The following is a 288,358-nucleotide window of genomic DNA, read 5'->3' as shown; positions in this document are numbered from 1 at the left end:
ATGCATTTCCCTTTAGATTGTTTTGTTTTCAGTAGTGTTCTTCTGAAAATTGCATTCCTGTCTCATCCCATGAATCATAAATTACGTCTTCTGTGTGGGTTTTAGTATTTGTTTCCATTTCTTGCGACTCCCACATATAAGCGGATTTTGATGCATATTGTGCTAATATTATGATTGCTGCTGGCTGTGCTGTCTCTGTATCAGGTAACCTTATTGATCTTTATTTCACCTCAACTACCAGCAGTTTTGCTGTGCCTGACCTAATTTCAACCACTGAACATGCTCTAAAATATTGATATGAGCAGAGAGGTTATTTTTCTTTAACCATAAAAATAAAAATAAGTTTAGCAGTATCCTAGGAAGATTCAGATTCTGGTAGTTTCACCTGAGCAGTGCAGAAGGACTGAGAAATTATATTGACTCCCGTGGAGGTCCCTGGTCTCAAGGCACCCAATATTTTCAGAGGAGAGAATAAGCACTTTATGAATACATAAGCACACATACGTGCACATGCACACACACACATGGGTGTCTTTTGGACAATCCCAGATAGACATAGACAAATATAGTATCCTGAAGGCCAAGAAATCATTTAATTTAAATAAGTTTCTCCAAAATTATTTTTTTTTTGATGGGGGTGCAGAAGCTTGGTAACAAAGTAGAACTCTCTCTTCAGCAGCAGCTGTAACTACTTTTTTAAAATGCTGAAAGGTTTACTGCCCTTCTTTTAAAGACCTTTTTTTTTTTTTAAAAAACTGCCTCCCCCCAAAATTACTGCGTTTGCTGGCTGTGAGCAGTGCCTGAACTATGAGGGCTGTATATTGATCACACCAGCCTCTGTTTGCATTATTTAGCTCTTGAAGAGCATCGGCTGAGCATCCATCAGTATGGGGTGTGTGCCACCACCATATGGACTGCCAACTGCTGGTGGAGCCAGGGAGGGGCCGTTATGCTCCCATATATTCCCATACAACAATGCCATTAACATCTGGCGTACTATGGCACACGCTTACTTCTGTGGTACAATAGCAGCAGATTATTCACTCCTAACTACGATGAAGATCTTGTAACGGGAGTGACGGTACTGCCTCAAAATGAAGTCAGGGAAACAGTGTTACTGCAACCCTCTATCTGTGTGGAGCACTGCATGTGAAGGTCCTTTGGATTATTTGAACGGTCCTTCTGATACTGCCTTCTGCCCCTGGCCCAGACACAGGAAGGCAGCGACTCCAGGAAGGGTTTTCTCGCAGTCAGTTTGAAGCTAAGGTTAATATCGCAATAGCTTGATACTTCAAGGCATGCTGCTCTGCAAGCCATTGATGTAACTGTGAATACGTTGTCCACAAGAGGAAAAAAAAAAAGGCAATTTTCTTTAAAATTTAGTAATATTTTGGTTTGTATCGTGTTTTACTGCTCTAAGGCCCAAAGGTCTAATTAGGTGTTGAGTGACCACACGTTTGCTAGTAGCTGTTAGAAATTTTTTGCTTTCTGTTTGATGACCATAATTCCTGCTCTCCAACTATGGGCAGAAGGCAGAAAGGATCATGTGGTTTCCTTTTTTTATGCTGTGTGCCCCTCTCCACAGCCCTGAAGTTGCTGTATGCTCTCAGTTCATATTCACTCTTATGTGTTTCGCTGGATTGGGGTTTAAATCTGAATCCTTTATGCTCTGGCTGGATGAAGTTACAGAAATGTTTCAGATTTTCTTGAAATGTGTTTCTGACTCACAGTAATTTGCTGACAATTTTTTCCTCTGTCCCCAAGTAGCTTCACAGCGATCAGAGGACCATTTGTCCCTCTGAAGGTCCTGAGGGCCCTTGTTGTGAGCTTATCTTTTGTTCTTTGTCACTAGACAGCTGCCAAGGCACGTGAAGTAGCTCTCTCGCAGATACATTTGCCAAGGAATCTCATAGTAACATACTAAACATTCATTTTTTTACACTCTGTAGTATGTGATTTATGGAGGGACCACTGCCAAGAGAATGCACCACTGCAGACTGTCAGAAAACGCTATTCAGATGTAACAAAGTATTTTCTCCTGGGATTCAGCCACGTAGTTCTTGTAAGTAACTTACTTCATTTCCCTAAAAGAATTCTATTTTAACTAAAACTTGTTATGTGAATTCAATTAGCAGAAAAAATATGGTTTATTTCATATAAGCTACCAAACAGATGTCAAAAGGCGAAAACCCACTTTGAAAGTGGTTGTTGTACATGCAGCACCCATTCAGAGGTTTAAAAAACTGGACGAATATTCAAACTAGCCTAATTCCCAGAGAAATGCCCCGTTTTCTCAAGATCTGGCTGCTTTACACAGGCAGCTCCGTAAGACTTCAGGCCCAGCTTTTGAAATGTATCTGGGGCTGGACTCCCTTTAATGTCGGCTGAATCCAGATGCTGAAAGGCCTGCTGAGAAGCTGGGTACCGGCTCTTCTGAAAGTCTGTTCTCAGCTGCAGTACTGAGCATTTCTGATGCAGGGTTGCATGGGTCGGCCTGTAGCCAACCGTCATCTAATCAGAGTTCAGTGCAGGCCAATTTAGGACTGATTTTGCACCGAAGGGAAAAGAAACCATGATGCAGGAAACTCTGCCATCTTTACTTTAGGAAAGGCAGGCTGAGAGAAACACAGTAGGAAAAAGTGACCCATTCCTGCATGGCTCCTTGCACACTGAACCATAAGTGCAAACATCAGTAGTGGGATGTTTAACTACCCGAGCTTGGTTGCACCCCAAAAGATTGTCTATAGTGAGCAGAGCACCCTCCTTGTCTAGGAGGAGCGAAACGCAGGCAGAGGTATGATGTCCGGCTACAGCAGAGAAGACATTCAAACTTGACAAATCTCATTATTATTCAAGTATTCTGAAGGTCATTTTCTGCCAAAGACATATTTAAATGCCCCGAAGTGCACTAGCTGCCTCTCTTGACACCAGAGGCACTTCAGAGTAGGAGGCTTTTCTAAGCATAACTAAAGGACTTGTGAATCTGGACTTAATCTGGTTTAATACCCGGCATAACTGTGCTTTTTTATAGCTTGGTTCATTATAGGTACTTCTAGTTTGTGCTTGCAGAAAAATACTTCCTACTAGCTGCTTTAGATCTGGAGGAACATGGATATACTCATCCATTTGCTTTGCCTCTCGGTGTGACCTTAAAGTGAGTCAAGGAGAGGAGAGGCAGAGGACATGCAGAGCAGACAGTCTGGTTTCTCTCTGTAGTCATGAATTGCTGTTCAAGTAAAAGGCCAATGTGGAAACCCCTTGCCCTGTATTTTTGTAACCCATGACTATACACTTCTTGGTAAAGATGATTTGTATACTGCTGTTGATTCATATTTGTGACTACGTTGTTGGAGACAGCAGGCGGGTTTGAATTTGGTTATAATTAATTCCTGTAAAAGAAAAACTTAGACTACTTAGTCTTCACTCAAAGACTTAAGGCGGCTCAACTGGTCTGAATAAATTAGAATAATAACAAAAAAACCCTTTAGTGAGGTTTTCCCAAACATAAAGACAAAACCCATAGCTCTGGTGCCTGGAGGGTAGCAGCTCCATCTGTATAAATGGCAGCTGCAAACGGGAGATACCAGAAGAAGCAAACATGGAAGTCTCTGATATCTTCTAAAGTGCAAATAGGTTAGATTTTGAAAAGCCATTGTCTAACTTGCATCATAGAAAGTATAAAATGATTTACAGGTATTTTGTCCCAGTCAAGCCATATTTCAGAAGAGGTCTTCTTGAAAGACCTCCTCTTCTCAGGCTGCCTCAGGTGTGGGACACCTTTCTGACGATACCACTGCTCTCATCTCATCTGAATGTACTGCCAGCATCCACACCCCCTCCAGCACAGCCCAGGGGCTCCCACTGAATTACTTATCAACTGGCGTTTTGACCAGGAAGTTTGCGTTTCCTCCCGAGCCTCCGATTCCTGCAGTCGTTGCCAAAATCCTGTCAGAGAGTCTGGACAAGGTCATGACTGCAATTCCTCTGTGGCTGGCGAAACCACGCTTCTCAGCTCATTGGTAGACTCCTTAGTTGTCTTTAGGAAGGTTATCATCTCAGGGAATCGCTGCTATCAAAAAGATTATTCTTAAAAGCTGTGGAGTTACTTATTCAGTCTGTCAAGCCTCGTTACATTAGAAGACTCCATGACAGAATATCTGAGAAATTTATCTTTTTGTTCACGGAAGGAAATGATGGTCCCACTAAGGAAACTGAAAATTTAATTATACAGTAGATTTCCTCACAGACAAAATTTCCAAGGACCTCAGTATGTCAGCACTTGCTTTCAAATCTTAATCCTCAGCACTGACTTTGGTTTTCGCTTGCTAAAACACTTCAAGTGACACTGTTCATCCAAAGCAGTTCTCCAGGTCCCAGGTCTGCACCCCTAATTCACTCTGAGCTGTATTTACTTCCAGAAGAGGCTGGGGGATTCCTCGTTTAATGTAAAGTTGGTAGAAGCGTGCCCTTAATTGTTGCTTTTTATTAAGCATTATCTGTTCCCGTTGAGCCGAGAGACCCATGTGCTATTCCTGGCGCTGCCGCGGACTCGCTGTGTGCCTGCAGATAAGTCGCTCGGCTGCTCAGCGCCTCACCTCCCTCATCCCGAAATAGCGGCACTTTCCCTTTGCAAGCACTTTCCATCTGTGGTGTGTGCTGGAGTCAAGGGAAAGGCTTCACAAGGTCGTTGTCATTATTCCTGTTTTGCAAAGGAGAAACTGAGGCAGGCAAGGGCATAGAGTTGCCCCAGCACTAGCGATTCAGCTCCAGTCTCATCATCCCACACCACTTCACCGCTCGCTAGGCTGGCTGCCTCCCCGAATTACTCCTTAGATGCTAATCATTGCACTCAGATTAGGATTCACTGCTGAATTTCATGTCTTCTTCCCTGCGTCCTTTCTTTGTGTACGCCTCTGACTTTTGCAATATCTGAGCAGACACTTTCTGAATAGCTGAATTGTTAGAAAGAAATTCCTGACAGGTTTGAAAAAGAGCCCTTTTGGACAGCAATTGCAAAGCTTAAGCTAATGACCTCCCGGTTGTATTTGCCTGTTCCTTTGTCTCTAGAGAAGCCTGGATTTTTCTCTTGGCTCACAATAATTATTAACAGATCTTTTTCAATTTAGGAGAGAAAGATTTAGTCTCTTATTTGTAATTCTGGCCTTTCAGAGAAAGCCAGTATAAACAGCACTCTGTCCTGGCCCAAATCCATTCTGCATTATTAGGGTGGCATTGATTTGAGATCTCACTCCATTAAAATTTGAAGTCTAAAGCAGTTCCTGCTACAAATGGGGTCTCTCAAGGTTTATACATTAGTTTAGCCCTCAACATTGCCAGATGGTCAAAAACTAGAATGTGTCACAAGTGTTACTGGTGCCCTTCACAAAATAACATTTTCAAATTAGTCTCCATTTCCATCCATTTACTGTAAGGTGCTACTTCCCGTATGTAAATAAACGGTGATTCATTACTCCACCAACAGAGGAAAGCGGATTTTGTGTGAGTAGGTAGCTCAGGGGTTTTTTCTAAGTGAATGAATAAACTTTTTTTTTTTTTTTTTTTTCCTTTTTGCTTCCCTTCAAGTGCCCACTGGCACCATTGCTGCCATGATCCTCCCCAGGACTCTTCTCCAGGGCAGGCGGGTGCTCTGTGCTGACCACAGGAACCTTAATGCTGGTATCACACTCCTCCTTCTCAGATTCCCTTATTTCTACTCAAGGCACAGATCCTACATGTTGAGGAGAGCTGTAAGATTAGGGGTATGTTTGCTGCCTCTTCCCCACATACGGCTCCTAACTGGTAACCTCTCTGCTGATGGGAACGGGCCTTAATGCAGGCAGACATGTTGCCAAGTTCCCCCAAATTTCAGCCCTCCAAAATGTAGAGGAGCTGTAATTCTGGGTAGGTTTGTGTGTACACGTGTTGTTTTGTTTCTTTTAAAACACTGTTATATGCTGTATTGTACGTGATGAAGCAAGAAATTCCTGAGCTCTCACTGTGTCTAGCTCATTGATTTTTAAGAGTCTGGGAGTTTGGAGCCTCTGGAAGCAGCTTGACACGTAATGTGAAACCTGCAAATGCTGCCAATTGCCACGGAAAGGTGAGAGAGGTGAAAAAAATCATTTTACACTGTAGACTTTGGCTCATTTTTTGACACTGAGAAAACAACTTTTGCCAGCAAAAGCAAAACCTGCAGAGCATGGGGTGGGGAAGAGAAAGCCAAGTAGATAGAGTTGCAGTAGCTGCAGTCCCAGCACCGATCGTGTGTGCCCTCTGTACCCTGACCACCGCAGTGAGGGCAGCCAGATTTTCTCATGCAGACCCCAACCGCTTCTCAAACCTCAGCAAAATTGTATTTGCAGAAGAAGTCTTTGAGGCAAGAAGGTGACAAGGGGTGTCAAAGCCTCACACTGCAAGGACAAGTGCGCCAAATTTCAGTGGCTGTAGCTCAGTATGGCTTCATTCATTTCAGCATTAACCTAATATTTTCTTTAGCAGCTATGCGATGGGCTTCTTCCCTTCTTGAAATTTCTCAAGCAACATGCAACTGTGATTGTACAATCTTCCTGCTGACAATGACCGTTATCATTCTTTAACCCCTACTTTCGGCATTATCCCCAGTGTCAACCTTAGACTCTTACTGGTAACAAACTAGTGTCTTGCTGCAGCTTCAATGATCTTAAGGACGTAGGTAGGACAGGGCTTGTAAGTAGCGATGATACCTTTCATTAGACCAACTGGTATAGCTGAAAAAAATTAGACAAGCTTTTCGGTGCACAGATAAACAAATGCATATGTGGCACTAATAAACCCGTCTCCCTAAGGAACTCAAAGCACTCTGCAGAGACAAGGAAAGTGACTCAGCCTTTTCTATGTGATTTGCTCACCCCATCAAAATATGTGGAAATTTTTGTCTCTTACTTCGCCAGGACCAGATTTCAGCTGCTGTGCGGTAAAGTATAGCTCCATTTCCTATCTTACCGCAGTGCCAGAGAGCAAGGAGCAAGATGGCATGTCCTATTGCAGAGGAGGGCAAGGGACCACAAGTTCCAGGGGACTTTATCTTATTGCATCTAAGATGAAAAATGGAGGACAAGAAGAGGAGAAAAAACTAAAAATCGAGACCCAAACCAAAAAATCTGAGAGCAAAATATGCTCCTTTCTGTGAAAAGCCTATATATTGATGTTCATTTTGAAAAGTAGTAAGCCATTATTAACAGTTACCGTGTTTGTACGGGAAATGGTGTCATTCAAGTGCCCTGCATTCTCTGTATCTGCCTCTGTTCCCTGTTTTATTTGCCACGTTCTTCCATGTATCTGTTTTTAACAGCTTAAGATCTCTGGGGCAGGGCGTTCGACGGGTCACACTGATACTTGTCAGTTCCAGTAGCATCTTACTCTGTCAGGGGTCCCACTGAAGCCAGCTGGGCTATTACTGATGCTATTCAAGTAAGCATATCATGGCAACTCGCAGCCAAACGACTGTGGCGCATTTAAACACTATTGAAGAATAAACAATTGTAAGCAATAATATTATTTCTAAGTGCAAACTAATGCTGAATATCCCTTAATGCTGTCATCCTCAGCTAGGGCTCCTGGATCTGTGCAGGCCATGCAAGCTAAAATGTTCTTGTTCAAGAGCTTTGTGAAAACCCCACTAGAAAATATTGCAGTTGCACATATGCCAGACCTAACCATTCATATCCTAACTCAAAATCCACTGAACGGATCGTCTTGAGACATGTTTTGTTTTTCCTTCCTCGATAAGGGCAATAAATCAAGCTGAGTTAAAAATTTTATAGCTACAGCTGGTTTTGACTTATGCAAATGCAACATTTCAGTCACAACATATGGGAAAAGCATATTTTTTCCCTTCCCTCACTTAACTCAAAAACCACTATCCTGATTTTTCTGAAGCTCCTCAGAAATCATTATCTTTGGGTGGAAGCTACAGACAGGAAATACACCCCAGCAGGAATTTGTTCAATTGAAAGACCGCTGAGCAAATGAAGAAGATGAAATTGGAGATTTTAACTGCTATTTGTTTGCTAGCAAGAACCGTAACCGGTAAATATTTATAAGATACCTCAAGTTCAAAATTATGATAATTTATTACCTGGGCTTTTCTCTAAAAGAGTATGCCTGAAAAAGTTGCAGTAGATCAGTTAGTTAGTGTTTCATTATTTTTCCAGCTCCTCTGTTGCTCATTGTGCTTAAAGCCGCTTTGTGATTTCTTTGTTGCAGACACAATTCAAAACCACAGGAACTGAATTGCATCCTGATGGAGGTGAGTTGTCATTATCTCATCTGTTGCTTTTGAAGCATCAGCACACCAGAGCGTCTGGGAGCACTGGTCCCGAGCGAGGGTGGAAAGTGTCCTCACCTGCCTGCCACTGCAGCCCGGGCAGCTGCCGAACCGCCTTATGAAGCACTGGGGCTGCGAAAAACCATAGGGACAACACACAACCAAAGCTCACTTAACCCCCAGCTTTTTTGTCACCTCTCTTATTATTTAATTATTCCAGAGTTGTTCTGGAGGAACAAACCCTGCAGCACTGAAATACATTCAATTACAGGCGGACTAATCCTGAATAAATACGTGCTAAAACCTTATTCCCGAGAACCCCCTCTACAAACGCAGCACGGCATCCACCCCTGACCACCTCCTCCTCCTCCTCCTCTCCGTGGAGGATGGGAGGGCGGCAGTAGCTGATGGCAACGGATGGGCCAGTGTGGCCACCAGCAGGCTGAGCACACTGAAAGCCCCAGCCTTGCCTGCTGCCACCTCAACGCATTGGGGCAGCCCTGGTGGTGGAGCAGCCCCTGCCGCTGCGGTCCTCAAAGGGCACCGCTCCCTCGGTAGGGGCTGGTGGCACCTCTGGGAAGACAGGTTTCAGAAGGTGCAAACGCTGCCCGGGCAGCGAGGAGTGAGGGACCAGTGTGAGCCCGGGGAGAGCAGGAGGGGCAGGGGGGGCTGCGGGCGCCGGAGCAGGGGTTCCCCGGCAGCCCCTGGGGAGGCCATGGCGGAGCAGGGGAAGAGTGCGAGGAGGAAGGAGCGGCAGAGAGGAGCTGTTATGGGCTGATCACAGTCCCCACTGCCCACCCCTCTGTGTCACTCAGGACAGGGGGAGGTAGAGCTGACAGGATTGAAGGAGTGAGGCTGAGACTGGGAAGAAGGATGCATGTCTTTGTTTCTCGCTATCCAATTCTATTTTAATTGGCAATAAACTACATTAATTTTCCCCAAGTCAAGTCTGTTTTGCCCATGACGGTAACTGGTAGGTGATCTCCCTTCTTTATCTCAACCCATGAGATTTTCCATCCTTTTCTGCCCCTGGCCTGTTGAGGGGAGGGAGAGAGTGGCTGGGTGGGCGCCGGGCAGCCCAGCACAGCCCCCCTTTCTCACACTGTCTCCAGGGACTGGAGACTGACTCTAGGTCCAGCTAAAGGACTAACGTGTTGTGTTGGACCCTGAACAGCTACAGTTGTGAATGTAAAACTTGTGCTTGTACAGGTTAGAGGACAATCTGCATCTCGGTTTTCTTCTACACATCTCGTTAAGTCTAGCACACAACCAAACTGTGGGACTCCTGCCCTGAGGCTGCCATTCGTAAAGGGGTTCAAATGGAATTTAGGTGCATGCAAAAAGGACACAGATATTATTGCATATTAGCTATTGTGTTCTGAAGGCAATTGCTGTCTCAAAAATGCTGAGCCACAGGGAGGTGGAAGTTAGGAATACTGTCTAGGAGGGGGATACAATGCAAGGGAGACTGCTCAGGACCTGCCTGCCCTTGCAGCCCACCTTCAGCATCACTCGTCGGCCAGTGCCAGCGTCAGGCTGCTGAGCTAGACAGACCTTTGATCCTGCAGTTTTATAGCTGATCTTGCAGTCTGGTATTGAACAGGAAGGTTTTCTACAGCGTTCTGTACATCCCTCCACTTGAAGCAACAGGGTTCAGTCCTTCTAAGACGGGTTTTGGGGATCTTTTATTTCTCATCCATAATAATGCAAGAGTCCCATTTGGGACCTAGAATTCTAAAATAATATTTTCAGAAAAGAGCTGATTTATTCGTTACTGTCCGAACTACGAAGCATATAAAATGAGGGATGTACAGATCTCTCTTTTGTTGCTGGCTTTAGTAAGTCAAGGACTCATGCAGCCCTGTGTCTGCATTTATGATAGCATGGCCTATAGGCTCATGAAGCTGCAGTGTCATACAGGTACATGCACGCCAGCTTTCGCTAGCTCCCCGTCAGCTCCCGTCCCGTGCCTGCCTGTGATGCACAGCTCTATGTCTGTAGGGAGCTGCACGCCTGTGCCCCTAATGCCACCACTGTGGGAGTGCCTGTCGCTCCGCCACACACCTGCTGCAGGGTAGGCGTCTGTGCCGCTGTTGGCATGAACTCCGGCTGTCTGCCGATTCCCAGCGCCAGCACCTGAGGATTAGTCCCTTTCCTCTCTTTTCCTCTCAGTTTTGGAAATTATCATGGTTGGGACCGAGTAGTTGTGTCTTCACAGCTACTGTCCAGCTATTGTTTAACTAAGCCACTGTTGAATTGTCCCTTTCTCCCCCCACATTATTTCTTTCTATGTTACATGAATGAGTACATGACTCTCATATCCCACCCATGTTTCCCACAGACCTGAGGAATTAGCAGCTTGCAAAGAGCTGATCTGAAGGACCAAGCTGATGCTCAGCTGGAGCAAACAGACCGTTTTTTCAGAGGGTGCAGCTACCACATCCTCCTTCCCCACCACACGCCCGCTGGTGTCAGAGCCCATCCCCGGTCACTGTATAGCTGGTTGCAGCTCGCTGCTGCAGGCTGTAGGAAAAAAACTCCTCACCTATTTTCCTTTCTGTTTTCCCTTTTTCTTTGCTCCCTTTTAAGAGAGGGCAGAATTTTCCCCACAATAGTAATATCTAGCTCTTCTGTGTAAGAGAACAGCTGTATTTACTTGAGTTACGAGTATCTTTACTGACAGATTTATCCTTTGCATCATAAAATGCCTATTTGAGCTTTAAAAAGTGCACTGACTGCTTCTTTGAAGCTTGCAGCAATAGGCCATTCTCATTTGAAAGACATACTATTACCCCAAAACTAAACATATTATTTTACTCATCCCAGCTACTCTGATTCTTTGTGCCTAAGGGCCTCAGAGCAAAAGGTGTCATTTGGAGCACACAGCAGAGGAAACTCAGTTATGTCGATATTATGTTTTCCCTCTCCTTGTGTTCCAGAAGAGCTGTATTCGCATCTCTCACTGGGAAGCTGCTGGATTTTTCCTATCTGATGGCAAAGTTGTATCTGTGTATATGGCATTGTTATTTTTGGCAGGCACATACTTCACGTTCTTAGCATGAAGAACGAGAGCTGGCGGCCAAACGCATTAGCTAGCCCCTCATGTTTTGTTTTTTGCCATAAGCCAAGTCCTGGGGGAAAGCGTTGTGTCAGGATGATGCATCGCGCTGCTGCGGGGAAGCGTCCAGGCGGTGCACAGGGCCGGGCAGCCCTGAGCAGCGACGGCTGCAGGGACATGGGACACAGGACGCGGGGAGAAAAGGGAAGGGTGGGACGGGGCTGGGCAGGCTTGGGCAAAGGCAAGGCTTGGCTGAAACTCTGTACTGCCTGGCGGTCAAAGGCTTGGCCAGAGTGCTGGGGAGGTGGATGGTCAATATTGTACCTACCTTAATCCCGCACCCTGCTGCCACCGGAGTGACGGCACCGCTGCAGCATGCGGGCAGCCCTGCCAGGAGAGCCTCCAGGCACGGGGGACACCACACAGACACCCCCACAATCCAGCAGATTTCCAGCACAACTGAGCCAGGGATCCCTACAGCTACAGAAGGGAGTGAGTGGGGTCCGACACCCTCCGGCTCCAGGCCAGAGTCAGAGAGATGTTGCCAGTGAACTGCTTCTGCCTAATGAACTGCTCCTTTTCTCTGCGGCAGCAGATAAGAGCAATTAAACACTAGATAGCAGATTAATGATTACTGCAAAACCATGCTAGCTCATGGTGACAAATCTGTATAAACATTCACCACGGTGGTAGGCGAGGTGTTCAGGCAGTGATATACCCTCTGTGTGGCAAATCATTCAAAGACGATGCAAAGAGAGAGCGTCTGGTGCTTGTCAGATTCATTAATTATCACTGCAGATGAAACTGGAAGAAAGACCAGCTTACGTACATTATGTTGTATTTGCCAAAGGTTGTTTTGGGCCCAGCTGCCACTAGAAAATAAGGCAGGCTCTGGACGTGGAATTTCCACCTTGGGAGGATGCTCGCTTTGTGCTGTGGTGGTTTGCAGCTGTGGAATAGCAGCTTATCTTAGAGCTGGCTTTAGTCTTTGTCTTTTTATTGGAAATTATGAGGAGAGTTATGCGATGACAGTTTTACCCCTGACCTCTGGCTCTTACTTTCTCTTCTGTTCACCTCTTCCTTGCTCTCCTTGGAGACAGCAAGCTGGACTAAGTGGATGTGGGGTGTGATCCCATCTAAGAATGCCCATTTATAAAGGATGGAATGAAAGATACAAAATTTCTATCGCTTATATTCAAATGCTGGCTAAATTATCTTTCTGACTTTTGAAGTGCTCTGATATACAGCCCTAGTAGCGTTTGAGATATCCAAAGCGTAAGACACTGCCTGTAATTTGTACAAACAGGCTTGATTGTGGCCTTTTTAGTATTGCAGGCAAAAAACCTACAGACTACTGGGAAGGCAGAGGAAGAAAGATGATAACCACACTGAAGAAGATCTGGATTTCTGCTCCAAAAGCTCTGATGTCTTAAATCAGAGATCTCTTAGAGAGATCTCTATTGACCTCTTGATCAACAGGTTTTACAGAGCAGCTGGATTCGGGGTGGGGGGTGCCGTAAAGTGTGTTTTGCTAGTGTTTACGAGAACCTCATGTGAAGCATGGGTAAGAAATTTAATAAATTGCTCTAATACGTTTAAAATCTTCAAAAATAATTCAAGGATTTCAGCTGAGTTCATGTCTGAAAAGTCAAGATGAAATATAACAAAGTCCTAGTGTGCAAGAAATGGATGCTCAGCACCCTCCGCCACACCAGCTGCTGGAACAGCTCTCCGGGTGGACAGGGTAGCCCAAATCATTAATTGCTATTGGAGAATCCTGCTTTATTCTAAGCAGAAACTTAACCAATGGTTCCTCAACAATTGCAGAAGACAGCTGGGTTTGAACTGGTATCACATCCAACTTCCAGAACATTTCATATACCTGTATTCACATATACATATCTATGTAACAGGGAATTTAATTAAATTTATTTCTTACCATGTCAGCTATGTCCACATCAAAGGCCTTTAAGTCTTTGCAATATCTTCAATAGTTTTTGGATCTGACCTGTGACGAGTACAACTGTGAAAATAGACAGTCCTTGAATAGTAGCTGGTAATAAGTATTTGAAAAGATGATTGTGCCTCAGAATGAATCATTAAATCCTATAAAATGCATCTGTCACTGTAATGTTTAAACTCTGCTCTTCCCCCTGGCTTTTGCCCACCCTCTCATTTGCACTAATTAGAGTGGGATGAGCTGCTGCCCAAAAATTAAGGATTCTAGAATAGCTAATTGATTTTAGTTCTTGTAAATACCACACCTGAGGAGTCAGTAGTAAAGACCCCTGAAAGCATGGTTCACATAGGGGCTGCACTTATGGTCCCCCCAAGTTAGGGAGGCTGTGGGGGGGCAGCCCTGCAGGGCTGGGGTGCCAGTGGGCTGACTGCGTCCCGGCCGGCCCGTCTCCTCCTCCCGCAGCTCTCCTGCCCTCGCTCAGCACGTCAGTGGCTGGGCAACTGTGTCTCCCCCGAAGTCACCCAAGGGGTGAGTTACTTGAGCAATAAGTGTCTCCTGGATATACAAGGTGTTTTGGTGTGTGGTAACTTTTCAAACCCTGCTTTTTAGGCTGCAGAAGTTGCCAAGGATTATGAAGTTTTACTCTTAGAAGTGACATAATGTGGAATCGTGCTTATTGCACCCCAGTGACTCTCTCTTAAATGTGCTCAGCCAGTATATAAAGATGTGAGCTCTTTTTCACTCATCAGCTCCGAAAATTTACCTTGGATTCCTGCTTTGTCATCTGTAATCTATTTTAAAAGCTCCGCTAGGCAAGTCATTACCGGGAGCCTTCTCCGTGAGTGCAGCGCACATGAAGCCCCTTGGCCCTGTGGGGGCTGCTCGGAGCTCCCCTCCCAGCAGCCGCGGGGTGCGGGGGCCATTTGCACCTCTCTCTTTGACAGTGAAAGTCCCCAAATGCCTGCTTCTTTCCTGCTGTGCATGCCTGTCTGTCACACCCCAGCACCTATTTGGGCTCTGTAATAATTATTTGTAATTAGGGACCTCTTTCCCAGCTCGGCGCTGTGTGAGCGGGGCACCCTGAGCTCGCAGGGTGTGAGCGGCCGGGGGGAACCCAGCGCATCTGTGGGTGAATGCGGGAGAGGAGGATGCCTCATGTGCCGCCTTAGCCCCATTCACTCCTCACTTCTTGTGGGGTAAATGGACCCCTGCACCCTGTTGTTGAGAGAGCGGCAGGCAGAGGGAACAGCAGACACGCTGTGTCAGTCCCTCCGCGGTGCAGAAAGCTGGGAGCCGAGAGCCAGAGCGTTCAGAGAGATGGGCACAGCGGAAATGCCACACGTATCGGGCTTGTTCTTGTATTTGTATTCGTTATGGCATTTGGTTCAAGCTCTCTGCAGACCTAACCCCCAGCAAAGTCAATGGAGCAGAGAATTTGGCTATTTTATTTCATTTAAATTCTTGTCAGAGCTTTTTGCTTGCCTCCTCGACTTCCCCTCTCCCTTTGCTGGGACAGCTGCTTAGCTGGGCTGACGGGGCACGGGGCTAAGAGGGCAGGCCCAATTAACTGCACTGTGATCAGTTCTTCTGTCTTAAAATCCCACATGCTTCCAAATTAATTTAGAATAGATTCAATCATAGTCATTTACAAGGTCTGCTGCTGGGCGCTGCAAGGAGCAATTTGCTGGTGGGATTCTCATTCTTAGCAATGGCAAATCACGTAAGTTCGCCATACCATTTTCTACAGGAATATAAAGCTGGAATTCAGACCTGATGTGGCGAAATGCTAAATATGTGCATCTATTTACATTGAAGCACACCTCATGGTACCCTCAGGGTCTGGGCGCTAATGCCAGACAAGGTTCATTTTCATTTACCTACAACTAGAGAGGAGCAGGCTTAAACACTCAGAGGAATACGTCTTGTAGCACAGCGATCTTCCCAAACATCCGTACTCGTACCTCCGTTTCCTTAAGCTGTGTCTGTCCACAAAGCAAAGCCATCCATATCTCAGGGTCTCCTCTCTCCTTTTTCTCTTGTTACGCCACTGTCTTCAGTAAATCTAAGGCTGAATGCCCACTTGCGTGCTCTGATTGCAAACGCCTTGTGCTTTGCCCTATAAAAGAGAAGTGCTCTCGTCAGACCAACCTGTAAGAAGCCATGCTTTCTTCTTCATGTCCTGCTTCAAGTATCACTTCTGCTTGGACCACCTTGGCCCTCTCCTGTGATGTGGAACAATTCCTAAATAGAAACCGTGTGAAATTGTATTATCTCCTTGCCGTAACCCTTATTGTTCGATTCCCCTGCTGCCTTTTGTTCCTTCAGGGTCTTTCAGCATGTGATCTCAAGAGTAAACAATCTCTTCTTTTTGTTTTGGTTTGGTTTTAGACCTAATTGATGGCAAAGCTCTAGTTCAGGATATGGAATTTCTCTGGACATCAACCAGCAAGAAATAAGTGTGTTGGAATTGCCTTTTCATTTTAATAATTATAATGTAATTTCTATTTTTTCATCTTCAGTGTAGCTACTGAAATAAGGAAAAATTGTTCACCTTTTATTAAGCAGAAAGATTGTTAAGTAAGATGGTTAGGCAAGGCAGGCCATGCGGACCATGACCACAAGGCAATATTTCTTTCCCCCGGCCCTGACGCCTCACCGCACACTTAGAGCATTCGATGGGCTGCCGTGGTGATGCCCAGCAATGCTGCAGCTCCTCTCTGGCACGCACAAGGAGGCATCATTGCCTCAGATGTACGGGCATGTCTATGTGGACTGTGCAACCTGGCGCAGGTTTAGGGCTTCTCTGTTATAAGCTCTAATGACTTCAAAGAATTTGCATTCACCTGGCTAAAAAATCGGCTAAGGGTGACCGAATGAATGTAAATGAGGCAACTCCTCATCCTGTATTTCTTTTTCCGAGGAGCAGTTTATAAATTCAAGGTAAGTATATCTTTCCACCAGCTTTGAGCAGTTCTGCTCTCTCAGGGTGAATAAATTTTTTTGATGGGTGAGTTAAAACATCATTATTTTTTTCATTATCATTGTCATCAGTATAAATGGCAGAGGTGTAGGGTTTTTGCCCAAGCTTTTAAATTTTCATGACAATTTTACTAAGCTATTTTATACGTTATTAAGCACACTTGTGATTTGTTTCAACCTATACCTTAATGTGATGTTTTAAGCGAGTGTTCCCAGAAGAGGGCAAAGGGAGCCTGTAGGTAAGGGACCCAGCTGCGGTTGGGCCCACAGAGAGGGATGGCCAAGGTCCCTGAGACGGCGCTTTTCTTTCACTGCAGTTTTCTTTTGAGATTCTTTTGAAAATCCCAGCCTAAGGGATTAACAGTGTTGATCATGCTTGAGAATCAGGACACCTGGTTTGCTAAGACTCAAAAGCAATGGTTTTGTGAAAAACAGGATCTATGCCGGTTTGTCCTGGGGCGGGGGGGAAAAAAAAAGATTGAAGCCCTTGTTCACCCAAACACAGAAACAATTCCTTCTTGTGGCCATTTCTAGACACCGAGGTCAATGCTTGTACTTATTTTTTGAACAAGACTTTTCAATGTGGTTTTACAGACAGTGCTTTTTGTAAAGCATTGAAAGAGAGCAGGGGCACCAGGATGTCAGCACAACTCACACGGTAACGTCTGACTGCAGGAGGAGCTGAACGGGCCCCTGTTCTCATGGTATTACACTGTTCCCAGTAGTATTGGCCATATTTCTTAGTAAAATACTGATTTCTGTAATATGCAATGAAATTTGCTCCACCAAATCCTGACCTGTACAGTTGTTCGTTGTCGGTTTATAACAGCTACAGATCTGCCTCTCGAAACTGATACAACCACCCTTTCCAAATGTTGGGTTAGTGCTAAGCCACTAACTACAGGGGACTTTGCAGGTGTCTCATTTTCTCTTGTTTGCAAAGGAAACTCTCTGCCAATAAATTTGGATTTCTGCTCCCCCAAATTTCTCTCCCATAATAAATTTGTTTTCTATTTTCACGTAAAAGAATGTCATCTTGCATGTACAAATTACCACTCCCTTCCCTTCTCCCCAGCCCTCAGATTTCACATAAAGAACCAAATCCTGAGCGTTTTCTCAACTGTTGCTGAAGTTAATGGGAGTTTTTCCTGCCAAAAAAACTTTCTGAAATGTTCAGGGACTTCAGGATTAGATTTGAGTAGCTTCTGAGGGCAGGTAGCATCACGCTAGACGCAGATGCTGGCCTCCTAGTCTAACTGGATGTGTTTCCAGCCTAAATATAGACGCTTCCCCTTACTCACCCCAAGAATTGTTTAATTTCCACCACATTTCTCTTCCCCATGTATTTTTGTACTAGGCACTCAACATGTGTGTTACCATTTCTTTACAAAAGTGCCGGTTATCTATCAGGCCGTTCCCCTCCCCTTCACCTCAATAATTTCTTGTTTTTCTGATAAGAGATTTCAGGCAGAAAGGTTTTTTCCTCTTCTTTTATGCTGTACACTATGGTGTGTCCGCCAGGCCCTTCAGATCTAAAGCACACCATTAGAAAAACCTAACACTCCATATCCCAAATGGGTCACTTCCCAAGTCTAGTGCTGAAATCCTTTTAGCTAATACTGTTCAGGTGACTTAGTACTAAATTATATTTTAGAAAGATATGGTCTGCCCTTTACTTTTTCATGGGGCTACCATTCAGTCAATTTTAAAGCTGTAATTCTTTTTCAGGGTTGCCATGGAAACAAGTTAGTGTTCCACTGCTGCCTTGTGAAAACGAGAAGAGTGCTCATACATCATTTTACTGCTCCTGGGTCGTTATGCAGTGTTGCTGTTCTGGGCTTCTCCTCTCCTACGCATGCGTTAGCAGTGGCAGAGACTCATGCTGGTTTAGCTCTTTTAGCGCCACGAGTCAATTAGTTCAACTGCGGTCATATTTAAAGTGTGAATGCTCCAGTCGTTCCTTGCTCCTGGTGCTGTTAGCACCAATCTTAAAATATGCTCCAGTTTGGGGATTCTTGGCCTTTGAAGAACAGCTTTCCTGAAACCTGGAGTTCATGCTACGGATCTGAGATTTCTTGAAGATTGGTCTTTTCTCAGAAAGCATCCAAGAAAGTATTTGATTAAAATCTTTCTTATGTATTGCTGTTACCATTTAAGATCATAAAAAATTATCTGGGGTGCAGTTGTCTTGTTACTCTTCTACTAGTGTTGGTTAGGGCTCTAATTAAGGTGAGCACAGGGGTTATTTAGAGGGAAAGGTGACACATTTAAAGACCAGACTTCAAAGCACTGTTGAATGTAGACAACACACACAGGCAAATCAGGCTCTTTCCTGTGCCTCTGAGGCAAAGTGCCATCAATGAGATGCATTAAGATTTTATCCTATCATCTTATCATTCAGTTGATGGCTTTCATTTCACTGATTAACGTTGATCAGATGTGAGGCACCTCTGTTAAACACTGCTTTAGCAAAAGTGATCTCACTGCTTTAGCAAAAAGTAATTAACAAATGAAAGGCATGGTGTGGAAGCATGACGTGTGTGCTACAGCACAAGACCGAAGCATGTGGCTCAAATGAGGATGCTGCTCCTTGTTCTTTTCTATTTAATTTTGTATACCCCTTGAATCTATATCTTGCTTGTTGTAACACACAGAGAATTGGGGTCAAGGAAATTTTTCTCCTGGAAAACATTTTTTTCAATTACTTCAGCTGTTTCTTACATGCCTAAAATCTATTAGGATTTTTTCAGCAGTAGATGTGCACTCAGATGTGCCCAAGCAACCTACCTACCTTCCTGCCATCGGGGTGCATTCAGTCGAACAGCAGTGTTCTGCCAGGCTGTGGGAAGTTATACCCTTACACCAGCCAGATCAGGAGCAGTTTCCCTCCCTTGGGTACAGTAGCCAACACCTACACCACTGCTCTCCTACCAACACCAAGATAAAACCCCAGAGACAGCATGAACTGCGGTAGTATGTGCAACAGAGGTTGTTCCACTCTGGGTCATGAGCTCTAGGAGAAGGAATAACACTCTCAGGTTAAGTAGGCCTGGATGCCATGATTATTTCTCATTCTTTTCTGAACATCTTCCACAGATTTGGTGACCTCAATCACCATGATTCCTCCGAGTACCAACACCTGTATCACCAGCTCACAGACACTGGCAGACAGGAGTGAAGCACAGGGCCAGGTGCTTCACTGAAGTACATCATCTCAGTTTCTTTATCTGTCCAGTGATATCCAACAAGGTGCTGTGAAGGTTAAGACTACGTGGCAGGCACACTGACCTCACCAAACACAAGATGCTACCCACTTGAAAACTGCTGTTCTTCAGTATTATCAAGTGCTAGATAAACCCAAAATGCTTCTGTCTTATAGGGACGTGCAATACCCATGACTGACCCAAACACTCCTGAGATCCCATGGACTATGTGTTTGGTGAATGATGTAGGAGCTTGTGTAAGGTGAACAGGCTGATGGCTGTGTCATATGGATGCTGTAGTGTTAGATTTTTGTTAAATGTTTTAGTGTTGTTCAAGCCAGTCTTGGACGTGAGAAGGCTGAGCAAGGCTGCACGCAAACCAGCCAGGCCACGGAAGAGCTTGGAATGGGGCACTGCCAGTCCATCCGAGCTGCAAAATGAAGTTTGCCAGCTTCTAGGAGTAAACTTCACCCTTATAGAAAGTGACTACCTTCATTTTATGATTGTAATGTACTAATAGCAACTCTTGGTTTAACCTGCAGGGCTGGAAATAATGAGGGAACTGAATACAATACTCCCAGGGCATGGGCTTAAAGTGATAACTATTGAAGCGTAGCCTTTGACTAATGCAGTTGCTCTTGCACATCAAATAATGTCAGAAATGCCACACTTCATAAGAAAGGGCTATAAAACTTCATTGTGATCCTTCAGCCCAGAAATCCACGCTCAAAGGACTAAAAAGTGTTTAAATCTGCTGTATTACATATAGGGAAATGGACACAGGAAGGCAAGACATTCCAGGTCACCTGCGTTACATTAAAAATGTGTTCGCCCTAGTCAGTGTTTTCACAATACCATGTGCCCCCACATTGTTTTTTTTATCTCTGCAACTTCATTTCTGCAATATTATATTAGCCAGAGAAGGCTACTGGAGGGCAGCCAATAGAGCGATACTTAGAGAACAGCATGGAGGCCTCTTAAAGCATTTTGAATCTTTCGCTCCAAGCAAGCCATCTTGCAGCAGCGAGCCTGATCCATCATGAGTTTAGCCATGTTGGCAGCCAGGACAGCAACAGCTGAAGAAAATGCAAACACAAGCATTTTCTGCCCAGCAAAGGAATGGGACATTGGAATGAGTCCTCAGTGCTGACTCTTGCGAGGGAAAAAAACCCTGCTTTTGTTGTGCTTTCTGGGACAGTTCCTGTGATAATGATGGGGTAACAGAAATAGTCATTCCAAGGAAAAAAAAAAAAATCAATCTCAAGCATGGGCAGAAGTAGCATGTATGGTGTTTGAGTACCTAGCACGAAGTCCTAACTGTAAGTTGTCCCAGCTGTAATTTGCCACAGACTTATGGAGGACAAAGCATCCGGTTTGCTGGCTGATGGAGGCAAGTGCTTTTGAGGGCATGCTGGCCAGCCAGGGAGTTGAACATTACAGCCTCTATTCCAGGTAAATGGTGTTGAATTCACTCAGACTGCAAGATGATGCTTTTTATCTTTTATAAAAAACTATTCTGGTCTCTCTTCATTTTTTCCTTATAGCTGCTAATTGGTATTATAGAAGCATTTATGGCTGATAGTTCAGGTAAATGAATTTTCATGTTTACTCGAAGGCGCATACCAATCTAAAATAAGGACAGTCTTTTTATTTCATTAAGTTCAGGCAAGCTGTTGTTTGCGAGTTTGCTGCCACTGCAAAAGCAGCACTTGCCTAAATGATGGTAGAGCATGTTTAGTGCTAATCTGGCAGGCAGGCACCTCGCTTGCTTTAACCTGAGGTCCTTGCTCTGCCAAATCTCCTCTCCCGTGTCCGTACAGCACCAGCCAAATGGGACCTCAGCCCAGGTGAACTCTGCTGGAGCAAGTAAAAATCATTCTTTGAAACTTTATCTTGTTCCTTTCATGTTTTTTTTTTTCAGGATTACAGTAGCATTTTCTAAAACGCCACAGTTTGCCAGCAGTTGCATTGCATCTTAAATATCCAATTTTCTGTACACAGGAAATAGGCGAGTTCTTGTTCTACTTTAATGCCTGACTTTCGTTGACTTGTTAGTGCCTTTTGTCCTGTTCATACAATGCATCCATCTCAGCAACACCCAAGTGGCTGGGTCCAAAATGTTATTTATGTACTCTCCAAGGATCTTTTGCAGTAACTTGAAACACAAACCAAACCAAACTTGTTTGCTCCTCTCTGCAGGTTGTTGTCTACTGCAAACAATCCTTAACCTCTTCTTCCCTCCCCAAATAGGTAACCACAGTTTGCTGCAGTTCTGGTTCCTGCTATCATCAGTAAACGCCGTGACTTACTAAATCACTGTTGCTGAAAGGCATTTCCCAGGATTTTTCACGCTCCGTAGGGTGCAGGCAGAGGGTTCCCCCGCTTATGTCTGAAGAGACTCTTCTGCTGCCTCTCTAGTGTCTGCTCACTGCCACAACGAGACGTCGAAGCTGCCACAACTCCATCTCATCTATCACTTATCTGAGCTGATGGAGATGGGGATTCTTGCTGCTAGTCACAGAAGCAGACAACGGGCAGGATCTCACCCACCATCTCCTCGATGCCCGCTGCTCCCTGGATCCTGCTGTCACAAGCCCGAGCTCTGCCCTTCGGTGGCTTTTGCCAGCCTCAGACGGTCCCAGGGAATGGTGCTGGTGCTGCAGGACTCGTTGCATGCAGAGATAGATAGTGCGGCCTGATGGGCTTTAATTCAGAGCATTTGTTCCAAGTACGAGCAAAACGATGTGTTTGTTTTTTTCTTTTTTTGACAAAACAAAAGCATATTTCAATGGGTTTTTTTGTTAAGGTTCATGAGCTATATAATTTTTTGCAAAATAAGCATTTGTCAAGAGTGATTTCAAAAGGAAAAAAACTCCATTTTAGCATCTTCTTATTATTCCATTCCCAAACGGGATGTTCACCGGTGCTGTCAGACCTTCCACCCTCCTCTCCCCTGCATCCCACTCTGGGTGTGAAATTTCAGCAAACGTTACAGCGTTTTGCAGGACACTTTCAGTTTGGTTATCCTCTGACGAGGTAACAGGCTCTTCAGCTTTCTCCACACGCCCCATCCAGCCCCAGGAGCACAGCGGGTGTGGGGCAGGGCTCTGCCCGGGAGGTTGGGGCTCCGGCGAGGAACCGCCATCCAGTACCTGTGGGGATGCAGTGGATGTCGCAGGTTTGTTGGAGTCCAAACCTTGTTTTCACCTTTCACTCCTCCACATTTTTTTCCTGGACAATATTCAATACCGAGGCAATCGTTTGCTCTCATATTTATTACCCTTGGCTCTTCTCTGTTATATAAACCAGCTAATTTTAAAAGTCATCTTCTGACATATACGGAGATACTAGCTGGGCACAAAAATGTTCTGGGCAACGTTTCAAAGCAGTGGCAAGGCTTCTTGATGGCAGCAAAGTAACAGCAGCCTCTCGTTTTTCCATCTTGCAGGAGCCATTGTTTTGTTTAGTTATGTAATACAAAGGAAAACTTTATTTTACCACTAATACTTCCTATCAGTACACAATGAAGTAAAAATTCAGCAGTGCTATCTTTCAAGGGCTGTTTCTCTCTGAATCCTGACCGTGGCCAGTATAGTGACTAAAATTCATGCTTGTCCAACGCTTGCTGGAGTTGACCCTAGACCATTGCTACAGAAACAGGGCTCTGCTTACAGCATCAGAAGGTATACGTATACAGAAGGTATATATATAAACTTTGTAAAGTTTTCTGAGTGAGAAAAGCCCAAAGACTCCATAAGAAAGCAGAAATCTCAACTCAAACTTTCTCTTTAAGGTAGTGGGTTAAAAACACCTAGATGGTCACATCCTGTCTGTCGATACACTTTTTCCTCTGAAGATCTGCTAAGCTACAAATAAGGGTCTAAAGCTCCTGAAACATCTACCTTTCCAACACTGGTTTTTTATTATTGCTGGTTTCTTTTATTATTGCTGGTTTCTTTTATTATTGTTGTTGTCTTGGCATGTACAAGGTATCATCACAGAGCAGGGTCCCGGGGGGGACAATTGCTTCACAAGCAGAGGTAGTGCTCTAACCAGTGTGTGACTCAGGTGGTGCATTTCCAAGCTAGCATAAAGCTGCCACCAAGGATGTGGAGTCAGCATGGTAGGGAAAAGAGAATGAAAGAGAAAACTAAGCCTTTAATCTCAAAGGACCATGTTATGCAATATTAACTCTTAAAAACGCGGTAAGGGGAAAAACTGTTAGGAAATGATTGACTAGAAGGCTGCAGCCAGAGAAGCTTTCAAAGCATCCAACCTGGGCCAGTGACTGGAAAAATAATATCCATATGCCCTATGAAAACAGAAGCTGTGCAGTAGGCGACATCTCTATTTGCCATGTGATTCTTTTTTCCACTGACTCTCTTTTATACCATCAAATATGTATGGGTTTGTAAAAAATTAGTGTGTGTCTATACAGACTTTTACATTAAAATGTCTCATTTTAAGAAAAAAAATCATTCTAGACCGTTACTGGCCTGAGTGCAGTCATTAAGCATTATACACTGATAGCTTATTGTTCACTTATGTGATAATTTTACTTCCAATTATATCTGGGTAATGAATAAAGACAGTTAAGACTTTAACCTATTTTCAGAAACCAGAGTTCTATCAACACGCAGTTATTTATGCTAATGAAAATAATGATCTTTTTATAGTGCTTGTCACTGAAATGGAATGATGTCCTGCCAACTGTGCATGTTTGCTAGTGGCTACAAATTAATCAGCTAAACTGGAGTGGTAATTGGAGTAAAGACAAGTCAAGGGGCAGCAAGGCCAGCTCTGGCAGGAAAGCTTTTGAAGACGAATACCCTGCTCAGCGCACAAAAGGACTTGTTTATATAATGCTGTTTAATTAAATCTAAGCAGCTGTTTCATCAAGAGGTCTCCGAAGATAAATGTGGAAGGTGATGGGCAGGGGAATCAAAATGTGATGATGATTGTGTTATACTGGATTACAGTGTACGTTTACCTCACACCTCCTTAATGAAATGATTTCATAGAGCTCCTGATAATAAACCGCAGACAGACACCTGAGTGTAACCCCTGGCACTGACTACACACAAGGACCACATATGGAGATGTTGGCTGCTGCGTTCAGTGTTTAACTGAGCATGTACAAAGCTCTGCCTTGGTGGTCCACATGTGACTGCCCATGACAGACGTCCCTGTGTGCAGGCACGGAGCAGACAGAAGACATCCTCAGTAACCTCCCTTGCTTTGTTTGTCTCGCCGTTGTAAACTGTAGGGGTGAAACTTGGGACGTGCTTCTGCCTTGCTTTGCTCAAGGAGCCCTTGTCTTTTTATCACCTTGCTTTTTTTCACCTTCTTAACTTCTTGCCACTCTCTCTGCTGAGGTGGTTTCTTTTATATTGAGGCACAACTAGTAATTGCTGTGAGCAAGACATGTAACCAAGCAGTGGTCTGTGCTGGGCATTTCTTTCCCATTGGGGTGGACTCCTCCTGACAACTGCAGCACCATGGCTGGGGAGAAGCATGCAGTGAATTGTGATGGTCCCATAACACGCTGCAGAAGACAGATGCGTGAAACCTCCTAAGTGCATGCTCCACAGGCTGAAAACCTTCCTGTTCTCCTTGATGCCGATCCATTCTGGGAGGTTCTTCCTGTTCCCTGCCCCTCATCCCACCTTCAGCTTGTGCCAAGAGCTAAAGCAATTATACTGGGGGGTGTTCCTTAGCTGAGGGCTCAGAAGCGGTGGTTGGTTGGTAGGAATGAGCAGCTATGGATAGGAGCCTGGCAATGTCATCAGAACGTAGGCAAATTATTCGTGCATATGGCATTTTAAAACACACTTATAATCTCCACAGTTGCAAAGGAAAAATTGGAAAACATGACACTAGTCTACTGTAAAGACTCAGAAACCATAAGGAAGAGAAAAAATATGCCAGACTTTCACCTTCCCTAAGTGTCCCATGATTTTCTACACTGACTTGTTTTGCCCACAACGGAGTTTGGGATCCAGGTGCTGAAGGCTTCCTTGTTTTGTTTGGGGTTTTTTTGGTCCAGTTTTTGCTGCAGCTCAGATCTCATCAGTGGCTGCAGACTCCCTGTCTTGAGAGACATGGACAGCAAGAAGCTTCACTCACACCTCGGTCCTTGTGCGGTCTGACACATATGTCTTGTACATGTCTAGTAAATATTTTGAAAGGAGTTTTCATAGGGCCAGCAGTAAAAAAAGGCACGTTTTGTTGAACAGTCTGTTTTCTGAAATGATGAGATCCTTAAGCATTTTTGCAATATAAAAAAAATAATAATTAAAACCTGGCACTGGTTGAAAAAGTTTCACAATGGTTTTTAATTTCATCCAGAAAATAGTGTTTCATAACAGTCAAAGCACCTTACTGGAGTATTTCATTTGGACTTCCTTCTTTTATTTTGTTCGGACTCAAAGAATATTCTCCCCATGATAGCTGTGGAAGCTTTTTGCTTAACGATAATAAATAAATTTCTGAATTTTAGTTTTCCAACCAAATGTATTGCAAGCCATTCACCTAGTGCGAATCTTATAGCCGTTTTCCTCAGACAAACACAAAACGCTTACCTGATGAGAAACTCATCCTATCACAGACTCAATAGGATCTTTGTTTGTCATTCATTCCTATTTAAGAACTTTCTATAGCCCTTGTAAGAGCTGGGGCTGCTGTGCGTTGTCAAAGGCAGAGACCACATTGCATCCCAGAAGACAGCGCAAGTCATTCCCTTGTGAATTTCTTTCTTTCTTTAACAGGTCAACGATTTTGATCTGTGCCGGATAGGACAGGAAAAAGGAGCTTACTAGTTTTAAGCGCTATTTAAAGAATGTTTAACATGCTATTGACAAGTCACTTTTCATCCAAGATCATCAGGTGTTTTTGTGCTGTTAGAACCCAAATCCTATTTCTCTTGCTGTACAACACCACTTCCAGTCTAAGAGGGCACTTTGTGATCCTTAAATTCAATGGCCTTTCGTCAGTGTCTCAGGATGGATAACGGCAGGTATCCCTGTGCTCGGCAGCTGCAGGTGTGGTTCCGCTGTCCTTTGTGGCAATGAAGGTGAACTTCTGTAGGATCAGGCCTTATTTGAGTAAAGCAGTGTACCGTATCATATTAAATTGGCACCCCTGACTGCTTCTGTGAGCTTGGCCCTGTGGAATTTTCAATAAAATGTGAGTAATTATTTTATAAGGTGTATAAAGAGCTTATTCAAGGCACATGCTCATTAAGCTCTTTCAGTCGTCATTAACATCAACCCCTAAAGGACAACAATGGTAATAATGCGATATGGGGCTGAAAACTGTGGCATTTAATAAGAGAGCACGGTGGAGTGATTTAAAAGCACTAAGCCTCTCCCGCAACCTTCTGCTAGGGCCAGGAGAACATGAATGCTCGGAATTAGTTAATGATTCTTGTATTACTCTCAGACTAATCTGGATGCTTGGTATTTAATTGGAATGAATCTAGCATTCCAGATTGATTTTATGGTGATACATGAGAATGAGTAGTCATTCCAGATCAAAATTAAGAAGCAAGGTGAAAGATGCTCTGTTTCAAACAGCAGAATAAGCCACCATCACACAAGGGGCCTCCGGTGGCCCTTCAGCTGCAGAGGGGCTGGGAGCAGCTTAACCCGGCAGATCCAGCCGTGAGCTGGAAGGGTGACTACACGTGGAGAACTGACATGCTCCCATTTGTTCTTCACCACAGCAGAAGAACAGGTCAGATTTAACAGGCTGTTCTAGATTTGCCCTGCAGTAACTGGCAGCAGATTCGATCCTTTAGGCTCCTGCCTCATGGAGATCCCCAAATCGTCATGACTCAGTGTTGTCACAGCTGTCCCGGCAGCTCTCAGAGACCAGTATGAGGTCCTGGACTTTTTCCTTCTTCCAGTTTGGATTTGCAGCTCTCAGCTTGGTCTCCTCTGTCTTCCCAGCATGGCCTCAGGGCTGTAATATCCTCTAGACCAACCTGTTCTCACCCAAATGTTTCACTGCATTCAGAAAAAAAAAAAACAGGATAATTCTTCCCTGACCTAGAATTTGTGAACGTTAAGACTCGCTGAAGGCTTACCAATGAATTGTGTACTTCAGAGGAAAAGCCAACCACACGCACACTCCATTTGCTTGCAGTCCTCTACCGGAGCAGCCCATCACAGTGCCCAGTGAGCCCCACTGCCCTTCAACTCTGCTACCCCCCTGCCTGAGCAGCCGCACCAGGAACGCCTGGCAGCCCCAAAACCGGACCACCTCCTCCTTCGGCGGGGGACAGGAAAGGCACTTCGATTCCCATATTCATGACCTGGGCTTCCTCACTTGCCAGATACACCCGATAGACCCACCAGCCACCTCACTCAGATGCTCAAAGGATAGTCCCTGTGAGAGCAGGTTCTGTTAGCTCCATAAGATCTACAGAAAACACTCTGCGAACCGCTTTCCTCACCCTACAAGCCTTGGGAAGCCAGGCTTTCCTAGCCACGTCAGCCTCAAACCCATCACCTGCACTCGCCACAGCTCCGGGCGCAAAAATCTCAAACGTCCGGGGATTGCTCCCACAGCAAAGGTGCCAGGAGGGAAAACTGTGGCTTCTGTGCAGCTGACACAGCCAGCACAAACAACTCCGCATGGAGCAGCAAATGGGACTAAAATCTGTTTGTGCCTTGGTCTGGGTAACACCTTCGTTGCCAGGTGATCCACCAACATGTGGATCCAGTACTAATTAATGCAAAATAGCAGTCTGCTACAGCTATACTCTAAAAACAGTACTAGAAATTTTGTTGGAACAGTCCCAAGGCAGACAGCTTTATAGCAGGCAATACACAGATACCAGCAGTGACACACAATGCCACGTCTGGCAGAGCAGCCTTCTCTCTCCAGTTGTTTTTCTAGGCTTTTCATGGCATTATTTTGTGCCCAGTGAACTCCAGGAGAGCTGCCTGTGCCTGCAGCCATTAAAAAGGCCTTTGGCCAAGCAGGCTGCTCAGAAAGCTCTGGCCTGGCACTCAGAGCCCTTTACAGCTCTGGTGCTTCTCGAGAAGGGGCAGCACAACACCGACACCCAGCAGAGAGTCCCAAGGAAGGCAGGCAGCTCAGCCCCCATGCACGACCAGGGCCAAACCGCTTGGGAAAGTTACACAAGTGTTTATCCCAGAGTAAGCACACTGGCAATTGGCCTAAACAAAGCCAAAGCAAGCTACTAACACAGGCTTAACCAGCTGCTTTTCAACAGTAGGCACCACATCACCCAGGCTAAGCTAAGCCTGGAGCACCATCCCTTTCTACCACCTCCCCAGTGGAGGGTGTTTGTGATGGGTCAGTCATAACATGACGTGTCATTTTACTCTTTCCATGGGATAGTTTATTTTTCTTACTTTGTGATTTATTTATTTTTTTTAATGTTGTGACTCTCTGATTTGATGAGATTCACATTTCAGTCAAAAAGTGTGTTGGGCAAGATACTCCAAAAAGCAATGTTTAGGATCATGACCACCATCTAGGCTAAGGCTAGGAAATAGTAGAGGAAATATATTCCTCAAAATACATGTCATTGGAATCTATGCAGCTGTTACACAGGGGAAATATGCATGTTTCTGTGACTCTTGTTCAGAAAGATTCCTTTTCTTTCTTGCTGTTTCTTAACTTGAAGGAAGTACTTACAGGTATTTCTGAGGCCACACATTAGTAAACTCAAAACCCCCCGAAGAACGACTTATTTGCAACCAAAGGAAAAATGAAAAGTTCTGTTGGTAAAAATCAGAGGCAGGGTCAGCGAGATTGACGAAATGAGGAAGACAGGGAAAGAATGAGATGAAAACCACGTACTGTCAGAGGAAAACATTGCTACTATAACCATGCATGCACACAGACACAGGGGAAAGCTCTACTCACATACAAACACACACTTAACAAAAAGGGGATTTATTAAGCACCACAAACAATGTAATCTGCTGTTTACTACAAGAATAGTAAATAAATGCTAGGGACCAAACCACAGTCTATTTTAATGCAATTTCTGTCTGTGCTGGCAGGCCAGGGCTACATTTCTGAAAATATATTAGAAATAAATCACAAAAAGCCCCATTCAAATGAAGCAAAGCTTTGTAAATATGAATTAATCAAGTGGGAAGGGCCAACAAAGACTTCCCTGCAAAGCAATGATTTGATAGAGCTGGCTTCTTCCTCCATTCCCCTTAATACTACATTAATTGCTTTTGCTGTGGAGATACACAAGTGAATTTACACTGAAAGCAGCTGAGTCAGAAACAGCTTTAACAAGGGGAGGGGAAGAAAACAGCTCCTTGGCCTGCACAGGTGAGGTGAGCACAGCCCCTTACACCTTGCTGCATGGTTCTTAAGGGCTTTCCATGGCAAAGGTGGTCTGTGTTATTGGGGTGAGGGGGTAGATCAGTCAGCATGGTTGGCCATCTCTTTCTAGCGTAGTATTTTAGGGAGCCTAGGGTGCTAGGGCTCTCTCAGCAATAAAGCTGCATGATAAAGGTGAGCTGGGCTCTATGGAGGGGTGTGGGAAAAGCAGCATGGTGTTAGCGCCCCTGGCTTGCAGCCCCTGCATTAGCTCTGGTGAGTAGTGGGCAAACTGTTTGTTCTGCCAGGAAGCTCCAGAAGGTAGAGTTGCCTTTTTGCTGGAGTGTGCTTGTGGGAACCAGCGTAGTGCTGCTGTTTTCCCTAACGACCGTGAGGCTTGTTGGGGTGGAGCAGGCTGGATCCTAAGGTCCTGCAGTGGTCTTTTCTTACATGTGAAAAGAAATGCATTGTAGAAACCAAAAGTTCTGTTTATGGACTGCAGTCTATGGATAGGGTGGGTTTTGATTAATATTTTTTTAATGATTCTTGACTTTTCAGGATTTAGCCTTGTCTTTCCTAGTAGGGTAGACAGGAGGGATGACAGGGAGCTTTAGGGACTCATCCTGTCACGTGTCACACAGCTCTAATTCATGTACATGCTAGCAGGCCTAAGCAGGTAGGGCTGTAGCGGAGAAGCACAGATTTCAGTGGGGAGGAGTGCTCCTAGCTGTACAGAAAGGGGGAGTGGGAAGAAGTTAAAAATATGCTGATCTCCTAGAAATTTACTAGATGAAATGGTTAAAAGTAATAGCAGTACAACTTCTGAATGCTGGCAATAATGTGTGCAGTGTGTGTAATGGGTTCCACAAAGCTGTGTGGCTGTATCAGAGGGGCAAGGCAGACTTCGGTGTGGAATGCTGGCAGGGAGAGAGTTCTAGCACTGCAGGAATGGCGTTCAAGTCTGCCTTCTCTGCCCTGTGTTTGGTGGTGAGGGAGCGAGGGGCTTAGAACTAGGGGCTTTCCTGGATTGCCTTTCTTCTGCAGGTATGGACCAGGCTGCGGAAGGCCCCTAACCGGGCTTGATGGCTATAGACCCCAGAATTGCACTGTGCTGGCTGCGGCTCAAGCTACCTTGACCTATAAAATCATTTTCAGCTTCTTGATAAACACGATCAGTAACAGTTCTTTGATTGCTTAACTGTTTTTCTGTCCCTCATCTGCCCAAATTCTGTCTCTTTGGCACCATTTACAACTCAGAAAAAATTAATGCAGCAGAAAAAATTGTTTCCTTGTTTGCAAAATAAAAAGAAAATAACACCTCCCTATTTGAGGGGTATGGGGACTTTGTTTGCCCTGCTTCACCTTTTAGGGGCACGTTATAAACACCTGGACAGCAAGCTCTGTAACACTGACGGCCCTTTCAGTGTAGCTGCTTTAATACCTCGGCTCTGACAGCAGCACCACCATGCATCTCAGGGGACAGGATCAGAAGCAGACGGACATTTTTGGCTATTGGCAGCCTTGTGTATACTTCACAGAAGCCTTTATCTTGCTAAGGAAGTGGAGACCTTTCAGTGCCTGCCTCTTGGTGGGAAGGGAGGAGGAATTCAATATGAAGAAGGCAAACCCATTCCAGTCCTACCAAAGCATGTTTTGCTCTGAGCCTCTGGTTGCCCGCAGCAAGGACTGCTTCTCTGTGCTACGGGATAGTGACAGCGTCCTGCTTCAGAGGTAGCTGCATAATTTCCTACCCACATCAGAGCTGAGAAGTAGCTTGGACTCTGGAGCTCCCATCAAAATCTATTTTGTACTGTATGTGTACTATGGCAGTGCCTTTCTCAGCCCTTCTAGTTTCCAGCAGTACTGGAGTACCATTACGCCAGTTTTAGTGGTAGGGAAGCAGAGTCCCTAACAGACCATGCTCAAGTAAGGTCATGCTGCCTTCTGCAGACTTGGGGTTGCCTAGAGATTGCCGGATGGGGGCAGGGAGGAGATATCAGAGCCAGCATGGTGCCTATTTGCCCCAGCTGAAATCAGTCTCAGTGGTGGGAAGAAACATATGCTTTCCTCAACTCCAGCAGTGCTGAGAAGCCTTTTTCCCATGATTGATAGGTTTCATCCACAAGGGAGGGCCCGCTGGAGCCCAGATGGAAAAGCAGCAGTTTTTGGTTTTTTCCCCAACTGCCTCATCTCACTCCCCAGCCCCAACTCCCCACCCAGTAGAGGCTGTGCACAAAAGCCACTAATCAAGTTAAAAAGCCAGCTTGCAGTGCCAGAGGAGAGGCCAGCAAGAATTATGTAAAGAAGACTAAATACAGCAATGGGAAGGGACAAGTAATGAGGGCTAGAAGTTGAACCGATGGGTCTGTACCCATTTTGCTGCTCCAAGGTTAGCTTCTCTTTTGTTTCCTCCAGTGTATCTTTAATATCCTCCCTCCTCTCTGATACAAATCATTGATTCCTGCTTGGGTACTCGGCTCCTGTAAGATTTCAGAGCAGAGCTGAAGGCTACAAGGTTACTGAACAACAAGCAGAACCTGCTTTATTGCCAAGCATTTAATATCCTGTTTCCAACAGTGGAGGCTTAGAGGAAAAGTATGGCATGATCCTTCTCCCAGCACATCCACTGTGCCTCTAGCAGAAAGAAGGTGAGGAAAGGGGATAGGTTCAGAGCCATTGAATAAGATGACATCCTTCTCATATTAGTCCTTTTTTCAAATAAATCTGCACCTGAAAAGCCATTCCCAGTCAAAAAAAGGCCAAAACTGTTCTCACAGGTATGCCCAGCACTCCCAGCCCTACCACTTGCTCTCTTGCACATGTCCAGTATTGGATAGTAAGTGCAACGGGACAAAGAACTAGCCTCAGAGTTGTCCGCAAAATGCCTAAAACTTTGGACCACTATATTAAAAAAGTATTTATAAATCTATTGTGTGAAACAAGGGGGTTTTTGCTTTGTTTTGTTGTGGGTTTTTTTTTCCAACAACTGATGCAGGTTTTCTACCTTTCGCTTGTATTTTTTATTAAGCTCTTTGCTCAAAGATGGAATTTTTTCTTACAGAAATTACTTCTTGTCACCTGCAAAACATTCTGTCTAGCTTTCAGGAAGGTCTTTTTGCATGTGACCTGCAAAACAGAGGTCATGTCCAAAAATTATTTTAATCCTTTTACTTCTAGGATACATGTGGGTTTCTAAGATGGAAAGCTCTGTGTATTGCATATTCACCACAGCTCGCCAGTAGCTTCACACTGCATACAATCATGACTACAAAATCTATTGTGATCACAATGTTTTAGGACAGGGCTTTGCAAAGCTCTGAGTAAAAAAGCTGCCTTTGTTAGAGAGCATGTAGCTTGAGGAATAAACATTTAAAGACAACTGTGGAGTAGATTTTGTCATACCATGAATTTGGAGTAGCTCGTGGTCCCTATAGCTCATTTCATGGTGTGATGCCTCTCAGGATGCTCCTGTTCTGCCGCTTGCTGGTGCCAAAGCGGCACAGGTGGACCTTCCCCCCTTTACAGGTCCCCCATGGGCTCTCTTCCCCGTGCCCAGGTGCCTCCCTGCAGCACCCGGGGCAGCCGCACGTCCCGGCCCCAACCTGGGGCTCCTGTCCGCTGGCACCGTCCCCGTCACCGCCTGCACGTGGCTCTGGGGCACCTCACCTCTCAGAAGTCCACAGCCTTGCACTTGTTATAATCATTCCCCAAGTCATTTCCCCATGCATAGGGATCGGCTATGGCTCTGGTTCAACAAGGTATTTAACCATCTGCTGAACTAATCAGTTCCTTCAGCTGGAATTTGCAAACTGTGATGCAGAGAAAACAGCCTGAGCATTCATCGCACCCCACAACAACCAACATCAAACCTTTCTCAAGCAGAGAACTTGCTGACATAAAAATGAGTTTTCTGTCACCTCCGGGGCAGTGAAGTCCCACGTAGTACAGCTCTCAGCAGCACTGCCACCTCCTCGCTTGAAGCTGCAGACAGTGCTTTCAGGTCTGGAAAGATGCAGTTTCAGCTAAGATGACTGTCACTGCCCCTGAATCACAACCCACTGGATCACTGCTGCTCTGCAGACTCCTCTACACACAACTTCTGCTCAGCCGGGATTTTTTTCTTTAGCTGAAAAAAAAGGCTTATTTTGAATAGCATCTCAATTGATATTCAAAACAAAGATATGCATGTAGTTCATTGTAGCTAAAGGCTAAAGATTTTTTTTTATTAAAAATATTTACAGCTTACCATTTTCCATTCTCAAGGTGAGGTGTTCATTTATGGACAGGCCACTACATGCTATATTTAGCAGTAAAAGTGAATTTGAAAAAAATTACATTTTAAAGTAAAATGTGGTGAAATTTATTTACCTAGATAAACATTTATGTAGCTATACATCGACAGGCAAGGGAAATCATAACATCCCAGGGCACACTTGTGTGTATGAAAAGGTATGCATGAGTAAAAAAAGACTGCTGAATAATATATAGATGCATACATAGAAATAGAAGGAACAAAGACATTCAGGCTGAAACCAATGCATATATTTTTGCTTTTATTTACATTGTATTCAGAAAAGATCATAAAAATAAAAAAGACAACTAAAGTGACACAGGTGCATGTGTATATGCATGTCTGCACGCAGGACTGATGGCAAAATGTCACAAACTGACTTTGCCACTAAAGAAAAATCCTCACATATTTAATGCCGAGTGGTTTTCACTGCCCTTTGTTGAAGGCATCTTTTTCTGGTTATAAAACTATTTTGGCCATCTCAGGCAAGTGTCTATAATATGGGGACAGTGTTTCTCCCGTTAACACTGAAACCTCTGCAGGCAGCTGCCACTGAGAGATGTTCTGTAAGAGCTGGATTCAGAGCCTAGATATTTCTCAGAGCCTAAATTCCTCCAAAATCAGATCATACCATATGTCTTAATGTTAGCACTCAGTTAGACCCTGAGGCTGAATGCACTGGAAACCCAGGAAAGAATCAGAGAGAACTGTTACAGATGCTCTTTGGTGAACAAATTACCAGGCTGTGCCCTGGATGAACAACCTGGATTCATCCCTGTGTGCAGTGGGGGAGCCGTAGTTTAAACAGCAGCAGCACTTCATAGGTTAAACCGATGAGTCCTGAAGACTGTGGCATGCAAATAATTATGTATCTAAATAGCTCCAGTGAACTGAGCTAAACTATTGACATGTCTGGTTGCAAGAACAAGGTTTGCAGCTAATGCCCAGGAAACAGCAAGAGAACTGGGTAAAACCATGTCTGCCTATGGCTCCCTGATAATAACTGCTCAGGGCTTATTTTCAGATATGAGCAGAAGCTTTTAAAGTCTTACATAATTCTGCAAACAAAATTAGCTGCCTTCCAATTTTTCCACCTACTACAAGGAAATTACACTGGCTCAGGGGTAGGAATTTGTGCTCACCTCAGCGCCGCAGGGCTCAGAGAGCGCAGCATCAGGCAACCGGTGTGCCCCAGAGATCCTCGACGCGGGGCAGGCAATGCTACAGGCTTGGCACCCCGAACTACGGGCTTTAAGCTGTTTGTCACTTTTTTAGTTTGGTCTGGTTTTGGGTGCCTCCTTTTTTCCAGGCCCACCTTTAAAGAAAGCAGATTTTCAGAGAATGAGCAATTAGCACTTGTCAGTGAATAAAAACAACCCCTACAATTCTGTGATTCCCACCAAAGTCCCCATTTATTTCTGAGGACGTAAGTCCCTTGAGCTTGGACTTCCTTGCAGTTCTCCCAACCAACGTACAACCAATACAGCACACTGCAGCTTGTGTAAATTGGGCTGAGCTCTGGGCACACTGGTGAACTTCTTAGATGCTCGTACACGTGAATATGTATCCGATTCCTCACTTGTGAGGCCCCTAAATACAATAAGCACCAGCTGGAAATGGAATTCCTATCTCAGATCTTCACTTTCTATTAGTTACATGGGGAAAAAAATTGCCTTGTTTAGTCCATTTTTGCAAAGTAAACTAATATTAAAAAATAAATAAATAAATACGTTTTCTTTGGGTGATAAAAATTCCTGGGAAAAGAGCACAAGGAACTCCCATGTGATGTACGATGTTCCAATAAACCGTTCAATTACAGATAAATAATAATGTATAATAGTAAACAAAAACATATAAACCCACATTGACTGCAGAAATGTTCATATTTTGCCATACTTAAATGGCACTTAGTCCAACTTCTGATGGCAGATAACAATCCTTAGGGAGCCTTAAGGACTGTTGGGTATTAGAAGGTTAGGTTTCTTTTAGATCTGGACACTCTAATTTAATTCCAGCTAATGCCTGATGTATGAATAATTCATTAGTATTTCTCAGTTTGGAACTAAACTTCTCAGAGAATTTAGTAAGTGTGAATGTTGCTGCAGTAAACATATGCCGATTATTTTTTCAGAAGCTGGAAAATGAGGTTACTCCCAAAAAAGTGGGTAAAATAATTAAAATGTAAATTGAAATAAATTATTCACACTACTAAATTTAAATAAATGACTCGAACACCTAAACTCAATTAAGGCTTGTTGTTAGTTAGAATACTCAGTATTGTATAGCAGCTGTGCAAAGCCAAGAACTGGCACCAAAAAAAGTGTTCAATGTGCATGAATGTTTTATAGGTAACAGAGTGTATACCCTAAGGGCCTTGAGTATTACATTAAATTATACATTTCTAATAAAGAAGATATAAATGAATATGGAACAAATGTCGACTTTCAGCTTAAAACACCAAATACTTCTTTCACGAGTGAGCTTTACCATTGCATAACAGTTGCAATATTATCTTGTTTAATGGCTTAAACGCTGTTGTCAGCTAAATAGCTGTGTGCGTATGTACGAGAAGGGATAAGTGCCATTGGCAACTGTTGCGCAGTGTTATGGAAACCATTCTAAAATAAGGCCACATTTACTGTCACTTCAAACTCTTCTAAAATTTTAATGGAAATAACATATTCAGAAGAGGAGACGTATTAATTTGCCGTAACTTTTCTTTCTTTTTTTTTTTTTTTTATGGCTCGCTTGCCATCACAAAAGCAAGCTACTGTCAAAACCTACCTATCGGGAGGGAACATTCCTCGCTCCGCAATAGGTACCTAATGTTAGGAGCAGGACTGAGGGGGAGGAATCTGCCAAGCATTCAACATATTTTCTTTGCCACGGTTTTATAAAATACAATATCACATGTTGAAAATTCATGCATATATAGTATTTAAGCCTACAGCCTAAATTCCAAAATAGAATTCTTTTTTTCTTTTTTTGGTTGAAGAGGGGGAAGAGCAGCTATAAAGAAGCTTCGTTACTGTATTTGTCATACCATGCCATCAGTCACATGTGGAGGCACAGCTGACTTCAGCCTTTCCGTGGGACGGGACATTTGGGCTGTGCAGGGTGAGCGGGCAGAGACCCCTGGCTGTGGGCGCTGCCCCAGCTCCAGCAGCACAGAGCCAGGCCACCTCACCAGTCAGGGACAGTTTTAAAGACCGCTGTAGCCACAGCACCCTGTCATGAAGCGCGTGTTTGTTAAACCCAGCGTGGGCTGGAAGGGGCTAGTGATGCGCCCACAGAAATGCCACCTCACGGCAGACAGCAAGACTTGGGCAGCCCACAGTGGCGTTACCAAGCAGTCCCTCTGCAAGAGCGCTCTGCCTTTGCTGGCTATGTCGCCTGTTTACAGTGCTATTCAGCCTCTGAAGACACACACACAAATCCAAGTACTTTCAGAGACAGAGGAGATATACTGGGAAGGAACTTCTGAAAGATTTTTTTTTCCTCTAATCAGATTTGAAGTTAAGATGTAAGCTGGTTTTGGTCCTCTGCAAAGCAACGTAACAGATATTGAACTCAGCCCTAATTGGATCTGTTAACCACCTAGCGAAGTCGTTGCACATTAACCATTTTCAATTACAGCAGCTATGAGTAAAGATCCAAACACAAGTGCAAGTGAGGAAAACAGTGTGCAGACGTTTTAGTCCAGGGAACGAAACTAAATAGGGGTTTTGTTTTGAGGGCACGACACTGGACTTTAAGGAGAGGGAGCAGTGGGGAATATCAGCTCGTTCTCTCCCTTGAACTGAAACAGTGAGCAGCCTGAACCTGCTCCGTGTAGACACTAATACTTAAAGCAGCTTATTCTCTTAGCTAGCAGCCAAGTGAATAGGAGCGCTGCACAGAAACCTGCAAAATGCAGCCTATGAAGAGGCCAAGCTCTGATCCTTTACCTCCAGCACCAGCACAGGCTTGAAGCCAGCCCAGCACAGAACTCCCTGGGGAGAGCTTCCCCTGGACGCCAGGTGACTTTGGGGCAGAGCCCACGGGGTCTGAATGGTTCCTTCGTAAGGATAAGAAGAGGGTTAATGCTCTTTGCCTTGACAGAGGACACCTCACAGCTGCCTGTCCTCATTTCAGGGACTGCCAGGGAACACTGCCATGGGGGAATGAGAAATTTGTGCCTGGGCCCAGCTGGACTGAGTTGCCATATCCCACAGGGAGCTATAAAACTCCTCTGGTGAGGCTGGCATTTCTCCTGGTTTAACTCAGCAGCCAGGTCTTTCCTGTAGGAAAGATGAGGAACCTTTACGAGAAAGGAAGACTTCAGTGTCAGGAGTGAATGAGTCAGTTTTATGCGTGATTTTTACTTATATTTGATGTGCTTTTGAATAAAGGGAAAATACCTACAGGAAGGACCAGTCTTGGCTTCATTTCATTATTGACATACAAGTGGTAATAATTCAACTAATGTTGCTATATGCAAACAAAATGAAGTTTGAAGCAGTACAGTATACAGCGGTGCCTTAGGAAAGTTGGCTTTATAAAGCCGAAAAACATTTCGAGCAAAATCAACTAAAAGAAGGAAATAAGGCAGAAAATATGAGAGCTCTGTAAGAACTACTTAAGAATATCTTAACAGAAGAAAGAAGGTTGTATCTGTGTAAAAACACAACAGAATAAGCTCAGCATAATAAATCAAAAACCTCTGCAGCAGGAAGGAAAGGAATGCAGCCATAAAAGTAAATCTTACCGATAAGGAGGAAAAAGATGGATTTGATAGGAAAAGAGGATAGATAATTGACAAGAAAAACAAAATCTGTAGTTGAGGACATTAATAAGGGAACAGTTTTAGCAAAACATTTCTGGAGTGGAAAAAAACCCTCATAACAGGCCAGTAGGTCTGTTCCCAAACAGAAACAATAGATACTTTTTTATTTAGTAACAATGCAAGAGAAGTCAATAAAGATATCTGCTCAGTATAGGGGAGAAAGGATGATGTATTTGTTATATGATGATGGTAATATACTTTCTATTCCTACTGTAACTAAAGAGGATATTAATCAACAGCTACTGTAGTTAGACATACTTAAATCAGAAGTTCTGGGCAATTTGCATTGAGGAATTTTAAAGCAGCTGGCTGAGAAGCTTTTTTGGCAGCTAATGTTGATTTCTCAGTAACCCGTGGACAGGGGAGAATTCCAGAAAACTTAGAGAATACTAGTTCCTTGTAAATTCATCAAAAAGTATGGGCAAGATGGCTGAGGTAACAGAGGTCCTCAGGCTGACATCAGTATGGGAAAACAAAGGAAAAGCTCATATTTAATTCAACTAACAGAGACTGAAAGGTACACGCTACTGTTCATGCTGATCAACAAAGTATGGAAAATAGATCTTCTCGAAGTAACTTTAATCTTCTTAGAGAAATTATTAACCTGGTACATATAGGAAGAGCATTTAATAAATAGACTTCAGTAAAACATTGCTATGCAGATGACAAAGTAAAACTATGAACTTAGAAAGCTGAAAAGAAAATAAATCAATAGGTGTACTGAAAGGTCAAACAGAGTACAAATACAAAATACGTATACAAAATGACTTGGCGATAGAGTAAGTAACTGGAAAGGTAAAAGCCACCAGAAAGCAGGAACCTCTGCCTAAACGAGGAAATCTATAGTAGAACCCAAATTCTTCAACTTTAAGCAACCCAAATTGTGTATATTCCAGACATACATTTCAAGTTGCTAACAGTGAAGTTTCCTAAGCAGAGGAACAATTTAATGAGGGTTGTGATAGTTTTCATCACTAGGAATCTTTATATTAAAGGTGGATATTTTTTCTAACTGAGGCTACAGTTCCCCTATCACTACTGGAAGTTAATAAAGCAGACAAAGTGTTTCAAGCCCAGCAGGAAACGCAGTTTGCCCCTGTGGCTCTGGATGCTCTGCTGGGTTACAAAGTGTATATTACACATGGAGATCCCCACCTCTCCTAGCTTTCTTTTCTTCTAATTGCTTTTTTTCCAGCATGTGGCGTTGACTCTTGCAATAGTATCCTAAACAGTTTATTTATAATGTACTAAAAGATGCAATCTTTGTAGCTGAACCAAATTTAGAGTAGCAGCATTTTGGGTGATGAAGCTGCAGTGCTCCAAGCTTTGTGAGTGATGCTTTATTGGGCTTGGGGTTTTTTATTTGAAATTAAATAGAACAATCTTACTTGTTTTACATCAAAGAACAGTGGAAGCAGAAGTGACTAATATGACTGCTCATGCAGAAGCTAGAAATGAATATTCTTCAGTGTTAAGAGATACAAATTTCGGTCAGCCATACAAAATCAAACCTCTTTCCCAGGTGAATTTCACTGTCTCAGTCTGTGACTCTTAAGTAGTAAACAGATGCTGAGCATATGAGCTTTAGGGACAAATCAGCTGACCTTTAATGATTCCTTAAGTCCTTCCCTCATTTTCCATCAATAGCATATTTATTGATCACAGAGTTGGCTGGTACAGAATTCCTCTGGAGAAATTCAGTATCAGAAAAGCTAAGAAAAATCTTTAAAGTGCATAGCTCAATTCTCTGGTCTGTTGTCATCAAAATTGAACCTCTGAAACTGCACTTTACTAACTAAAAAGGAGTCTCTTCCCTTGACTAACGTATTGGTATTGCCACTTCGGCTTCCAAAGTAAAATCCTCCCTTCTTTTAAACCTACTTGTAGTCAGGTGACTCAGAGTGACTCCCCAAACTCACATCACTGTTTGGGAGCTCAGATGCATCAGTTCTTCAGGAAATTTCACTGGAGATTAATCTATGAATTATGTCATCTGAGAAGATTTCAGTAAAAATGTCACCACTGTGATGCCTTACATGCTTACTATAAGCTTCCAGTGAAGACACCTGCCAAATGAAAGACAAGGAATAAGAATAAGGAATGAAAAACATCTTCAATTTTTCCCTCCAATTATTTGGTCCATCTGCATGCATATCAGGTGTAAGATCATACCATTATTGCAGAAGAGTTGGTTGGCACTCACAAAATAGTTTGAGCGCCCTCCTGCAGTAATCACTGTTTTAGGAACAAGCTGAGCAGCCGTCGCAAATTAAATGGAAAGCCTGCTGACCCTGACCTATCATGCCAAGGCTCTGCATACCATTTCGGTGTATAAATACTACGAGAGGCAATCACCCAACACGCTCACATTGCAATGCAGGATGGTGACAATCTGGAGAGCTGATTCCCAAGCTGCTCCATCACTCAACGGTCTTAAGGGTCTTTTCCAACCTAAAGGATTCTATTCTACGATTCTTTGAACACTCGTATTTGTGGCGGTGCACCTACAACAATATTCCCTTTAGATTTTAAGTATTCAAATGAGTAAGAACAAGCCACATATGCAGTATACATTTTGTATACAGTTATTGCTGAACACACATACACAGTGCATACAGTACATGATGTCGTACACCGTGTTCAGTATATGTATATTGAAGTTTGCCTCTTCTGCTAATGCTCAAACTCCATTGCCTGATGATGTATTGCAATAGCACGTCAGCAGAGTGATGATGATCTGATGGTATACTACTATCATTTATTACTGGAATATCATCACTGGCATATTATTGCAATGTATCACCACAGCAGCAGCCAGCAGGAATATAGCTGCAAGAGTCATGTTGTATATTTTATTAATTCCTAAGTGATAGTTGTAGAATTAGTATGACACAGAATCAGCATATACCCTGCTTTGTCCTCATTCACATACTTGTAACATGAACTGGTATATTTTGTTTGCTATTTTCAGTATAGCCTGTTATCTTCCAGGTGCAAATCATCTCCTTGCTGAAATTTTAGATCGGAACCTTCATTTTGAAAGTTTTGCTAGCAAGTATGAAGTAACAAGAGCCAAAAGAAAGTGGAAATCTGATCATGACTGTCTTATTTTATCATCATCTCTATCATATATTTTAGGATGAATTTTGTGTCCCTGACTAGAAAACTTTTTCATACTACCCAAGTTATACAAAGACTTATAAAATAGACAAGCCGTTAAGGTACGACACTCATTTACAATGATTTTTTTTTTTCGCATCTGCATGTACATTTTAAAATTCAGTATCTCAGCTGCTGCCAAAAATAAAGTATAAAACACAGTATATTCCTGCCACTCATCCACTCAAATTGGCAAAATGATATCAGATATTTAAATATCTCCATGAAAACTGAGTGTGCTTTCTCCCATCAATGTTAATTCTGGCTATCTCACTGTGCTTTGCACAAAGCAAGAGTGTGCTTATATTACAGTCTCTCTTCCATAATCATTGCCTGAAGGAATTCTGAAAACTCTCCTGTAAACGTCCCCTGGAATTATTTCATTGTACCACCAGAAAATGATGTTTGCTGCAAGCTTTATATGGAGCAACTTCTGCAAAGTGATCTCAGTATCAGCCTGTCTGATTCAGCAGAAGGACTCTGGTTTAGTTAGAGATAAGGCTCCTATCTGCACCCCACTAGGATCAGATGGGGATATTGGATAACTACAGTTAGTTCTAGCTACTCACTGGAGGGTTGCATTAATCACATCTCTGCTACTTCTGGCCATTATGTAGCAGTACGGAAATATCTTCATCTTTTTTAGCATTGTGTATTTTTAGGCTAAAAGAGCCTCTCTGGTAGACCACTTCATATTTCCATCGTTCATCTGTGATATATTGTAGTAGAACCATTAGGAATGAAATTTAGAACTATGAGTGCTGCATATTTTTTAAAAATACATAGCTAGTTTCAAGTTGCTGCACTAGAGACAGTCAGTGTGCTTGACCATGATTGTTCAAGACACAGGCAGGAACAGACAACCTTGGAGAGGAGTCGCCTATGTGATTGATAAGATGTAATACCAAATTAGAGGGAAGACATAACAGCACAGCACCTTCTCTGGAATTAATTTTTGTCCAAACCTAGCACTGTGATAACTGGAAGATCCTGAATAGTAGAGCAAACGGTGAGAGAAGAGGTGGGGGGTAGCAGATGAGAAACGGGAGGGATTCAGCCTCTGGAGAGATGTGAGAAGCACTTTGGCGGGAAGCAGCCCTTTTAGTGGCACACTGGGCTGTGACCAGCTCCGCGAGCACTACTAAGGACTGGCCATCATCACTGAAAGCGCAGGGCACACTAGTGATAAAAGTGAAATGTCAAAGGTTACAACAACCTGTCTGAAAACAACTTCTTGTTGCTGGAGAAAGGCTACCAACATTTTGTTAAAATTTTCCCTTCCTGCCTCCCAAGGAATGGTTAATGCTCATGTAGCAACTTGTAGATGAGAAGGCTAACCCTAGCACCTGCACAGTGTATTAGGTGGGACAAAAGGGTACGAAACAGTAACATCTGTTTCAAATTATTTCTTTGTTTATCTGCACATCCACTGTTGACAAAAATGGATTACACTCAGCAACAACCCTACCCCAGGTTAGTAGTTTGGAAGCCCAAGTCCTCTTGCTATTTTCAACTACATTGTCCCTTGCAGTGACTTTCCCAGGACCGACTACTATCATAATGGACATTCATTTAATCATGCAGCCTGACATGTTGCAGAGAATTCAGTGAAAATTGGTGGAAAGGATGCAGAACTAATGGAAATTTAATGTCTCTTTCTTCTTTTTTTATATGTTGGCTGGATGAAAGTGTTTAAGCTCTGCCTCAGATGTTGATGTCATTCTCTGACCATCGGTAGCTGTACTTTTCCAATGCAGTCCGACTTCATTGCAAGAAAACATCTCTCCAGATGGCACAAAATTTGGTATCCCTTCAGAAGGATATTTAAAACTTTTTGTCTTCTTTCCCCTCAAGACCCCAGTACAAGACTCAGAAAGGATGGGTTGGGAAATGAAGGAAGGTTCTGAATGTGAGTCTAATTAGAATTAAAAAAAAAAAAAAAAAAACACACACAAACCAAAAACCAACTACACAACACAATTTGTACACTACTACCATCTAGTGAATTAAAAGAAAACAAAATCTTCCTCTGAAGTAAGATGAACCGTATCTAAGGGTGTGGACCTTCAACACTGAAGTCACTGGGACTTTTGCCATTGACTTTACTTGGAACAATCCTTAATGCAATAGGCCATATTAAACATCAGGCTTTTGAACTTCAAGCACAATTACAGAAAGTATCAAAGACTGTTACATACATTTGTGCTCTAGATAATTGCCATAATTTCTCTAGGATAACATTGAACCAAAGGAATCATTAGCAATTACTGCTTTAAGGCAGTGCAAATAGGTTCAACTGGATGAAAAGGCATATTTTAGGACTGGAACAAAGAGAAGCTTTTTCACGGATACTAGATTTTCTGATTTAAATTAACTTAAACCTTAGGAAAGAGGTTTACACTGCAGCCTGGGAAACCTCAGTTCTGCATTTATGCAAAGAATTTCTCCACAGACTTTGGCCAACTTGCCTTCCTGCTTTTTGGTGCTTCCCCAAAGCAGGATGGAACAAGTCACTCCCATTGAGGCTTTAGCTCTTATATAGTGGGCATTTTTCTGAATTAGATCAGTACATGGTAACTGCTGACAAGTGGGTCACACTGAAATGTCGGTGTTAATATCCAGTGCTATTAATTAATCCACTGATTTTGACACTGCAGAGTCAGCATTTTATTTACCCCAAGACATACTTTCACTTGCAATGTGAATCAAGGTAAAAAGTGTCAGGATTAAATGATCTGTACCATATTTGCATTACTCGATCCTTCCTTTCCTATCTTATCATAGAATGGTTTTGATTGGAAGGGACCTTAAAGATCACCCAGTGCCACCCCCTGCCCTGGGCAGGGACACCTCCCACCAGACCAGGCTGCTCAAACCCCATCCAACCTGTGAGGCAGCCACAGCTTCTCTGGGCAACCTGGCCCAGGGGCTCACCACCCTCACAGCCAAGAATTTCTTCCTAATATCCAATCTAAATCTACCCTCTTCCAGTTTAAAACTGTTACACCTCATCCTATTGCTACACTCCCTGATCAAGAGTCCCTCCCCAGCTTTCTGTAGCCCCTTCAGGTACTGGAAGGGGCTCTAAGGTCTCCCCGGAGCCTTCTCTTCTCCAGGCTGAACAACCCCAACTCTCTCACCTGTTGTCACAGGAGGGCTGCTCCAGCCCTCCCATGATCTTCGTGACCTCCTCTGGACTCGTGCCAACAGGTCCCTGTCCTTCTTATGTTGGGGGCTTCAGAGCTGGATGCAGTTCTGCAGGTGGGGTCTCATGAGAGCAGAGGGGCAGAATCACCTCCCTCAAACTGCTGGCCACACTGCTTTTGATGCGACCCAGGATACAGTTGGCTTTCTGGGCTGCAAGCTCACATTGATGGGTTATGTTGAGCTTCTCAACCACCAATGCTCCCAAGTCCTTCTCCTCAGGACTGCTCTCCATCCATTCTCTACCCAACCTGTATTTGTGCTTGGGATTGCCCTGACCCATGTGCAGGACCTCGCACTTGGCCTTGTTGAACTTCATAAGGTTTGCACTGGCTGAACCGGCTGGAATTCCTTTGTGCTGCACTCCAGGTGCTCTCCTGCTGACCTGTGATCCTTCTTGAGGCTCTGGGCATTTCTTGGTGGCACTGGCATCAAACTGGGAGGAGTGGGATGGATTGAGGTTCCCCTCCTCTGGCAACTCTAGTCTAAAGCCCTCTTCATGAGCGTGGCAAGCTTCTGACTGAAGACACTCTTCCCACCTTGCACTGGTAGTTATACAGGGAGCGGATCAGGCTGCCTCATTCAGCTTCAGCGCCTCTCCTGATGTGACTGGTCCTTCCTCTTCAGCCTGCAGAGTGGTGAAACAGTTCTGCAAGGGCACCTATGACAGGAGAAATCCCTTCCAAAATGATCTGCAGGTTAGATATGAAACCAGATGACATGCCGCTGCTCAGCTACCCTGTGACTTTAAGCAAGATGTCTGGAGGTGCTAAATACAATCGTGGCACACAGAAAAGAGTGGCAGAAGAGGGTTTTTCAGCAATTCTGAAAATGAAGGTATCAGTTTTGCTGTGATTCCTCTTATCTATCTGTAAGCATAGCTAGAAAGAATGCAAGGACCTTAATTACCTAATATTAGTAATACAAATGCATTTCTATGCAATCATGCTTAATTACTTTCACAATATTTATCATCATTAGTCTCATATCATAGTTCAGCAAAGGCCTTAAGTGTATTCATAACTCAAAGCACCAGCATTTTACCCTTTACTTCTCAGCCTTAAAATTAGGGACATTATTTGAGGCTGAGCCCAGAATCTCATCTCACAACAGCCCTACTTTTTCCTAATTCTGCTGTGTTTATCTGGAGCCCAGATATGTTCAGAAGACAGTCTAACTATGAAAAACACCTGATTAATTTCCTCTGTCTTTTTTTGTTTGCAATTGAAATTGCTTGTGTTAAAGCTAGTTGCAAAACATCTCTGCAGAACCTTCTACAAAGCAGCTTTCTGTCACAAAAAATTATTCTTTCAGTAATTAACTCTTCAATAAGTTTGATATTTTAGAAAGATCATAAAAATCATGCTTTAGAGGAAGAAAGGAGCTTTAACATTTTTGCAATGTCACTTTCATGTTGAAAATAGGTTCTAAGTAGTCTATATTAGAGAACATAATGTTGAAAGCAAAATAAAATCTTTGATTTTTTTCCCCTGAATTTTCTGTAATGTAAGTTTTCATAATATAGGGGTTCTCTTCAAAAACCTAATTTTGATATCTTAAAATCTTCTGTGAAATCACAGAGTGTATAATCCTCCATGCATTGTCCACCCAGCTTCCTTAAAAAATCCTCTGATTTAAGGATCTGTTTTAAACATGTTAGCTACACCTTAAAATGGCTGACGTAGCATTTCACGGCAGTGCTGGGCTGCTGGCTGGTTCCCCCCTGAGCCTCCTGTAGTGGCTCACCCATATTCATTTTAACTTGTACTTTGCGTTGCTACATAAAGCATTATTTTTTCTTTCTTCAGGGCAAATGGATGGGATCTGTAAAGCAAGTGATTTTGAAATGCATCTTAACTTCCAGATCAGCCTTTGAGAAATTAATTTCCACTTAATTTTTGGAGTCGTTCCAACTCATCCTCGTGAGTGAAATATGGGCATCAGAAGGTGGAACAGAAAATACAAAGCTAATGATCTGGTTCATGTTAGTTAGTTCTCGCTTAATCCTTTGAAAGATTGCATTTCCCATCTCTGGAATTTCCTCTCGCTGACAGTTTTTAAAAGAAACAAGACAATATTTGCCATGCATTATATATCAAGATTAACTCAAGAAGCAAAGATGATCTATTCACCATCCCTATAAGCCTCTCATAATTAGGTCTACCAGCTTTCAAGGACAGGACTGTCTTAGCTTTAAGAATAAGAATGCCCACTGAAATTTAAACTGTTTCCCAGAGTAAAGTTAGAAAGGACAAAGGGACCTACTCTTCACCCCTTATCCACCCGTCATTTTTACTGTCCTCCGTCATGAGCACACAAAAGCTGCAGACCTGCAGGCACTTTGCTCCTGAAAAATGGATGCTGCTCCTTCCCAGTCAGCCTTGCACCACAGCTTTCTTCAGTTCTGATCTGGCCTACACCAGGGATCACATTTAAATTTCTACACACTTCAAGCTTGTGAAGTGTTGTAGGCTTTTTATCCAGTTTTTTGCAAACCTGCATTGCCTTCAGCTGAGCCATCTGCAATATTTTTGCTGGAAGATCCCTCAGGAGGGAGAAATAGGAGTCTGTGCTCACCTTTTCAATTGTGTTTTGTGGATTTTTCATTATGATACTATGCAAGACAAAGAGCTGGAAGTTGATCTTGCACATAGTTATATCTCAGGAGGTCTCTGCATTTCTGCCATTAGTGGAATTAAGAGCAGGTGATGCAACGTGGTGTGGCCTGGCAGTCCATCAGTGAGATCAAGCCTGCTGAAGGCCTCCCTACAGCCAGCATTTCCCCAGAGAAGATGGGAACATACCAGTCACTCAGGGAAGCTTGCCCTGACAGTTGAGCACCTTCCTCTTGCCTGCAGGCTGCTGCCGTGACGCAGACAGGGGACAGCAGTCGCCTGCAGAAGAGTTGAGGGGGTCAGTCCTTTCGTGTTTGTCACTCTGCTTTCATCCTCCTGCTTGCTCTCCCCGGCCACATGCTGGGCCATGCATAGGAGAGCAGCCATTCTACTCCCTGTCCTCCCCCAGGAGCAGCCTTGCTCCCTAGGGCAGATGTGCAAGTGCGTGCCAAGCGCTGCTGCTACCTACGGCAGGCTGCGCATGGCCCAGTACAAACCCCAGGTACAATTCCTATGGCTAGGAAGTTTGAACCACCCCTGCAGGCTATCTGGAATTGTTTTTGATGGATATCCTGGAAACATATTCAGTAGAATTACTATTTGAACGAGAAATGAGAATTAAAATAGTATCAATTATTTGTCCTTCTGCCCCCAAATTTCCTCTTTTGTCCAGCCAGCTCTATCCTGGATGAGGGGATAGATTGCACCCTCAGCAAGTTTGCCAATGACACAAAGCTGGGGGGTGGCTGACACACCGGAAGGCTGTGCCGCCATACAGAGAGACCTAGACAGGTTGGAGATTTGGGCAGAGAGGAACCTCATAAAATTCAACAAGGGCAAGTGTAGGGTGCTGCACGTGGGGAGGAATAACCCCATGCACCAGTACAGGTTGGGGGCTGACCTGCTGGAGAGCAGCTCAGCTGAAAGGGACCTGGGAGTCCTGGTGGACAACAGGATGACCATGAGCCAGCAATGTGCCCTTGTGGCCAAAAAGGCCAATGGCATCCTGGGGTGCATCAAGAAGAGTGTGGCCAGCAGGTCGAGGGAGGTCATCCTCCCCCTCTGCTCTGCCTTGGTGAGGCCACCCCTGGAGTACTGTGTCCAGTTCTGGGCTCCCCGGTTCAAGAAGGACAGGGAACTGCTGGAGAGGGTACAGCAAAGGGCTACAAAGATGATTAGGGGATTCGAGCACCTCTCTTACAAAGAAAGACTGAGGGATTTGGGTCTCTTCAATCTGGAAAAAGACGGCAGAAGGGGGACCTTATCAACACTTCTAAATACTTAAAGGGTGGGTGTCAGGAGGATGGGCCCAGGCTCTTTTCAGTGGTGCCTGGGGACAGGACAAGAGGTAATGGGCACAAACTTGAGCATAGGAGGTTCCACCTAAACATAAGGAGGAACTTCTTTCCTGTGAGGGCGGCAGAGCCCTGGCACAGGCTGCCCAGAGAGGTGGTGGAGTCTCCATCTCTAGAGACATTCAAAACCCACCTGGACGCGTTCCTGTGCAACCTGCTCTGGGTGACCCTGCTCTGTCAGGGGGTTGGACTAGATGATCTCCAGAGGTCCCTTCCAACCCTATGATTCTATGACAGATACACAACAATAATGTACTAATGGAAGTTAATAGCAGTATTATTGATGTGCAAAGATAACAAACAATATTTGTTGGAAGTTGTAAAATGAACAGTAGATTTATAGAGCTAGCAAGATTTTGTTTACTAATATGTCTGGGGGGGGGCGTATTTACATGAAACCATCCCAGACATCATATTTTGCCTCTTATATTTACAGTTGTAGAGAATGTTTTCAGACATCAATCCTATTAAAGAAATAGCATCCTATCAGAGTCAGATAAAGAAAAGTAAATTTGAAAAGATGGTCTATTCAATTTTGTTCCAATAGAACTGCAAGCACTTTACTTTTTTCTACTATTATTTCAGATGTTGGGCTGCAAAATTCAGTCCAGCTTTCAATTTTGATACTCAGAAGCTGCAAATAAAAGAAAGTGTATTTGGTCATAGGAACAGTAAGGATGATTTGGGTTTTTAAATGAATGAAAGTTTCTTGGAAACAGCTAATTTCAGTCTTCGTTACTGGAGATCAAGCTTTAGCACAGAGACACTTTCATTGTTTCTCTCAAAAAAGGTAGCTTGGGTTCAGATTTTTCAGAATTTCTCATCTTTCTTTTCCCCTTCCCCCACCTAACCCTTATATTATACAGCTGGTGGGGCTCTTAGACTATAAAATAAGACATTAAATCAGAGAGCCTGTGTTTGTCCTACTTTCTTCACTTTTCTACATTCAATTCCACACTTACTAGCAGGGAAGACAAAAGGAGGAGACATTTTCAATACCCAGACCCTAATAATATCCCTCTGGGATTACCTGCAGCTCAATACATCATTCAGAAACAAAGATTAGAAGTAATAGCCACGTTAATATTATTTCACAATCCACAAACATAAATCCTCATTTGTTATTCATGAGCTTATCACACACACCTCTTAAGGAGCAAAATACTGCAGCATGTGCAGAAAATGGTAACACAAAGTAAACAGTGAAGGAGAGGCGGGCAACTTTATAGCTCACTTAAGGTAAAGATATTGCAGGTATGTTTGCTAACAGAGTAGAAGTTTTCCTGCCTGGCTTTGATGATGCACCATGCAGCAGTATTTTTTGTCTCCCTAATCATTACTTAACCAGATCCCAGTCCTTAAGTGCCCACAATCGAAGTGTGTTGCCTTTTTGGGATGGGTACCTGTAGAAATGAGTTTTCTATAGGAGGTGGTGGAGGGCAGCAGTGTCTTGTGCCTCCCCTTCACGTGGGGTGACAGACCCAAGTCTTTTAATTGCAACGAATGATATGGATTCCCTTTCTCAAGGAAATTCAGAGCTAAATCTAAACCTTTTGCCCACTACCTATCACCTGATTTCTACATAGAGACGAGCTGCTGACCTTGAGCACTGTGTGTTTCCTGGGCTTGTAACACGGTACCTTCTGCACACAAAGCTATTCACAGGAAGCTTGGAAGCCGAGGAGGCTGCGAGAATCACTTGCAGGCAGGTATGAGTGGGCCCCCAGCCAAACGCCCCATCGCCGGCCAGAGGCAGATACAAACTCAGAGCTGATTTTTATTTCACAAATGATCTCCTTCAGGTGCTAACTCAGCACTTTAATGCCCACTGTCTGACCACTCAGCTTTGAAAAGTTTGGGGCAAAGCAAATGGCGCTCTGTAGGAGAGATGTGCAGACTGCTTTCGCTCTGTAGCCACGCAGTTTTGAACCACATGCGTGAACCCCAGCTAGAGTAAACATGTACACAGTCCTCCTGATGGTGGTTACTGTAGAAACAGAAAGGAAACTTTCACCGATGTTTCTCTCTTATTTCCCAATAAATAGCAGCATCTCCCCTAGAAACTATATCGATCTCTAGTTGTTCAAATAACTACTATTATAGAAGTAGATGAACTCTCCCCTGATAGACCTGTCAGACTCCCTACTGATAAGAAGGCTTCCATGCAATCCATATCCACAATTGCTTTGGAAGTAGACAACTGACGTTCCCTCCCTCTTCCGCCTCCAGCTATATCCCTGTAGCTTTTTTCAGTTTCCTCTGTCTATTCTTTTTTTAAGCTGATACTTGTTTTGAGAAACTGCTCGAGTTGTGACAGAAACTTCTGAGCTATCCCAGTAATTGGCCTGCCTATGAAGAAGGGAGAGGTTGAGAATGACAGTCCAAGGGAAAAGAACCTTGAAAACATCATGTCTTGGGAAGCTCCTATCACAAACAGGGTCATGTTACACAAGCTTTCCATGGGTGTGCAGTGCTCTGTACAATGAGTATTTCCTCTTAACTCAACATCTTCTCACATATTTATAGACACAGGGTTTGATTTTACATATTAATCCTATTATGTCAGTCTTTTGTATTTCTATATTGCAAACCCATTTTCTCTAGCACAGAGAAAAAGGCATTAAATACACAACCTGTTCAATTGGAACTGTTGCAAGTTTGTAGATGAAGATTCAAACACTGAAGAGTTAACCCAAGCAATCACAATCTCATTATTTCACTGGAACTACCAAGATACTTAATATTCATCATGTGCTGAAACATTTTATCGTGCAAGGTTTAAACAAAAATTAGCATAGGTGATATCCTCAGCTGTTACAAGCCAACAAAGTTGCACTGATTTCACTGGAACAACATCCCTTTACGGAACACAGACTGGCCTGCAGTGGAGCTGTCCTAAGCAAAGACAATTTGCATTCCTCCTAGAAGTAATTAATTGAAAGCTGTTCGGTAACTTTCCTGACAGATGGGTAGCACAGTCCACTGCCTGATTTCCTAATGCGCACGGAGTGACCTGACTGAGCCAGCAAAGTTCTTAATACTTCACCACCTTGGCATCCAGGGAGAGACTTAGGCATCTAGCTTTTAAATGTGTTTTTGTTTTCTTAACTGTTTAGTGAAAGAGAGAGAAAAACAGCACTGCTTATGCTCGTCTTTTCTTGTAACAAGAGAGATGAAGGAGCACGTTCCTGCGCAGGCTTAACAGCACAGTCTGAGCGGGGCTGAGTTAGAGCTGTCAAGTTTCCCATGCTCTTATTCAGTCCTCCCACATCTGACCTGATGCTGCGCAGGAGGACAAGGCAACCCGCTAGACAGCGCCACCTCCAGCTTCCCAACAGCTCTCACCACAGCGAGCAATCACCATCCTGAACCTTCCCACAGGAAAAGACAGAAGTGGGGTAACGGGGAAAACAAGTGCATTCATCTGTCACCTATACGTGCAGGTAATGAAAAGCCTTGATGCCGTTACCTCTGTAGTTGTCCTTAAATGGTGTAGAAAAATGGGTGAGCAGTGGAAATCTGAGATTGCAACAGAGCTGGATACACTGATTATTTAGTTTCCAACTTTATTAGAGTTGGGCAAGGGAGAGGTTATAACCATGCCATGACAACAAAGCTTTAAAATTCTTCAGGTTTTAGCCATCTGCTGACAAGCTCCCCACTTAAACTGTCCTTTAGCAATGTTTTTGCCATTGGTGTTTTCCTAAGTGTATTTCCCTATTTGCCTTACACATAATTTCATTATCTGCCTGAGCGAGGCTAAAGAAAGACTTATGTGAAGGTTTCTCCTGTCTAGACACATCCCAGTTTGAAGCTGACTATTCCAGGCCTTTACAGAATTAAAACCAAATGCTCAATCCCAAGCTTCCCCTCTCCTTCAACGTAATAGACCTCTCTTTTCCATGATTCTGTTTTTAAATGTAAAAAAATATTGCTACCAGTCAGATATTGGAGCCTGTCCCTCTCATCTTACAAATGAGCAATTTTAGCGTAGAAATTACTGCTTTCAGACACTGGTAAGAATCAGCAGATACATCTCCAAGTTTTTTGGTTTTGGTAGAAGTGACATCTGCTTGAAAATTTTCAGGTGTCTGGAAAATTACAATAGGTCTCCTGGGAATACATTAATAGGCTGCAGACATGTGAGACAAAGCTAAATGCTAAATAAAATAGTGCTGCAGTTCATCATGTGGGTTCCCATACCTCCAATAAACCTCTCCCATCTGTGCCTGCCATTACAGCTTTCAACCTTCTCCAAGGAAGGAACTCCAGTCACAATAAGGTCGACCCTGGCACAAATACTTTGATATTATGAAGTATTCAATCCATTTAGCAGGAAAATTACTGACTCTGTCTCTAAAAAGAAGACTGAGCAGGCAAGGATTAGATTTTTTAGTAACTAAATACTCCAGAAAGTAAGACCTCCAAAGCCTGCAGGTGGTAATGCACTCTCTGTTTGCTAAAAGGCTACCAAAATGCCTAGGCTATAATCTGAAAAATGCTGTCTCAATATTTGGTACTTCATTACCGCTACGGGACGACTGAAAGATATTCTGTCTAAGATACAGCGTGGTCTGCATGCATTTATACTGGATGTGTTGCAGGATGGAGGGGAATGTTGCTAATGCTGTTGGAGAGTCTGACTCAGCACTGCATGGCTCTTCACAAAGTGTTGGGAGACCTGTATTTAACTTCAAAGAGGTAAAGATAGTGGCCTTCTTCCCAGGGTTGGAAGGGGGGCTTGAGCTTATCATAGTACCACCACCTTAGCTGAGAACGCAGCCACCAGATTCACTCATTCAACACAGAGGTGAGCTGTGGCATAGAGACCAACAACTACTGGCAACAGGAAGAGAGCAGATCACACTGCTCACTCATGTTGTTGGTTAATACATCAGTTACTGAGCTATAAACCTGCTGAGATTACATCTCAGAACCACACGCACCCCTGCCGCAGGGGTACATCTGGGGTGAAGGTTGTTTCCCCAGGCAGCAAGTGCATGCCTCCACCAAGCAGGGAGCAATGCATAGATTCAACAGGAGCCTTATGAGTGTTACAAGAAGTAAGACACAAAGGTGAAAGGGCCCAGGAGTTTCTGAGCTGGAGAGAGAGATCAGGAACACCAGGAAAACCAATTTAATAGAGATGGGGAACAAGGTCTAAAAAAGGAAAAGAGCTGTAGGGGAGAAGGAGACAGGAACTGTCTCTACAAAGACCCCTAAATTAATAAAACAGAGTCCAGCCAGAGTTGCAGAAAAGGGGGACTCTTCCCACCGCCCCTACATTTAATAAGAACAATTAAAATAATTACACAGTCAAAACAGCATTCATCCTATGGTGACCACAACAGAGTAGCTTGGCAACCCTATCCAACCCTAATTTCACACAGCTTGTAATACTCTGCCACTCCTTCATGATGCCAGGTATTGTTTTCACTGGTTGAGATGCCTGAATTAGCAATTCAGAAAATTGCAGACGTTGTCATCAGAGTAGCGCCCTCCACAGAAAGCACAAGGCAGCTAAGCTTAGCCTGCCTCATTCAGCCCAAGCCTCTAAGTAGATGGACGGTATTTTCCCTGAAGGATGCTCAAGTGCACCCATCCCCAAACTGATAAAATTATTACATACTGGCTTGACATTAACTTCAGTGAGCCTATTCATATGCTTAAAGTCTGTATATAAGTACTTTTCTAGACTGAGCACTAGAATGCACATCCCATGTCAAATCAAATATTTACCACACGATTTGCTGCTCCATTTTGTGCATATTAAAAAAAAAATCCCTTCAACTGTCATGTCTTTTTATGTTTTTATATACCCATCCTATAAGATTCTTTGAGATCCCTGTATAAAATGCTTCATGTGAGTGAGATTTCAATCTGACAGGCAAATTCTTTACTCAATCCTCATCTGCATCAGTGGCCTGCTTTAAAAGCCAGCCATCAGCCAACTCTTCTGTAGCGTACCTCTAGAGAGAGATGTCACACGTACATGACTGTGGCACCTGCCCATGTGGCAGGAGCTACCAACTGACACCACAAGAAGTCAGCAAGGAGCTCTCTGCCCATTTAATGCTGTGGGAGTTGGTGTGTGGGCAGAACTCAGCAGAATTGTACTGCTAAGCCAACCAGCTCTTACAATTTTTCATAGACACTTGATAATTACAAGGGAGGACACAGTATCTAGGACTGCGTTTGCCTGATGTTTGATTAGTTCACAGAAGGGTAGCAATTCCAGTTCATGAACAACAAAGTTTGATTCAATTCACAATTAACACTCTAAGCTTCAAACTTCTTGTGTGAAACGCTGAATGACAGCCTAACTGGCTGTATCAGATCACAAACTTCAGTGTCAGGGACTAGCAAGAGTGGGGCTGCTCCACAAGGGAAGGAGAACCAGAAGGCAAGGCAGCACAGCTGGGCTGTACCTGCAGCACCGCACATAGCAAGCGGAGCTGAGGGCTGAAAACAGGGTCCAGGAGTCGTCCCAGACCAGGAGAGGCAATGAGCCATGGGCAGAGAGAGGCCACAGATGAGGATGCTCAGGGCCATTAAGGACGTGGTGGCTGAGGGAGCCACAAACAGTGAAAACAACGTCTCCAGGTTGTCACTTAGTAGGCAGGCTGCCACGAAGCAGAGTCGCTGAGGTGTCAGGAATCAAGGCAGAGATCTATAACCCTGGCCTCTATTTTATAAAATCAGATTATTTCCATGTGCTGTTTAAATTTTATTGAATTGGCTAATGGCTACAGAAAACCCTTATTTTACTTTTTTTTTTCCCTCTCTCTAGCCAGATTTACCTATAGTCCAAAGGAAGGGAGCATTAGGAGAATTAATATTTATTCTCACTACTTCTCTCTTTGTAGACATCAGGTTAGAGACTGGATGAGCAGCAGAACACCCAGGGTGCCTGTATCCCCCTAGCCACATCACTCAGTCCATACTTACACCCGCATTTCCATAAATAGGTATCATATAACATTATATGCCAGGGATGATTTGTCTACTGTTGATTGCCCTATGAAATGATTTCTGGGTTAAAGTTAGCCTTGGACCTTGTGCAAACATCTCCATCTTATTCAAAGCACCACATTGTTACCTGAACTGAGCTTCTGCCAGCTTGACTTCAGATTTCAGACTGGCTGCTCTGTGGTATGACTGCCTCTGCGACATCTTCAGAAATGTGAGTTTGGTAAAAGAACCGTAGGCTGAAAAAAAGAAAGAAGTTCCTGTTTTTTGTTTCTCAAACGTTTTCATGAATTGATGACTGTCTGAAGCAGATGAAAAAATAATGAATTTAATGTGGGAATCTCGGTGCAAATAAGGGACAGGTAGAGCAAGGGATTTTTAGTAAATTCAGTTTGGCACTCAGCTCTATAATTTATTTGATGATGGCCATCACATACGTTATGCATAACTGAGTGCACTTGTGTGTGCATGCGTATATAATACATAACTTTTTAGTTTGACAATATTGATTGAAATCCTTTCAGTTTGATGAATGAGTGCATTATGCAGTGAATAGAGAAACTAGCCTTGATGAGTCATTGGCAGGATTTTACCAACTTTTTGAAGACATCCTCTCCCGTGGGTTAGCAGTCAGAAATGTCCTCCCAGCATGTCTGCTCAAGCTCAGTTTTTGACTGTGACAAGACAAGGCCAGGTATTACTTCAAGCCTGTCAGTTCTTCCCACCTCTTCAAATCCCTCTACACATACCCTAATACACACATGGAGGATCAAGGGATGGAAAGTCTCTCAGGGTTCATTTGGATTTGCAATGCAGCTCTTTCATGTTAATTTTCCTTTTCCTTTTTCTTCACCTCAATTCACTCTGACGTCTTGCCACAATATTGTCAGTCTCAGAGAAAACAACAAGCCAAAGCAGATGTGCTGAACACATGGTCACCAACAGGAGCAGTTCCCAAGCAAAGTTAGCATGTGAAATCATTCCAAAAGAGGGATGTCTTATCCAAAAAATAATCTGCATCTGCTCCTGTTGTTTGGTGGATTGGAAAAAAAACTTCCACATCTAAGTTTACAGTTCAAATTTATCCAATGCTCTGAAGTTAGAAGGGTCATGATTTTAGATAGTTCCCTCTGATACCATTATAATGAATTTCTCTTATGTTGAATAAGAGAGAGACAACTCTTCTAGTGTTTTTTTTTTTTTATAAACAGTATAATATTGCAAAGGTCCCTTATGTTTGGTGCCACAGAGGTTATGATGGATAACTCCACATTTCTTTAATTCTGTGAAAGAAAAATATGGTTTTCCAATTAAAAAAAAAGGCTACTTTGCTTATAATGTTTCTCTATTCATTTTCTTTGTCCTATAGAATTTAGGTGACTCATTTTAAGCTGGTCTGTGAACTCATGTAAAGGCAATGTACAGAACAGTAATTATACGTTTTTACTGCTATTTCTGTTCCCTTTGAGATCTGTAGTCACTGAAAATGGGAGAATACAAAGTAAACCCCCTGAAGAGTGAGACACATCTGGCAAGCTCTAAAGATAAGCTCAGCCTGCCAAGGAGAGAGCACAGAGTGCTGAGGTCTGGCTTGGGTCTGAAGAAAGATGAGAAAGCAACTTTCTAGCTGAATCCTGCATTTTTAGCTGAAGTTTTGTACCGGATAAGCCCATTCACTATTCTCCCTGATAGAGGCCGTCACTGCCCTGCAATATAAATAGAAGAGGTACAGAAAAGCAAACCGTAACAGTTAAAGTAATGTGATAGCAAAAATCCATGCCCATATTTGGCAGAAGTGGCCAGGAACCTCAGATAATCAAAACATGCAGCCTCTGAATTTATAAGGCCTTGTCCAACTTCAACACAACACCCCAGGAGACTTGCCTATTGCTATGATTTGATTACCCATACATTCAGATTGAGTATGCACCACCTGTTAACATACAGAACAAAACACTTCCACCAAGAGCATTTGGTAAATAAATGACTTGGAAAATATTATTAAGCTCAAAACCAACATTTTACCATGTTTGATTTGCCACCAGATGCTGTGGGATCTGAAGATACAGGAGGAGGGAAAAAACGTCAAACAGTGACTAAAATACAAGGAAAAGCAAGTTTTATTGTGAAATTATGGTCAGAAATGAATGCAAAGCTCTTCTACTCTGCACTATGTCATGTACAATAAACCCAGCCTATTCATGGAGAGTAAGCGCCCCAACAGTCTTTGCCACATACCTTATGAAGGATATTGTGTCTCATTCAAATAATATAATATATTAAAGCGATACTATTTTTTGTAGTGCATTGCTCCCTATGCTGGGATAGGTTGATGAACAGGTTAGTGGCAAAGAGACAGTCTCTGCTGCTGAAGACAACTAATAAGCCTTCAAAGAGCATTTCTTGCTAGTAAGATGGATGCCAGCAAAAGCAGCTGGTAACGATGCTGGGTTAAACTTTCATCTTTTTGACCCGTTCCTCTTCTCAAGCTGAGGAGGAGGGACTGTTAGCATAAACAAGCAAAAACATTCCTCTTCAATACCATACATTTAGCAAATGCATACTGCACTTTCAGACTTCAGGGTTCCTTTAACTGACAAAGATTTGCAGATTCCCTTTGAGAGTGACAGGTGCATGCCATTCTTGGAAACTTCAGTTAGAAATGTTAGTCATGTACCAAAGACCGTGGTTAGAAATGAGCAATGGTCATTGAAAACAGGCAGTAAGAGCTGCTTGAGTCTTCTCATATCACTGTGCTTGGCACCTCTTCACCCTAAACAATGGGGCCAACAACCCCATCACAGTCCAGACAAGACCCTAGGGAAGGCCATGGTGCACGGTCCAACTGTCCTGCCACAGCCTGGGAAGACAGGTAGCATTCTTTAACATCTCTACACTTCTACCAGAAGGGCGTTTTGCCTTCTCAAGCATGGAAGTGCTAGCCTTGGACAACTAAGCCTTAATATCACTGAATTATTTTGTTGTTCTTAATCTAGATCCAGGCCCCAAATTCAGATACAGCTTTAGACACCTGCAGTACATTGACCTAAATCCACTAAATGCCTCCAAACTGAAATACATACAAAGATATTATTTTTTTTTAAGCTGATACGGTTCTCTTACTACTGTCCGCAGTACTGTTACATGGTCGTACCAGGAAGCACCAAGGAAGGCTGCCCAGGAGCATGTGCTTCACAGCCAACTTATCTGGCTGCAGAGACCAACGTTAGCTACCATGACAGTTAATTCTCTTCTGATATTTTTCCTCTCTTTTTCTTATATTTGAACTGAACTTACTCCAAATCAAACTGACTCCAACACTGATAGGGAGATAAGACCTCCTGCAAGTACATGATCACAAAGTGGATGTGTGCTAAATAAACCTAACTAGGTTACAGTAAAGCCAAGGCCCTCACTGGAGTCCCTGTTGTTTTCCAAGTCATGGGGTACTGCAATTGGCATCTTGGTCCCCAAGAGAGATGACACTAAGAGAGACTATTTCTTCAAGTACCAAAGTTATAAAGTTATCTAGTGACTTGGTAAGGAGACTTCTCCCCCAACCCCCCTTTTTGCTTTAAGGTGAGTGCAGGATGAGGTTACATGACTAGTTGGAATCAATGCAGGTTCTTAATGATGCATGAAATGAAATATTGCTGTACAGTGCACAGTGAATATTCAGTGTTCTGCTCTATGATAGATACATCCTGTGCTGATCTGACAGGGGAGAAACGCCCCGCACAGCAGCTGCAAGCTCTGCCCTGCACCTCAGCCTGTACTTTGTGTCAAATGGGTTGCTATCTCCTGCTGCTACACACTCTTCTCTACGCTAATACATCTGGCAGCCAGTTAAGTTCCTTTAGCCAAGAGGCAAATAAAAAGCATTTTCCATGTCATGATTCCTGCTTTGGGAAAACAAAAAAAAAAATCATGGACCTTATGAAATTTCTGAACTACTACATATCTTTATCTGGGACCTCTGCAGTCCAGGCCTGGATTATTTGTACATGGTACTCCAGCTTTTTGCCCCTTTTAATACCTGTGGAAACATTGCCAGTTGAAGCTGGACCTCGATGCATTGAAGCACTGCTCAGGCACGGCCAGTGTATCTGTAGTTCAAATGCTGAGTTACTGAAAGTTTTTTTACATCAGAAGGGAGAAGCAGCATGGAAAAGGTTGAGTTACTACTTAGAGAAGATCAGAGGAACATATGTACCTGTAAAAGACATACTGGAGCAAAGAGCAGGGAAACAGCCTGTGAGTAGAACATAAGCTGTCTATAGGTTTGTGTTGTTTTAAAAGCATGTGATGCTCTATTTGAAATAGAGCAAAACTTCCACAAACTGCTGAAAAGGTAAAGCACTTCAGGGCTTTTTACACCAAGAAAAAAAAAAAAAAAAAGAAAAACAACCTGACCAGCTAAGATATAGTAAAGTGGAACAGGACTGCAGAGTAATAGTGGCTTCATAGCTTCTGAACAACAGCTGCCTTTCCAAAGGGAAAATGTCCTTCTGGATTCACGCCCAAGAAATATGACTCTGAACAGTTCTGTCTTAATTGTGCTTGTTTTCTTATGCAAAGAAGTGGCATCATCTTTGTCACTCTTGCGGAGATGAATTTGGTATGAGAGAGAGAAGAATTGGAAAATAAAGAGATGATAAGAGAAAGGGGTAGGTTTCCCTGCAGTAGAGTCCTATCTCCAGTATAATTTCCTCCTTCTCCTTAAGGAGAGGACACAAGTGACCAGGGGAGACAAGCCTTTAAAGGCCTAGTACCAAAACCAACTCTCTTTCTGATGCAGGTTGCTGCAACATTTTAGGTTTGTAACCTGTGCACAGCCAGATGGCTCGGAAACACTGCAGGCAAATCCTAAAATGAAGGCAGAGAGTTCAGAGGGAATCCACATAATTTCAGAAAGAGAAGTTATTGCCCTTTTTGCCTGTGTCATAACAAGGCAGACAGGGGCAGTTGCAGCAGAGATCTCTGGTTGCCAAAGGGCCCATTTTTGCACTGATTTCAGAGGCATCAGCTGGTTCACAGCAGCAGCCAGGCAGGACTGGGTCAGATCTGGGAGGAGCACGCATAGGACAAGCAGTGGCATGGCACTCTGGCAGATGCTGCCTTCTCCAGCTTGCCCATAACAGCAGGACTGCTTTACCTTATAAACCCGTTGAACAGTCAATGGTACAGCATCTAACGCAACAGGAGAACCTGTTCCTGGTACCTTTCACTTTAATGGTACACACAGACTTCCATATTCTTCCTGTTTCTGTTGATAAATAGTCTCTAGTGCTCCTTCTCATTGCTCTTGTCCAGGTACAAAGCACAGTGCAAGCTATATGCAGTGCCCCATCTTTCCTCCCAGTCAGCATTATTCAAAATGAAAATCCAGCCAGAGAAAGGACACTAAGGGCTACTTGTTCAGTATTCCCTCTGTGATGAGATGATTACACCAGGGAAGAGAAAAGGAGCAACAGTGAAACCAAACAGTAGGAAGCCAAGACTCAATAATAGGAGAGAAGAAGCCTTTTTACCCCATGACTAGTACAGAAAGCCAGAAGAGGAGCTGTTAGCTGAACTGCAATTTGTTCTCTCCTGTCCCTTGTCCAGGGAAGATCGTAGCTTTATTATCTCAGTCTCAAGCGTCTCAGCCAGTATATGCTAATACTCCATGCCTTCTTCCCCACCCCCATCGACCCCCGCTCCTACACACTCTACTTCAGCTTTATCTTCATCTTTCAAAGCAGCTTGAATCACCATTTCAGACCCTCCAGATTTACGGTTAAAATTAAAGTTTTGGCAAGCCTCTGTCACTATGTTGCCCATTACTGTGGTACAATATAATGTAATTAATGTTTTTATGTTTAAAGAAGAGGAGGCACATATGTTCCTCAGCTGCTGATGAGCAGATTTATAGGTAACACATCTGAGTCAGTGCCCATGTTTAGACGTTAGCCTGACAGATCACTAATCATTTTCTAAAAGCTGTGCACCACTGCCCTGCTTCCCTAGATTTGCAAGCAGGACTGCGCTGGGATACCATAGTGAGATGATATATTTCAGGTGACACAAGGGGAGGAAGCAAAACATCAGTAAATGTTTCAGCATATCTATCTCTTCATAAGCAGATGTTCTTGCTTAACACGTACCATTAAGCTAGAGTACACCGTGTGCTTTCTTAAAGAGAAACCCAGCCTGCTCAGAGTAGGCAGTTTGCAAAGGTACCCAAGCCAGCCTTGTGGTCTAGCCCCAGAAACTTAAGCCCTTATTCAAGTAAAATCCTCTCCGTGAAAAAGGGGAAGCTGTCACATCCACAGTGGCCCAGGAGGAGTGAACTTGTAACTTAGATGGATCCTTTCCACCTCTTATTGCCATTCCCATTTTGATTACACCTAGCTGAGGGGTACCAGGTTCCGAGTGGCAGGGGGCACTCGCCTGGGCAGGGTGGTCCCTAGCAGAAAGACAGGACACACAGCTAGAAGCAACCAACCCTCCTGCTGCCTCGGGAAGACGTTCTAGATGACTGTCAGAGCACTGTCCAATGTCTTTGTTACAAGACAGAAGTGTGCGTGCGTTTAAATGCCACCAGCTTTCACAGCATTTCTTCAAACTCACAATGATCTAGTCAAGATAAGGCCCAGCAGTGGACTGACCTTGGCCAGACACCCACCCACCCACTCTCAGACTCCCTGTTCTCAACAGGCCAGGTGGGGAAAACAAGATGGGAAAGCTCATGGGTCAAGATAAAGAAGGGAGATCACTTACCATTTACCACTACAGGCAAAACAGACTTCACTTGGGGAAAATTAATCTAATTTATTGCCCACTAAAAATAGAGAAGGATTGTGAGAAACAAAGACAAAAACTAAAACAGACTCACATGCCATAACCCCTTTCTTCACTGACCTCAACTTCAGTCCATTCTAGGCTCCTCTGCCTCCCATTCCCCTCGCTCCAGGTAGCACAGCAGGATGGGGAATACAGGCTGTGGTCAGCCCATAACAGCTCCTCTCTGCTGCTCCTTCCTCCTCACACTCTTCCCCTGCTCCACCATGGTCTCCCCAAGGGCTGCAGGAGGATCTCTGCTTCACTACCTCCTACACCAGCACCCCACACTGTTCTCCTCACTACCTGGGCAGGGTTTGCCCTTTCCTAAATCTGTTTTCCCAGAGGCACCACCAGCCTTACTGATGGGCTCAGCTGTGTCCCAAGGTAGGGCCGTTAAGGAAACAGATGGAACCAGCTGCACTCAGCATGAGCAGCCCCGGCCTCTCCTCACAGAGGTCCCTACAGCCCTCAGTGCCAACACCTGCACAGAGACACCCAGTACAGTGCTACATTTCCACCACGAAATAAACTGGAACTACATCCAGCTGGATAACTGCAACAGCGGAAATGCAGTGGAGAAAGTCAGATCGAGAGCATACAGAAGTGACCGGCTCTGCTGCTCTTTCTGCTGCTCGTACCAGCTTGCAGCCAGGGAGGAACTCGTTAGAAACACAGCAATGGCCTCCCCTGGACAGTGAACTAAAAGTGCGTGTGATAAATATGTGTGATAAATACAGACATTTAAGTAAAAGAAACGAATGTCTTGCAACAGAGGAAAATCTGGAGCTTCTCGCTCCTTTGGAACAGTCAAGTTTTCCTTTGTTTTTTTGTTGTTGTTTTATTTTTTGTTGTTGATGTTTTGGTTTTGGTTTTTGTGGATTCCAGTAAGGGAAATCGATAATCTGAGAACTTTCTTTCCTTTTCAGTTCTGTCCTTAGGGGAGAACACACTGGTAAAAGGGGGAGATTCAAGACCTCATCCCACCATCCTGCCCCCCAGAGAAAGGACTTCCTCTTCTTTCGAAAGGTGCAAGACTAAGCTCTCATTGAGGGATTTAATTAGCCTAAAAAATGTTAGTTTTCTGCTATACTTACAGGTGGGGGCTGTTTATGCATTTTGGTGAGTCATCCTCTATTTCCAAGCACAGGGTTTCTTTCAGAGCCCAGTGTATTCAATCTACTGACTACTGACTTAATGGCACTAAGAAAAAATAATGCAGTTTAAGAAAATTTTTGCACAGAGCAGATTTGTTAACCTATACTAAAGCCCATTCTGGGCACTCTTATTCAGAATTAAAGTGGCTTTAATTCAAGTCAGTGTTTGAGCTAAATCTAAATTAAATTTGAATTTAAATCATTAAATCTGCGCAGGGATTTAGTGCGGTTTATATAATCAATTTTAAGTTCATACCCTTCATTAATTTGGATGACTATCATCCAGTCTTTGCTTACTTAAAAATAGTTCTAATGCATTTATTAATATTATAACACTCAAACTGGGTTATTCGTGAAGAAATAGAGAGTTTGAGCTTTCTTTGAAGTTTCACAAAATGAGAGTATCTCGCTGAAGAAACTCATTTTGTTCTCACGCATCTTAAGGGCAGGAAGGGCTTTTAATTCCACCTAAAGAGCATCTGTGTTGTCACAGCCAGTAAAGCAGGCACGAGGAGCATGGCTCTTCCCTCATTAGCACCAGCGAGGGAGCCCAGGCTTGTGTCACACTCACATGGCCACGCAGCCTCCCTTCCCAAACTGGGGTGGCATCTGCTCTGCCTTCACTGGCTCACTCTGTCTAGCCCTCTGCCTTCTCCAGTCCTGGAAGTGTCCGCAGGCTGGCACAGTGCTGTGAAGACCACGTTGAGTAGGTGGTGGTAGGTCTGCAGAGTCAGCCTCACCAAATCTGCTCCCAGGGCTTTGCACACCTCCAGCCCAGCCCCTGTGCTAACCCGTCTCCACGTTATCCTCTTCTGCTGGCAGGAACCAAATGCTATGGTGTACATCAAGGCTGGGCAAGAAACACAGCTCCCACCTCCTGGAGCAATCTGCTGGACTAGAATATGGGGTTTATGTGGGCACTGTGGATCCATCTCTGCCACAGAGATTGAAGCGCCTTTGGAAAATGTAGCCTTCATTTTAGACTCCCTACTTTTTCCCCCTTCTCCATGAAATGCCAGCCATTTTTGATTAAAATCCCACCTGTCACCAGATTTCAGAGTAATGCAGAGTGGATTCATTTTATAATATCAGGACCAGCTGCTCACAAAAATAGCTTTCACTCTCCCAAGGTCTACTAATCATTTCAGGAGACAAGCATAGAAGAGGATATCTCAGCTGACACTGGAGAGCACAAATGTTGACACAAATATGAATCTGAATTTTCTGACAGTAGTTGATTGTGTTGCTTTAGAAGGTTTAACAGACATGCCACTCAGTCGACAAGCCCCTGTTTAATGCTTCACTTTAAGTATTTGTATGATCTTTGGGGTTGTCAGTTCTGGGAATTGCAGTTCTTTGAGAGCAGTTCTGGTAATCTCCCTGTATGTTACACCTGTAAAAGTACAATGCATGCTTCTTTTTCAGGCTGGCCTGCTGATAATCTGAAATCACATGACATCTGCTTGCAAGAGTGGTTGCTAAATATTTTTCATGCTTCCCCTGCCTTATAGCAGCTAGTTTTCACTGGTGCCAAGTGCTCATTACACCAAGCAGGTGTGTGCAAAAGTGGCGGTTGTGTCACATGAGGATGTGTCCTGTCCATAGTCTCTGGAACTTCATCTCAGATTGCTCATGCTTCAGGGCCTCAGACTAGAAATCCCATATTAATCTGTTTGGTGTTGCTTCTAATTTTTAGTTGATCAGGGAAATCTAGTTTCAAACAGCTCAAACAACACTGGAGTGTCTCAAACAGCACTGGAGTGTTTCAATATAGTCTTTTCTCTTCCGTTCAGCTAAAAATATTTGACATGGATTTGTAGATAGTCATGGGTCTCCTCAAATTAGTTTGGGGCAACCAGAATATTTGTATGAAGGCTAGTCTGTTTCTAGCAGAAGTAGACTGCTGTGTTATACTTGTAAGGCTGCATTTGTATATTGCTTGCTTCTGGGGATCTAAAATTTCATGGGAATGCACTGAAAATTATTAAAAATTAAACTTTGTATCTGCTTTATATGTTCGGCATTAACATTGTCTTTCATTGTTTTCTAATAGTGATAATTAAGTGTTGCATTACTCTATGGTATGCCTTGTAGCACCCCTGGGAAGGCTTTTATGCACAAGATAAATACCACTGTATACATAAACCCAAGTTTTGTTGAGATAAAGCCTTAGTTGGTTTCATTTTCATAATGTTCCCTTTCACCCTCTTCCTCCAGAGCCACAAGATTCTTTTAGAATTTCCCTTTATCAGCTTTTTTTATTCCTTCTACATCTGAGTTGCCATTTATCTCAGACCTTTCATTCTGCACCAGTGTCATCCTCACCACACGGGTGGACTTAACCAAGCAGTTAATACTATTACATTGTTGGATCCTCCTGTACCGGACTGTGCTAGTGCACATCAGCATCAGCGAGGATGGGAGTCTGACAAGCACATGGGAACTGTCACATAGGGACCAATGTCTGTTGGTCTGTAACTGATATATTCCCAGTGTCCTGTTAGAACAAATGACTGCAGAGGTAAACCCTTCTCACAGGAAATATAACTGCAGACATTTTAAGTGCCTAACAGGGAGAGCTACGAAACTGCATTCAGCCTGATTCAGGGACAGGCTGGGCCATCTCTGTATCAATTAACATCTTCTTCCATGAGTAGTCCTCACAGTCACTAGTGCTCTTTGGTGGGGACAAGGCATAGAAGTTTGGCTATATGTAATAATAATAATAACGATGAGGAGGAGGAAGAAGAAGAAGAAGAAGAAGAGGAAGAGGAAGAAGAAGAAGAAGAAGAAGAAGGAGAAGGAGAAGGAGAAGGAGAAGGAGAAGGAGAAGGAGAAGGAGAAGGAGAAGGAGAAGGAGAAGGAGAAGGAGAAGGAGAAGGAGGGGCAACAGTGATGGATATCTGCAAGTTTTCAGCGTTTCTGGACACCAAGAGATTTTCTTAGCCTAACTTCTGGTTTCCAGTTTAAAATTCCTGGCTGCTACATGATAATCCGAATTCTTCACATGTATCTACACAGACACAGTGTCATAAAATGCTCCAAAGTGAATGACTATTCAGTTCTTCCCCCCATTCAGAGAGATGGACATAGGGAAGCTAACTAGATCAGTTAATATTTAGTGAAGCTAGGAGAAATACAGTAAGAATAATGCTGTCATACATGCCTATTTCAGAAATTTTTAGTTATGATTCCTAGATGTTTTAAAGTGGGCCATGTGTTCCTACTTTTAGGGTTTACAATACTAAAAAAATTCACTCTAGACAAAACTTGGTGCAGCAGTCGTGTACAATAAAAAGGCACCCTGGAGCTCCAGGAAAGTATCTATCTGATCTCAAGGGATACAGGGATACTAATGCTAACTTTCAACAATAGGAAAATGGAGAAAGAGATGATAAAAATAAAGCTGCAAGTAATAATTGCCCGAGCATGAATTGTAAAAGTGTCTCTTCAGTATTCACCCCCCCATTAAAAAAAAACAGATTGCTGAATGTTATTTATTTAGTATTATTACTATAGCTATTATTACGACAAACTGCATGAAAGTCTAGAGCTGAGTGACCACCTGCTGTTTGTGTTGATGCTCAATTTGCAAACAGTCAAGTACCATTTGGTTTGTGCCAGCTTGCTGCATTACTTCAGCCATAAAAGATATTGTGTAACCTAACAGCGGCTTTTTAACTAAAAATAGGTGTTCTGCTTATATCCAGCAGAAAACTGGTATTTAATGATTACAATACAATGTATTCAGATCCTTTCAGCTGTTTCAAGCTGAAAGAACAGCTTTTTCAGCTGCAACAAATGGGGTAAACCTCCTTAGAGGAAAATTTAGTAACACCAGCAAACTCGGAGACAAGACAATTGGACAAATTTACTGCTGCCATAGCACTGCAAAAGGCTGCCTGTGTGACCTTGGGCAAGCCTTCAGATGTGGTTTTAGAAAGGTTGAGCATTCAAAACTCCTCCTGAAGTTACCAGCAGGCCCAGGGTCCAAGCTCCTATGAAAATCAGACCCTTAATCTTCACCATTTGTCATTTCGATACCACACAAAGGTACAAGGGATCTTTTGTATTGACCTCAGAGAGTCAGACCAGGCCCTCACTTACGGGGTCCAGTCTGAATTCAAGGGGTTTTATTTTTCTTATGATGACAGATCACCTGTCCAGAAAGAGGTCAGTTAGTGCAGTTACCTGAGAAAGGAAGTGTGATCTTGTGTTTAGAGGGAGAAACTGGGAGTCAGAGCTCTTGGGAGCTGCTATTATATCACATTGTGGCTTTGGGCGAGAGGCTTCACCTCTGTCTTTCAGTTAACCCACCTGTAATACTTATATCACTTGAGCATGGTGATACTTAATTGTTATTTATAAAGTGCTTGGGGATCACTGGAGATATAATCCTCCAAAAATTAAAATCACAATCATTTGCAGCAAATGTACAGAAGAGAGAATCTGTGTCTGGGCAGAAAGAAAAGCTGTTCAGATCCCTGTCGCCGCTGCTTGGGCACAGAATGTGTTAAACTGCTGCATGGAGAGATGTTTCTTATTCATTAACAGCCTTATTGTGTGATGAAAGGAAAGCCAAACTCTGCGACCATTTTGCTGATGTTAAGGATTTCATACACATAATAAATTATACGTGAACGTTGTTGCCATGCATCCATCCCAGAATTCAGCCCCTCGGGGACTCAATCATGCTGCTCTCCTGTAGCTAGGAATATCAATGCACTGAAACAATGAGCTAAATCTGCGCATATCTCATCAGTGGATATTATGAAGATAACATAAAAGAGGAGTGAAGGAATGTGGACCTCGCTCCCTACCTGATCGGGGGTGAAGGTGACTGACCTCATCATCTAATGTAATAAACACCATCCAGGTATGGAGCGATCGCAGAGCCCTGAGCAATACAAAGCCCCATGGAAACTTTCATAAAGATTTCCGTGTGGGTAGTTTTTGGTTTTGATAAGAAGAAAGGAGGAGGCTGTGTGCCCAGTCGTGAAATACTGGCCAGCAGCACTGAGCCTTTTCTCACAGCACCCTCGTGTGCTCTCAGCAGAAAATGCTCTGTGTCACAGGGGGAATGCTGCGTCTTTCAGCAACGCTGTAACTTGCTGAAAGAACTAATTTAAATTAAATAGGACAGCCAGTACATATTAATTAAGTATCAATTGATTCTTAAAAGAGTACTTATTGAGGGTTCTCAAGTTGGGAAGGGATAAATCTGACTGTCATGTAATTAATTCAGAATGACACAGGCAACAAATGCATATTACATATTTTTCCTCTGAATATTAACTTGTAAAGAATGTTTACATATCCAATTAACATTTAACAAGATAACCTTATACTACATTAATTAGCTATCTGCTAATTAAAAATGTACCAAAATTAATATAGACATTAGGCAAGTCAACTGTATAACTGCTTATGCATAAGGGGAAATAAACATGAAACATTTGGAAAAGCTCTTGAGGCAAAATATGGGAGGATCTAGACCTATTATGTCCCTGCCACTGACTCTGAAAACCAGCATCTGACCAAAGTAAACAAGGAGCAGTGGGGTTTACTTTTCCTAACGTACATGACTAATGAACTGCTTTCTGGCCACATCTCAGCCCAGTTTTGTTGGTTTCCACATTTTGGAAGCCTTATGAAACTAGATTGGATGCTTCTCTTTGGTTTTGATCTTAAACATGGTGGGGACTTTGAGAGCTATGTGGAAGACAGACAATTAAAAGTGAATAAGAAACTCAATTGTTATTAAACTAAACACCTTGTTTGACCTCTTAAATACATCAATACTGCAAACATCTGACCAGCCCCGGTGTACGTAGTAATGTATCCTCCCTGCAGACTATAATAAACCAACTGTTCAGTGAACAATGAAAGGAAAATGAGTGGTTGTCCCTGTGTTTTAAAGGACAGAAACAGTTCTTGCCCATTAAAATAAGACATTAAATAATACTTGCGTTTGTGTCTATTATTTCACTGATTTTAGCGGTTGAGCACTTGTTTTGGCACCTGTGAAGAATTATACACCTCTGATGGAGGGTGGTTTTCTGAGGCAATGTGCCTTGTCTTTACCAGTAATTGCAGCTAACTGGAAAATCAAGCCTGTTTCAATTCTAAAATGGGTTGTGATATTCTGAAACATTGTAAATTGGCCTATTTTTAAACGAAGTAACTCTGAAAAGCAAAGCAGAACTAGGAAAATATCACCAAGGCTTTGTCTCCTCTCTCGCACATAACAGAGCTCTTGCTTACAAAGGCCCACATGGTAGACGCGCAGCTTCCAGCCAGCACACAGATGTGAACAGCCATCCACACGGATGGTTCAATGCACTGTAAACGTTTGGGAAAGTGTCTTAACACTCATCGGTTTAACAGTTTACTCAGTCACACTACTGCATGTGTTCTGAGTGCATACATGCATACGTATATGTGTACATATACACACAGGCACCTCTGAATCTTTTTGTAGGACTGCTCTCTTTCCAACTGTAGCACTGATTAAAGTACTTTGAGATATAACTGATCTCTTTAATACCATTGTCAAGACGTTTACATTCAAACATTACAATATTCAGTTTTCATCTGAGTTTATTCATAGTATGGATATAATTTAATCCTTTTGTAAGATTTTTGAGATCTATGTAGTTCAAAAGCTGATAAGTTACAATAGAAGTGAAGAAGAACAAATGCAAAGCACTAAAGGAATTAAAATTTTATAAGGAAAAAATAAGAACAATTAGATAAACACTAAGATATACCAGTGAAAGGGAGTAGAGGAAGCTGCCACAGAAAGTGTGAAGGAAAGCAACTAGGATGGGAACAGGACAGGAGGTGGAAGGTATGTGCAAAAATAATGGAAAAAGCTGAAAATAGAAATTCAGATTCTGCAGAGTTTAAGAGTGATGAGCAGAAAGACAAGGAGGACATGGGAGGGAAAGACAGATGTCATGTTCTTGTAATGGAACTGACTGTGCTAATACCCCTGCGAAGCCTCTCAGCACGCCCCTTGTAAATGAGATGTTTTCAGAAGCCTGAGAAGAATCAGACAGAGTTGACAGCCTATGTGGTCAGAAAAAAAACTCTGGGTGTAGTCTGTGGCCCCTCTCTGCCTCCTGCTGCTCCCTGAATCTTACAAGAAAGCACAGTCCTCCTCAAAAGCCTTTTCAGTGGACCTAGGTATAGGGACCTGTGAAGAAATCTGAAGATTTTCGGCATACAGGCACTGCTAAAGAAGGCTGCTAGTCATTCCACTGCCATATTTTCAGCTATGTTAATAAGGCAATGACCAGTTCAATTCCAGCTCGATAAAATCCAAGCAGCAGGGATAAACAGCAGTGTTGGGCTGCAGAAATGTAAGCAGTTGTTGGAAAGGTACAGAACAGCGCTGAGCCCAGTGAATAAACAGACGCTACTAGTCAGTAGCTATGAAAACGAAGAGACGTTACTGTTGGCACTCTGAAGTACTTGACTTACGGAAGCATCGTTCACCGCTAAATAGCATGGATAAGTAAGCTTGGCTGATGCTAGTGCAGCACGAACATTTCTTCAGGGTGAAGGAGAAAGTCAAGCTGAGCACCAATCATATAGACTAGATGTTTTCTGAGAGTAGGGCGAGATTTCTTGGAAGAACATGAAGAGATAAAGGACAAGCTGAAATTAAAAACAGACCCCACATGAAACCATGCGAATGCAGCGATTCTCATCAGGTTATGGAGAACTGAGTCTGCAGTGAAGAGGCAATACTGCAGCTTACTGCGGGCTAAGTGCAGAGCAGATACAGATGCAGTGTGATATAGTGGAAGGAAGACTAGGAGTCACAGTGGCGCAGATCAGGAGCCAAAAGCATTAGCTCCAAATGCCTTGACAAATACAGAAAGGGGACAGATAGAAAAGGAGTTTTTGGCAGCACTCGCTGGAATGGAACGATTCTGTGACTGGCTTTTGGCACAAGGTGGATATGCTGGCTGATCACAAGCTGTTAGAAGGTATGATGGAGATACAAGTGCTTCTGTACAACTACAGACAAAAGCACTTTCATAAAAGGTGAAGGCACCATTTGGGAAATCCAGTCCTGGAGGCAGTTAGTGAAAAGGATATCCTTTTTAAAGTTCCACGGAGAGGAAGAAATTCTGGGTTATGTGGCAGTCTGAGATGAACGTGACAGTAGACATGCTAGACTTCTAGCCAGAAGGAAACCATTTTTCACTTCTCCTATAGAAAAAAGGGAAAAGACATTGGCTAGACCTTTATCTTTCTATTGATGAGCCGCTAAATCCTGATTTTAGATTTGCAAGCACTGCATGTATTACATCGACGAAGTGCACAGCAGTTCTAAGTCCCACTCCGCACAGCTTGTGACTGTTATCTAGGACTGATATCTAGGACGTGATTCTAGAGACCAAGACTCTAAGAGCAAAACCTTTTTTTTTTTTTGAGAAGGATGCAGATAATTAGCTTAATATGAGGTTAAAACCTTAGAAGGTTTTACCAGATTCTAGGAAGACCAGTTTTGTCTTTCACCAAACTCATTGCAAAATTCAGCTTTTAACTGTGTGACAGGCTTCCCAGGGACTTTTCATAGTATACTACAGCTCAGTGATCAGTAATACGTTCTTTACTAGGAATTAATCTAACAGGTTTTGCCTTTGTAAAAGACTGCTTCAAAACCATGGAAATCAGTATGTTCCCACTCCAATTTTACACCACTGAAACCTTTAGAAGGTTTAAGCACTTATTTGGAAAACAACAAGCAGGCACCAGGTTTCTACATTGCTGAATTCTGTTCCCAGCTCTAGGAGAGAAATATCAGTTTACATGTGAAAGAATTAACAAATAATTGAGCATGGGAAGGGAATAACGTTAGCTTTTGCAGGGTTTCTATATGTTTTATTACGACTGAGCCTGGCCTGAGATTTGTGATCAGCTCAGAAAACCTTGGTGTTCTTTACAGCCTCTGAACTACCTGCATCTTTCTTTGGGGAGTTCTGGTTCTGTGTATTTTGGTGTGAAATACCATCCTGGATTTTTTCAGGGTGTTAGTATTCCAATAATTTCAGCTAGTAAGCTGAAGTAACAACATAACTTATTAGTCTTTTGTTGTTGTTGTTTTTTTTTTTAATCATTGACAATCTTTTAATGTATGCTACTTGTTTGAGTGGTTTGGTTTCTCTGGATGCCGTTTCCCCCATCTGAACAAGAGAAATAATGATAGCTACCTTACAGATGAGTCATGAAGTATAGGTATGTTCATGATGTTTGTAAAATACTTTCAAGACACTGAGTGTCTTGACTTATAAAACCCTTTGCTATTATTAGATGTTCTGTTATCTGCTTTTCCAGAAATACATGAACATTTTAAAACAAAGAGGGCGAGCTGCTGCTCACTTTGAAAAGATTATATATGTACATAATCTGCTAGATTCCTCACTTCTCAGTTGATCTATCCACTTTCTAATACTCCTACCAATTACTAAAATTGCACAATGAGGGATTCTCAGGGGGAAATTTTAAATGTGAATGTCCCCTGGAAAGAAGGGGCTAGGAAGTGGAATGGAAAGAGAAACAAATAATAACAATTTTCAGTTCTAACACACAAACATTTCTTACCTATCCGTTGTCTTTAAATCTAGAATAATTGGGAGGAGTGGGCTGCTTGGGATTTTAAAAGTATTATTGTTTTTATGCAAAACTGTATAAACAGAAGCAATCTAAGATTTCAGGTTAAATTATGTGTGTTTCAGTGTTTTTCCCCAGAACTCATAGTAAACGTATGGTCTCTTACACTTCAACACAGAGCAGGATGACTCCTATTTGGAAGCATGATAGCTGTAGTCCCAGAGGAGACAATAGTTATTTGCTATTTATTGTTACAGACGGCTGCATTACCAGAGGGATTTAAGGACATTTAGCACAACACATGCACTCTATAACTGAGTGAACATGCCCTTTTGCAAACACATCTTCCCCTCTCAGTGCCGCCTGGAGCACTGAAACTTTCAGGCATTGCCTTATCTGCGATTGCTGACACCTGTTCTATGGGAACAGATAATTCTAGAGGCCTGTCATTTTCTTCTCCAGCTGCCATCTCACCTTCCAGTCTCCTAAGGGCCCTGTCATCCTTAATCACAGTTTTCTTTGTGATGGAAACCACAGGTGAAGAACCAGACAGGTTCCAGACTTGCCCACAGCAGAATTGTTTTCACTACATTCCCTGGGAAAAGGATGGGGGAAAATGGGGAGACAAGGGCAAAAATGCAGATGTACTACAATAGACAGCTACACCAAAAGCAAACGAGCATGACTAACTCTCCTGTTGGACATTCTTTCTCATTAATTCATTTCTCTATGTGGAGTTCAGGTATACCAGTACTCCAGGCAAGGATCATGGTGTCATAGGGTTTGGGCTGAATTAAGTACTTGTCTTTGCAAGACTGAGAAATGGATTTTCATTCAAAGCTCTCCAAACCTACATATGCCAGTTCCACTGAGGTCAACAACAGCAAAACTCTCATTTACCTTTATGAAGCCTGAATTCCCATTTATTTTTCAGAACTTTTTCAGCCAGATTTTAAGGTGCTCACAATACATAAAACCTTTTCTTCCACTTAGGTTTCTACAGGAAAACAAAAATAACAAAGTATTAGGACAATGCTGGCCAGACTACATCCAATACATTACATCCTTGGAAAATATTGCTGTGCTGATATGTTAAACCTTTTGTGAATTCTAGCCCTCAATAATTCACTGCTTCTAAATTAGGACTTAATCTAATGTACGGATATTGGGACGGTTACATGCCTCTGAGAAGGTGAAATAAGATTTCGTAGAGACTAGGGCCAATGTGATAAAGAATTCCTTCAAATTTCACAGAGTGGGGGTTGGACTGGGTAGAAGTTACATTAATCGTTTTTCAGTTTCACTGTTTGGGCATCACAGCTCACCTGTTTTACTCTGATTAGATCCAGCATTCAATGAAGGACTCTGCAGAAACAGCAAACCTCACCCAATTGCTACTCAAAATAATATTTAGCCCTGGTCTGCTCAGGATGCAGACCTCGGTCACCACGTCCCACACTATGATTTGTGGTGGGAGCTGAATACTGTTTTCATTGTCTAACCTTACGTCACAAAAAGCTGTGTGGCTAAGGTAGAGAGTGACAGTCATCTTTGAATGTCACTCTATGCCATTTCTCTCTGCTGTCAACATTAAAAAAAATGAAAGGCATGCTCTGGAGTATAGTATGCCTAATTTAACAAAAACTGTAAGAAAATGTACTGTGCTGCTACTGCAAGATTATGTGCATTTGCTGAAAATACACTGTGCTTGTTAACAACTTGGTAAAGACTCCTATTACCTTCAGTGGTCTTTGGATCTGACACTAAGTGAGCCAGCATAAATAGATCAGGATTTGGAGGAAGGTTTAACTGTGCACCATCAATTTTATAGCACCTTTAAACCAATATTTACAATAGCTAGCATCAAGTGATTCACTATTTAAAATGCTCCCAAACACACTATTGACAAACCTGCAATTTGCCTTCCATCTCCAAACTCCGGATGGGTATTTTTGGCCCTATCTTTTTTTATATATTGACACTTAACTTTTTCAGTGCAGAATGTATATTGACGGAGCCATCAAGAGAGCAAACACATTAAACCTAAAACAACAAGCAAAAGCTCTAAATAATACAAAGCTGGACCTACAAGCGTGTATGCTGAAAAGCTTTAGATAACTGGGTCTGCAAATAGATCCTCAAGCTTCCGTTTGGGCTCATGTAGCAAACAAAACAAAAACAAATCTCACAGTTATACAGACAACAACAATTTATGGTGTCAGGTCAGAGCCAGACTTGCCTCTCTGGCTCCAACCATTCAGCAGTATGTTAGTCACACAAAGAACCTGAACCTATTCAGAGCTGCCTTGCTAAAAACTGCACCAGCAAAGTATCTGCTAAAATTTTTGTCAGGAAGTCTGTCAGTAAAAGTCAGGTATTGCTGGTTTAAATGATAATTCTCAGCTCAGCCAATGGGCAAGGCAAAGCACAGCTTTTCCTTAGCCATGCCTGGGGAATGAACTTGCAGTCAATTAGGCTCAAGAGCCAGTGGACAGCAGGACATTAGTACACAGCAGCTGTGACTCCTCAAGGCCCCTCTTCCTCTGCCAAGACTTCTGCTTGAGAGGAGAATCTGGCCCAGCATTTTCGTCAGGTTTCTTTCATCTGTTATTTGTAGGAGAGAAAACAGCTGCAGGTTAAGTATACTTAGGGCAGTACAGCAGCAGGGATCATCTTGACCAACGCGTGCTACCACGAATAGAGACCAAGACATCTGAAATTACACATCCCCTAGCAGCACAGGAGTAACACACAAAATGGAGAACAAAAGTTGCAAGTAAAGGTGATGCTATTTTCTCACAAAAGTCTGAAGGACAGACATTTTCAGTCCTCTGCCTTTGATTCTAGACTTTGATTCACTTCTGTGTCCCTTCACTTCTTCATTCAGCTCAGCAATCTTGAGGCAACTGTTTTGATTGCCAAGCCGTGTATGCTTTCTCTTTCATAAATCCTCCCTGTCTCAGTAGGATGTGGTGTTACAGCCCAGTCATTTGCTTCAGGAAAGGGTTTCCTTCCCTCTGGCAGTATGATCTCTTCTCTCATGTTTGTGGATCTGGGCTTATGAAATAAACATTGGTTTTGTAACCTCAGAAACAAAACTCCTTGTTCTTGTGCTGCATGAAGAATTCTGGCCTGATTTTAGGCCTCTCAGAGGATTAAGATCACGGCTGGAGGTTGCAGGATAATTTCTTTTTGGAAGAATGGGAGTCATCATGAGCCACACAAGCCTGGCAGGAACACAGCTACTCCATACTGAAATTTGTCCCTCAGCTTTGTGGCTGAAACTGGAGCTAGATGAGTAAACCTGGCTTGAGGACATCTACATGGCACCTCAGTGTCACCTGCAGCTGAACTGTCGCCCCCTCCTTACGATCCCAGATCCATGGATTGCCAGCCATGTGATGAATTAATATGTCAGCGGCAGCCAAGTTGGGCTGCAACAGTAGGATCTGGGAAGTACAGCCGTCACTGATGGGTTGCAAGCACAGCAGGAAAACCCATGGATGGCTATTGCTTTCAGTGTGTTGAGTGTGACAAGGTCCCCACTTGCTACATCATTTTCTGTTAAATCTATGTATCTCTTCTATTGTTAATTCTCCTCAATATCTTCTTGTGTTTTTGTTTTATTTTCTCCTTCAGCATCTTCCTTCCTACTCTCTACTGGAATCGTCTGTACTGGCAGTTTCATTCCTCTTGAATTGTTTTGTATGAAACTTTATTGAGAAAGGAATTAAGCCTCCCCATTGCACTCAGACAATGTGGCAATTGCTGAAAACTTGGGAAAAAGTCATGTGAGGAACTGGGAATATTTCTGCATTTTTAGTGGCAAGTACTGGTAGGAAAAGCTTAGTGCTAGTCAGCTTATGTGACTTGACGTAGTTGTTGCCAAAGCTTTCTTAGGAGTGTCATGCTTCTAGAGAGACATCATTCAGACCCCTGGCTGTAGCTGCCTTTTTAGGCTTAACAATCATGCCAAATTCACAAGCTCTTTATTTCTAAAATCGCAACGTAATGCTCCAAAATTTCCCCTTCTCTTGAAAGGAAGAAATGCTCCAAATCTAACAAGGTATAAATGATGTTGCTGTCAGTTATATCTGAGCACCTCCTATCTTTAATTTCAGACCTCACAGTAATGCTATGAGGCAGGGCGTGGTGTCACTGCTGCAGAACTTGAGCGTCAAGAGGTTTAGTGATTTGTCACAGTTCACTTGGGGCCTGTGAAGAGCAGGCAAGTCCCTCTGGATCTTTGTGTCCCTGGCTAATGACCATTGTCTTTTTACACCTTTAAGAAGATGGATAAAGGCTTTTTGCACAGGCAAATAAAAAAGCAAAAGAACAGTATACCTCCCTTCAGTCCTGGGGAAAAAGTCCCCCTTGACTTCAGGAAGCTCCATCCCTTGGTTTGTAGCACATTTTCTTTCCTTGACTGAAAAGGCAAACGGACTCCCCAAGTCCTGCTACTTGCTCACATAAATGAGTTTCTTTTGACTCTTCTGTGTGGAACAACAGTGACGTGCAGTGGCTGCTGAGGCAAAGCACAGCAAGACAGAACTGGGAATGCTGTTATCATGGGGACTGCTCCTCTGCAGTAAAATTACATTCATACATAACAGCTACCAGTAAGCTGGGTGCCTGTGTCGTGATAACAGTTTATAAACTAATTTGGTGAAACGCCAAGTTATGATTATGTATGTAGCAGAACCCATTTCAAGCACTAATTTATACCGTATCCTTATTTCTCAGGTAACAGTGCTATTTAGAGGGTAATCACATTTTAACCTAATTTCCAAATTAGTAGAAAATATTTGTATTGACTTGTAGTGCTGGTATGGGTTGCAACTGATAGTACAGGCTGAAATCTCTACATGTAATGAAAGAAAATCTGATTAAAATGATTCTATCTCTAAATGAGCTACTGAGGAAGTTTAGTAAAGTCATTCAACTTGAGGCAATTAAGAAGGAACACTGACATTAAAGACATGAAGTACAGAAACAGATACCAGTGAGTCCAATGTCACAAAGTTAGTGGCTAAGTAAGATTTGGGGGATGTATTTGTCATATTGAAGGGACACGCACTAAGAGCCTTTAGTATTTTAATGCTTGTCGTGTTGTCTAAATTCCAAAGGAATTAGGAGTTACAAGGGGATTTGCTATGTGAGTGGTTTGCTCTCTGTGGGATTATTCTCTGAATTCCTTGGGACAAATGTTCCCACAGGCAAACCCAGGACAATGGGGTTAACCACAGGGTTAGCTGGTCTTTGAAAAGACTAAGGCTTACCTGTAGCAAATTCAATCCTCTTCCCAAATGGGTGAGTATACGGTTCATCAGGCTTTTGGAAATAAAATGGCAGAGAAGCAGCTTTAGAAAGAGTGGGTGTGGGAGTTACTACTCCAATAAAGAATGTAGAATTGCTCAGGGAAGGATTGATGAGCTCTAGATGGTGTGTAGGAAGAGGCCCTTGAAGTTAGAGAGGGCAGTTTGAATTATAAGACAGATATTCCAGTTGTTATGGTGACAGAGGGTCCTAAAGCACTGCTATTACTGCCAAGGAGGAGTAAAAGGACTTTCTGGTGAACAGGAGAGCAAGAAAGTGAGCCCAAGACAGACTCTTAAGGGGAGGTCTGTGCCCAGGAGGGGCTTAGGAGCAGAAATGTATCTACTGGATATCTATTGGATATCTATACAGGAAGTAGACTTTTTTCTCATTTGTTGATGTAACAGCCTCCCGGCTACCCATGCAGCAAGCTAGAGACCCCTGAAGAGGAATAACAAATCTTACTTTCAAGAGGAAGACAACCCAGCAGAGCTCCCTGCACAGAGTTACAGTCATGTGTCTCTGCATGGTAATGTGGTGAGCAAGTGTTCACTAAAGTAGGAGAAGACACTGTACTGTGCCTTTTTGTTAATCAGCCCATTCAGTAAAGATGTTGCTATTCAGCTGGATTATTAACACCAACTTCCACGTACAGGTTCAGCTGTGGCAAGCCACAAAAGTCAGGCAGAACAGTTCTCTTTTAAGACATGGGCACCGGTGATGTTTCTTCTACTTGTCTGCACATGCTATTTCAGTGATGCCTGCAGGACAGTCACTTACAGATGGTTCAAACCCTCACTGCTACTGTGTGCTGCGTACCTTAATACTGACACCAGGGTGTCTTGTTGATGCATATTATTATAGTAGAAGCTTAAACAATGAACATCTGAGTACGATGCGACCCTGTAGGTCTGAATCTAATAGACTGGTGAATGTCTTTATTCCTGTTGGCTGAGAAAGCACCCTGTAGCCATTTCTTTCTTCTTTTATTTTCATGAAATACTGCAGTATTCCTGAGTTTTGAAAAATAAATATTTATATTTTTATGTCGTACACTGTATTAAACCGGTCTCTTATCTGTCTCTTCATGGAATGAAACAGGCCTGGTCTTCTCAGACCATGTAGAACTTTTCCATTTTATCAGAAGTGCCCTGGTCCAAATCAAGGTCCTGTCATATGTGAAGTTTGCCATGGACAGGAAGGAGAGATGGCTTCCAAGTCTGCTGGCTACAGCTGTTGCCATGCTTGTAACATACTGTTTATAAACAGAAAGGCAGATAACTCAAAAGACTTGCTATTGCAAGCCCTACAAAGTTTGTTCCTTCTATGGATTTTGCCTGACAGTTATAAAATTCTTTTTATGTGGGTTTTTTGCATAATTAAATGCTTCACTGTATAACACTAGTCAAGTGGGAGCTGTGGCAATAAAAGGTTTATGATGCCAAAGGGTTTTCACAGTGCTGATGCAGCCAGCTCCAAAAGGCTGTGGAAATAGAGACTCCTCCACAGTGCAATTCAGTTCAGCCTCTCTGTATGCTGCAGGCATTACAGACAACATTAGCTTATAAATATTTGAGAAGGCCAGGTTGGATGGAGAAATATGTTAGCTCCTTCAGCAGCCAGATGTGTTGTCCACAAGCATAAGCCATTAGCAAATGCTGTTCAGCTATTGGCAGACAAACTCCTTTCAACACCTAGGGAGCATTACACTGAGAGAGTCCCAGCCTTCCATGACAAGTGTTTGCCTTGTCCTTGGCAAAAAAGAAAACAGTAAAATCATGAGCCAAAAGCCCTTCAGAGAACTGCCTGCCATCCCTCCAACCCCAACGAAGGAGTCTTTCAGCTAGCTTTGAAATGAGTGGTATAAGCAGACTATCACAAGGACTAAGATGCTACTTTTTAATACTTCACGGCTCATCAGCTCTGGTCTGCTCCAAATTAAATATTAAATCCATTAGCTTAAACTATCATGCAAACTGGACCAGGCTATAGAGGTGGTGTTCTAAATAAATGCATTTTAATTCTCAAGAGTGATGTGAGATGACTTGAGAGTATAAACACATTCAGTTGTGACCATTTGGCTGATAAATAGTAACTCATTAACTGATGGTAACTTGCATATTTACAGTCCCACATCCCTTCTTTTCTGACAGTTTTACAAGTATTGACTTTAGTGCCTTTTCCTCAATGGTGATAGAACCTAAAAAGCTGCTTTAAGATCACAAAGGTGGGTTTTCTGAGGTGATAGGCCGAGAAACTAGGTCAGGCATAACAAGAGATTTCAATCTGTCAATGCCACTTCAGTTACAGTGGGGTACAGCATTGCATCCCTCTTCCTTTCCCTCTACTACCTGACTCCACATACCCACAGATTGTTAACCAACTGCTGTTCGTCTGTTTGAGGACCACAGTTCAGGGATGAAGGAACTATCCCCAAATAGTGTTCATCCAACATATAAGTCTAGCAACCTGATCCTGCGCCACAGCTAAGAACGTTTTTTCACAGGAGGTGCTCCATCCTAGTACTTTGGCTTGGAAGAATCACAGGTGTGTCTGAATAGTCTATGCAGAGGTGTATTTGTAGATGAGGAATGGACAATGTTGCCACAGTTCCCAGGAAAGGAAGACTGAATCTAATAAATGTGAGAGATTAGAGTTGGCCTCTTTTACTTTGACAGTTGTTGCATACTTTCAAAATTCAACAATGCCTTGGTGAATCTCACTGAAGTTGCTCAGCTCATACTGAAAGCAGAACTTCACGACTTTTTTGGAAAACATGTTTTGATGGAGACAGGGTAAAGAAATTAAGAGCCACAGAAATGTAGCATGCTGCAGAACCCCTCTTACATCTTCTGGACTAATCCTGAAGTCTGTTCCTTTCACTTGTTCAATTCTTAGACAGTCTGCCATATTCAGAAAATAAGCCGTGATATAAGGCTATTTATTTTTCTCTTATTATTTGCACTCTTGGATATTCAATTTGATTAGTTTCAGCTTAATAGTTTTGACATTTACGCCACAAATGTAAACAAAACCTAATACCAGTTGACCTTATCAAAACATAACCATGAATGGAATGGCTATAGCATCTATCTTCTAAGAACAGAAGCACTAAAAAACTTTAAGTATGTTTTGTGATTATTTTTTTTAAAGAACAGGGAAGGTTAACAGCATATTTCCAATCACCTGACATTTTCACTTGAGATGGGCAGCAGCTGGCAGATGTTACTGACTTGGGTTCTGCAGTTTCTTGATGAGATTCTCTGGGCTATAAAACACAGGAGCTAGGGTCTAATGAGCATGACAGTCTCCTATGCTCTTCAAACCATACAAAAAATAGTATGTATGGAAAGGATGGTTTCTTTCCAAATACAGTCAACTGCTTAGTGTAGCCATGAGATGTCAGCAGAGACCGCTGTTTCAGTGCAAACCTTTATAAAACAGAAAAGTTCTCTCAAGTCACAGCATTCAAACTATGATTAATAGCAACACAAACGACAAAGTGTGTATACTGGAACTGCTAATACGCATCCAAAGACTGAATGTGACAGTAATACGGCTGCTGAAAGGACTGCTGAAAGGACTGAGGGACTTGTTAGGGTTAAAGCTGATGCGTAAAATGTACAAGAAAGCTATTACAGTAAAACAGCACTATAATGTTTCAGTAAAAAGATCCATTTTTTTTTTAACCTAAATAGAATGCAATCCAGTAGTTAAAGACCTGTAACCTAAACCAGGGATGGCTACAACTCTGTGGGTTGAACCTGGCCTTCAAGGTAGTTTTGTCTGGCCTCCAAGAAAGCCCGACTAAATTCCTGTGAGCTTGCAATTTCTGGGCTAAAAATTGTGCTCCCTTAGCAAACAAACCAGAAACACTGAGGCACAGGGGAGTCTCTCTTGAGCATGGTTATACCAATTCTGAGGACAGTTTGATGCTCTAGTACAAAGCCAGAGACCAACGGATTTCATTTGCAAAACAATGCAAAACAAGCGACAAAATTGGAGGGCAAGATTACTTTGTGTCAATCAAGCTTGGGAAAATCTGTCTTTTGGATCTATTTCATGGGCCAGTTCCAGTTCCCTTTAAAAGCTTCAGTGGGCAGGGACTCCGTGCCTTGCTGTGGTCACCTTAGTGGAGAAGTTATGAGCAGATTCTGGCTCTCTCCCTCTTCTGACCAACGAGCCATCCTTTTAAATGGACACTAACCTGCCATCCTTTTAAATCTGGAAGGAGGAAATTAAGAATCACATGTGTACAATAGTGTCCCCTTGGTCATCAGAGGTGGGTATATAGAGACATCCAAGCTGCTCTGCAGGAGCCAGCTCTGGAACAGCACAGACCCAGACTGAATCCTTGTGGTTTCATGTCTACATTGTATTCACCAGCATCTCCCCTAAATGTCTTGCACATCTGCAATTTTTTCACCCTCAAGGACTCCTTTGACCTCCCCTATCCTTCTCTGCCATGCCTTGAAGAAGCATTTAAGTTAGTGCCTAGTATTGGCCAGTAGCTCTGTGCACTCTACCTGCTCAAACAGTACTGCTCTGCTCAGTACATCTGTTTTTCTTCACTTTAAATGTCGCCAATTACCTATGAGTTTGCAATTCACCAGAAAGTAATGGGAACAGTGTCCTCATCTCCGTAACACATTTTGGGGAAAATATAGCAAAGAACTGGGTATTATATAAACGCTAGTTTCAGTAAGAGGAAGAAGCTGACGAGGTCACTTGTATCCCTTTGCATAAAGACCTTTCCAGGATGTTTTCTCTTTCTAGCATAACTCTTCAAAATGTTCTAGGCTTATTTGTCTATTCAAAACCATCTTTTTTCCTTTGTATTCATAAGGAATTTCAGAGAAATTCAGGGGTTATACAAATATTCAGGAGCAGAAGATGCTCTTTATTACCATTGTGCCAGATATTGAAGGAAGCCAGAAGGAGAAATTTAGGAAAGCCATGGAAATGAGAATTGCTCTAATTCAATAACAGATTCATTGGCTTTCTAATTAGATTTGATCACTTGAGTATTTTCTATTGTAGCTGCATAAGTATCTTATAAATACCTACCACATCTGACACAGGCACTTCAAAACCATCATATAAACTGTAGAACAGATCTGCAGAAAAAGTTAAAGAAAAATATATATCTTAGTTCTTCCATGTCTTTGTTAATAATTCCCATCTCCAAGATGTCATTTTATTTAATTTTACAACATACAAAACCACTGTAAAATAACATCTGTAATAAATACTCAAAAAATAACTCAGTTGATATTTTACTATTACAGCTTACAGTAATGTCTGAGTAATATCATACAAATTGTATTATAAATAGTTCAGCAGCACCAAAACATAGAAATATTACATTTTACATAATTCACTTAAGCACATGGAATTTTGGCTACAAAGGACTTTTTTCTTACTCTTCTTATAGAGCTTTAATTTGTAAAATGACTCAATTACACAGTCCAAACATAAGGCAACATGGAAAATATGTGAACACCAATGTGGGAGCAAGTGAGAATTACAAAATTGTACCAGCTATTCACGGAATTTCTACTGCTCAGTCTATTCAGGATTTCTAGCCTTATTTCATTCCGATAACAAGCAAGGTCTGCCAACTAAGGTCTTAGGCTGGGATTCAGAAACTCTGGTTTCATGTGACCTTGGGCATTTTTTCTGCCTAAGTTCTCCATTCAAAACATGGTAGTAATAATGTTTCCTTATATATCCAAAGACTGTAAGCTCCGGGAAGCTCCCTGCCACTACTTTTTGTAAAGTAATTGGTACTGTGGGACTAAGATCAGAGCTGAGCTCAGTAAGAGTAAATGTGCAATCTTTAACATAAGACACAATGATAAAATTGTTCTGGTATTTAACAGAGGTAGGTAAATGATGCCCTTTGCACTACTGGTGGAAGTACAAGGGACTTGCCCAATGACAGTGTGCCTTGCTGACACAGCTCCTGAGTCACAGTCTTGAACTGTAATATGCTGAAGTCCTCCAGAAATACATGATCTAACAGAAATGTAGTGGAGCTGTTAACACAGCTTATTTAGTCTTATTTAGTCTTATTAAGTCTTTATTCCAAGCCACAGCAGTCAGGGGAAAATTCTTCTTAACTTCAGTGGGCACTGAAGTAAATTTTCTCTTTAATACTATTACCTACAGGAAAAATTAATAAAGAAAAACTGGATTGCTTGGCATCTAATATGAAATTCAGGTGTCCTGTGTGTTCAGTTTTACTCAGCAGTTTTCAGCACACTTAAACACATGCTAGTATAGAAATCATGTTACTGATTTCATGAAAAGGAAGCATCATCATAATTGTTAAGTAAAATCTGGGAAATGCATCAGATACATCTTCTGCATTACAAAATTGAACAAGCAGCTAGCAATAAGCTGAAAGAGATAAGTATGTAGCCTGAGCATCTGATAGATTGAGGCTGGCTACAGTAGTTACAACATCTGGAAAAGCAGTTGTATCTTTCTCTTGCAGTACACTCACCATTGCACTGCACTTAAGAACTTCACCATCACAGTCACTACCGTCTGCCAGATAACTAGTATCAAGTCATTCACAATATCTGGGCCTTAGATCCTTTCATTTTATCACAGCACCAAAGCTCATTTTTAGAAAATTACTCATTTCTTTGTTTTCACCCTATAAGTTAACGATTTTAGGAAAGAGAACGTGATGCTGTGTCTCTCCTTAGACATTACACATAGCTGGCATGGATTAGGCTTCTGGAGTTCTCTGGTTTCTCAAATCAACCCATTTTGGTGTGCTGTCACAAGGAAAGTGCAATTATGGTACAGGAGAGAGGAGGGCCTCTTTGGGGAGACATGAGAAAAGAAAGATCCTATAAATATAGAAGGTGTACACCAGAGTAAAGATTAATCATCACCTCACTAGATGTCCTAGCCATGCCCTAGTGCTGGGGATTATCACTAGAGTTCTCCAAATATTCTGAAGTTCTTCCTATTCTGGATCTTTACTTCTGATTTTACTTCGTGCAACAAAACCATGTTAAGTATGCAATCTTAATTGCGGATGTTTATGCCTCACTCTCTCTCCCTGGGTTCAGGTGTATAGACATCATATATCCCTCCTCCAAAGGCAGCAGGAAGGAAGCACTACCTACCACAATGTAGCCATCTCAGAGCAGCTCTGCTGGTAGAGGCTGCCAACACAATTGGAATCCTAGGCATGCTTACTAGGAGTCCCAGAGGAGAGACAAAAGCTAAGCGGACCATGCAGACTGGCCTGCAAGGTACTCTGAGGCGCTTTGCTGGGCCAAAAGAAAGCAAGAAATCTGCCTCGTTCTAAGCAATGAATGGAGATGTTTTACGAGCTGCCAGCTGAAATTATTTTGGAAACACTAACACTGCAATGTACTTTCTTCTAAAGTCACAAGAGTTTCCTTATTGACAACACTTGAAATGTTTTACTGATTTATCAGAATCTTTGTGTTTTATAGCTTACTGTGAGGAACAGGGTTTATGGCAGCTGACAAGATACTCAGTCACAGCCTTGCTGCTTTTATTACCCCTAGTGACCAGTTGGACCAAGCAATCCCCATTTCTAGGCTCTGCAGGGTTCTGTTGTTGCAATGATACCTGTTGTTCATAACGCCTGTTCACGTCTCTGTTTCACACCCACAACTCTTGCTGCCAGGAGAAACACAGCTCCAGTGAGCACTTCTGCAACAAAGGAGATCCAGACTAGTGCCAATGACCAGCCAAACCTGATGTCGATTTCTACCAGGAGATCCTTACTCCTCAGGAGGCAGACAGCTTCTTCAAAGGCAGCAGCTGAATACGCAATATAAACACTGATCCCAGTAAGTGTAATAAGAGCTGGGAGAGAAAAACATATTCAGCTAGTTAGCATCCATTGCAGAAATTAAAAATTAATTTGATATCACCTGGGGCTTCTTCGCCACTCTCCTTCCTGTCTACCCAGACCAGATCGCGAGTTAGCCCCTGTTTACCTTTGACATCTAGTTGAGGCTGGTTTTTGGGGAAGGGTGAGAAGGAAGTAAAGGGAGGGTTATTTTTGTCCATTCAGTTTAATGTGTTCTCACTGTTAAATACTGAATCAAAATGTATAACAGCAAGCCTCTCACAATAAAAATCCAGTCATGTCTTTTAGAGGTATCTAATGCATGTACATCTCTGGCTTTGATACTGTATTATAATGCATCCTGATTTTTCACTCCTGTGCACCATGTACAGTTGTCTACCTCTATGCAAGAAAGCTCATGGAGAGAGGGATTCTTGTATTTCAGGTCAGTGACCTGAATTTAGACTGGTTTCTCATTTTGAGTATTCTAAGTTTCGTGTGTTCAATGTAAATGTGTTGTCTTTACTGTCACCTCCCACCAAGTGTCGTGGAGTCATGAATATTCCTCACTTCCAAATAATTGAACCAAAGACATCCTTGGAGCAGACTAAAAATAAATTAATAAAGGCACTCAAACAAGAAGCCAGATGTTTTCTGAATGAAAGGACTGTACAGAAGCTAGCAAACTTAGGGAATGGCACATCTAGCACAAGTACATGCTACATCCTGGGCCTGGCATCTATGTTACTCAAAGGACATATAATAACTTATGACTTGACTGGATCAGTGGCAGGAAAGATGCGATAGAAAGGCCCTGAATTAAAGGACTGTAGACCAGGGAAAGTAGATACCAGAACACTTGTAGGACAAGATACTGTCTTATCTGATTCTGAGGGAGAAAAATTTTGGTCTGGCTTTCTGTTAAATCACAGTGTAAGTCTAGATGAGTCTGCATTTTTTGCCAGAAAGAAAAGTCTGAGTAAAGACAAACCAAGACGGAAGTGTATTGGGTTATCCAACAGTCAAAATTCATACTCATATTCCTGATTTTAACCATGCTGTGATGCCTGTATCTTATTCTAGTCCTTTGCAAGGGGGAAAAAAATCACTTCTCTATAGCTTTTTTCAGCAGAAATGGAAATGACTGTTTTGTTGACATTTTCAACAAGGTATGCTGAGTTCTGTGATCCCCCTTAAATGTGGCCACATGTCAAAAACTGGGGAAGCATGTAGGATGCCCTGGGATGTGGAACATACTAGTTCTGATATTTTCCAAAAAACTCAGATTTCTGGAATTGCATCATAAAATATTTCTTTCTGCTGACAGAACTATCAATACCAAACTTGGTGAACTGGAATATCCTATAAAACTGTGCATGCCTGTTACATGCATCAAGCCTCAGTGCAGCTGAAACAGCTAAACAATACTGCCTGAGCAGGACGAGGGTCTGGTCTCACAGCAAATGCCACCCCGCATTCTGTTCACGCTGTCCTGGGAAACAGCACTAGTTGCATCTTCAGAACATATTCAAGAACCCGTCTCCTAATACTGTCTTTGTGCTTCCTTTCCCTCTTTGCAACCCCAAGTGTCTTAGGCACAGTACTCCACTCCTCAGCGGGATAATCATGCTTTGCACTTCACAGCTTTTCATCTTTCACTTACTATTTGGAGTAGTTTTCAAATAGCCTAAGCCTTTTTAGTGAATACAGCTTTCTGATGTTCTAAGGAAATAGAACTTACTTTTCTCTTTTTTTTTTTCAGAAGGAAAGCATAATGGGGATGGTTGGTCTTTGTAAGAGCATTTCAGACTAAAAAGGTCAGTCAAGACTTTGAGACAGCAGCATTTGCTTCCAGCAATCTCTTAGCATTCTCTTGTTAGAAACAGGACTGTACGATCAGGTGATGAGGGCCAATATTGAGGATCCCCTTTTCTTTTGGGGAAAATTTCTGTTTCAAGTTACATTGTGAAAAAGTACTGAAAATCTATTTGGAGAAGAAAATGAAGATGGATTTAAACCCATTTTTCCTACTTTGATAGAACGTTTTCAGTTTTAATTCATAAATCACTTTCTAAAACACTGAGGTTTTGCTTACAATAAAAATAATAGAAAAGAAAATGTAAAAGAATTTTACTAGCTTTAAATTGAAATGTTACACTCCAATTAAAATAACTCTTTGAGGTTTCCTTTTGTTACCCACAGTTTGGGTCACCACTCTAGTTCAAAACTAGTTGTTCAGCTAATCCAAGAATGCTAGCAAGACCCTTTTCAGGAACTCAATGCAAATGCCTTTGAAAAAATGTCGCTTTTCTTAACAGTTGTAAGATCTGTGCAAGGATATCAAATCCCACGCTTTACTAATTCCAAAGTCACTTTGCCATTACTCCATTACCCTGTCTGTAAAGAATTTGGGCACTGTGCTGAAAAGGTGTTAAATCTTCTGTGTTAATGGGCATAGCAAACACATTGTGTTCAACGTGTGACACAAGGATGTATGGTTGTGCATAATTATTTGCCTTTCCTGACTTCGTTAGCTTTCTATTCCAGAATCCCATCAGGACGTGAGCAGACATCAAGTAAATGAACACCAGCATTATTCTGAAAGCAAACTTGCTTAGCTTTTTTCCCCTGGAAGACAAAGTGATATTTCCCAGATATAATCTCTTATTATTTGAAATGGTTAAGCCAGGATGATACAGTACCTCCAAAAAGAAAAAGCAGTCCCGTCATTAGAAGCAGTAGGTAGGCCCTGGCAAGAATACTGATGAATCCAGTCATTCCTCCAAAAACCATCAATATGAGGCTAAGGGGCATCAGGATGACAAATGTTCCATGCATGTCTGAAGAAAAATGAAGAATGTTAATATTTTACTATTTTATTATAGTGTCATTGTACTAATAACTATTGAGTGCAGAGCCCCTGATCAGGTTCAAAGCCTTATACTGAGCTGCACAAACAAGGAGGTGGACAATCTCTTGGGTTTTCAGTTAAGTCAGCAGTAAAAGTATATGGTATGGACAAAAAGGTAACATACAGGGTAAGCCCTCCACAGGATCACAACTTGTGTTTCAAACAGAGACAACAAATATAAAGGATATGTCTACATGGATACATTTAAGCAATTAAACTATTCTCAGCTATTAAGCCTAGCTGGACAACAAGTGATGCAATGCACATCAGGTAGTCACTGACAACCTTAATAAAAAGTAGCCCTGGTTATCTGAATCATGCAGATCACAGTGAGTGGCATTGTTTTGTTTGAGTGGTGAGATCCAGCAGATGCTTTGGTTTAACACTTTCTGTTCTGTCACATGTCCTCTGCTGAACTGATCTAGCAAATTGTTGACCTTTTCCTTTGTTGCAGCTGACCATCAACTAGAGGTAAATTTTCCCATCCAGCTCTGATTCTGTGTCTGTCAGTGTTTTCTACAGCAGCTTCACTAAGTACATTAACCTACCCTGGTTGCTTCCTCCCATGCTAAATGTTTTACATTAGTCTTTCTTGATCCCTATAATATTTTAATAGCTGTGTAAACAGAGGGTTGCTATGTATTTTTTCATATCACTCTGCTTTTTCCATCATAAACCATCTTTGTGTCACTGTTCCCTCTCAGGCAATCTATCCACAATGTTCAACCCAACCTTTTTGAGAATAATAACCAAAAAAAAAGGTAATTCTAGCTTCCAAAATACAGCATTACGCATTGAAGGGACCACTCTGTCTCCTTGCTTCTAAATTTGAGGATACTCCCTGGTCTTTCCTTCAGCAAAACTGGCCATGGCTGCTGTTGCTGGCTAAGAAACCCAAACCTATAGAAGCAATTCTCAGACGTTAATGGTCAAATCAATCTTCAGCTTACTGGGTATAAACTAGTATGTCAAAACCGTTTGCAAATCTTAGTTAAATACCAAGAGGAGAAATAGCCATGGAACTTAGTTCAGTTTTATATAGTTAGAAGTGGTTGTCAGGGATGTGATACAACATAACGTGACAGCATAGAGATTTAGCACACAATTTAGTTCTCATATTCTAGAGGGGCAGCAGGAACAGGCCAGTCTTCTGCCCCATTTGTGCTTCCTGAGGGTATTAGGCCTGATTTTGATTCCCCACCATTTTGACATCCATGTGTCCTCTTAGATTTGGTCTTGCATGGAAAAGGCCTTGGGACAAAATCTGATGCAATTAACATTTTAAAGGTAAGAATGGTGCAACTCTGTCCTCAGACCTGGCTTTGCTCGGAAGGAAGAAACATAAACAAGCTCATCACTGGGCCTGTGCTTTGTGATTTTCCAGGCACCCCTCACTAGTCAAAGTTGCTGCTAGTAAACTATACCTTAGGACAGCAACACTAACCATTGCTATTTCTTTGACTTTGCTTTTCATGGTGTGATTTCAGCTACTGCAGCTAGGACTGTAAATTTAGGCAGGACAAGTGCAGGTGAAGAAGATAAGGCTCTGAATGTAACCTTTTGAAGCAAATGGAAAACAAATCCATAACGGAGTATTCTCCTGCACAACCCCAACTCTCACAGCCTGTCTTCACAGGAGCGGTGCTCCAGCCCTCTGATCATCTTCGTGGCCCTCCTCTGGACCCACTCCAACAGGTCCATGTCCTTCTTACGTTGGGGGTCCCAGAGCTGGATGCAGTACTGCAGGTGGGGTCTCACCAGAGTGGAGTAGAGGGGCAGAATCCCTTCCCTTGCCCTACTGGTCATGCTGCTTTTGAGGCAGCCCAGGATATGGTTGGTTTTCTGGGCTGCGAGCTCACATTGCCGGCTCGTGTTGACCTTCTCATCCCCCAACACTCTCAAGTCCTTCTCCTCAGCGCTGCTCCCAATCCATTCTCTGCCCAGCCTGTATTTGTGCTTGGGATTGCCCTGGCCCGTGTGCAGGACCTTGCACTTGGCCTTATTGAACTTCATGAGCTTCACATAGGCCCACCTCTCAAGCCTGTCAAAGTCCCTTTGGATGGCATTCCATCCAGCCAATTCCTTATCCACGGAGTGGTCCATCCATCAAATCCAGGCCTCTCCAGTTTATAGACAAGGATGTTGTGCGGGAGAGTGTCCAAATCACCTGCAGCTTTTTTAAAATCAAATATTTAATGGGTTGTATTTGGTTAAACAGCACTTTTATCACCTCCAGTGTTCTAGTTCAATACCTAATAACCATTTGTCTTTCTATGAAACCTGCAACTGCCTGGAAAACTTATTCTAAAATGCTGCCATGGAAACCACTCGGGAATCTGAATTCATGCCGTCTGGCATATGATATTATGCCATTATATTCCTTGATTAGAGGGACAGAATTAGTTTATAGAAGGACATGACTTAAAATATCTTTACTGTGTTTCTGTCTTCAATAATCATTTGTGAAAGAAGTTAAAACATTAGTTTTGCAGTCATTTTAGTGTTTTTAGGTTGTGTTGAAATACGTATTTATGCATTATATAGTATAACTGTCTTCATTTTGATTAAATTAATCTAGTATTGAAAAAAACCCACAACCTAAGCATTTTGCAAAAGAAGAGGTATGTGCACTTTCCTGTAAAACACAATTCAGTTTTCCATGTCTGTTTCTCAGCACCCGAGTTCCCTTACAGTCTAACATGAAAGACCCAATAGTTTAATCTTGAAAGTATTGAAACAAACTGATGAACATTAAAAAAGTGCTCCAGGTTTTTTTGTAGAAAAAAATACTTTAGTTGCTTGATCTGAGTTAATGAAGTTTTACACCAGCTAGCCAAAGCTCTTTTACTAGAGGTCTGACCAAACGTCTGTAAGAATGACATCTGCAGTGTGTGTCCAGATCTGTGAATTTGGCAGACATTTCCATATTACCACCCAACACAGTTGTTGATGAGCTGTTTGTGACAGAAACGTGTGGAATGAACTAGAAAAACTGAATGGTGTCAAAAGTAAACAATTGCAGATCTAGCAGTTTTGTTAATCATCTCCTGCTAACACGCTGGAGCTTAATTGTTTCAAACTAACTTTGGATTTGTTTGCACAGCATATAATAGCCAATAGTCTCTAGAAATCTGTAATAGTCACCTCATCAGAAATACTCCAAATGGCAGCAGCTCAGAAAAGCTTAATTAAGGACCTGTTTATCTTCCCCAGCAGTAACTAAATAGCCAGTTAGAAAGACAAAAGCCTCTAGCTGAAACAGAATGCTGGCAGTAGCTAAAACCAGTGGGGCTGCTCTGGAAAGACTTGGCAAAGCCAGGAAGAAACAGTGCACTGAGAAAGCCTGGGACGGATGGATGGACGGACGGAAGGACCGAAGGAAGGAAGGCAGGAAGGCAGGAAGGAAGGCAGGAAGGAAGGAAGGAAGGAAGGCAGGAAGGAAGGAAAACAACTTAGAGAAACAATGAGCAACAGAAAAAAACTGCTGTCTGTGGCTAAATGTGAGGCTTCTGGGCTTGAACCCCAAGGACACGAAAGCCTGGATTCCCTCCTGTTCAGTAGAGAAAAGATGATGGTGGATGAGAGCTCACAGGGTGAGGGTACCCCAGGACAATGAGCTAAGCTCTGGGCTTTGTGTTACTTGTTTTCATTTTGTGCTTTTCTTATGCAACAAGTCTCTGAGGTAAACTTTAAGACAAATTGCAGACAGTAGAAATAAAATAATGCTAGACTTGGTACAGGTGGGCACTGACAAAAACCTTTAATACTAGGAATGGACAGAATGATAAACATAAACGATTCACTGTGGTTCACATTCTATTGCTATGATACCAATGAATTTGAAAATGAGAACATACATTGGAAGTTGTCACTCATTAGGTACATATTTATTGTAAAGTCTACTGTAAGTACCAAAGCAAATTTTCACTGAAACCTCTTTGAAGGACCACCGCACTGTTGCTCAGAAACAAAGCAGATCCATTTAGGTGTACACCTACAACATCAATTAGAGTTAGAATTCCTATGTACATCATTTGGGTCTTATTTCATTTGGCCTCTGAACTGGCTCTTGCTAGGTATTCCAGCCCTAGCTGTTTCCTTCTGATAGCTTAAAACCAAAAGAACAAATTGTGAAGAACCGCAAATACCCCAGGAAAAATGTAACAGCAGCCGAAGAATAAGGCATTCTGGGATTAGCAGCAGGAGTATAAACATGTAACAGTATAAATGAAGCAGGCCCATAAACAGTGGGGAGAAGTGTGAAAGCAACTGGTTAGTGACTATTACAGGGTCCACATGCTGTAAGGAAATCTAGTCTAGTTAAACTGTACTATTAAACTAATTTTATTGAGGAAGAAACCAAGGCAGCTGTTACACTATAACATCTAAGGTATCAGTAACCACCCCTACTGCAAAGATTGTTTCCCTATAGGAAGCACTAACTTCCCTGCAGCCTCATGGTTCCAACTACATTGGTATCTAAAAAAAGAAAAAAGAAAAATACTCTGGGGAGAATAATTAAAGCAGTTGTGCATGGGCAGCTGCACACTCAAGTCTTCATTTTATAACAAGAAAAACATTTTCTTCCAGCCATACATAAGTGGAAACCACATCCATTAACTGATCATCTCTGGATGGCTCAGGAATAGAGGAGAGCACTAAAAAAGTGACTTGTAACAGGAAATCAATCACTGGACATGATGTTCATGTCACTAAAAAAAAAATCAGGATTGTCAGAGGCTTAATCATACCTTGTAGGTATCTAAAACAGATGGTTTGTGTGTCAGGGGCAAAACAGGCAGCCATTAAGAAATAACAGTAGTTCCTCTCACGTTATTTTTCATAACACTAGCCCCAGCTCTGCAGTGTAGATGGGACCCTGCACATCTTGGGAACAAAATGGCCTCTTACATTTTGGTCAAATAACATGTTACAGATGTTGCTTTGATGTGACAAAAGAAAAACAAAAAAGAAAGCTTTATGGCAATTTGTTTTTAAACTATAAAGGGGGGAGCCACACAAAAAACCCCTCTACATTTTAACAAATTTCACCATGCTTTGAAAAAACCTTAGCCACAGCTTTCTAGGAACAGCAAATCATACAGCATTTAGTGCACAAGAATGTAGATGGGAGTAATTTTTATGTTACCAAGCAGGGGTCACTATCCAGCCATAACTGAGACACATAGGAACAGGTTACTTGAGTTTCCAAAAAGTCAAGCTCATAGAAGAGATTTGACAGGTTACGTTAGTATCCAGCAAACATATTGCTTTCTTCTTTTGACAGCTCATCTGTCCTGCAAGAAGTAACTGAACCAAGTCCGGAGTACAAATTGATTTTGGTTAGAAATATTTACAAAATTGTTCATTTTGCAGGGATTTTACACTGGTGCTATCTTTAGCTAAATCTATACTAGTATTTACAAATTACTAACAATACAGACTTTGATAAATGAAAAATAGTTATGTTAGAAAAAATGACCAAGAGCAACCTTTCCCCAAGGTAATTTCTTGGATTTGGTTTTGTTTGTTTTTTTAAAAGAAATTATTTTACAGAGCTGCAACTCTTGGGGAAATTTTTTCACTAGATTAAATACTGCCATTTCTTCTCCACACCACCTTCCCTCCCTCTGTATGTGATCCTCAACATCTTTGATGTGATTTTGAATGTTGTGTTTCTTCTATTGGAAAACGGCAAAGCTGACAGATTTCAGTTTTAAAGGTGACTTTCAGAGGACTATCTTTAATCCCAGAGGTCACCAAGAGACCCTAGTAACTGTCTAAATTGCTGTGACACTTTCATTTTAATCCTGTATGGGACAGAGGAAAATGTACATCTCCAGTAAAAATATATTTTTTTTAAATGCAGAAATTTCAGAAAAGCTAGTGGTAGGTAGTCTAGCGGTATCTTTCTTCAGACAGTGGCTGATGTTTTAAACAAATATATAGCCACGCCACAATGTAATCTGTAGTAGAAGAATATTTTATATGTTTTGGATTTGAGGGAGAGAGAGGGTATACACCATATGTTCAGCTGGAGGGAGTGGTAAGAAAAGAAATGGAAGTTGAACATACAGGAGAAGGCACGCTTATGTCTAATCCACTAGGGAAATTGCTCAACAATACACCCGCGATGTGAAAATACACCATATTCCCAGGCTTAACAAGATATAGGTTGATTGCCTGAGTAATATTGCTGGTAGCACAGAACTTTAACTTGTACTTCCAATTTTTTTAATTTGCCAGGAGATCTATTTGAAGTACGCTATAAACCTAAAAGGAATCTGCTGAGGATGAACAGAAGAGACTGGAAATGTGGAGGGAGGGAATGTGAATGCTTTTCATTCTCTAATGAAGGGTTTGTCTTCCGGCAGTGACCAGCACTTCTGCTTCAACTTAGACCCAGCTCCTTGCACTCAGGTATAGACTTTCTCCCATCTTTTTGGCACTTGTGTCTAGTTAAGACATGCCAGGTGAAGAATGGGCAACTGGACTCACAAAGTGTTACTTAAGTGCCTGCATTAGCAGACAGGCCCTCTAAATATTTTTAGCAATAATGGGCAAGAAACACAATTGATATTGACGGAGCACCTGAAATTCAGTCTGCCAATCGAACAGTGAGAAATATGGGTGTACAGCTGGACAGAATGAGATTAATTGCATGTGAATGTGCCTCACACAGACACCTGCACAGGCACACACACATTAAAAAATTATTTTTTGAAGTAACTGATTAAAACTGTGCAACTAGCCTGTTTGCCCCATATAGCAACACATGAAAAAATTACTGCAACTACACTGGAATCCACAATCACAGAATTGTCCTCTAAAATGCTAGTTAAAATGTGTTGTAGATGAAGAGGAAGGTTTGCCTTGATCTGCCTAAATATGATTCAGTGACCACAGTCAGAAAATAATTAAGAAAGAAGTGTAAGGGTGAAGTACAAGCTAATATCTCAGTACTTAACAAACCTAGATGTCACTTAGAAATATCTATGTTTCCTAGAAATAAGAAGTACTGGCATGGCACTTCCTACCCATAGGTGCTATTGCTGTGGGTCTGTAGCCTCACCACACCAAAATCGCACTGAAGTTGAACATCTAAAATATTTAAAACTTCACTCTTCAAGGCATTCTAATCAAACCTAGTAGGTTCTTTCAATGAAAGTATCTTTGATTTCTTATCTCGTCATTTTTAGGCAGACTACACCTGCTTATAATAAAATCTGCAAGTGTCTTAGCAGACCTGAAGTCTTTGCCCAGGAACCTAAAAATAGCACTTAATATGAGACTGAAAGATAAAAATTTTCTGAAGCTCTGAAGAGTCCATAAACATAGTTATGTATCCAGTTTTTACTCATATTCACTATTTTCTTACACTTCATGACTACCAAAGAGCTGTCCTTTGTTTCCAAGCCAACATCATTTTTATAATAAAAAAAGCTCTGTACAGCCTCTGCATTTGTTTTTGAAGAGCTGTAATCTAAAGTATCCTCACCTGAGAAAAATGTATCTTTTGCAAATATGAACACAACTTTTGAAATGCTAATAATTTTATCCTGAAATTTTAGATTATCCCCAACATAATAGTTGAGGTGCCAGCGATCAGTCTGGTTAGGTTCAATTAACTTTGAACCCTCAAAGGCTTAAGTCATGCAGCAGATAAACATTTTCACTGATCCTCACAATTTTCAGCAACATAAGCAGCTAAGGCCCTCTGTCTTAATCAAGAAAGATTAAAGAAAAGGCACCTTTCAATTTGAAAGCACTGAGAGACAATCTGTGCTGTTAGTCTTGATTCTGTCAATACGTTTCAGTAGCCCACTGAGATCTTACTCCTATTTTAACTTATTCCTACTTTAACTTTCCAGTTACTATTGCAATACAGCTACATTAGCATCAGTACCTCATAGGCTTACTTTGCCATGTTTGCCACACTTAGCTACATCATGAGATGCTGCTCCAAAAGAATAAAGACTCTCTGAAGGATTGCTCAGGGAAATGTCTGGTTTTGAGGGAAAGAATACCATTTTAAGACACAGGACAAATGCATATATTCCACCTGCAAGGGGAAAACAGCCAGAGTCAGAGAGGAGAGGTAAGTAAATAAAAGATAAAAAAAAAGCAAGCCCATATACAAGCATGTATGAGAGAAGCATTGTACAGAATATCACACAAAGAAGCTAAATCATCTTTCAGAAGAAGCCCAAGAGTATTTGAAAATGTTTAGTTTGGACTTTCTGAAAACATTCTGATAGACAAATCAATCTAAAGAAAAAGACGTAAATACCAACCAACGCAGTTAGAAATTTAAAGTAATCTTTTTAAGCACGATGTTCTTTAAAGACTTTGAACATTACTTTCAGTCATTGATTTATTTTCTTAAATTCCCGCATGCTTAAGGTTTTTTTCAGTCCAAGGAATCCCACTGAAAGGGTAGATCTGTAGCTGTCTTAAAGATTAGTTTAAATGTGTGCTTAAGCGTTTTCAGTGATCAGACTCCTTTGAGGGGATTTTGAACATTTTTGCCTTTTATTTTTAACAACTGAGAACCTTCCTGAGCTATTCCAGGCAGAAATATCTTGCTCCCGTGGAAGAAACTGGCTGAACTTGACATCAAATAGATGGTCATTTCAACACTAATCACACTTACAGATCACATGCAGTGACAGATATTGTACAGATGCAAAGTCAAAACACTATCTCAAAGAGCTTCCCCTCTGAATCAGAAACGGGACCTTGTAAGTGGCCAAGGAGGGAGGGAAGGGTGGATGGAAGTACAGAAGTAATATAAAAGTTACTCACACAAAAGCTGTCTGTGTGAATCAGTGATGTTTGCATTCTCATGCCAGAAGGGGTTTACCAAAGGGTAACATTCACTCCTCACTAATAGAGAAGGGAAAAAACAATGAGAAAAAATTACGCTATAATATCTTATTGCAATATATCCTTTCTTTTTTTTTTGGCATGTACATATGATTAATATAATACTATCTGCTTCAAAAATAGTCATTCCTAGGTAGGGAAGGAAAGGAGGGGATTTTCAGTACCCAGCATTGGCCAACTTCTGCTCCCACAGGGCCTGACCGCTGAAGTCAAGAGGGAAACATCTGCTCATTTCAGTGGGGCTCAGGGTACAGATAAGGGGAGAATTCCCTTAACCTGCTCCTTCTCCCTGCTCCACTGGAAGTAACATCCTTTCTTGCCTGTGAAGAACATTACTTACTCCTTGTTTTTAATGGTGGAATTAAAACCAAAAGTAATATGCTTGGCATACAAAGTAAACTAAATGGGGAAAATCCTATAATATCTGCATAGGGTTTATGCATCTTTCATTAAAATCCAGAACTGTCAAATACCGAGCAGGATCAAATGCAGTGCGACCACCTGGTAAACTTGGTGAGTCTTTTGCCACTTTAGTTAGCATAGAATTAAGTTAATTTTGTTTATGTTTATATTATTTATAGATATTAATGTCAAACTAATAATACTTACATAGATATAATCCATATTAATAATCCTAATATTATTTATGTATAAAAACTATATATTGTTTAATATTATTTATATTTACATTACTTACTATTTATCATTTTAATAGCTTTAACCCAGAAGTTTTGCCCCTTAACTCGCCCTAAGTCAAATGAAAAGACATCTCTTCCCTTCTAAATGGTTGACGCTTATTAAATTACTTTGAACTAAAAGTTAATGTAAAATTAGGTTACAGCAGCAAAAAATTCGCTATCCCCATGTCTCCTTCGGCGAGTAACACAAGAGATGTTCGACAACGAACTGCCGGTGGGTCGAGAGCGCCGACAGGCGAGTGGAGGCTGGTTTTCTTAAGTAAAGCTAAAAAAAGAAGCGGCTATCGCGACGGCATGCTATCGCGACAGGCCGGAGCTGCCTCCCTCCCTCCCCTCCGCTCCGCTGCGCTCCGCTCCCGGGCACTCACCGCGGCAGGTCCGCCACAGACCCGAGTGCGAGCTGAGGGCGTCCGTGCCGTTGGGCGACCTCTCCAGCCTGGAGGCATCGATGATGTACCAGAAGTCCGTCGCGATGGCCACCACAAGGAAGACGAAGCTTGAAACGCCCACCAGGGCCACGAAGAGGGAGAGGACGCCCAAGCTCACCTTCATGCCGCCGCCCGCCCGCCTCAGGCGGACCCAGCGCTCGCGCCCGCGCCGTCTCCTCAGCGGCCGCGCGACGCTCCGGGCCAGCGGGGCCCGCGGCAGGTAGCCCGCCTCGCGCCCCGCCCCGGCCGCGCGGCGGGAAGGGCCGTCTCCCTCAGCTCCTCGCCAGCCGCCCGGCGCCGCGGGAACCCCGCGTCCCGCCGCCACGCCTCAGACCGGGCTCCCCGCGGCGCCACCGCGCCCCACTCCCGGCCCGGCCCCGCTTTGCCGCCCCGCCTGCCAGCGCCGGCCCGGTCCCGAAGGTCTGGGGACGGGAGTGTGGGGAGGGGGCGCTGAGGCAGTCCCCTGGGGAGAAGGCTGCCTTCCTGGAAAGGGAGACGGGGGAGGGGCGGTATCCTGGTAGCTTTGGCAGCTTTGAAACTCTCGGGTGGTCTCGCCTCAGGACAAAAGCCTCCTTACCCCAAACACCACTGTCCCTGAGGAGAGGAGGGAGCAGAAGCCAAGGTCTGGGGAGCAGGAAGGGTGCTGGTGTTCTTACAGCCTTTCTGCTGTTGTCTGTATTTACAAGAGATTTCCTCTTGTTCTTCCAGATGCCGACCTCTGAAGGACAGATCTAATTTGAAAAGTGGTGTGAGAGAAAGGCAGTAGCGTGGCAATTGCTGCCTGATGCAGTGATGTCTGTACCCTGCTCAGGATTGTTTCCCTGTTAAAGTATCACTGATGGCGGGAAGGACGCAAGCAGTATGCCCTCTTCCAAAAACTTCGGAAGGACAAAAAGTGATGTACTTTCCAGGGGCAGACGTGTTCATGTGTGAGCCCATAAGCCACACTTCACCTAGCCTCCCACTGATCTTCGGGCCACTGAAACCTGTTCGATAACAAGGTAAAGTGCAGTAACACAACCTTGTTTTTAAATCTGCAGAGCATTTACTATGGAGTTTTACTGCGTCAGTTCACTGGCATAAAGACAGAGTGCAAATAGGGTCAATAGGGCATCTTGTTTTGTTACTTGTAATTCACCTCAGGCCTTCCAGGGAATTGCTAAGTAACTCCCAGTCATTAAAAAATAATTTATTTTCTGGCATGGACACAGGGCAGAATGTGTGACATCATTAGCCATCCATGGCAACAAGCTATTGTGAACCAGTAGGGTTTCAGCAGTAGGATCAGTCAAAAGGAAAATACTCCTTGAGAGACAGTGTTTATTTAAACACAGTAATCATCAGCCCTACGGACCACATTTTGTTCTGCAAAAGTACTGAAAGGTGTGCGTTTCCAGGATTATAACAGTCTTTCCATTCAGGAATACACTTCAGCAGCTAAAGCATTATTTCAAGCTTTTACCATCTCTTTCTTAACGACTCCAAGTTGTATTTGTAGTATATGAAAGTTAGTATATGAAAGTGCCTGTGTAGTTCTACAAACTAAGCAGCTGTTACCTTATCGTAATTGTGATGGTCAGGTGATAGAAGCCATACAAGGCTTATGAAGCAAAGTGAAATGTTTTGTTAGACTAACTGATGGAGTAAGAAAAAATGAAAGAGCTTTGGGGCACATGAGTCTTAACTGGGACCCCAGTTTTTTCCAACAGTATTTGCAGAGTTACTTGAATTAGCCCCGCAAACACCATGTATTGAGCAGATTTTTTATCAGCTCTCTTCTCCTAAGTCTAAACCAGAGCCATTCATACATCTAAACCATCATGCCACTGCAATGATCAGCTGTTGTCATCTTCAATTAAAATCAAACAAAAGCAAAGGGTGTAAAACTGCAGGAACACTTAACCCAGCTGGGTCCAAGCTGTTAATCAGGTATTGTACGAAATGATTACTACCAGTGATGATCTGTGTCCTGAAGAGTTCTTGTACTAGTCTTGGAGCCCACAAAGTTCTGGACACATGCTTATTTTTAGAAACATTATTAAATAATGTGTTTTAGCCATTAAGATATGTGGAGGTCCTTGTAGAATCTGTCTAGATTAACTTTACAGTAAACAAAAGTTAGAGCCTGCTAACCCCTATCCTTTTGTGACCAGACTGTGATAATAGAAATGTTTATGTCAAGAATAAATAAACTCTACATGGAGGTTTAATTTCCACATCAGCAAAATCTATTTACGCATTCATTTTCATGCTGAGGAAAAATTAATTCCTACAAAGCCAGAAAACTAAAAAAGTACAGTTCATCAAAACACCTTCATGTTTTCATTAGGAAAGGTTCATAATGAAAGGAAAAAGCCAGTAGTACAGATTAGCTTCTCCAGAGATTTAATTTCCAATTTACTGAGGTCTCTAAAAAGAAAACAAGACTCTTCAAGTTAAACTAGAGTTTTCAGCGTAAAAGATTCAAAATTTTAATCTAGTCTTATCTTTGTGGAGAAGTAGTAACTCACTTTGCGTAGATAGACCAGGTGTTGGTTAGATCTGCTAACATCAATCTGCTGCTCAGAATATCAGAGATAATTCAGAAAATGCTCCCAAAGTTGCAGTACAGAGTACAATGCAGCAAAATTAGCAGTCTTCCAGTTTGAGCAGAGCAGAGCAGAGCTTGTGTAAGTAACTTTTACCCCATCCATTCTGCTTGCAAGATTACATGGGTGCTAAAGGATTCAGAGGGCATTGTGCTCTGGAAATCACCAGCGTGGCTTCCCAGGACTCTTACTGGGTAAAATACAGCTGTAGTACAGTTCCTTCTTTGTTGTTTTGAACCTGTACTGTACTGGTGCAGCAGAGGCTCAGCCCAGTTATGTTTAATGATTGAAAGCTTTGAGTCCAAATGAGATCCTTGAGGTAATGTTGCTGTGGAAGTACTATACTAATTGTGTTAATACTGGAAAGGGAGTGAAAGCCAGAGAAAGTGATTTGGCACTTTGTGGTCAATCATTCTAAATGGTTTACTAAATATCAGCGCTCTAAGTAGGGAACAGCATGTCATTAATCCTGTTACAAACATGCTTGCTATCAGCAAAACATCCACTTGCTGTCTGGACTTAACTTCTGTCTGGATTTAAAAGAGCAGTTCCTCTCATAGGTTCAGTGTTTGTCTTTTCAAACTATATAAACTATCCACGTACGTTTGGTCAGCAGCTATACTTTTTAAGATGCTCATCAGAACCTTTCTTTTTAAAAAAGACTCTTCTTACAAGATGAATTTCTGAATTTTCCCCAATGTTTATTTTATTTCATTTCCCCTGCTCTGTTTGCATTTGTGAAAGAGGTGATTGGGTTACTAAAAGCAAATTATATGTAAACTGAGGAAGGGAGGAATTCCCACAATATTTACCCATGTGACTGCAGGAAAGTAAAAGCCAGTCAGCATAAATGTGCACCAGTGACTGTAATTAATCACTGCCACGGAAACAAGTGCTATCAACACACCTAATGTCATTCACAACCTTTTATTGGGGAAATATCGCACTTTTTCAGTTTTTCATTGACTGAAGAATTAAACAGAAAACGAGTTTACCATTCAGCATTCCAGTAAAGCTAACTGGATTCTGAAATGTATTGTTATTTTAAGCTATTAAAAGATTACCACAATTACTTCCTCTGTGGTTCAAAAGAGGAAAGCAGAAAGGCTACAATATTACAATTTTCAGATTTGCTGCTCCTTGAAATTAATAGCTTTTTTCTAGGTGATCTGAAGTTTGACCATTACTTCTCAGATTTAATTTTTTCATCATGCAGTTGTGCATGTCCATTTTTTGAACAGCAACAACCTGCAGTGAATTTAAAGGAGGACTGACCAGTCACAATTTATCTCTGATGAAATAATACAGGTCATATATCACAATGTCCTGACTCCTACTCAGTATTACCAGATCTGCCAAAGAAACCCACGGGGCATAGGCATGTCATATTGAATTAAAAGGGGAATTACAGGAGGGACATGCCTGAAGTACCCAGCACAGATTATCACAGCCAACTGTTGTTTTTTTCAAGTCTTCTTGTAAATCGTTTTGATGGAGAACTAGTTGTTGAAGTTATAGTTGGAGGGATATCTCCTTTTGAGCAACATGGATAGATCATACTCTGTGACCTTACTGCAGCGAATTCTAGCAATTTTATTCTAGGAAATTACAGCAACAAAAAATCTGTAGTGGCATCTATCATTTTGCCTACCATTTACCACGGAAGAATTTTCTGTCTACACATAGACATCACTATCCATTTCTAAATGTAGGCAGAATACTAATATCTCTACAGTGATGCTTGCATGGATAGTCAAGAATCCATGTTTAATGCTTTCATTTGGATGGTCTATAATCTTTTTCATGATGTTATGTTTAAGTGTTTTAGTCTCAGGTTTAGTTCCACTGTGATACGGGAGTGGCTTTTTTCCAAGGTCACTCAGGAAGTACACTTCCAAGGACACCTAGGAAGGCTTGTTTTAATAATGTCATTGCTTTTAGATAAAAATTGCTAGAATGTGGCATGGGAAAATGAAGAACTATAATTATCTGTCTTTCTGATACAGAAAATGACTATTTGTGGAGTATTAAAAGCAGTGTTTTTGAATGCCACAAATCAAGTATGAGCTTTTCTTTACGAAGTTTGGGTTCTAATGCTTAACCACGTACAGAGAGAGAAAGTGCTGGAAAGTTACCTGCTTTGTACAGTGGCGGCTTGTCCCATTAGAAACAGACACCGCTACATGAGGATTTTCTGCAAACTGTGTAATCATCAGCATGTGATAGCATTTTATATGTGTAGGAGTGATGGCCAATTCTTTGGGCAAGTGTTCAACTGAAATATTTAACAAACTAGAATTTAAGTTTGTCTTGTATGTATCTGCTGGAGCTATAGCTCCTGTAATCCTCTATTCAAGGTCATGCCACTAAAAGAAGTTGCAGTTCTATAGAAAAATACTAATCTTTAGGCAAAATGTAATATCACACTGTCAGAAACTAACTTTCCTTCTAAGTTATATCAAACCTTCCTACTGGAGTCAAAAAAACAACAAAAAAGACTACTGTAGGCCATCTGCATCACTAATCAAATGCTGCCTCAGAATACAGCTCAAAACCTTCTTCTTTAGTATTATGCCATGTTAGTTTACTTCACAATGGTTTCCCAAAGAAAAAAAAATCCTATTGATGTTACTACGGTATCTACATTGGATATAGGCAAAGTTCTGGCAAAGCCATTCTGGACTTTAGCATTATCTGGCAAAACTATGGTGTGTAATACGTTACTGCTGATGTTGCATACAATATCGGATTGTGCTTTGGTGCAAAAAAGGAAAAATATGCCAGTAAGTCCTATAAACTCCATACTGGATCAGCTAAGAACATTAGCAACTTAGGGTGTGCCCCAGAGGGTCTCAGGCAGTTGTTTTGACTATGTGTACCAAAAGTTAGTATTTTGTTGTCTTTAGAGGGTTTAGCTTTCATACAAGCTATAAGCAAAGCATATAAGGATGGTTCAAAACATGCTGAATAAGCTTCCTTGTCATTCGTTCTTAATATACTTGTGTGTTTCTGTATTTGGTCACATGATACCTAGCGTCCTCCTTTGGACTGGGGTGAACTGTAAATCCCAGGTCTTCCTCTTTTCACTATGTGAGAATATAGAGTGTGGGAAAGCTTTGATTATCCATGCTTATGCTTGGTGATACCATGAACAAAAACTGGACTGAAGAAAGATCTCAGGAGACTGGTTCAGATAAGCTTTGTAGTTAAGATTTTCCAAATACTTTTCTGCTTGAAAGGCAGTACAAAACACTCAATAAAGAGATTAGTCACATCTCACATTTTGAAAGTTCTTGTCTAGAGCCAAAAAAATAATTCTGTTTTTCAGTCTAAGCTTTCTTTGAATAGGGAGCCGGTAGCTGTAAAGGATGCAAGATAGTTAATCCAGTGCTCTGAACATAAAAAGCGTTAGCTCAAGTATGTGAAAGAAAAGCTCCTGGTTTAGGCACTCTACTTCTAATCCTACCTAATAACATCCAAAAATTATCTCATTGTTGTTGTACTAAATATAAGATTTCCTAACATTTTCTTCTGGGCTTGATCTCCATCACTTGAAAACACACAAAGATCAATGCTGTTCTTATGTGTCACTTCTCTCAAGTCAGTAATAATACCACCAAGTCCTCCAGTTGACAATCCCCAGTGATAATGGCACCGTGTTTCACCATGGGGCATCTCAGCTCAAAGATTCCATTTAAACATACCCCAAAAAGTTGCCTCAGATACACAAGAAAGATGCCAGACAAAAAAAGAAATTAGTATTGAAAGTAAAAAGCAACAGCTGGTCTCATTTCTCTTCCCTTGAAAGTTGTGCACTCTGGAAATTGACTTACAGAGCACTGGTTTGAATTCTGATATGGCTACGTACAAAGAACTGCATAAAACTCTGAGAAGCATAATTTGATTTACTAGAAATTGCTGTAGGAAACACAAAGTAAAAAAGGAAGTTTCTGTTACTTAATCTTAGTCAAGCACGTATTTATGTAGCGTGTCAAGCAGAAGAAGATGTATAGCTAATAAGAGTGTATTGAGCAGGTGGAACAGATGCTCATAAGCTCAAACACTGAAACTGACAGGCCAGATATGGACAAATACTACTCAGCAAGACTAGGGAAAAGAGGGTATAACGCAAAGGCAGTGCAGGAAAAACAGAGAGGAACCAATCCACCCAGAACAGAAATATTTTTGAGTGCTGAAGAAGCATGTGGAAAATAAGAGTTTGAGAGAAATTCCTTCTTGGTGTCTCAGCACCCTGACTTGCAGGATGCATTAACTTCAGTCTTTCTGACCTATCAAGAAAAAAAAAAGGAGCAAAGCAGCTTTTAAAATAGTCTTGTTAAAATATGGGACTTTTATTTTCCATCTTGCCCACTGACACTTTCAGAGGGTGGGCCTTCTCCTTTTGCCTTGCTGTGCAGTCTTGAAGTGCCCTCCTGCATTGCAAGACTTTGCACAGCCTTTTCTAGGTCCCCACGCGTGTTTCCCCATCAGCCCTGACACCCTGTTCTCTATCCATTCCCAGGCAGCAAGTTCCCTATGTGTGTCTTTCAGTTGCCATTTGTCAATCTAAGTGATTCCCAGCTGAGCACGTCCATTTGGTCTCTGAAATGCTGCAGTCTCCTGCTTCTTCCACAGGACCTAGTGGTGCATATGTAGCGGGGAAAAACAGACAGACATGTAACAACACTGAAACCTTCCTTCTTGGGCATTACCCAGACATTAATTATCCAGGCATTTTTTTAAAGATAATAAGGCCCCAAGTGCTTAGTATATAGATGAGAATTATAGGAGTCTGAGAGAATAGCCTGATCTGAATCCTCAAACTGTGAACAAAGATTATATTAAAAGCCTGTCTCTAAAACAGATCAGGGAAGAAATGAAAGAGGTGGATGTGATACAAAAACTTTTCATAGTATGAAGGTCAATGGTGATGCTAAAGTGCTTAATTTAATAAAAGTGTCTCATTTCCATTGCACAGTTATGATTTGTTACAGAGTAAGTGAAATACTGGTCACTTGAAGCAGATGATAAAGGTGACCTCATCTGTATGATGCTTCAAAGGGATTATGGGACACTCATACAACCTTAATACCAGTAGACACGATGGTGGACTGTATGAAACAACAGGAACAGCAGCATTTTTTGGCTAGCCCACCTAGCTCAAAAGAGGATGTCTACCACGGTATGTGCAAGCAAATGGAGAGGAGACACAATAAGAGGGAGGTGAGAAGTACAGGGTGGCAGAGAGGAGCAGGTCTAAGAGAGTCTAAATTGAGATTAAATGATCCCTGATGATGATGTGAACAGCCTGTAATAAACTGCTGTATTACCTAATTATTACTCTGTCTTGAATAGGCCCAGTTTATCTCTAGCATAGACTCTTGAGACTCAGTCAATAGATTAAATTGGCCCAATTCATCATTTAAAACAAGCAGTTAGACCTCTGTAAAGATGTCTGGTATGTGAGGTAAATTAAAGTCTTTACCTTCCACTTTTTCATACACTACAGGTCTAAGTCTGAGGAATGCCTGAGGCTGATTCACTGCTGTGTTAGGCTGACATGCTTGAAAAAGTAATGAAAAGTAGTACTGAGCAGAATGGATGGATGAAACTTTCTCTTACTTTCTGGAGCACTGATCAATGTTAAAGTCTTTGCTAAAATTTTAAGGGAGCATTCGGTATGGAGCACGTCAATATAGAATCCTTTTATGAAGTTCTTCATTGTAATCTAGTGTAGAGATACTGATTTAAAAGACAATTTATGATTCCTGATTGCTGCTGAAGAATCAGGGTGGCTTTTGTATCTTGTGGATTTGATGTGCTTCAGAGTGAAGGAGGGCTTTTATTTACCTTAATTTTGCTCCTTTTCCCCTGACTAAAGAGAGATATTTTTGGTGTTTGCAGTCATAATCACTGGGTTGACATTGTTCTAAGAATCACCTGAGACATTACATACACACCCCTCTCAGAAAAATTTCTGTGCAAATCAGCTTGTGTTGGACGTGAGAAGTCATGATGGGGTGATGACAAAGGCATGCAAATTATTGTTCTGAATAAGCCCATGGAGAAAAATGCTGTAGTCAGTGGGTGTGAATGTATCTGATAAACCACCACAAAATAGTTAATGAAAAAGAAATCACTGTGGATTTTAGCTCTGTGATGCTAATATTTGTGCTTTGTGATTCAGTTTTCTTGCTGGTGAGGCAGTATGATTCTTAGCTTCCCTTGGGAGGGACCAATGCATATTCAAGAAACATGGAAACAAAAAAGCTGACAGCTGCAGTTGCCCTTTTTAATTATTTTTCAGTTATTCCTCTCATGCACTTTTCAATTTCAAGCAGTTAATAAACAACTTTCAATCTGGTGACCAACGCTGAGGTGCTATACATGCTTGGTGAGCAGAGCAAAATTCTTTACTGCTTTATCATCTAGACCAACAGTCCTTTTATTCGCTGTGTTACCTGACATTTCTCAGTGCTGCTTGATGGCTTAAGGAACTTGTCTCAAGTACTTTGCATACCAGTAAAGAAGATGTAGTGAAAACTAGTTCAGCATATCTCCTTTCAACAGCCCCAGTACAGTAGGATTGAAATGATGAGGACTGATACATTATTTTCTTCCTGACAGCCTTTAGTTTGTTTTTTGTTTTATTTTTTTGTTTTTACTGACCTAACGAAAGCAGAGAATGTGCTTCTGTCTGGTAGGCGCATAATGAAAGAAAAGAAGACAAGCAAAGAGTCAGTACAGTACGTACTGGAAAGTTACTGTGAGCTATCAGCAATATACCACTGCATAGTACAAGAGCACACACGTGGTGGTGTGTTTATTCATCTGCTTATTCCTGACTTCTTAGAATCAGCTCTGTTCTCTTGTCTGTTCCTAAGGAATTAGATTTTCCCTGTGATACATACTTTTCAGGTTGCCTGTATGGTTTTTTTTCTTCTCTGAGCCTCCTGCAGCAGTGCTGGCGTTTTAGCAGGCACTCTGTAAGGAATTGTCCTAGCAATATCCTTTGGGCCATGAAAGGATATGGCAAAAATCGCGTGGGAAGCAGTCATTTCTTTTAAGTCCCCGAATTCCTGGTGTGATGTGACTAAGGGATACTCTTGGGTTGCTTTCTTTAAGGAAACTCCTAGCTCACATGGCTGCGAGGAAGATAGGAAATGTAACGAAGGTGCATCCTAAAGTCTTTAAAAAAGGGGCTGATCTCAGGGATTTGCTGCCAAAGCCCTCGTGTCTGTAGTACAGAACTGCATCTCCAGAGCCAGATTGTCCCTAAACAACTGTCATTAAGTTATCACCCATATTATAATGTCTGCAGCCACACTGGCTCCTTTAAGACCTTCTGCAGCCACAAGAGATTCCTGCTTTGCCTATTAATTATATATATGTGAAACAACGTAGATGCATTTTTTAGAAAAGAAATCATAGCAGCTCCATTTCTCATATAACATACCTTTGTGTTTAAAAGATCCTGTGTAGTGTAACGCAACACCTGGCTTTTTAGCTCTCGTCTAGTAATACTTAGTCTGCATACCTGTAAGTGTCTCTTGCTGCAAACTGGTAAGATTTTGTGAAAAATATAATGTGCATTGTCTGCATGTTGTTAGCACTTTATAGCAGTAGGGAATATACCAGCAGAGAGAGACTACAGTAATAATTTATGTGGCAGCGTGTCACCACAGGAAGTAAAATAATATTCTGCTCTTTCACAGGAGCCAGATGAAAGGAAAACAAATCTCCAAAGCATTTTTGTCAGATGTTCATCCAATAGAATTCTCCACAGAAACTCCAAAGAGAGATCTGAATGGCTCACTGTGTTTTCCATTTCACCATCACTCAACACTCTAGACTGTAAAAATAGGGAAAGATTACTTCACTCTCTTAATAATTCTTGGCCTTTATAGAATGATGCAGATGATAAGAACCAGACATCTAGAAATAAATACAGACTATGCATTACACTCCAAGGGTTTTTTCCAGCATCGATTTCTCAATTCTTCCTTCCCCACAAGCATCCACTCAAGAAAAATACAAGGATCATCTGTAGCAATTGACATCAGCTTCATATAAGAAGTAATTAATATGTAAATGCCTGCTTTGGAACTGGATCCTCCTGCTAAAAGATAGGAACAGCTTCAACAGCCCTTGCAGGCTTGCAGAGGAAGGTAACCAGAACGCAGAGGGGAGCCTGGCGCGTATCTCTGTTGTGACTTTGCCCAGATGGGGATGCAGAGCATCGTGCCCAGTGGCTGTGCAGTGCCGTGCCCACAGATGGCCGGCGGGCTCCTGGCAGCGGGGCTGGGCCACAGGGCCCGGCCGGCGCCAGGCCAGTGGCCAGCGCTGGGCTCTGCGGTGCCGGGGCTAGCTCAGGCACCCACATCCAACACACAGAGACTGGAGCCTGCTTGCCGGGTGCCACCTAACTCTGCAAGTTAGATAAATTTCTGTTATTAAAGTTTCCGAAAGCACTCTGGTCTGGTGTTCCTGCTCAACACCCAACTCGGTCTTCTGTTTATTGTACCTGGTTCATGGTACCTAGCTAAAAACTCCGCAGAATTAAGCGCCTAAACACCCTATCCCCCGAATAAGTGAGCAGATACCACTGTTGCTCCGTCTAATGTTTCAGTGGTTGTAGAGTTCTGACATTATTTGGGCTAAGGAAGAAATGCCCACTTGACTCCCTATAGGTTTTTTCCATTTTTTGTTTTGCAGCTGTTTGTAGGTTTTGCATGGAATTACACATGAACTGAAACAGCATAACACTGAAACTAGGCTAAAAAAAAGAGCTGGGGGAAGAAATGCAGGTTCAGCTGCTGTGGATGCTTCAGTGGCAAGACTAAACTTGGCTGCTGCTGTTTCCCTTTACTGACTCCCCAGATCGATTTTTACCTAGGGTTCAGTGCTGGCTAATGCCTAAAGCAGCCCCCGTGAGCACCGCGAGGGGACGGCTGTTCCTCAGGCCGTGCCCCGGGAAAGCAGCAGGCGGGCAGGGCCGGGCCTAGCCGCAAGCCCGCCTCGCTTCAGCGGGAGGAGGACCCCAGCCCAGCGGCCCGCTGCGCCCGCCCGGGCGAGCAGCGCCATCCCGGCGGCGTGGAGTCCCCCGCCCGGCCGCCCCTCAGCGCGGCCGCCCGTCCCTCAGCGCGGCGTCACCAGCGCGCCGGAAGGGGCCGTCGCCTCCGAAATGGCGACGGGAGGCGCCCTGTGGCGGCAGGTGGGGGCCGTGGCAGAGGTGGGGGGACGCGCTCGCCTTGGTGCCTTCGTGCTCCCGTGCTCCGCTCCCCGCAGCCGTCCCTGCCCCGCCGAGCCGCTCCTCCCGCCCCGGGGGCGCTGAGGGGCTACGGCCGGCCGGCCCCGGGGAAGAGGAGGAAGGGGTCGGCTTCCTTGGGAAAGCTGCCGGTGTATGCGGGGCCGGGGGCTGCGCCGGCGGTGCCCGAGCAGGAGGCGGTGGCCCCTCGTGGGGAGGCGGCTTTGGCTGCGGGCAGGCCGAAACCCGAGGCGTCGGGCTCTGCCCTGCCCGCGGAGCGGCGCCCGGCCTTCCCCCGGTGGCGCCGGGCTGGCTCGTTCCCTCCGCGGGTGGCGGAGGAGCCGCGGAGCGTGGCTCCGCGTCGGGTTTGGACGTTAACTCGTGCACAGATTTCTGCTGGCAAAGCGCAGGTTTGTGGGCTGCGTCAGATTGTGCAAAAGTTAATAAGAACTTCATAACTACAGTTATGAAGGCTGGAAGTTGAAGCGTTCTAAGCCTGTATATTTACGACCTTGTTCAAGCACAAGCAGATAATAGAAAATTTAGCTTAATCTTTCAAGACTTAATGGCAACATAGGAAATGGCATCAACAGTTTTGACATCTGGGGTATATTAGGGGTGCTCATAGCTGGTGAGACCTGCGTGTCTTCGTTAACTAAATCATTTGTATAATGCTTGGCAGTTTGTGTGCGTGATCTAAGCTTGTCATCTCGGTTTTTAAAGACATACATTTTGTTTTCAGATCTATGGTTCATCAATGTTTCGCATACCCTTCAAAAAATGTAAAGTTTTGTAGAGCATAGGGAAATAAGTGTCCTCTTTCTGTTCATAAGAGGGAATTCATTTGTTTGTGCCTTAGGACAGAGAGGCAACTCAGCCTTGGACATTAGGTAATGAGGATTATTTCAGGTCTTTCTGGAGAAAGAGAATACCAAAGATATTAACTGGCCAATTAGTGGAGGCATATAAAAGGAGCCAAATTTTCTCATGGAAGAGATCATACTCCGTTTACAAAATACAGGGGACTAACCTATGATAATACATTCAGTAATTGTGTTCATTTCTGAGAAAATTCAGAGATTCCTATGAAGAACAAGATCCCTTAAAATGATGAAGTTGTGTACACAGGGCCTTATGTTCCTTTAAAGACCTTGACTTAACATTGTAAGTCTGTGTTCATGATACCATCTCTTTTTTTTCAGGGTGGGGTGTTTTTAACACAAACTAATTAGTAGCTCTTTCTATAATACGTGATGTCTGCCAGTGAGCTACTAGCAATAGCATGTTTGATGATTCTTTGGAGCATCGTAAAAGAGAGCGTTGGAGCACTGCAATTTTATTGGACAGTGTAATCTGATTTTTATCTTCTAAAATATTGCTGGAGCAGTGTTCAAACCGTATCAGGATGTCACTCAAAGCTGTCTGTGTTTGCTTTTAGGTTGAATATCCTGATGCACAGTTTGCTGTCTTACTGGAGCATGGTGGAGCTTGCATGGTCACATCCTGCCTGAGGTCTTCTCAGGAGCTGTGTCATGAGGTTATCTTGCTGACCAAAACTGCTACTTGATGCCTGTTAATAGAAGAGTATCAAATCACTTTGTGACAGCACTTCATAGGGGACTGTTTGGGTACTGTAGATGTTCCTGTCACCAGCACATCATGGTAGATGTAACAGAGAAGGAGATGGATAACTGCACATTTAAAAGTGACACTGTACTTTCTGATGTTCACTTACACTGTCCAAACAAAAGACATCTTATGGTACGATTGAATGCAGTTGGACAACCAGGTAATGTATGTTTAGACTGATGGAGCCATATTCTAAGAGTATTCATATCTTTGTAATGTCTGAATCCTCCTTTGAATGGTTGATATTAATCATTACATATTTTATTCCAGTTAGAAGCAGCATCACTTCCTACTCAGTCTTTAGGAAGAGGGCTAGTTGGATTCTCCTCATGAAATTATCTACAGAAATTAAAACTATTAATGCAGAATTTGTAGACAGCCTATCTTAAAAAAAGAAATTTTAAATTACTTTCTGAGAAGAAGTAAACTTTGATTTTACTTATTTATTTGTTCATTTAGCTATAATTTCAATATAACACTTTGGGAACATGTTCAAAAATTTGGAATGTTTCTTGCATACAAACAAAAGGTGAGAAGCCAGGGATTTTAAATGGCATAGCTGAAGTTTAAAATAAAATTTATCAGTAATTAATTTATGGATTTTTATAAAATCTTTATGTGATGATTTACCATCTATTCCAGAGAAGCCCAACAGCTCTGTTTGGGTTTGGGGTTTTTTTGGTTTAAAAAAAAAAAGGGCAACAAGAAAGCTCAGAATAGCAATGGTTTTGACTGACATGTAATTTGAAGAGTCAAGGCTGTAGTGGAAATGAATTGACAAATGCCTCTGACTGATTGCCAGCTTGGAGGTTTCTATAAAGTTGTCAGGGAAACTGACCTTGAAGCTGCTGGTAAAATGTTCTGGAGAAAAGTACTGCTCCTGCTGTGACAGAAGTGTTAATTGTTTTTTCAAAACCAGTTGTGACATAAAAAGAATAACTTTTGCAGCTGTTCTAGCATATGACAACATAAAAAATGATAAAAGTAGGCTTGACGAAGAAGTTGATAATAATTTTGACCCTGATCAGGTCAAAACCCGGTAATTAATGCTGTGATGTGTCTTCATGCTGTTCGACATTTGTTTGCTGTGATTTTGCTTAATGCAAAGAACCTCTCAACAGAATGAAATTACAGCATTTGCTACTTACCCTAAATGTACTTGGTCTTGGAAATTCCTTTATTAAGACAAGAATTGGATTGTAGTATGACAGCTGTTACTCTAACAAATACAATTTACCACTGTCACTTTGCTGGTTTTTAGGGAACCTCATGGGGATTTAGTCTCTGCTGCTTTGGGTCAGTTTTACCTTACACCTTTTGAAATGCCATAGAACATGCAGAGGATCAGAATGGACTTGGAGAAAAAAAGCACTTCATGCATTGATGGCATCCTCTAAATTGTTAAATATTCAGATCAGTTTAATCTGGTTGTCATGCAAACAGTAGATGATTTTACAGATTTCTCATGCTGAGATAGGCAATGAAGATTTTCTTAGATCTAGATGAAAATGGTCTCTCTAGGGAAGAACGTCTCTCAGGTTACAGTAGACCAACTTTGAATCTCTTGCTAAAGAAACTGAAATAGAGCTCCATAAATTGTGAAATTGTTGAAAGCAATGGTGGCAAGCACTTTATCTCTTCCCTTTTGGTGTGAATGAACATAATTCTAAGACATTCTTCTTATAAACGTGCTGGTATTGACCTTTTTCACTAGTTGTATTCTTGGCTATCTTTTTCTCAAGTCTCAACACATTGTGTGTGATTTTGGAGTAATAGTACCCAGCCTAAGATGTCTGCAGACACTGGTATTGTGGCAGAGTAGGTGAATTAAACGCTGTGATTCTGTATTCCATGACTGGCCCATTCAGTCAAGCACAGTGTGTAAACACTGCTGTAAAGCAGAGATCGACTGTAGAAGAAAGTACATGTTTGTTCTTCCTCGTGTGTTGTATTCAGACAATACGGATTCCTGTAATTAAAATTGCAAAGTCCACATTTAGGTAACAGAGGCTGACGTCACTGGATGGTTGCAAAAGGTTTTTAACGAATTGGTTTATTGAGAACAATGGCCTAATTAATTTAGTCTCTTCAAAGATTCAGTTTGAAGACTTTAAAAATAAATGAAAAAAAAGTGTCAGCGTGTCCAGCTTCAGCAGGCTGTCTCCTGTGAGCTTATTTCTGCTCTCTCATATTCATACTAAGCTGATTTCAAGGCCTGAAGTTGGTTGCATTCCTAAAGACTTTTAAAACGGTAAAAAAAAATTCTAATCACTTTTTACTAGAACATCTTTGTTTCTTATAAGACAGAAATTAAATCTTAACCTAAAGAAAGAAACTCTAACTTACATTAATTCTTTCAACTTGGTTTGAGCTTGTCTCAAGGGAAGATCTTTTGGAGGACGTAATAAACCATCCCTTCTGCCAATTGTTAAAATAGGTATAACTAAATCAGATGAAAATGTGCGTTGTGACTGTGTAGATGCTGAGTCAGCCAGTAGACTTGACCATGAAAGTACTTCATTTTTTTCTGCTGACAGAACTTAATAACAGAAATATTTCTTCATAGCAAATTGAACTATATTTCAAGTTATCTGTATAATTTTTTATCCTTCAGATTTTTAATATGTGAAATGCATACCAAAATTTCATGCGTGTGGAAGTTGCACAGAGATTCTGGTCTTACCTGGTGTTTAACTTCTTTCCCCACTCCCTGTTCTTACAGTATTTCTGTCGTATTTCAAAATCCTTTGGAACACAGAAGATTTGCCATCTGAGAAACATGTGACAGAAGCTGTAACAGAGAGAGAACACCAGTACAGAAGTGGAGATGAACTGTGTGACCAGGACAGGAATAATCTAAAAAAAGAAAGAGAATTAAATAGTGAAGGAGTAGAAGCCCTGCTAGATGACGACGGAGACTTGGACGTGGTCAGAAGACCTCGAAGAGCTTCTGATTTAGAAGCGGAGGATCTTTCGAGGGATAAAGTGTATCCTGTAATTTTGATGAAGGGGAAAGACAATGGTTTTGAAGATGAAGAACAAGAATGCGCTTGCAGTGATGTTGTTAAAATAGGTAAATAAAATATGTTCAAGGAGAAATTGAATAAATATGTTTGTGGAAAACAAATGAAAAATAGGTTTTCTTTAGAAATGGAACAGCAGTTGTTAAGTGAAGGGAGATGATAAAACAAACATAATACTGTGATATTGTAAATACTTTAAAAATTTACCTTTTTTTCTCCAGGAGTGATTTGGGCAATAGTATACCATGGGAACTCAATGCCTCATAGTTAGAGTGGGGTTTTACACATTATTTAGCATTATTATATAGAATGAAGAGTGCTCAGTTCTATATTTGAAAGGGAAGCATGACTTGATTTTCAAATTTGCCACTATGGAACTCAGTTTGAACCCTTTGTGGTAATTATTTGTACTCTACTTCTGTTTTTACAGAACATACTATGGCCACCCCCTTAGAAGACGTCGGTAAACAGGTGTGTAGTCTGCCTTGTAGTATCTTGCTGTTCATGGATTGTGCTTCAGAATTCACTCAGTTTTAACTGTTTCTCTTATCCACAGGTCTGGCGTGCAGCCTTTCTTCTTGCTGACTACATTCTGTTCAAACGGGACACGTTCAGGTGTTGCTCAGTGCTAGAGCTTGGAGGTGGCACTGGAATTACAAGCATTATCATGGGAACAGTTGCCAAGAGAGTTTATTGCACAGGTAAGGCAGTTTTTTCAGTTAAATATTTTCATGAAACTTCACGAAACAGTGCTCTTTCATCCTGGCATTTTCATCCTCGTCTGTTCAGTATTAGTTAATATTTTTTTGTTAATGTGTAGAAGGTTGTGTTGTTTATTGAAAAATAACAAGAACTTTCTCAACAGATTGAAAAAGCAATACTACTTCTAAATGCAAGAGTTTAAAAGCAAGATACATTGCTGTGAACTCAAGATAGTGTGCCTAGATTAAAATAAGTAGTACAGGGATCTGACTTCTTTTCTTCAAGGGTGTCTCAGAGCTTTGTACTGAAAGACAAAAGCAAGGATACTAGGGAAGCAATCATCAGTGGATGGAGTTGCTCTGAATTTTCCTTAATTTTGTCAGTTTGAGAGAAACGTAGAATATTAGTCTGAGAAGTCAGGGGCAGGCACAGCCCATGCGAAATATTCTTATTTTGAATATCGTTATTGCTTTTTTCCAGATGTTGGTGAAGATCTTCTGGCCATGTGTGAGCAAAATGTTGCATTAAACAAACACCTGATGGAGCCGGGAAGTAAGTACTATACAGTCAATGTTTGTGCAATTGCCTATATATGAACTACTTTGGGATTAAACAGTACAGTCAATGGCTACCTAGCATATTCACAACTAAAATTAAATTTTTGTCTTGGTTAAAAGTGACTCATTTAAAAAGAAAGATGCAAGATACCTATATGTTGTCCATAATGGGACAGCTTCCTTTTGAGAAGAGCAAAATACTTTCTCTGGTCATCATTTAACACCAGCTGTAGTTTCTACACAGTCATTGTGTGATTTTCACTGAGGTACTTGGGAGGATCACAGATATCCAGGTGCCAAGGGTCACATAAACAGAGTATAAATGACAGAGGTAGATCTCTGGAAAGGAGAAGTATTTTGCAGGTGAGGCGTGTAAAAGAAAACATAGGTTGTCTTTCTGACCCTTAAATTCAGCGTGTTCTCTTGTGAGTGGGTAACTGGTTTTGAATGGTAAATGACTTATGTTCAACGTGTTTTATATGTCCTTGTGATAGATCTTCGTCACTTGTTTCAGTATGGGTCTTGACTCTACTTCTGCTTAGGTTCTGTCTGAAAGGCCATTTGTGACTGATGGGATCTTTCTTCACCCACAGGAGGGGAAGTTAAAGTAAAAGAGCTGGACTGGCTGAAAGATGAATTCTGCACTGGTAGGTGGTTATAATGGGTCCTTTCAGATAGGGCTTGGTGTTTTGTTTTGGTGTTTTTCCCTTCAGAGCCATCAAGAAAAGCTTGTTCTGTTGTTTGTGAAGTAAGTCCTCTAGCATGTAAGCCTCTGGAAAAATAGTTGAAAGTACACTGTTGTCTTGGGCGCATCATTGCCATGTGAATGAGTAAGGAGGGGTTTACTGATAGGTTGAGAACAGTCAAGTAGTGGCTGTCCTTTACTTAGGTCAAAATCCAGAGGTGCAAATGAGATGTATCTGTTATGTGGTGATAACAGACTCTAGGCACAATGACACAGATTTGATTTACTGTAATTCAGATTTTGATGTGATAGTATTGTGTGGTGTATGACTGATGAATACAAAGCTATAAATGGTGGTGGAGAGGGTAGGTGGTGAAGATGTGTAAATACTTGTTCCAAACGTAGTGGTGAATGTGTTATATTTTAAGTATTTGCCAATGGAATGTGTTCTGCTGCTTTTAGCAAAATAAAAGCAACTAACGAACAACAGTTAAAGTGCAATTAAGGATAGTAAAGCAGATCACTAAAACTTTCTTTCCAGTGATTGTAAGGTCAACGCAAAATTGTAGCACTAGGTTATATGAAGCCTACTTTATAGAATTTTATATCATCAGTTACATTTGCTGGAATGCTTCTAAAAAATACAGATACTATTTAAGGAAGTGGAAACATCCTTTACACATTCAAGACCCTCTCTTGGACCTCAAAAAAACCTAGTTAATGAAAGTATTTGATACTGACAGTTGAAAAGGCTTTATGGTTTTCAGACATTCAGAAAAAAGTTTCTATATTTTAACAAAGTCTAAATTTTTAAAATCATGCTGAAGTAGGAAGCTTAATCAAAACTTATGTGAAGATGTGTTTGGTTTTTTTTTTATTTAAAACAGTATTTATTTTAATCTTGTTAAATCTGTGATCTTGTTACAGGGTAGTAATTTGTTGTAAATTCTAAAGTCAAAGAAAACTTAGTCTTGTCAATCAGCCTTGGGAGGATTGGACATAATGCAGAGAAAGCAAAGGACTGCAGGAACTGCAGAGAATGAATAGAGGGAGGTTTTTGGTTTACCTTCAGTGGGGTGCTCCATTTATGGAGTAGCAGATGACCACAGGAGTTAAGAAGTTCCTTTTTTCCAGCTGTCAGTCATTTGAGACATTTAATCATGTACACCAAAGCCATATTTTTTTGTTAACAGATCCTGAAGCTCCTTATAGCTGGTCTGAAGAAGAGATTGCTGATTTGCATGACCACTGTACTGTGATAATGGCAGCTGATGGTAGGAAAATATAAACAATAAGCTTTTAAATCAAACAGTTGAGCATTATGAGTAATAATTTAAACATACCTAATTTGCTTTTAAAATCTATTAGTCAAAAACTCTGCCTTGAGTGTCCCTGCCTGTATTTAAAAAAAAAAAAATTACATTCACATTCTGAATTAGCAATAGTTGAAAACTACTAGGTTTTTCTTTCCTTTGGTGTGGTAATTATTCCTCAAAGAACGTAATCACAAGTGATGAATTTGACTTTCAGATGAGTTTGGTTATATGATGCAAGACAAAGGTAGGACAACAAAAGGAGTTTCTGATGCTACACTTGCTGATAGAGTCTATGCCTTTGGATATCTCTGTCTTTTTTTTTTCCCCTGCTCTTTTTCTTGCTAAGTGAAAGACTGAAAAATGACAGGCTATCTATATAGGAAAACCATTATTGTTTTGATATATAAATAATATATCAAAGGGGGAATGTTTTTAGTTATGATGTTGAAAGGTGTTGCGAGACTGCTTTCCAAGGAGATATGGTTATAATGGTATAACCTTTGTTTTGTATTTTTGCCTTTTTTTGTATTTTTTGTATTTTTGTAAATATGCCTTTTTTTGTATTTTTGTAAGAAATGAAGTCCTATACATTGTGATACCCTGTTTTTTTCAGCTTTGCAGTAAGGTATTTCCAGGCTGAGAGAAATCTTGTTTTAGTTTTGTAAGAGCAATAGGAAATGGCCTCAAGTTGCACCACAGGAGGTTTGGGATGGATATTAGGAAAAATTTCTTCACGGAAAGGGTTGTCAGGCATTGGAACAGGCTGCCCAGGGAAGTGGTTAATCAGCATCCCTGGAGGTTATTTAAAAGACGAGTAGATGTGGTGCTGAGGGACATGGTTCAGTGGTGGTTTTGGCAGTGTTGGGTTAATGATTGGACTCAATTATCTTAAAGGTCCCTTCCAACTTAGATGATTCTGTGATTCTAAGTTGTCTGGCAGAATTGATTCCCGTAGATAAAAGAGAACTCTTAAAGAAAGCTTAATATAAATAGGAGCAGTGGATACTATTACAGGGTCGGTTGTTGACATTAAAAATATACTTTGGGATTTAGCTAAAATAGTGACTTGTTTGATTAGAATAATTAAACTAAGGCCTTTGTTGTTTCATACTTCAGACTTAAGTAAATAATATGCTTAAACGTTCATATTTTATGCTCTTAATCTTTTTTTTTGTAGTGTTCTATGACGATGACCTGACAGATGCCTTGTTCAGAACGCTGTATAGAATAACACACAACTTGGGACATTCTTGCACAGTTTACCTAGCATTAGAAAAGAGGTAAGTATTACCAAGAACTTAAAATAAAAAGTACTAAAAACTTTACATGCTTTCTTTATTTGGAAGAAACATCTGTTTTGATTGAAGGTTAGCTTCTGATTTTCATTGTATTAGTTGATCACAGGCTGCCATATATGCTCAGAACAAGCATTTGTTTTTATACGTGCTCTATTTTCATCAGTTCGGAACTTGACTTCCACAAGAGTTTGGCTTTTGTTGTCCTACCTTTGTCTCACATCAAATAACCTCTGTGCAAATAAGGATAAATAGGTGGCTAGGCTGATGTATTGTCTAATGCCTGACAACATTTGCTATATATTTTTGAGGTCATAGGGTGGAATGAAGGGGCTTATAATTAGGATATACGTTTCCCAGTTTGAGAACCTGTATAACAATTTCTCTTACATTTTCTTTCAAGGAATCGTTGAATGTTTTTAAGTAGTCATGCGTTGCAGTTCATTCATAAACTAATATATAAATAGGCTTTGCTTAAATCTCTCAAGATATCTAAGCGATAGCTATTCATATGATTTGCTGCCGAGTGTTTGTCCAGGAAGCCAAGCCAATGATTCTGTCATGGCAAAGTGCCTTAAAATCAATGGAAAGATTCATCCAAGAGTTACTGGTGTATTGATGCTAACATAAGTCTCATCTGCTTTTCAGGAATAGCGGGAGGTTACTTTTTTTTGGCTGTTGAAGTTGGTTAATTACACTGAGAAGACATACATTTTCCATTAGCTGAGGAAAGTTACAAAGCTATTTAAGATGCCAGTATAGGAGAAACATTTTAAATTAAATATTCTCTTGCCAGGCTGAACTTCACTTTAAGACATATGGATGTTACATGTGAAGCCTACAGTCATTTTAGAAATACTATAAATGATTTGGAGAACCTCCAAGATAGAAAAATGAAATATACTGTGGAGCCCATTAAGCTTGATTTCTGTCAGTTTCTCGTTTATGAACGAATTGAGCAGTTGGTAAGTGGCATTCATTAAAATAAATGTGGTATGTTGGGCTAATCATCTCAAATTAGTTTTCAGCTGTTTACTTAACATAAGTAAGAACAGGAGAATAAATGTTACCTTTTCATTTATTTCCATTTAGCTTTTTGTTGGTTTAAAATGATTCTTGTTTGTATTTACATAATCTATACTAGATTGACATAACGTACCCTTTTCTAGCACCAGCAGAACAGTGGCTTAGATTGCACTCATTTCCTCAAAGGTTAAGAAACAATATCTGTTACTTTGTAAAATACAATTTTTGCAATTGACTAGAAAACGGGACCAATATCTCTTCTCATTTGTTTGCTTGTAAAAGAGCTTTCATTTCATAGTTTTAATAATTCCTTTCCCAGTTTGGGGTTCAGGAAATAATATTCTAATATCTATGAAGAAGTTGATTAGCTGTAAAATACTGTTATTCAGAAACATGTCGGATGTAATTTTTGTAGTTATCTAATTACCTCCCAAGCACTTATGGTTCTCTTCCTCTATTTTTTTTTTCCAAGTGTCTACTCTTACGAATATTATGCAGGGTAGCTAATAGCTTGCTAGCTTCTAGAACAATACAGTCTAACAGATCTTTTTGGAGAACTTGCAAATCTTGTACTGGATTGAAGATCTTTTACCAAAAAATGATGTTCCTGTAGACAACATACTATTGCTGTGTCTTCTGCAGTATGTACACCTAGTAAGATTACAGGGGCCACAGTTGCTTCATGAGATTGATTTATATGACTTAATGCTGATACCTTCAGGCATAAAACAGGCGTGCAAAACTTTAAAACAAGTTTTACAAGTACATAAATGTAACCTGGATTATACCTAAATGTGTAAACTCATGCCCTAGCCTTTTTGCGGAAGGCTACTGGTCTTTGAAAGCGGGCGTTTTCAAAATGCCTAATGTTTTTGTTTATCATGTATATTGCTACAATTCATGGTGAAAAGTATGTGATAGTCTGCTTACTAATCTTTTGTATAGCAGACAAAGTGTATACTAACTTATTCTACAGAAATAAAGTGGTTTGGTTTTCATTTTCATTGTCCGGTAGATAGAGAAGCGCATGTGTATTTATATAAAACATGCATTTGTGTGAGAGCTTGATTCCTCTTCCTTCCTCAGTAAATTAATTTTTCAGTTGTATTTTTGCTAGTGTTACTGAAAGCATTTGTCAACAAAGGCTAAGAAAAAGAACAAGGTTATCAGTCAAAATACTGCAGAAGGTCATGCAGACCGATGAAATTATTTTTAAAAAAATTATTTGAATGATAATAATTTTTTATTTTAAAAAATCATGCTACAAGAATAAAGAAATCAATTCTACTGCTCTGTCTCAAAGATAATTTGGTGGTTGTACTGGGAGATTACTTAGATGGATTTAGTATCCATCCACAGATGGACACTGTCTGTAGATGGAGGTACAGGGTGTATCTTAAAACTCATCTTCAAGTAGGCATGTTGAACTTTTTTATAATTGCAACCTACTGATATGAGAAAATACCTGTATGTATTTTTTCCACTCCTACAGGAATTGTGGAAGATCATTGCTGAACAGCTAACGTGACAGGGACATGAGAAAATAGAAGATCTTTATCTAAGGATAAAGGCTTTTTTGATGTTTTATTAAAAATGGATTTTCATCCCAAGAAAAGCATTTTCCTGGTGGAACTGCGCTCTCAGAAAGAATTGCTATGCAGATTTGTTTTACTTCAGTAAGTTTTGGTTTTGGCACTTAGGACATGTTTCTTTGGTGTTTCTTTTACAAAACTGTTCAATGTTGATCTTTGGAGTACATGCAGGATGCCAGACAGTGGCAGTCACACAGTGACTTGCTCTTCAGGATTGATGAATTAGGTTTTAGAGTCTGACAAAGAGGTATTTTAACCTTTTCCGTGTGGCTGATTTGCAGGTGTTGTGCATTTTCCTTTTTAGTTTTCTGAATATGGACACTCTTCTTGGTCTCATCCTCGTTCCACATTATTTATATTTATGGACATCTGTGAAACAGCGTTCTGGGCAAGACCTGTTTGTCTTTCATGGACTTTTCTTTAAGCAATCTGTTTAAGGAACTTAGGACAAACTGAAAATTAAGGACTATCTGAATCATTCTAGTTTAGGGCTACTGTCTGAACTGAAAAGAGATGAGATGTATTTTGTTTGAGCCTCTAAAAATACACCATAGAGGTCTTGGAGCTATATTGTCCTGCTGGAATTTCAAGCTGTTCTGTCCTTGCCAGCTTGAGGGTGGACTAGTACCACGCGAAGTGATATGCTACTGTTCTTTAGATGTTGGGAATTCTACCCTCAGTGTATATGTGTGAGGCTGGTGAGAAGGAGGCAACTAAGAATGTCCTCTCCATACAGATGAGGCCTTCAGTGTCTTAGCTTTTATATTAAAGTATAACACATTGATCAAATCTCTCCTGTGTTATTAATGAAACCAAACAATTGTTTGTACTTCATATAAACTTTATGTACGCTATTTTGTTTATATCACTAGCCATATGTACACTGTCATGGAAATCGTTGTGCCTGCTGAATTCTTTAGTATTATGAGAGAATCAGTGATGAAGCTGTTCCGGCCTGTGACTTGTGGGAGTGTGGGTACATTACATTAGAACCGCCTGGCTGACTTCTTGAAAGTCCGTTTTACATTTGGTTTAGTTCAGTTGTTTTAGGTCAGTTATTTCATAACCTGCTTATGTGTAAGAAGACATATTTTTTCATGTTCTTTAATGAGATGAAAGGTTATTAGACGATGATGGCCTTTTCCTGTGAATATAGTCAAAGTAAAAATTACGTTGTGTTAGCATATATCTGGCTAGATTAATACAGAGCTTCTCTCTCAGAACCCTCATTTGAACTTCAGAGATAATAAACTGTATTTTAATCCAAAGATTCCCAAACTAGGGTTCTTTTGTTTGTTTGTTTTGTAATGTTACTAACTGAAAACAACTGGTTTTGAATGTAGCTGCTTATTTAAGTAGTAATTTTTTGAAAGCTGTGGCAAGAAATTAATTTGAACTGATGTGAAATAGCGTGTGCAGTTAGAGAAGATTTTTACTTGCGCAGGACTTCTGAAAGTCTTTGGAATTATCAATGGAACTCAGACAGATAGATGGATACTGTAGATCTTTTAAATGTAGAATTCAGCCATTTTACCACAGCTGGCTTAAATTGACATTTGAAAAAGATTTTTATACTTGTATTTTTGGTTGAGTAAATACAAACGTCGTGGCTGCTTGGGAAGCAAGCTGAAGTAGAATTTCCTCCTAAAAAAACAACGTTAATCTTTCTGTTGAAGGGAAACAATAGCTTTGAGGGTTCAGTGACTAAGATCTGAAGGCCAAATTGCAAATTTGGGTATGACCCTTTTCACTGATGATGAGGAATAGTCAAAAATAGGCAACAATTCTGAGAACACAAGAATCACAAGAATCTTGCAATGCCTTATCTTTGTGGTGTTAATGAGAGATAATATAGCCTGTCTTGACAGAGAATTCTCCACTGCTACTTAAGGATATTAAGTATAGATGCCAGCTTCTCAATTTTTACTTTAATCATACTTTAAATATGTCATATATGGTAGATGTTTTCAGAACTGGTCATGCAAATTTACACCTTCAGCAGTTCATTGTTTATTAAGATGATTAAAAGTGGGGAATTGCTTGGTCTTGAGCATACAGATTATGATTGGAAGTCAAGTTAGTGCCTAAAATGATAATGCCTTGAGCACATTATTTGTATTTATGTAACCATGAAGGGTTTTTTGCTAATAAAGCATGATTTAAAAAATAGTATGTTCCTGTGGTGATGTATCTAAATTTTGAAAAATTGCAACAGGTAATGTTCTTAAATTATTTTTTTTGGCTGTCCTGTCTTATACCTGGTTTTTGGATGTGTGTTAGACACAATTTGCCATGATTTTCAGCCAGACAGAAAGGAGAGAAAGTATGATTATGAGGGGGAGAAGATGTCAGTATGTATACAACAGTACAGTGTAAATTGCATGAGGCTTTCAATTCATGCAACGTACGGAAAAGTCAAGTGATTCAACATCAGGTTGGATGGTTTGGATTTGTGAGCTACTGGGAAAGAGTTTACATATTTAATTGTAAAACCCTTAAGAACTCTGCTAGCCTATTCATATACTTCTTTTTGATCACCTCATAGCTAGTAGGGAAAAAACGGGAATTAGTGAATGTTTCTAGTCAGTATTGCCCATTGCTGCAAGTCTTTTATTTCTGTGAAGGGGAAGGAAGAGAAGGCGGGTGCTTAATCTAAAATTTATTAATGTTTCTACTCTGCTGTGGAGCTGAGGTTGGAAAGATTTCATTTGGAAAACTCACTTTCTCTGCTAAATAAGTCCTTCTGCACTTGGGAGCACTTCTGGATCTGGTTGGCAAAGTCCGGTTGGTCACCCAGATGGATCATTTTGGGGAGAGAGGACCACAGAGGAGGTTCCTGTGGAACTCTTGCAGTGCACTTATTTGTGATAAAGGAGAGGAGTGTCACAGCTTTCTTGGGAAGTGTGGGAATGGATGGACACATGATCTTCCAGGAGGAATCTTGTTTGAAACAAACTGATTTTTACTTTTGTCACTGGTGTATGGTGAAATAAGACATGTCCTTTCTCAGTCCCAGCACTTCAGATGAAGATGGCAGACATCCCTGTCCTGCTTTTATTTTCTCGTAAGAGGAACACGGATGACATGGTTGTAGATATTGGTCAAAAGAAGAACTTGAATTTCTATGGGACATTTGAATGAGCATTTTAAGCTGATTACATTTATTTCTTTTCAATCTTTGTTGATGTGAAACTTGGAGAGCTGCTTTGTTGCAAAGTTTTGTTCACAAAAGTGAACTTCTGTGTGTCACGTTGCAGTAGAAAGAAAAGTTGTTTTAAGATAATCACTTGATGGGATACATTATGTATATTTATTATCTCTGCGTGTTCTCGAGTGTGGGTGGCTATTCATAGACCATACTTGTAGCTCCATCTGCTGTACCACACTTTGAGTCAAAACATTTTACAGTTTGTTAAACACCCTGTTCCTTTCTGTTTTAACAATATTGTATTTTGGAGTAACAGTTTAGGTTGAATATGTAGTTCTGCATTTCTCACCTAGACTTGTAGATGTGTGTATTAGAGATGAAGTTACTGTGAAATAATCGTGAAAAAAAAGTGATGTCTAATCACCTACTTTTTAACAATAGCTTTAGGAGGCTGCCTTCAGCAGTTCTGGAATTTCAGGAAACATTCTAGGAAGAAGTGAACTTAACTTTTTGTGTGTAGTAGGGACTTCTCATTCATTAGAAGCTCAGGACTTAAATTGGATCTCAAAGTTGTATAGCGGATAAATCTCATGACATTGTCTGTTCATTGACTCAGCTGTTCTTGTGGACTTTTACGTACAGCACTAGCTCCGTTCCTTTTTTGTTTTCACCAGAGAATTAAGGGCTTTGTCCCTGGCAGTTGCATTTCTGGGTATTTTTGTTTGGTTTTTTGGTCTTGTTTTTTCATTCTGGTTGACATCTTCATGAAACTTGGAGAAATAAGTTTGTGTGTCTGAGATTTCTACTGCCTTTCATTTCAAGACCAATAAGCCAGTGGATTCCAACATCTTTCCTTAAGGAACCAATATAATACTTGCCTATCACTAGTGGGGTAGCATAATGTGTTTGAATTATGAAATTGATTATTTTACAACAATAAAAGTTACTAGAGTCAATTTTGGAAAGACTTAAATGCACAATGACAATGACCTTGCAGTATTGCATGATTTTATGAACGTTCATTACGCTGTTTCTGAAGCACAGACCCATGTCTTGCTAGAGGTCTTAAATAGCATAAGGGGATAAAATAGCAAAGAGGATTATTGTACTTTTCCTAGTGCTATACAAGCAAATCATATTAATTACAAAATAGAAAAGTGAGAAATCCTGGAGAGAAAATGATATTTCTTTAAACTTGCAGGGGGAGGTAAGGGTGGGGAGGGGGAAATGATCCATAGGGGTCCTAGAAAGCAGCACAAGGAATTCCTGGAAACCCAGAGGAATTTGGAGGGGCAGTGGAATTCCTACAAAACTGAGGGAAATCCCAGAAAGTAGTGTGGGGGTTTTCCTGGAAAGCCAGGAATTGTGGAATAGTGCAGTCCTATGCAGCTGTGTGGGGATTGTCAGGAAGCAGCACAGGGAACTCAGACTCCTGGGAAGCAATAGGGAAAATTCAGGAGCCCAAATGTCTAGGTAATTCATACAGTCATTAAATATTTTTTTTTTTCCTTAATGTCCTTTTATGTAGAGATACTGGCCTGTCAAAAGATGAAGATGCAAGTTGTAATGTTTATGGAGAAATAAAATGACAGATTCTTACAGACAGAATAAGGAAACAAGTCCCCAGTCTTATTCTGTCTGTGCAGATGGCGTATTTCTTGCATTGAGCAAAGTGTTTTCAGAAGCAACCTTTTTAGGTGGGCTGAGTTTTGGCTGCCCATCTTCAGAGCTCTAAGAGTGTGAGTCAAGTTCATGGGTTACTATGCTGTAGCTGAACCACAGTCTGTCCATCTGAACTATATACATGTTTTTCTCTCTGTTGGCTACAGGTGAATGTTTTATTTTGATATAAGAATAGGCAGCTGCCATAGAAGCAGTCCTGCTTTCACCCCCCTGTGCTTATTTAATACTCTAGTATATTTTGAATGTTTTCCCCTTCCATAGGGTTGGTTATAGCAATTTTTGCAATCTGAGTCAGATTTTTTGATTCCAAGAAAATCTAATTGCAAGTGTATTTCTCCATTGGATCCATGAGATCTAATCTAACTGACTCCTGTGATCCAGTACAAGGCCATCAGTAGAGTTTTGTTGCTGGGCGTGTAGAGAGCAGATGGACTGTTTTGATGGCAGTAGATAGTTGGGTCTGCTTTAGAGTTATGTGAAACTGTACTCGTATCCCATGTGGCAGTGCGTGGCATTTTAGCAAGCTGATTTATCTCAGTCATGTGCCTGAGACTACAATTACCTGTAGTTAGTTGGCCAGAAGTGTTACAGCCAAATGCTGCTGGTGTGGTGGGTAGGAGTTGTGGTGCTGAGTGTTGGGTACAGAAAACTAAAGACAGCTTCTGAGACGTGGATGCTGAATTCCTGTGTATCTGCTCATTGTGAAATGTCAACAATAGCTGCCTGCCTTGTAAACTTGTAGAGATTTTTCTATCTGAAAGTAAATTGAGAATTATCCATTTAGTGCTTAGCAATATGTCTTTAAAATGCAGTTCAACTCCTGAGTGTGATTATGGTGTTCGTAACCTGAAAAATACGGTTGGCAGAAAAGAGCTTTCCTGTAGATTAATCCCAAAGGTTAGGGACCAAAAATTCTGTTAAGATCCACGTGACAAGAAATGGCAAATGAGGAAGGAGCAGAGTTAGGGAGTAAGTAATAATTCTCCATTTCTTCCTGCATTCTGAAACTTGTTTTTATTTATTTGAAGACATTGTCAAGAGAGAAACTAATTATCATTAACCAGAAATAATCAGGCTCTAATCCTGAACGGGATCTGCTACAGCTGCTAGAAGGAAGGTGTTTCCTTTTGGATTCTTCTGTGTCTGGTTACAAATCCCTGCCCCTTCTTCACTTTCCCCTACCTTCTGAAGAGAAGATTGTACAATGGTTTTCATAGGAAAAAGTATAAATTATTGATTAATATGCTGTTACCTAGAGAGTTACACCAGACTGACCCATTAAGCACAGTGTGATGTGCGTAGATAAAACAAAACAATGGAAGGAGACAAAAGAGGTCTTTGGAAGTTCAAGTCAAGTAGTGGGATTTGAAAATGAGCTACTTCTTGCTGCTGGGTTGTCATATGCTTTGGCATGTGACATAGGTCCAAAGGCTTCTGTTTTCTTACAGGCTTCGTCCTGCTTTTGTTTCACTCCTCCTGACCCGGACTTTCTGTGTGTCCTGTGTGTCTGTGCACGAGGCTGGTGCATTAACAGGGTAAAGCTTCATCTTGAAAAATCCTGCCTCTTCAGGCTGCCAACAGCGTGCTGTCAGATGTTTTGGTACGGCATGTTGCCTCAGAGTAAGATTTCTTCCAGCAGATGGCATAGGGGTTTCTTTTAACAATGCAGCACCCAAATGAAGTAACATACTATCTACGTATGTGTGTGTTTACAGATTGCTCACTGAAGCCAGTCCCAGTGGTGTCAGGAAGAGGAGGTACAAAGGAACATCCCTAGCTTTTTCAGCAAGGTGAGTGTGTTCTCTAAGTTCCTGCTTCCTTTGTATAAGGGATTTTCTTTTGTAATAGGGATAGTGACAGCAAACTGTAGTCTATGAAAATTCCCCTTATTTGATGGATTTTGTTCTCTCCAGTTGCTTACAATTAATAACGATTCTGAAAGAACAAGAGTCTTGTTTTACGTTCATATGCCTAGGACTTGAGCTGATCGGGCAATGAAAATAATACACTAGCACCAACTATAAAGAAAATAAGTTATTTGGAAAAGGAAGGAGGAGACAGAGTTTATTATGGGAATATATGATCCAAAAATGTCTTTCCAGTCTTTGAGTGCAGTTTGGTGCTAGCACAAGTGACTGTACCATGTAATCCCTTGGGAACTTGTCAAGTGGACCATCTCTCATTTCCTCACGAAACGTTGTTTTTCCCTTTGAATGCTGGGTATATTTGATAGTGAATCAGATAGTGGTAAGTAAGATGTTAATCAATAATAATTAAAAAGTAACATCAACTGCTGCCTTAAAAATGAGGAAAAATATAAGTAAAGGTTAGGTAAGAAAGTTAACAGTGAGTTGGACAAAAGATACCGTGAGAAAAGTAGCGTTTACTGCTCTGTAATGGCCCAACTCCATTCCTACTGTGGGATATCAGTAGAAGGTTTACATTGTAGATTCATCAGAAGGGACACCAAGAAATTATGTGCTCTATTTTCCTCTCAAAGCAGAATCATACTCATCTGACAATCTTGATGAGTGTTTGTCTTGCTTCTTATTAAAGCCTCTCACGATAGAGATCTTGTATGTCTCCCAGTAATCTGTTCTAGCGCTTCATTATCCTTTCTGCTACAAAGGTTTTCTAAATGGTTAAACTGCTGCCTTTCTTGCAATTTTGGACCATTACATCTTTCTTACTGTAATAAACTGAGACAGATGTAAGAGTTCTACCCAGGATAAGTGGAAATGAAGAGGCATAGATGGCCCAGCCTTGAGAGATACATGCAGGAGCAGAGGGGTCCTATGATACCATCTGCAAATGGGTGGGTTTTGCAGCAAAAACAACAGCTTCAGCAGCTCAGAGCCCGCAGGGTTCTTGCCGTGCTTGTGTTCTGTTCAGCTCTCCTGTCTAGTTGCCTCCAGTTGCTTTGCCAGGATATCTGCTCTAGCATACTCCTTGGAGCCTTCAGTGGAGGCACTTGGGGGCTGAGCAGGGCCTGACAGCTCCCCTCTCTCGTCGCTAAGTGTGCATCCGTTATGGATCCCGGTGCAAGAATTCTTCTCTGAAGTCATCTGAAAGAGGAGAGGACGCCTGCACATTGGTCACAGGAGAGGGGCCTTTTGTTGGCCTTTTGCTAGACAAGTCTTAGGTTTTGAAGAAGACCAAGACCTTGAATGAGACCTAGAATTCTGTGAGATGAGAGTCAAAGCAGGATTCGACGTAGGGTGGGGGACCCGCACTGCACGTGGCATCTCAGGAGAGCGGAGCAGAGGGACAGAATGTCCCCCTGGCCACGCTGCTTTTGATGCAGCCCGGGATGCAGTTGGGTTTCTGGGCTGCGAGCGCGCACTGCCGGCTCACGTTGAGCTTCTCATCCACCAACACCCCAAGTCGTTCTCAGGGTGCTCTCCATCCATTCTCCGCCGAGCCCGTATTTGTGCACGGCACTGCCCGGGGATGCCGTAGGACCCGGCGCTCCCTCCCTGTCGCGGCCCCTCCGGCGCCCTCCGCTCGCCCGGCGGGGACGGACCGGGGGTGCTGCCCCGCCCCGCCGGGGGCGAGCCCGAGCCGCGCGTCCCCATTGGCGGCGCCGGGTGCGGGGCTGCGGGCGGCGGCGCGGATTGGCTGCGGGCGGCGGGGCGGGTTGGCTGCGGGGCCGCGCAGGCAGCGGGCAGCGAGCGCGGGGTCCCGCGGCGCCCGGCCCAGCCACGCCCGGCGCCAGGGAGCGCGGCGGCCGGAAGAGACGCAGCCCCGCACCTCCCGGTGAGCGGCCGAACGCGCGGCGCCGGCGGACGGGGCGCCGGCAGCTCGGGGCGGGGGCGCCTGCGTGAGGCCCCCCTGGCGGGGTCTCGCTCCTGCCCGGCGAGCGGGACTCCCCGGCTGGGCTAGGATACCGCAGGCTGCCGGGCCCGGCGGCACCCCTCTCTCGCCGCCTCCATCCCCGCAGGCGGCAGTGCCCCTCCTGGCCGGGGATGCGGGGCAGCCGCGCGTCGCCCTGCCGCTCGGCGGGGAAGAAGAGCAGGCTGCCCCCGCCCGCCCCCTCTCTGATGCCCTTCCGGCTGCCAGGCGCCCCTCCATCGCGGTCCCCACGCCGAGGGCACCCCCGCAGCCGGTGGGGTGGCACAGGGGCTTCTCGGGGGACCGGCCGCGGCCCCTCGCCGGGCCAGTGCGTTGGTGCGGGATGAATGGTGGGGGTGCGTGTGCCGCAGGGGGTGGTGTTGGTGTCCTGGCTGCTTTCGGGGACGTTGGCATCCTCCGAGAGCCCTCTTGGGTTTTTTTTTGTCAGAGCTGAGCGTGGTTCTGGACTCCCCGGGTGCTCGGCAGGGCGCAGGCGGCAGCCATTCCCGAGGGATTCGGGGGAGCTATGCTGAACAAGAGGGGTTGTTGTTACCCGCGAGTTTCGCCGCATCAGGAGGCGGCGGGGAAGGCTGTGTGCCCCCGCAGCCTCCGCAGGGCTCGGGTCCGACAGACCCGCGGAAGGGAGAGGGGGAAGGAAGGGGATGCGAGGGCGCAAAACCCGTGAGAAAATACATGTGTGCCGTGGGGAGAACACGACTGGCCCTGCGGATAGCTCTCCCCTTCTTAATGTGTTGCATCCAGCTGAGTGGAAATCTTCAGTAATGGTGTTTATGGAGGCCTGCTGCTGCACTTTCAGCTGAGATTCATCAGTTCTTTTCAGTTTCCTGTTCTCCAGCTAATGCCTGTGATGCAAAACCTGAGCCACTACCTCAGGCTTTACCTCCCTGTCTTCACTTCCCTTACCTTCATTTGTACTTTAAAGTAGCGTGTGGCTGTATAGCCAGAGCTTTGACTCTGTCTAGCTTAGATTTGCCTCTATGATTCTCTGTTTATAAAATGGAGTAAAGGGAACGATATGTAAAGAAACTGAACCATTGTGGGAGATTTCCAAGTAGTTTTGTAATCAGTAATGAACGTTCAGGCTTATAAAAATTGGATTTTGCCCTACCGTTCAAAGGCATGGCTCATGGATGTGGGCTCTTGAAAGAGTCTTGGCTCCTATAATTTGAGGCAAGGAATTCAGTAAAGAATGAAAGCCAACTGGTATAAAAGGAGGATACTAGTAGGGTTACCTACTGTAAGCTTTTCTGGAAGCTCTACACTAGGGAAATTGCCTGTTAAATCTTATTACAGTCTGGTGATTGTATTATAAATTGAATTGAGGACACTTTTTGCAGCTTTTGTTACATTTATTTTTTGTTACTGTAATTGGTCTTTCTGTCTACTTGAGTAGTGTGAGTGTTGGGCAAATTGTGTCTGTGGTCAGTTTGTCTTCTCTGACTGAGTTACATATGCAGGCTTGGAGGTCAGTGATTCAAAAGCAGAATCGTAGCTCATGGTACTAAAGCACAGCATCTGCAAAGAAGGATAATGTCTGGATGTCATAGTGTTTCTCATCCTTAGTGTTTAAAGCCCTTCACAAATGAGAGAAACATCACTGGACTGACCGTACAGATGGGGAAACTGAGATAGATACAGGGAAAGAAAACTGTCGTTGCAAGTCACCTGCTGGGCAGCCTTTCGGACTTGGGTTCAGTGTTCAGGTCTTCTGCGTCTGCAGTCGGCCACTGCTCTGCCATTACACTGTGTTGTACCTCTTGGACAATCTGGAGTGCAAAAGACCGTGATGCAGACATCCCTAGATAACGGAGACCTGAGTCTATAAGGAGACAAGCCAACCACTTTTTTTCCATGGGGGAACAAAAAATGCAACAGAACTGGTTTCTCCAAAGCCCACCCCTTTAGTCTTCTGGGGAATAACAGGCTTAGAGGCATATTGCACTGTGAGGTGTCTTGTGCATTCAAATACAAAGTAAATGAAATAAGTGGATAAAATTGGATATTTATGCCCAGGAGGCAATAAGCAAGCACAGCATGCAAACAAACACCAGACATATCAGTAGGAGTCCTTCTGGCAGCTGTGCTGTCATTAGAAAAGGAAAATGTCCTGATCTGGGTTCTTTCAGAAGCAGAGAGGGATTAAGATGCACACAAGCCATGGTATATACATCCAAACCAGTTCTTGCTGTACCTACCAGCATCTTAGAGTTTTTCAGGTGGTTCCCCTTGCCCTGACTAGTTTGTACGGTGCTTAGCAGTGAAGCTTCAGAACAATTTGTACAATGCCTTGTATGCCCCACAGCTGCATTCATCGGCACTGACACACACTTTTACTATTGCTTAACTTCATGCCTCCAGTGATTATAACGTTAAGGTTGACAGAATTAGAAAGATGTGATCGAAGAAAAATTGGATCTGCTTCTTGGCTTCTGAGCCCCGTTTTATGCCTTTTTGTATTGAGAGTCCATTACAGAAGTACTTTTTAAAACTTTTAGCTGTTTCCAGTACAAATTAAGATTCACTTCCTTTTGTATCCAAATGGAAACAGCTTGTGGAAATGTCTCAGAAAAAAGGTCTATTTAGTGGCAGTACATATATGTACTCTATGGACTGTATAGCATTCATCGTTGGTTGTTTTGGTGAATTGGGTTGAATTGCTGGGTTTTTCTGATGAATCTCCTTTACTCTTGGCTTTGTCTTTGCCAGAGGGAGAAGAAGGGAATATGTCTTGATGGGGTAATTCTTAGATTTCATGTAAGACATTTCTCCTCTTTATTGTTTTTAAAGACCATTTTAATCCTTCTTGTATGTTGCAAATTGTCAGTCTGTGTGCACCATTTTTGTTCAAGCGGGCTTTTCCAGCACTGCCTACTCTTCTTTTACAGTTCCTTACAAGCTCTTAAGAGTTTGTCAGGCATAATGGTAAGTCTGAATCAAATAGTGAGGTATCTTACAGCATTTGAAAGAGTATTAGAAAAGAGATGGATTCCATCAGAAGGAAAGCAGCTAGTTTTGACTTGTAGGAAGCTGTGGAAGTATAGGTAAGTAATGCAAAAATGACACATGAGGAGCACTGCAGCTTAAAGACCATCAATACACTACACAGATAATTATCAATGTGGGCCTATCACCTATAGAAGGATGGATACGCTTTAAAAATTATGTAACAGATTTCTTTCAGGAGGCTGAAAACACCCTATTCCTGTTCCAGACTGATCTTCTTTCAAATTCCTTTTCTTTATGAACAGAAGAGGTTGCCGTAGGGGTCAGAGCTGCTACCAACTTAAAGTAGATAATTCTACCAGCCACTGCTCTGTGGCTTGAAAGCCATACATCTCTGCCTTCTCTTTGTTTCGGATTTTTTTTAATCTATTTTATCAGATCACAGCCCTGTTTCCTGAAATGACGGCTATGGGCCAGGAAAACAGTGATATTTTCTTAGCCATATGGTGTTTGTGCAAAAATAACAGTGTGCTGGGGGTTTTCCAAAGCATGCAAAGTGTATAAAACAGAGAATATTGTCCTAAACTGTTTCTGTGGCTTTCAGACTCTTCTCTGATCTGTGGGAGTAGGGTTCTGTACTGTGTCCTTGTGTTAGATCGTTTGCCTTTCCTTTTGCAAAATATTTTACTGTTCATTTCCCATCTCTTAGTTAGCCAGATAGTAGAAATTCAGCAGAAGAATCAGGTAGAAACCTTGGTTATGTATTGCAGTCTTGGTTATATGGAAGAAGAAGGTTGTCTCTCTTGCTGTCCAATGGAGGTACTTCTATTTGCAGCAGAGAGAACATTTTCAAAGAGTATGATTTTCTTTTGAAAAGAAATCCCATTTTTTGCAGCATGAAGTGCATGTTCTTCTGTCCGAGTTTATGGATTTGGAGTATTTTTTGCGTTTTGTGCGTGGCAGCTTCTACAGTTGTAAATTCTGTTGAGGAAATGAACACGTGTTCTAGCTTGGGCTGGATAGTCGTTTAATTATTTTAGTGCACCAGCTAGCAGCTGATCTCACTCGCTGCCTTTGTGAAGCTATATTGCAGTCGCTTCTGAAGGTGTACTTCTGAAAGCTTGACACCTGCAGTGACAAGGACACAGGTCTGCTCTAGTGATGAGGTCTGCCCTTACAGTTTTTGAAAAAATGATAAAGCTGCACTGTGCTGGTTGATGTGAGAAAGCACTAAAACCACTCAACTAAAAGTAGTGCCTTCAGTAAGCGAACCCTGCCAGCTTGAAGAAAAGGGCCAGGAATGTGAACTTAGTTATTCAGACTTAAGTGATTCCCCTTTATATTGTCTACTGCAATTACTTTAGTGAATCTCTCTCAGTTTTAATGCAGGAAAAAAAGCATTTGTGTAGATGAGTGCTTATATTGTACTGTATCAAGCTCTTATTTTGGCCTCCGGCTGAAAGGCAGTGTACTAGATAACTCTTTCTGTGGCAACATATAAGGTACTTTGAAGGCAATAAAGCTTCAGACTTGGTGAATTTCCCGTTTAGATTTTATGATTTCACTGAAATACAACTCAGAATTGGCAGGGAGCGGAGGTCTCTTAAGAAGAGTTTATCTTCTTGTGACTCTTGTGAAACTCAGTAGTTTAAAAATTAAAATCTAATTCAGATGGTGTTTCTGGGGGCAGTTTAGAGTAATGCAGCTTGCTGAAGATTTCATGTAAAAAGTCAGTATGCCTCAAGTACACTCCAGGTGACAGGATGAAGTGCGAAACTGCTCTTTTAGCTGTACTGCTGTAATTCTGAGAGTAAAACTACTTCTAAACCTGTCTCGAGTTTTCCTTATCTCACACACTTTAAAACATACCTTCTTCTGGATGAAATTTTCCTTGCCATCCCCAAGCAAAATTCAGTTTTAATTCTACAAGTGAAAGTACATTGCTTTGCAACCGTTGTACCCATATATAATTCTATTTTACATAGCAATGCACTCAGAATGCCTGGAGTTTGAAACCTGGCATAATTCAAGTACTTTTTTTTTTTTTCTTTAATACGTTCTTAACTAGGTCTGGGGCAGGAAATTGGCTGGAGAACAGCAAAGAGACCAAGTGATCACTCTTTGAGCAATTCTTACCTGGCACCTGCTAAAATACAGTAGTGGAATCCAATTTAGCCCGTCTGGGCAGGGGCGAGCAGTCTTTTTTGTGGTGGGGGGCCCAAAACTGGACACAGTACTCGAGGTAGGGCCTCACCAGTGCCAAGTACAGCTGTTCCTTAGCCATGGAAGGAGACATCTGATGTGGAAGAAACCTGTGCATGCTTGCTTTGGTTTGTAGCACGTTCCTATTTTATACTGACTCCCTTACAGTACTTTTCACTGCATCAGCCAAGAGGTTCGGATTCAGGTTCCCGTGTCAAACTGACACTCGTTCCCTGCTGACAGCGCTTTCACAGCTGTATCAGCCATGTTGGTGAGGATGGATCCTGGCGTCAGGATCAGTGCGGCTGTCTCCCATTTCCTTTCACCTCTTTGGCCATCTGCATGTGAAGGGCACCAGATTTTTCTTTCCTGAAGCCTTTTAGCTTGCCCCCCTTGACATATTCTCCATTTCTACTGCCTTCCCACATAGCCTTCCAACCCTTGCGTTTACTGTCTCAGATCTGTTCTAAGGACTCTTAGCCCTACCTTTCAGCTCTAAAACTAGATGCTTTTGACTAGAAGGCCATTATAGCTCTGTAGGAGGTATAGCAGATCATATGCTAGCCTCTTGGATAAAAGACCTGCTCATGTGGAAAGTGATGCTGGAAGGTGGACAGGGTAAATGGAAAGAGAAAGCGAGGAGAGGGGCTGTTTTGCCAGCAATCTGAGCAGGCATCTCAGTGCACAGGTTATTTGTGGGTCGGTTTGGTGGCTAGAAAGCACTGTGATAGATTTAGGGTGTGGAAGAGTGTTACCAAAGAATGTGGATTTCCAGCACAAGTTTTTCTTTCTAGTTTGTTGGGAAGGTGGGTGTTTTGAGGGCTTTTATTTTTTCCTCCCCTTGTAACCTTGGTTTCGTCACTGGTTTCTCACAGACCAAAACCGTGGGTGTTGGGAAGAGACATAACTTAATGATGATGTTTTCATGATGTCCTATTTTTGATGTTTGGCTCAATTTTAAAGTATCCAGCTTCCATCTATAAGCCTTGTACCAGGCAAAGCACAAGGCAGCAAGCTGTTCATGGAAATCGGTACCCTAGTGCTGGATGATTTCATGCTAGCTGTCCTGCCTGTAATCTTGGTATTAAATCACCCCTTCCTCTTCCTCCTTCCTACCCAACAAATGAACAACCAAACCTACAAACTTTTTCACAAGAGATGTCACCTCTTGCCCTCCAGCATTTTTCCTTTCTGAATGAAGCAAAGCAAGAATATAGGCTTGCAGAAGCCACTGAGGAAAACAGGAAAAAAAAAAGTAATTTTCAGGGAAAGGAAAGAATAATAACCCTCATTTGTATTTGTATAGCATCGTGCTCAATCTTGATTGAAGACTTTGAACATCGCAACAGCATGCCAATTTTGGCTGCTTCTTTTAGCAAAGGATAGAGTGTGCGGAGGTTCTTGGCAGCATCCCTTGACAGTAAACACAACTGAAATAAAATCATGTGTTTTAAATTGGTCTGGAAATAATACAAAAATGTGAATAAATAGTGTAAATAACATAAAAATTAAGTATTTTAAATAAGTTTGGAGTAACTTATTAGCAGTCATATTTTTTATTTGTGTTATGTTTCCTCTAAATCTGTCTGTCAGCCTTTCTTCACGTGAGATGCCAAATAGTGGGAACGAGCCATCCTGTTCTTCTCTGCCACCTCTCTTTCTACATCTGGCATGAATGATGCGTTTTTTGCCAGGTGCTTGCCTAATAGTAGTGTTGTGATGTACTCCAAAAAAAATGAGGACACTGGGAGCAGAACGGAGGGAGTAAGTTTGTATTGAAGCATTTTTAACAGCTCACTGTGTAAATCTGATGATGTAAATTATTACCTCAGCGGGAATTGGAGAGTATGGCAGGTTAAAAAGCTGTTTGGAAGCCAAAACAAACTGCTGTGGCATGACAGGACAGATTTCAGGCAGAAGATGCTTCCTGGCACCATGCCAGAGCATAATCCGACCACAGAATGCTGCAGACAGGCTAGAGGCCATGACTTCTGCATCCGTACTGATTCCATCATTTCAGGCGAAGCACGCTGCTGAGAGTGCTGACAGCGACGGTCCGCAGACAGCAGGCATGAGGCATGTATTTTCCCTCTAACGACCATCCTGCCATCCACCCCAATGTTCTCCCATCCTGGCTCCAATATAAAGCAAGCCTTGTTTTTTGCTCCGCAGCTATTGCTGCAATGCAGCTTGTTGGAGAGGGAAATAGGATTACACAATCAGAGTGTGCTGGTGGAGGTAGGAAAGCAGAGGATGAGCTTGGCTCAGATAAAGTCCACGCACCTTGTTTGCAGTGCAGTTTTCCCAGGTAATGGAGTTACGGGGGCGAAAATCTTCGGTTTGTTGCATGGTTTGGGCAGCGGGTATTGTAAGTGGCTGACGTAACTGGTGTAATGTGATGCTTCTGCCTTGGCTGTTGTAAAAAACAGCTGAAGAAAAGCATAAAAAGGGCCGGCTTGTGTTATTGAGAGAGGGGGTAGAGGCAAGTGGAGATAATGACAAACAGTGCTGGGGGCTGGATTCATGATGTTATGGGGCCTTTGACTGGGAAGAACTTTCATGATCCCTGCAACCATCCATGCATTGCATTAACTATAGCTAACAAGTCTTGTTGTGCTTTTTTTCTTACAATTATGAAATCCAAAATGCCAGTTCTTTTAAAAGTGTCTTTTAGAGGTAGCAGGAGATCAGTAACTACTTGCTTAAGTTCTCGTCAGTAATCTCTATTTTTCCTTGGCCAAGAAAGTGGTTGGAAAATACCCCTTCTGATGCAACCTATAAGATTCCCGGTGTTAATTTATTCATAAAAATTGGGCCATTACATGATCATGAATGAGTTCAGAGTTTGTTCTTTTGCTTCTCTGTAGATTTTTGTGTAGTGGGCGTTCATTCAGTTAAAGCAATGGGACTGATGCTGAACATGGGTTTGTGGGTAGGTGACGTTTCAACAGTGAGTCAAGCGTTGCGGCTACTCTGATTTGTCCTCTTGTTCCTCACGCTGCTTGCTTATTTGCTTTCACTGGTGTACTTTGTTTTCCCTGGGCTGAACTTGTGACTACACTGGATGCTGTGAACGGTTTGGTGATGTCTCTTCTCCGAACTGGGAATCTTTTTGGTGTGGATGCGAGGCTGAGCCATGCAGGTGACAGGAGACCTAGATGAAAGTGGAGCTCTTCAGAAAAGAGGCTGAGAAGATACTACTACCCTTGCAAACCCAAGGTTGGTTGGGTGATGCCATACATTATTTCTGAGTGCAACTCTTGCATAAAGTGTATTTTCTTTGCAGAAAATACGCAGGGAAAATCATGTTCCAGAGTGATCTGATAAGTGGTAGGAAACGGCTCACAAGTTCGGTTTTATTGTTCTGAATGGAAAAGGGAGGAGAAAGGAACTGTTGTTACGTCTGGTCAAAATCCATATGCAGCCTTGCATAACTGATCCTCTGCTCTGGCTGGTAAGCAAGCTTTGCAGGCTTGCAGCCGCATTCCTCTTGTCTGTTGCAAAACTTCAGTTTCTCATTATCTTTCAGCTACTGTCACTAGCTAACAGCAAAAAGGGAAAAGGGGCAGTTTGGGTTAATACTGACACAGTGCTTCTAAAGGCCAACAAAGCACGTGATTTAGTAACTTCTAGGAAGAATTATCTGATTACTGATAAATCCTGCAGTTGCATCCATTTGGTGAAACCCTGATTTTATGAAGAAGAAAAATTTGCCTTTTTTATTTTTCTGAGCTGCTATGACAGTGCTCTCTTGGAGCCTCTTGAGAGGGAGAGGTCAAGTACCACTGAAGGAGGATGGAGGACAGTACTCTGAAGGGAAGTGCTCTGCTGTCCCATTGCTCTAGCACTGCTTACTTTCATGAGCTATCCTTAGAAAGATAAATATTTTCCTTAAAAGATTTTGTTAAATAAGTAAACAAGCTGGTTAACCTAACTACTAGCTCCTTATTTCATACTGATATACTCACCCTGGAGTAACTTGGGAGAGCTGCTTAAAATTACACCGGCAATAGGCTTACCTTGATCTCTTTGATACAGCAGTCATTCCTAGTGTTTATTAGTGCTTTTGTGGCAATATTGTAGTTACAGAGGCAGGCCTGTCTGACAGTACAAAAAGGGAGAGTAGCTGCTGCCCTGTGCCATTGGACATCTTGTATTAAGATGCCTTTCTCTGCCCTTGTTGCAACATTTTTGTGGTATTTGACAGAAAGTGCAATCCCTACCTGTCCCACCACGCTAAGGCTAGTGGTGTTGCCAGCTAATTTGTCACTTAATATTCATTGTTACAGCCTATATTTGCATGATATTTCCTTGCAGCACCCATGGATGTTCCTCATGGGATATTTGCGTAGCTGCAGGATGTCCACTGTCTCGCTTGGTTGCTGGAAGTGAGTAGAGCCAGCACAGAGCTGCTCTGAAACGGCTGGTGTGGGAGGTGAGGTGTGCGGCACTGACGCTGGCTGGCGGTGGCATGGACACTGGCTTCAGGTGCTTCTTGCAAGGTTTCAAAACATGCTTGGAGCATGGGTGCAAGTAGATATTCCAGAAAAAGTTCTCTCCCAAATCCTTAAAAATCAGTTGTTTCCCATTCCTGCTTTTAGCCTGTCCATAATTCCAGTGCATTGGGCCTTCTCCTTTAGGAAGTGGATGTGGCGGGTATCTTCTGTGATTCCAAAGCAGCTGGCATAATATCCTGCGTTTGTGTCCCCCACTCCCAGTTCGTGCAGCGTCTCTGAGCACTGCAGTTACACGAGGGTTCCTTCAACAGTTTCTTGATTCCAGGTCCCTCTTCTCTGACCCCAGCAACTAAGCTGGACTTGCTCAACTCATAATAGAAGCCTTTAAAAAGATTTGCCTAGTACTAGCAGCCTTCTCAAAACTGTCCAACACTTTTTAACTACCTAAATGTGATGTACAGAATCTTCACATTCATGTGATTCGTGGCTTTTATGTACCAGACTGAAAAACCAGCGCTCGGTCTCTTGTGTGGGTGTCAGTGTTATCGTGAAAGTAGAGGGTGCAGTACAGAGGTACCTTGGTGAGACTTTACCACTGAGTTTAGCCATTAGCACACTTTGTGGGGTCTAATTTACCTCCTCAAATTCGTGTCCAGGTATTTAGTACTTGTGTGAAATGTTGTAATGCAGCAGCTTTATTATTTTTGTCAAGGAGACAATATATAAGGCATAAATAAGCAACATTTATGTAGTAACCGTGTGGTTTTTTCCCTAGTGGGTAACTTTCAGATTTTGATAATCTTCAGTGAATCTTCCAGTTACCAGTTTTTCTACCTTGTTTTTAATTCAACAGAGTGATTTGTCTCATTCATGACAGTTTTGTGAATGGGACCACTTGAGAAATTTGTATTTTGTTGAATCAGATTGGCACTAGTTTTCTTGTCCATCTGGAGCTCAAAAATAATCTTCAAAACATACTAGGGAATTTAGCCACACAATCTATCAATTAACACTGTGTATGTATCTATGTTCCCTAAACTGTTTTGAAAACTGCCCAACTGCTGTTCTGTTTTTAACCTGTTGCCTGCATAAACACGCAATAATAGGACTTTTGAATAGTATGAATTCATAGTAGTTGTGCTTAATTCCTATATCCCTTTCCTTCTCCTCCTTCCGAATGTGAAGTTCTCATGTTTAATGGGAATTAAAGTAGTTGTTGTCTAAAGAACAGAGGGACGGGATCGCGCTCTCCCTGTGTCAGTGTAAGTTATACCAGTTACTGACTTATAAGAAACGCAGGTGCAGTTCAGGTTTGCCCTTGCACACATGCAGCCTCTGCTTTTTTTTTTTTTTTTTTTTTTAAACTGAGCATCTGCCCACCAAAAGAAATCCCTGGATGTTAGTGGTATTGATTGTGGTGAATTCCACTCTGTTCATGTGGCTTTTTGCTTATTTCAAAGAAGAGAAAAACTATCTCTGTATGCTTAGCATAATGTTATTGAATGTGCAAGGCTAGAAAAGCAGTCTTCGGAGTAGCCGCAGGTTGGAAAAGCTGCAGAGTGCTGGGTTTCCTGCAAAGCTAAGCAATACCAGTCTTTCTGTTTATTTTCTGTTTTGCCCTTCATGATAATCCTCTGCATCCAAATAAGATTCTTATCCTTCTGTCTGCAAACTATGCGCTCAGATTTTTGTAGTTAACTTGGGGTCAACATTTACTTTGTGTTTTCTTCCAACTGCGTTGAAAGATATTATTCTTTTTAAATATATTTTAAAATGAACCTAGAAATTACTGTTACTGGTACCTAAAAGTTGATTTGACTCTCCAGCTAGTGCTTTATTCCTTCTCTGAACATGGCAAGCCCTTAAGAGGGGTGTTGCTTTTCCTCTTTGTGCAAGTTTGGGGTCCTGAGTCCCTGCTTTTTAGTCCTGTAGCAACTCCATTTTTTGAAGGAGGACTAGGACTTGGTGCTGAGTATCCTGGTGTGCCTTGCCCTCTGCTTTGTGATGCTAATGTGTTTTGTTCTCATTTCTTGCGGGCGTAGATGACGCTTAGGATTTTGACATTTTGTCTCTACCCTAGAACTGCTATTCCTGGATACTGAATTTTTCTAAAGTAGTGTATCTCTGTGTTGTTTGAAATGCTTTGTTTTTCCTAACAAATTCTAGCAGATGCTTTCTAGAGTGTGAGCCAGGGATTAAGAAGAGCTAAAGAGTTGCTTCTGGAGGAATTTGCCATCATTTGCAGTGAAATCCAGCAGTTGATAACATGGTTAAACCTTCTAATATTTTCCATAAAAGCAAAATATCCTTTATACTAACCTTGTACTTTCACTTGGTCTTGTGGACCAGCCTGGCCAGAATCTGATCCCCATTTTGCCTCGTATCATCATAATATATTTCAGAAGGTTGTATATAGTATTGATTCATAAAAATATATGCCATCTGTAACAGCAGGAATTTATGTCCTACCTAGGAAGTGACAGCTCAGTGTCAAGCTGCTTGATGCAAGAGCTAAAACAAACAAAAAAAAATTCCACTACAAATAAAAGTTTACTACTGAATTATTCTCTCTCTGGAGGATGAGTTTGCAAGCAGTTGGACGTGACATAGCTTAGCATGATGGGGCACAATACTGACTGGAGTCTCTAGGTGATGTTGTCATATAAATTGTTAGCACCGCTGTAGCACTTCACAGTAAGAAGTACTTTTCATACAAGATAATTTTGTTTAATGGGTTTAGCCTCACATCATGTAAGGTAGCACTCAGCAGATGCACAAGAATTTCTTTGCCATACCTCAGTCTCCCCGGAGTGCACCCTTAGGAGCTGTGATCCTGATTATCCACTGAATAAGTGTCATAATAAATCACTGATACAGAGCATTGCCTTTGAATCCAGTGTTTTATATGTGGTGAGCGTAAAAAACCTACAACTTTTCTCAGTCCTTCCCCCTCGACTTTGTGATGTGTCCCTGTGCTAGCCATCTGTCTGAATAGGATTATTGCACTTTCTGTGGTAGATTAGCTAGTTAACAAATTCAATTTCGAGTCAGACATTTGTTTTACTGTCTGACAACTGGTATAGGCCAGTTTAAATATGTCATTTACAGTCTGTGTATGTAATTAATAACAGATTTTAAATTATGAAGAAGGTGAGAGATCAGCTTCAGTCTTTAATTTGGATCGAATCAACAGCTTGTTACTTAGCAGTAGTATGGTATCTGTTTTATAAATGACTGCAGCCTGGGCTCCTCTCTTGACAGCTGCTAATACTCGCATGGGATCCAGGCCACAGTCTTATGGTGAAGGAGAAGGGAACCGAAACAGAGTTAGCCACGCCTGATTCCCTTCCTTATTGGTGTTGACAGCATTTTCATTAGCAGTTTGTCTGGATGGTGATCAATTGTTCATTTGGTGTAGAAGAGCTCTGGAGAGTAGCATGGTGCCTTTAAACCACGTGCTTGGGCAATGGATATAAGTTGGTTGTGTGGATGCTGCCATCGCATCCGTGGGTGTGTGAATTATCTGTGTAGGGATAATGTTACAATGGAGAAAGACTGCAGACAGTGTTTGGTCTACCTGAATGACTTTCTGTCCCTTGTTGTTCCTGTATTAGCACAGTAATCATCACAACATCCACCCAACTGAACAAATACTCCTGCTGTTACTGCACTGAGAGAAGGAGGAAGAAGAAAGCGCGGTGGTGTAATAGCAGTGTGAACTGGAGTCACAAAATTGCCAGGGACCTTAGCCGCTTCCTATAAGCACTGCATCTTCCATCTTTGTCACTTGCTTCTGATATCTGTCCTTCCCTCTGTCTGTCGTAGACCCTTGCGCCGCACTGTGCTGGTGCTGAGCTGAGGCAGCAAGAGTCTTGGGCTGGCTCTGGTTCTCAAGGACCAGGCTGCTCACTTGTCTCCCTCCTTGTAACACATGGGGGCAAGCGCTTGGGTCGCAGCCCCTCGGGCAGCCTTCAGACCCCGCGCTTAGCAAAGCATCCTGCTGAAACGTCGCATCCCGCAGGTGGAGCCTATAGGAGACAGGGCATAAAGCGGGTCCCGCAGCTGGGATCCGGCCCCTGGCTCCCTGCCTGTTGTGGGGCATGGAGCACCCCCTCCTTGGCTCAATTCCTTCTGATGCCGTGATTACTGAAGTGGGTAAGTCACCATCTTGCTTGTAATAATTACAGATTTCCTCTGCGATTTTTCACTTGTCCGTTACCACAGCAACCGTGCAGTGGCTCGGCTGAAACGCTGTCACAGGGATTTAAATCTGAAGCGGATCAGCCTTTTCCTGCACTCTGGCGCATCTTTCCTCTTGCCCCCCGGCGCCATGGCAACCTGGCGATGGCATCCATGCCTCCGCCATGGCACCCTGTCCACGGGCCTTAAGGGATGCTGCGGCCAAGCTGCTGCTGTTATTCTCCGTGCATATCCACGTCCCTCCATTCCCGGTCTCACACAGTGCGTGGCGGGGGGTGGCCTTAGGATGCGTGCTGGCTGTTGGACAGCCTGCACACCACCTGAAGGAACTGAGCCGATCCAAGGTTATTTTCTGACAGCTGTGTGCCCGGGTTTGCAAACCAGAGTAAAATGCCTGGTTTTAAGGACAAAACCTGTTCTTCAGCTTCCACGGTCCTTGAAAACTAAGGGGCCATTTCAAACATTAATACAGGCTGGCTCTGCATCTTGGGGAATTTTGTTTTCAGAAACGTACTGAGGAGGCATTCAGGTGAACTTGGAGTGCCAGGGGCCCGAGCTGATGAGCTACACCCACGTGCCAGAGGTATGGGAGCAGCAAGGGGCAGAGCTGGCTGATCTCGGTTTGGGTTGGCTATGTCTCCGCTGGCTTTGGCCGAGCACGGGGTATTGCTTGCAGGAGCGGGTTTCATTAACCTTCATTAACTGGGGCATTCTCCCCAGCTCAGCTGCAGCGTGGCAGTGTGGGATTTCCTGCGGGTGATGCCGGTCCTCGCTGCCGGCAGTCACGAGCGGCTGCTGGAGGGAGCTGGCAGCAATGGCATTCCTCAGGGATGCAGCTGGCAGCAGCCTACTCTGAGGTGAAGGAGAGCGCGGCTTTTCCAGCCGGCTGCGGGGAGTTCTTATCCCGGTCCCGTAAGTGCCTGTGTCTGTGTGCGGCAGGGGTTAGCACAGCCTCCGGCTGAGCGTGCAAGGGCTGCGCTCCCCTGCTTTCTGCTCACAGCTGAATGCGTGGTTGTGTGTGTGTGTGCAGGCATGTGCCATGTTAAAACGTCCCTGTTGTGGATACGCGTGGTTAGCTGTTCCCCGGGTTGTTTGCTGGACTCCTTGTAAAATCTCCTGCATGCTTCTGCTTTTCTGTGTTTTCAGCTGAAATGGGGGTCACCTTGAGAAACCTGAGCGCTCGCTCCCCTTTAAGAGGTTTCCCTTGGTTTGGTGCTGGCTGCCTCCAAGTGAGCTATTTTATGACTTCAGGAAGCAGAAGAATAAAATTTTGCTTTTACAGTACATTTTTTTTGATGCTATTTATCTACCTATTTTCATGACCTCTGAGGAGGCAGTGGTAGGATGCTGAGGAATGAAATCTTATGAGGAATATAACTGAATTTCCTTGGAGGAAGCTCCACTTGAGGTTATTTTGCAATACGTTATTTTTTTACAAAACTACGGAACATTTGTGGAGCAACTAATCTGAAAAGCATGGCTGTGTCATAATTTAAACTGTTTAACCTGTTCAGAGCTGGACTCTTTTGGAGTGGGAAATGTGTGGAAATTAGCAGGTGTGGTTTGGATATGTTGTTGTTACCTGCATTTAAAATAATGGATTCAAAATATGCAGGCTTGAAGAGAGGTTCTTATGGGTAGCTCACTAGTGAAGTCCACTGAAATATCAAAGAGCAGGTTTTTTTCAATGGGAACTATTAAGGAATAACAAAATAAAAAAATATATTTTTTTTCAGCTAGCATCACTTTAGTTGTGCTTGTTTTTTACCAACATTTATGTACAGTTATGCCATTTATGTACAGTTATGCCATTTATGAGGTATTTTTAGCTGTGGATCGGGAACTTGCCCAATTTCTAACAGATGGTTTTTAGACCCCATTTTTTCTTTTCTTGAGACAACATATTTCTTTCACAGGGAGGGTGTGGGCGCATCTCATCCCAGCTTAGCCGTTCCAGTAGTTCTTGAATCAAAAATGAGCTGCTCAAAAGTTTAGTGTGTGACCTGAATCCTAGTGTGCCATATCCCCACCTGGTTTTATTCATTAGATTATAGACCGGGAGTCTTCTTGGTCCAGTATTTGTTGGAGAGAGGGAAAACGGAGATAAGAGCAGAAAGGTTATCTATTATTATTATAAGAAAAAAAGTTGTATTCATATCCAGCCACCAAACCCTGCTTAGAAGACATCTAAGGAGGAGCACCTGGACCCAAGTGTAATTACCCTTCTGGCTGTAGGTAAGTTTTAAAACTTGATGGAAGGACTGAGGGTTTCTGTTCTAGCTTCACTTAGTCTGGATTCAGCTCTGCCCTGGCTGTTGGTCTCATTAGGCACGTGGGTATTGCCGTGTCATGGTGGACACTCTACAGTGCTTTCAAGCTATAGACATGAGGTTTTGTCTCATGCGTTGCATCTTGCTTTGGGCTGTTGCTACAGTTTTCAGAACAGACTGACTTAAATGCCAGTCAGATAAGATAGCTGTGCAAAAAGCCACTTTATTTGGTAAGACTTATACTGTCGGGTGCAATATTTACTGTTCTGTCAAGACTTGAGAGACAAAACCAGTCTCCCCATTTCTGTTCTTCTGAAGAGTAGTGGGAGGGTTTGATCCTGTTGGTGTCAATAAATAAATAAGCAACCATGAATAACAGACACTTGAGCTTTCCTTGTAACTATGACAACTGTGTCCTTGACAACTTAAGTACAATCATGGAGTTTCCAATTACATCCTGTTTTACACAAAGCCGTGAAGGTTATTAGAGGAATAAACAGCAAAAGCAACTGTCAGCTCGTGAAGTGTTCTATGGCAAAATCCATTGGGGTGGTAGATAGACGTTTCCATTTGCAGGTAGCTGTTGCTTGTTTTGTTGTTGGTGTTGCTCGGTGGGAAGCGCCTTGGTGAGCTGTGCTCTCCAAGGACAAACTCGCCATTCCTTGGTAAGAGTCACTCTTCACGCTGACTTTGTCAGCTGCTGCTTGATGTTGTGGGGTCCTTGTAACCACCTTTGCTTTTGAAGTATGAGGCTGTGACCTTTGATTGACCAAGTTGGGTGAGGAGCAGCTTGTTTCTCTTTTGTGCACCATCTCATGAGGATGGTGCTAGGTACTGTTCTTCCTGAAGTCAAGGGTTTTAGCTCTGTGCTGGGATTATGTAGATGCTGGATGGAAAAATCTAATGCCAACCTTATACGAACACTATGTGTAAATTTTCTTGCAAATCCCTCTTAAAAGGACTTTACTATTCCTGTGATAATTTGAGATAGTCTAGCTATCACTAGAAATTCTTACGCTTACAAACGTCTCTTGCAAATGCTGTTGTAAGCTAATTCAAATTTTTTTCAGAAATATAGCTTTGAAAAAAAACCTGTTGAACTAAAAGGAGCTGTTGTATTCCGTTGTGTGCACTCAGGCTTTCATAACTACATAGTCTATATTGAACTCTTAACTCTGCTTCTGGGACCAAGTGAATTGCAGTTAAATACATCAACATGCTGGCAGGCTTATTTATTTATTTACTTTGTTGTTTAATACATTTAAGTGGCTAAAGCAGTAAGTCAGGATTTCTAATGTCACCCTGTCCTCTGTCAATAACAACTGGTTAAATCATTCAATTTTTTCCTGCGTTGATCTATTGGATGTGGACATTCCCCATCTCCCCAAGGGAGGGTGGGGAGGTACTTAATGATTGCAGCGTGTTTTCAAACAGCGAGTGCTGTGTACGTAATCTTGTTATGTAGATACTGCCATGCCATTAGGTTGCCCCGTTCTTCCTCAAATCCAGACTAAGGAAGAACATGATTATGTTTAATGGACAACAAGCTCAACTGTCTTCCACTTCACCCATACTATTATTTCGTTGTGAAATTGCAGGGATGTTCCAGACTCTGGGATCTCCTTGAGCTGTTTTTAGTAGTATAGCACTTGAGCTGCATCACCTAAGTCATGAAAGATGCTTGTTCATGAACAGTAAAGGAGACTTGCCCCCAGGAGGCTTGCCCCGCCCCTAAAAATCCAAGGATGTTTGTTGTTATTTTTTTAAGACGGGGCCCTTGAGCTGTTTTGTGGGCCCCAGGCACAGAATGCTGTCTGCCAGAAGTTGGTGAAAATAATAAAAAATTAGTAACAAGGGATTTTCAGGAGTTTATGGGGTGCAGAATGTAGAAAGATTAGGTAAGATTTTTCTTTCTAACTTGTCAAGCTCTTGCAGAGTAAGAGATGATAAGGCTTGGGCAGCATGAATGAGGCCAAAATCTCGTCCCTGTCCAAATCAGAAGCTGCAGTCCCATCCATCTCTCGTTTTGGCAGCCTTTACGTCTTTTCCCTCTTTCAGAACTGCTTATCTCATCTCTAACTTAACATATAGTAGTTGCTGCTTATGTGATGGAGCCTGTGACTCCCTCTTCTTAGTGCCCATGTCCTGGCCCCAGTATCCAAACTCCAGCTTGCTGCTGATATATTCCAGTCTGATTCTCTTCCAGAAAAGCTGTTTGAAGAGTCCTGATGTGCAGGTGTGGGAGCATTGTGGCAATTAGAAACGGAGAAACGAGAGCTCATGGAAGATAAACAACACAAAAAACTGGACCAGTAACACTTTATCACGTTGGGGGTCTTTGTAGCAGTAGCTGGACTTCACTTTGGTGAAGCCAAGGAAATTAACTTTTAATTCCAAAGGAAAATCAGCTTTGCAGTGTTTTACCACCTTCAGCACAGCTACCTGGGTTCTGCCAGGCTTTTCAACATTGTTCTGTTGTTTTAGTCACAGGAACCATAGCTGACTTGGCCTCTCAATTTGCAGTTTCTTCCACTGTTAAGATGCAGAAAATGCAGTGTGGAAGCATGCTGAGCTGTGCACTGAAGAGCCTTCTCACCGCTTCGAGAAGCACCCTCCTTGCAAACCGTCTGCACCAGCTCACCTCCAGGATGCCAGGGCAGGCTGGGGTGTGGAAAGGTTGGGTTTGCTTTCAGGTGTAACGCTGGTGCTGCCTGTGGGCTCCTGACAGGCTGGGGAAGCCACTCGGCTGCCACCGTCTGCGGGACGGCAGAGCTTCAGCATCTTGGGCTGTTGGCCCTGCGCTGCCAGCAGGCCCTGCACAGCTTGCAAAGCGAGTAAGCCTTGTGCTGCTTTCACATTGAGATGGATCCAAGCAAACAGGAGTAAAAGGTAGTTTGAGATGTTTTAAATTTCATTACAATTAACACAGAGCACGATGATACCCTCGCTGCTGTGAGTCATAGAAAAGTCAGGTGAAGGAAAACAGCAAAGATGGAATTAATTTGCCTTTACCTCCTTGCTCCCCTGCCCTCCAAATACATATTGTGAGGACTTGTGGAGTAATTGCAGTGTGCAGCTTGTGCTGCTGTTTCTAAACCACTTAATTATTCTGGTTAAATGGGTTTGGAGCAGCTGAGGGACAGATGAATGTGCCCCCATGAATTTAAAACAGGCTTCTGTGTCTTTGGCATGAGTTGCAAGGAAGAGATGCAAATCTGCAGTGCTGACTTCTCATCTGTGTCTTGCAGCGTCTCCGTTTCACCTCTTACCCCTGCATCTATCCCAAAGATGCTTTCAGAGGCAGGTTTTTGCAAGCTGCGGTCTGAAACAAGGACGTCATGCTGCATTAGCTTCTCCGCTAGCAAGCGACAGTGTTACAGAGGCTGCTAGTTTGTGTATTTTCGCTCTTTGGTCTGAATCAAGCCCCTCTGAATGTTGGGGTCCCTTTCTAATTTTATAAATTTTTCCAGGGGTTCCCCCTAAGAAACATAATCTTGTTAGCTCACAGAAACAGTGCGTCTTTGTATGTTCACAATAGGCTATTGCTACTGCTGCTGAATGACTGTTGCCGTTCCTAGTAACTAATTTTGCCTGTCAGAAATAATCACTCAGTACAGAATTTTAAGAGCTGCTGTGGAAAAAAATACGTCCAATTTCACGTTGTGTGCATTTAAAAAATCCGTGTATCCTTGTTTCATGTGCTCAATTAACTGTACTGACCTTCCTCTTAGAAAATATTTTTTCATACTAAAAGAATGTGATTGTGACTTCAACTGTATTTGCCAACGCATGTGTTCATGTAATGCAAAATTACATTAAAAAAAATATGCAAATACAGCTGTGTAGTACAGCTCTCTGTAACGATGGCCTTCACCAGCTCAGACAGTTGCTATTAGAGGAAAAATATTTACAGGGAAGACTTGTGAATCTCTTTTTTTTCTGGAAAAGCCTCACTTCTTTGAGGTCTAAGGTAGCTAGCGTTTAATCACAAACCTAATCCAAACATTGTCCTTCACATCCCCTTTACAGTCTGATATCTGAAATTGGTGGATGTACTTTGCCTAGATTTTAAAGAATCTGAAACTGTACGCAGTTGCTCCGAAGCAGTGATGGTGATGGAGCGTGGCTTTGCTGCGGTTTTGACATGTGCACGAGAGCCGACTTCTGCTGGCTTACAAACCTAGTTAATTCTAAAAAGAATTAACTAGGATAACTGCTGCTTGCAGGCCTAGAACCAGCTAGGCCTGTGCAAATCGATCAAGAGGTGGATTATGGAGGCAAAATTCAATTGGTTATTACGGTAACCAAATAACATGTGCTTAGACAAATATACCAATCACATCAGCTGATCTCATGTGAGAATTTGTGTGCATAATGGAGATGGAAAAGAAGTTGATTTTAGTTATGCTCAAATGTGATATTACATGATTTATTCTGACTCTGGACTAGAAAACGGTAAAACTTTTTATATAACAACTGTCAAGGAAAATTAGGGCTAAGCTACTTTATTTTTAAATCTTTTGCAATAACTTTTTATGTACGAGTATTTCAGAAAGCTAATACCATTTCCAAATATGTTTTTGAGCCTTTTATGAATATTGTATTTTAACCATTAAAGGACTTAAGATAAACAGTAAATGTAAGTAAAAGATAAAATAACATTCTGGGAGCAACAACATAGGAAGGAAGAGTAGGTTCCACCACTGCCAGGAAACCTGGACACTGGTGGGTATGACCATGTAGCACGACTTGACAGTATGTTTGATTTGTGTGTGAAGAGGCATCGTCTCACCATTGTGGGGAAGGTGGATTAGTCAGTTTGCAGCAAAATGCCCACGGGAGATGACAGGGACAAGGCCGACGAAGTGAGCTCTGGTGGGTTTTTCTAGCCTTTTATCATAGGTGTGTTTGCACTGCTCCATTTGTTGGTTCCTGCAAGGCTGTGTTCATGTTAGCTTTTAATAGGCTCCAAGAGACTTTTAAAAAGAAGTACTTTGCAGAGCAAACTTAAGGAGGGAATTGTAGATTGCAGAAGTACAGACCAGATAAATACCTCTGAGCAGAGGACATCAATCAAGGTGGTTAATCATTATGAGATGTGCTGGGCTGATTCACCCTGTAACAGCTTTTTTCCGCAGTTGTAGTCACGCTGACTTAGACTCGCATTTGTTTCATCCTAAAGGATGGTCATGAGAGAAGAAATTTATGGTGTTGGGATATTTCTTTATGCATCAATCATGCAAAAGTTAGCACAACTAAAGAAAGAAGCTGAGAGTGAAAAATTAATTAATGAAATAAATGAATCTTGTCTTATAAGTGAAGTTACTCTTTTCTGAAAAAAATTAACTAGATCTCTCTACACTTCTGACCCAAAACCTTAAAAAGCTAATCTAGCTTTTTCCAGCGTGCGCACAAATGTTGTGCAAGTGTTTGCTCACCTTGGAAGTTTTCAAAATACCTTGAATTTTAAATTGGACTCAGAGCAAACTAAGGGAAACAAAGTGCTGTGTGGATTGTCTGGGAAGGCACAGGGAGTTTTCTTTGTACCTGAGTATTAATAGGTTTGTGAATGAATAGATCTGTAGGCAAGGAGTTTTTTGTTTTCTTTTGCCAATTGTGAAAAAGCTCGGGCGTGAAGGAAAGCAAATCTTATCTTGGCTAAAGACAATACAGAAATTAAATTTCAGATATATTCGTGTTGGGTAAGAGATACATCCTATCACAGTAGCAGTGCTTCCCTGCATCTAGTCATCAACATCTGCATGTTTTATTGATGGCATAGAAATGATGTAAGCAGTCAGCTGCATTCTCAGACCATATTTGTAAAATAGAGTTCTTCCCAGGAGTTTTATGGGTAATAGGGACATTTTATTTGGACTGCAAGCCTCGGTCCATTGCTACTAAATGGTTCGTCTACACCCACTGGGGGTGGAGGGACATCCAGTGAGGTGAAAAATGCCAGTTTGGTCTCTGTGAAGGTAAAAAGGCCTCCAGTGTCCTACATAGAACACAGGGTGCCACACATCCAAGTATAAAGTTTGAATTTAACCTGTATCCTGGATAATAATTCGATGACCTGTTTTATCTATTTATGACTTCCAGCTAGGCTTTCTGCACAGGTGATCCAGAGTGAAAAAGGAGTTGTGTTATCATTCATGCTAGTTGACTTTACAAGGTCATTTATATTTAACTAGCTGAGATAGAATCATGGAACGGTTGAGGTTGGGAGGAAGCTCTGGAGGTCATCTGGTCCCATCCTCTACTTAAGCAGCATCACCAAAAGCAGGCTGCTCAGGACCACGTCCAGTTGGGTTTTGAATATCTCCAAGCACGGTGGCTCCACACCCTCTCTGGGTGACCTGTCCAGGATTTTTCTGTTTAGATGGAGCTTACTGTATTTCAGTTTGTGCCCATTGCCTCTTATCAGTCACTGGACACCACTGAGAACACCTTGGCTCCTTCTTTATTGCCTTCTTTATTATCTCCCATTCGGTATTTATTACATGTTGATGGGATGCAACCTGAGCCTTCTTCAGGTTGTGTCCCATCAATCTCAGCTCTCACAGTCTCTCTTCATAGAGATGTGATTAACTGGTAGAAACTGTTTTTTCAGGGAATTGATTTTCTGTTATTTCCTAGTGCTTGTCCTGCTGTCTTTTTGTATTAGGTGAGATTTTTCTCATAAACTTATGTTGAATCAAAATAACAGATTGGCTTCAGAGACTGACTGGAAACAATCTTTTAAAAGTTCAACGTAGTACACATACATAGAGAAAGTAGAGAAGAAGAGCAAGGGAAAATACATAATAATCTTTACCCCCGGCCCCGATAAAGCTGGGAGGTTCAGATTTAGCCTAGAAATCATTTGCCTCAACAAGACCTAGCATCAGACTTGGGTCTCAATCCTGAGACTGCTCTAAACATCAGCAGTAGTCCGTCAAAGGATGCTTTCCGTTTTTTTGATTGAAATTAGTGAAAGGGGAAATGGAAATTTTCACAGTAATTGTGGCTGCATCCACAGGGACATGAATAACTGTTTGCTTTTCTTTTTTTCAGAACGTCAGCCAGAAAGAAATCTCTCAAGATTGAGTCTTTTTGAGTAAAGAAGAGAGAAAATGGTGTCAATGTTGCTTAGTCGACAGCTGACCTGTTGCCTGCAGCAGAACTCCAGGCTGCTTGTATTTGGTAAGTGTTTTGGTTTGGTTTTTTTTTAAATATTTTCTTGGTTTGTATTTGGTGAGTGTTCACTTTATGCTGGTGGAGAAAATTCCAGTGTGAACATTGCTGGGGTTTGTCTGTTGGTGTTGAATCTTTCAAGATTTGAAGAATACGCTGTTCTGCATCTTAGATAATGTTGCAGGTGTAGTCCAGAACTGGCCCACAAGGGTGCTGTGATTTTTTGTTTTGTTTTGTTTTTTGTTCTGCAAACAAGATCTTATTTAGATAATTCCACTGTGAACATGCTAACTGAAATGAAACTCTTCAGCCCTTGGAACTCTGCTCTTACAGAGCAATTTTCTGATACTAGGTGGTGCAGAGGTGAAACAACCATCCATCAAAATCAGTCTTTTTTTGTCTTTGTGCTATGTAGCATGATCCTGCCAGTCTTCCCTTGTGGGGAGGTATCGTGTGACTGACATGAAGAGGTGGCCCTCTCTGGGGATGTGTGTTTCTGCCTCTAGTTAGCCCTAGTACGAAATAAAAGCCTACCACACTGCATCAAGCTACTTTCTCTTAAGTGCGTAATCACAAGTTCTTGCTTGGCCCCAGCTTGCAATTCAGCATGTGTATATTAAGCCTGCAGTCTGTGAAATAGATACAAAACCTAAGTTTCTGTTGTCTTTATTGGACAAAGCGGTGTAGAATGTAAGATCTCGCATCCGTTTCATGTGCTCTTGTACTGAATATAGTATGGCTGAATGGCTGATTCTGTAATAAAGTAAATATTGATGTTTCTTCTCTCCTCCAGCCCTTCTTCTGCAGTGCCACTGTGCTCCTTCTGCCACTGTCACGCACACACAGAACCCTTCCATTTGCTCAGAAACTTAAACATGACTGATTTCCTTTTAAATAATATGCTTTGGGGAGCAACTGACCTTTGGATAAAGAACACAAAGTCTGGTCTTGTAACTATTGGATAAGTATTAGCTCAGTGTTTCAGCACAGGGTGCGCTTCTATTTATGGGAGTGACGCACTGATTGTCGGCGCTGTGCAAGAGCGGTGATCGTTTGGTCGATAGTGGACAATGGAAAGTGCTTGCAGCAACCAGGCCTTCGTTAGCTGTCAGTCCTATGAGCTAGTCTGTCATCTCAGTATCACTTAATGCTCCCTGTCCCTCCCACTGTCTTGCAAACTTCTGTGCTGCTTCCCAATCACAAAGACAAATGTATTGCAGTTGTGCAAGATACTTGAGATCACTGGAGGGCAGATGTGCTAGCTCACTTGTCCTTTCTCACCACTGCAATGAGGGGGTGTAGATCTTCACTGGGAAAGGAAAGCAACTCCAGGCTCCATTTATCCATCCCTGCTTTCAGGAAACTTGTAAGTGGGAAAGCCTGCTAAAATATTGAAGCGAAGAATAGAGGGCCTCGGCTGCAGGTTGTGTGACAGACCTGCGGCCTTTGGGACTAGATGCTTTGTGTGTGTGTCCAGAGACTAGAAAAGATGGAGCAAGAGGAGAACCCCTCAGCAGAAGGAACTGTATCTTGGCAATTTTTAACCCTGCAACATTCCTGGCTGACAGAATAGTCAGGAGGCTCTGATGCTTACAGCAAAAATTTGAGCTTCAGGCCATTTTTGGGGTGAGCCCCAGCTAAGGTTGCAGTGTCGTTGGTTTCTGCTGGCTCTTAGGGAAATGCTGAGAGTGATATCCAGGAGCTCGCTGTTCCAGAGTGCTCTCCTCCAAGGTATTTTTGAGCACTCGAGTTCAGAGCTTTACAGACTAAAAAAAGAGACTTGTACAGTACTCCCACAAAAATCCTGCAGTGCCATTTGGTCTGTTAATGTTTTTTCTGTGGATACTGAAATGACAGGGTTTGCAAAGCGGGGATGGAGCTGGAGAGGAGGAGAGGACAGATTGCCTCTTGGTAGAAGTCTCTACGTCTGTGGGCTGTCCTGTTTCCATTGTGTGTGTGCATTAAGCACAATAATCCTGTTCGGCTTGAATCTATGATAAATTTATTTACAGAAAGAGATTTTTTCATCATTGATTATTTCTGATTTTTAAAGCAAATGTGAGAGTCAGCATTGTGCTGACCCTGGGCATGAAATAAACTGGTTACTGACAAAAAAAGGCCATGTGAAAAGGAAGGATGTTGGCAAATTTGCATTCACTGCAGCAAAGAATTACATGTGTGTTCACTGTTGTAAAACATGTGGGAACAAAGATAACTAAGCTTCATAGTAATCAAAATATTTCCGGGAACCTTTTCTCTAGTTGTACATGGGGCACAGTGTTTAATTAAGATGGATTTCAAGCCCTCGATCTTTTAAGGAATGTGGGACAAGAGGTAGGCATCCGGTTGGAGAATCTTTTTTACTTAACCATTCCTTGTAGTGTTCTCATTACTAACATAGCGCTGGCCTGTGGCAAGCTAACTGGACGGGGAAAGTTAAAATCATTTAAGTTGATAAAAATGCAAAAGCTAAGCAAAACATATCAAAGTAATATGTAACTTACAAGCTTCACATATTTGGGGAGGATTTAAGTGTTTGGAGTCCTTACACCTTCCTTAAAAATAAACCTTAATCAGGTGTGTTTTTATTTTCCTTAAGTATTCAATCTACTTGATAGTTTGTCCTTGAAGATAAAGTTCACTAGAATTGGCAGAAGGAGGACAGCAGAGTGAGTAGCTAGCCCAATAGTTTTTTACAATGACTCCTGCGTAGTGCTGTCAGTACGGTAACAGCCAGGCAAATCCGAGAAAGGCAGCTGAAGTTGGAGAAATGATGACGTACCTCCACGTTATGTCTTACCTGAATTGAGTTCTGTTGCTGCTGTCAGCCCAGTGTGCTGCAAGGTGATCACAACTGATAGTCTGAATGTAAATACTTATTCCACTTTGTGCCAGCTCTAGTTTTATCGGCTGTGCCGCTATAGTAGGAAAGCTGTTGCATTTCCATTCTTCAGAGGCAGGTGAAGATGCAGTCGATTGTTAGCTGGTAGAGTGATACTGTAGTTATGAGGACAGGCTGGGACTCCATAGATCTAGGTTCAGTTTCCTACTGATTACCCCAAGGGGTTGAATTTGTCTGTGAATCTTGAACTGGAAATCATGCCAAAAGGTCAGTTTTCTGCCTTAAGGTAACATCAGTTTGCATTAGTGCATGGCCATGCCCTTCTAGGATGCTGACCTGTTCTTAAAGGTCCCCAGCAGTGCAGCATCTGCAGCCTCTTCAGGCATCCTGCTGTATTGCTGAACTGACTTTACCTTTAAAACTTTTTTCTAATATTTAACCTAGGTTTCAAAACAGGGGAAAAAATCAAATCCTTACTACTTGTCCTACCCTCAAAGGACCTGGAAGCTGAAATGTTTATTTTTTCTTTGCAGCAGCCTTTTATGTATTTGAAACCTATTACCTCCCCCAAGACCTCATAATTTTTTCTCAGCTGGTCTAAATGCTGTTTCAGTCTCTCCTCATAGTTCCTCCAGATTTTCTGCACTTTTATTGCAGTCTCCTAAATTGAGTAACTCTGATTGAGGCTGTACTTCACCTATCTCAGACTGTTTTCTATCTCTCTACAGAAGATAATAATGTTTTATCTCGCAGGTACCTCACCACCCTCACAGTAAAGAATTTCTTCCTAATATCTACTTGAGATCTACCTTCTGTCAGTTTAAAACCGTTAACCCTCGTCCTATCGCTACATTCCCTGATCCAGAGTCCCTCCCCAGCTTTCCCCTAGGCCCCCTTCAGGTACTGGAAGGGGCTCTAAGGTCTTCCCAGAGCCTTCTCTTCTCCAGGCTGAACAACCCCAACTCTCTCAGCCTGTCCTCACAGCAGAGGTGCTCCAGCCCTCTCATCTTTGTGGCTTCCTCTGGACTTGCTCCAACAGGTCCCTGTCCTTAGGTTGGGGGCCCCAGAGCTGCACGCAGTACTGCAGGTGGGGTCTCACCAGAGCAGAGTAGAAGGGAGAATCACCTCCCTCAACCTGCTGGCCATGCTTCTTTTGATGCAGCCCAGGATACAGGTGGCTTTCTGTGCTGTGAGTGCACATTGCCTGCTCATGTCCAGCTTTTCATCCACCAGTACGCCTAAGCACTCGGCAGGGCTGCTCTCAATCCTTTCATCCCCCAGCCTGTATGGATACTGAGGATTGCCCTGACCCACGTGCAGGACCCTGCACTTGGCCTTGTCAAACCTTATGAGGTTCGTATGGGCCCACCTCTCAAGCTTGTCCAGGTCCCTCTGGATGGTATCGCTTCCCTCCAGCGTGTCAACCACTCCACACAGCTTGGTGTTGTTGGGGAAACTTGCTGAGGGTGCACTCAATCCTGCTGTCCATGTCGCTGACAAAGATGTTAAACAGCACCAGTCTCCAGTACCAGGGAAGTTGTGGATTCCCCCTCCCTGGAGGTGTTCCAGCCAGGTTGGATGGGGCTTTGAGCAACCTGGTCTAATGGAAGGTGTCCCTGCCCATGGCAGGGGGTTAAAACCAGATGACCTTTAAGGTCCCTTCCAATTCTAACCATTCTATGATTCTTACTCTTCCTTATGGGAGCTTACACTTCTGTATGGGCTGTTTGGTACTGGACTTTTTTCTTTGTCTTTGGAGAATCCTGTTCCAATAAAATCTCCAGTGTGTATGTGGGAGTACTGAAACACAGACAATCTCATGTGGAACAGCTTCTGATCTTACAGCGTAAGCACTCTGTAAATAGCAATCTCAGTTTTCACAATATTATGCAATAGCGATGTTCGTTTTCCAAACATCTCTAGCTAGCCTGGCCTTTTGCCATTCCATTTCAAGATCTGTTAGTAACAGATTCTACTTGCAACACCTAAAAGAGGACTTGGGGGAAAGCGCAGTCCTCCTACTTTTGGCTGTCAGGGCCTCCACGCGTTAAAAATTCTGTCTGGAGGGTGGTTTGATAGACACAGTGGAGTGGAAGTTACAGGCATGCATGGGAGATTGCCTTTCTACACTTGCACAGGGCAGCGGTGCTATGGCACATGTAATGTGCCTCCTTGGGGAGCTTTCACTTTACACTTTTCATAGCAAAACACTTGCATTTGAGAGATCTGGTATACCAGTGTTTATTTTCACTTATCTTCTTTTCTTTTTTTCCCTTGGCGTAGTTCCTTCTCTTAATTACACTGGTGTAATTTCAGTGTCTCCACTGGAGTTTCTCCCAGGTAATGTCCAGTTGTTGTACACTCCGGAACTGTGATTATATGAGTGTTATTTGTGGTCAAACATATCGGAGCTTTAAGCACTTCCTTTCTAGGCCTGCGTTGAACCCAGCTCTTGTTAGCAGAGATCGCTACTTAGCACAGAGACCTGCTAACAGTAGTGCTCTTTGTGACTACCAACATCACAAAATGTTGGAAGGGTGTACTTATATTAATTATGTTGCTATAGCAATGTGGTACTTTGTTAAAAATTGCTGAGTGAGACACCTGGTGAGTGATGAGGGCAGCTTAGAAAAGAGAAGTTGGAAAATGAGCTTTTCTGTCTGCTATCAAATGATGACATCCTGTTAGATGGAAAGGAAGAATGTGATAATTTGCTGATTTTACCCAAGTGTTTAGAAAGATGATGTGTGTTGCATAGAGCGAAGAAGGAAGAAAAGTAGAATTTAGCCTATCGTGCCCACCTTCTTTAAATGGGATGGGTAGAAAATTCTCAGCAAATCATTCAGCTAATGTGTTCTCTGATAATTAGGCTTATTAATAGTACATACATTTGGTTTTTTACTTTTGCCATGATGTGAAGAGATAGATTTGTTTACCAGAGAAGAAAAAGATGCTGTTCTTGGTCACATTAGGTAAATGTAATTTAAGAGCTTTCCTAATGCTCCTTCAGAGAGGGACACTCTTCCGTAGCCCATTACATCTACACACTTTTAAGATGAGAGCTGAGGTCACGTCATCTGGTCCTGTTCTTAAGTTAAGCTAATATAACACAAGAAACCCTTTTCCTGTTGCAGTTTGGTCATAGACCTCCACAGAAAGTCAGTGGATTGACTTGCTCTATTAGCTCAAGAGCATAACTTTAATTAAACATCTAGGTACTGATTTACATATATAGTGTAATATGAATTTAAGAATAGTAACATAAAATTGTGTTTTAAAAAAAATATTTGTGAGGATGTTCAGGCCGGTAGTATATTTCTGCGGAGCTTCTGCCTTTTCTTTTGAAGAAATTTTAAAATAAAAAAGCCATCAGGCTGTCTTCATGGAGGAGTTAGAACAGTACAGGTACATCAGTATCAACAGCAACAGGCTGTCATGTGGATGTTCTGTCAGTCCATCAGTGACAAAGTCATAGCGAACATAGACACTGTGGAGTTTTGTTGAAGAATTTCAGCTCCCCCATTTGAGGAAATACAGATCCACTTGACCCTTGTGGCATTTTCTGTATTCTAGATCTTTTATTACAAAGGTAATGCTGTTAGTTCACTGAAGGACTAGCCAGCAGGGATTCTTAATTCTTGAAAATACCTTGTTTGGACATAATAAGAATCTCAGTTTTTATCTATCCCATCTCTACTGTCTTTTGGAGAGGCAAAGAGCAGTGTTCAAAACCAAGACCTGAAGTGGAAACGTCTAAACTCATCAGTATCAAATTGGTTACGGGTTGACTTCAGGGCTTCTATTGCAGAGTAAGTTGATCTTAAAAAGTCAAATAGGAATAATTTGGGCTAAGTTGTAAAGTACATTGAGTACCCTCAAGAGAGAAATGCCAGCTGAGCAGAGCACACTGCAGTTTACTGGGGGAGGAAACACTGCGGTGAGAGATCTGCTTTACTTGCATCATTAGGAGACTGCAGTGCTGACACATGGGGTGGGGGAAGCAAGAGAGACAGAGCATGGCCTCTGGGCTGAAATCCTCCTCAAGGCAAAACAAAGCAGGTATGGATGCGGCCCTTCATCACGCAGCAACCAGGTGCTTGGAAAAGCCATTGCAGGAGAGCGATCCCCCTCCCCGAGCCGCCCCTTTCTGCAGGGCCTCGGCCGGCTGGAAGCAGGAGGCAGCCCCCTGCCCTGTGGGTGGTGGGGGCGGCAGGACACAGTTGGGCAGAGTGTCCGGGGACAAAAAGCTGGCGAGTTTCCATGCAGGGGGTGGGCAGACTGCCGTTCACCAGGGCTCTGATGCCTGAGCCTCTTGAGAGCGGTCTGAGCTCCACGTTTGGCCTGTATGAGAGGGGCAGCCTGCCAGGCTCTACCTGTGCGTGCCACAACAAGGGACACTGAGACTGAGCTCTGCAGGAGCCAGCCATTAGACTATCATAAAAATTCCCGATCAGAGTCTCAATTTACTTGGATGAGAGTAAGGGAAGAAAAAAAAGAGTTGAAATGGGGGGAAGGCAGGAGAACCATGTTTTTGTGTTCTTAACGTTTGGGTTGTTTTGTTTATTTTTAACCAATCCTGTGAACAAGTATGCGTATCTGATGAGTAGTGAAGTGGGCTATTTGGAATAAATCTGTTGACCTTGCTAGCAGTTGTGTGAGTTTGTGCCAATCACATATGTTATACTCTCAAAGGGAGAAGAGCTTCATTAAAAAATAAAAAGTTTGAGGATTAACTCCACTTTGGTTTTAACTTTTTTTTTCAAAGGCTTTGTTAGTATGTTGAGGCTATAGTTTTTTTGAGGGTTTTGTTCTAGCCAGTATTTTTGATCCTCTATCTAAGAGGAAGGAAAAAAAACAACCCGCTTTTCAAAATCCTTTGATCTGGTAACACAGGACATTTTCATTTTATTTACGGCAAGCTGTTCCTTCAAATTCAAACCATAGCTTTTGCCTTAGCTAGGAGGTGGAACAACTCTTTGGCAAGGACCAATAAATCGGTATAACTGCCATTATACTGCTGTTAATAAAATGAGATACTCTGTGGGCTCCCGAAAACAAGTATATAAAATTAAATTTGTATCAGTGAATGAGCCCAGAGATCACTTGCTGGTAGGGCATGATGACGCGCAGCATGCGTTAGGAGATACCAAGCAATGAAGGGAAACCTGTCACTTATGTTGCTCACTTTTTAGATGGCTCTGGTTTGCTGACTTACTGAAAATTATCATGGTTTGGATAGGCTGCTCCTGAAGCTGTTGTTTAAAAAAAGAATGTCTCACAATTTGACCAACGTTACTAATTTGATAAAAATGATCTTTAAAACAACTCTTCTTCTGGGGAGACAAGCATGATTTAGTTTTGCTTGACCAGTCTTTGCTGTACATGAAAACCCATGTGTTGATAGACACAAGCTGTGCCGGCATGAATTAGTGCAGCACTGCACAGCAAAATACTCTTCATTTTTAATTGCCCATATGTGTCCTTAGCAAATATCTAGTTCAACATACCTGTGCAAGAGAGGCTGTGGCATAAACAGTAGCAAAAAGATGATGATGATCTCTGAAGCAAGCTGAGTGGTCCTGGTCTGTGTTTGTTACACAGCCTGGCTGATGGAAGCATTCTCCTCTTGACTTGTGGTGTTAAACAAGTTAGGACAAAAGGAAAATATTCTCCAAATGGATTCCCTGCTGTACAGCTCAGTAAATATATGTGTTTTCATAGGGGAGACTGTGCCCTTTGTGACATCCACAACAGAACTTTCTTAGAGAAATAATTAAATTTATGTTTAACTTAGAATCCTCATCTGTTAAAATATTTTGCAGGTTGTCCTTTAGGGGAGTGGAAGAGGGAAAATGTTATCCACACTTCATGGGTGATGGCCAGGAAATCTTTGACTGTTGGTCTTGGTTTTAGAGCCTGGCGGTCTTGCGTGTTTGCAGGAGTGGTTTGGTTGTTAACAGAAGAGGAGACCTTAATCACTGTCCAAACAAGTGCATTTTTACAAGAACTCAGTTAAAAAGACTAAGGAAGGCAGTGTGCCTGCGTAAGCTCTGCTCAGGATGGGAGGAGGCTGGAAGACGGATGGAGGGGACATGGTGGCACAGGGTCTCTGGTGCAGAGCACTAGGCAAGGCTGGTGAGGAGGAGGACCATGCATGTGGGTTGTAGATCACCTGTCTTAAATTCGCAGCTACGTCAAACAATTCCAAGTACACTGCTGGATTTCCATATCTTTCCTGTTACTGCTGACTACTAAAATGTGCTATATATTCTGTGCCTCTCTTGGTGCTTTCCCTTTTATCATATCAAATAGCACCCAGAGCCTGGGGGGAGGGAGAGAAGAGGACATGGGAGAAGGAGAAATGTTTGCTGTTGGTTCGCTGCGATCTCCATCGGGGAAGGAGCAGGGTGCACAAAAGGGTTCGCTTGGGCTCTTTTTCCTTTTTAGAATTCATAGCATGTCTAATAAATCTGCATCTTTATTGGCTGTGAATTGTGTTGGTTTTGATCTTTTATATGCAGTAGCTTTTTTTCCCCAGTGGAGCAGTTGTCATGCGGTCCCCAATTTACATGAGTGCTAAACAGAATGACACAAAAATGAAGTGGCGTTGCTGTAACGAAACCTATTAATAGCTTAGCAGAGAGGCACTGACGCATCTCAGATATAACACTTGGAATTAAAGCTGAGGAGAATAATCATCTTAGCAGACTAAGTTTTCCCAAAATGAGCAGTGAATTTAAGTGCTCAGTTAGCGATGCTTTCAAAGGGCTGGGATTTTTCAGATAAAGTTTCTCAAAATCAGGCTTCCTTGAGACGTCTCAACCCAGACTGGCACAAACTGAGGCAAACGTCTTTATTCCCTGTTGGAAATTTTGGCATCTCCCCTTCTGCACCTCTGCCAGACTGGGGCGTGTTGTGTTGTTTTAGCATCAGGCAGTGCTGCCCCAATGGTGGTGAATGGTAACTTCAGACTGTGCTGCTCTGAATCCAGCCCGGCAGGAGCTGGGATCGCCCGGCTGCCAGTGGGGAGCGAGGCACCCTGACCCACAGCTTGGCTTTCCACTGCGGGGAAGGACAGCTAAGGATCGTCATTCTGGGCTATCCAAATTGCACCAACTTAAAAATGCCTGTCACAGACTAAAATAAATTAAGCCCTCATCTTCCAGGTGTTGATCTGGTCCAAGTGTGATACCCCTAATTTAAGCATATTAAAATTAATTTGTTGTTGATATTGTGCTGGGTGGAGGCCTGCAGCACTTCATGACAAAAATGTAATTGTTAGGAACGTTACTTCAGTTCAACGCTTAACCACAGTATACAGAGCAAGCTCATGGTCTCCTGCGGCTCACCTTGGTAGAGCTCTTGAGTCTGTACTCCCTCTGTTGAAAATGTACAATTCCCATGTTATCCTGTAATCCCCGTAATGGAATATATACGTATTTGGAATATATGCTTACCAGAACCGTCTCTGTCATATGAAGCATGCCTAAACCCTGTATTTTGAAACAGTTACTTCAGAAATGTAAGCAGAGCCTGTTTTGCTTTCATTAAGATGCCAAGTTTATGATGATCCCCTAATTACACACGTAGATAAAGAACAGCAAGGTCAGAGGCAGGATCTGAGGAAAAACTGTCACTATTTTTGACCCAGATTGCAGAGCTGCACTTCAAAATGTTGGATTCATGTGAGATTTGAATTTATTTTAAACACAGCCATTTACCTTTCTGAAACAAGTCTTTCCCAAACGGTATTCTTTGGGCTGTTGCAGAACATCACAGTGGTTTTTGCCTATGGATTCTGTCAGGCTTTTCCATTATTACTGATAGTGAACGAAACCATCTCTGCATAGGAGTGGGGAATTTACAGCAAAGGCTTGCTAAAGGTGTAATGGACAGACTCAGCAGCAGAGATGGAAACATATGTGCTCTTAGTCCTCCTGTCCTTTGCAATAGGATTTCCTTCTGTTTCTCTAGGGTTGCCTTGTCATTTCACTTGATTTCTTTAGTTTTTTTTTAAAGCCACCTCACCGGTATTAGTTTTATTTTAACACTTGTCAAGGATGAGGTATTTAGTTCACTGCAGACAGTACGATGTAATTGGTCTCATCTGTCAAGTGTTCTCAGTCAGGTAAGGCATGGATATTTATTCTGAGCGGAGAGCACAGCAAATATGGTCTGTACTCAGGTTTTCATTATTTCTTACAGGACACAGATATATCAGTCAAGCTGCAGCTAAAATTGATGTGGATTTTGATTATGATGGACCTCTCATGAAGACAGAAGTTCCTGGACCGCGATCTAGAGTAAGTTCCCAAAGTATAGTAACTTGTAGTTTTTGTTTCTTTAGCAGTGTTTAGCTTGCTAGAAAACAAATTTCTTTCCAAACCTTAAATCTGATATGAATAAACATCATTTCACAACAGTCTATGCCCGCTTTTATCAAGATCCTGAGAATAAAAAGCTCGTGAATGAAATGCTCCTCTCAGAGAGAGATCTGAATCTCAACTGCCAACTTCCCGTATGAAGTAATTGAAAGCAAAAGAGCATGAGTTGGTTGAAACATCTCATCAGATTTGGTTACTTGTGCTCATGCTGAAATAGAAATTTAGCTGTCCTTTTATGATGTGAAATAACGCTTTGGTTTTGAAATGAAGCAAGAGTTTCAATTAGCTGGACGTTGTTTTACTCTGTCAGAGTCAGTATTTATATGTGTGGTGCTGTGTGGTTTTGTTGTTTGTTTTTGTTTTTAAAAATGCCACAGTTAATAGTTTTGACTGTCATATTGGCAAGATGCACTATCAAAGTTCATGTGGCAAGTAGAGTTGCCTGGTAAGCCCATAGGACTGCAGGTTTTGCATATGATTTATGTCATCATAAAAAAGAAACGTACATTCTTCTTCAGTATTTGGTAATTACATGCGTGAGACTCTTTGTTTGTTTTTCTACAGGAGTTGATGAAGCAGCTGAATGGAATTCAGGTAATTTGACAAGTTTTCTGAGTTTGGGGCGTGTTAGTACTATGATTTCAGAAGTTATTTAAAATCCTGTTTTGTATGTTTAACTCCATACCAAAAAAAAAGTTGAAACATTGACTCCAGGTTTGCATGCCCAGTGTATTATGTGTGGTGTATACACGCATTTGAATAAAATCTTTTTTACTATATTTTGAATACTGCAGAATCATTTTGCTAGGATCAATGATTTTTCTTTAAACACTATATGTGCCTTTTGAATTGTTAAGAAGCAGCCAGTGAAAATATGTATATTTGAGCTTAAAAGTATGTCAACCTAAGTGCATATTGCCTTCCCAAGATGAGCAATTTCTCAAAGTCTGTGCTTTGTTTCTGTAGAAAAAGTGTGTACTTGCCCTTTTAACAGTCCCTCTATAAAAGTAGCTCTACGGTTAATTCCCATGCAATGAATATAATCATGGAGTCACAGAATAGTTTGGGTTGGAAGGGACCTTTAAAGGCCATCTAGTCCAACCCCCCTGCAATGAGCAGGGACATCATCAGCTAAATCAGGTTTGTCAGAGCCCAGTCCAACCTGACCTTGAATGTTTCCAGGGATGGGGCATGGACGAACTCTCTGGGTAATGTGTCTTTCTATCTTATCGTTAGATATTTTTTTTTCAGATTTTGCTGTATAACCATTAGTTGCACCTTCATACACACTGCTACTTTTTAAAACGTTAATTGTTTGTTTTTTCCTTTAAGAATGCAGAAGCTGTACACTTTTTTTGCAATTATGAAGAGAGCCGAGGGAACTACCTCGTAGATGTAGATGGCAATCGCATGCTGGATCTCTACTCTCAGATTTCATCCATCCCAATAGGTAGGAGACATTTGTACCAAAACTTGTTGCTTTTGTGCTCAAACTGTCATTCCCTTATCTTAGTCCCTTCCAGAGAAGTTGTCTGATTAAAAAAAACAAAGCTTGACAGATTGTATGCCTTGTTGCGATCAGGGTACACCTCACTGCTGTGTGTTATGTAGTGGTGTTTTTGAATAGCTGAAGAAACTAAAAATTCAGTACAGCTCACTTGAAGTACCTAGTGGTACCTGGAAGATGCTCTAGTATTAATTTTAATATGCGAGTTCTACAATTTAGGTTGTCTTTGCTTGGATTTGTGTACTTTGTGATTCTGTAACAGTATGTTACTGTTTTAAACATTACAAATATAACATTTTAACACTAAATTATATGCTTTAGTTAACATTTCTATCTCAAAAGAGCTGAAAAGGAGTTAGAAACAAGACCAAACACTGAACTGTGGTGCTGAGTGAAAGCAAAGGTGGCAGATCGGTCAAACTGAGGGACCGAACAATGGACTTGTCAAGTGCTTGGGAAAGTCGGTCAATTTTTTTTTTGTGCAACAGTTCAAAAAGGAAAAGGGTCCCCAACATAAGAAGGACACAGACCTGTTGGAGTGTGTCCAATCGAGGCACAGGCTTGAGAGGATTGAAAGGATTGAGAGCAGCCCTGCCGAGAAGGACTTGGGGGTACTGGTGGATGAAAAGCTGGACATGAGCAGGCAATGTGCACTCACAGCCCAGAAAGCCACCTGTATCCTGGGCTGCATCAAAAGAAGCATGGCCAGCAGGTTGAGGGAGGTGATTCTCCCTTCTACTCTGCTCTGGTGAGACCCCACCTGCAGTACTGCGTGCAGCTCTGGGGCCCCCAACCTAAGAAGGACAGGGACCTGTTGGAGCGAGTCCAGAGGAAGCCACAAAGATGTGAGGGCTGGAGCACCTCTGCTGTGAGGACAGGCTGAGAGAGTTGGGGTTGTTCAGCCTGGAGAAGAGAAGGCTCTGGGAAGACCTTAGAGCCCCTTCCAGTACCTGAAGGGGGCCTAGGGGAAAGCTGGGGAGGGACTCTGGATCAGGGAATGTAGCGATAGGACGAGGGTTAACGGTTTTAAACTGACAGAAGGTAGATCTCAAGTAGATATTAGGAAGAAATTCTTTACTGTGAGGGTGGTGAGACCCTGGCCCAGGTTGCCCAGAGAAGCTGTGGCTGCCCCATCCCTGGAGGTGTTCAAGGCCAGGTTGGATGGGGCTTTGAGGAGCCTGGTCTGGAGGGAAGTGTCCCTGCCCAGGGCAGGGGGGTGGAACAGGATGAGCTTTAAGGTCCCTTCCAACTCAAACCATTCCATGATTCCTCAGGAACTGTAGTACAGTGTTTCATACAGCTTCTCAGATAATGGCTCTATCATCTGTAACAACAAGAAGGAAGTGGAAATTTAATACTTACCGGCTGACCTAAATCTAAATGAACACACAACATTAATTTATTTTTTTTAAGTTGTACTGAATGGCGAGACTGCCTATCTGAAGCAGCAGAGGTTACTAATAATGTCCCTCTTGGTGACAGTTAGGTTCTAGACTGGGACACCAAAACAAGATCACAAGGTGCTTGTTAGTAATCCGTGCTTATCTCTTTGCAAGGAAATCCAATAAAACCTTTTATGAAATCTGTCAGAACTCCCCAAGATTTAATAATGATCTGCTACACTAAAATATATTTATCAGCAGTGGTTGAGAGGTAATAAGTCACTGTGCGGAGAGATTAAGAATTAAGGTATAAAAAACCTCTAGGCAAAGATGTTCTGGGTTGCTTCTTGCTGAAAAACAAAAATTAAAATGTTTTTTTACCACATGGTTTTTGGGAATTTGTAGCACAGCATACTCCTTTAAACCTGTACCTAATCTGCCTAATAGAGGTAGAAAGCTCAGTGAGCTAAGTGCAGGAGGGGATTCTATTGATGCGTTTATTAGCAAACATCCTGGAATAGCAAATGGAACAATCTGTTTTTCAGTGCTGGGAAGCTCTGGTTTTGTTTGGGGAGATGCAGGGAGGTGTAGTTTGCTATTATTGACAGCAGCCTGCTGCTCAGTTCAGATGGACTCTGGGCTTTCTCTGTGTCATTATTTTAGCAGCCTCCAGGGTTTTTTTTCCTTTTGCAGACAGGCACATTCATGAGCCTGGAGGACACGTAGTCTCCTGTCGCATTGATCTAGACACACGGCAAGAGTGATGAAGCAGGTGCCCTTCTCTTAAGAGCCAGCTCTGTCACTTACAGGAATGTATTTGAGAGTGGATTCGTAAAGCTACAAACCCTTGCACTGGTGATGGCAATGAAACAAGTTACTGTCTGTTTTGCCATCTTGGCCTAGAGCTTTTTGACTTTGTCTGCCATAGTTATGTAAGTTATTTAGCCATTTAGTTCTTCCTAGTGTTAGTTTTATGTCTATGAACCCACATACCAGTTCAACATCCTTCTACATGCAGACCTACTCATTCAGAAACAGTCAGGCTTTAAGGATTCTCTCTTCTTTTCCTGGGGCCTGTTTGAGGATGCACCAGCAGAAGGAACAGCATGAAGACCAGGCCACTCGGCCTGAAGTGAAGAGAATGGGAGAGACATCTTGGGTGGGTGGGAGAGGGTACGTTATGGATAACAGACTCCTTGAATTTGTGTCACATGAGAGAAGATGCAGAGATCTCTGTGTCCTTCACGCATCATAACACCAGCAACAGAATTACATGTTTTGACAAGCAATACCAGAGTTAATGGTTAAGATTTCTAAGCAATGGTAGCTATTTATGACAAATTTCTGTAAGGTTTAGTTCAGAGATTTCTAAAACAGCAGATGTACTCTCAAAGGTGCTCTCAGCAGTAGCCATAGCTCTCAGTGACACTGCATTCAGCTGTGTCATTCCCTCTAGCCCAACAGTTCTTCCCGTGACAGCAGATGCAATGCAGATTTAGTTGTCTGTGTCCCAAATAACCGCTTGTATTATCTTCATAATAATTTTAACAGATTCTTTGCAGCATGACATGCAGTTAAGACAATCTGGATATTTCCTTGTTTTGAACTAAAACATTCATAACAGAATTTATAATTGATTTATTAACGCGGTAGCCTAATGCTCCATTGCTCAGACAGGATAATCAGGGGTATTGTCATTCAACTAGAATGAGGAGTTCAGCGGCATGATAAGCTTTTCTAATAAAATTAGAGCAGTCTGACTTCTTGAGCAGTAGGGAAGATGAGGTTTCCAACTGTTTCTACAAGGGAATATAAAATACGATGTTAATATCTGGCTTTGCCATTTCATACATTAGAAATCAGGCTTAAAATTAAATTTTCTGTGCTCCTTTGGTGAAGTTTTTTTTCATTTTTTTTTTTACATCAGATATGTTGGTTTACCTGTAAGCAAGCAACTTATACCATCGAATATCAATGAGTATAAATTAAGCACCTATTGTGTTAAACCTAAAACATCCCTAGTGCCTTGATGTTTCTGTGTAAAAAGGATAAATTGTTGCATCTTTGTCCAACTAAAAATTTGTCAAAGTAAGGAAAACGGAAAGCAAAAAAAAGCTGGTCACGAGAGAAAGTGAAAAGTGCAGAATCTCCGTCTTTAATACAAGACAGCAATTTATCAAACGGGTTTTTTTATGGTGATGCAAAGCTGAGGTATCTAAATCTATGACTGAGAAGGAAAGATTTCCGGACAGATGTCATGGAACAACTAATGGGTAGTGGTGGGTTAGAGATTTGGGTGCTTATTAGTCCCTGAGTTTCAAGTGTATGGCTGTCTGCGTAGACAGCCTCTTCCTCCTGGTAGGATTGCTAGCGATCATGCGTGAGCACCTGCAGTATGCAGGGGTGGGATATGCATCTTCAGGCGTGCAAATAAATGTGAATGTGTGTATATGTGAAAGCCCAGATAATGTAGAGGCCAGTACATGTACGTCTCAAAACAAGTGTGGCAGCATCTTGCGCAGAGAGAGCATTTAGATAGCTTTGTAGAGGATACTGGTGATGAATGCCATCCAACTGCGACAGATGTCAAGGAGCTCTGTCGAGCCATTGGCAAAACTCTGCTGGAGTCCCAGGTCTTGTCCCTGCTGGGTCCGACATAACGTGTGCTCATTGCACGCATCGGCATGAAAACCATCTCCGAGAACAGCACTGCCATGCCATAAAGTTACCTTGCTCCATCAGGATATATCTGCTGAGGGGCAAAAAGCCCTTGCTGGTATTTTGTTACTAGATTATAATGCACTGAAATTACAATTGCTAAATGAGCTTTCTTTGGGAAATTAGTAAATACATAGGTTTTTGCTTGTCTGTTTCTTAGGGTCATTTGCCAAAGACTGGGAAACTTCGTGGAAGAAAAGCATGAAGGGGGGAATATACGTTTCTAAGTTGATTTTACAATGAGGAAAAATCCCATCAGTTACAAAGCACAGTGGGAGGAAAAAAAATCTCTGCTATTGTGCTACGAATAATCAGCCTGATATTCAGGGAGGGTAAAAATTGCTGTGAGCCTGGAAGCGTAGCACCAGCTGCTGTAAAGGGACACAGCTGTGTGGGGAGCTTCCCTCCGTGGTTCCCATGTCAGGAGGTGTTTCTGAAACGTGTGGTGGGTGGTCAGTGCTTGGTGAGAGCCCCCTGAGTTGAGCAGGGCAGGGTGAGGGCGAACGAGGATGGTGAGCAGCCTGCTTCAGGCAGGGGGAACCGGAGACGCTTCTGTACCACAGCGAAATGGTGACTGGCAGAAACAACGGCTCGTGGGCTGCATTGGCAGACAGTGGTTTCTGCTCCTACCTGAGGAAGAGGAAAGGTTCGTGCATTGTATTGTAGAGAAACCAAACATACATGTGAAACTTAGAAAGGCGAGCGAGGAAACGCTTAATAATGTCAGGCCATGATACTTGGTAGAAACTCTGGTGTTTCAATCCAGCCCTATCCATTCATCAGCCAAAAGCTCCGTTCATATTCAGTTCTTTTTTTTGTGTTCAGTTTTTACCTTTCAGTACTAAAATATGTTTTGCTCTTGCCTGACACCAAATTTGTTCCAAAGTTCCAGATAATAATGTTTTGTAAAAGGAGAGGCTTGTCCTACTTTGAAAGAAGTTTTATTATAAATAGTTAAAACATACACAAGTTAGAGAAACAGTTAAGCATGAGAATAAGGTTATTCTCTAGGTTAATCTTTACGCTAGTTTATTGAAATCAGATAGAAAGAACTGTTTTCTTTCTTTGTTCTTTTTAATTAGGTTACAGCCATCCCTCTCTGGTAAAGCTTCTACAGCAGCCACAGAACCTGGTAAGTGAATTAAAATATTAAGTACTTGAAAAAGTCTTCTCCGTCCTTGTGGCAGTCTTATTTTTTCTTCAACTGATAATGAATGCTTAATGACTCAATTTAAAGTATGGTAGGATCTGCTTTCTTTATTTCTCACTAGATGAAAAGAGCTTGGTAGTGTTTAAGAAGACAGCAAACGCTCTGTGAAGCTTTACAAGAAGTATACCTCTGGGTGATGCAAGCACTTGATATATTTGCAGTCACGTTTAAATCATAGTTCAAGCGTAGTGTTTCCAATTAATCATTTTAGGAATGTTCTTGAGTGAAGATTTTTGAGCCTGAAAGCAAGCACAAATCCTTGAGAGAGAATGTAGTATTTTGAATATGAAAACGGTGCCATAAAACTGGAATGCTGTGGGTGGTTCGGGGGTTGGGAGTTTTTTGGGGAGAGTAGGGTGGGGAGGCTGGCTCCCATCCCCTAAGTACCAAGTGACGAAATCACTGAAATGTCCTTGAAAAATTAAAATTAGTAGACTAGAGCAACAGCATTATTTTGAAACAAGGTAACTGCTGCTTAACTGAAGTATTTTCTTGTTTTCCCTAGCAGTATACTGACAGTGATTGGAAAAAAAAAATCATTAAATTATGGAAATTGTTGAAATTAAGTTGCATTCTATTTCAAGCTCTTTTCACTGCTTGGACAGTTTTGGATTCCATAATGATTTTTGTGTATTTTTTTTTTAATTGTAACTTGGGCACAATAGCTTATATATATATAGTATGTGGATAAACTGAGCTCACCGGCTTTTGACAGCCCATCAGTAGATCCTTGTCGGTCGTGCCGACTGTAGTGACTGAGCCCCTGGTTCTGCAAACCAGTAGCGGGTGTCCGTGCTGCCTGCAGGGCATGGCTCCTGTGGGCTGGTTCCCTCTCATACCTGCATTTCATTTCCTAAAGAGCATCTGTCTCACTCCAGCAGAGTGTAAATCCCGAGCCAGCATGTCAAAGTGCAGGCATTTGAGTGCCCTGAGCTGATTTGCTTTATGGAGTTCTCGTTTCTTCAGGATGAGAAATTGTGCCTTCCCCAGAACTAAAATACATCAATTTCTTTCAAAAAACACGATAGCTAGAAATGCTGGAGTTATCCAAGGCAGATCCGGATATCACGGAAGCACTAATATTTCTAAATACTTAACATTTACTTGTAAAAATTATTTCTTCATTACCTTCATTAGAATGCAGCAGTAGGCCAAGTCATATTTTTTTTAAAAAACAAACCCAAAACAAACAAAAAACCACCAAAAAACCTCCTGATGTCTGGTGGCAGTTGCTAATTTGTCCACTGGAAAAGGGAAGTTAAGAGGCTGCCAGCTAAGAAGCCTGCAGCAAAAGGAACTGCCTCCAGAGTCCAAAACGAGCGGTGCCACCAGGAACCGTCTGTCCCACACAGGAGTATCGGAGATGTTCTTGGTGCCCTGCTCTGGTTTCTGGAACCCGGGCTAGTTCAGTGGAGAGGGTGGCAATGAGCCTGTTCCTCTGCGCCGGCCTGCGCCTGGGGGATTGCTGGCAGCTCCCCAGAGCCCAGGCCAGGGCGCTGGGAAGAGCCAGGACTCAGGCAAATCTCGCTGCAGACAGGAGAGTGTGCTGGAGCCTGACTGCAGATCCAGCGCCAGCTTTATTGTAAAAGTCCTTCTTTTGAGTAATGCACACTGAGGTAGGGCCCTTGTGTAATGCTAACGATGGGATCGGTGTTCTCGTGTAGGGATTTTTGGTTTGGTTTGTTTGTAATGCTCCATGTACCCTCTTTACAGCCAGCTATAAAGAACAGAATATACATCCGTCACTTGAGACCATACCAGCTTGATGCTGATTTTCTGTTTTTCTCAGCACTGAGCATCTCATTAACAACAAAAGAAAAATACACTTCTCTGCTTAATGGCGTATTTTGTCAATTAACTGTGACAGCCCATAATCAAATTCCCAATAAATTTATGGCCCCGTACCTCAAACTTCATATGAAAATTTACTTCTAAACTGAGATAAAAAGTCAAGTAAGATTTATCATATGTACTAAAAAAACCCTTTGTGTTCATCTGTCCTTAACATCCTTGCTTAGGTTTTTTTTTTTTAATGCTTGAGTCTGTTGAAACAAACATTGGTTTGGAAGTGACACACTTGTACAAGTTACAAAGTCCAAACTCATATTCTGTTATATCTTGCGTGATAATTGGTTTTCCCTAAGAATTCTGATAGCATGTTCTTACAGGTGCAGTGTGACAACTCACACCTCTTGCTGTGGTCTGCACATCTCAATAAATGAGTACCTGTATTGAGGAAAAAGGTTGAAGTTTGATGATAAATGTGCAAGCTTGGGTTGCACTGAAAATATCAGTGTTTTGGGGAAGGCAGTCTGTTCCCTCTAGAGACCCATAAAGACTTCAGTCATCGAAGCTCAGCCTTTGATTTCAATGATGACTTATTACAAAAACAACAACAAAACCCACAAATAAAAAAAGGGGGGCAAATAATGCTGCTTTGCAGTTGGCAATTTTATGGAGCTTGTCCTTTTATGTGCAAATTTAATTTAAAATAAAAAGTGGCACATGGTGAATCAAATAAGATTACCTAGAAAGGCTAAGAGCAATGATGAATCAATTTTAATCCATGACACTTAATTTAAATTAATTGCATAAACATGGCAAATTCGTCTCCATTAGTGGTCTGGGGAGGTGGAGGCGGTTTTCCAGAGCTGCTCTCTCAAAGCACCTGTGTGGGCAGCAGGCTCGGCCTTCCCACCAGCTGCTCTTCACTGACACCAGCATCACCTTTCTCAAAGGTGTGAATCCTGGTGTGGCCAGTTCATAGGACCAACAGGACACTTCAAGTTGGACAGGGCCACAGGTCGTCTCTTGCCCAACCTCCTGCTCAAAGAGGGTTGGCTGTGAGATCAGACCAGGTTGCTCAGGGCTTTATCTGGGGTCTTGAAAACCTCCAAGGAGGGAAACTGCACAACCTCTTTGGGCAACCTGTTCCACGGCTTCAGTGTTCCCTTGGTGAAAAAGCTTCTCCTTACACCCAGATCAGTACCTTTCCTGTTGTGATTTATGCCTGTTGCTTCTCACATGTTGCTGAGTAGTGAGGTAATAACATGCAGGGTTGCTTCTTGCCGATGCGACCGCACTGCCCGTTACTGTACATGCCAGAGGAGTCCAGCAGGGAGACAGCACGCCTGTGTGCACAAGGTTTTGTCAGGAATCTTTTTTATTGTAGTGTTGCTGCTCCTTGCATGTCTGTTTATCTTTCTCAGATGTAGCCCCTGTCCTTTAGGTGTCCCATTGTAATAGTATCTGGTGAAATGCTGGCACAGGTTTCCAAAGAGGTGGTGGAGGCCCCATCCCTGCAGACATTCAAGGCCAGGCTTGATGAGGCTCTGAGCAACCTGATCTAGTTGAAGATGTCCCTGCTCACTGCAGGGGGGTTGGACTAGATGACCATTAAGGGTCCCTTCCAACCCAACACGTTCTACGATTCTATGGAGATGTTTATAACCACAGCGTTCCGAAATGGTCTTTCTTGAAGCTCAGTGAGGAAGAAAGTGCTGCTATCCTAATTGAATTTAGATTTAGCTACTCAAACTGAAGGCAAGTAATTAAGATTTTAAAGTGTATTTCCTGTGTATAAGGAAATTTGAGATTGAACAACTAAAATGGCAATATTGAAGAGGAAATGTCAGTATCAGTTAGCATGCACCTTTTCTAAGGTGTCCTGCAAGAATAAAGTATTAGACAGAAAAACATATTCTAAGACGTGAATATTATTCCCTGGTTTTAAAACTCCTTGTGCCATGACTGCAAGTTTCTGGCTGGTATCTGTAATTAGAATAAAATGTACCTGCCTTGATATCAACATGATATTTTTTCATGTGATAGTAAAATCTAACAATGTCTCTTCCTTTGTCTTTGTAGAGCACTTTTATCAACAGACCTGCCCTAGGGATTTTACCTCCAGAGAACTTTGCAGAAAAACTGAAGGAATCTTTGCTATCGGTAAGTTTGAGATAGCAGTGATGAGTTACTATATTTAGTAACAGGGACAGGGGCATAACAAGGGATACTGGGGATTTTAATAGGGACCACTACAGGTTGGTCATTTGTCCACCTGCCCTCCCACTGCAAGTGACGAGATCCAACCTTTCTCCCTGACTTGACAGCGGAGTGTGAGAGGGTGACGTGTCTGCTCCGCACACATACTGCCTCTTTCAATCTGGATTCAAGAACTGATGAGAAAATGCATTTTCACAAACTTCTGCTCACTGTGCTTTCATAAGAGAGAGTGGAATAAGTGGCTTCTGTTTGTCTTGATTTAAGTTTGAAGATCTTTGGGACTGAAACTGAGTCGCGCCCTCTCAGTTGCAGTTGAAATTGGCTTTTCTCATCCTAAGCCTCCCATTGGTTGGCCTCCCATTATACTGAAGCTCCTGGCGTTAAGGACTGATCAGTCTTATCATCACTTTGCGCTGTATTTGTGCTTAATATTTTGGAGTAATTTTCTCTCTTCCTTGACAGGTGGCTCCTAAGGGCCTGCAACAGGTGATGACCATGTCTTGCGGATCCTGCTCTAATGAAAATGCCTTTAAGGCAATATTTATGTGGTACAGAGTGAGTAAAATATTAAGATTTTTTTTTTGTGCATTTGAATGTAGAAATGAGTATTTATTCATCATCAGAACTGTTACTGTAAAACAAAGTGAGGCTTGGACGTTGTCTTGTTCATGATGTTATTAATATTCAGCTTGGTATAAAATCTTTATTAAAAAGTCTTCATCTAAGCTTTCACTTTATATTGACACAACTTTAGAAATTATGAAGAAAATAAAGAAAATACAGATTGCAGTCAGTATGTAAGAGCCACAGTCAGTGTCTTCATTGGCTCTCGTCTGGAATACCAGCATTACTGATTTGTGGTTCAGCATAAACACAGTGGTTACAACTAAACGAAAACTATCTGTTGGCTTTTTTTTGCAGAACAAGGAGAGGGGCCATAATAATGTCACAAAAGAGGAGCTGGAATCTTGCATGATTAACCAGGTAACACTTGTCCTTTACTACACATACAGGTGTACCATTGCCTTGGGTTTATAAGGGAAGACTGGGAGGAAAAATTGGCTTTATTATTTCTGAAGTGGAATCTCGGTTTTGTAAATTTAGGAAATGGTGAAATACAGACTTGCTCCCAACAAATATGAAGACCTGCTGCTTATATTCTTCTGCATCCTTCCCAGTTGAGAATCTTGGGAAGATCTCCCTTTTTTCATGACATATCATTTGCTAGAGAGGGGCTCGTGTGATGGGTCCGTGGAGATCATTAATACACGCAAAAGTTTACAAATAATAACAACACACCTTTAACTCTTTTTCAGAAGTTGTGAGTTTATGGCTGAAAACTGATCAAGGTGTTAGTTAAAATTTGACTGACTGACTGTTAACAACAAGCAGGATGAGGAAATTGAGATGCAGCCGATAAACCTCTGAAATCCCATTCCCCTTAACTGAGGTGGTCCTGCTCTTGCCAGTCAGAAGTCTTAACATGCAACAATAGCAGAAAACAGAGGATTTAATCTCTTCTTTGAGATAAACATGTTTGAAATGAATAACCTGCTGGTCCCAGCCTGATCTTTCGCACTTCAGTAGTGATTCAGCATTCAATTCATTCGTTGGGATTAGGGAACTCATTTGGCTTTAAAAATGAGGAGGGTTCTTTTAGGGGTTTTTTTGCTTTGTTTGTCTTTAGCATTATTTTTTAAGTTCCGTGATGTTGCTTACAGCATGGTCAGCCAGATGGCCGTGCCAATACAAATAACAGGATGGCACATCATGGCCTGAAGGAACACAAATTTTATAAGATGACCAAAGACTTGTAAAACAAATGATCGCTTTTTGTCCAAGTTTAGCTATCTAAACATTAGGATTCCTCTTTGAGCTAATTGTCTGAGGTCTTTTTACAGCTGGGGGAGGGGACGGATTTGAGAGGGCAACTCTATCCCCCTTTTGGGGGGGATCCTCCAGAATCCAGTTACAAACACTGGAGCCTTGACCCTGTTGCTGAGTGTGGGGTACGAGACTAAAGGTGTAAACGGAGTGTGTAACTGGTGACAATCCTCTCACTTGCAGGATAACAGAGAAGCATTAAAGAAAGAGAATTTGTATTTTTAGAGGGGGTGGGGGCTGTCCTGGTTCCGGTGGGGATAGGGTTAACTTTTCCTGGTATTCCATGCCATGTGAGCCACGCCCACCCTGAGCTGCCGGGGGAGGGGGCAGGAAGTTGCTGCTTAAAAGCGGGCTGGGGCGGCCCGGGTCCGGCCGGCGAGCGGCGGGGGAGCGGCGGTTCTGTAATCGCGTTTGTATATTCCCCTATCCGTGTTGTTGTTGTTGTTTGCCTGTTCCCTTTGCTGTTCTATTAAACTGCCTTTGTCTCAACCCAAGAGTCTTGCCTTTTCTTACGATTCTTCCTGTGTTTGGAAGGCACGAGCGAGCGACACGTGGTTCTTTGTTGCTGTCTGAGGCTAAACCACGACAGTCCTTTTTGGCGCCCAACGTGGGGCTCGAAGGGTTGAGATAACGACAGAATCCAACTAGAACGTGGAAAAAACGGTTTTGGTTTTTTTTTTGTATGCATTTATTTTATTAGGTAAGTAGTCACTGGTCATCATGTTGCTTGGTTTGTTCTCATGGCTGTGTTACATAAATTCCTATATGGCTTATGTACTCCCTGCGATGCTGTTTACCATGTCTGGAACAGGGATGAGGATTATCATTCTGCTGTCCTGTGCGATATCTGTTTATGATATGATAACATCACTGTTCAGACGGCTATTTTGGGGTGTTTATGCGGTTTTGCTGTCCTGTCCGTACATTGGACACCGTCTCTCAGGATTTGTTAATAATTTCCCCAGCCCTTTTGCCTCCCTTTTCTCCTTCGGGTCAGGTATGACAGCTTTTGAGAATTTTGAATATCCTTGGGATACTCAAACTAGCGTGTTCGTAGTGCTATGTCTCCTGAATACGTTCCAGGTCTTGTTTAGGGTTAAGCGACTATTTAAGACTACCACCCGGAGATCTGCTCCGAGGCTGGATAGTCAGGGGTGGCATGGCATGTGGGAGAGCATGGGCAGGTACCTAGAGAACTACTCACCTCCAATGGTCTGGGACTTCACCCCTGAACAATTACAGGACCCTGATAAAGTGGTAGAATATTTGAAGGGAAAATGCTGTGGCTATTCTAGAGAGGCACAACTCACCGCGCTGTGCTGGGCCCTGGCCAGTATCTACCAGGCACTGCTCAGAATTATGCAGCACCCTCAAGGGGAAGAGATGGAAACCAGACCTGCGGCGGCCCCTGCGGCTGCTGCAGCCCCTGCGGCGGCCCCTGCGGCGGCCCCTGCGGCTGCTGCAGCCCCTGCTGCAGCCCCTGCGGCGGCCCCTGCGGTTGCGGCGGCCCCTGCGGCTGCTGCAATCCTTGCGACGGACACTGCGGCTACTGCAATCCTTGCGACAGACACTGCGGCTACTGCAACCCCCGTGGTAGCCACTGCCACTGAACCAGGGAACCAACCCATGCCAGTATCAGTTGCCCCCATACAGAAGAAGAAGTACACAAAGAAATCAGTTCGCTTAGTAAGAGATGATGATGAACCAGGGCCATCACGAGAGCAGGAGGAAGAGGCAGAACCAGAGATAATTACTCGATCCCTATCCTTGAGTGAGCTGCGGGATATGCGAAAAGATTTTAGCCGACTTTCAGGCGAGCACATTGTCACCTGGCTGCTCCGGTGCTGGGATAATGGGGCCAGTAGCCTGGAATTAGAGGGTAGGGAGGCCAGGCAGCTGGGATCCCTGTCTAGGGAAGGCGGCATTGACAAGGCGATCGGGAAAAAGACCCAAGCCCTCAGCCTCTGGAAACGACTCCTATTAGGCGTGAGGGAGAGGTACCCCTTCAGCGAGGATGTTGTATGTCAGCCAAGCAAGTGGACTACCATGGAAAGAGGTATCCAGTACCTGAGAGAATTAGCCGTGCGGGAGATGATTTATTATGACTTGGACAATGCAGACTTACCCACAGACCCTGATGAGGTGCGATGCACAAGGCCCATGTGGCGGAAGTTTGTACGGAGCGCACCATCGTCATATGCCAACTCCCTGGCAGTAATGGAATGGAAAGGTGAAGGGGGACCAACGGTGGATGAGGTAGCTGGCCGGCTCCGGCGATATGAAGAAAGTCTCTCTTCCCCCCTTGTCTCAGCTGTGGAGAAACTGTCGCGGAAGGTCCAGCAACTTGAAGAGAATATGTCCTACTCCCCACCTGCACGGGCCAGCATCTCAGCTATTAGAAGCAGGCATTTCCCCACTCAAGAGAGAGAGTACAGAGGGTACACACCACGAGGCACCCTGTGGTTCTACCTGCGGGACCACGGAGAGGACATGAGGAAGTGGGACGGACAACCTACTTCGATCCTGCGGACACGGGTACAGGAGTTGCAAGGAAGGACAACCACAAAAGGGGATCCCTCCAGGAAAAGTGCCGCCCCAGTTTCCAGTGGGCCGTTCCCCAGACAAAGCAGAAGGCTTGATCTTGCTTCTGATCCTCTTGAAGGAACTTCCAAGTCATTTATGCAAGAAGTGAGTAATGGATACTATGACCAGTATTAGGGGGGCCCTGCCTCCGGCCAGGTGGAGGAAAGGGATAACCGGGTTTATTGGACGGTGTGGATTCGATGGCCTGGCACATCAGACCCACAGGAGTATAAGGCTCTAGTGGACACGGGTGCGCAGTGTACTTTAATACCATCAAGCTATAGAGGGGCAGAACCCATTTGTATTTCTGGGGTGACAGGGGGATCCCAAGAGTTGACTGTACTGGAGGCAGAAGTGAGCCTAACTGGGAATGAGTGGCAAAAGCATCCCATTGTGACTGGCCCAGAGGCTCCATGCATCCTTGGTATAGATTACCTCAGGAGAGGGTATTTTAAGGACCCAAAAGGGTACCACTGGGCCTTTGGCATAGCTGCTTTGGAGACGGAGGAAGTTAAACAGTTGTCTGCCTTGCCTGGTCTCTCGGAGGATTCTTCTGTTGTGGGGTTGTTGAGGGTCAAAGAACAACAGGTGCCGATTGCTACCACAACGGTGCATCGGCGGCAGTATCGCACTAACCGAGACTCTCTGATTCCCATCCATGAGCTGATTCGTCAACTAGAGGTTCAAGGAGTGATCAGCAAGACTCGCTCACCCTTTAACAGTCCCATATGGCCGGTGCGAAAATCTAATGGAGAGTGGAGGCTAACTGTAGACTATCGTGGTCTGAATGAAGTCACGCCACCGCTGAGTGCTGCTGTGCCGGACATGCTAGAACTCCAGTACGAACTGGAGTCCAAGGCAGCCAAGTGGTATGCCACGATTGATATAGCGAATGCATTTTTCTCAATCCCTTTGGCAGCAGAGTGCAGGCCACAGTTTGCTTTCACTTGGAGGGGCATCCAATACACCTGGAATCGACTGCCCCAGGGGTGGAAACACAGTCCCACCATTTGCCATGGACTGATCCAGACTGCACTGGAACAGGGTAAAGCTCCAGAACATCTGCAGTACATTGATGACATCATTGTATGGGGAAACACAGCAGAAGAAGTTTTTGAGAAAGGGAGTAAAATAGTCCAAATCCTTCTGAACGCTGGTTTTGCTATAAAGCGAAGTAAGGTCAAGGGACCTGCGCAGGAGATCCAGTTTTTAGGAATAAAATGGCAAGATGGACGCCGTCAGATTCCAATGGATGTGATCAACAAAATAGCAGCTATGTCTTCACCAACTAGTAAAAAGGAAACACAGGCTTTCTTAGGTATTGTGGGTTTTTGGAGAATGCATATCCCAGATTACAGTCAAATTGTAAGCCCTCTGTATCAAGTAACCCGGAAGAAGAATGATTTTAAATGGGGTCCTGAGCAACGACAAGCTTTTGAACAAATCAAACAGGAAATAGTCCATGCAGTGGCCCTGGGGCCAGTCCGGGCAGGACAAGATGTTAAAAATGTGCTCTACACTGCAGCCGGGGAGAACGGCCCTACCTGGAGCCTCTGGCAGAAAGCACCAGGGGAGACTCGAGGTCGACCCCTAGGGTTTTGGAGTCGTGGATACAGAGGATCCGAAGCCTGCTACACTCCAACAGAAAAAGAGATATTGGCAGCATATGAAGGGGTTCGAGCTGCTTCGGAAGTGGTTGGTACAGAAGCACAGCTCCTCTTAGCACCTCGACTGCCGGTGCTGGGTTGGATGTTCAAAGAAAGGGTCCCCACCACACATCATGCAACCGATGCTACATGGAGTAAGTGGATTGCACTGATCACGCAGCGAACTCGAATGGGAAACCCCAGTCGCCCGGGAATTCTGGAAGTGATCATGGACTGGCCAGAAGGCAAGGATTTCGGAATGTCACCAGAGGAGGAGGTGACGCGTGCAGAAGAGGCCCCACCATATAATAAACTGCCAGAAAATGAGAAGAAATATGCCCTGTTCACTGATGGGTCTTGCCGTATTGTGGGAAAGCATCGAAAGTGGAAGGCTGCTGTGTGGAGTCCTACACGACGGGTTGCAGAAGCCAGTGAGGGACAGGGTGAATCGAGCCAGTTTGCAGAGGTGAAGGCTATTCAGCTGGCTTTGGACATTGCTGAGCGAGAAAAATGGCCAGTACTTTATCTCTACACTGACTCATGGATGGTGGCAAATGCTCTGTGGGGATGGTTACAGCAGTGGAAGCAGGGCAACTGGCAGCGCAGAGGCAAACCCATCTGGGCTGCTGAGCTATGGCAAGATATTGCTGCCCGGATAGAGAATCTGGTTGTGAAAGTACGCCACGTAGATGCCCACGTACCAAAGAATCGGGCCACGGAGGAACATCAGAACAACCAGCAGGTGGATCGGGCCGCTAGGATTGAAGTGGCTCAGGTGGATCTGGACTGGCAACATAAGGGTGAACTATTCATAGCTCGGTGGGCCCATGACTCCTCAGGCCATCAAGGGAGAGATGCGACATATAGATGGGCTCGTGACCGAGGGGTGGACTTGACCATGGACACTATTGCACAGGTCATCCATGAATGTGAGACATGCGCTGCGATCAAACAAGCCAAGCGTTTGAAGCCTCTTTGGTATGGAGGGCGATGGCTGAAATACAAATATGGGGAGGCCTGGCAGATTGATTATATCACGCTGCCACAAACCCGTCAAGGCAAGCGCTATGTGCTCACAATGGTGGAAGCAACCACTGGATGGCTGGAAACATACCCTGTGCCCCATGCCACTGCCCGGAACACTATCCTGGGCCTTGAAAAGCAAGTCCTGTGGCGACATGGTACCCCAGAGAGAATTGAGTCGGACAATGGGACTCATTTCCGAAACAGCCTCATAGACACCTGGGCCAAAGAGCATGGTATCGAGTGGGTGTATCACATCCCCTATCACGCCCCAGCCTCTGGGAAGATAGAACGATACAATGGACTGTTAAAAACTACACTGAGAGCAATGGGTGGTGGGACTTTCAAACACTGGGATACGCATTTAGCAAAAGCTACCTGGCTAGTTAACACCAGGGGATCTAATAATCGGGCTGGCCCTGCCCAATCAAAACTTCCACGTACTGTAGAAGGGGATAAAGTCCCCGTAGTGCACATGAAGAATATGCTAGGGAAGACAGTCTGGGTTAGTCCTGCCTCAGGCAAAGGCAAACCCATCCGTGGGATTGCTTTTGCCCAAGGACCTGGGTGCACTTGGTGGGTGATGCGGAAGGATGGGGAAGTCCGATGTGTACCTCATGGAGATCTGATTTTGGGCGAGAATAGCCAATGAATCAGATTGTGTGCTGTTAATTGCTAAATAACACTGTCACTGTATGTCCTCATTGCTATCAGTTGTACTACAAGTAAGGCACAGGGGAAAGTGGTGGCAATTCATTGGAACCTGCTGGGCATGGCATAGATGGTATGGAATAAGGGGTGGATAATGTCCTGGTTCCGGTGGGGATAGGGTTAACTTTTCCTGGTATTCCATGCCATGTGAGCCACGCCCACCCTGAGCTGCCGGGGGAGGGGGCAGGAAGTTGCTGCTTAAAAGCGGGCTGGGGCGGCCCGGGTCCGGCCGGCGAGCGGCGAGCGGCGGGGGAGCGGCGGTTCTGTAATCGCGTTTGTATATTCCCCTATCCGTGTTGTTGTTGTTGTTTGCCTGTTCCCTTTGCTGTTCTATTAAACTGCCTTTGTCTCAACCCAAGAGTCTTGCCTTTTCTTACGATTCTTCCTGTGTTTGGAAGGCACGAGCGAGCGACACGTGGTTCTTTGTTGCTGTCTGAGGCTAAACCACGACAGGGGCTTAGCTCAATCCTTTTATTAAATTCCAGGTAGTATACAGTTTGAATGTCTTTTGTCATGGTTCCTTCTCATTCTTGGCACAGTGAGGCACCAGGACTGCACAGGGCAGCCCGGGCTTCTCCTGGCAGAGCCCCCCATGCCCCAGCTGAGCACAGCCACCCCGGACACGTGTGCCCGTAGTTTGTACAAAAAGGGGCTGGCTGCACTGAGTGTTCAGCCTTTGTGTGAGCTCATGTGTGAAGTGATACTGTGGTACGGTGTAAATTGCCAGGTATTCATTAGTATTAATGAGGTACTTTAGGAGGTCAGGCAGTTTTTAGGGGACGACAAATGCATTTGTTTAAATGGGTAAATATTACGATTTGTGGTGGTTGAAGAGGAGACCGACGGGCGTGCTGTGAGAGGCAGCCGCTTGGCTGCAGCCGCCCCGCGGTGCTCCGGCCGTGGGTGGGTGCCCGGGCTGGGTCCGGCTCAGGCATCAGGGCTGCCTGCCAGCATCTGCCTGCTCTGCTGACGGCCGCCTCTCTGCTCTGCTTGCAGCCCCCCGGCTGCCCCGACTACGCCATGCTCTCCTTCATGGGCGGCTTCCATGGACGGACCCTGGGTAAGCAGAGCCCCGCCGCAGCACCTCCCCTTCCTTTGCCTCCTCGCAGCCGCTGCAGTGACCTCTCAGCTCAGTGACGGTTCTGAAAAGTGCTTCTTTTCCTTAGACAAACGGTAACAGTGGAGAAGCTGTAGGTTTATTGAAGGTTTGCTTTGGAAGCCCCACCAGTACTGAAACAGAGTGTTTGAGAGACAGTGGAACCTAATTTTATAATTTTTGAAAATTTATTTTCAGAGGGTCCCTTATTTTCATTCTGAATCCAAGGTTTCCTGTCTATACAAGTAAAAATCTAACTCCTGGGATAAAATTATGACAATATACAAACAAGATGTCACTCATTTTACCATTTTATATTGGCTCAATCCCTGTTCTAAACACGTTACCCAAGAGTGCTGTAATTCTGAACTTCGTGACCAGTTGTCTTTGGACAGGTGAAACCCATCTCGTCTGAGCAACCTGTTCAGATTGACAGAGGTTTTCCTGTTCTGGAACAGCGCGTGTGGAAATGGTGCTTAATAGCTAGAGCGATCCACTTGAGCTTGACTAAATCAAATTACCCAGTATTTCAGGAAATAAAGTAAAAGTGTAGAGCAATTAAGAGAACTCTACAGTCCTGGTGTCAGGCAATTTTTCATGTCTTGGTAGCTTTTTTCCTGTATTGTTTCTAGTCAGGTATTATTTTAATTTTTGCTTTTCTGGGTTTAGGTTGCTTAGCTACAACTCACTCTAAAGCAATTCACAAACTGGACATTCCATCGCTGGACTGGCCGATCGCTCCATTTCCAAGGCTAAAGTATCCTCTGGAAGACTTTGTGAAGGAGAATCAACAGGAAGAAGCCCGCTGTTTGGAGGAGGTAAAAAATTCACTGGCAGCTTTCTGTTGTTTTTGTTTTGAAATAATGAATGGTGTTAGTAGGATTAGCTGCTTTTCACTAAAAGAATGTTTTCAGGGATTGGAACAGTGTGTGATTAAAACAGCATTCACTGCTGTTTACGGTCAGAAGTTTGTCCCTGCCTTTCAGAAGAGCAGCCAGCTCACTGTGAGTTACAGAGCTCTACCTGAATCGTACCTAAGGGAAATTTCACGCGCAGAAGTTTGTTGTATCACAGTGAACTTGTCTGCTGGATCTTGCAAAGGGACATGGACTAAGAGGAGCGCAGTGTGTCTAATCCTCTGCAAAGAGAACCTGGAACAATATTTCAGGTTTTTCAGCCTTTCTGCGGTAGCCTGCTGGCATAAAGCTCTCACCCTACCTGCGGTGGCCGGGACTTTGTGCCTTCCCCAGCCCAGGAGAAAAGAAAGGTGGGCAGAACAGTCTGAGGGAGGCGAAGCCTCTCCAGGTACCAGAACCGTGGGATTCCCTGGGCTCCAGGATCTGTCACTCGAGAGGCAGCGGTGTGGAGCAAGGCACAGTGTGCCCTGGGCCTGGAACCAGGATACTGCACGGTCTGGAGCATGGAGGGCAGAGGAGGGGGCTGTGGTGTGCGGAAGGGAGCACAGCAGCGCTCGGGTGGCTGCAGAGCTGCAGCAAAGAGACTTCTTACTCGAACCTGCCTTATTTGCACTTCAGAGAAAACAGAGAGCATAGAAAATGGCTTCCCTGAGTTTGCTCCCCAGTAGTTTGGGGGGGGGCAGGCAAATTGTTCTTTGGCACGTCTTTGACAGTCTGCGAATTGGCTTACTTGCGCCCCTTGGAAACCATTGCTTTGTACAGCCTACACGGGTCGTGGGCACTAAAAGCTGTAAGTGGTATTTCAGGTACAAATGACATTACTAATTGCAGCAGCCAGCACTACAAGGTTAATTAAAACCTCTGTAAGCCCCTTTATCAGCAACAGGATTTCTGCACTATTTAATCTGATTAATTTTAAAGTATCTGAAGTGGGTGACTAGAAAAAGCAAATTTACCAGGTTACCTTCTTTAATACATTGGCTGAGTTTTGTTTTCTGACACAAAACCTGTTTTCTTTTGTATTGCTTAGGTGGAATGACAGCATATTTTCAACTGTAATTTGATAGAACTTTCACACCATTGTAGATAAATCTGCAACTAGTTACAGTGTGTTTGGGATATGCTTTAAACTTAAGCATTTTCCAGGAACAAGAGGGCAGTGTTAAATCCTGGAGGAACTACTTGCTCATTCTTTACACTTCGTAACACCTTTATAGCCAGGAATGTCTATGAAAAGTTGAACTTCTCTGCTGAGATGTGATCTTTCTGGAAGGAAATGTGTGAATGTCCTGAAAGGAGAATGTACCATAAATGTTTGGTTTACAGGTGGAAGATCTGATTGTAAAGTACAGGAAAAAGAAGAAGATTGTAGCTGGCATCATTGTAGAACCCATACAGTCAGAGGGTGGGGACAATCATGCTTCAGATGACTTCTTCAGAAAGCTACGAGATATTGCCAGAAAGGTAATCGAATATTTCACCGCTCACTTGGGGGCAGCTAAACATACAAATACTTCTTGGCGTCTCCAGAGGGCCCCCTCTGCCCCAGGCACTTGGAGAGCTTCACAGGCCTCCATAGTAGCAGCTGGGGTAGTTACGTACATGTGCTCAGATACAAACAACCCCTTGTCAGCACAGTGTTTTCTCTTCCATTCGATGCACACCCGGTGGTTTCCTTAGTCCAATAATTTTTGGTCTAATGTCTAAGTGAGAGAAATTACTCTGATTCACTAACTAGGGATTTCGCAGCAGTGTTCTTTAAATGATGATGCCAGTTTGTTGAGGCGGTTCAATCAATTTCAGAAGAGGCAGGTTTGGAAAAGGATAATTTTTTGCTGACATACTGTTTTTTAATTGCAAAAAAAGCTGAAACACAAATTGAGTCCAACCGTAAGTGCTGATGTTCCAATAAAACAATGAAAAGGACATATGTCTTGATGCTTAGCATGTGAAGTTACATCTTTGGAAGTGATGACCCTCAGTAAGACCTACCGCATGGTTTTTTCACCCTCAAAAAAGAAAAAAGCCTTTGGCAAATTCTGTTCTGCCATGAGGAACGGCGGCTTTTCCCATTGTTAACGGTTGCTCGCGCAAGGGTGATAGAGTAAATAAGGTGAAGTGAAAACGTTTGCCCTCTCTAAAACAAGATGCTGCCAAAGGTACTTACCAAATTGGTTTATCATGATATAGCTTGATCTCCCTGTCCCAAAGTTTCAACAAAATAGTCCTTCGCATAAAAAAGCCCATGTTACCATCTAAAATGAGTAGCTCTTTCAGCAGACTCATATAAAAAGGCAGGTCTTCCAGGATCATTTTAGGTCCCTGGACTGAACAGATCAAACTGCTGGAATTGCCTTTGTACCACGCTTGCCGGAGGCAGAGACTTCTTATTTAAAACACACAAAACTCCTAAAAAATGACATTCTGCTTCCCTCAGAGACTTTGAAAATGCCACCCAGACTCCTCCCAGGTGTTTTCAGGTGTCCTCTAGAAATGTTCAAGTCTATATAAGAAAATGCATGGATTACATGAAAATATATACTTCGTTTGTGAATTTAGGTAGAAAATATGTTTCTCGTGCCTTTCTGAAAAAACAGCTGAATTCGTAATTGTGAAATGCAGTGCACAGCGAGTGGCATCGGTGCGGGCTTGAGGAGGGGAGATTTGGAGTGGTGAAGGTAGAGGAAGGAGGGCTGTCATATGGCTTGTGATTGGCTTGTCTTTGTCTGTTCAACAGGGGAGGTATTTTTGTTTTGGAAATGCGGACTCATGTTCTCTGCTCTCTCCCTCTGTCTTGGCAGCACGGCTGTGCGTTCCTGGTGGATGAGGTGCAGACGGGAGGTGGCTGCACAGGAAAATTCTGGGCGCATGAACACTGGGGCCTGGATGACCCAGCGGACGTGGTCACGTTCAGTAAGAAGATGATGACAGGAGGATTTTTCCACAAAGAGGAGTTCAGGCCAAACGCTGTAAGATTTCCAATGAAAGGGACTCTGTGCTAGTTGGGGGCCTGTTGATGAGTGACCGTAGTGTCCGTGGAAGAGACGGGCTTTCGTTCAGTAACGCAGGGTCAGCTAGGTGGAGCTGCTGTTTTGTAGCTTTGTGCTTACACAAAAGTTGTGGTCACTTCACGTTCGTTCTAGTTGCTGTCAGTCACAAAGGTCGTACGGGTGGTGGGAGGGAGCGGAGAACCGGGTTTAGCCTAACAAGCTAAGCTTCAGCACAAAATCCAACCAAGAAACTGACACCTTCTTCCATGGGGCAACGTGGTATCTTCAGAGCTTGTACGTCAGCATTAGCGATTCTGTCAGCAAGATTTCTTCTTCGCATTAATGACAATTTAGATGTAATAAATGGGGAAAAAAAAATAAGGGGGAGAACATAAAGCTTGAATGTTAAACCTGTATAGACAATGCTGATTTCTGTGTCATGTTTCAGTGAGATGTCAGAGCAGCAAGACAGGAGGCGCTAAATTTGTAGCACAAAGTGGTTGCCCTTTGTTTCTGCTTAGCAGGGCAGCTGTATTTCGCTCTTACAACAACAAAAAGGGGGTTGCTGAGATTAGTACCTGCTTTTTCATACACCAGATGTTTGCGTTACCAGTTTGATGGCTTGCTTTTCTTTATTATAGCGATTTAACATGTTCCACAACTCTCTCTCCACCCTTTCCCAAGCCCTATCGGATTTTTAACACCTGGCTTGGAGATCCATCCAAGAACCTCATGCTCGCTGAAGTCATTAAGGTTATTAAAAGAGAAGACCTTCTAAACAATGCAACCCATGCCGGGAAAGCACTACTGACTGGGCTGCTGGATTTACAGGTAAATATCTGGAAGGATTATAGATACGGAGAGATTTGCTGATCAGGTAGGATCTGACCTAATCCAGTTTAAACACTTGAACTGAGGAATTCCAGCTGGGAACTAGACCATAATAGTAACTTGCTGGTTTAGGTACTTCAATGCAAGCCTCAATAACTGCGTCCCATTTTAAATGGAAGTTAACTTTTTTTTTTTTACTGACTGGATGCTGGGTTTATATAGCTTAATCCAAAATCAAGGGTGACCCCAAAAATATCTGAAGGTATGAAGTGCACCTAGTTAAATTATTTTGGTAGAAGTCTCTGTTACCACAAGCAGCTGGCATTTCACTGTCCCAAAAGTTCCTTTTAAAGGAAAGTGCCTTTTTATTTTGCTACAATTCCATTGAGCTGTTGAAACAAGAAAATTGTAGCTTTCCCTCCCTTGAGTAAGGGAAATTCCTTCACAGCTTCAGCTATGGAGCCCCACGTGAGAAGGAAAATCAGCCGGGCATTTAAGGCAGACTTGCAGATACTCACCTCCGAAAAGGTGCTTTGTGCATCGGTAGCGCAGGATAAGCCCAAATACAGTCTCTGCTCCCTCCACAACTTCAAGGCACAGCAGGCAGGAGAACACAAAAAATTACCGTCTTCATACTTTGGAGGGCCAGAATACAACTAGTACTATCCCAAAAAGGTTGCTCTTACAAAAGATGAGGATTGTAATTGACAGTAAGTGACGCAGATCATGCTAGCAGGCATCTTAGCGCAGCGCAAGAGCGAGCTGGTCTCTAGCCCCATTCCAGATTATGTATGCCCGTTTTGCTGGAGTGCATTTTAGAGGCAGGACGCTTTATGCTCGCTTCAGGAGGCTCCAAGTAAGATTTTACTGGACCCAGCTCCGGGGTGCAGATTCATTCTGTTCCTGATGGGCTGTGTGTCTGCGAGGAGAGGCCCTGCCTGCCGCCGGGCCCCACGCTCTGGGGCTGTTCCCGACCAAGGCTCCGTGGGGAGTGCTGGCTGTGCGGCGCGGAGGTGGCAGTGGGGCGCCGGGTGGCAGGAGGCCTGGCAGAGCAGAGCTTGCTGCCGGTGCCCGCTGTCGCAGCAGCGGCGCTGCCTACCCCTCACCTCTCTTTGCAGGCTCGTTACCCCCATCTGATCAGCAGAGTGAGAGGAAGAGGCACCTTCTGTTCGTTTGACACTCCAAATGATGCGACCAGGAACAAGTTAATTACAATAGCCAGAAACAAAGGTAAGAAAGTTTGTGTGCGGATTAGCTTCTAGTGACAAACGGTAGCACGGGTAACGCTTTAAATTTTCCTTTTTTCTATGGTGTATGTGTACTACAATATCAGAGGACAAAAGTGATGAAATTATGAACAAAACTATATTTAGATTTTTCTGGAAATACTTGTGTTTTCGGAGACATCAGACGAGCTCATTGCACAGTGTGTACATTTACTCTGTGGGCCTAACGTTACTATGGAGGGCGTGAGTTTTTCTGACATCTTTCATATTCCTCTCCAGTGACTGTAGGTGCACCTAGGCATGGCTTGCTTCTAGAAACACATCAGGAAAACTAGAACAAAGTTAATGTAGCTGTCACGCGGGAAAACACAGGGAGAAAACCTATGAATTTGATGGAATACTTAATAATGAAATATAACGAGTTGCCTAAAATGGGCACAGATCTACAGATCTACACCCCTCTTGTGCTGCAGAACTCTTGCCCAGCTGTAGACAGGCCCAGGTATCAGGAGGGAGTGTGGTGATCTGAACCTCACATTTAAAGTACTGCAGGAAGAAGTCTGCCAGCACTGAGACTTCTTAACTTTTTGTAATTAAAAACAAAGTAGTTAAAAAAAAAAAAATTGCAAAGAAACTTACTGTGTCTTGTTCAGGGACTGAGGTCCTTAACCAGTAGCGCATTGGCGGGTTTGAAGGCTCAGATGCTGTTTGAGCTGCGCACCGGATGGAGTCTTTCCATTGATGTTGGGGTTAGTCCCGACATTCCCGGTGTTTCACAGAACAGCTACGGGCACCCGCAGTGTTCTTCTAAGTCACTGCGGAGCTGGTGGCCCCTTTGCAGCACTGACCACGTGCTGTGTCACTGTGGTTAGCAGTGACTTGGGCAGCTTCTGCTGGACCTCCACAGTGAGGCAAACCTCCTTCAGGAACCTGCATTTTCTGGGTATTCGGTAAAGATGGAAATGACCAAACGACCTGCTCTTTTCTCATTTTAGGTGTCGTGCTGGGAGGCTGTGGCGACAGATCCATTCGTTTCCGTCCAACACTGATCTTCAAGGACCATCACGCGCACCTCTTTCTGAACATTTTCAGTGACATCTTAGCAAACTTCAAGTAAAAAGTAGTTCCCTCGCACTGAACAGCTGATTATGAAATTAGTTTGCATTAATTCATGTCTTCTCTACTCACAAGATAAGTGTAAATTCATAAACTAAGGTTTGTGTTCAGTCTGTAATCCTGCCCAAGGCAAGCTGCTCCGTGCAAACCCAGCCCAGGCAGAGCACTGGTACTGGTCACCAGCAGGTACACCCAGCTGTCCCACTGTGCACTGGTAGAAGCTGTGGCCCTCCATCTTCTGGCTTGGGTCGTAATAATTGCAGAGTCCTCTCTACATTCACGGCCCTGACTATTTGATTGTCTGTGGGCTGGTACAGTCCCTTTCCCAGGTGAGCCCGCTAGATTTACATCCAGAAGCAGCACCAGGGGTGGTGGCACACTGAGCCACGTGCCTGCCAGGCAGAAAGTGCCATTCTCCAGCGGTAGCTGCAATAAAGTTAGGTGTTTTGAGGAAAGCTCTGCTTTCCACCACTGCCAAGTACAGTATTTTACAGAATAACTTCCAGCTTTATCCCCCTGAACACAGCCGTCTGCCGCTGGAGCGGGATGCCTCAGCTCCTCTGTGCCCGCCCTTCAGCCTGCACATTCTGCCTCAGAGGCGCTGACGCTCTCAGCCACACGTGCAGCGCTCGCAGTGGAACTGAGGGACTTGCACTTTTTTTCCCTCATCCTGGATCTTACAGCTTTTGACTTCTCTTACAATCAAACTTTTACAGAGAAGACTACACCCAAAAGTCTATACCCTTGACAGAGCTTAGAGAATCATATAAAGCACACTCTTTCCACCTCTGCCAGCAATCTAGACTTATTTGAGATTATTTTACCATTTGCCCGTAACAAACAATAGCCATTAAATTTATCTAGGACAAGTTCTACGTGAATACTTGAGGTATTTTGTAAAACTACAGCAGAACTGCTTGACCTTAGCCATTACCTGACATCAGAGCCACTACAGCGAAGGTCTAGTCCTAACTGCACATGTATAATGCAAAGTAATTCTATTTTTGTTCTAATAGTGAATTCTTAGTCATTGATACTTCAGAGATCTTCTAGAAAGCCACAGGATCAAAAAGTATCGACACTTCATTGATGTGTTTCTCTTCAGAGAAGCGTTTCGGATGTCTCTTTGCTTAAGGCTGACTTGGACTAGGTCTGGTGCCTTTTTTTCCTTTTCTTGGCTAGCCAGCATCTGGATTTCGTTTACTAAGTTTAACTTTCTGTTCTGCACCAAAAAAACAGGGACCACAGCAGACTTCACAGTTGCCCTATTAGGATTGGACAATTTTTAAGTACATGATAAAAGAGCAGTTAAAAGATTTACACACTTAATACAGCTACCAAAATGTGAAAGGTTTCTTACCTGCTTTGAGAAGTGCTAATCATGGTTTTCCCATTTTATTTTTCAAGTGCTGGTATTGGGAAACTCGAGCACACTCTCTTCTGCTAGCTTAAAAATAACAGGATTTCTGTAAACCTCTCTGCAGAAACCAGAATTCTGGTACCGGCTGGTCAGAACCTGAGCAGGTTTTTGAGCGGAGGTTGTAGAAATGTCGGGGAAGGACCCGGTGAATTGGTGTTCAGCAAAACTTCATTGTCATCGCTGTCCTCGTAAGCGTATTATCAGCAAGAGGCGAGTCAAACAGAGAACTGTACCTGGCAACATTTTGGGACTTAGTTTGTTCAACATATCAGTGCAGTAGTTTTAGTAAATGTCTCTAGCAAGTCCCGTACTTTTACAGAGGCAAAGGTCCAGTAATTTGAAGTCTTACCACATCTTCACTTTTATTATGAATACTCTAGGTGTTTTTATAATTTTTACTGACACTCAGTAACTGTATAATTGTGTACAACCTGTTGATGAAATCATGTTAGAGAATACATAGAAAGCAATGCAGCTGAAGCATATACAGTTAATATTGTTTACAGCATACTGTGGACAGTGCCAAATAAATGTTTAAACAAATACTGAACTACACTTCATGGTGTAACTAGTAACTGTACACAGACTCATAAAAAATGACATCTCATGTGTAATCAATATTCTTAAATAAAATATTTATAATTGAACTTCTCCAGGGTTTTTTATTTTACACCTAGTACTTCCCTAAACTGAATAATTAGTGCATATTAAACATAATCTTGTGAAGATAAGCCTCCAAAAACCACTGTATTTTGCTGCCGTGGTGCTTAAGCCAAGGAGCATTTCTCTTTTCCTTTTGATGCTGCTGTACCACACGGTATCAGCCAAAGTTTAAAATAATGGAGCCCCCATTAGGAAAAGTTCACCGTGAATAAACAGCAGATCAGGGTCAGCCTGTGCACTTAAATGGCAATTTTACTTACCTGCATCTGGTGATCCACCCAGGTTTCAATACGCATGAGGAAGAAACAGGGCAAAGAACACTCCAGATTTCTCTGTTGGTGAGGGTCAGTTTATTTGCCATTGTTTCAAGTGAGGTAACAGCCAGAAGAGCAGTGTAAGAAGTTTAACTTGCTTCTGACAATTCAAAAAAAAAGTTTTACACATTACAGGTGCTCAGGTTTGATTCTTTCTCAGGTTTAAATCCTGCTCCTCATTCCTACTGAGGTTTTGGAAAAGGAGGAACCATACAACCACCACAGACTAAGAGCACTGTCCTTCTCGGACACAGGCGCTGAGGTGATCAACCCTGCAAGTTCAACAGAATACGAAGTACACATATTTCCAGCCTTAATTCAATACAGTTGATTCAATTTTTGGGTGCCTTACCTTTTTTCTTTCCATTTTAGGTAAGCCCAGCCTGGGGGAGTGGGAAGGGTATTTGGCAACAGAGCTTTTGATGATAGGCCCCAATCCCATGTGTAAACCCATGAAGGGACGCAGATGACTTGTTCCCCAGGCTACGTGGTTTCTTCACAGAAGACTGCTTCAGTCACGTGGTCCAGGATAATTTTTGGTAATATTTACTGAAGTTTTTGCAACTCAAACGTTACAGTGTTGATTAAATGTCATTCGTACATACAAAACCACAAACCTGAGTATATGCAAAGACGGACAAGCAGTTCCAAATTTTCAGATGATCATTTGGATCCAAACCAAACAAAGGATGCCAGACTGTCCCTGTAACTCGGGTACATTTTCCCTTTCTTCCAAGGGGAAAGCTATTTCTAGGAGAGGCTGCAGGAACACTGTCCCAGTCAGACGCTTACGGCTGAACTGTGTGTCTTAGAACACACGCCCTCATTTTGCCTAGTTACATTCACACCCTGGAAGACCTTGCCCAGAGACCCCACGCACCTTACACAGCATCACGTACCGCTCTTTCCAGTCACCCCCAATTCATTAATGCAGGAGCCTGTACCCTGACATCCAGCATTGGTCACTGTATGTATGTTTCAGACAAGTTTGAATTTCAAGAGGCTTCCCAGTCAAGCTAAAATCCGCTAAAAGAAACAAGGAATTTAAAGTGAGGATGCTCTGGCAGAGTTACTGCGTTTCACTTCAAGAGTTTTTCCTGTTTCAAAACAATGGAAGAGGCCAGCTGAAACCATCAGGGCCAGCATCAGAAACTCCTCCTGCTGCAGGCTCCAAGTAGCACAGTGTAGACTTAGACCTGCCGGTGACCACACGCATCACTGTACCCAACACGGAAGAGCCGCTGCTCACACCTTAATCAAGCTGCAGAGACACTTAGTCCAGTGGATTGTTCTTTACCATTTCTACTTCCTATGCTGAGCACACTTACCAGCAGGCTTTGCACGGGAAAATGACAGAAGTACGTCAGTTTGGTAAACTAATTAAACTTCACAGAAGAGTAAGCACAATGAACACGCGACAAGGAAAATCACTGGAAATTATCTGCTGTATGACTCGAGTTCTCCGAATATTTGAGTAAACCTCTGTCTGTCTACAATCTGGCCAAACTTAATTGTAAAATATAAAATATCTGTACTATTATACCGCTTGAACTGGAGAAGTAGCTCCCCCTTGCTATCTCCAACTTCATCCAAAGTCATCACTGTCTCTATGGGACAGTAAATGTCATTCCGTCTTCCCCAGAACGTCAAGTGAGCCACTTTGACAGTGCAGCCAGTTTCACTTAAGTAGATTAATCCAATAATTCGTCTGAAAAAGTAGCTCATACCATACAACATGGCACCAGCAAAGAGGGTGATGCCAGTTGTATACAAGAGGATAGTCTGTGAAACCTGGTCTTGCAGGTAGAGGTAGCAGATGGGCGGCAGCGTGACCACGGTGGTGGCAGTCTGTAACAGCTTCAGTCGGGACAGTACCCTGCAGTACTTAATCCCTGGAAACCTGTAGACCAGTTTGAATTCTTCTGTTTTCTCCTCCACAGCCTTTTGTGGGACCACAGCAGTGGGGGCTGAATGGCACCGACACAAAGACGGCTCTCGCTGTCTCCCAAGACAATGATTCACAGCACTCGCTCGCCAGTTCTGTGACTGCAAGCCGGGCGGGCGAACATCTTCCTTTTTCCATGACCTCGTCCAGAGCTGGTTTTGTAGATATCTCCCAAAAGATGGTGCCACGCAGACTTTAGTCCTTATTCTGCAGAGCCTGGCCTGTAAGGAGACAGTCCCACAGGTCACCAATGAGTTGTCTTTGCAACCAAATCCCATTTAGCTCAGCATCTCTTCCTCAGGCACCTGGAGACAGGTACCACAAGCCCCCCGCCCCAGCTCACCGTAGCCTTATACCTAAAACTGGTGTTACCTGAGGGAACAGGTGTTTGTGCTCGCACCCCCCCTGCGGATGAGGGAAGATACTTTCGATGCTACAGGTGCACGACCCCTGCGCATCCCCCGCCTCTCTCCGAGCCACATCCGAGTGGAAACACCAGCACTACCGGGGGCTTCCAAGCAAAGAGAACCTGCGGCTGCCAGCCACTGACACGTTAAATAAACACTGAAATGGTAATTTCAGGGAAACCGAGAAAAGCGGACTAAGCACGACGAAAGGGAGGAGAGCATAAGCAACGCCGAAGGAGGGACCAGACACAGGAACGTGCGGAGCAACAGAAGACAAAAGGAAGCACGGGAACTTGCGTGCTGCCTCATGCCCCGCGCTGCTCCGCTCAGCGGCGGCCTCAGGCTCGGGCCGGGGCGGCCACCGCCGCAGAGCTCGCCGGGGGCTGAGGCAGATCAAAGGGGCCGCTGCCCCTGGCGTCCTCCGGATGGTGGCGGCGCCTCCTCCGGGCCCGGTCCCCCTCCTCCGGGCCTGGTCCCAGCCCTCTCTCCCCGGGCCGTTACTCGGCCGTTGTGCGCCCCCCGCTCCCCCTGAGGCGGCCGCAGCCGCAGCCGCCGTCGCCTCACGGGCGGCCCTACTGCTCGGCCCCGGGTGAGAGCCCCCCGCTGCCGCGTGTCGCCCCGCTCACCGCCGCCATGGCTCCGGCGGCCCCGCGGGAAGGGGCGGAGCGGCACCGCACCTCCCGCTTCCCGGCCTCCCCCGCGGCGGCAGCCTGTGCCCTGCCTTGCCCCGCCCCGCCGACATGGCGCCGCCGGCCGTGCTCTGCCTCTTCGACGTGGACGGCACCCTCACCGCCCCGCGGCAGGCTGGTCTCGGGGATGGGACGGGGCGGGATGAGGCGGGGACGGGGCCGGAACTGGGGGACGGGGGCCGGAGCTTGAGGAGGGCCCGGGCCGGGCCGGGCGGAGGGGCCGGGTCGCGGCTCTCCGCGCGCCCACCGGGCCCGGAGCGGCCACGGGCCCTCAGAGACAGCATGGACAGGCCCATCGGATTCTGCAGCCGTTCCCGTGGCGCCTGATGGGCAAACTGCAGGTGCCATTTAAGGGAAGAAAGAAGCCCTCCCTTTGCATTAAAGCTGTGCACGGCACTGCTGGGTTTTAGTGGCTGTTGCGAAGCGGGGCCGCCGGGCCCAGGGCGGGTACTGACGGGCCTTTCCTCCGCCGGCAGAGGATCACGGCGGAGATGGCCGCCTTCCTGCAGCAGCTGCGGCGGAAGGTGCGGGTGGGCGTCGTGGGCGGCTCCGACTTCGCCAAGATGCAGGAGCAGCTGGGGGATGACGGTAAGGGCCGGGGCTGTGGCGGGGAAATGGAGCGGAAAGCCCGGTCAGCCCCGCCTCCCTCGCCTTTGACTTCTTTCCGGGCTTGGTCGGGGTGCGCTCGGCCTACGAGAAGCCGTCCGTGGGCGTCGGGAGGCTGCAGCCGCGTTGGGGTCTTGCTGGTGTGTCGGTGTCTCGCTGAGGGACAGTCGCCGTTAGTGAAACCCTGGCCGTGACGCGGCCCGTAGTGCGCTGGCTGCTCGCAGGCTCACCCAGGAACCGTGCGGTTCTGCCAGCTGAGGGGTTGCCACGTAGAGAGGGACTCTGCTGTAGTCCTTTGAGAGGCATTTCCTTTTCGGTATAAAAGACTCCCTTTAATTGTCTTTACTCAATCGATGCCACTGATAGCCATCTGTAACGCCCAGGTGGCTCAGAATTGGTTTGGCTGACAGGCAGTCGCCACTGAGCCGTACCGTCCTGCGCTGCAGTGAGATTCTCACAACTCTTGGGCATCTACTGTAGATTAATAACATTGAGAAAATGAACCTAAAATGGTAGTATTTGGTCTGCTCTCTAGCCAGGCTGTGTGCCAGGCTTTTGTAACGTTTGAGGTGTTCGGTCACTTCCTTACATTTAATGCAATGAGACATACTTGCAGGAGAGGAAGAACCTTTAAGCAAAAATACAGGTAGCTGAACTGAAAGGCTTCAAGTGATTCGATGTGTGCGTTAATCGTGGAGAGAAAGGAGAGTAGTTTTGATCTTGTGCTCCACATTATGCTGCTGAATCTTTCAGGCTTTATGATCTAACGTTTACTGTATTTTAACCCCTTTCACATGTAAGATAATTCTGCATTAAAAATACAAGGGAAATTGCAAGTTACTGCCTTTTTGTTTGGTTGTAGTGGTTGAAAAATTCGACTACGTTTTTCCAGAAAACGGTCTTGTAGCATATAAAGATGGTAAATTCTTGGGCAAGCAGGTAAGTGTGAAATTTCCAGTATGTGAAAGAGACATTTTCTAAGGAAGATTTTCCTTTGTTGCTACAGTGCAGTCCTCTGTAATCACACTTCTAAGGCCAAAATTGCTGCTATTTTCATGTGTTAGTTCTGTAACAGATCATTCATTCGTCACTCCGATTCACGTAATGACAGTCTTCACCTTGAGCTTTATTTTTTGCGGTATTCCCAAAACCAAAAGCTATTGGAGTCTGGAGCATCTGATCGAATAAGAACAGTAAAAATTCTGGAACAGCCTTTTCCCTCAGCTCATGCAGAGGAAATGTGGCCAATCCCTCTGCTCCTGGAGGTCCTATGGAATACGGCATTTCATAGCTGGTGTCTGTTGGGCCTTAGGGTTCAGAAGGTTTCCTGTAGATCTCTCGTAGCTGCTTTGTAATATTAATTCATAGTGCACATTCCGATATGTTGTATAAGCTAAAAGGTAATACTCTAAATTAATATAAATGTGCAACTGATTCTAGATACCCTAATCACCTTCATTGGTTCAATGTAAGTAATGGAGATTAAAATTGTAAAAGAGATCCTGGCGGAAGTTGCTGACGTGAGCGGTGGTTTCCAGTTTACTCCAGTAACAATCTTGGTTTGTTCACATGTGGCTGCAGTAAATGTTAACTGCAAGTTTTTGTTTAGGTCTGCTGTCTTTGACCCACAGTGTTTCCTTCTAAAGGAGGTTACTAGTAGGGAGCATATTAAATGAGAGTTTGGTATTATGGTTTAAAAAAAAAGCCCAAATAAAAAGAAAAATGCGAGCTGTTAGTTCATCAACTGAGAGTTAGTTATTGAAGGCATGTTTCTTTGTGGTATTAACTGTGCCTGATTATCCAATGTCTGTGTTTTCCATGTGACTTGTTTTTAGAATCTCACATTCTGGACCCTTGGTTGAATGGTATTTATTTTGTTAGAGCATTCAGGGTCACCTGGGCGAGGACATACTTCAGGATCTAATCAACTACTGCCTGAGTTATATTGCAAAGATCAAACTGCCAAAGAAAAGGTATGTGCGTAGACGCATCTCGTGTCACCATGTTCTCCATGTTACAGCCTTGAGCATCAATATGTAAAGCACTCTGCTCAGCAACAAATGAATAGTTTGTGGTTTAAGAAAACTGTGTACGTGAAACAGAGCTCAGTCCGCCCATACAAAGGCAAGGTCCCAGCTGGAGCACAGGATTTGAAATACTGATTGAGCATTTTTATTCAAGAGGGAAGGAAGTTCAGTTTGAAAGTGGGAGTATTTCTTTGACGTGTTTGGAATTCAGCAGCATAATGTTCTCCGGAGATGAGAAGCGTGCAGTAAGAGCAGTCCTGTGTGACATGTGAGGGTGCAGCTGCTCCAGGCATTAATACAAACCGTATGTGAGGTTAGCTAGAAACACTGCCAAGATTGCTCTAAATCTTGTCGCTTCACCCCAAAGCTGACAGACTGTCCTGTCAGGGTCTGAGAACTGGCTTGACAGGATGCTCCCGTCGTACTTTTAAAACCAAATCATACTTCTGAAAGCCAGTAAGGGGGATGTTGAGGTTGCCAGATTCAAATAAAAGTCCAAAAGAGTCCTTGATGCCAGAGGTACTGGTTCCTACATGTTGTTTTTCATGCCTGCAATGAGAGGCTGAAAGGACATCTGATTCCCATTGTCTTCAGAATTAAACAAAAGTTCTTTGTGATATTCAGTATTTTGAGCAATTTTTGATCTATTTTCTGTCTTGTTAATCAATTCTTTTTCAGGGGCACTTTTATTGAGTTCCGAAATGGGATGTTAAATGTGTCGCCCATTGGAAGAAGCTGCAGCCAGGAAGAACGAGTTGAGTTCTATGAACTTGATAAAGTGAGTTACAACTCTTGAAAAATATCCAACTCTTCTGGAAGAGGCAGTTATGGCCAGGTTATGATTTTTAAAAAGCTTTTCTACTTTGTGCAGTTCTTTTCCTTTTAATCCTTTCCACGTGGTTGAACTAACAACTTAGTTCAGACTTCAGGAAATATACAGGAGTTTTTTTGTTACCGTAGCTCACAATGATAACTTGTAGAGCAGGAGGGTTTGGCTCATGTTTCTTTTAAGCCTGTATCCAGAGTACCGAACATCCTACCTCTGCACACAGGGTTCCTGAAAAAATCTGTCTTAGATAAAACCATACTTATCTGGAATGCTCCTTAGTATACCAGCCTATAGCCATTCAAATCAATAAAACTATTACTTTTCTTGTCAACTCTTTAAAGCCTTTTAAAGCAGAATTTAAAAGCTGAGGTCAAACTATTCACCATTTATTTTCCGTTGTACACAGCTAAAGGTGCAGGCTGAAATGAATCTGAGCCATGCTATCAGTTCTGTTCCCTGCTAGACCGTAACAACTGTTTCTGACCTGATACAGAAACTGAAATCTAATTCCTCAAAAGCAGTCTTTGCCTGTGACTCACCTAATGGATGCTGAAAGATATCTAAGCCCAAGGCATTCTGAAAGTACCCTTTCTGGAGTATATGGCATCAGAAGATCAGTACCAGTTTTGAGACTCTTCCTATGCCTCAGTCCCCCCATTTGTAAAACTGACTTTTACTGGGAGTTGAAGCATACTTCCTTAGTATTCTAAGATTTTCAGATAGAAGAGCAAATACCACAGCATGTATGTGAAGTTTTGTTCTTATTTTTCACAAGTTGGAACAGATTAAAGTAGAAATATTCTCAGCGTGCTTTCAGTAATAAAAAGTATAGCTATAGCATGCTAGTCGTGGTACTCAGACCTTTGAATATTTTGGGGGTGGTTTTGGAGGTTATCTTTTTATTGATGAATTAACACAGCATGTAACTGATGTTGTGTTTTGGCTTTTTTTAACAGAAGGAACATATAAGAGAGAAATTTGTAGCTGATTTACGAAGAGAATTTGCTGGAAAAGGCCTCACATTTTCTATAGGTATCACGTTTAAAATATCATTTAATTTAAATATTATCTAAATCATATCTTCTTATGGGCATGACATACCCCATCTCATTTGTGGGACGGTTATCTTTCTGGGGGCGGTTGCAGGCACTGCCTGCAAGACTAAGGCTCTTTTTCCTCTTAAGCTTTCATTTGGTATGTTTTAATTGAAATCCATCAACAAAGAGAACTTCATTTCTTGTCATCAGTCCATTGTCTTTTAATGTCAGTTGTGTGACTGATTCTGCTCATTTTGAAACATATTACATGCTTCTGATCAGTCAGAGTTGTTTCTGCGAATCAATTTTGATCAGAAATACTACATCAGGACTGTTCTGGTAGCCCTTGGTTCTTCAGCTCTGTAGCTGCATTGTGTGGGAAGAAGGAGAGGAAAGAAAATGCAAAAGCAAGTGCAAGCTTAAAGAGAAAAGTGATAATAAGGGGGAATTAGTTTTCCATGCATTTTTTTATCCCCCCCCCCCCATATATTACTACGTTATTATTTTTCAGAATTGTAAAAAAGTGTGGTTGCCATTAGAGCTGTGGTATTGAAACACTAAGGCAGAAATGAACAGCAATACAGCTCTCCTGAAGTGTGTTGTAAATACCTTTTTGACACCCGCTTTGTGTGGGAATCTTGCTTTGATGTATTGGTAAAGTCCAAGGGTTTGGAACTGGAACAGGTGTTGTCCTGTTAGGCTTTGTTACAAAGGCTGATTTCCTCCCTTCTGTTCTGAAAGCCTTAGAAAATCTTTTGCATAAGACTTTACAGCTGTACGTGCACCAATGGCTGCATTCATTCATGTAGTTTCTTTCTAAAAGTAAAAACATTAAATGTGATTTTTAAAATAAGGTTTAGTTTGTTTGAGAGTAGTCAGTGTTTGGGAACATGTTAAGACTTTCATGTTTGTTTAATGGGTAAATAATAATCTGTAAGTCACAACTGTAATAACTGATACCCTATAAAACACTTTCTGTACTTGTAAGACTTCATTCCAGGGTCTCATAACATTTCTGTGACTTCTGCAAAGCTCCCTCTACCAAAAATCTGACCCAGTTTAGTTTTTCCTCACTTACGCTCCCCTCAAGAATGTGTTCTTCTAATAAAACAAACTTTGTTGGCTCATGTCTATGCTAGGAGGCCAGATAAGCTTCGATGTGTTCCCAGATGGTTGGGATAAGCGGTACTGCTTAGGAATCGTTGCCAATGATGGATTCAAGACTATTTATTTCTTTGGAGATAAGACTATGCCAGTGAGTATATTGTTTTGTGTATACATTTCAGAGCTGTTTTAAACCACAAACACCATAGGTTCTAACCAGTTGCCTTATGCCTGACAAGAACTGAAGTCAGAATGTAAATGTGAAGGCGTCCGTGTTTAACTGGCTGTGCCGTACTGGCCAGCATAACGCAGGGCAATGGCCCTGAGCATAGACTTCTCCTGTGTTTCCTGAAGGGAACACAGTGTTCTTGACAGGCTTAATATTGGACTATGTTTGTAAACTGAACTTCTGTAATTATGTTAAAAACCTAGGTGACATGGCTATATAGAACTCATTATCCTCTTTGGTTATTGTAGATAGATGCTTCTTGTTGGCTAGTGATTATTAAACGTATTTATTTTCCATTTAATTTAATACTGTTCCTCTGGTAACCACTCTGTCTGTCGCCACACTGGGGACCTGAAATTATATATAATCCCTGTCCCCAGTCATTGGAGGTGAACAGCTGAACAGCTGGAGCTGAACAGCTCTGCGGGGTGATTCAGAGGCTTTTGGAAATGCTGAGCAGGGACCTGACCAGAGCTAACGAGGGCAACAGCAAGCACAAGGACTTGGATGAAATTCAGGCTGTCTGAATGCAGCCGAGGGACAGTGTCAGGCTAAGTGTTATAAGAAAAGGCTTCGTTTTCTAAGAACTTACAGTTTTATAAGTTACAAAGAATTTTATAGTTTTATAAACCTTAAAAGGCCAAGTTTCTTTTATAAGAAAAAGACAAGCTCTAAATGAAAGGGGTGATTTCTCCTTGACACCAGCTGCAGAAGTAATTACTTGTCCCTCTGGCGTAGAGCTTATGGGCAGTTGGTTTTAAACCCTATCCTTGGCAGTGCAGCATTGTCAGAGTTTTGAATTAGCAGGAGTTGCTGCTGACTCGCTGGAAAGCAGCATGGCGAACAACGTACAAAATTAGGTGCTGCTTCCTGTAGTGCATGAAGCTGCGGCTCTCAGGGATCCCTGCTCATGCAGGTGGCAGCGCCTTTGTTCCGGAGCCAGCTGTGAAACGATGTTTTCATCGCTCTCTTGGGATTAGAAACCAGTTACAAATGTTACATCAGACCAGTAGCTAGCAAGGCCAGAACACTACTGCAAATAGCAAAGGACCAACAGTCTTAACAATGATTTACCTAAAAGGAAAGGAGAGGATAATGCAAATGAGTTACAAATACCACGTGCTGGTACAGTGTTCTGTAATGAGCTTTATACCTTTATATCAACAAGTAAACAATTGTAAAAAGTCAACACGGGGTTGCTGTACCAAACTAAAGACACGGCTAAACTTACACTGAGAGTTCTGCTCTTTCATTACCAATTCCAACATGCAGGTTGGAAGTTCTCATGCCAGTGTTTGTGGTGTTCAGCAGAAATTTCAGCCCAGGTTTGCTATAAACACATTATACAAGATCTCAAAATGGTGGTTTGCAGTTTCTTAGCTTTCTGGAAGACATCTCAGCCACGACTATGTTATCTCCCTTCTTTCCATAATTTCCTTTACATGTCCCTTTCCCACGCCTCGACTGTGACTATACATGAAGGTAAATAACACTAAATCCTCTTCTGCTTTTTTCCTCTTGTGTTTTCAGGGAGGGAATGACTATGAAATTTTCACAGACTCCAGAACAGAAGGCCACAGCGTCACTTCCCCAGAGGATACAAGAAGAATCTGTGAAGAGCTATTTTTTAAATAGGAGACTTTTAGAATTCACACTTACAAAACGGTTAAGACAGTTCAGGAACTCAAAACCTCTTCCTTCATCCTGTATTTTTTTTTCATATTTGGTCAGTCATTACAGAAGGGAAGCTGATATTTAAAAGATGAACATTTTACAGGTTTTTTTAAATACTACCTTTTGCTATAAAGACACGCATTATAAGACAGTTGGGATTTCCTTGTTTAAAACTGGAAAAGGAGTAAGAGAGACAGGTTTTATTTCTTTCTGGGGGCGGGAAGGTAGAACTGAGCCAGAAGTCCCTGACCTCACACGTGTTCCAGTGCATGGTCACAAGGTGCATTGAGTCTACCACCACCACCGGAAAGGCTGGACCAACTGGTGCTAAAGTGACCTCCTCAGTACAGTTGTGCCAATGCACAGTACGGTTCATGGTACCTACACTTTTTGCAGACTGTTTTTAAATCTAAAAAATAAAAAAATTATTAAAAAATAATGAAAACAACTTGAGCATAGTAGCAAAATGTATTTCTGTCACTAATTACACTTTTGATTTTCCTGGTAAGACACTAACGGTAGATGAGATTTCAGCACTAAGAAAAATGACCTAAACTATGTTTCTGTTAAAATTCAAGTTGAAACATGACAATCAGCGTAACTGTTAATATTACTTTTCTGGCATTGGGAAAGTAATATCGTGTATGAAAAGTTTAATTTAGTAAAGGAGAATAAAATCTCATTTTATCATGAAAAATTACTCTTTCGGTTTTATTGGCAATTAAAATATGTAAAGCAGACCTGTTGTATGTTGCCTGTCTGTACAAATAAATTATTTACTTGAATCTTTCCCATTCCAAGTTTAAGTGATACTTAGTAAAAAAGAGGAGAATACAGTCTTTGTGTACAAACCAAAATCCCCCAAAAGGGCTTCCAAAAAAGGAGGAGCTGTGATGCCCTCATGCATCAGAACTATCTAGTCTGCTAAAACCCTTCTCGTGTGCCTGATTCATTTTAACGGGAACAGACTTTGGACCAGAACCATCCAGTAGTGCAGGAAAGATGGCCAGATGTTAATAGCTACCGCTTTGTGTGCAGATACCTGATATATCTGATTATTTGGTTACTTCGCTGCCATGAGTGTTTCCTGCATTTGCAGAATGTTACCGTTGCAAAACATCCTGTGCAGCATCAAACCCAGATTTGTTTCCAGCCTCAAATACAACCCGCTGTGTGCACATACCTGCTCGTGTTCAGATCTTAAAAGCTTGCTAGTCAGTCTTGCACAGCCACTGCCAATAGCTAAGGTTTATCTTCTGCCTCTCATGCCAACAGCTGAGAAGCAAACGTTCTCTCTGAGGGGAGAAAAAACAGAAAGCAAAGCAACCCACAGCACCTAGTTCCTTGCTTACATCTTACTTTCTGTAGAGCGAGTTGGAAAAAGCAGGCAGGCACAATCCTTCTGTGCTTGGGTCCCATCCCCTGAAGCCTGGCTAAAGCTTTGCATGCTGGCTGCTCCGTCTCAGGAGCCCCTTCTGAAATGTTCTGTCCTTCCTGCCCTGAGTTTCACGTTAAATGAGCAGGCTATGCTGTCCCTCCCTGTTACGCCCTACTATATGCTAATATAAATAGTAGCTAATATTAAATATTATATAATGAAAATCAAGGTATTTACAGAAGTAGCAGTATATATTATGCACAAATCCATTAAGCAGCTAAAAAACTTGCTAAATTACTCCCCAATTGTTCTGGTAATGACAGTCAGTTGATATTACAACACTTTTAAAAAAGCTTTTAACTCTCATAATACGGGTGTGCATAGGCAGGCACCCTCTTCTCTTTGATGCTAATCCATCAGCTTCCACACCAACTGCGCAGAGAGCAGACACAAGACATACGTTAAAGCACTATAATGGTTGCGTTTATTGTAAAGGAAGCAGCATGTGATATTCCAACAAGCTGGACAGTGTTAAAACCACAACTACCAAGTCTTACCGTTAAGAAAAAAAAAACAAAGGAAACTCCAAAACCCTGCTCCAGGTTGGTCATTATCGTACACTACGGTGTAATACAGGCACAGCTGAGGTCAAACAAGCCACTAACCTCCGTACATCTGTGCGCTCTCCGGATCAGACCTCCAAACACACCATCTGCTGCAAAAGAGGCCTAAGACATTTCAGGACAGCAAGTGCCTATTGTTAAAACTGCAAAGAGGCAGCTGAAGTTACGCTGTTTCACACAACTCACAGAAGAGTATCATGCCATCTTCTTTTTTTTTTTATTTGCAAAGTCAATAAAAATCCACTGTTAGGAACATAATAGAGAACAATGCTTCATTTGAAAAAAAGACGTGGAAGACAAACAGAACAGAACGAGTTTAGTTGCGCTACAACTACATGAAATTTTGCAGGAAGCGTCAGGGCAAGGGTGACCATACCACATCCTACCAAGCAAGTTTTCCAGGGAAACAGCTGCGGAATCTACTTGACCGAGACAGCTGAGCTTATTAAGTAACTCACACGGTACTTCATACACGGTCATCTGAACAGCATAAAACTTGCTTTTCAGAAGTGGAGTTATTCTGCCTGCGCAGTGACATACCACGGCAGACATTCAGCTACACGCAATCAAGACGGTTATTGTCAGCTTTGTCTAAATCCAGGCACAGTCAGAGGCTATGAAGTATCCGCTACTCTACAGCTTTCTGCCACTTACCTTGAAGCAAATTTTTTAAATTTCAACTTGTTTTTTTTGTTTGTGGGTTGTTTTCTTTTTTAATACTGGCCTATAAAATTTGTTGCTAATCAACCATCAAGGCACCTAAGTAAATTCACAAACAATCCAGGCTTTAAAACCACAATATCCCAGACATATGCAGACATGCCGTTTGCAAACGGTGCACCTGAAGGGCACCCAACCCTGACCATGGGAGCGTAACCACCAGATGGAGATTTTCCACCCTGCGGCAGCTGCTCTGTTTGTGAACTTCCTTCCCCGAGGAAAACAAATGGCAGCAACGAACACCTCTCTCTCAAGACAGGGCACCCAGGCCCTGTTACCAGCACTAAGTGTACCCCAACCTTTACCGAAGGGCAGCTGAAGGGAACATGGTGCTTGCACACCTCTGGGACTCGGAGTCGTGCCTCTGCCACGGCTGCCTGCACCAGAAGAGCTCTCCTTCAAACCTCTCCCCTGTCCCCCTGGGCATCTCCTGGAATCAGTTCACAAGAGAAAAGAAAAACCAAACCTCCCCCCCTCCACCAAGCACACAAACTAGGTCTCTTTAAAATACATTTGTTGTAAACACATTACGATAGATTTTTTCCATTAGCATTTGAATTGCCTGTTTTTGTTTTTGGGTTGTTTTTTTTTTGAGGCCAGCCGTAAAAATGGTAATTTTGGCCTACTTCTGCTTTATTGACAATGCAGTATTTCCTCCCGCACAATACGTAGAATATTCTTAGGACAGGTCCCCTGCAGGCAGTTGTCGAGCAGTGACCACGCAGGCAGCGGCCGCGCTCCCTCCGGGACACCTCAGGAGCTGACGACATGCCCTGACCAGGTCTCATGCTTGGTTCCAGGAGCTAGATGGGTAATCACCACCTCCACCGCCTGAAGCTTCTCGTTCTTCGGTGGGATGGTGCACATCTTGTAGGTGACCTCGTCGCCTGCCACAGGAACATACTCGCCTTCGATACTGTGGAGGGGAAGCATCAGTTAATCATAAATCACATAAACACTCTTACTCTGCTGCAGCTTATTTAAATTTTTACCATAATGATTATCTTAGGTGCTCAAGGTATTTCTGGTTTTTTTATAGAGCCCAGCATTCAACAAAGCTTGAGGTTGATTTTAGTTGTCTTGCAGCAAAATCCTATGAAAACACTATAAACACCAACACCACCCTAAAAAAACACACACCAAAAAAACCCACACTCTAATATGCCTTAAAAAATAACCAGCCTTAACAACATTGCTGTGAACCACGCAACAACCTCTTACTCGCTGGCAGCACTAGAGGGCAGGGCTGACACTGTTTGGCACTTCGTTTGGGGGTTTGTTTTTTTAAACTATAGGAAGTTGATCTTTTTTTTTTTTTTCCTCCTGTCACGCTTCTGAAGCTTTTTTTTTCTCTTTTCTTTTTTTTTAAAGAAGGATTGTACCGTGTCAGTCATTGATTTTACCTTTATTTTACTCCACCATAACATAGTTCATCTGAGGTATGAAAAAAACCAAAAAGGAGCCCACGTAAGATACAGTGTGGAATACTTCAGAATTACTTGCTGTGAACAAAGAGCATTCTGTGATCCTGACATGTTGCATCACAGAAATTCTCCTCCAACATCCAGCACTTAGGAAGATTTCCAAGAGTCTCTCACTCCTTCCTAGCCTCCACCAGCACAATGACGTGGGATGCCGGGGGACTCGCGCTGTTAATTTGTTACTGCATACAAGACACTGGAAGCAGTGGGAAACGGCAGAAGGGCTGTCACCTTCTGCCCAGAGTTATGTACTGATGAAACAGACACCTGCAAAGGGGAACAGCCTTCCTCTCCTCTACCGCTGCGTTCAAGATGAGAGCTTTTTAATAAAAGTCCCAGCATGCTCCAATGGAGACAGGCAGAGATGCCTTCCAACCCGCGTTGCCACGATTCTCTGACAGCACAAAGGATGCTACTTCACCTCTCTTTAAATACACCTACACGATCCCATACTCAAGTTCCCCTTCTCTGACAACCTAGGCTCTAAGATTTTAAGATTTCTTGTTGTTTGAGGGGCTTTTTTTCAGTGTTTCTCAGCAGCATTTGTATTTGTGAACAGATAAGCACCACTGAGTTTGTTACTTGCCTTCGCTGAGAGCACACTGGGAGCATACTCACACCACCCAGGAATTTTACCCCACAAAAGTTTCTGTTACGGCAAGAACCTAGGATTTTAGCAGTGCCCTTCATATCCACTCTCATCTTGTGACCCGTTATTGTTACAGCTTTTCTATTGCAGGAAAGACTGGCAGGACTGATAGGAGGTAAATATACTGTCTCTTACTGCCAGTTGTAACTTCACATCAGACTTTGCCTCTCCCACGAGTTTTGCAAAACTGTTCAGCTTCATCTCCTGCACAGCCTCTCGCACACCCTTCTCCCTTCAAGGGCTGTCTCAGCTTCTGCTCCCCTCTGACTCGTGCATGGTGGCTGCTGCTCCGGGAGCTGGTGCATGGGGCTGGGGCTGAGCAGGAGCAGCCTGTCCTCAGGGATGAGAGAGGGCAAGCAGGCATGGACAGGGGAAGCTACAGCCCACACATTAGAACTTCTCCCGTGATAAATTCAGAAGAAAAGTCATTGTTTGCTAACTGATTCTATCAACATGATACTGAAAACACTCCTGTATCTAAATATCGATCTAAAACCTGCAACAAGGAGTTAAAGGCATTCCCAAGGCCTGTGGCTTGAAACACATGTCCGTCAGACTGTACTTCCCTGAGCTAAAGCCCTACCCCAGAGCTGCCTGTGACTGCGGGAATCAGACCCAACAGGGCATGTCCTAAGCTGAACTCTCCAGAGCAGTGCCTGGGAAAATGGCAGTAAATGGAAGGCAGGAAAAATGTTTACAGAAAAGTCAGATAAAGCCTCCCTCATCAGACCTGATAGCCCTCTCCTCCCCAAGCAGGCTGATCCCACTGACCTTTATTTACTTCCATAGTCTCCAGGCCAACCTGTCAGCCCAGCCCCGTATCACACTGGACAGACAGACTATGTTCAAGCTCCCACTCCCAGACTCTTGCTGGGGCTGTCCCTCTTCAGGTATTGCCTTCATTCACAGCACACCTACCCCATTTCTAACAGGTCTAAGATTTCTTCAGGTGTGAAGGGGTTGCACACCCAATACTTACTGTCCTTTAGTGGGCAGACATTAGTTTACCTTTTTTACTGACAAAAGGAATTTGCTACCCAATTCCCTGCAGCTTACCCTGACTTTGAAACAGAGGATTTCAAGCAAGGATGAGAAGATGCTACCTGTACTGTCTCCGAGCCTGACAAGTGGACATAAAGCCCCAAAAAGAGACACAAGACAGGGTAAAAACACAAGTGAGAACTGGAATGCCATGTAAAAAATGACATCATCTTTCCCACTTGAATCTCTTGAATGATCCCTTGTTGCCAAAAAAAATTGTTGCTATTGAGTTAAAACCACGTTGCCATGAGCAGTAACTCACAACACAACCCATGCAGGATATCGGTCCCACCTGAGCAAGGTCGCATCTTTCAGTGGAAGGCAATACAGCACAGACATTTGATCTGTACAAAGAAACACAGGACTAGCAACACACAGTGAGCAGAAACACTTCCCAGCTCAGACATAATGGACACAGACAATGTGAGCCGAAGTGGAAAGTCTACACTGACTCAAGTACAGCTGAGCCACTGGAACAAGTTGTAACGAAACATGTTTCTTCATGTGGCCTCAAGCACCGGGACCACCTGCGACAGTGTTTCAGGGAGCAGAGACAGAGCAGTTACATGGCGCTGGAGGTATGTAATATACCTACATGATCCCATGCTCAGGTTCCCCTTCTCTGACAAGCTAGGCTCTAGATTTCTTGTTGTTTGAGCATTACAGCCGCCCACTCCACAGCCCCAGGTACTGCCTTTGATTCCTGCACAGAGGATGAACACGCACAGCGCGTGGGGAGCTCAGAGTCACCACTTGGCAGGCATCAAATGAAACGGATGCCCTGCCCAGGAAGGGATCTCATGTTTGGCTGAAAGCATTTTTTTTAACGAACAGGAACCTGACGTTCTTTAAAAGCTCCTGTAAAACAGGATGAGATGCAGTTAGTGAAACAAACATTTGAAATCTGCAAAAGATATCAGTAGGTATGGTTAATGTAGAAGGAAAGTGGATTCACACCATCTCCTGAAGCACATACATAAATAAGTGCAATACATACATGCAAATACATAAAGGCAGTGTTTTAAGCTCCTAGAAAACACAGATAAATTAGTTACCACTTGAATCTTCAAATTCAAGTGGGGAAGAAGCACAGCTTGAATAATAAAATGATGGTGGCTTCATTAGGGTAAGTTTGGTTTAAAATTGAAATATGAATATATACCAAGATGGTAAGAAAGGGCTTGTAGGTGTACTGGTAATCAAAGTGGTCCTGTTTTTTCAAGAAATGAAGAACAAGTGAATCAGTACACACATCAAAACAGTATGCCTAACTGTCATGGTTTCAGCTGGGATGGGGTTGACTTTCTTGCTGGCAGCTGGTGTGGGGCTGTTTTGGGTTTGGGATGAGAACGCTGTGGATAGCGCACTGGTGGTTTCGGTTGTTGCTGAGCAGTCAAGGCTTTTCTGCTCCTCACACCGCCCTGCCAGCGAGCAGGCTGGGGGGCACAAGACGTTGGGAGGGGACACAGCTGGGACAGCTGACCCCACGGACCAAAGGGATATTCCATGTTGTATGACAGTATATAAAGTACCTGAAGCTGGGGTAAGCGTATGACAGTATATAAATCTGGGGTAAGAAGAAGGAAGGGGGGGGACATTCAGAGTTACAGTGTTTTTGTCTTCCCAAGTCACCATTACATGTGATGGAGCCCTGCTTTCCTGGAGATGGCTGAACACCTGCCTGCCCACGGGAAGCAGGGAATGAACTCCATGTTTTGCTTTGCTTGCGTGCACAGCTTTTGATCTACCTATACTAAACTGTCTTTATCTCAACCCATGAGTTTTCTCACTTTTACTCTTCTGATTCTCTCCCCCTTTCCACCTGGGGATAGTGAGCAGCAGTGCTGCGTGGTGCTTAGCTGCCGGCTGGGGTTAAACCTCGACACCAACGTACAATGGGCTGCGGTCAGCGAGAGGAGAAGCAAAGGGACTGGCCCAGACTGCAGGACTCACTCTCAGCTATCACCGAGAGCCACTACATCCCTCAGCACTGGTTAGATGACTGGCTGGAGTACTGTCTACAGCCCCCGGACTGCACAGGAAAAAGAAAACAACCAAAAAACCGAAACAACCAACCACATTTGCTGACCCAAATTTCTTGTGCTTGAATCATGAGGTTAATTACTCCTGATCCTTCTTCTAAACAGATCACATTAGCCCCAAAATCTGCACAGCCCTAAGCATTACCCAGACAGGTACACTTTTCTCCACAAGAAAGCACTTCTTACAGGACCGAGCACTATGCTGACAGCATCAGACCCTTTCTTAGTTTCTCTGCTTATCCAAACTGACACTACAAGAGACTGAAGCTTGTGATAAAACCTCATTCAAACCCAACATGGCTTCTTCTCATCCCCTAGTTTGTCTTATTTCTTTCCTTGCTTGTTAGGGTGACAACTCATCAAGACCAGGCCTGTTCTTTGCACAGCTGTGTAAAAAGGTTGTGGCCACACAAACAGCTCAAGTTTGATTTTTTGCTTTTGGCCTTCAAACTTTTCTCCTGCAGATCAGATATTCTTTTCTTTTCTGCAGCTTTCTGATTACTCTCGGTTCCTACCAAACATGAGATTATTAACTCATTGCTCCCAGTGCACACAAAAAGCAAGAGGACAAAGGTCTTAACTGGCAGCCTGAGTAAACCGGTTTGTGAACAGTGTTCCCAGCACAGTGCTTGCCGACCAAATGGCTGCTTCTGGCATAGACACAGACTTACTCCAGCATTGTTATCCCTACGTGATTCCTAGAAGCGTGAACAAACAACATCCAGATTGTGCAGTACTCCTGGTGGTGTCAAGAAAGAACAATACAATGGCACTTGAAAGGTGGTGAGATGGTATGGCACCAGAGGCATAGCCCTACACAAAGCTGCGGGAAGATCCTCCATCAGGAAGCAATTGCCCTAAACGCTGGGAGGGAAATGAACTGGAAATGATCAGAGAAAGTAAACAGAGATCTTGGAACAGATTCAGCCTATATACAATATATACTCTATATACAATATAAGTTACCTAGATAATTTGGTAGAGGAAGTTAAACATGGACTTTTTTGATGTTATATATTGATTAAATATTTTTAGATCTGTATTTTTTACTTTTACCCTAACTATATATTAAATGTTGATCTAGAGGAAGGTGCAGACTTTCACTGGTATGCATGTTTTACTCAAAATAATGGATATCTATGTATTCAGGAACTTCAAGAAACTTCAACAAATTAAGCTAAAAATAGGAAACGCTTTCCTGACATTAGTGTCAGAGTGAGACACAATAGAGTGAGTTTTAGATTATCCAGCAACTCCCATTTCCCAGCTCAGCGCCAGTCTGGTACGGTGGAGCATTTTATCCCGCACTATTTTTAGGGAACTGGGAGGTTATTAGGAAATTACCTAAATAAGGAATGTTCTAGTTCTTCCTTCTCACAGCTGCTATTCATATGCCAGGGCTCTAGTTAAACCTCTTGGGACGAAGACTAAGTCACATGGAAACATTTTTTGAACAAGAGTTTTCAGTGAATTCACAGCCTTGCTGGACAACAAGCCTGCCATGGATCACACCACGTAGCCGCTTCCCATGGATCAATGGGCTGTATTATCTTGTGGGCTTCTTAAAGCTCATTTAACACCTCAACACACCTCCCAGGAAACCCATATTTTTATTAAACGGCAGGACATGACAGAGTAATGAACAATTATGAGTTACTAATCCTGAATGCCCTCCCATGCAGTCCCGGGGTAAGCTGACAGCTCCAGCATTCATTAGCAAAGCCAGCGATGACCTTATCAAGCCGTCTGTCAGGCAAAGCAGAAGCAGAGCTGCCTCTCACCCACCAGTAATACTCAGAACTGGGACAGACAAGTGTGGAAGAGGTCCAACCACTGAAGAATCCCAGCTGTTAATATCCAAGCGCTCTGCTACAGGACTGCCCTGCTTTGTACCACTGCAGAGAGAACTTCCCAGGAGCTACCTTGTCTAGGGCAGAAGTTGCACTTCCCTCCCAGTACAGCGGATGCATTGTCCTCTTGCCCAGTTCCCTACAGAGATGGTTTTTGAATCCACGTTCAGGGACAGTTATGGCTCTGTATCTACTTTCAGCTGCTAGTTCAACACCAGGCAGCACACGGTGCATCATGAGGAAGAAACTGGTCACACAAGAGGCAGAGCTTTCCAAGAATGCCTACATGGACTCAGTCAGAGGTACAGAAGACATCTGTTCCTGCAAGCATCCAACTTTGATCCTGTCACAATAATACCTTCTGTTTGCATCTGGAAACCAAAGCCAAGGGCAGTTACATTCTGTGCTCACTAATCACAAAGAACCTCCATGCTCAGGTGGACAGAGTCTTCTTCAGTGCCCACTGCCTGGCTTGCAGGTAGAGTGTAAGTCTTGTTTTTGACCTATTACAGTTTATGTCATCTAGGTGGAGATTCTGGGAAGGTTTTGCTACAATCACGACCACAGCAAGATGCTTCTCCTGCATGTACCAATGCAACATGTGAGATTTCAGAGCCAAGGGTTCCAAGGGGAACCCTTAGGAAGAGGCTACCCATGTTCTCTTAATTTCCAAACCCCTCTCAAGTAAGATCTGGTATTCTGCTGGTTTTCCTACCCACCCCAGATAATCTACTTATTTCAGACACTTCGACAGATGCAGCAAGGCACCAGAAAGGGAGTAAGTCAGGAAGGAAGTTGTGCAGCCCAAAGCAAGTAAGTCATCAAGTGCTTTAAGTATTTTGAAGGAAATCAGAAAGCTCAGATTTGGCTTGCCAGAAGTCAGCTGCAGCCAGCAGAAACTGTTTTGCTGCTAGTTCACAGAAAAGGCAGAGAGTCTGGAAAAGTTTGTTCTCTCAGCTCAGATTCATCTCTCAGTTTGTTTGTAATTATCAGATAATTTCCAACCTATATATTGTTACACTCCACCAGAAGAACAGCATCACAGAAGAGCCAGAAGAAGAGATGTGGCATTAATGCTTTGCATTAAGCAGTGATCTGGCAGAAAATCAGAGGGAAGAAAGGAGCATGATAAGATGATAAGATGATCTCTTGCATGGACATGAAAAGCTCAAAGCCAGCTCCTCAATGCAGCAGGGACGCAGCTGGGTTCCTCCCTGCAGGAAGATGTGGCTTGACAGTACACCTCCAGCATAGCCAGAAACTGAGATGCAACAGTAGAGTGGGACTGTATCTGCACCTGGGAGCCCACTGAGAGACCACTTCTGTTCTGTTCAGTACTCATGAGTTACAGGCACTGTAAGCGTAAATCTCCTGAGATCACAACACAACGCACAAGCAAACTCAGGATCTCTCCAGGGACCCAAGGGTGCTGCGTGTGTCAACATCCCGAGGGAAGTATAACATCAATTCTCCAAAGCCATCATTAAGCATGGGGTCAGGAATCCAGCCTGAAGGACAGCCTGGAGGCCCCTCTGCAATGCAGCATTTTCCCCTTCAGAGCCAAGTACTAGCAAACTGCAGAAAACCCACAAGCACTGCACATGTTTCTTCTGTTCCATTAAATCAGCTGCTTTTGCAGAATAAAATCTTCAAAAAAAGGAAGAGTGGTCATTCATTCGTCACTGCTCTCTGGTGAACTACCTCCTTGCCTTGCCCTTGCAGCTACACAGGCTTCAGGCCAAATCCCAATCAAATGCAAAAGCCCAGAGAGTAAACTAGTATCCCTCATGTGCCTGCTCCCAAATACCCGGGGAAAGCAGAAGAGTGGGATTCTTATGCAGTGCTCTAAAGCACATCACTTGATCTACTGCTATAGGCACCCACACCCCACCTTGCCCCATCCCCCTGGTCCGTGCCCTCAGGACCCCCCTTTGGAAGGCGAGCAGGGATGATCTGCACAGGCAGCCACCCCCAGCACAAGGGGCACCTCAGCAGCCAGCACTGCAGGGATTCCCCGTCTGCCACATCTACAGGAAGAGCAGCAAGACAGTGAAACGGAAGCCACCAGAGCCATTACATTTCAGCAACAACCAAACCGGCTTGTGAGAGCTGACCTATCCTGCTATGGAACAGCAGCAGAGGAGGTAAGATATCAAGGAGCATACAGTTCTCAGCACTGATGGTACAATAACACCATCAATTTAGTGACAGTGGATCATGGTACAGGCTGGTGGAAACGAAAGCATTAACAGTACATGTCACTAGTAAAAATACAATTAAAGGCTTTTTAAAAACTTCACTTCAAGCAAATGAATTTGCCTTTGCTTCCAGCTTTCCAGAGACATTATCTGGAATTAACATCTCAGCAACTCCTCCATCCCCACGCTTGCCAACCAGGGTTCTACACTCACTACTAGCAAGCACATTGTGTTTTCTGTTCTGGAGAAGGGCAAAGTATTAAAATTGAGAAAAACAAAATCCCACCACATTCAACAAGCCGTTACATTTTCCTAGTACAATTGCTTATACCCACTCAAGAAGTGTTTCCAATAGACACAAGGACGCAGGACTCGCTGTGCGTACATTGCGGAAAGCAGCAGGGACCCTGTGGTTGGTGCCTTTGGCTGGGTGGCAGGGGCGTGAAGGCCTTCCCACTGCGCCCGGACACACATCTGCAGGCAGGAACGGACGCTCCGGTCGGTGTGTATGAGCTGGCTCTAACCTGTCCATCTCAAGCGGCAACAGTGTTGTGGTTGTGGTACGGGGTTTCAGCTGCAGACACTGTGCCTGCAGACCGACCCAAGAAGGTGCCATAAGCATTACCAGGAAGCTGCCGCCACCTGCGGTGACTGATACCAGAGCTGCCACCACACCTCTACCTGCCACAGGAGGACAGCTTAAAAGGAGACGCTACCACTTACCAGTGTCGGCATTTCCAGAGAACTCCAGGCTGCCCTGGCCAATTGTACAGTTTTGTGCGTTTTTACCTAATCAGTTAAAAAGGAGAACTGGCTCCACACAAGTGTTATCAAAAGTCAAACCAAATTTTCTCCGGAATCTTCAGAACTACTCGTTAAAACAGTCAAAGCCACACAGACAAAAAAAACCCCTTTAAAATCTGCATTTCGAACTGGTGTTTCTCGTACTTTATATTTATCCACACCTGACAAGTCCAACTTCACCGTAACTCAGGTTCCACTTATAAAACATGTCCATATGCCCACATTCACCTTAAACTTTCACACAGATACTGAAATTTAAAATTTTGCATATGCCAAGTGAATAAGCTTTGGAATGCAACATATATTTGACCTTATTTTTAGGCTAACGCTCACTTATGGAAATGGAAACGCCATGCTAAGTGTTATTATCTTACAAAAATAAATGGAAAGCTATGGGAAACAGGCATCCCATTTTATGGAAGACATATTCGTTGAAGTGTAACCTTACAGCTCCCCAAAGCTTAGGGAAGAAAAAATTTAATTCCCCAAATTAAATTTTTATGTTTAAAATCATCTTAATCTGCAAGACAGGCAGCTGGTCCCAATGCTCAAAACCTTCCCTAATCATCATAGCTTAGTGATGAACACAGGGAAACAGTCTATCTTGCCGAACCCAAACACATACCATTTTATCCACATTCCTGAAATCCTAGCTTTCAGGCAGAATCGATTCAGAAGTAGGTGCCTACACTGCACTGAGACAGTGAACAGATTGATGTCTCTCTCACATTCAGGTTTAACTGAAAAGAATGGCGTGGTAAACACACAGCAATCTCAAAACTCGCACTACGCAAACCAGAGTCATTGGAGTCCCCCGAGCCACAGTGATGGTTACAGAATGCTGCTGCAGTAAGCAATGCTCTATTAATAAAGAGCAATGTTTCTAATTCACTGTGAAATAAACTGAAATGAAAGGCATTATTAATTCGTCTTTCCAGTGCTGCCTTGCATCAGAATTAAGACAGTGATACCATCACCCTCCGGCACTAAAAGTTGGAGTTCCAATAATTCAAATACACTCAGAGTAATTAAAGAACACAATGTGCTGAAACCTTCAGTACTTCAATAATAGCACTTTTTACTAACAGGTTGAGGCAGAAACACCAGCTATTTTTGAATTTAAGTTCTGAGACAGTACCTACAAAAGAAACATTTAAAACAGTGTCCCAGTCCTGGTTCAATAGAAAAAGAGATCCTGTTGGCTTTAAAGGAGCAGAATTGACCCTGGAAAAGTCGCATAAAGCACATCCTTCAGTCCTACAGCATTCATATGAACTAACCTTGCTAAAATGTTTCTGAAAGAGCAAGGAAAACAGTCTTTGAACATATAAATGATAGGCTTAAAGAGGAAAGGGGTCATTTACCTGCTGTGGAGATGGAAGGAGTGAAGGGCCATATAGAAAGCAAGGGAGATGTCAGTTAAATATCATAAACAATTAGAGCCAGGTCTGTTAATTACAGGAAGAGGTTGCCCAGGGAGGCAGTGAATCCCCAGCACTCAAATTGTTAAAGAGTGTGTTGGGTAAAGCATCTGTCAGAAAGGCAGAGGCACCTTCCATCAGAGGATGGGGTAGCGGAGGTCCCCTCCAACCTTCTCATCCACAGTAAACTCCAGAGAGCTGCCTTACTGGAGAAAGGCTCAGCGTACTGTGGCGTGGCCTACACAGACAGCTCCCCGTCCGTGTGAGCATCAGACTGAAATGAAGTAACCAAAAATGAAGAGAAGCAGCCTCGCCCAGCAGGTAGGGCACGAAGTTGAGAGCTGGGAAGCCAGAGCCCAGGCTGAAAGTTGTACCCGAGTGGGCCAGATCCCCTCACCCCCTGCCCACGCAGCGGCTCTCCCCCTCTCGTCCTTCACCTGCTCCCGCTTTCCTTGCAGGGCGGTCTGAGGGCACAGCTGGGTGAGGGCGAGAGCAGGCAGAGACCTGGACACGCGTCAGCAAAATAAACATGCTGAAAATACACCAAGAAGCGTAGTTGCCCATGAACTTTTACAACCTTGGCAACTCGTTCAATACTGTTTTTAGGACAGTGGGTGGAAGAAAGGGGAGGTGGCACGCCGCATTCAGGGCACAGTTACTCAAATATAGCTTATTGATGGCTCACAGTCAAAGCATTTTGAAAGCATACGGGATTGATACGCCAACTTGCACAGCCCACGAAAGGGCACTCCTGTGAGACAGGGCCTCTCACACAGACCACCAAAATCACAGCAGACAAAAAGTGTTTTTCAGAATGTCATAAAGGATTTTAATAGAGGAGACATATGAGAGTCTTAAACAGTGAAACAGAAAAACATTACTGGAGTTCCTAAGAATTAGAGCTGAGTGGAGGGGAACAGAGGGTAGGAGCAGTTAGTGTAACCAGAATCAAGTACTGGGGTTTGGGCGCAGGGAGAAAGATGTGTGGGGCCATAGGATAGGAATTGGGGAACGCCTAAAAGATTAGTACCTAATTTGCATAGACAAACAAAGGGCAGCCCCAATCAAAAAGTTATCTCTAGGACTTTAAAAGGGTTAATTTCACTAACTGAAGAAAATTTTACTAAACTAATTGGAAGAGAAAATGTAGAGGAAAAAAACAGGACTGAAAATAGACAGTTCTTTAAAAAGCATTCATTAGAGGGCTGAGAATTCATGTTTCTGTGGAAGGGCTGTTTTAACTAAACCCTTGCTAATCATTAACTGTATAGGTCAGACTAGATGATCACAATAAAATTTTTAAATTGTGATACAAGAAATGTTATTTTTAAGTTATTAAGGAAATAAGGAAAAATAGTGCTTTTGTATTAGATGAAAGAAAAACAAGATACTAAATAACATTTCCTTGGGTTGAACACAGACCACTCAGCCCATTTGCACCCACGAGTCCTAAAAAGCTTTGGCTTGCCAAGGCCCATCATGCAGTAACATTTCATAAAACTGGAAGGCGGCCAGTGTGCTCCTCCTCCAAGGACAAATGCTACACACACAGGCAGGAGAGATAGCTGGGGCAACGTGAATAACTTTGGTAAGGCTTTTGTTGACTTATCACTGGATAACCACTCTGAACAACAAATAAAGATTATACAGCTTCAACACTGTAAACAATACCTAGACTAAAAACTGGTGATGGATCTAAAAGAGGTTATTGTAGAATAAACATTGGGCAATCTTAACACATGCCCTCAGAGATCAGTTTCAGCCCCAATGCATTTCAATCTAGAAACAAATACAAAATTGTCTATTAAACCTTGCAGATTAACCAAGCAATAAATAACAGTGTAGTGATGGAGCATGATCTGGATCCCTTGACTGGCAGGGCCTATTCAAGTAAGGTGCGCTGCAGTGCAACCCAGTATGAAGTCTTACCTCTATGAACAAGGAATGCAAACACTGCTGTCGGGGATGCCAGACTCTATCTGAGACTGCACCAAACTCTTGACACCGCAAAGGATGCTGAGGTTACGGCAGATAAACAACTCAGCAAAAGACCAGGGATGAGAGGGCTAATGTGATTATGGCACATACAGAAAGCGAAAAAGAACAGGAGTCCAGAGGAGATTCTATCTCAATATACTGAAAGTATGTGCATAGTGTATTGTTTTAAAATTACATTTAAATTCTACAGCACACTTACAAAAGAGACTGGAAAGATTGTTTCAGACTGCAGAAAAAAATCTCAGTGAAGGACCTGAAAAGCTTCATCTGTTTAGTTTATCAAAAAGTAGATTCAGAGGTGATGGTTCTCAGGGTGGTCAACACAAAAAAGAGGAGTTACTAATGAACTCCTTAAGAGAGAAAGCTTTAGCTATAAACTGTTTGAAACTAAAGCTAGATAAATTCAAGGAAGTAATAAAGTATGACTTAGCGGTAAAGGTCATTAACCTTTAGTTTAATAATGGTACAAGCAGTGCAAAGTAAAAGTAGTGCATTTTCAGTGTTACAAATCATTAAATTAAAACTGGATACTGCATAGATGATTTGCTTTTCAGGTAAATGCGAGTTTCTGTGTCTGGATGAAACTGCATAGCTTATCCTAAGAGATCTGACAGGATCATCTTCTAGTTTTTAACTCAACAGATTTACAGCAATACAGGAAAAGAACAGCATAATCTATTGCTGCCAGCAACATCTGCTTAACACCTCTTTGCTTAGGTAAAGGTGACAGATTATAAGCCATTCTTGCATCTGAAACGTCAAAAGCATCCAGTAATTAAGGCAAACCAAAGCTCCAGCATTCCTCAGCCACCCAGAGGACTTACTCAGAGATGTGTACAAAGATGTCAGGCCCTCCATCTGCAGGGGTAATGAAGCCATGGCCTTTGGAGCGACAGAAGCATTTACAGACGCCTTTGTAGATGGGACCCTCCGATGCTCTCACAGTTCTGCAAAAGAAAGCACAGTAAGAGCGGTTCATTGCTGAGCATGGATGCGACAGCTTCCAGGTGTGCCAGCCAGAACACACTAAGCAAATGGGCACAAGGGTCCAAATACTTACTCCCAGCGAGTATACTCCTCCGGCACAACTGCTTAATACTCAGTTTCATACACTGCACATGTTTTGCCTGTAGCCTTTTTTAAGGGAGATAAATACGATGAAGATATTTGCTACCATTATAATCCATCAGTTGCCATCTTGAATCCATCTGCTGTATCACCCTGCCAAATGTTCTTTTGGACACTATACTAAATAAGCATCTTATACCTTTCATGAGTTCGAGAGTACCAAGGCGCACTTAGGTCTTGTATGCGCTTTCACAAATTTAATAGTACAGTGCAGGTAGTATTGAGAGAATGCAGTGCATAAAGACATGTATAAACTTGTCCACATGTATAAATGTGTCCACATGTACGTATATACATATACACACACCCTTTCTGCATCCATGCCTATCATCATCCTGCCAGACTAGGATCCAGTGAAGTCAATATTTCACCTTCAAATAACTCCAGCAGGCCACGAAGCCTAACTGGTATGCATAATACCAAGACTCAAGAGCGATCTCCTTCTTCACTGTCACGGGACCTTTATTTTAAAACGAGACAGATTTGAAGACAAACCTCCAGGGTGACTTGCTGCCATCAAGAAAAACGACTTGCATGAACTATGGCCCATCCTGAAAATTGTGTGACAAATACACTGAGTTGAATCTCCAGGGATCCAAACTCACTCAGATACTTTCATTAATGAAGCCAACTGTTTTAGACATTTTACGGGGTTTACACAGAGGAGTTACTAGATCAGGATCTTCTCATGCCACGACTATGCTGCAGGTTACTTCCGTATCAGAATAGGATTTTGGTGCTATTCTTCAAACTCAGTAAGTGATTGTGTTGCCATTAGGTTACATGCATCTTGGCAATTTTGACATCACTTTCCCAAATATTTAAAGTTTACTGAAGCCTAAATAAAATTGCTAAAAAACATGGGAACAGCTCTGCTCCTTGAGTCAAACTAACACTAAGGAAATACAGTTGAAAGTGTTAAAGAAAGAAGAAATCTTCATTAAATCACTTCATTTCCAGCTCTATAAAGCTGTCGATGCACCTAACCCCGCAAGTGCTTGTTACACAGAAAAGCACTCACTGCCCTAAATAAGCCACTGAAGTTCAACTGCATCTTTCAAGGAGATAAAGCACTGTGGGGGATAAGGCTCCACACTTGCAATGAACCAAAATTAAATAATCCCAATGAATAATAAGCCACTGCCTGTCAGATTCATCTTTTCCATACAGCTGTGGGACAAGAGCTCACCTAGAGCTCCTCTTGTTTAAAGAGGCCGCTAAAAAAAAAAAAAAAAAAAAATTTAGAGCTATTTTGATTTACAGGGCAAACAAATACAGCAAGATTCCTACACTAATTAACGATTAAAGAACCATGGAAGCCAAATAACAAATTCTTTAGTTTTCTACGAACCAGACTAGGATTAACAGCTGAGAAGAATTACAAAGAGTTCATTATTAACACAGCACTGAGGCAAGCTAGCTTGGAATTGCTTTTCAAGGTCAATCCCAATTAGCAAGTCAATTATGTTCCTTTTAGCAATCTACTTCCATTACAAACTTTAGGGCATTTGAAGGCTTTTGGAACCAACAACATATAAATTTTTCTTCTGCTGCTGCTGTTCTTTTTCACCTCATTTTGAATACAGAAGTAATAACATGAAGCATCATTGACATTGATGCTATTTCAATCCACATGAATAACTCTTGAAGAGGAGAGATGGGTAACGCTGCAAGAAGCAAAGAGGAAAAAGCATGCCAACTGGATTAAGCAGCACAAAACAGACTAGCTGTGGGTTTGAGATCTTACTTCCACAGTGTTTCACTTGGCATTGCCAGACCTCCCTTACACAGAAGTATTGCAAGACTGTGGCTGAAATGCAGCGGATTGGCCACAGATTTATTTGAGCAATCTTAAAATGGATATGAAAGCTGAATAGGACAAGGAAACAAGCCCTCTGAAAAGTGACAGGGTCATGGACTATCCCTAAAATGTAACTGGCTGACAGTAGCACAGGTTGTCAGGACTGAAGTAACTAATATCTCCAGTGAGGTCTGGTCCAGTGCTTCAGACGTGGTGGGAAGAGAGGTCGTGCCAAAGGAGGAGGTGGAGCCGATGAAGAAACACCACAGAAACTGGTCCTGACAGCCACAACCCAATGTCTGAAGTGAAGCAAAGCTTCAGACAAAAAACTGTCTTGAAACAGTCTTGAACTTTCCCCTACCTGTACAGCTCTGGTCTTAAAGAGTGGAAAAGACTTTGAACATCTAGGCAAACAGAGCATTGAAAAACTACAGCTTGGACTGAAGTCTAGGACTGAAATTTGGACTGAAAGTCTAGTGGCATCAGAATTTATTTGAGACAAGATAACAGTAAAATACCAAAGCATCTTCCAGATATAACCGCCCCCCCGACTCCTTTCACCGCGGCAGGGGACGGATCAGTCTTCCCAAAGGCAATCGTTTGGTTGTGCCTATAAAATGCAGGTTTCCCAGTACTCACGCTGAAAATGTCCTGGTCCGTCGGGTGGGCAGCGGACTGGGGATGAGGTACCCTCTCATGGGCGATGGGGAGCGATCTCTCGCCCTGCGGTTTTCAGGCAGATGGAGAGAGCTGGGTGAGGATGGAGAGGTGGGGGACTGCTGCGAAGCAGACGAAGTGGGCTCAGAAGACATTCCTGATGCCTGAGAAAAACCTAGAGGGAGGAAGAGATCTGACTTAACCCAAAATGGGAATTGTCACAAAAGTCACAAATTCTTCAGCTGATGATTTTGTAAGAATATGACTCACTTCCTGCAGACGTACATGCGGACACAGTTTCACCAAAAGCTCCCGCTCTGTGTCAGTGAGTTCCTTTTTTTTTTTAAGTTTATTTATTTTTAAATCTCACAGCTTTTGTAAGCCATACTAGGAAGTTCCACTGAAAACAGATTACTCCACAACTAACACATATTCGCTTACTCCTTCCTCAAGCACAGGCAATGGCTGCTGAAGCAGAACTTAGCCCCAGCACTAGATATCAGCGTGCCCCACGTGGCTCCCAGACAGATGGGGTTTGACCACTGACAGCACAGAGGAGCCTCCTGCATCTGCACACAAACACCTTACAAGAAAGAAACGCTAGAAGAAGAAATGCTGAAATAAAGGCTGCACCTCCGCTGCTGGAGGTTAGTTTCACTGGGCAATCACTGATGATAACTTTGTTGCTGCTGCTCAGCTATTAGCACAGGTCTGTCAGAGCTCGTAACACCTTCAGCTTGACTGCAAGAAGAAAATCATGAGAGTGCTCCTCCATTCACTTCAGACAGAGTCAGACAGTTATTCTCTGCCAAGGACAGGAGCACAGACAGAACTGGGTGGCAGTGGCTGACCGCGAGGAGATGACCCCTCCAGCCTGTGGAGATCTGGCAGACCCAGCAGTCCCCTTGGGTAGGTCTGAGTCTGCCACAATCTTCCAGCAGCTAGGAAGCCAACAGTCCATTATTTGCATTCTGACCCCCAGCAGCCCACATCAGATTTGCTCTTATTCACGTCCTCCAGCACAAGAGGGAGAAGGTCCCTTTCTCAGCACACCAACAGCAATACGCATCTCATCACACAAGTAAAATTCACACAATCATGGAAAGAGGAAGACTGATAAGAAACAGCAGTACTTCTACATACATGAATTCATGGCTTACAGGTGCAGCAGTGACAGAAAGAGGATAAATCAATCAGCACTGCTCTGGTATTACTATGCAAGTCCCCATCCACATGGGATGGGGAATAAGCTGTACAGAAATAACCAATAACCCACCACCCTCTTACTTAAGAAAATCTAAAAATATCTGGATGAGTTAGCAAAAAGCATGGCTATCTGGGTCAAGAAAATATCAGGAAGGCAAGAAAAGCTGCCTTAAAGGCCAATAGTTTCATTGAACTGAAATCTCTTATTTCTATTATGCACCCTCCTTTGACACCCACGCTCCCAGCCCATGAATTATGGAGTGGATCCTTCACATGACATTTGAGAGATGCAGCCTTCTTGTCAATGACAAATTCCCATTATTTGTTCCCGAAACTAAGGACTAAAATTAAAAAGGCCTCTTAAGAATGAAGTCACCAGGGAACAAAGGCTTTTGTGTTTAATTGCTCAGGGTGCTGAAAAGGTAAAAGTGGATAGTCATGTTCCCTCGTGTACCAGCTTGAGCTTTCCACACTATTCTCAAGAGCAATAGTTCAGATGAAAACAAAACCACAGCTTTACAGACAGTGTTTCAAATATGGATGGCATTTGCCACCCACAAGCAAATGCCCTACCCAGAGTCATGGCACAGCGTTCAGTCGAGACCTAGATGAAAAACACCAAAGGGATGAGATATTCCAAACCTCCTCTTCCTCCAAAGAGAACTGCTGTGTTGGCCGGCACTGAGGAAGTCTCCTCAGATTTCAAAAGACCTCTCCTTTGGGTGCCTTGCTTTCAAGGAATGCATGTTTGACATAGCGGGACTATAACTCTAGCAAGTCACAGGAAAAACAAGAGCAAACAATTAAAACCTCAGTCTGATAACTCAGCACACACAAAGGTCTGGTCTTTGCACAAGTGAAAACACAGCTTTCAGAATCGCACGCTTTCTCTCCTAATCTAAATATAAACCAGCTTGTCAGGTGACAAGCAAAATGCAGAGCTATTCATCCATCCACAGCAATACACTACAGCCAACCACAGAGTACTGCCTGTCCCCTTCCTCAAACAAGGGTAGAGAGGCAAGAGAATTTTCCCTCCTTTCTTCAAAACATAGATGAACCACAAAAATATTTACAAAGAAGGCTAAATGGAGTTAGAAGCGTGCTAACGTACGATAGTGTTCTCATTTATGTTATTTTTGTGCCCTCAGCTCTGTAAACATAAAATAAAACAGTGATGTAGAACGTTCAGTGCCATTTCACTGTACAAATACCCTTTTTGTTCTCTGCCCACGGCCAAAGTAGATGAATGGCCTCAACTCTCATAATTTCTATTACACAAGTCCTAAATCGTGATCAGAGCTCGGTGAGAGCTGACACACAAAAGCGCGCAGCTGGAGGCTGCCAGGAGCAGCTACGCTCGACTTCACACCCACTGCAGCAAGCGAGTACAGCTCCGGAGAGGAGGGGATGCAAACAAGCAGCAATAGGAAGCCTGTGGCTATGCTACAGCTCAGCAACATTCTCTACTGACATGTATGTTGTAGTATCACATGTGCAAGTGCACCGGCACATCCGTTTGCCTCTTGGGCTTCTCCAACAATCGTAAAAATCAGATATAATGAGAAGAACTGGACACTGAACTACCCCGTTTTACCACGTGCAGTGTACACAGTGGGATGGCAGCAGCTCCTGCTTCCTGCGCACCTCTGCTCAGCTTGCTCAGTGCACACAATCACTTCATCTGAACCTTTTTGGGGACAAAGGTGGAGCTTAGCTATTTCAGTTTGTTCTGGTGTGGCCGCTGTCTTGACGTTGTTCACGAAGGGTTTAACTCATTTCCATTGTCAGCACTCTTGAGGGAGCAGAAATGCTATCCCCACTTGGACACGCAGCTGGAGGCAGGCCGAGGCCGGGTGGTGTTTACGCAGGAAGCCTACAGGAACCACTCAAACCGAAACCCCACCTCCCAGCCCCCCCAGCCTGCCTCTTCGCACAAGTTTTGCCTGCCAAACGCAGTTACTGGAAGTCTTCAAACATGCTTTTCAGATGTTTTCCTGCAAATCAAGAGCCACCCTACCAGCCCTTCCTCAGCAGCCACAAACACCTTCCCCACTTTGTGACTAGCCGAACAAACCTACAAACCTCTCTCTCACCAGCCCGCCACCTTCCACCCTGTTTCCATTAGTTTTCCCCTGTCCCTCCAGTCCAGCCACCACTCTCCACTTTCCCATGGCGAGGAGGCCATCACACAAACCCCAGGCAGCGCTAATGGAGCACCCTGCCCGAGCTCCCCACAAGCATCCCGCCGGCTGTGCCTCACGAAGGCAGCCAGTACTTTACAGCAGTGCCTCATAGCTACAAAAATCACAGCAGCATGAGATTCCAGCTATGATGGAGATGAGGGACAACACAGAGAGTATCTCTCTCCTGCTTGAGCCAGCAAAATATTTGCCTTCAGGTATTTACAGAATGAATGTAACATGATGCAAGGTGGTGGTATTTTCAGGCTCTTCAGGAAACTCCAACCATGTGCCATCTTACCCTTAAATCTGACCATATTTCATCATACACTGTTTATCTTTCATCACTATGATTTTTAATTATTTTTTTTAGACTGTAGATATGCACCAAAATATAAACAAAATAAATCACAGAAGTATCATGGAAACAATAGACTAATTTAACATTTCAAAGCAAAAATATATATACTTTTTTTTAACCATACTTTTTGCACAACAATTGGCCAATGTGTACATAAAGGGTATCCCAAAATGTCATCTCTAACAGGTGACCTACAAAGTACAGAGTGCAATATATGCTGAAATTCTCCATAAAATACCAAAAAAAACTATTGAAGTAATTAACATTGGGGGTATGGAAATGCCACCTTCATTTCTTTATATATCTATACATTCTTTTTCTATTCTTCTTCAAGTCTACCCCATCCCTCTAAAAATACCCCAAAAATAGCAGTTTTGGGGAAGTTATCCGTTCTGACCAGCACAATGCTACCATGTAAATCTAGTCTCACTTTTAACTAAAGGAAATGCCTGGAAAAAAAAGTCAAAATGGACAGGGCAGGGTGACAGACTTCAGGAAATCCCTCTGTCTACGAAGGGTTTCTTTTCCACACAACAGGCATTGCAACACCTCCAGCAGGCAGAGAGCTCACCCCCAGGAAACATTGCTCTGCGAGCTTCCGTGCTCCAGCGCTGAGAAAAAGCTCTTTCTGGCCTCCTTAGCCTGGAAATGACACTGTCTGGAGGAGCTGCTTCCAGAAGGTTCCACAATGGTCTATGAATAGGACAGCACTGGCCACACGTGCCTGGAAAACCAAGCTTTTCCTCAAAGAGAGAGAGAGAGGTTTCTCTTCTGTACCTGAAGAGCAGCCGCTTTCAGCTGGGTTTTGCTCCAAGTTAGCTCTTTCATTTCAACATCTAAGAGGAATGTGGACATCTGAAAATTTGTTTTGCTTTCCTTGGATTTAGAAACAATGTCAAGAACTCTTTTGAAGTGATTCACTTTTAACTGTCCTGGTTTCTAAATGTATACTACACAGCTGCATTTCTTTCCTTCTCTAAGGAAGCCTTGCAGATAAACCCCTGAGCTTTGCCTGCTCTTCTGCTGACAGCTACAAGCTCTTCTCAGCAAGAAGAGAAACAAAGCTTGATGGCACACGGTGAGCACTACAGAGACTGATTCTGTTCCAGAGCACCCTTTCCCAACAGTATGTCCCTTGCTCTCATCTACCGAAAGAGTGAAGGCATCAGGACCCTCTGCTTTACCTTGCCCTGATGAAGGAGAGGAACTAGGGGACCTTGGCTCCCAAGGGTGCCCCCAGTTCTTCTAACGCATCTCCCAGCTCCCTGGCACCTCTCCGAGGCACATGAGCACTCACTCACTCACAGCACCAAGGCCATAGAACTGCTCCCACCTGCAGTTTCTTTCCAAAGCACTTTCTGGCACTCAGATCCTGGTGCACCCAAGGATCCCAGCGCCACAGAGCGCCACAGCACTCCTCCTGCGTCACAAAGTTAAGTGCTTACAAAACACACGCAATTAAAAAACAGATGGTTCAAAAAGCTTCCCCTTCCAGCTTAGTTTGCATGACTAACTTTCCACAATTAATACTGGTATTTCAATTAACACTGAAACTCATAGGAGTTGCAACACACATGTGACGTGTCAACACAAAGGATGACGGTATAAGCATTATAAGCATTACGCTCCCAGAGGCTGCTGAGGAGTGCCCACGTACTGTAGTGATTTGGCAGCTAATGGACACCAGGACATTGCCCAACCATCCCCATGTCCAATAAAAGCCTAATTATAAGGTAACCAAAACACAACAAGGAAAATTCCTATTGCTTGTCTGTGCATACAAATTAATTTGGATTAAAACAGGGTTGAGTTTAAGCAGCAACAGCTGTTTCCAAGCCGTCTCAGCAGCGAACACCTTTTCCCCAAAGACTGTGGCTGCCCTTCTGCTCCTCTGGCAGGCAGTTTGCTGTGTCTGAAAGCGGTGCTGCCTGAGCAGCACAAACCAGCCCTGCACGGCAGAGACCACAGAAAGAGGTGGGAGGGGAACCAAGTCAGCAGCAGCCTATAAAGTATATTGATAAAGATGAAGACTTCTAACAGTCCTGTATTTTCCACTGTTCATGTAAGTGACAGATGCACTTAAAAATGCATTTAGATTAAGGAACAGAGTAGATAGTTAGATTAGGTACATGTTCCAACTGGTTTATTGGTATACTGAGGGATATATGCTGATCCCCTGTGGCTCATTCCATCAAAAATACAGAGGAATCAAGTTCCTCTCTTGCTGGAAATCAAGTATTTGCCATGATTGATGCTGCATAAGCTTCTTGCTCCCAGTTACAGAATCACAGAATGGTTGGGGTTGGAAGGGACCTCTGGAGATCATCTAGTCCAACCCCCTGACAGAGCAGGGTCACCCAGAGCACGTGGCACAGGAACGCGTCCAGGCGGGTTTGAATGTCTCCAGAGACGGAGACTCCACCACCTCTCTGGGCAGCCTGTGCCACGGCTCTGCCACCCTCAAAGGAAAGAAGTTCCTCCTCATGTTGAGACGAAACTTCCTACGTTTGTGCCCGTTACCACTTGTCCTGTCACTGGGCACCACTGAAAAGAGCCTGGCCCCATCCTCCTGACACCCACCCTTTAAGTATTTATAAGCATTGATAAGATCCCCCCTCAGTTATCTTTTTATTGCCTAGAATGAATTAGCCAGGGTCCTTCGCTTGTAAGGAAACACAGGAGGCCGTGCCCAGCTGTAATGTGTTGGCTACCAGAGGTGGTAACACTCACTAGGATTTGCCTAAAGGGAGAGTGCACACAGTAATATGAGGAGGACCATTCTTTATCCTACATCTTGTCAAAAAGTACTTCTGTGGGACCAGAACACAACAGCAGCCAGCAGTAAGGTCACTTCCTTGGGACAATGCTGGGCAGCAGATGCCGAGCTGGGAATGGCACAGAGCTGTCCCGAGACCAGCACGCCTCCCCTCACACCCTCTTACAGCACCAGTCCAAGACTTCAGCCTGCTTACAAAAGCCCACTTATCTAACTCTTTTTGTTTAAAGAGCAGATTAAAAGAGGTGAAAACTCTCCCCAGCTCATGGCAAGCCTGGAGAAGCAACAACAGGTCTCAGCATCCTCCTTTGGAAGCTCTTCCCAAGCAAGGATGAAGATGATGGTTGAAGATAATGGTGATAAATAGTGCATACTAATCAGGTGCAAGTGTTGCCCACTGACTTAAGTTCCTGTGTACATATATTATTGGCTAATACCATCAAGTATTTAAATGACCATCACCTGCAATGCTGTTCACTGTGCTTTGGTTATCTCTAGCACAAACCAAAAAGCCCACAACAAGGCAGGTACAGAAGGAAGCAGGGGGGCATTCTCATGAGCACCCGCCATGCCCATGCTATCACGACTGTGGGCACAAGGCCATGAGAACAGTATGAGGAGGGCACAGAAACAGCAAGGGGAAAGTGCCGTCGGAGCCGCTCTTGGAAACCCTGCCGTATCAGCGGGGGGGGAAAGGCTGCAGTGCTGGGAAGAGTGGGCCCATAGCATTGCCAAGGCTAAGGTGGGACAGGTGAGCTGTGCTCTGCACCGGCACTGCTGCCTGCGTGGTGTTAGCCTGTCCTGTGCTCTGAAACCCGCTCCCATGGCGAGAGCAGGGGCACCTCCAGCACCAAGCCGCACTGTACACTCAAGATGTGACCTTACCTGAAACGTAAGCCCGCAGTAAGTCTAAAGATTGTGTGTACAGCTTCATTTCCTTGCTCATGCAAATCCCCAGGTTAGAAAGCACCACACTTGAAGTAAGACTGGGAGACAGACCTGCACATCAGCCCTTACATTGCCTGCACCTGACAGGACTCAGCAGCCTCTCACCAACCAACCATAGCGGGAGCAGGTGGGAGCCATCATGGCAGGGATGAGCTGCTACCCCCATCCATGTGCTGCTGGGACAGTTAACGGACCAGACCAGAGCCAACCCAAGGCACGGCTGCAGGCAGATCATGAATCATCACTCTTGGACAAGCAAGATCAAGATGCTGAGCCAGCACCAGCCTGGGGTGTGACACCCAGCATCTTGCCTTGCCTTCAGTCTCCCAACTGCTTTCGGCATGAACTGTCAGTCTACAAACCCGCTTGTTTCTGTAGCAGCGCAGTGGCACTGTGTCACAGCACTGCCCAGCTGCTTGCAAAATCACTGCCAGCAACACCTGTGCTGCCAGAATCAGGAGCAGGAGCACATATGCCAGCTCCCAAAGCCTTGCTCCAAGCACTTTCTCTGGAGCCAAGTACACAACATGTCCCCTCCAGTACCAAGTGTTGGCTTCCCTAGATATACGTTAGTCTTCACATGTCCCAGACAGGCTGTAATAAAGGGACAAGGAGGTGTGAAGAGAGACCACAAAAGACTTTTGCAATGAAATGGGGGAACATCAGGATGACTTTACTCAGTCTGACGCATGTAGCCAGGTGTGGCTGCCTATGTTGGATTTAAGTATAAGGTGAGTACGCAGTGGTGCTTATCCTCAACATCTTTCCAGCATCCTGGATGTACAGTTTAAATAAAAGCCAAACTAAAGGTTGCACAGTGGCATTTAATAACCTCCTACAAGTCTTTTCAGGCCCTTCCTGAGTTCAAGTAATCTTTTAGCACCCACAGTATCCTGTGGGAAGGAGTCCCACAGCTTAACAGCCATGTGAAAAAAAACCCCAACCTCCTTTTAGTGGACAGTGAGGAGTACAGGAGTACAGTCTCTTTTTACAGAGAAATTAAGACAAGACAGTGAGATCAAAACACAGAGCACAGCAAATAAGGTAAGAAAAGGAAAGGAAAGGGCACAATATGCAAGGGACCGAACGGGAAAGAAGCATTAGCTCAGAGGAGCACACAGGGAAGTGTGCAGACTTATTCATAAATCAAACGTTAAATTTTCCACCACAAGTGACATAAATGGGATAGAGAGCAAGAGGAGCTACAAGCTTCTTTCTGTGGCTTTTTCTTTTCTAAGTACAAAAGAAAAACCTTATGCCTTTTTAAAACACATCTTAGTCTTTCTAAATTACTCCCCCGATTTGTCACTTGAATGGCTGCCATTACTCTTTCTTAGACAATAAACCCTACTAGTATCAAATATTTCTAAAGATTTAGCTTGTCAACAAGTTAGCTGGTTTTGGCGAGAAACCAGATATTATCTATTCGATGGTTTAGGTTCTCCAGCACAGAGCCATTGTACTGATCATTCCAGTACTTCATCACGCCTCCTTTAGCCAAGGCTGGGAACTCTGTTCTTGGACAGCAGAGGCAACATTTAATACATCTCATGCTATTCGTGCTACACAGGCTCAATCAGAGCATGCTAACGTATTGCCCAGATGAAGTACAATATATGGCTGAACAGGGACCAAGCTGTTCCTTCCAGCACCTGCTCTCGAGCTCCACAATTCAGCTCCTCCTCCAGTGCTTTTGCAAGTCTGAAGCTCTCCCTCTGCCATTACTTCCCTGCTGGCACATCCCATGTGAATTTATTCCAGGATTTATTTCATTTTGGCAGAAAATATTTATACCAAAACATGAAAAATATCTCATGTATCTTGTGACTAAGCGTTTTAGGGCTCATCTACAAGGCAAATGGACTTATACAGTGTCATACTATTGTAAAGACTAGTTATACATATGCAAATCCCTAGGCACTTTTCAAAAGTTCTCCCTTTTTCAGCCTCCTCTCACATCACAAAACTTCAGCCACGATTATGGGTAAGTTTGTTCATGTGCAACTTTGAGCCTTTTAAGGCTACTGAAATCCTCTGAAATATTTATGTGGCTCAGTGTTACTCAGAACAATTAGTTCACTGTGTTTCCCCCCTAATCAACATTTTCAATAGGAGAAAACAGTTCACATTACAAAGATCTATAACCATGGGAATTTATGAGGCATACAAGTATTGGCAAAGGGAAGAATAATCCTCTGAGGATATTCCAACTGCCAGCATTACAGCAAGAGGCAGACAGCAGGGTGGAGAGTCAGAAACCACTCACAAATAACTTGATCCTCACACCAGTACCACAAGGCACCCGCAGACCCCAGACTCCTTTTTGCCAGGCCTGGCTCTATTTTCTGGCTGCACAAATGCACAGGCAATCTCCCAGTCTCACTGCCTTAACACCTCCTATACGTATTTTTAGGCATCTTATTCTAACAGCCTGAGTATATTTCAATTAGATCTCTCAGAAATCAATTAAACAAAACGTTTGTGATGGAGATGTCATTAGGAACCTGCATCAATATCAATTAATGACTAAGAGATACACAATTTACTGAAATAGTTTAGGAAACAGAAAATCCTCTGTATCTGATACAAGAGTGATTTCTGTTGAGCAACACAGAAATGCTCTTGATTTCTATTAAAGCCTCCTCCTGTCTATCCTGTCCCACAGTTTCCCACCTGATCCTACTTCCCAGGCTCCAGCAGCACAACTGCTCCCTACACAAGGGGCTGCACCCATAACAGTTTTTTCTGCCACAGCAAAGTTTTAAAACTACATTCCATCTGCCTGAAAAGTTAGCAGCTGGCTTCATCACTCCAGCAAAGAGGGCTTGATGAAACACATATTCAGCCTATGCTAATTGACAGAGCACTCAGAGGCGTAGAAACGCACATTCCATTAAAATCAAACAAAAGGGAACATTTTTACACACACACTTAAGACAGGAGATGGGATGACAGACCTGAATTTTAATGGAGAAAGTTCATATATATATGTGCTTATAGATCACTGGCCCATTTAACAACTGCATTTCTGTTTTTCTTCTTCCCTCCACCATATTTCTCAACCCAGTTTACAGAATATCTCACCATGCTGTACTCAAGCTTGTGCCTGTGACCCTGAGACCCCCCCGCAGTGTCCTCATTTCCTCAGCTCTAAAGCGGAGATAACAACCTCCTTCACAGCCACGTGGTGAGAACCAGCTGTATCCAGACTTTTGGATACAGAACACTGAGTAAGCTGCAGAGGTTCTTCAGGCTGACGACAGCCAGTCTTGGTTCCCCACTCACATCCAGAGTCTGGATCATGCCGCTGGAGAGGAACAAGACCTGAAAACAGACTTCTTGCAAAACAGTTCTTTCCTCTGCCAGCGGACACCTGTGCCGTGCCTCCTCAGCCTGCCTCTCGATTGAGGCGAGACTTCGCTGCTGCTGCTGAGCCCTTCCCAGCACCTACCCCTCTTGTGGCCGACGTCTCTGCCCCACAGCAGCAAGCGGAACACAGCACACTCACTGCCAAAGTGCCTGTCCCAATGCCAAAAAACCTCCCTATGAGAGGTTCCATTCTGCTTTTGGTGAAAAGGAGACTGGGGCAGTGGGTCTTCACGCTCTGCATTCAACACTGCTCACAAGTAAAAGTCACACTCGTGCTCCACCAGGAGGCAATTGCTTCATCAACGCTATAAAACTAATGATTAGTTCTTGACTCTCAAGCTGAAATTGTCCTAATTTGTTTAACTAAAGTCTATAGGACAAGCACTATGTAAATATACACATTGCACGAATCTGTTTTTTCTTGCATAACCAAACTACTTGCAAAACAGAGACTACATAAGCAAACGTACGCAACCAAACTGCTCCCAAAACAGAAAACATTGCCATTTTACCTTATGTCTCTTAGACCTCTCCTCAGCTCAGTCCTGGCAGCACAACTAGCCCCAGCGCGAGCTGCTGCTTTAGCTAGACCTGTGTGGTCTGCTGCACTGACGAACAGGGAGTCCCTACATGGTGTAATCAAATCTGTGATTGCGTGAATAGTCATACAGCCAAAGCACACACCCACAGCTCACAGCCTCCAGAGCTGCTTCAGGGACAGCAGCCACCTCCATAAACACCCCGAGCCCTTCGGAAACTACCTGTTACACAAATCCTCCATCACATCCCCTTGGCCTGTTTTCCAGTTTGGAAGATATCACTGATAATACATTTTAGACTTCTAGGAAAAAATAATCTTTTTAATCTCAAAAATGGCTTACAATATCAATAGTCCAGCAAGTCTACTGTAGGCAATGCATCGTTCTCAGCCAACTAATGAGAAGATGGACCTACAGGGAGTCTGACTGCTTTCCCCGATTACCATGCGAGCACAAACTAGTCTTTCTTGCTCAGCACATCCACTCTCTGCATTCAGAGCCAGTTAAATGGCAAAAGGAGTCGTATTGTGTTTTACCGCCTGCAAAACCGCAGCGCCAGCACAGGCACGTGTGCGAGGCTGCATTTCGTGCCTACTTACACATCAACAAAACTATTTACCACGCTGTGATTTTGAGAGCCATGGCTCCAGTGATGTGCTGGAAGTGTACGGAACAGGACAGAGCTGTCCAGAATCACAGATGCTGTCACTGTTATTTATGTCTACGGTGTTAATGCTCAAAAGCCAACCCAGACCAAAGCATGGGAACAGGCAACATAAGCTTTCCAGGGAAGGTAAAAATCAACTGTTACAGTTGGAAAAAGGAGATGAGTCTTGAGGCATGTATGTTCTTCAGGTATAAAACTAAAAATCAATATAGAAGCACATATTAAATAGAAAATTGTACTAAGCATTGCATTATTGCAGTCACTACCCCAAAGAGCTCTATCTACTTCAATTGCAAACACAGAGGGAATGGGACACAAGCAGAGCAAACACTGCACTCAGCAACGGCAGTGAGCGCCTTTATGGAAGATTATTTTGATTCAATTTACCTGTTTAGCCACGTGCTAATAGTTAAATGACCTTAAGAAGTTAACATTTCCAGATCTGCTTACCAGGAGCTGCTGGCAGCCTCCCATGTGCATGTAGCCGCACACCAGCAGCACAACGGCGTACCCAGACCTAAGAGCTAGCGCTGGGGGTCCTGCACCAAGCCCGGTGGAAGGAGCGAGGAAAACGGCTAAACCTAGAAAACTGTATGTGCTGAGGACAGGGTGTAGGCAAGCAGGGGGACACTGACAGCCAGCTGGCAGTCTTGACAGGGATGGATGAAACCCAAAAGCAAGCTGGGCTTCTGCCTGCCACACACACCCAGAGTGCAGGGCGAGCAGCCCAGCTGGGAACAAGCCGGGCACACATACCACGGACACGGCAAGGATGGAGATGCAGCTTCAACACACCCCCTCCCACAGGCCTCCATGGGGAAGCGTTTTCATCTATCCAAGATATGCAGCCCAACACCCTACCCTGGGAGCTGGGACCCACAGCCTCTCCTGCCAAAAGCAGCCAGGAGTCACGCTTGCAGTCAGGAGGAAAGGGCTCTGGGGTGCTCTTTCCTACAGGAGCCCCATGCACCCAGGTCTGGGGTGCAGTCTTTCCCACAAGGGTTTAACACAATGCACAAAGGGTCTGTACAGGAGCGATACAAAGCTGGAACAGACCCACAACCAAGAAAGATTTGAGATCAGTGAGAAAACGAAGGCAGGCAAATGTGTAACAGTGCCTTTGTTATTTTTATCTAGACCAATGTTTTGCATGAAACCTGGTGTTACGTATCTAAGAAACCTTAGGTAAGCTCGCACATCTGCCTGCCTCAGGAGCAAGTCCTAAGTCCAGAACAAGTCATGTCATGGCACTGGGAAACCAGGTGCATGCACATCTGGTGGGATCACCCTGGTCTTGGTAGCCAGGAGATCCCAGGCTGCACAGCTCCACATCAGTGGGGTACCAGAGAGAGACTTCATCCTCAGGATCTGTGCCAGGGATGAGGCAGCACTGCAGTCCAGCCACATGAAAATTTTTAAGAACAAATTTGATTAGGATCTCAGACCGCAATTATACCAGCTTAGGGAGCGTGCAGCAAAAACACTTTTCTCCCCACAGGGCTGCAATAAATGCCAAGACAGCTCTGCACTACGTTTGTTTCTTACTTTATTCCTCTGGGAGGATTTTCATGAGACGTTTGTCTACATGAAAAACCTGAGGGATGGAAGGGTGGGAAAGGTCAGCGTGTGAAAAACTGACAGTGCAGGCCGCAGCATGATGACATTGTGACCCTGGGATGCTGCCGGCAGTGCCTGTGCAGCAGCTCTGCCAGATTCAGCCTGGCCTGGCTCCAGCAGCAAGTTTCTTTCCTGAAGCCCCTGCTACTGCGGGTAAAAGACACTACAGTGCATCTCATGTCCCCGGGGAGAAAGACCTTTCTTGCCTAAACCTGTTACTGGGGAAAAGTAAAAATAAAATTAAAAAAAAAATATTATCAGAAGGCAAAAGAGCTGTACAGATACATACAAACATACATTTTCTGTTCTAGAACCTGTGTTCTAAACATCAGTGAGAATAATTTTTAGGACTCTGCCACAGTTCCTGGGATAGGGAAAAGCAGCCTTTCTGTATGGAAACAAAGCGCATGTTTATTCAGAAACTGAGACGTGTGTAAGTTCACTTTGCAGACACACTTCTGGTAACACCATAAAGCAGAAAGTAAATACAAATATTCATTCTGTTTACTCTCTCCACTACCGGTAAAATGAAAAACCCACCACATGAAATACTTTAAAAACTCCTCCTACCAGTCTCCATCACAAAGAAGCTCTATGAAAAGTCTATGACCACGTTTCATAATCTCCATTGCTAGATTTTTCTCCAAATATTGGAGGAAATAGAGTCACAATCTACACTGCTGAGTAAATTCTGTTTTTCCTGGCTGCTGTCAGCAGAGGTCCTGGTCTGGACATGCCACTGCACAGACAGGCACTACCTTGCTGAGTTGGGTGAAAAAATATGAATCATTTATATGCAGGTGTAAATTTTGTAAACAGGAAATTATTTTACTTTTCTTTTTGGCGGTTTCATTTACCCTTTTAAGTAAGTGTTAAGAAGCTGCAATCATGACTGTGGTTTACTTGAATCAAGCAGCTGACCTAACTGAAAACAAGCAAATGCCTTTGACCAGCCTTCTGAAATCATATAATGAAGAGAAAGCCACTAAAAATAATCACCGAGAAGGCAGGAGCTCATAAAACAATATCATCCATATCGCTAGAGTGCCTCGGTCAACCTGACTGGCTGCACAATGTAAACAAACCAAACATTAAACAAATACTAACATGAAAAGAAAATTCCTCCCCAACTGGACAGGCAAGATTAAATGTTTATTTCCTGGACAGAGACTACTCTTTGTCTGTACAGTCTCTTAAATAGCAATAGCAAAGAATCTGAAAGCTTAGGAAAAGCAGCACTCCTGGAAAAGTTTTAAGATGCAGAGTTGCGTCTGAAGGAAAGCAGCGTGACTCCCCATGGCAGAGCTGCCACGACAGAATACACCATCCCTCCCACCCTGCCCAAAACCAGCACTGGGAAGGCAAGGTGAATATCAGATCTTGGCTGGCTACAATCCTCCTTACTCCTTATTCCAACAGTCAACTATGTAAACAGCCTTTTGGAAGCAGAGGTTCACACTCCAATTCTCAGAAATTTTATTTTTTCTTACTGTTAGTCATCAAAAAGCTGCAATTGCAGCAGGCAGCTATGTCTCCACACCAACTGGCAGTCTGTCCTCCACCACAGGACACATACACCACTGCTGCTGCGACATGCAGCAGGCTCAGCAAGACACAGACCCACTGCTACAGGCTCTGTCAGCACAGTGTGGGAGCACTCGTCATGCTGGCCACGCTCCACTGGTGTCTCATGGCTGAGCACCATCAACGCTCGATCCAGCTTGGCTTCCCACCCCAGTTTCACAGCAGTCCTCAGCGCGTTAGCTCACAAGCTCCCACTCAAAGTAGCACCGACACGTGCTTTGCTTTGCTTTCCTTCTTGGAATCAGCCTTAGACCTTAATGCTCTGCCACTTCCGAAGTCATATGCTGCTCATGCGGCATGGCAAAGGACCAGCATGGTTTAATATTCAAGAGAAACTATCAGGTCAAGGTTCTCCGTTTTCCTTCGTCCCGCACAAAGCAGTCTGTGATCAAACCAGGCACAGAGCCATTGGGGTAAGGAACACGGCCGTGCAACACGGCGCACACAGGCTCATTTACTTTTTCCAAAAACTGTAATAGAGCCCTTCCCTGCAGTGCTGCTCTTGGTGGAAAACCACCCAAGGATTTAACTGCAGGTTACTTTGTTTTCTCTGTGCCTTCATCCCCCCACTATCTTCCTTTCAAAGGATGGCTGCAGCTCAACCCCAAATTTACCTTCCCAGACCCTGTCGTTAGGTGAAATGTGTGCTCACAGGGCACCAAACAGAATTATTGCCAAACAGCCTGACAAGAACCCAAAGGCCAAATTCGCATTTGCTGTCCTTGAAACACCCTAGTATTTAAACATCTGTCAAGACCTTCACCCTATCTCCAGCTCCTCCCTGGAGAAACATAGAATTCAAGGCAAGTGCTAGATTAGGCTGCAGAGCCTAACACTCACACCATGGATAACAGGTCAAAAATTTAACGTTCATTTCCTTTAGATTACTCCTCAGTTTCCAAATTGCATTAATAATGCAGCAACCTCTTAATGCGAGTGTCATTACCCCCAAGGTACTAGTATTTAAAAAAGGATTTTTTAGGTTACTTCATTATTTATCTAGATTTTAAATCGACCCAATGAAAAAAGCAGCTGTGCAACAGCCTCAAGCCAAAGGCACATAAAGAACCAGCAAACCTCTGAAATCGGTCAGTAAGATTGTAGCGTCAAAGCAACCACACAAACGAAGCCTGATTTAAGTGAAGCGGGAGGGGTTTTTCCAGACTGTTGAAGCCCTGTCCATTAGCGCCAGGTCAGGCTCCCAGGGCAGAACCCATGCTCCATTTACCCCTAAGCCCTACGGCCAAGCCTGAGAAGATACGACTTGACTTGCATGGTATTTTACAGCTTCCCTGGGGGACAGCAAACAACAGAAACACCAATTTAACGTGCTCCACATGCCCCAAAAATGGCAGAAACAAAAGCTAAGTGTGTGCCTTTCTGCACCACGCAGAGACAAAGAAGGCAACAGCTCAGCTCCTCTCCCAGATGCACCTCACAGCTGCCACCCAGGCGGGGATGGTGCTCTGAGGTGCCACCTCATGACGGAGCGGTTCCCACCTCTGCATCTTCTATTCCTTAGTGTCTTTTTTTCCTAGTAACTAGATGAGGGGGAAAAAAAGCAAAGTCTTCCTCCAAAGTGATCTCGCTGGTACCCGTTTACAAAAACCAAGAGCAGCTGTTTATTCTCAGAAAGGGGCAACTGTGCAAGAAGCAATGCTGCAACAGGGAGAGTTCAACGCCACGTATGCTGCACTGTTAGCTGCACAGACACCACTCACTGCCTCCTTCAGTGCTCTCCCTGATAACATGGGTTATAGCACACATCCACACGCATGTCACGGAAAAGGAGAACAAGCACAAAGAAAAATCCTGAAACAGCTACCTAGCTAGCAGAGGTTGGCTCAAAGGAAAAAATTGCAGAACCGAAAGAGCAAAGAGCAGCACAAGGCTATGACTCCTTCACCCGGGCTCTGAGATACCCCCACAGCCCCCAGAGACCATCCGGACAGGCAGCGATGAAGGGAAATGAGCAGAGCACGGTGCGGGAGGTAGAGGAAATGAAGATTACTCATCTGTCCAGGGGGCTGTCTCGGACATGAGGAAAAGACAATATTAGACTGAGACAGAAGAAAGCAAAACAACTGTCTCTACCCTGCCCTCAGAGAAAAGAGAAAGCAGTTAGTCAGATGAATGCTTTCTATTTTTCATTTTATCTGAACTGCGCTAGGGAGTGACACATCACGCAAACCCAAATCTGCTTCGCTCGTTCCTCTACACGGTGTTTCAGCTGTTCCTCTTTGTTTGGTTCTCCACATCAACCTGTTGCAAAATGCAGGATTTGAGTTTTGTTTTTTTAAAACTGTTGTGCAGAAAAAAACCCCAACCACACCATTTCATTCCTTTTTTTCCTTCTCAAAGACTGCCACCCCTCTGCTGTGCAGAGTGCTGTTCCCAGCTCCACTGCCCACCGCCCCCAGAAAGTAGGTCCCAGCCCCAGGGAAGGGATGTTATCCCCGCTCGTTCCCCTCCCCTTCTCCAAGGAGGAAGTTGATGGGGTTTGCACTTCCCAAACTCAATTCCTCTCCTTAGTCTCTGTCAGAAACCTTCCAGATGAGGGACAGATTAACCACCATCTATCATCACCAACATCCAGAATATTTATCAACATAGACTTGAACAGCTGTAATCTCATTAAATTTTGCTAATGATGATCCTCAACAGTCTTCCGCCAAGTTTCAAGCAGATACTATCAAACCCTGCTGAGTTTGCCCTGTGGGCAGCAATCCAAAGATGGTTCCTGATAGAAACTTGAGACAAAATAGATGAAAAGGTGAAATCAATAACAGCTACCACCCGGAATCCACCCTAGCCACAACCAGCAGGCCCCAACTGCATCTGCATCCCACTCACAGTGAAATGAATGTAGGGGAAGGATGCCTTTACTTGTGCCACTGACAGGCTTAGCACCAGGAACAACCTTGGCCATTGCCTGCTGGTCCTATCATCTAGAAATAACTCCCACCACCACATTTCACCCGAAGAGCCACATTTCAGGTAGTGTAATACCAACACGGTCTGGCAGTTTGCTGTAAGGGAGCTGTACTACCAGTAGATATATTCATATTCATGGTGCGTTTAATTCTTCAAGTGTATAAAAAGACTGGATTCACCAAAAGTACACCACTACCTGACCTTATTGGCTGCTTTCAAATTACTTGTATGCAAATATTTCTGCGCTTACATGCATGCAAGTAAAGGGGTGGGATGATGCTGGTCAAAACATTTGCGACCATGGGCAAACCACAATGACAGAAGCTCAGGGCAGTGCACAGGGTAGTTGTGGCCAGAAGCAGGTGCACAGGACATGGGGGACAGCGAGGAAGCACAACCACACAGTTGGACACGTCACACATGGCTCTCACAACACACACACGGCTGTGGGACGAGCTCCAGCCTCAGCTCTGCCCCTGCAAAGGGCTGCTCGCTAGTGACGTGTTTTCTCTTCTTTTACACCCCTATGTAGCATGTGAAAATATACCCATTGCCAGACAACAGTCACATCTTTCCTACGTTTTCTTTGGTGCATTTTTTTTTTTCCTGTAAACACACAAAGTCTTCATATATGCATACTTTACTTAAAAGAAAAATCCTCACTATATGTTAGTTAAGCCTCTTTAGATTTAACAAGATACTAAGCTTCATTTGTGAAAGTGCAAGCCCTCTGCAGCTACGTTCACGGGACTTCCTATCTTCCATTATTAATAATCAACAGAAGGGAAAAAAAAACGTTTGCCAAACATAATATAATAATCAGAAGGTGAAGGTTAAGAACAGCTGTCAAAAGAACCCTTCTCAACCTCACAAAAAATAATGATCAGGAGGGTCACGACAAAGCAGCCTTGAAATTTTCTCAGACTCTCCAAGAAATCAAATCTGGCACCACAAGAAGGTTTTGCAAACATTTCTCAGAATTAGCTCTGCAGTTCCAGCAAAAACACTGTCAGAAATGAACTTAAAATCCCCTCCCTAAAAAGCTGAATTCCGAGGCACAGATCCAAAAATTAAGCTCAGAAGCTCCTCTACAAGGGCAAGAAGTGACACGCATACACATCTGACATGCAAAGAGAACATGAAATAAGAGTTGTTTTTCCCACTTTTAATGAATAGAGGTGCTGACTGTAAGAGCGAACCGTTCATATCACAGCAAAAGACTCTCTAGCGAGACTGTCAGAAGTTTTGAAGCATCCCTCCCAGTAACCAGTGCTGTTAGACCTTTTTCTCTCTAGTGGGAGAAAACCTCTTATTAAGCATGTTTTGTCTTTCTCGTGATTTATAAAATAAGCAATTCTGAGTCTAACAGCGACACATCCCCAGTTCCTAAGACAAAAAAAAAAAAAAAAAAAAAAAGAAGAGAAGAGAAGAAAGCAAGCAAACTAGCCCTAATATCTTAAGTGAAATAAATCCACCGCAACGGAGGAGGCGAGGGCGCAGCACGGCGCGCCTCCCCGCCTGCACACCCGACCCGGCTCATTCCCCTCCCAGGTGTTTCAGACCCGAGCACTGCCCGGGCCGGCCGAAAGGACCCTCCCGACACCCCTCCCTCCCCGGTTCCGCTCGTTTCTCGGCAAAACCCACCACCCGGAGCCCCCCCGGCCCGGCTTCCCCCCGCCGCCCCCCGCTCACCTTGGGCCGGGCGAGACGGGCTGTGCAGCGCAGCGGCCGCGGCGGGCCGGGCTGGCGGGCGGCGCTGGCTGTGCCGCGGAGCCACCCGCCGTATAAGGCGGTGGGACGGGCTGACGGGCTCCACCGCCCCGCTCCGCCCCGGCCCCCGCCGCCCCGGCCCCCACGGCCCCGCTCCGCCCCGCCGGCCCGATAGCAGCGGCGGCGGCTCGGGAAACAAAGGCGCAAGTTGGCGTCTTCTGATGGGTTTTTAAACTCCACTTGAGAGCTTTGCTGCTTTTATGTTTGATTTTATTGCCCCTCCCCGTGCCGTTCCCAGCGTGGGGGCACAGGCACAGCGCACGGCACCGGGGTTTTCTCGGAGCCCACCACGCTCGGCACCGAGCACGTTTGTCAAAAAACAGAATTACAATAGTGAAGAGAAAACGGTGTTAAAAAGGGATGATATGGCCAGCGATCTCCGTAAAACCAGTTGAAGTTACGCAAGAGTAATCCTGGTAAATTTTCCCGGATTTTGCAATGAGGAAGGATGAGGAACTGAACAGTGGTGCAAGCTGATGCGAAAGCCCACGCGTGTGCCCCTAACAGCATCATCTGCAGGTGCTTGGCCTCTCCTGCGTGAACCAGAGCTGCCACAACAGGGCCTGAACAGGACAACTGATGAGACAGGACAGGACAATGATGACAAACTCTCAGTTAATTATCACGGACTTTCACCAGGAACACAAGAATCGCTGAAAGATGCTAGGGCAGGGAGAGCTGTCTTCATCCAGTATCCCATCACCAGAGTTTTGCCAATGCTTTAATTTGTGTGCAATTTTCCTAGCTGATAATAAGCCACAGTATTTTAGAACATGGTTTTAAAAAGACAGCTTGGACACCGAATTCTTAGTGGTTCTTTTCCACTTACAGGTACCAGACAAAACATCTCCTCATATCATTACAAAGGTAAGATTTATAGGAGACAGAATTGTACACGCTTTTAGCCAACTATAATCACATAAGACACAGGAGTGTGCAACTTCTAGTAAAACTGTCACAAACAGATTTTAGCAGGGCTTTTTTTCACAAGGAAAAATAAACAGAAGTCCTATGACATACAGCGTTTGATCTGAGACAGGGGACCTAGAAGAGGTCACACAATATGACGGAACCAGCTTCCTGTGTCAACCACGTGTCCGTCTTCCAAAGCACCTTACCTCTCTGTCCACTTCTGTTCTGCACGAGATCTTACCCCTTTGTAAGATACATAGCAATGGGACTGATGACTCCTCTTGCTTAAAACATTCATTTTATTCCTAGAAATCGTATCTCTTTGGCCTTGTGTGGAAAAACTGACTGATTTTTTCAAGGTAGAGGAGGACAAAGGGAAAGCACTATGTAAGTAAGCTCTGTTCAGAGCAATCCCCCCAGTCACACAGCCTGGGATTACAGGTGTGCTTTCCTCGGCATCTCTCATCATCCCTCTTCCATTCCCCTCTCTCCCTCCTCTTCACAAACAGAGATATCTGGCCTATGGGAGATACGTGACAGCGTATGAGGTTCGTTTTCAATCCTAGATCGTGGGCTTGGGGGACCCCCCATGTGAGCGTGCGTATGTGTGTCCCCAGCTATCACAGTTAGAAAATGTGATTTTGCCTGTCGGTTTTTTCACTGCTGGAGACAAGAGAGGTGCCAGCTCCCCCCTAAATGCTAAGTGGTCTTCCTCCCGTCCTCCTTTCCCTCAGTACAATTACTAAAAGCCGGTTAATCACCTTCAGCATGCATGCCTACCTTGCTCCCTCTGTCCCTGAGGTGGGGTGGCCGGCAGCAAGACGGTGTTGGCTCCTTCCCAGGATGCAGGGAGGGCTGGGAACTTGGCCCCAAGGCCCCTGTGATTGGGTTGGGCCAGCAAGGGGCACCTCACAGTTGGGAGGAGGGCAAGAGGTGGTCCAGGGCTGTGGGGCTCTCCTGCCTCTCTCCTTTCCTGCTGGCTGGTCCCCTGCTTATTCAGACACAGCCCTGGGCTCTTGCAGGGACTGAGCACTCGCCTCAGCAGTCCTGACAGGGGAAAAACAGAAGGATTTCTTTATAGCATAGATCATTATACCACTTTTCATTCATTTAAAGTATTCAAAGTGCAATTACTTATACAATTTGAGTCAAGGAAATGAGTGTGTAGGGGGAAATGTATCAGCTAATGTGATTCATTAAGTAAAGGTGGGTGATATACATCCCTGCGCAGCAGCAAGGATGAGGTGGCTTGAACAGCTCTTAAATAATTAGATGGGTGCTGGTACTTGACATAGGGCAAATACTGTCCACCTCTATTAGAAAGGCATAAATTAGTCTAGGACAGCTCCACACACTGCAAAGGCAATCCTGATTTCCAATTTTGCCTTCTGGACTGGTTTTTGGAACTATTTAATCTAAAAGATATGGTTGGCACAAGTACAAAGGGTGTAGGCTGGACATAAATGAACTGTGCCTGGAAATTAGAAGCAGGCTCTTAATGATTAGAGAAATCAGATTGTAGCAGAGAATAATAGGAGGAAAAATACCCTTAACTCCTTGAATACGTGGCATATTAAGTATGCTTCAGTCCAGAGTGCTCCACTGCACTTTACGTTCTCATGTCCAGTTGCAACGCTTACTGGAAATTGAACAATGCGACACCAATGTGCCAAACCAAAAGCATGTGATCCGCCTTTCACTTAAAGCTGTTTACTATACAATGGGATACAGTCATTCTATTTTATAAGATCAATTTTTTCATACCAGGTATCTGACAAGTTATCGTGTGCTCTCACTATGTTAATCATCTGTAATTTGAATCATGCTTCAGATGAGCTCTGCTCAGTTTGCGAAGCGTAGGAATTGAGGACATCTTTGATGTTCTCAGATAAATCATAGCAGCAAGACCGGGGGGAAAAATAGTCATAAAGAAACAAATCTCCCTCTGTGGTTAGGGTTTAGAATTCAGTTAATGCTAATTACAGATACAAATAACCTTGCAAATACTTTACAGAGATTTGAAATAATGAAAACAAAGTCCCAAATTCCTGTACAGTCATCAGTAACACTGTGTAGTAAAAGTAGCACTAACACAGCTTCTCAACAAGAACTTAGTCAAACATCTTTTCACCTTTCCCCCAGGGGGAGGATTTAGCTCCCAAACCTAGTTATCAAATCCAGAGCATTCTTAATAGCAGGGTGAGAAACGAGTCCCAGAGCCTCACAGCCAAACCTGGGACACTATGTCATGGACAAGGAGTAAGTCAGCTTCAGGTTGTAATCACCTCCCATTTTGTACTCCCCGAAGGTGTACCAAAACCCTACCAAACAGGTATTGCTTAACTCTTAATTTGGCCAGTTGGCTATTTCACAGGGCTAGTAAAATAGTGAGAGCTGGCACAAGCTGGCCTTTAGTAGGCTTGTCTTTTTAGGTTCATTCTTCCTTTTCTTATACTAAAACAATTACAGGGTCTTCCTCCCATGATTTGCATGTAGGTGAAATTTAGTTGCCTTTATTAGGAAGCAAGGGACTTCATACCAGTGCAGGAGTCATCAGGGCACAGCTTGGCAGGAGGCATAATCCATCCAGTCGCTGCACATCATTTTTTCTCTTGGCTAGCATGTCTTCAGGTTCCACTCCTTCTAAAGAAAGATTATGGTTACCATGAGCAGAGGAATCCTTTAATGCATGAAATCAGACAGAAGCTACACAGCTACCAAATATTTTACAGTCAGTCAGGTTGTCTGTTGGTCCTGAGGCAGTCACATAATATTCATCTCTCAAACCTTTTCTTTCACATCCCTTGTCTTCACAGTCAAAAGGATACAGTCTTTTACTGCAGGAAAAACAATGTGTATGGGTTGTGCTGAAGTAGAAACACAGAAAAGCTGAGTGTTTCAGCAAGGTAAGCTCCTGGGAAACAGTAATGTTTTAAGACCAATACATCTTGTCTTCTCTGTGTTTTTACTTCACATGCAACAAGCATCCTTAAAATAACCCCAATCCCATTCGAATAGGAAAACAAGGCCTTAAAGAAGAACTGTTTACTCTGCCATTTGCTTTTTGTTTTGTAAATACTGGCTACCTGTCAGATATACCTTGCTCCCTCTTCAGTTAGCATCTTCTATCCCTTACTCCTGTTTGTACTTACTCTTGATCATTATCACAAGTTGCCTCACATCCTCAAGCTGCCTTGGCCTCTGCCCTCCCTGAAAGCTTCACCTACGTTTTCAGTTGATGCCCTCACTGACTCAGCATTGCATTCACCGTCAGGCCTGTTTGCTCTGAACTTGCCGTAAGAATTCAAGAAGGCAGCTTGATTTTCATTCTTTACAGGGATCCACATGTGAGCTTGTACAAAGTTTTGCATTATGCATTCTGGAGGGTCAGGCCAGAAACTGATAGGCAAAGGGCATTAACATTCAAAGACAAGATGCACACCCCAGCTGAAGTTTCCTTTCTAAGGTACAGTGTATTAAGGAGAAGTTAATCTATAAGAGCGATGCAGGGCACAAAGCAATCATTAAGCACTGAACAGTGGTTATCGTTCTGAGTACACAAACTGCAGCATGTCACTAGAGACACTAACATACTATGCCTCACTGGTATACAGCATTGAATTAGGAAACTACTTTTTGGAATACAAAATGTAAAAGCAGCTGCTCAACAGACATATTACTATGGCCTTCATACAGATTTCCAATTTTAAACTGGAACAGAAATCAAACTGACTCATATTTTACTACAGATGTCATGATCAAAAGATGGCTGCTAGTTAACCAGTTAGACTACTAAGCCAGTCTTTGACAAACGTAGCATATATATCATGTTGTGTTACCTGCAGTTATTTAAATACATTTATTTTACCACACACTAGATGATAATATTCATAATTCACAAGGATGAATAATGATGATAATGATCACATAATTCATAATGATGACATGCTGATAGTTAATTATAGAAAAAAAAAAAAACCCAAACCAAAATGGACGCTATGCTCTGTCCAAATGAACACATAGCAAAATCTTTATCGTTAAAAAGAGCCTACAAAATCATGCTATCGCACAAGTGGGTTGGGTTGTTTTTATGACCTGCCTCGATAGATGGCAACTGCCTGGAGGAAAACCACAAACACCGAGTGTGTAGGCAGCAGCATCACTTGAATGTATCACAGCTGCAGCTGTTAGGAGCTGAAATACAAAGGCTGGGAATTTTCATGGACAGCTTATGGGGAGATGTTTCTTATTCCCTCACTATCTGGCCACCTTCAGAACATGCACTATTTTCCTCTTTTCCCAGTTTGTCTATTCTGTTTGGATCCCGAACTGCACACAGAGGTCATGACTGTGCTTAAACTTTACATCCTGCAAAGAGCTCTGTTCATTATCAGTTGATTCTTTGTGATAGCTGTGATTAAACTGGTATAAATATCTTTACATCCCTAGGGATGAGATTACTATCTCTTTTGGAAAAAGTCTGGCTTTTACTAGCAGTACAAATTGACTGGGCAACTAGATTCTTCCAAAACGCTTGTAAATGCAACATCCTGCACAGCAAGAAAAAAAAACGTCAACTGGAATTTTTTTCTTGAAAAAAGGATTAGATAAAAATTCCCATGGTGCTAGAACTATTAAGTGAAAGAAAACAGAGATGGAAAAGAATATGATGGAGAAAGATCAGTAAAAAGACTCTGATGTCTGAGCATCTAGAGGATTCTCTGTACTTCTGTATCCAAAAGTTCGTGGTAGACACTGCCTTCACAGTCCGTGTAACAAGATACTGCTTCCTGTGTTTGTGATCGATGTGATATATGGGTTAGAATATTTGTGTGTGTTTCATTCTGGGCATTGATCCCATTAGCATTTTCACTTCCACACCAGGGAGAGAAAACTGCATTCTCCCAGCTATGTTCTGAATGTATGATTACTTGTTCCAATCTACAAGACACAATTAAAGGCATGCTCCTTGTCTAACCTCCACCCTCATTTTCTCTTAAAAACCAGTGTATATAAAATGTTACGTACAGATGACATCAAGTCTTCTGAAAACTAACAACGGCAAGTTAGATCTGGCGAAACAAGGGTGTTTTCACAGGCCAGCAAGCCCGCCACTCTTGAAAGCCTGCCAGATTTAAATATTTAATGATAAGACATGGCATTCATCCTCCTAATCAATTCTTTTTTTAGATACAAGTCTGAAGAGTCTCAGAAAGTGCAATCAGGCAGTGCTGGAGACCTGCAGAGGCTTCTCACACCAAACAGTAAACAGCTACACTTGCTAGGAAATGGACAGGGGAGGCAGAATTCTCTGCCCTGTTCCATGAGAGGCACATTGAAGCCATAAAAGGGGTAGATTGTCTTGAAGTAAACTGGCTTTTATAAAACCTTTTCTTTATAATCTTCATACTGGGGACATTTTTTACTCAGAATTAAATTAAATGGAAACTTTTACAAAGTTGAAATAGGCAAAATTCCTTCTTGGAAGACAGGGGACACGTATAAGTTCCACGCATGTAGAAGAACATCTAAGAGATGTCTGCTTACAGACCTGGCACATAGGCACCATGCAGTGGGTGCACGTAAAAGTAGGCATGGGGTTTGGGTTTGGCCATGCAGTAGGTTACACCAGTTGTTTCAGAACCGCATGGAGTATGCATGGGCTGATCTAATATAAGAAATATAAGTGACAGAAAGTCAGAAAACTGTGTCTGAAGTCAACTTTAAAAAAGAACTTAGCTACTTTCAGCCAAATCCTCCTCCTTCTCTGATTGGGATTCCTAACCCTCCCTCCCTTCAGGAGCCAAATATGCATCCCATCCCTTTCTGCAAGACAGAGGATGGTTGGTGCTTTTCCTCTTACTTAACTAGCTGAAGGGACAGGACTCTCAAGCTGAACATGGGAACCTCCATCTAAGGTGATTCCCAGGGGAGACAAGACTGTTCTTCAGTGTCTGTCTCTCAACTGGTTGGTGCAAATAGACCATCCAAGTCAGCTGAAGAGGGTCTTGACTACTGGACTCTCCTCGTCCAGAAGATTCCCCTCATCAATGGATGATACTGTAATTCCTTCACAACTAGATTAATAAAAATTGGTTTATTCTCAGCAAAAGGAACTGCATCAACAAAGAGCTTCAAGACTGAAGACCACATAGATCCACAAGAGATACACATGCCAGATGTAGGCTCAAATCAACTCAGACAGAAGAATGGACTCAACCCCACTTCTCCCATATCTTTAGTGGAGCATTGGGGTTTATGGCATCTTTTATTGCAGAGAATAGTTCCCAGGAAATTATTTTGCTCTAACTGAAGCCAATAATAACATTTTTATTGTCTCCCAATGAGATCTGAGCAAGACTTATAATGCATTCATCAGCTAGAGAAAAAAATTGTGAGGATGGCAATGTTAACAGATAACAGCGCTCTCTACCCTTGCATTTCTTTTATGGGCCCCATGGATATAAGCTTAACTGTGATAGTTCATCAGGACAGCTTTCCTTTGGGCCCAGAGTTTTACACTCTGCATTTAACACTTAGATCATGATGCAAATACTCACGTCTAAACAATAAAAGGGATTTATTGTGTGATGACTCAAAGGGCATCAAAAACTGGTTTGAAAGAGATTCAGTGAGAATTCAGGTTTGCAGAAAGATGGGAATGATGTACACAAGGATAAAAAACTCTCCTTACAGAACAACAGGATTGATCTGGTTGTTACACCCACCCAATAAACAGTGCGTCTGTGGTTTTTTTAACTGCAGCTTGTCCTTATGAAAGAAGTTTGCTTATGCTTTTCACAATGTTCACAGGTTCTCTTTATGGCACTTCATATTTCTCTACTGCACAACAGAATAGAGACTAGGACAAAAATGTATCTGTGCTTTATTTCAAAGTGCTGTAAAATAAAGACTTTTGTACAGTCCTTTGGGTTAAGTCCAGCATAGTGACAACTGATGTCATCTTCCTGCAAGGAGATGAATAGGATGAGCTGATAAAGGTGAACATGCTTAAATATGATTGTACAGCTCTCAGAGAGTGAGATAAGAAAGTAGATGTAAGTTTACTGTGATGGAAAATGCATGGGGACATTAGCAGTCATGTTCTGGTATAACCACATACTTCTCCATTTAAACTGCTGCTGCATACACCCCAGAGGAAATCCTTCCAATCATTATATAAAGAGGGTCCCAATACAACAAACCATTTAAGCTCATATGTCAATATTTAGCTGAATGGGTGGGAGTACTGCACTGCATAGGTACTGCACTCAGTGGGTACAGATGTGCTCACTTTCTGTATTTTATATCAGCAGAAATATTCACATAATGTACAGGAAAATATCAACAATCCTTGATAAAAATAATTCAATGTACTTTCTGCAAGTTTGTGTACAAGATAAGACCAAACATTGACAAAGAACTTGACAATTAGAAAACTGAATAAAAAGCATTCATCTCATTTTGAATGTTTTTCAGGAGATCAAATATTGGAAAAACTGCTCAAAAATGCGGGTGTCAAGCACAAGTCAAAATCTCCTGTATAAATTTGAAGGAGAAAGGGAGTAAATGTTGCATTAAGTAAACAAGCAAATAAGATGTAAAGTTTTCAGGCAGTCTCATCTCCAGTTACTAGAATGGGTGCCTGCTAAGGTCAGGACTTACTAAGTTTCACTGTGTTAGTGTGACCTTGTTTCTGCAGAAGCTATTATAGTACCAATGAGCTACTAGAATATTTTGCAGCAGACTGGGCTGGTTACTGTTATTCTCAGCTCTGATTAGCCAGAAAGGCCCTTGTGATGATGTTAAACATACCACATTTCCCAACAATGACTGTGATCTCATCATCAAGAGGAAATACTTTCCAGCCCTTTTGTTTCAAACAGATAAAGCAAACAGGAAATACTCAGCTACCTTGCTCCCAGTCTTTTGCCATCCATTTCACTACTTCCTGCCTATGTCTATTTTGGGAGAGAACCATATAAGAAAATTGCTTCTTCAAAAGTTCAGGTTTTGCTTATGCAGGCAGCTTGAACCTTCACTATCTCACTGCCTTCTCCCTCCTCCTACCCTCATGGTGGGGGAAAGGGCAGGAGCAAAAGGATTAAAACAGGAGTGTTCACAATATCTGCTTCTTTTAGCTACTGCCTTTCCTTCCTTTTAACTAAGGGCTATTTTTCATAGCACAGAGAAATCGTTCATGAATATTCTCTCTGTAGTGACAGTCTGGGATCCTTTGACAGTGGGAACCGGGCATGCAGGAGCAGGCATCACAGTATTTTTTTTACTCTTTAAACTGACAATTCCAGGCGTCTGATTCCATTAGTTATTTGAGGAGAGTTAACCTCTGGCTCTGTATTTTTGAAAAAAACAAAACAAAACAAAACAAAAAAACCCCAAAGAATTTCATGCAGTCCAACAATTTCTTGTTGTTTTCAGAAAATTTGGAGGCATTAATGCAACATTAAAAAAATTGAGGAATTCTGGTTTGTATCATAAATGTAAGGATTTTGTGTTTGTATCACACTCGTGTATGAAACAGGAAAAGAAAAGAATGGGAGCATAACAAAGATCTTTGCACAGAGGTGGTAGCCTAAAAATGGTTGTGGTTTCTGCTTATGATGATCTTCAGGGAGCTGGAAACTGTGGTGCAGAAATGTCACATCTTTGTTGTTTTCTTAGGGAATATTGCATTTTTTTTATGCCAACATCATGGCAGATGACAAGGAAAAGATCAAGATAAGGGTGCTCTGATCAGGGAATTTTCTATACTTACTCTCCTTCCACCAGTCATATTTACTCAGGGAAGGGGGAAAAAAAAATCAGTGGGAAAGTATAAAAAATTCCCAGATACATTGTTTGAAATAAATTATATTTTTAAAAGGAAATCAATTGAACACTTCCTACTAGTTCATGAGGTCAGTTTCCACCTCGTCCATCTCTCTGATTTTACAGCCACATAGCTGTCTTCAGGTGTTTATTTCCTTTCCTTTAATCTCTAAATATCTTTTGACTCTGGAAAACATTTCACAGTAAGTCTACAGATAGCCACTCCAGTATGATAATATTCAAGAACAAGGCATACATACTCAATTTTATATGTATTAATGACAAAGACAGCTTTGACAGGTGTTTTACATCCTTAAGCCTTTTCAAAAAATACACAAGAAGCAGAAACACGTACCAGTTCTGTTTTTTTCAGAATGACCCTGTATTCAGTTCAATTACAGATTAAGACGATCTCCAGTTTCAGCTGAAGTAAACTCAGTTTACTCACCAGGTGTTCTCACCAGGGGAACCAACGTCACACATAAGCACCAAAGTAAGAAGAGGCCTCCTCTTCTTCTCTAGGGTTTCTCTATGTATCAGAGGCGTATCCATGTGACTACAGTAATGCAATACTCCTCTTCATCACTTTTTAAAATTTTCTCCTGTTAAGGATAGTAGCCTTATGTTTTTCCATTAATCCTCCACCTGCAGCCTCATATTCCAGACTGACAGACTGGAATTTGCTGTATGAAGGATGCTTTTATTAATCATATAAATCTTTTTATGTGGTGCAATACTTAGCCCAGACACATAAGTGTTTCAGTGGGCATGAGAGAAATAAAATCTTAAGCCTGACACAGAAAGAAGTTCTCACTGAAGTCATTACAGCGAGCAATGAGGTGATTCCCCACTCTGATGTTAAATCTGCTGCAAATGCACCAATGCTATCATTCAACAGCCTCTGGCAATACCGCCTCAGTAATAGGTTTAGACAGCTTAGTTTAATTATTATTATTAGTTTGTGAATATCTTAAATTCTGCACCATGGCACAGATGCTTTATGCCAAATACAATGTTCCATTTGGTGCAATCTATATTTCTCAATTCAGTTAAAATTTTGGTTTGAGCTGGTTCAAAGTGAAATTGTTTTCAATTTTTCACTTTGGCCATGCAATTGGCGAAAAACAGTCCTTCAGCCTTACCATGCTGTTGCCAGGTACCAAATTGTTCAGTGATGACTTAGAGACTCAGTTATTCTTTTGAAGAAATTGGCCAGTCTCAGATCTCACTCTTGTTTGAAGCTATTCACAATCTATTAATTTCAAAAAGAAAAGGAAAAAAAATCCCAGATGTTAATTACATTTTCAAGTTCACAGTGATTTAACTCAGGTGCTTTTGTAACAAAGGAAAATGTGCTGACAAAACTGTGACTCGCAAATAAAAAAATTTAAACTTGACTGTGTTTAGATACCCCAGCAACACCTGTTCTTTAAAACTAGGAATCAACAGAAACAACACATGGTTTGGGTTGCAGCATTCACTCTCCTAATTTTCCTTAATTTTGTAAAGATATTCAGTCTGTATCCCAGCTTTTCAGACCATCGTGTGGGAGAACTCAGAAGGAAGATCTCTCAGCTTAAATAGCAGAGGGTTTGAATCATCCAGCTCGCAGCTCATTATCCGAGGAATAGGCGTACTGAACACACAAGACTCCCTTTTCCTCACATCCCAAGCCACAGACTGATGCCTGAAAACTTCCCTTGCACCAGAGAAAGCTTGGTATTATTTTTAGGCTTCTGATGTTGCTATGTAAGTCTAGCCTATACCAGTGTTCTTCAGCCTGTGGTCTGCAGAGATACTATGGGCTATTTATTAATTTGGGATATCGGAATATGGAATATTCTTAAGGGACCATTTCTTAATGTAACACAGAAAATTAAGATATTGTTGGTTAATGCAAATTCACTGTCCCAGGGCCAAGAATTCAGTGATCTCCCAGTCGCAAGAACTGGGAAGGTGCCAGGCCAGGATGCCTCCATTTCTGCCTTTTGTAGTCAGCATCGCCGTAACAGGTAAACATTTACTCTGCAACTATCACACACCATGTTCCTGCCTTCTAAAAGATTTAAAAGCTCACTAGCAGACAGCTAATTTTGTTTAAACAACACGCCTATCTTGTGGCTCCATTCTTGACTGAGAAACTGCTTATATTGGTTTTCCCTCAAGGGCTTCACTTACAGTAAACACAATTAAAGCTAAACACATTATCTACTGTATATCATCATTAGAAACTGCCTTTTGCTTTTAGCTCTGTCTTTGGGTGTAGTCTGTTCTAGACGCAAGACATCCCTCAGTGATTAGGATGCTGCACCTCTGTGCCCTAAAACCCTTTTTAAGTTTAAGTGGCGGACAGGATTAGATGCTGCAGACGCAAAATCACAGTACAATGACATTACTCAAAAAATACTCCAAAGGATTTTAAAACCTGTTCCAAATTTAAGCCAGAAAGCCTGTACTATTACTAGCTGGCACACCAAGCTGGCTCAGAAAGGGGGACATGATGGCGGCACAGGGCTCCCAGCAATGTAGAAACCCATCTTTGCATTTTCCTTCTGCATCACCCTTGTTTTTATGGTTACAGTGAGCGACTTTGTCAGGAGTACATGTAAAAGGCCTAAATCAGCATTTCCTGGCTTTGTCCTGAAAGTGACTTTTGCTCTCAAGAGGATGCCAGCAGGACAGGGTACTGATAAACTATCCTTCCAGCTTAACTGGGAAGGATATAATTTTTCCACACTTGCATGTATGTTTGAGTACGTGCTGGTGTAGTTTCACTACTTCCTCTGCAAAAGGCGTGTTGCAGAGATGGGCATATGCTACGAACACACGCCTTCCAACAGATCTCGTTACAGTCTCTCCTTATGAGAGAATAAGAGGGAGGATCCAAATCTGAACTCTCCAACTCTGTATCGCTTGGGTGCCTCCTCCCTCACAGAACTATTTATAAACACCCATAAGTACCTTCCTAAAGCATAAAAAGGGAGATCTGACAGCAGGTTGTTTGGATCTGTAAAAGCAACTCTTCATTTTCTCAGTGTCTCTTTTCTCCCTCCCTGCCCTCCGCACTCAGCTTTACCCTAGCAAAGCCCCACGCGACACCCCAGTGCAAGAACACCGGTCAAGAGCAGAGCAGCAAGCTGACGAGATCAGGCAGAACGTGGCAAAAGCATTGATGAAGTAACCTCTGGGTCTTTCTCTGCTGCCAGTCATGCAATTTGGGTTTTGTCGATTCTGCTGATTAATGCTGTTACAACAATCCAGAGACAGGTTGCAAGGGCAGATGGGAAAGTGTCACTCAGCTGACAGATAAGGGGAAAAAAGAAGCTGGGGGGGAATAAAAAGAGTAATATTTCTGAGCTTCTCAACACATTGGCCTATCCGACTGCTACAGGAAACTATTAGCTGTTTTACCGTAGCCATTGAGAGCAGCACTAAAATAGCAGCAGAGCAAGAGGAATACTTTTATTTGCTCTGCAGAAAAAACTATGTACTTCACAACAATTCCACTGCCTGATCTATTAATCATTCATTTGATCCCTTGCCCAAGAAATAAAAAAAATTGGATGCCAGGGACAAATGGGTCAGGCAAAAAGACTAGGTTTAGCAAGGAAAGGTTTTACCATCTTGAAATTTTTTGCATAATGTCCTTTTTACGTTGCTAATTGATAGAAGCATCAGGAAACAGATGCGTTTACACTATATTACTCTGACCAGTATTTTTGCAAGAGTTAATGAGACACAGAGCAGTGCAAAGCATTTCCAGAGGTACATCATCTAACTTACTCTTGTTTAATTATTATTTTTTGAGAAGAAACACTCCAAGCAGGGCTGCTGGAGAGAAGCATGCTGTGTTCAAATTAACCTACTCTGATCTCTCACTTGCATTAATTTCTTGTGCTCCAAAAGGGAAACCATTTGGTTAGGAGCACCAGTGTGGCTTTTGATCCTTCAGTACATAATCACTGTGCGTCTTGTCTGTGAGAAATATCTGAGAAGCAAATAGAGGACCTCATGTATGCCAGTGAAATACTCCTAAAAACAGTGCCTAGTAAAAAACAGGAAAGATCTGGGAATGAATGAGGCTGACTGTGCTCTGGCAATAATGATGTACTTGGTGCCACAGTGTCACAGTAATAGCACTGTGACTGAGTGCTTGGGATTTCAGTCCTTGAATGAAGGACTGCTCATGTCAGTAGCATGTTTCTTTATGAAAGGCAAACAAATGATGAACATCTTTTACCAGGGACAGATTTTGCCACTTCTCTTTGCTCACAATCCTTATTTGCCCACAGACGCAATGCAGGCAGCAGAGACATTCTTCATTAATTTTCTGCATAGAAAATATTGCTCACTGGAATGATCTTTTAGTAAAAATATATTGAAGTGATGAGTTACAGTACCTACTTCCCAGGTAGAGTAGGAGACAAGTGTGTGCATACTGGGGCCATCATATAAACATTTCCTTTTTGCCTGACGAGGGATCAGAGGAGGAAAGGTGTTGGGAGTGGGACTGGGCTGCTCAGTGGTGACTCAAAGCTAAGCAGCCCTTCTCAGGACTCCGCTTCAACTCAAATCACTCCTGACTGAGTAACAGCTTCATCCTCTGGCATAGCACAACTTGCTGCAGCTGACTCATGTCAGAGTTTCATGCTGAAACAGTTCCCTGTATCTTCTTTTTTCAGCCTAACATAACTCAAATACACTGAAAAAATAAAAATGGTGTCATAGAGTTTCAGAGACTTCAAAACTAAGCTACACCGCATAACTGAAATACTCGGTTTGTGTTCAAGACACGCTATGCTGGTACAAAGATATCTGCATCTCTCTGATACTGCCTCCCAACAACATTCACGCAAACCAGTTAGTTTTGATTGTGCTATGCTGGTGTTATCTCCATCTGCTGGGGCCAACATTCGAAGAATCTTTCCAAAAAAACCCAAAGCGTTTAGAGCACAATGACTCTTCCTTTGGCTTGTTTTTTTTGTCTTCTCTTTTTCTTTCTATACAAATGCACAGACACACAGCCAATTCCTGCACCTACTGGACAAACTAGCCTGGACAACTTCTAAGGGTGTATAATTTCAGTTCTTTGGGTGGAGGGTTTCAATTATTTTACTATCACCAAACAAAGGGATGTTTAATGGCTCTCTCAGTAAGCCAGAGCAGTTTACTGTCCAAGTGAATGACTTGGCTGCCCAGCCAGGTAGGTATCAACAATGGTACACTATGCACAGACAGAATACTTGTATCTTCATGCCAAAAAAGACAGTGCGTCAGTCTGGTATTCACTTGACCACAGTGAACACAACTAACAACCTCTAGGGTATGTGACTGCTTTTCATGTCACAGTGCTGGCAGAATAAGGAGTGCATTAAAAAGGGTAGAATTTCAGCAGTTAAATAGGATTGAAACCCGAAATAGCAGAAAATTGCTTTAAATGACTCCACCGAGCACAAATGACTTGTAAATTCAGAAGGGACATACACCAACATAAGGATGTGTTTTCACAGCCTGACAGGAGAGCATTAAGCAAGTTCTACAGTACAGTAAGTGCCTCAACAACCATCCTACTTACAGCTGATTTCAGGATAATTCCCTCTCTGATCTCCTGTACTACTTTTGCATACCTCTAAGCCTCTGCAAGTCACTCTTGGCATATCTCCAGATACAGACTGATAAACATTTGAACACAGCCGGACAACAGTTTCAGGGAATTGTTTCAGGCAGAGGACTCTAACTTCCTCCACTGTGACCTATCGTGTCTTTTGTTTCCACCAAGAAAAGCAGGGCATATAAAGTAGATGGGATCATTTTAATTAGCAAGGACTTGATACCTCAGCCACTACTCAAGGCTCAACAATAGGGTCATTCAGATGTGAGAGGGCTCTGGGAGCAAGTCCAAAAATAACTTTAAAGGTACCTAAATTATAAGGAACAGGATTTATGGAGGACCGTAGGTTCTGGCCTCAACTTCAGCTACAAACAAAACACCCCTCATCTTATCCCTACACAGATCTTTGAATGGCCTATTTTGAACTCAGTGATGGAAAGGAGTCTTAGCTTTTAAATGGTAGTCATCATTTAACACATTAAGAAGAGATACTGGATTAAAGACTATTTGTGAGTGACTATTAATAGGTAATACTGTTTCTGCTTATATTTCTGGTAGAATGGATGGGAAAAGATCCAAGTAGGTACTTCTGAGTTTAGGGGTGGGGTTTTTTTGGGGGGTAGGGAGGTGTTTTTTTTTTTTTAATTCTGGTTAATTATTCTGTCAAATCACTTAGAAGCAGATATTTCAGGATAGCAAAGATGAACACATTTAAACCTGAGGCTTCTAAAAGCGAGAGAGAGACTTATGAGGTTTGTGTTTGTTTTGTCACCCACTGAATCCAAGCGCTCTGGACCAATGCAGGCTGCAGGTGGCAGCATCCAGTAACCCAGCTGCACAGTGGGGTGAGCTGAGTCCAGATGAAAGTCAATACAGGGTTTTGCTGGTTTTGAATCCATGTCCTATACTGCAAGTGCTTTGGTATCTGTACAATTTCAGTCTGACTTTTCCATTTTAATACAATATTGATTCTAACAATTGATGTATCATTAATCTGTACTTTAGTTTTTGACCTTTATGACTCTGCCTTCTACATATTATTGTTACATTCTCATATAACTGTACTTGCGTACGTCGCAAGTAACTTGCCTAAGTTACTCTTTGATCAACACCATCTTCATCAACACCCCAGCCCCACAGAAAAGCTGTTTTTGTCCTTTCTGCCAAGTACAGAGGTACAGGGAATGCTGTTCTCCCTAAGGGGAACCTCTTTTCTGGCAGATTTTTGTTAAGTGCTCTGTAAGCTCAATCAAGGCAAAGGTCTAAAAAAAAAAAAAAAAAAAAAAAAACAAACCCACAATGTCATTCTCTACTTACCGAGCAGTTGAAGTAATCTTCCAAAAGGTCTCAGCATAGGAATTTCAAGAATCCTTAGCATTTCCAGGAGTTCACTGATTGGGATTTGTATCTTCGATTATGATAGTAGTTCAGCCATAAACCAATCACAACTAATAGCAGCTGTGCTGAGCTGTCTCCATCTTTTCATCTTTTCTCTTTTAGATAAGATGCTCTAACATACCGCTTGTTTCAAGTGAAGAAAGTGAAGGAAGATCCAGGAGTCCAAGATTTAAAGTTACATTCCTCTCTTGCGGGTGGGGGGGGGGGGGGGGGGGGGCGGGAATTGGTTTCAGATCATTTGGTTCATGGCCAGAAGCTGAAAACATTAGTATCATAGAATCATAGCATATCTCAAGTTGAAAGGAACTCCCTGCTCCTCGCAGGACATCCTAAAGCTAAACTTATGAAATACAGGTCTAAAAAAATAAAAAAAAATAAAAAATCCACATATGCTCATAAACTACGCATGCTCAAAATTAACAAAAGGGTGCATTTGTCAGTGCAGCGCCCCACACTGGGACTAGGGTTAATTACTGTCCCGGTTAATTAGAGGACTCAAGAGCCTTTGGCAGCCTCCCCCAGGCAGGCACTGGACCCTGCAGCACCTCCCTTACCCTCGCACTCCTCCTGGCTGCAGGGACCTGAAGCTCCTCTTCAAGAGACAGCAGGCAATGGGATTCTGTGTATTTGTGCCTTTCAAGTCCTTTTCCCTTGTGGTACAGACAGGTCTGCACTGACCTTTTTCTGTAGGGCAGGGTCCCCGGAGGGGGAAGCAACCTCTAAAATATTTTGATTGTACTTATAATTAGTCTTTGCAAAGCCTGTGCAAAGTCAACATAGTCTTTGCAAAGGAACGGACATTTTTGGCGTCTTCAAACTATGTTCAATCTCCTTTCCACATTGCCCACTTTTATAATTAAAACAAAGTAGAGTCCTAGGGACAACTGAAATAACTGAGATACTTATTCTTCTGACTGCATCAAAGTTTGTAATTAGACAGTAATTCAGTCACCTGACCACATACTCTTTCTTACATCAGAAACATCTCTGGTTTGCAAGCCTGCTCTAGCAGTCAGCTCTTTCCAGCATCTCAGCTCTTACCATTGAAGTTAATTACTCAGCTGTGGATAATGAACTTTCCAAAATGACCCCATGGGCTAATGGTCCAGTCTTCTTCCTTCTGAGATCAGTATCATGATCTATAAGGTGGTTTTGTGATATGCATCACATAGATGGAAATCCTGTTGATTCCCACTGTCTACAAAAGTCAAAAGCCCATTGGTTCGAGCAGAAAATTTTACAACTCCTGGACATGCTGAACACAGCCCAATTGTATAATCATTGGTGTCAGCATCACAGACATGCCAGCAGAATGGACTTTGTCCTCTCTGCGTGAAATTTCGCAATTCTGTATTTTTACCAATCTGTGAGTCTGCTCCTTCGTGGTTGTGGCTCTAGCAGTTGTTAAGGTGTGATAATAACCAGTAGATGCAATTGCATTCTTATAGCTGGATTTCTCTGTTGTAGTGTTTCATGCTGTGGTCCATTACTCCAAGACACGATGAGCTCCGTAGTAATCTCACAGCTCCCAGCTGACTTCCTGGAGCCTTGCCCAAGCCAAACTTTGTGGCACCGAGTTGGAAGCAAAAATACTACTTGTTGGTAGCAGTGATGTAATAGCACGAAAGTAGAATTTGTTGTGAATGTGAGGACTTCTCAGCTAACAAGACAGAGTGTCCCCTTGAAAACCATTAACAGCCAAGCTGGTCAAAAAGAACAAAAATTAACAACATACTTTAAATAACTTCTCCATCAATTTTGAATATTCTCATTGACTTTTTCCATGTACTGTTTCAAAAATATGATTTTCAAATAACAAGTTAGGGTAGTGGATATTTTTCAACATCCAAAATAAGAAAACAATAAAACATGTTTATAAAAGTATTTCTTGCAAATCAAGGCAAATGTTTACTAATTTTCTTATGATTCAATGATTAACTTGGAATAAAACTGTTCAGCTTTTCCTACCTCACATTGTCAATGAGTAAGACTGTGCCAATGCTACAACCATCTTTCTGACACCAGGCTCAGAGCTTTTAGTAGTTATATTAAAATTTAAAAAAAAAAAAAAGAAAAAAGAAAAAAAAAGAAAGGAAAATCATTACTTTTGTGCTACTACTAAGTAATGGTCCCCACTGTGGCTAGGCACACAATCCAGCTATAGCAGGCTGGGGTTTCAGATCAGGCTAGTTGCACAGCATACTGTGATTTTTCAGATTCCTGCATGGCATGTGTCTGGTTCTCTTTTCTACATCATATTTTAATAGGCAAATTATTAGAAAAAGCCTATATGTAATTTTTCATATTGGAGATCATTTTTCATTCGGGAACCATTGTGTATAAGTGTTTTCTGCTTTGTTTTGAGCTATGTGCCACGTGTCACTCAAATATTTACTTTGCATGTTAAAGCAACTCATCTCTAGATCTTATCTGAAAAGAATGATGTTTCTTATTTGAGTCACTCTTATCCTTCTTGTGTAATCAGTGTTCTAAGAAATACGTAGCATTCAGATACCAAACAGGACAGGCAAGTTCCCAGTCAATAGGATGTATACTCAGCTATAGTAAATTGGCATTTTAATTGGGAAAGGAATTCTTTCTACCGGCACTATATTTATGGTAGACAATAGCAGGGATATTCACAGACATTGAGATTTCTCGAATTACAAAACACTTCCAGCCCCAGATACCATTAACTGCAAACAAATGCCTGCTGGTGTAAACAGGAGGGGAATTGTGTGCACAAGGTCTCTGCTTTTTATAACTGGAAAGAAGGTTCAGATTTTTATCCAAGCTTTACTAGGAAAGGACATTTATTCATCATTAGTTTTCCAGTAGCAGAGAAGCTATATCAAAATATGGGTTATCTGTAATAAGGTCTAAATTCAACTTTATTTTTGACATGCTTTAACAAAGACGTATGTCAACTGGGCTAGACCCTGAACACAAACAGCAAGAAAGGGACAATTGTGCCTCAAATAACACCTGAACTATTTAAAAGAGAGCAAAGGGAGGAACACCTCTCACAGTTTCATCAACCCACAAGTTAGGAGCACAGCATGAGACAGCTGGCTGAGGCCCCACTAAAGTCAATGGAGAGATACAGAAAACTCCACTGTGCTCCATTCCATCCTCATACACGGCATGAAGAAGGCCCGGCCAAGGAGGAACTGCCCTGCAGGGGGGCTCACTGCACTGCTGCGTGCACTGTCCTGTGTACATCCTCGGGATGCTCTTAGTCCTGGGCCGGGCTACAAACCTCCCCGAGCTTTCACTGGGGCAGCTTCCCCACAATGCTGCCTTATACATGGGCCTGGGTAGGTCTCACTATCCAGAAGTGCTCTGGCTCCACCAGCAGCTATGCAGGAATCCCCAGGTGAAGTTTTACAGCCTGTATCATATACAACGATCCTTCTGATCGTAACTCCGTGGTTACAACATCCACAGTCAGAACTAGGGCAACCAACTACATGCAGAAAAAAAAAAATTATCTTGAATCCGTTGTCCCATCATATGAGATGACAGGAGAGACGCCCCCAAATAATTGTCAATGTAGCTCGTACATGCAACAAGAAGCCATCTTTTGTGACAATAGGAAAAGCAATCAGCTCTGATGGACTTATTTAATATGATTATTACACCCTTGTTTTTCTCTGATAGCATACATGATATTCAGGGGATTTATATAATTATTCAAGGGGACTGATCTAATCTTTCTCTTTGATAACTATCACGCTACTCCTCTCAGAGCAAACAGCGTAATTAAGATTGCAAAAGAAAGCCAGTGATATGCATGTAAACAGAAGTTTAAAATCACTCACTTCCACCACAGGCTGAAGAATCACAGTGAAGTTGGTGGGTGACCACAGCAGGGAGGGAAGTGAGTATGGCAGGAGACAAGAGGATCTTTGTGTCTTCTCTTCTACCCTATAATAAAGGCTGAGGATGCGAGAACATGTGCATGCCCAGTGCCACTTGGACCACGCGAAACAGATCTGTCTCACAAGTGAGTGCCTGCCTCCTGTGTGCCTGTAAACAGCCCTAAGAGCTTTAAACAGCTTCAGGTTCTTTCATGAGCATCAACTTGGCAGTATGTTAAGCATATTAAAGCTGTTCTAAATATTTAAGCACTTAAATCACCCTACACCACAGTAAGAATTTCTTGTGCGTGAGCACTTTTGGATGCACTCATGGCTTCATCAGCTTTTTTCCTTTAATCTTCAGAGGAAAAAAAAAGACACCCCTCCCTAAAGAAATTGGCCCTTTCTCCCACAGATTAGTTTCTGGTGTAATGGTAGTGTCTCTGATTGCAATGTTACAGTCACTGAAAAGCAAGGAATGAAACAATTCAGGGCTAGTAATTACAAGAAGAATATACATAATTAACAATTTTATATGTCAACACGGAAGAGGGGAACTGTGGCTGATTCTAAACTCTGTACCCCACAGAACACCCAAGTATATGTTCAGAGAAGAAGTATTTCAAAAAATAATAGTCTCACAATATTCTACCACAAAGAAATATTAATTTGATAGCAACCACAGCCATCTTAAAATCTATCTTTAACCTACCTTATCAAATGTTTCCATGAACAAAAGAAAATCTGGTCTGTGCCAAGCATCCACCTGGTTCCCCACGGAGCTGGGCAGGAGCAGGAAGGGGAGGGAGGCAATCCTGCACAGACAGCCCCTGCAGCACACATCTCAGCAGCAATTCCTCATCCCCAGTCTCACACGCTATGGACACTTAACTTGAAGCCAGAGAGAAACATAAGCACTTTTTGGTATCCATGGCTTTTTTCCCCATACACGCATACGCGCTCACAAACCTGTTACTGAGGTTCAGATCGCAGAGGACCATCTCACAAGTATAATTTCAGAGATATTTAGCTATCATATATAAAAAAATAAATAAATACTAGAAATATAAAGGCACTATCTTTGACTCCATTTTGTTCTACAGGTATTACTGTTTTGACACCTCTCTTTTCTTTCTTTAATACATAGTGTTTTCGCTAGACCCTGAAACACCTCATGAAGGAATGGTATGTTGCAGTATGAACATGCAGTGACTCAACCTGATCCAGCCTCTGTCTATACTGACAGGTAAGTTCTATCATGGAACCCCAAAAAAGTTAAGAGCACATTATGTGCTTCTCTAGTGCCAGCAGGACATTCACCAGCACAGATAAGAATACACAGAGATGTATTCTGACATATATTCTCTATATTCTGGTATGTTCTGTGGTTTCCTCTGAGTTTCATTCACAATATGTCAGTCTCAGAAGGCTCACTACTCTTTCCGTTTTCATTCATTTTATTATTCTATTCATGAACATCATTCTTTCATTCTTGATTTTCACTGGTGCAAAGCATGTCACAAATGAACACCAATAAGATGTTTCCAAGAAAAACTTAAACACCTCTAAATTGCTAGCAGAGAGTCAGATTTTTACAGATGGGTTTGCTGTTGAAGAATTTGAGGCAACTGTTGACTGAAAAACTTATGATGACGTTTGTATCTCACAGGAACCATGAATTGTTAATGACTGCATCTGCAAGGAACAGAATGAGTAAAGACACACAGAGTGAGAATTTGTGGTGGGTTAACCTCTGCTAAAAGCAGACTCCCACCCTGCCGCTCACTCACTGCAGAACAGGGAGAGAAAATAGGAGTAACAGGAATGAGAAAACTCGTGGGTCAAGATAAAGATGGGGAGGTCACTTAGCAATTACCATCATGGGCAAAACAGACTCAATATGGGAAAAAATAATATCATTTATTGCCAGTTAAAATAAATAATTTCAGGTAGTGGGAAAAAAAATACAAACATTAACACAACAACTTTCCTCCCGCCACTCCCAGGCTCTGCTTCACTCCTTCACTGTTGACTCCTCTACCTAACCTGAGTGGTGCAGGAGGACTTGGGGGGGGTTGTGGTCAGTCCATAGCATCTATTCTCTGCTGCTCCTTCCTCCTCACGCTCCTTTTACTAATCCCCTATTTCAGCCTCTTCAACACCCTTTTAGTACCTGCTGTATTTATACATTATAGGTTTACCTCTTGACTTTTAACCTCATCAAATATCCTTAATACCCTACTATATTTAGCCATACACATGGGAGTGACCAGTGAACTCTGAGAAAGCGCTGTCAAAATAACATATCTCCCCAACACCTTTCAGTTTCAATAAAGCAGCATTTTATCATCTCTTAAAATTAAGTTGTGTAATAATATTATCATCAGTCTATTATCCGCTTTACATGGAGAAAACGCAGAGGAGTGAACAACTTGCCCAATATCACATAGGAAACCTGTGAAAAAGCAAAGATTTGAAATGCGAAAACAGGATCAGCCACAGCTACTGTCAGCCATCCTTTCATATTTTTAGTTTAGCCTGGAGACATGGCTCTTGTCAGGGGAGTCCACAACTACTTTGATGGTGGTCAAATGTAAATTATGGCAGAGTGTAAGATACAAAGTGCTGAGCCTCCATTTTTGCCAGCGAGGCAAATCTGAGCAGGTGCTCTGTACCTGGTCCTTCAAGTCCAGATGAGAGGCAGGTGATGTACTTTCACCATTAACACCATCTGGTAACACCACGCCGTTCATTAGCAACAGAAATCTCTGTTTCAAAGGGTTTCCAAGTTATGGTGACAAAAGGGGCATGAAAACTCAACTTTTCACTCTCTTCTTCCTTTACCCATTGGCAGTTTCTCAGCTGTACCTTACTACTTTGCCAATTATTTTGCAATCCTGTCCTCTCAAGGTCAGGGGCTTCCTGCACTGCTGCAGCCCTTTCTTGAGTAAGACTTTGTTTCCCCAGGAGCTGAGTGAACAGCATGTTTTGGACTGGTGATGTCAGTGCCCCAGGCAAACACGATGCATCATGCTCTGTCCTTGTCAGGAGCACTGCAGATGGGCTCCTGTTGTGGAGAACGGTCTTTGCAGTGGGTTTGGATGAAGTGAGAACGATCCTTAATAAGAAGTTCATGTGGCCACCATTTTACTTAGAAATGCCAAATCTGTGGCATCTGGTGGAGGTGTTTTAGGTTTTGTCTTTGTTTCTCACCATCCAAATATATTTTAATTGGCAATAAATTAAATTAATTTTCCCCAAGTCGAGTCTGTTTTGCCCATGATGATCTCCCTGTCTTTATCTCAACCAAAGAACGCTTCCATCTTATTTTTAACCCCTGTACTGTTGAGGAGGACAGTGAGAGTTTCTGGGTGGGCGTCTCAGAGCTCACCAAGGTCAACTCAGCACAGAGACAAAGCATCTATTTAACAAAAAGTCCGGTTCAGCTACAAACCTAGTTACCAAGGATATCCTAGCTATAATGTCAATGGTTACCACCCTGCAGAGATATCTTTGCTGATCTAAGCACAAACGCTTAATCCATCAGGAAGTTAAAGTGATCATTGACTTTGATAACAAAATATAAAAGCCCATATACAACGGTACGTATGGCTTTTCATCATTCTCTGTGATGGTTTGGTATAGATGCACAATGGGTTAGGATATACACTTTTCTCTCCATTGTCCTCATCTTATTCCCATGCTGCTTCTAATTGTCTTCATCTAGCTTTCAGGTTAGCATGAAGTAAAATTTCTGGGATATTAGAAAACTCTCCGGGGAAAAAACTCTGCTGCAAGCTTGTCACACAACATTCCTTTTGCTGCAGAGCAGGTGTGAGCAGTAGGCTGTGACCGCTGGCGAACTGGGGTAATTATACACTGTCTACCTACCTGACTTGCTCACATCTTCAACTGGATACGCTACTGAAGCGTGACGGCAGGTCACGTCACTGGTCATGTGTGCTGCTTTCTTTCCTAGACACAGCCACATTGCAAAGACATGGATGAAGTGATCAGCTTTTGAAGTGTTTTTGCTCCCCAGATTTGCCAGAGCTACCTAAAGGTAAGAGCTTTCAAATTACTTGGAATCAATACTATGTTTACTCCTTAAAAAATAAGGAAAAGGAGGTGGCAAGGACTAAACCAGACAGTGAACCCCAGGAGTAGAACAGCTGTGGCTCTTGGTTGTAAATGTTAACTCTTTGAGATTAAATTGCCAAGCTTTCAAAATCTATAAACTCTCTCTCTTTCATGTTCCTAAAATACGGAAGCAAAGATTTTCAAGATATTTTAAGTTTTTCCTAGAACAGATCAGAAATGGAAAACAGGAAAACTAGCTTTCTGAAAAGGTGAAGATGAGAATGGTAACAAGAATGGAAAGTTAAACTAATGCACCATAGAAAAGGGCTTAGCAGGGACACACCTGCTTTCTTTAAATGAATGTTTGTTCATAATAACTTTTTAGGAGTTTCTAAACCAGGTCCAGATGCTACATCACTTACATTACTTAAGCTGTTCTTTCAGTTTTCAATTGAAGGACAAGTTATGGACATTATTTTTACATGGATATAAATAAAATGCTGTCTGCCCATGATTCAATGGTGTTGGTAAGGGAATGTGAATCCATAAAAAAATTAAATGCAAACATGGCAAACATCAAATTTTAAGGTAATGATGAAGTGCTGGAAACAATTGGTTAAGGGTGCTCTTGATTCTGACAGCTAGAAGAGAACACGAAAGACAAAATTGTGTCATTAGAGGACAAAGGCTGAATCTAAACTCCGCATTTCTTATCTTCTGTTGTTTGGTGAAGTTTTAAGGCAAGGCATAACGAAATTTGGACCACGTCACTGCAGAATGGTCGCAGTATCTCTCCGATATGGTGCTCCTGTATACAAGAGAGCTGAGCAAAACCAAGACTAATTAACTTGCTCATTGTCACTGTTGCAGAACAGGAACTGAACCCATCTTTTTTTCCCCCTAGTCCAGGTTAATGCACAAACCACTGGACAATACTTCCTTTTAGCGGTTAGTACTCTATTTTTGGAATGGTAATTAGGGTGGGACAGGTTCTAATGCAATCCCAGGGCCCAGTTGTGCTTGTCTTTCAGAATAAGGGCCCTTTAAATGTGAGTGAAGTTGGTCATCTGAAGGAAGCAAGGGATTGTACCTCAAACAGTAAATTAAGGAACAAGAATTAAGAGATTTATCTGGTTTGCATCAAAGGTTAACACAGAAATCAGTGATGGAGCTTATTCAGAATTTTAATTAATAACCTTGACAGAAATATAAGAGTGGCTAATAAAACGTATGAATGAAGAAACAAATTATGGAAGCAGAAAGTCTATTACACAGAATGATAAAACCGAGAGAACTGCTGTGACAGAATTCATATGTATTATAATGCTACAAAGCAGTGCATTTAGAAAATTATATCAGGAATTTCAGCTACAAGCTGGGAGTTCATTAGTACAAAATGACATTGGAGGAGAAAGACCTGCCGCTGGTTAATGACAGCATAAATATAAACCATCAGCACAATGTGGCTGGGGAAAAGGAAAAGGTGCAACTGGATTATTTGAAAGACAGCATTTCCATTAAATATAAAATGACATTCATACCATTATATAGGCTGAGGACAGAGCTCATTGGCCACTCATGGCCAAGAAGGATGAATTCACTGCACAGAAATGAGAAGGACTCAGCAAGCTTGCTCAGCCCTGTGAAGGAAAGGCTGCAGAGAGACAGGAATGTTCTCTGGGCTGTCTCAAGGGGAGAAGGTTTTCCTACAAAAGCATGATACTAGCACAATAGCAAACAGGAATAAACTACCACGAATAAGTTTATTCATAAGCTAGAAGGTTTGTGAAAGTTTACAGCATTTTCAACTGCTTTAGAGGTGAGAGCAACAGGAGCAGTAAATGTACTAAATTATAGAGTGGAGCTCCCTTCATGAAGGAATAACCTAACATAAATGTCTGACCTGGGACAGGACTGGAAAATCCAGGGAGTCCCTGCCTATCCCTTCTGAGTCCACGTAGGCAGGGACAGACTGCTGATCTGCATGCACAAGTGCTGCAGCTGCCTGCACAAGCCCAATAACCAGGCAACCAGCCCTCCAGGCACACATCACAGCAAACAAACACTGGGTTACACTTAAAAAAAAAAGAAAAAGGCAACAAAAAAACCCCACCACAACAAAACAAACCCAAATCCTTCCAAATCTCTTTCTCTAAAATGGAAAAAGCAAAGAACTCTTTCTCAGTAGAGCTCAGTCCACAACGTTTTGCTCTTCAGTATATGCTTCCTCCTGATTTTGTGAACAATGGTAATGCTCATTTTACTCTAAATGTCCATGTAAGCCATGGGGACTTGGATTACACATAAATATCTCCCTTTCCACATGAGAGGAGAAGCAGAATCTACACAGTGACTTTCTGGGTTCTGCCCAACTCCCTGGCTCAATGGCAAAAACATCCTGATGACTTCAACAGATGAACGACCAACTTCTTCCACTGATCACTTCAAGCAGTGACCTTACATATTATCAGCTAGTGAGTCACTGCAGTCAACAGACAAGCCAAGGGAATCAGGTGAAGAGATTGCAGCAAGAAATACAGTTCATCATCAGTTGCATCCCCCCTAGCTACACCCTCTCCATTTGAGAAAAGCAGCTGGTAGACTGATAGAGGCTTAAAAGCCAGAATAACTGTGGGATTAAAAATGAAATTTGGGTGTAAGAATGGTGAATTGGCAGAGCATCCTTCATCTCATTGAAAAGGTTGTCTACTTCAAACATCCTGAATACTTTTTAACATCCAAATTTTAATTTGCTGATGGCAGTCATCTGCTTCTATTTTAAGAATAGGAATGAACGAATACCTGAATGCTGCTCCCCAACTCTTTATCTGTATTAGAGCTGGAACTATTCCTTCCCGAACATCTGAAAAACCTCGGCACGTTGTGAATGTTACCATAAACGATCAGCTCTGGGCTAAAGGGAAAAAGATCTCTCCACTGAGGAATTCAGTGTTTCATTGCTAGCTGAAAACTAGAATTAACTGCTTCAATAAAGTGAGACAGAGGCACTCAATATTGTTCAAGCCACAGATGCAACTGCATGCCAGCAATGGCATTTTATGGTCACTCTTTAAAATACCAGAAATTGAAATTGTCTCATAAATGCAGCTGAAAGGGCTAAATGCCCAAGAAAACATTAAACTATTGATGACAGGAGAACCAGAACACATTACAGCAAACTGAAAGCCTTTGGACTAGTTTCCTACAAGCCAACAGATCACTGGTGAAAACTGCTACACCTCCACATGTCCATGAAATCTGAAGATCACTTACTATAATGTTTTAATGTTAATCTTCCAAAATAGAAAACTTTTGAATGTATTACCCTGTCTTCTTCAAATACCTGATTCACCTAATGTTTCCTCCGAAATTCCATGTTCTCTTTTTTCTGTCTCTGAACTCACTCTTACTGAAGTCAATGACAAATCCCTCAACTGACATCAGCTGGAGCTGAAACAGAGATTAAACACTTTTCTTATAAAGTCACCGCCTCCTGTCCTGCCTAGGATTCTGGATGCCATCCTGGTACATGAAGTGATAGCCAAATATGACAACCTCCTGTCAGATGACATGATACTGATCCAGCCCGTATTGCCAGCTGTAGTACAGACAGGGCACAGAAAAAGCCCTTTCCAACTTTGTTCCCCCTCTCACATATCCAAGTTGTCCCTACATTTTCTCCTCCTCTCCCAGAAGGTATTTTGTGCCGTGACATCCTGTCTGGGTCTTGGGAGCAGCTCCACTCCTTCAACTGGAATAGAGATAGGCCAGTGACAAGTATTTTTGAAAACTTTTTAGAAACTTCACTTGGAGTCTGCAGTATGAGACCAACAATTAACCTTCTTGCTAGCAAAAGCCTCAGTTGAATAATAATAATTAAAAAAATATATATATTAGTAAATCTTGATCAGCTTTCACAGAAGTACAACATCATTTTTTTAACTAGGTCAATTACTTCTGAGGAAGAACTGCAACAGAACAGAATACCAAGGTAAGGGAAACATTACCTGGACTCCAATAGACATGCACCCATCAAATCCCATCTGCCTCCTCTCCTTTTCAGACTATAATTTCTGAATCTGAATGGAGAAAAATTAGCACTGCGGTGAACTTCAATTTTCAAATGAAATCGTAAATACTTCATTGGCACAGGCTCCTAAGACTAAAACAGAGATGCATCAGCACTCAAGTAATGAGATTTCTGAAATGACTGTTGAGTAGCTCCCAGTTTGCGTTCTGCTGAGCTGAGCTATACCTGGGTCAAAACCGACATGAATCCCATGGGACTCTCCAGGCTCACAAATGCTTCCATTTCAAATACCACAATGTCACCTTTGAAGAAGTGTTTGTGGGAAAAGCGTGTTTCCAACAAACTTGAAATCAAACTGGAAAAAGTTTTTCTGAAAGGGGAAGAATTATTTGCATAGATAGGACTGTCTCTTTGCCCACCACTGCAAACATGCAGCACCTGAAAAACCTTTCTGAAAAATACCACAAAGAGGAGAGGAAAGTCATTGTTCTCTTTTCGACTATTTGAACCATACATGGGAGGTAAAATGACAACTCTGTCAGGACTCCTGAAAAGATTGTCCTCCATGTGTCTCACTTCCCCCTTTACAAAGCACAAATGACGGCGCCTGTGCCCCCCTGCACGCACATGCTGAACTATTGTCATCTGTGGGATTATTTAGCCATCAGGGACGTTTTGGGGGGAACGTGCAGAGGAGGCAGGTGAGAGCTGGAACGTGGGGCCCTGCCATGGAATTTCGGAGTTCAGCAGCTTTGCTTGGCTGCATGACAACCGCTCTTCACACCAGAACACAAGTGCCTGGAGCAAATCCAGAGGAAGATGATGGAAACTGCCATTGCCCATTCTCCCCTAGGATATGTCCTTCCTGGAACATAAAGGCTTTGTCATTTCCACCTTCCTTTCCCTGAATTGGCTCTTTGTGTATATGCCTCAGGGTGTGATTTGCCTTTTTTTTTTTTTTAATATTAATTTACATAGGAATTAAAGTGAGCTTTATTTTCCAGTGCAAATGGATTATACCCATATGTAGAAGAGACTAAGACTTTAGGGGAAAGAAGGCACAGACTTGCTTCGGTGTCCCTGGGACTGTGCATTTCTGCCTGCAAATCAAGCAGCTTGTTGTTGCTTGAGTTGATCTTAAGCGCTTCACATAAACCAAGCCCCTGCTTCAGGAGTGCACAAGGGTCTGCTCTGCCCTCGCAGAGAGCTCCATTTAACTCAGTGTGACTGCAGAGAAGACAAGTACCTCCATAGCTACTAAGTGTGGGCCTTCTAGATATTACTGGTTTCTGGAGGGGAGTTTATAAGACATTTTCCTATTCTTCAGGAACTGCTGCCTGACATTTCTCCTTATGACTTTTTCCTGCGGGGCTACTAACACTGTTTGTTCTCTCCCATATCTCCTCTCCAGCAGATGATCGCATCTGAGAGAGGAAAGTCTCTAGCTCTGATCTATGGCAATAACACAGGTTAGGTGTCACAGCCCCAAAGAACTCTCAGACATCCCAGGCACGGATGCAACCAAAAACTGAGAGTAACCACTTATATGCCAAATGAAAGGGGCTACTGAGTTGCATAAAACACCCTAGAGAATGCATGTCCTGGACCTCTGGACTTGCAGCATTCAGGACCAGTAGGTATCTAACCCCCTGGTACTCTCTCCCAGGTAGTCTGAGGAAGCTTCTGCAGAAGCTGAGGCCCAGCTGCCCATCCAGATCTCCCAGCTTATTTGCTCTAGGACAGGTCCTCCATCACAAAACACAGAGTTAATGGCAGCACATAACAAGACACTGAAAGCAAGCAAATTCAGGGCACCAACTTCATCATCAGCCTGAGGCCCACAGCTTCTGTGCTTGATAGTTCCAGTAGATCAAACACAGACCTGGCATCCAGTGGGACTCCCACACTATTCCTGGCTCTGCTGCTGATTCGCTTCTGCATCTCTTGTCCTATGCATTTAACTGGAAGTATTATACTAATACCTCACTGGGTGGGGCAAGGATTAGTCAGTGTTTGCTTGCATTCAGCTGTTAACTCACAGTGCTCTCACTATGTTAACCATTATTAATCCCTCCTACTCTGTGCCTCATGACAGACCCTTTGCCTGGGCCTACAGTCACTGGACAAAATTCAAAAGCCCTTTCCTCTTTTCCTGTGTCACAGTGAGATGAATTCATCAGAAGTGTCACACAAACTGACACCACCCAGTATTTAGTGTATGGTGTTTAAGTACCGAGATAGCAATAAGCAAAAAACTTGAAGAGACTCCTTATAATTTTGCCCACTGATCCTCATCCCAAGGCAACAGCCCTTGGCCAACACTGCCTAATGCAATCCTGTCTATGATCACACTCGTGAACCCACAGTTACTACTGACACACTGTCTGTCTTCTCTGTAGATCATTACTCTCCCCTGGCTCTCATAGCTTCATCTTACCCAAGCTCTCGATTCTCAGCTTTTCTTTTTTCTTCTCAGTGGGATCCTCATGAAACTTCAACAATGGCCTATTAATGCCTCTGACATTCCAAATCACCTGTTTTAGCTTCTTTAAAACAAGTAAATACCAAGATGCACCTCTCCCTATCCCTCCTCTCCAATCCACATATTAGTAATTTGCTCCAGCATCTTTGGCCTTAATGTGGCCAATGCTGTATTTCTGATTTTTTCTCCACGCCATCCTACCAATTTCCTTTATTGTTCATTCTACTATTGCTTTCCATATCACTTCCCATTCATCCAGATCTGTTAAAATTACATCACTTCTTCCCTAGTGGTATTTTCAAATTCCTTCTTTTCTTCCTCCCTATAAGGACTGATGCTTTATCTCAGCACTACTAATCTGCCCTCTTTTGGCCTCCCCCATATATACTGCCCTCCAACACACCTTGAAAACAGACCTGTTGAGACCATCTTGCCTTGTTCAGCAATTTCTATCCTACTCCAGTGTGACCTCACGTACTTGGGCAGCTTGTGCCGACTTGCCAAACATTATATTTCTCAGTCTCTATTTACTTATCCAAGTGCCTCTTAACAACATAACTCCTCACTTTTCCATCACCAGCGAGGTGAGATGGACACAGTCCTGGTCCAAACCGGGGAAGGTATCTTCACAATGACACAGGACATTTAGCTGGACTGCAAGGAGCTGTGTGGAGTTACCTGAGCTGCCAGTAAACCTGCACCAGACTCGTTTAGCAGCTCTTCACAAACATCTTTGCTCCTTTTTCCCCCAAAACTGCCCTTCCTTGCTGACCTGCATGAAAGGCTGTAACATTCTTCTGCAAAGGAGTCCTAGGGTTAATGTTAGTAGGAAATCAACCAGTCAATACTGGTTCAAGGGACAGCTAGGAATAATTAACGCCATTCCATTTACAGTAATACAAACACACATGTCCAGCTGTGTCCTCTTCCTCCCACTCTCCTTTATTGGGAGGAACTGTTCCTGCTAACACCTGCAAAACACACATATTTTGTGGCCTGATCTTGTTTAGAGCCTCAGGCAGTACAGTCATATTTAATAATGATCTTGCCCAACAAAAGCCTGTCACACTACTGATGAGACAATAGTTTCACAGTACAAAACTGGTCATGGTAATGATGATGATAAGGTTGCACAATAACCCGACGAAAGACAGATCCAAATTGCCACTGCTTGCACTGTTGCAGCCTCTGACTTAATGACACATGAAGGTTTTTCACAGGTGCCCCAAAGTGTGCTCTTACCCTCCTTGATCATTTTGACAATCCATAGAAAAAAATTAGGTTAACTTTTCTGCAAAGGTAACACTTTCAGTCACAAGTTTACACACTTTGAACAGTGTGTTTTCTGGGCAAACATTTTTAGCTTTGCAGCACAAAGAAATATGTAAAGACAGTATTTTCCTGCTCTTCCTTCCCATCTTCCTCATCATGAAGTGTAACAGGAACTGACTGCACTTCAGTCTATAAAAAAGCCAGAATATAAGAACTGCTAATTTTCCTCTAAGTAAAATCTGAGTGTGAAAACCAGGAGTTACAGAAGCAGGCATTGACAAATACAGGGCACTGAAAGTCACTTCCAGCAGATTTCATTTGGCACTATTTTTGGCAGGTGAATTGCAAAGATGCCTAGTGAGAAGGGACGTGTGGAAATTCCTATGATTATGTATGAACCGCGCCAGGAACCCTACACGCAAGAACCCTCTGCACCAGAGTACTGCAGCCAAGAGGGTAAGCAGCTTTGCGGGGAGGGTTTTGGAAAGAGCACCCTCTTGGTGGTTGTGGGGCAAACATTGATAGCTGGTTTCCAGAGTGTAATTGAGCCAGCTGGTAAGGGGCCCAGCCTTGCCAGGACACAATTGGTTAAGCACACACCTGTGCCAGCATATAAAAGCCAGGGTTGGGGTAGGCAAGCTGGTAGGATCTCCTAACAGGAACATCACTTAAAATGTCAAAAAATATTTTTGTTGGTTTAGTTAATGATTTTCCTAACAACACATGCTTTATTGGAAAAGGAATTGCAGTGTATCTCTACAGTAATTTCATATTCCTAACAAGGAAGTGTTCAGCCAGTAAACTTCGTACATGGACAGACTGTATCTTGCTTAGATTATAATCTAGTTTTCCAGAGGACTGGCCTTTTCCCAAATGCTTCTGCTGCCCAGAGCTGCCCTCCCCAGATGAGTCAGTTCTGCAGCCAGGTTCTATACAGAGGAACAACCCCTCCCCATTGCTGTCTCACGGGGGCACATCACTTCTGAAGTGCTGGCAATTCAGCTCAACGACTGCAAGTGAGCATCTGCTGCTTGCTGGGTTGGCTTCTCCCTCTGCAACCAGGCATTGCTCTCACACCTACACAAGTATCTCACAACACTCCTCTGTCTTCTGCCTGCTCCAGCCTACACTCATTGAAAGACATACTGAGATATCAGTGATTTTACCTTTGTTACCTTCCTGCTATTGAGGAAATTGCCATTCTCCAGATAGAACTGGAGCAGAAACCAGAATGGGAGGTCAGATGGATCTAGCAAGGCTAGATTTGTCAGTACTGGAGCTCTAAACTTGACTCGTTTTCAGAGCATTTTAGTCTGATCAGCTCTCTCTGTAAACATTTTTATCTTCAGAGATTTCTCTGGCCTCTTCCTAAACTGAGAAGAGCTTGCAAGAGGTTGGGGAGAAAAAGTCTCACTCATGAGCTGCTCAACCAAGGGACAGGCACTCAACACTCAACTGATCTAGTGGGAGGTGTCCCTGCCTATGGCAGGGGGGTTGGAACTAGATGATCTTTAAGGTCCCTTCCAACCCTAACAATTCTATGATTCTAACAAATCTGAGTTGCAGTGTCTTGTCCTCGCACAGGAAGCAGGTCCTTCACAAAAACGCATTGAGTGATAACTCACTTGTACTAACCGCATTACTCTTCTAGATCAGAAAGAAATTCTTGACTTTTAAATTTTTTACAAATTTGTTTTTCAACAAATAAGCCTCCCTCCAAAAAAACAACCCCAAAACTTAACACACCACCACTACCGTTAAACGCAAATGCCATTGCAAATCTCTACCACTTCTGTCAAGCCATTCAAGGAAACACTGCTAATATTTTTTTTAACTTTGCCACTGTATTTTGTCTCACTTTGGAAAACCCGTTTTCTATCCCATTTTGTAACCCTGTGGGCTTATTCCCTGCTTGGACTTACATTGTTTCTGTCCTGCTGCAGACCATCCTCGTACTTTGATACCACACCCACGCTAGCTGGCTGTGAAGTTTTATTTTGAATGTATTCATGAATGTATTTTTTTATACATTCATTTATTTCACCCTCAGGTAGGCTGATTGCATTCTTAATTTATAAGATTAGTAGAAGAACTATAAAAGCATGAGGTGTCTTACTGACCAGCTTCCCTTCTCTCTTATCCACACAGAAAGAGATGTTTAACTTTTTTCTAGAACAAAGGGTATGATGAAATTACTTGGCAGGAAGTTGAGGGCAGATAAAATTCAAACTAGAAAAAAGGCTCTAAATACTAACAGTAAGGGTAGTAATCACTGAAACTAGTTAGAGGTACTGTGGATCCTTTATCAATGGAATCCTTAAATTAAGACCAAGTATCATTCCAATGTTATGCTGGAACAGATGCAGTTACTGCCTTTGTGTTGAAAAAATTATTTTGTTTCTCAGATTATGTTATATAGAAAGCGAGACTAACTGGTCACTGCTGGCTCTTTTGCCTTTAAAAAAAATCCATGAATCAATTCAGTAGTGTTTTTTCCCTGTCGTGTACTTCACTGACCCATGTCAGGCCTCCCCCACAAGGCACCTCCCCATGCAGCTTCTCGTCAGGCTCCGAAGGGGGCTTTCGGGAGGCATAAGGTGTATGCATTTTTATGTTTTGCCCTGTTTTTCTTTGCACAGGGGGTTATGAGTATCCTTCTCCCCCACCTTACTCCTATCGAGAAACAACTACCATTGAACAACCAGGTAAGTGCCAGGGGACTGTGTTTCTGACAATGTTTATGGTTCCATATGCTAACAGAAGTGAAATGTTTTTTGTTTTGAAATCAACAGAGAAGATGGAATTTTCTGACCCAATCACAGTCTAAGAGGCTGGAAAATTTTCCCAGACATGCTGAAAGATAAACTAAGATGAGAGACTCAGACTCATTTTTCCAGCATTAGCCAATCTACAGAAGCACCCATTTTCTTAAAACCAGCTACGACTTTCAGAACAAATCATTTTAAGTCCAGAATATGTCGTTGTTCCTCTTCTAGTCACCTTTATGGAAGTGAAGAAGCTCAAAGGAAACTCTGAGGAAAGGCTTCAAAGAACAGCCAAATAACATCTCTTAGAGGAGGGACGGAGACGCACACATTTTTAAAAATCCCTAAGACCAGAAGGCAATTAAACTCAGATATGCTATATCCTATCTATCTAACAGACAATACCTTCCCACCCCTGAAGTTTTGCTTCAGGCTGCAGTGTGAATGTACCCTAAACTTGTTTTAGGATTCTTAAAATTCTTTCTTTCACTGAAAATTAAAACACTTCTGAAAAAATTTTCTTCAAGTACCTAACAAGGGGCGTGCCCCTCAAGGAGTGTAACAGAGTCAGGTCCAGACTGAAAAAAACACGAGGGAAGCTACAGACTTTACTAACTGGGGAGAGCGCCAGCATCTGACTGATGACATTTCCACGTTAGAATAACTAATTTGATGAATTTCTTTTAATTACTGAAAAGTTGATCCAGGAAGCTCCCCTATATCCTTCAAATCTCTTCTTCAGGGAGGACATGCGTTTTCATATTATTTTAAATATCAGAAGATAAATTCTCAATGTCAGATTACATCCGCCAGTGGGTGGTGGAGACTGCCTGACTATGGGGATCGTCCCCCAGGCAATTCTCTGTATATGTCCTTATCAGAGTAGGTACTAGCTACTGGTAGAAGCAACATATTGTGATACACAGAACAAGCAGTACAGTGGTTCTTACGAATGTACTTGAAATCAGTAACATGGGTGTCTGTAGAATAGCCATGTTAAGAATTTACATTCTCCAATTAGGACCTTACAACTTGTAAAAGATTTCCCGTGCTTCTAATTTTGCTTCTTCTCATTTCCTCTCAAACTCAGTTTACTTGGTCTCTCAGCCTCCGATCATTGTAGCGGGAATCTTCTCAAGCAAACCAACATCCACAATATGCCCTTCCTGCCGCCAGCACATCACCACACAGGTCACCTACAGACTGGGCAGACTGTCTTACCTTCTGTGCACCAGCTTGTGTATGGTTGGGTAAGCTTTCATGTATACTTTGAGGATTTTTCATAGCGGAAGGTTAAAAAAAATGTCATTAAGAAATAAAAGTTCTAGCTAGTGCTTATATAGACAGTATGCATTTCTTCTCTACTTGATAAGAGGTCATTCTGTCCATTCTACATACAGTCATCATGGCTACTGGGGATGCAAACTTGCTAAATTTAATCGTGTTATTATTTTTCATAAGACAAGCAAAAATTAGTACAACATTGTCTACTTCCTTACTGTAATTTAGAATCAGGCTCAGAGTAAGACTAATGCCTAAGACGTTAGCAGTGAAGATGATTAACTTTTTGGAAGATACTTTCAATATTAAAAGACCTGGGAAAGAAGTGAATTCACGCAGTGAAGAGGCAGACAGAATAAGTCAGAGAAAAAGCACAGATGTAGCCAGCAGAAAGTCAGTGAATCATTCCATGCATGTCCATCTCTTTGGCTGTAGGTGCTGTTTTGGATGCTGCTTCGTACCTCTCTTTATAAGGATCTTCAAGGATGCAGACCATTACTGCCCATGCTGCCAATTTCATATTTATAGATACAAAAGACTATAGAAACAAAATCTGTGCAACCAGATTATGTCTGTTTCCTAATGGTGTAAGATTCTACACATAAAACTACTCCTAGGAAACATATAGGAGTAGGCTTAGGTTCTGCAGCTCCCTGGCTGGTGAATCCATCTGGAGTTTACCATCACATGGTTGGCCTGACTTTAAAACAAAAAGCTTTGAAGACTAATTTACAGTGTCACTTGAATTTATGCTCTATTTGAATCATTGTCCTGAGCAGTGAAGTGACCAGCTAGTGAGTACTGCAGCACTACTACTCCTCCTCTCAAATCTCCAACCTGGCTGGGACACAGACTCTTCTGGACTTTTCAACCCACCAGTAACCGAGAGGTTTGGACACGAACATTTTCGAGAGGCACTTACCTTCTATGCACTGGAACTGACCGGTTGGGATTTCATTTCTCTCTGCTCTTCTTCATATGGGACCTGCCCCTGCAGGGCTGCAGGTGGTACAGTGTAGCTGATTATTTATTAATGAAACACTAAGTTATGAGACTGTCTTTACTGTGTTACATATTGAGGTAAGAAAATAAACCTGTTATTGTTAACAATACTGGCAAAACATCTTCTGCCTGCATTGCTTCCATGAGCTGTTGCATCCAGAGCAGAGACGCAGACCAGAATGGGGCACCCTGTTTACATTAACAAACCAAGAACCAAAAGGCAAACATACAAAGAAGAAAAATCAGCAAGCACAGCTTGAAAAAAAGTCACCGAAACCACAACACAAGGCCCTCACTTTACCTCTTTGCCTTCCTACTGCTGTGCTTCATCTCCCAAACAAAGACTTAACAGACTTTACACGGAACGTTTATTACAATTCTCATCTAAAGTCACTTATCTTGTAAAATCAAATTTCCGTAATTACTTGCCCAGGAGGTGCCTAGACCCTGCTCAGCATTGGCAGCCAGGGCCTGTTTATTGCTGGCTGGAAAGATAAACGGAAGAATAGAAGAAAACCCTCTATTTCAGTGTTTTAACATCGTAAATATTTTTCTGTTAGTACCCTAATTATTGTGGGCGGGTGGCATGTGTGGCAGAGGCTGCTCCCCCTACCACCGCGTTTCATTACCACAGAGGTACCCTGCCCGTGCGCTGAAGGATCCGTAGATACCACGCAGTTAAAAGAACATTAAAACTTCACACTTAGCCTGACGTTAAGTTTGATCAAACTCTTTGTTTTAGCTATTTGGTCAATTTAAGCCATAAAAAGACAACCGTGTACCTAAACAACTACCGGTAATAGCGACTCCAGGATCCTGGAGATCCTCGTAAGGGCAGGACCTGCCGTGGGCCGCTGCCGGCCGGGACCCCGCGCCTCCTCTAGGAAGGGGCCCGGAGCGGAGACGTCCCAACGGGGCGCGCTACCAGCTGTTCTTCTGAAGTCACAGACCGCTCACCTGTTCCCTTTCCTACAGTTTTCACACAAAATCGTCAAGAACTTTCAGCGGTGAGGCAGATCGACCCCCCCGCCCCGGGCGCGGCTGAGGGCGCCGGGCCGCCCTTCCCTTCACGGAGCCCGCCCGCGGCCTGCAGCGCCGGCGGCTGCCCGGCGGGGGCACTGCTGCCGCGGCACGGCGGCAGCGCAGGGGACCCAACGCCCGAAATGAGCTCGGGAATGGCAATCCCCACTGTCCACCCACCTCACACCTGGCGCTCGTCTGTACCACGCTTAGCCAGGAGCACATTTTACAACGGCTTAGCCAAACCAGGCTGCACGCGTGCACGGTCTTTTACTTCAAGAATACCAGAAATGTGGTCTTTGGACTACAGAAACTCCAGTCTTCAGGCTGCAAGATGTGTGAAAAACATACGCTTGCATCAACGCAAGTAAAAACTGCTAAGCAACGCTTTCCCAGGCAACTCCAGCCCATGCAGAGCTGGAGGCTGTGGGTGCCGCAGCGGCGGCCGGCTTGGCACCGCAGCCTGCAGAGAGGCAGTGCCCTGCTGCGGGGCTGAGCCCCAGCGCCCAGGGACACCGCTGAAGAAAGATGCTGCTCATAGCAAGGCAGAAACTGCTTTTAGAGCAGACGAGGTGTGGGCCAGCCCTCCACAGGCCTTCAGCTCCGACGCCGGATGGATCCCACACAAGAAACCCTTCCACTGGCCGCCTCTGGACCTTGGCACAGCAGGTGGTCAAAGGAAGCCGCCTGGAAACAAACTGCTCATTACCTGTGCTTGGATTATTTTTATATTTTATATATTTAGACACTCACAACCTCTAAGAGGAGTACAGGCTTGCTAGTGCCACCTCTCAAGCGAAGTATTTCTAGGAAGGAGCTTTTACGATGGCTCCACGGCCCCACAAGAAGCCCAGGGCAAACACCTCCCCAGCCTTCTCCACCCAGTGGAGCAGCCACCGCCATTCCCTCAGCACCATCCCGGCTTCCACTCGGTAGCAAGGTCGGTCACTCTCCATCCACTGTTGACCCAACCTACTTTGACCTAACGGGAAATAACACCACAACGATTAAATCCACAAGCAGCCAAGCAGATGTCAGCCCAACAGGTTTTGTACCACTTCACACATTTTTTTTAAAGTCTTATGACTTTTCTCCATTTAAAAACCTGGCTGTGAAACAGCAAGCTTTGCTCTGGAGTAGTAGTAAATAACACATCGTGCTGGATAACATTTAGGAGGAAAGATGCACAAGCAAAACCACAAGAATATATACCTAACAAAGAAATTATATATATGATTTAAGATGTGAAGACATTTAACCAAAGTAGTTAGAATATTTTTACACCAATATTTGGAGGCACAGTAGTTTACACAAGTATTTAAAAAAAAATAAAGGCTTCTAACTACAGCTTGGTGGTTCACAAATTTAATTTCCAGCCCTGCTTCTCTAACTTCAACATCACCTGGGACAGAAATTAAGCTGAACACAGCTTTGAAGCCGGATTCAAACATTATCACATGTGAACATTTTCCCCCTTTTCTGACCCTAAAGACTGGGCTGTTTTAAAAGCCAACAATAAATGACACCACACCACTCACACACCAAACACTGACTCTCCCCGCATCAGAATCCTAATGCCTGTTTAGTTCCTCTGAGAAAAAACAAGAGCTAAAAACCCGGAAATTCATTCCTGACACACAATTTGGCTGAATTTTGCAGAATTTCTCTCTTTGATCTAACCAAAATCACCCTGACTTCTGAGCAAGCTATGAGCTTTCTCTACCAATCTTTTCTAAAATGAACGGACATGACACCAATCCAGCGTTTATCCTAGTCTATTTTATTTACACTATATACAGTTCCTACAGAAAATGACTTCTCACAAAGGATTTTAAATAGCAAAACCACGGCATAGCTTAGATGTGGGCAGTGATGCCTGCAGCCAGCGCAGCGCCCGCCGGACAGGCTGGTCCAAGCTCCAGTGGGATGCCGGGGCGGGATGCCGGAGGGGCAGCAGCTGAGGTAGATCCAGTCCACGGGAGGCACCGCATGCTCAGCACGTCCTGCGGCACGACATCGGCCCGATCCCTCCGACGCGTCTTGCAGTGGCGCAGATGCGTCCTGGTGTTGCTAAGCAAGCCTTCTTCTATAAAGGGTGTTTTTGTTGGCTGTCACTCTCTAGTCAGCAACTATATCACTGGTGTGATCTGCTTAGATTTCACAGAATGCTTTGGACTCCCTTAGGATAAAAGGCACTATGTAAATCTACAGGAACAACGCTTGCTATTTTCGTAGGGAGAATTCAGATGGGCCATTAACATCATGTTGCTCCGATGTTGTGTACCATGAAATTACATCCTTATTGCTTAACACTTACATTATCATTAACTTAATTTAATGCATTCGCTATTATCCAGATAATTCCAAAATCTGAGTAAGAAATGGAAAGCACGGTAATTTTGAAGACTGTATTCTTGTAATTTTTTTAGAATGAACTAAATCAACATACTGCACCTGAGAAAACTTCCTGTCTTACTCTTCTCTTCATAGGTCTGTGTGTTTCCACATTTGAATAATAAGCTACTCGTGCTCCAACAACAAAAAAAGATCTCATAAAAAACTTCAGTTATTGAAAACTGCATATGGAATGCCTTAAAATACTGTCTTTTCAAAACTAGTGTAGGAATAGCACAAATACTGAAGCATGTAAAAACTAGTCACCTAAAAATCAAAAGGCACCCAAAATTTACTTTGTTCATGATATTTTCTTCTGAAATAGGAAGTGTCATGATTTCTAAGATTCTCCCTAAAAGCTGCTAACATCCCATAAATTAAAAACTTAGTGACATTCAGATACAAGCTCAATTTTATATCAGTGTACCATTAAATTCACAAAATATAATTAGGGCTTACTACTGCTGACCAGAGTCTCTGATTTTACAGAAATATTTTCAGTACAAATCCTGACATTTACTGAAAGCCTGCAGAGACAGAGTCCACGTACTAGTAGAAACACTACTTGGAGGGTGTTGTAATTCTCACCGATTCGACATAACTACAAATCAAAGGAAAACTTTATCCACTTAAGGCATGTCATTTAAGCACTTCTACCTGTAACCTATGCACTCAGATGACCAAAAAAAAAAAGTAAACAACTACTTTGACTGGAAATACAGAGACATTTAAAAGCACTGCAAGATATAAATTAAAAAGAAATCCAAACATACCTAAAGCTTGAGCGATTAATTCTTTTTAAAGCTACAAGAATGAAACAGATCTTAAAATTTAATTTAAAAATACGTGCTGGTGTTTTCAGTAATCACCAGAATCCATCTCACAGAAAAGTATCAAGGCCATCACATGTACACAACCCCTACTGTTTATTGACAGGTCTGAGAAAGGGAAGTTTCTAAGCACTTTCTGGTTTGGTTATGAATACAGGGAACACATTACAGTGGGAATCTATTACTCTATTAAGAGACCTTACCTTTAGAGACTCCAGATTTCACTTTACACCATTTATAATATTAGACTTGAGAATCTGGACCACAAAATTTTGTACAGGCAGGAAGAGTCAAGTCTACCACAAAGACTCTA

The 288,358-nt window shown here is 42.9% G+C and overlaps 7 protein-coding genes and 1 long non-coding RNA gene across 14 annotated transcripts; 4 read left to right on the top strand and 4 right to left on the bottom strand.

Moving 5' to 3' along the window:
• Positions 1 to 35,354: 35,354 nt before the first annotated feature.
• On the bottom strand, positions 35,355 to 100,052 carry TMEM114 (transmembrane protein 114). Its single transcript, XM_054212607.1, has 8 exons — positions 99,869 to 100,052; positions 98,722 to 98,802; positions 89,708 to 89,845; positions 86,780 to 87,019; positions 84,227 to 84,276; positions 74,744 to 74,840; positions 56,368 to 56,476; positions 35,355 to 35,425 (listed from the first exon to the last, which is right to left on the bottom strand). The coding sequence occupies exons 1-4, from the start codon at positions 100,050 to 100,052 to the stop codon at positions 86,787 to 86,789; spliced, it is 636 nt and encodes a 211-aa protein (XP_054068582.1). The 3' UTR covers positions 35,355 to 35,425; positions 56,368 to 56,476; positions 74,744 to 74,840; positions 84,227 to 84,276; positions 86,780 to 86,786.
• An 11,596-nt stretch (positions 100,053 to 111,648) lies between these two features.
• On the top strand, positions 111,649 to 125,760 carry METTL22 (methyltransferase 22, Kin17 lysine). Of its 2 annotated transcripts, none has more exons than XM_054213114.1 (11): positions 111,649 to 111,730; positions 113,202 to 113,552; positions 116,115 to 116,465; positions 116,846 to 116,886; positions 116,972 to 117,116; positions 117,598 to 117,669; positions 118,268 to 118,321; positions 119,553 to 119,633; positions 120,853 to 120,955; positions 121,767 to 121,935; positions 123,489 to 125,760. In XM_054213114.1, exons 2-11 carry the CDS (start codon positions 113,330 to 113,332, stop codon positions 123,522 to 123,524), a joined length of 1,275 nt encoding a protein of 424 aa, XP_054069089.1. In that variant the 5' UTR covers positions 111,649 to 111,730; positions 113,202 to 113,329; the 3' UTR covers positions 123,525 to 125,760. The 2 variants fall into 2 exon arrangements, with proteins under 2 accessions (XP_054069089.1, XP_054069088.1); XM_054213113.1 differs by lacking the exon at positions 111,649 to 111,730 and adding an exon at positions 111,740 to 112,173.
• ABAT (4-aminobutyrate aminotransferase) lies at positions 123,549 to 193,607 on the top strand. 3 transcript variants are annotated; one of them, XM_054213111.1, is made up of 17 exons: positions 123,549 to 123,672; positions 130,135 to 130,209; positions 155,400 to 155,528; positions 166,567 to 166,664; positions 167,310 to 167,339; positions 168,078 to 168,195; positions 173,435 to 173,484; positions 177,430 to 177,510; positions 178,030 to 178,122; positions 178,489 to 178,551; positions 186,411 to 186,474; positions 187,180 to 187,328; positions 188,754 to 188,891; positions 190,229 to 190,396; positions 191,102 to 191,248; positions 192,367 to 192,478; positions 193,470 to 193,607. In XM_054213111.1, exons 3-17 carry the CDS (start codon positions 155,459 to 155,461, stop codon positions 193,589 to 193,591), a joined length of 1,503 nt encoding a protein of 500 aa, XP_054069086.1. In that variant the 5' UTR covers positions 123,549 to 123,672; positions 130,135 to 130,209; positions 155,400 to 155,458; the 3' UTR covers positions 193,592 to 193,607. The 3 variants fall into 3 exon arrangements, with proteins under 3 accessions (XP_054069086.1, XP_054069085.1, XP_054069087.1); XM_054213110.1 differs by lacking the exons at positions 123,549 to 123,672; positions 130,135 to 130,209 and adding an exon at positions 132,056 to 132,175; XM_054213112.1 differs by lacking the exons at positions 123,549 to 123,672; positions 130,135 to 130,209 and adding an exon at positions 139,518 to 139,724.
• LOC128914307 (uncharacterized) lies at positions 190,391 to 193,474 on the bottom strand. Its single transcript, XR_008468231.1, has 3 exons — positions 193,114 to 193,474; positions 191,767 to 191,835; positions 190,391 to 190,746 (listed from the first exon to the last, which is right to left on the bottom strand). It is a non-coding gene; the product is annotated as an uncharacterized LOC128914307 (long non-coding RNA).
• Positions 193,608 to 196,000: 2,393 nt separating the features above from the next.
• TMEM186 (transmembrane protein 186) lies at positions 196,001 to 199,026 on the bottom strand. 2 transcript variants are annotated; one of them, XR_008468230.1, is made up of 2 exons: positions 196,340 to 198,296; positions 196,001 to 196,087 (listed from the first exon to the last, which is right to left on the bottom strand). XR_008468230.1 is itself a non-coding variant. In XM_054213119.1 (2 exons), exons 1-2 carry the CDS (start codon positions 198,972 to 198,974, stop codon positions 197,425 to 197,427), a joined length of 738 nt encoding a protein of 245 aa, XP_054069094.1. In that variant the 5' UTR covers positions 198,975 to 199,026; the 3' UTR covers positions 196,001 to 197,424. The 2 variants fall into 2 exon arrangements, 1 of the variants encoding a protein (XP_054069094.1); XM_054213119.1 differs by adding an exon at positions 198,966 to 199,026 and having other exon boundaries at positions 196,001 to 198,153.
• A 22-nt stretch (positions 199,027 to 199,048) lies between these two features.
• Positions 199,049 to 207,274, top strand: PMM2 (phosphomannomutase 2). The gene is made up of 8 exons (XM_054213120.1): positions 199,049 to 199,142; positions 199,505 to 199,616; positions 200,497 to 200,573; positions 201,516 to 201,607; positions 202,340 to 202,439; positions 203,447 to 203,522; positions 204,667 to 204,782; positions 206,391 to 207,274. The coding sequence occupies exons 1-8, from the start codon at positions 199,080 to 199,082 to the stop codon at positions 206,493 to 206,495; spliced, it is 741 nt and encodes a 246-aa protein (XP_054069095.1). The 5' UTR covers positions 199,049 to 199,079; the 3' UTR covers positions 206,496 to 207,274.
• A 1,099-nt stretch (positions 207,275 to 208,373) lies between these two features.
• Positions 208,374 to 263,122, bottom strand: CARHSP1 (calcium regulated heat stable protein 1). 3 transcript variants are annotated; one of them, XM_054213115.1, is made up of 7 exons: positions 262,949 to 263,122; positions 257,163 to 257,272; positions 249,731 to 249,834; positions 247,972 to 248,238; positions 226,308 to 226,500; positions 223,564 to 223,686; positions 208,374 to 210,171 (listed from the first exon to the last, which is right to left on the bottom strand). In XM_054213115.1, exons 3-7 carry the CDS (start codon positions 249,768 to 249,770, stop codon positions 210,009 to 210,011), a joined length of 786 nt encoding a protein of 261 aa, XP_054069090.1. In that variant the 5' UTR covers positions 249,771 to 249,834; positions 257,163 to 257,272; positions 262,949 to 263,122; the 3' UTR covers positions 208,374 to 210,008. The 3 variants fall into 3 exon arrangements, with proteins under 3 accessions (XP_054069090.1, XP_054069091.1, XP_054069092.1); XM_054213116.1 differs by having other exon boundaries at positions 249,731 to 249,831; XM_054213117.1 differs by lacking the exons at positions 247,972 to 248,238; positions 249,731 to 249,834; positions 257,163 to 257,272; positions 262,949 to 263,122 and adding an exon at positions 246,202 to 246,305.
• An 11,799-nt stretch (positions 263,123 to 274,921) lies between these two features.
• On the top strand, positions 274,922 to 283,343 carry LITAFD (LITAF domain containing). The gene is made up of 5 exons (XM_054213227.1): positions 274,922 to 274,960; positions 279,091 to 279,209; positions 281,393 to 281,458; positions 282,609 to 282,768; positions 283,235 to 283,343. The coding sequence occupies exons 2-5, from the start codon at positions 279,104 to 279,106 to the stop codon at positions 283,341 to 283,343; spliced, it is 441 nt and encodes a 146-aa protein (XP_054069202.1). The 5' UTR covers positions 274,922 to 274,960; positions 279,091 to 279,103.
• Positions 283,344 to 288,358: the final 5,015 nt, after the last annotated feature.

Source organism: Rissa tridactyla, chromosome 8 (genome assembly GCF_028500815.1).
Source record: "Rissa tridactyla isolate bRisTri1 chromosome 8, bRisTri1.patW.cur.20221130, whole genome shotgun sequence".
Lineage (NCBI taxonomy): Eukaryota > Metazoa > Chordata > Aves > Charadriiformes > Laridae > Rissa > Rissa tridactyla.
The sequence above is the reverse complement of the archived record's forward strand: the minus strand, read 5'-3'. Positions and strand labels throughout refer to the sequence as shown.

Bases quoted from the DNA above. Each gene is read 5' to 3' on its own strand.
- TMEM114 (XM_054212607.1), bottom strand. From the start codon at position 100,052: ATGAAGGTGAGCTTGGGCGTCCTCTCCCTCTTCGTGGCCCTGGTGGGC. The intron at 98,803-99,868 runs GTGAGTGCCCGG...CTTCTCTATTAG, and splicing joins TCTGTGGCGGACCTGCCGCG to TGAGGAGTGAATGTTACCCT. The intron at 89,846-98,721 runs GTGAGTAACTTT...ATTTTTCTTCAG, and splicing joins TTCACACAGACAGCTTTTGT to ACATGCATGGAACATTTGTC.
- METTL22 (XM_054213114.1), top strand. From the start codon at position 113,330: ATGCCTGTTAATAGAAGAGTATCAAATCACTTTGTGACAGCACTTCAT. The intron at 116,887-116,971 runs GTGTGTAGTCTG...TCTTATCCACAG, and splicing joins TAGAAGACGTCGGTAAACAG to GTCTGGCGTGCAGCCTTTCT. The intron at 120,956-121,766 runs GTAAGTATTACC...TTCTCTTGCCAG, and splicing joins TACCTAGCATTAGAAAAGAG to GCTGAACTTCACTTTAAGAC.
- ABAT (XM_054213111.1), top strand. From the start codon at position 155,459: ATGGTGTCAATGTTGCTTAGTCGACAGCTGACCTGTTGCCTGCAGCAG. The intron at 166,665-167,309 runs GTAAGTTCCCAA...GTTTTTCTACAG, and splicing joins TTCCTGGACCGCGATCTAGA to GAGTTGATGAAGCAGCTGAA. The intron at 190,397-191,101 runs GTAAGATTTCCA...CCCTTTCCCAAG, and splicing joins AGGAGTTCAGGCCAAACGCT to CCCTATCGGATTTTTAACAC.
- PMM2 (XM_054213120.1), top strand. From the start codon at position 199,080: ATGGCGCCGCCGGCCGTGCTCTGCCTCTTCGACGTGGACGGCACCCTC. The intron at 200,574-201,515 runs GTAAGTGTGAAA...TTATTTTGTTAG, and splicing joins GTAAATTCTTGGGCAAGCAG to AGCATTCAGGGTCACCTGGG. The intron at 202,440-203,446 runs GTGAGTTACAAC...TTTTTTTAACAG, and splicing joins AGTTCTATGAACTTGATAAA to AAGGAACATATAAGAGAGAA.
- CARHSP1 (XM_054213115.1), bottom strand. From the start codon at position 249,770: ATGCCTCCTGCCAAGCTGTGCCCTGATGACTCCTGCACTG. The intron at 248,239-249,730 runs GTATGAAGTCCC...TTCCCCTGTCAG, and splicing joins CCCTGATGACTCCTGCACTG to GACTGCTGAGGCGAGTGCTC. The intron at 226,501-247,971 runs GTAGGCATGCAT...TCCTCCCTCTAG, and splicing joins TCAGGGACAGAGGGAGCAAG to GTTTTTCTCAGGCATCAGGA.
- LITAFD (XM_054213227.1), top strand. From the start codon at position 279,104: ATGCCTAGTGAGAAGGGACGTGTGGAAATTCCTATGATTATGTATGAA. The intron at 279,210-281,392 runs GTAAGCAGCTTT...TTCTTTGCACAG, and splicing joins AGAGTACTGCAGCCAAGAGG to GGGGTTATGAGTATCCTTCT. The intron at 281,459-282,608 runs GTAAGTGCCAGG...TCTCAAACTCAG, and splicing joins AACTACCATTGAACAACCAG to TTTACTTGGTCTCTCAGCCT.